At 37.6% G+C, this 288,358-nt stretch overlaps 11 protein-coding genes across 21 annotated transcripts in view; 6 read left to right on the forward strand and 5 right to left on the reverse strand.

Annotated features, from left to right (window-relative positions):
• Positions 1-77,393: 77,393 nt before the first annotated feature.
• LOC128866957 (guanine nucleotide-binding protein subunit gamma-1) lies at positions 77,394-83,301 on the reverse strand. Of its 2 annotated transcripts, none has more exons than XM_054108029.1 (2): positions 83,219-83,301; positions 77,394-78,419 (listed from the first exon to the last, which is right to left on the reverse strand). In XM_054108029.1, the coding sequence occupies exon 2, from the start codon at positions 78,097-78,099 to the stop codon at positions 77,896-77,898; it is 204 nt and encodes a 67-aa protein (XP_053964004.1). In that variant the 5' UTR covers positions 78,100-78,419; positions 83,219-83,301; the 3' UTR covers positions 77,394-77,895. The 2 variants fall into 2 exon arrangements, with proteins under 2 accessions (XP_053964004.1, XP_053964003.1); XM_054108028.1 differs by lacking the exon at positions 83,219-83,301 and adding an exon at positions 78,483-78,585.
• LOC128866956 (T-complex protein 1 subunit theta) lies at positions 80,564-82,877 on the forward strand. Its single transcript, XM_054108027.1, has 3 exons — positions 80,564-80,730; positions 80,939-81,969; positions 82,036-82,877. Exons 1-3 carry the CDS (start codon positions 80,671-80,673, stop codon positions 82,583-82,585), a joined length of 1,641 nt encoding a protein of 546 aa, XP_053964002.1. The 5' UTR covers positions 80,564-80,670; the 3' UTR covers positions 82,586-82,877.
• A 5,899-nt stretch (positions 83,302-89,200) lies between the features above and the next one.
• Positions 89,201-92,309, reverse strand: LOC128866200 (guanine nucleotide-binding protein subunit gamma-1). Of its 3 annotated transcripts, none has more exons than XM_054106741.1 (2): positions 92,233-92,309; positions 89,201-90,328 (listed from the first exon to the last, which is right to left on the reverse strand). In XM_054106741.1, the coding sequence occupies exon 2, from the start codon at positions 90,306-90,308 to the stop codon at positions 90,096-90,098; it is 213 nt and encodes a 70-aa protein (XP_053962716.1). In that variant the 5' UTR covers positions 90,309-90,328; positions 92,233-92,309; the 3' UTR covers positions 89,201-90,095. The 3 variants fall into 3 exon arrangements, with proteins under 3 accessions (XP_053962716.1, XP_053962715.1, XP_053962714.1); XM_054106740.1 differs by having other exon boundaries at positions 92,151-92,274; XM_054106739.1 differs by having other exon boundaries at positions 89,201-90,606; positions 92,151-92,274.
• Positions 92,310-94,550: 2,241 nt separating this feature from the next.
• Positions 94,551-96,976, forward strand: LOC128867426 (GPI mannosyltransferase 4). The gene is made up of 2 exons (XM_054108620.1): positions 94,551-94,845; positions 94,900-96,976. Exons 1-2 carry the CDS (start codon positions 94,677-94,679, stop codon positions 96,777-96,779), a joined length of 2,049 nt encoding a protein of 682 aa, XP_053964595.1. The 5' UTR covers positions 94,551-94,676; the 3' UTR covers positions 96,780-96,976.
• Positions 96,977-110,324: 13,348 nt separating this feature from the next.
• LOC128866036 (serendipity locus protein alpha) lies at positions 110,325-113,010 on the reverse strand. Its single transcript, XM_054106501.1, has 8 exons — positions 112,785-113,010; positions 112,549-112,734; positions 112,266-112,490; positions 112,060-112,179; positions 111,675-112,005; positions 110,801-111,607; positions 110,622-110,723; positions 110,325-110,562 (listed from the first exon to the last, which is right to left on the reverse strand). The coding sequence occupies exons 1-8, from the start codon at positions 112,887-112,889 to the stop codon at positions 110,498-110,500; spliced, it is 1,941 nt and encodes a 646-aa protein (XP_053962476.1). The 5' UTR covers positions 112,890-113,010; the 3' UTR covers positions 110,325-110,497.
• Positions 113,011-116,124: 3,114 nt separating this feature from the next.
• LOC128866647 (stromal membrane-associated protein 1) lies at positions 116,125-120,332 on the forward strand. The gene is made up of 2 exons (XM_054107542.1): positions 116,125-116,531; positions 117,735-120,332. Exons 1-2 carry the CDS (start codon positions 116,405-116,407, stop codon positions 119,210-119,212), a joined length of 1,605 nt encoding a protein of 534 aa, XP_053963517.1. The 5' UTR covers positions 116,125-116,404; the 3' UTR covers positions 119,213-120,332.
• Positions 120,333-121,466: 1,134 nt separating this feature from the next.
• Positions 121,467-123,040, forward strand: LOC128868583 (protein FAM8A1). Its single transcript, XM_054110850.1, has 2 exons — positions 121,467-121,869; positions 121,956-123,040. Exons 1-2 carry the CDS (start codon positions 121,669-121,671, stop codon positions 122,883-122,885), a joined length of 1,131 nt encoding a protein of 376 aa, XP_053966825.1. The 5' UTR covers positions 121,467-121,668; the 3' UTR covers positions 122,886-123,040.
• On the reverse strand, positions 123,038-124,345 carry LOC128868584 (aminoacyl tRNA synthase complex-interacting multifunctional protein 1). Its single transcript, XM_054110851.1, has 2 exons — positions 123,988-124,345; positions 123,038-123,924 (listed from the first exon to the last, which is right to left on the reverse strand). The coding sequence occupies exons 1-2, from the start codon at positions 124,138-124,140 to the stop codon at positions 123,106-123,108; spliced, it is 972 nt and encodes a 323-aa protein (XP_053966826.1). The 5' UTR covers positions 124,141-124,345; the 3' UTR covers positions 123,038-123,105.
• Positions 124,346-125,154: 809 nt separating this feature from the next.
• LOC128868581 (uncharacterized) lies at positions 125,155-147,815 on the forward strand. Of its 5 annotated transcripts, none has more exons than XM_054110844.1 (15): positions 125,155-125,452; positions 126,489-126,687; positions 126,961-127,121; positions 127,181-127,453; positions 127,517-128,196; positions 131,622-131,745; positions 131,825-132,027; positions 132,103-132,323; positions 132,414-132,600; positions 132,683-132,986; positions 136,857-137,786; positions 137,846-138,199; positions 138,260-138,379; positions 144,572-144,748; positions 144,813-147,815. In XM_054110844.1, exons 2-15 carry the CDS (start codon positions 126,501-126,503, stop codon positions 145,509-145,511), a joined length of 4,620 nt encoding a protein of 1,539 aa, XP_053966819.1. In that variant the 5' UTR covers positions 125,155-125,452; positions 126,489-126,500; the 3' UTR covers positions 145,512-147,815. The 5 variants fall into 5 exon arrangements, with proteins under 5 accessions (XP_053966819.1, XP_053966820.1, XP_053966821.1 ...); XM_054110845.1 differs by having other exon boundaries at positions 125,155-125,423; XM_054110846.1 differs by lacking the exon at positions 126,489-126,687.
• A 4,346-nt stretch (positions 147,816-152,161) lies between these two features.
• LOC128866279 (prominin-2) lies at positions 152,162-221,436 on the reverse strand. 4 transcript variants are annotated; one of them, XM_054106875.1, is made up of 19 exons: positions 220,846-221,436; positions 198,355-198,933; positions 185,976-186,031; positions 185,400-185,632; positions 185,110-185,297; positions 184,694-184,789; positions 180,673-180,884; positions 180,093-180,249; positions 173,234-173,837; positions 167,431-167,722; positions 159,296-159,549; positions 158,877-159,233; positions 158,647-158,805; positions 157,832-157,996; positions 156,315-156,485; positions 155,887-156,078; positions 155,235-155,318; positions 153,358-153,420; positions 152,162-153,113 (listed from the first exon to the last, which is right to left on the reverse strand). In XM_054106875.1, exons 2-19 carry the CDS (start codon positions 198,542-198,544, stop codon positions 153,008-153,010), a joined length of 3,579 nt encoding a protein of 1,192 aa, XP_053962850.1. In that variant the 5' UTR covers positions 198,545-198,933; positions 220,846-221,436; the 3' UTR covers positions 152,162-153,007. The 4 variants fall into 4 exon arrangements, with proteins under 4 accessions (XP_053962850.1, XP_053962849.1, XP_053962851.1 ...); XM_054106874.1 differs by having other exon boundaries at positions 220,730-221,436; XM_054106876.1 differs by lacking the exon at positions 155,887-156,078 and having other exon boundaries at positions 220,730-221,436.
• Positions 221,437-286,930: 65,494 nt separating this feature from the next.
• LOC128867897 (GATA zinc finger domain-containing protein 14-like) overlaps positions 286,931-288,358 on the forward strand; it is a 2,910-nt gene continuing 1,482 nt past the window's right edge. Inside the window, exon 1 of the mRNA XM_054109489.1 lies at positions 286,931-288,358. This exon is cut by the window's right edge and continues 1,482 nt beyond it. Coding sequence (XP_053965464.1) covers positions 287,295-288,358 — 1,064 coding nt within the window. The 5' untranslated portion in view covers positions 286,931-287,294.

The following is a 288,358-nucleotide window of genomic DNA, read 5'->3' on the forward strand; positions in this document are numbered from 1 at the left end:
AGCATCGCCAAGCTTTATTTTGCTATGGAGGTTTCTGGGAACATCCGCGTAGCTGTGTCCCTCTGCAAGCCTAATTATAAGTGCTTTCAATTGAGTCTTGCCTTTAACGGTTTTTTCTCTTTTCCAGTATTTGCTGCTTTAGGGCCAGTCTTCGGACTCGCTTCAGCAGCACTTCTAATTCGCCTTCTTTTTTCGCCAACAATTTGCCATTGACCATCTTCGCCATTTATGTTTAGGTGTTGTGGGTGAGTATTGGGAGCTGGCGGACTTGTGGTCACACGTTTCGCCTGGTATGTGCTAAGTGTGGCCGCAATGGTAGCTCGTATAACTTCGATTACACTTTTTGCGGCACTATTTTTTGTTTCTTTCTCTGCCGTCATCCAATTCCGACGGTAGCTGTCAATTACGTCGAGCATTTCTTCCAATTCCGATACACCATCTATTATGCCCATGCTGATGTCTGCTTTAGTAGTAACACATTTCGTAAGTGATTTTTCTTCGTTTTGGGGAACTGTCATAGTACGACAGTAGTCCGGTTTGTGTAGGCGTGGCGCACTGTGTTGACTGCTTCCGTTTTTCAATTTGGGTTTCTACTACCGTTTTTCTAAGCCCTACTTCGGAAGCTTAATTGGCCTCTTTTGATGGTTAAGACGTGCTCAGTACCGGAGATCGCAGTACTCTGCTGCTCCTTTTAGACATGCTTCTGTTATCGGCGTTTTCTGTATCCGTTTTTTGTTGCTGTTGATGTTGTTTTTATTGTTGTTTATTTTCCATTTTTGTATTTTTGGATCTTCGCTTCGAGCTACTATCGCCGCACGATGCACAGTTATCTTAAAAGTAATTCCCATGATTATCTATGCAAGTGCAGGGAGGCCACGCGGGAGTTGACACGAGTCCTTATGGGAACTTGTGTTCAGAGATAGAATCAGGCAATAGTCAGGAGTTGTCTCAACTGCACATGTAGCTCCAACTTAATGGTGACGTAGCACCGAACGTACTTGAAGGTCTGCCAGGGTTTAAACGAGACGGAGGCGATTGTAGCATTAACCTATCAGCCATTTCGGTGAGGTGTCACCCTCCTGTACTAAGGTGATAGAATACTACTTTCACCAGCCCTGACCCAGACTGTTTAATCCGAATAATTCCAGTATATCATAATCAGGATCGAGACCAGCAAATCCGGCAGGAGAGGAAGGGGCTTCGCTGATCTTACTGGTCTCGAGCCTGATGAGCTTTACATCCCTACCGCTGAAGGTACCAAGCATATAAGATGCCATTTCAGCAAAGCCCCTTCCTCTTCTGCCGGATTTAAGTCGCCTCTTACGACAGGCATGCCTTACCGCGGGTATATTCTTTTTTCCCTACCCGTTGGGGGAAAATATACTAATTATAAATATAATATATAAATAAACTTATGCTCAATGTATTAAACTTAGCCGTCGAAGCGATTTTTTTCGATTATAAATTTTTACAAATTTTTGTTATCGATAAAAAAATAATCGATAGTAATATTAATCGATAATAGAAATATAATAAAAAAATCGATATTTCGATAAAAACATTTCGTATCGATAATAAAAATAGTCGATAGCAAAAGTAATCGATAATAAAAGTATTATCAAAAAAATCGACAGTAAATAATATTTCGATAAAAATATTACATGTCGATAAAAAAAGTAATCGATAGCAAAATAAATCGATAATAAAAGCATTACAAAAAATCGATAGTAAATAATATTTCTATAAAAACATTATATATCGATAAGAAAAATAATCGATAGCATAAGTAATCGATAATAAAAGTGTTCGGTAAAAAAATTAAATCCTATAATCGAATAAAATATCGATTTTTGGACACGATATACGATTTACTAAAACAAGTATTTGGTACAGAGCTCAGTGTAAATTCACGATTCCATAAATGCACTCACACATTTACTCACAGCATTCAAATGTGCATACTTCAAATGGAAATGAAATCATTTATACATTTATTTAAGCTGAATTGATGTACTCAAATGGCAAGGACAAAAGCAAATAAATTACGCCCTACTGCTAATTAAACAAATAAATGTTCTCTCATAGCAGAGAAACTAAATAGCATCCATTGTACCAAGGAATAAGCATTGCGTAAATTTTATGGTAATTTCCATTTTTTTTTTTTTTTTCAGGGCAAATTCAATGTATTTCATATGCGAATTTCATACACAAATTTATAATATATGTATATGTAATGTATATGTATGGGTAAATATTAACTAAGCACGAATTTCACGCTTGTCTGCCAACATTTCACAGACTACAAATTTGGGTATTGGTACAGCGTGTAATAATACACACACATACATACATTTAATTGCATTTACCAGTAGAAGGATATCTCATGAATGGTAAATTAGTATAGTGAAACCTCATTTCTGTCTTATTATGCAAATACTATACTCGTATATTGGTAAATATAAAGTAACTAAGTAAATACTGGCGGCCGCCGTAGCCGAATGGGTTGGTGCGTGACTACCATTCGGAATTCACAGAGAGAACGTCGGTTCGAATCTCGGTGAAACACCAAAATTAAGAAAAACATTTCTCTAATAGCAGTCGCCCCCCGGCAGGCAATGGCAAACCTCCGAGTGTATTTCTGCCATGAAAAAGCGCCTCATCAAAATATTGCCGTGAGGAGTCGGCTTGAAACTGTAGGTCCCTCCATTTGTGGAACAACATCAAGACGCATACCACAAATAGGAAGAGGAGCTCGGCCAAACACCCAAAAAGGGTGTACGCGCCAATTAATATATATAAATATATAAATTGAAAAAACTGTAAAAAAATACTAATTTTGAGACTTATTTTTCCTTAATTTTTATAAATATAATTTGTACATTTTATTTGTTTAAAATTTTTATGCATACTTTTTTTTATATTTTTATAAATATACTATGAAATTTTTGTTTTTTTAATTTTTTAAAAATCTTTTAAAATATTTTTTTTTAATTTTTAGGTATATATATGTATTTTTTTAACTTTATTAAATGTACTTTGTAAACCTTTTTTTGACGTGATAACGTCTTATAATTCGATGTAGCCGGCTGCACGCGCGAAAAAATTCGTCGTTAGCTCATGCGGCGTTACCTTGCTTGAACTGAATGTTATGTTATGTTATGTTATGTTATGTTATGTTGTGTTTTGTTATACATATTCATTTATGAGATATATTCAAGGCATAAGGTATGAGTATAAGCAGTGAATTGAAAAAAAATATTGTAAAAAATGGTAATAATTTTGAGATTTATTTTTTTTTTTAATTTTTAAACATATATACTTTGAAAGATTTGTTCTTTTATTTTGTTTGTTAAAAATGTTTAGGAACGATTTTTTTTCTTTCTAAAATTTTTATGTATGTTTTAAACAAACTTTGGAAATTTTTTTTTAATTTTGTTTGTTAAAAATTTTTAGAATAATTTTTTTTTTCCAATTTTTGGACAAAGTTATGAGTTATATGGATATATTCAATGCTGAAAATGTTTATGTGTACTTATGTGTTTTTAAGTTAAATTTTTTGTCCTAGTTTTTGTTTTTTGTTTGATAAAGTATACTTAAAAAATATTTAAAAAAAGTATATTTTTTATTGAAAACTTTGGGAACAAATTTTTGGTATTGCTTGAAAAACCCCCACCAATCCATCAGACCTTTTCCTTATTTTTTTTTTTTGTTAATAGCTGTGGCTATGCTAAATATCATAGTATGCTTCCCATAACTTTTCCAGTTATATTCAAATAGGTACAGCAAACCAGAAAAATGTACACTTACGTGAAACCGCTCGTTAGATGGATAGCAGGTTTGGATGCCATTTCAGCAGATGCAGCGAATCAGTGAGAGCCACAAAGCCTAAACTTTAATCTCGAGAAAGCAGATCAACTGCAAAGTAGGTACTGAGAAGATTCCATTTCATCCTCCAAGCAGCTGCAACAAACGAAACTCGTAGTAAGGTCATTTCCCGCCGCATGAATGTCTAAAGGGCAACGCGTAATTAGAATACAAAATAATAATCGAAGCCGGCACCTTTACTATGCTTCGGAGTTGTTGTTGTAGCAGCATAAATAATTACCATACTTGTCGCGCCAGTCCTTATAAGTCCAGCGCCTCTGATCCATGCGTGGTCAGACAAATTTCGCGACTCTACAAGAATGCGAGTGATTATCCAGCGCTCGCTGAGTTGAAGCGAAGCCTGCCTTGCAAAAGTAGGAGCAGCAGGTAGTCAAGGGGCACCAATCATTTCTTTGCATGGGCAAATCACCTCTTATTTAGCAAGTTCATCAGCTAGCTAATTAGTCAGATAGTTTCCTCAAATATTCCCCTGACTTGATAGTCATAGTCAATCCACCTCAAATGTAAACAAAACCTCTTTGAGTTAACTCAACTTTCTCAAAGTTAAAAGAGTTTAAACTAAAGTTGAGCGTTCCGTAGAAATAAACTGTTATATGTGATATGACCTTCAGCACTAAACAAATAAACACCGCGAGTGTTTTTAAATTCCAAGATTGGGAATTTTAATGAGACACCCTATATTATGAAAGCTAATTAATGAAGGTCCTCTTCACTACAAACTAGAACATCTTTCATATAAATTTTCGATATTATCGCACAGATTTTCTATACAACTTTTGCCAGCGGCTGTCACGTGGCTCTGCAAAGTTCTTAACAATAAACTGGGAAAATGTGTTGTATTGCATATTCGAATGGCATAAATATTCATAAATATTTTAGTACAGTTTTCCATATATGAACTAAAAACAATTTGCAAATCTACTCCAAAACTTTTTGCAAATAAGCTGTAAATATTTTTTGCCATTGCTTGTGAAACTTCTTCCTCTGATTGGAGTAGTAGTAGTGGTCGTGGTTAGTAGTAGTAGTACGAGTAGTGGTAGAATTGTTTTGTCTCTGCAGCAATGGCACTTGTGTTCGGAAACAAGTGCTTTTCAACAAACTGCTCTATGCATACAACTTATTACCACTCAGACAGTAAATTATTTATTCCATTTACAAATGCAAAGTCTGAAATATTTTACAATGCATCACTTTGCCCCATCACCCAGTCGCACCTTTGCATTCAGACCAGCGATTGCCACAAATCCGCACAGATACAACTGTGCAATGCAATTCAAGAAACTTTTCGTAGTTATAAAATTTCAAATAACCACTACGGGCATAAAAACTGCTGCGTAATGAATATTACTCTGATTGAAATTTTGTAAATGACGTTGCAGTATGCAAAGCGATGGAGTAATGAAATACTGGAACAATCAACAAATTGCAATGTTATGCACTTGAATAACTCACATCGCGTAATTTTTTGTAAATTATTTTTTGGGTTTGTAGAAACAAACATTCCGACATTTAGACACAGCTTGTCCTTTTTTGCATACGAGCAGAACTAAGCATTGATTTATTGAAGTCACTCACACATCTTGTCGAACTGAAGAACCAAAAACTAGAGTCGTGCAACTTCTATTTTGAGAGCGCAACCATTCTGACTCTGGACGAAAATATTAAGAGCATACAGTGAAATCCTCAAAGCTCTTTGCAATCTTTACTAACCACTTTTAAATTATGTGCATTCGGAGAAAGTGGAAAAAAACGATTAAATTTCTCATCTGCGTGAAAGTTCTGGTTTGAACCAATGTTGTAGATTCTCACGAGGAATATTTGTGTAGAATATTGTAACCCATTAGCTCTTTCAAAATAGAGTCGATTTGCCCATTGTTTAGAGAAGTTTGAAAAGAAGACATTTATAAGATTGCTAGCGGATTAAAATATGCCACAAAATTGTTTCTTGGAAAATTTCACTAAGGGTCTTCTCAGACGAAATCTGCATAAACAGAACATAAAAGTCTGCAGAAACTAAAATAACAAATGAGGTCTCTTCTATTCGCGAAGCGTTAGCAAGTAGCGAATAGATAAAGCAACTGGTATAACATATCTTGGAAGCGCTCGAATAGAGCTGCCTAAAATTACATTAGTTTGCAAAATAGTGAATTATACCAGTTTTATGAGCTGTAATCCTAGTCGCTAGCGGTGAAGTTTACTCGACAACTTTGTTGCTACTTTCACATGCAAATTTCATTCGTCAAGTGAACTGAGCAGAGAAGTGGTGAATAGAAGAGGCGTAGAGGCCGTACCAGTAGCGTTCAAGATATGCAGCACTTTCTTTTGTTTTTTTTTTTTCATAGGCATTTACACTATGAATGCCCAAAGTTGCTACCTGTGTCGGTAATCGCATTTGTCAGGGTGCCTTTGAAAAGGATTTGCTCGTTCTTAACTACTGATTTTTGAGACAAGCCAAGAGATCGTACCCGTACGACACTCGGTTCTACGTTACCGGAACGATCCGCATTTATATCCGGCCAAGCACCGTCACTCCAGCAGCATTCCCCGTGCGCGTATGGGAAATGTTTATGCTGCTTGAAACAACAACAAGCTAAGAGACTATTCGGACTCTACTTATATAAATCGCTATCCAGAACTTTGCCTGAACAATTTTTCAGGTAACTCATTCCGTGACACGCCCTTGCGTCCAGATACCTAAGTAAAGATAACTTTTTTGTTGACAAGCTATGAAGACAATGGCAATGCCAAATTATAAAATATGATTTGGAACATCATCAGAACAGTTTAACAATCACTAGACAGTGAACAATTTCGCTTAGCCATCTATTCTCTTTAATATAACTCATAACCTTAACACAAGTGTTACCAATACTTATGCTTGGAAAGTAGTAAAGTACCTCCCTAGAGAATCGAAAAAATATTTGACGATATGCTGACGAGCGATACTCCCCAACAACTGCTTAATTAACATAAAACATTTTTAGTCAAATATTTTCAGTGCCTTCTGAGCGCATTATTCAGTCTGTTACTTAGCTGACATTTAATTTTAGCCGATAATAGATTTATTGTAGTTACTATAGCAGTTTATTTTGCCTTGTGTGCCAATAAATTTTGCACTGCAGTAACTAAAGTCTTACCTACTTTTTTGCATCTCTTTCGTGGCACCTCTTAAGGGGGCAATAGTTAGTTAGTAAGGAATAATTCGCGCGTGAATAATAAATCAAATTAAGCGGATGGATAAGACATTGTTGTGGAAGAGAAAGTAATAAAAGGCGAGTGTGACCCCGTCGGTATTGAGAGTCCAAAAAGATTTGAATTTTAGAGTTTGTATACTCTGTATTTAAGTGGAATCCCTGCCTCCCTAACAATGTTTTTTTTTAATTAATCCTATTACAGTTAATTAGTAGCTTACTTAAATTCTCTAATAAGAAAATATACATTTCTTAAACTCTCTATACAAACACTTGGCATCAATAAGGATCAATTTCAGTCAAGTCTAAATGAGAGTGAGCGGATACGGCTGGCCGGATTTATATAAAATTTACAAAATAAATAGTTTATTATCTAGATTACGTATAGGGTATTTCTTACAGCGAGATGCCATCTATTTGAAAAGTTAAATTCACGTAAATTAATAAGTTAAGACAAATAAATTACAATATAGGTATAACACAAAATAAGAAAAAAAGATAAATTAGGAAAAGAAATTTCCAAAAATATTTTGGAAAGAGTTGCCAACTGTTTGAAAACAAAGAAAATACAAATTAATAAAATAGAAAAATACAAAAACAAAAGAAAATACAAATTTGAAAATAGTTAATAAAGGAGTTGCCACCTACTTAAAAAGCTAAATTTATAAGTTAAATCAAATAAATTACAGTAAAGGTATCAAATAAAATAGGAAAGAAAAGCAAAATTAGGAAAAATTATTTCCAAAAATATTTTGGAGGGAGTTGCCACCTGTTTGAAGAATGAAATACAAATTAATTATCAAATTAAGCGAAATCGGAGTACCTTGCGTGTTTACAAAAAAATGTTCTGAAAATAGTTAATAAAGGTGTTGCTACCTATTTAAAAAGTTAAATTCGCGTAAACTAATAAGTTAAAACAAATAAATTACAATAAAGGTATCAAACAAAATACAAAATAAAAGAAAAATTAGGAAAAATTTTATCCCAAAATATGTTGGAGGGAGTTGCCACCTGTTTGGAAGGTGAAATACAAATTAATTATCAAATTAAGTGAAATCGGAGTATCTTAGGAATTTACTAAAAATTATTTGGAAGATAAAAGTGTTGCCACCTATTTAAAATTTAAGCACATCCTGTGGAAATATAACAGGAAAATGGTCAGAAAAAGGTGGTATTTCATAGTAAATACGCAACGTACAGAACCACAGACACCCACTTAGCGTGTGGCGCCTGAAAACTGAAAAAGCCTAATCAAACCAGTAGTTAAATTTTAATCAGTAAAGGATAACTGAATTAAATTAAAATTAAATTAAAATCAGTAAAGGATAACTGAAAAATTTTGGTAATAGAAAATTATCCATTACAAGTCCCCAACACATAGGTCCATTTCGTCCATAAGTCGTACTGTAAAGTAGAAACATTTATTTTAACCAGCAGTTAACTCGACATCTGACATAAATTTAAATCAGCAAAGACAAGCCCCCAACAGGCACACTCACTTAACTAAAAACCCTACATTGCGCTATAAAGTAGAAAAATAGATCCTAACCCGCTGTTAGCTCGGCAGCTGACATGAATTTAAATCAATATGGACAACTAGAAGATTTTCCAAACAGGAGGTACTTCATTATAAGACCCCAACAGAGATACTTACTTAGCTAAACACAGTGACTGCTGCCGTAAAGTAGAAATATAGATGCTAACCAAAAGTTAACTTTAATTTGAATCAGTAAAGGGCAGCTGAAGGATTAAAAAAAAAGAATATTGTCATCATAAGCGCCCAGCAGACAGCCTCTTATACCTGCGTACGCTAAATGATGCTGAAAGCTATAAAAAGACATCTTAATTTAAACTTAACCAGCGGTTAACTCATGGCTCATGACAACATCTAATTTCAAATAAGTAAATGACAACTTAAAGATTATCAGAAAAGAATGTAGTTCATAATAATTGAGATAGTATCAATCCCGAACATACACAAACGTTAAAGCTAGAACCACATACCAAGCTAAATAAACTGACAAATCTTATAGCTGAAGAAAGCGCTGAAAGCCACAGCATCTGGAACACATGGTATGAAGATGTAGCGTAAGTCCTCTCACCAACAATCGAGGCTTCTAACTAGCAGTTAACTCACCCAATAGCAACGCTTAAATTTAAATCAATAAATGACAACCGCAACTCCATAAAAACCCTCCAATACACTAACTCACACATATAAAGAGAGAAAAGGAGACGGAAGTTTTGGAACTAAGAAAAGAAGAAAATATTTTCATGTGCAGAAGTGCGGTAAGAAATGAAATGAAATCTTTGAACAGAGGAAATGAGAAAGCTGCCCACAAAACATTGCTTGCCGCAGGCAGCCAGGCATACAAAAACTTATAAGTGTATGCGGGAAAGAAAGGACGCATAAAACGAAGGGAGTCGCGCTTTAGAGAGTTGATTGCGTCAAACTGGGAGCTCAGAAATGTGGCATGAGATCGAACAAGGGTGGCTTCCAGCAAAGTTTATAAAACTACATTTTGAAAATGTGAAAAGGGCTAAATAAACAAACTGAGAAAACTTTGATAGCCTTTGGCATTCAATTAAGGAACAACAATAACAATAATATGGCTGATACTGGCTGATGACGACAATGATGACAAATTACGACGGTATGAGCAACAATGCTTTATCGCAATGAAGCCAATATGAAAAAATATACACAATTACAACAACAAAACTACAATAACAACTCAATTCAAAACAGAAACAAACTAATCTCAGCGGCGAGTGACGCAAATGCCAAGGCGTGCGGTCTAATAAACTTTGCTTGAATAAGCCAAGCCAAGTCAACGGAAGAAACGAGTTTCGCACATAATGACAAAAGTGCAAAATTTGTTGTTGTTTATGTCTGCAATGCAACAAAATCAGCTTAATTTTAATTAGTTTTCTATTAGTAGCAGGGGTGATAAAAACCAAAATTCCGTTGCGGATAGATTTTTCCACTTTTTTTGCTGTTTTTTTTTCTGTATTGTTTTTTGTTTGGGCGTTTGTTATTCTACCGATACGGCTTATGGGAGACATTATTAGTGTAAGTATGTGTGTGTGTGTAGATATGTGTGCACCTGTTGACATCTAAAGCAAATTGACAATAACAACAGGGAATTCCATTAAATTGCATTTTATAGACCAGTTTATAGGAGCAGTTGGTTGAGGGAGAAGGTAAAATTGTAAGCGAAAAACGGAGCGGAAGCAACGCTAAGTGCTGTTGAAAGCAATTCAATTATAACGTGCATACACACAACAACAATAGCAATGGGACGGAAAACAGCTGGCAGCAGCAGGCAATAAACAGAGCATCAACAAGAAATATAAATTAAAGCAAAACAACTGATATGGGTATTGTTGTTCTTATTGTTGGGATAATGCAGGCACACACTAAGCGGGTGTGCGCATTTGCAGTAGGAAATGCGACTTGAATGGCAGTTGAAGTACAAGAGGCAAAAGAAGAAAAAGAAAAAAGGGCACACACAAAAAACAAACACCAGGACAATGAAAGCAAAACCTTGTTTCGCTAATATTATCTTTTTTGTTTTTGTTTTTTGCTTTTACTATTCACGTAGGTAGCTAACGAACAAGTCAATCAGCGGCAAGTCGTAGGTGGAACAAAATTTACGCGAAAAAGTAAATTTGATAGCATTGCGCGCACAAAGTGATTTCGAAACTGCCTGATTGGCGCAACTGTGTATGTAGGAGGCAATAAAAGAGCAATTTCTTTCTGAAATAAAGACATTGTTTCAACGCTACGCGTGCACGAAGCGGGGGGATAATTGCTATACTACGAATGTACCGTTCCACAGCCATTACACATGCGCACTTAATCCGTCTGAACGTGTTGACAGTTACTCATACGCCCCGCACAGACTTCTAACACAGACAAAGTTGTAGTAGGAAAGGAGTTTTATATGTTCGTTAATCCAATGGAAAGAGAAAAAGGCAATTTACTAACAAGATAGTGAGCTAATTCGCAGTTTAAAGACAGCTTCAAAGCGTCATCCAAAGGTCAGAATGTTCTCAGTGATCAGAGTGGTGGAGTGATTACTTGAAAGGAAGCTCAATTGATGCTGTTTTCGTTCCCTTAGTTGGACGCGGAAAATATATTTAAGAGTTAATTTCGTTTTTGTGTATAAAAAATTGTTTTAGTAAAATATCGCTTTATGTAAATATGGAAGTTCACATTTCTGGCGTTTAAGTGGATTTTTGGGCCTTAGTTTATTAAGAGACCTATAGTAGAATTTCATGACAAATATTTTTGTGGTATATTTTCAGCCATTTTAACCCTCTAAAGTAGTTTTTGCTCTCTCCCAAAATAAAGACAAAAATTACCAACTATTAAGGAGTTCAAGTGTTAGAATTTTCCACAAAGCTGTTTCGCGTTATTTATTACATATAATATAACCGCTAAACACGTCATTTTTTATCTAAAATGCAATACAAGTTTTCAATTGCGATTTACTATAAAATTTCACCTCCCCTCTAGAACAAATTCATTCGTAAACCTTCAAATCGCCGAGAGCTGTATATTTTTCCTAAATTTCCAGAAGCCTAGTATTTTGAAAAAAATGATTTTTTTGTTGTTGTTTTTTATCAGCATAAACATTCTTCATGCATAAATTCGGAATGCTGCTGGTGTGGCAGTCCTTGGCCGGTTATAAGTCCGGGTCATTCCGGTAACGTAGAACCAACTACCGTAGGAACAAATTAACTTCATCGTTTTACGAAGCTTTGGCATAGCGAGCAGGCTACATTATTAACGAGAAACTCGGGAAAAGGCTAAGAGCATCCTCAACCTTTTTTTATAAAAGCCCCGTACATTGGAAGAAGCGATGAAAATTCATGGGTCCAGACTTGTTTGACGATCTGAGTGATACAACTAAGTTGAGTATGCAGCAAATACTAATGCAACAACCTCAACTTATTGTTTCGAACAGGAGATTAGCATATGACCCATAAAGTAAAAGTATCTTTTGGCCTTAAAGAATTGCCTTACCACTTATAGAACAGCTATTTTCATTAATACAAAACTAAAATCTTTAAAATCAATCTCTTGCTTCAGCTCATATAAGTCATTTGGCAAACAAATTTCAAAAAATTTAGTTCTATTGTCCCCTAGAATACCCCTCAACACGCAGTTTCCAAAATTTCGGAAAATATCAGTTCGGAAAAAGATGAAACTTGTTTCACTTTTAAAAAAAAAAAATAATTTTATAAGTCAAAAGAAAGTGAGGCATTTTCTTAGATCCCAGAAAAACGCTAGCCATTCGTTCCATGGTTTTATGAGTTATCGCATCAACTAATTGCATAAAATACCGCTTTTGGAGAATCACATTGAAAAATATTCGTGATTTCGTTCGGAATCGGGACCCTCGAATACTCAAATTGATGCTTTTTCTGGGACACCCTTTCCAAGGTATACTAAAATGCTTTACATTCGGAAAAAGCAAAAAAATATTTGTTTCTTCAAACATTCTAGGTTGAAGTCCTTCGTAAAGTATGAAACCTATTATTTAACTTGTTTTTTGAGTAAAATGGTTTGACTGCCGGTCTGGTACTCCTCAAGTAGCACTAAAGCGCCGCGTTGATACTATTATGAGACCTCCAACAGGCAGATATCTACAGCCATCCAGAATTGTTGATATAATGGAGGAGATTTATTGGGTGTAGGTTGACGCACTGCCATAGGCTTTCGAAGAAAGGTGCGCAAAGTGACCTTAGTCGTCTAGATGTCAAACCCGGACATTTACAGAGAAAATGCTCTACAGTCTCTTTCTCTGAAAAGTCCCCACAGCTTCTGCAATGGGGGTTAAATGGTAACCCTAGCTTTTCTGCGTGTGTGCCGATCGTCCAGTGACCGGTAAACACAGCTACGAGTTTGGAAATTGAATGGTGAGGAGTAGAAAGGAAGGGTTTTTGAAATAGCACATGAAGAAATGTAGCTCCATCTTTTCTGCGCTTTCCTGAGAAATAATTTGTGTTCCCCTTTAACAACTGTCAGGGGGATACCGATGACCGTGTAGGAGGTTTCTGAGGCCAATTCAGTCCCCTTCCTGGCAAGCTCATCAACAATTCATTTTCCTCTATGTTCCTATGTCCTTTGTTGAGTACACTGAAACCATTTTTATTAAGAAGGATTTCATCTTTCACCCAAACATTATTATTTCATAAAATACCTTAATTTTTAAATTATTTTTGATAGGTAGCAACCCTACTCTAAATATTTACATTTAAGCGTTTTTGGACAGCATCAGTTTGCCAGCAATACATATTACTAGACAATTTAAATTTTCAAAATAAGTGGCAACCCTGTTAAAACTATATATATGTTACTTGAGCAAACAGCGTTCGTTTGGCATAAATAATGCCTTCTTTAAAACATTTACATTTTCTAGATAGGCGGTAACTCTGCTTAAGCTTAATACTAGAATAGTGTGTTTTTAAATACTTCTCTTTGAATATTCGTTTTGATATACTGCAATGAACTGATTTTATATTTTTAAAGCCGGCAACTCTACTCAAAAGTATCTTTATATTAAGGTTTTCTCAAACGATTTTAATATATATTAATTTGTAGCCTTATCCAATTATTTAAAACTTTTATTTTTGTAGGTGGCAACTTTAGTTATTAAGTATAATTTTAGAATTGGGTGTTCTTAAATGCTTTTTTCTGATAAACGTATTATAACATTTCAGGCAATTTATTTTAATTTATTCGATATATGGCAACCCTATTCAGAAACATATCTAAAATAAATCATTCTCAAATAGCTTTCATTTCACATGAGTAATGTAATCCATTCATACCACTTAACTATCTTCTTTAATGAATATAAATTTTTTTAGATAGATGGCAACCCTATTTAAACTTAGATTGTACTTAAGTGGCTTACTTTTGAAATCCGAGTAGTAAAATTGTATTTCATTTATAATTTTAATTTATTTTACTTTTTAAATAGGTGGCAACTCTACTCAAAAATATCTTTAATTTTTTTCGAACGACCCTAGTTTCAAATCAATATTTTAAAACATTTTTATTTTATAACCTTGTTCAACTAATTAATATTTGTGCATAGCTGGCAACCCTTTTAACTTTATTTTTATTAGTTTAAATACAGTATTAGATTTGGGTGTTATTAAATGCCTGTCGTTTGATACACGTATATTTTATAACAGTTCTACTAAATGTGCGTAAATGGCTTACTTTTGAAATCCGAGTTGTAAAATTTTATTTAATTTATACATTTAATTTATTTTTTTAGATAGGTGGCAACCATACTCAAAAATATCTCCATTAAAGCTTTTTCAAACTCGTTTCAATTTATACAATTATTGTAATGAGTGTTAACCCAATCGGACTGTAAATACCATTTTTCAAAATATCTCAATTCCAGCGAATCGAACGTAAATTTTGAGCTCAATATTATTTTGCCCTCTACGAGGACGCACTAACGGGCATAAATGATTTTTAGACATAAGTATGATGTCATATATAAGTATATTATATATCATTTACTTCATATATGGTGATACAATACATCCCTCGAATTAATTCGAAGCTAATTTAGAGGAGATCGAGTGAAGAGGCCATAGTTTGAAATCTTTTAAAGGTAAACGTTGGTTACAATATATTTTACAAATCGAGACCGAGGCAAGAGCACATCGTTTCAAATTAATTCGAAGTGAGTTCGCTTGCATGATATGCATTAACTAACTGCTGCCAGTCTTTTCGAGCACCCACAGGATCTCACTCCCTTTTTAATGGTGGTCTCGTTTTCATGATCTTTTTTATTTCGCCATTAATTAATTACTAAGTAATAGGAGTGAAGCTGCTACTTCTGTTTAAAAACAAAAACAAGCAGAACTGGCTAACAAACTATGTTGCTATAAATTATAAACTATATCAAATTCGAGTGAAGGATGAAATTTGATTTCAAATGAAGTATCAAAACTTTCCCATGAACTTTTATACTGCAACAAATATTTTCACAGACCAACATTTTCAATTAAATAAATCACTTACACAGGCAAACACGCAGATTTTACTTTTAAAACTATTTAATAGGCTGCAGCATTCAAATTAAATAAAAACCTTTGAGTGAAATGTGCAACTTTAACGTCGAGAGCTAAAATAAAAATTACAAAAAATCACTCCCGTAAAAATGGATTTAATTACTTGTACGCCACGGCAAATGAAGCTGTCAATACGCTTATGAACAGGATTACACCACGTCATGCAATAAAATTCATTGATTTTTATCAGGCATAAATACCATAGCAATTAAAAGAAATAAACAAAGTTTCAGCGCTGATATCAATTCAATTATAGTTAACGCTTTTAAAGTCTACACACAAACATGCACACATAGAGAAAATTTGCGATTGAATTGCTACGGATATATTTGAGAAAAAAATTTTAATTATATGCCAATAAAGTTTAAAAAACACATTTTTGCTGACGCTTTCACTGCATTAAATGAACTTGTGGCGATTACCATTACCGCTGCTGTTGGACTACATCACCCGCAAATAAAAGCTGGCATTCTCTTTAGCAAAAAAAAGCTTAATTAATTTGATTAACTCTAACATCAAACGTGCCACGCTACACTTTTACTTTGATTGGTGGAGGGTAAAATATTTTCTGGATAGTTGAGTGCAGCCTCGAGTTGCAGCACAAAATGTTGAAGGTGAAAATTTAATTGAAAGAAAATATTTATTTTTACTCTTTCATAAAGGATAAAAGTACTTAAAAGAGAAGCGTTAGGAGGGAGGGTACGAAGGAGAATATTTTCGGCAAGCTAGCAGAAGAGATGTTGGGTTAGTTGTGTACTAAAGCAAAGAGAATCTCATTTATAAATTTACAGTTAATTGCTTTTCAAAAGGAATAAATCGTTGGATATTTTCGGAGATTGTAAAATGCGAAGAGGAAAGCAATTTAACGACAGAAAGGTCAGTTGATAAGCAAGAAATACGGTTGCATTTTAAAGCCCCTAATGCCTTCAAATTCCGACTAAATAAAAAGTATTCGTTCTTTCAAATTTCAAATGAGTAAAATAGAGAGCTAACTTTAATTATTTTTACACTCATTAGAAATATGTCAAGCAAACCAATGTCTGCAATTCTAACTTGAATCGACAATTCCATATGATTTTTCCTAACACAGATTTTTATTTTTGTTTTGATTTTCTATTCAAAAGTTATTAGGTTACTAATCTTTAAATTATGGTATGAAATTTTAAAATTCAGAAAGAAACAAAAATTTAGGTAGACGCCTCTTTTCACATCCATAATAACCAACAAGTGTGGAAAGTTATACTAAAATTGGAATAAACAGTTACTCTGACGTCGGTAAATCTATAATGGAGAGCACTTTCCCTTTGCTTAGTGTTTTTTCTAACGAGACGCATTTGTTGTTATTCTTGTAGTTGTAGCAGCATAAACATGCATGTACAGGGAAAGCTGCTGGCGTAAACGATAACGTAGAACCGGCTGTCGTGGGAACGTCTAAAGACAAACAGCACGCGGTGCTCCCAAGTGGTCCCCCATCCAAGTACTACCCTAGCCCAACGCTGCTTAATTTCGGTTATCGGGCGAGAGCCGATGTTTTACAGCGAAGAGTAATCGTTGGAGAAACGGTTAAACACACAGCGTCGCGAGGAATATTTTTTCGTCTTATCATGTCTTGTCTCATGAAACAACCCACAAGACAATATTTGGTATTTATGCGGAGTTCTATATTTATATCATACATATAAGTATGTGCTACATATCGTTTTTATAGATCATTAAATGGCTGATAAAGTATAATTTTACCATATTTAAATCCTTTTACAAAAATCGTAATAAAAAATGATGCGCATTAAATAAATGGAGCAAACCACCACACCTTCAAGGAAAAAATTATAAAAAATCAGCTGAATTTTTTTAGCAACTTTAGACTTGCACTTTATTATACTAAAATTTAATAAGCTACAAAACTGCATATAAAAAGTCTACTACTAAAAAATCTTGGAATCGAAGCTCTTCTTCTTAGATGGGTAGTGATTGGACTCCGATATCAGCATTCTGGGATTGGGAGTTAGTTGGTGGTAGTTGCGTTCGATTCTGAATCTCGTCATTATTGTTGTTGTTGTACCAGTATAAAAAAAAATGAGATACATGTACGGGGAGTGCAGCTGGAATAACAGTCCTTGACCGGATATAAATCCGGATCGTTCCGGTAACGTAAAACAGTATGTCCTGGAAACGCCAGAATCGCAGACATTGGCTTGTTTGAGATATTTCTAATGATTGTAAAATTAATTTAAATTTGCTAACTATTTTGCTCAGGTGAATATCGAACGAACGAATCCTTTTTATTCATTTGAAGGTATCAAAAACCGTAAGAACGAGTTGAAGAGCTGTCTCTTGACTCGTCTGGGAGGTGGCTTAACCTCCAGCAAATGCCTGCAAGTGTGGTTCCTGCAAAAGCAGCCTAGCAGAAATTGTTGCCGACAGTCGTACTATGCTACTTAAGAGGAAACTTAATAGCCTCGTTTGTAGAGATGTTGTAGGGGAGATATCAGAAGGCATCCCGTTGCTATCCTGATGGCAGTATTCTCACAAGTCTGAAGCTTAGTCCCCAGCAAATTACTAGTACTATATAAAGAGAAAACAGATTTGATTTTGATTTGAATTTTTGCTTCGCCTATTTCAATATTTTAAATGAAAATATTTTCTTTTCCTGCCCTATTTTTCGCAGTTTCCACATTTATTTTAATTTTTCAAATTTTTCGATCCAGTCTTTGCAATCCTTTATTTATAAACATACTTTCATGACTGCAAATTTAATTTTTCACACAATTTGTGCCAGCAAAAGCAATATCAATATCCTCAAGAAATTCCGCTTTGTCATTTAGCGTCCTAACACTACATTAACAATACTATCTTTTGAATGTTTTTTTTGTCTCTTTTTTTTTGCTTCCTTGGCACATTTCAAGTAACCTTTTGGCACTTGTCTGGCATTTTGCGAAACGAAATTGCGAATATTTCCTTTTCTACTGGCATTTTTTGTTTAGTATTTGCCAATTTTCAGCATACACCTACTCTTTAGACGCATATCAATACGTTTACGCCTCCAGGCCAACTGTTTCAAATCTATCCGCATACACCTATACCAGTAAACGATACATAAATAGGGTTGGGAGTAGAAGAATTTGTGCACAATGATGATAAGACAAAATCAACTGATGCATAATGATTTGAAAGTAGACAGTGGAGGTAACGTAAATCAATAGCGCACTCAATGGGTAGACTATTATTTTAAGTACCAAAAATGTGAGCATTTCTACGAAGAAATGAAGCTTTAAGAGGTAGTGTCAAGCACTTGTGACGAGGACAGGGCTGAGTATGAAGTGTAGGTAGAAAATGTAATAAATTTGATTTGTATTTTTAGGCGTAAAGTGACTAGATTTTAGTTGAACATAGGTTAGGTTAGGTTAGGTTACCCAGGGTGCTTGTAGACACTTGGTTACGCATGCATTTGTTTTCCAACCCTTAACAAAGTTGCTTAAGCCACTTAGATCTTTTTAGAAAGGTAACTGGTCCCTCCGGTGAGACATTCTACAAACTTCCCAGGTCTTCGAAGAAATAATCGCCATGATATATGGCATGGATTCTTTAAAGTGCAAGACATTCACATAGGAGCTGTTGTACAGACTGAATTTCTTCTTCATCTCCAAAACTTCTGCAAAAGTCATTATGAGGTACACCCATTCTACTGGCTAGAATGCTAATAGTGCAGTGATCCGTTATAACACCTGTGAGGACGCTGGTAGTTGATCTATTGAATCCAAGCAGACATTTTGTCCTTTTCAGATTTCATTTTGTCCAGAGCGCTTTGGGGACACTACAGTTGGTAGTCAGAGATCATCTTCTATTGGTTCCCACGATAACGCTAAAGTGAATCGTAGTTAATTTAGAGGAACGCTTATATCCTCTACAACTCGCTGAAGGTCAGGCTCAGAGCCTTTCCTTGCACACTCATCCGCTCTTTGATGTTGATGCGCTCTAACGCCAGTGCCTTAATCGCTGTTTGACTATCAGCAATAATGGTAAAGTTTGCCGAAGGTAAGTCCATTAGTCTTATCCTTTCTGCCGCTCTGCCTATAGCGTAGGTCTGAGCTTGGAAAACGCTAAACTTTGGAAGTCTAAAGAATGAATTTAAGGCACTCCCGATCTAGTGCCATTGTCCATCTTTGAGCCGTCCGTACAAATATGCTAGTCACTATCGTTTAATTTCACGCTGGTCTGCCAATCCTTTCTGTGGGGTATTTGTACATGATTCCCGTACTTTTGCAACCACTAATAGGTAGAAGAACATCAACTGGAGGATTATTGGCTCGCCTCAGTCGCCTGATTTGGAAGCGCCAAACTTTCCCTACTAAAGACGCTTAAACGGAAAGTTACGCATTAAAACTAGGGAAAATCGAAATTGGTAAATTTTTCACTAAATTATTGATAGAACACCCTGTATATAAATTTTTTCTCGATTTATCTCACGTCGAGATGGATAGGCATGACTAAACCAGATTCTCTCAACATTATGAGCCTTTTACTACACATATACGGGGTGCGTGCGGTATTTGAGAGTAAAACTAACCTGAGAGTAAAACTAACTAGCTTTTATTTCGAATAAAATTTAAAATGAATTTATTTTCCTTTTGCTAAGCAACCAGAAGCATTAGAAAGCTTTTTGTATGTTGGGTTTCAGACTTTTCAGATTCCCTGATTCCTTGCGAAAAAAAATTAATTTTGAGGACATAATTTTGGTGGTGAAATAGTAAAAAATTCAAATCAGAAAAAAATGTTTACTTCCGAAAAATGTTTTATTGTTTTATAAAACCTAAAGTGCTGATAAAATTTTTTTAAAAATTACTTAATCACATAAACTTTTTGCAATAGTAAAAAATCAAAATAAAAAAAAATAATGTTTTATTACAATATTTTAAGAAAAAAATTTTGAAAAATTAAATAATTAAATTAAATGAAAAAAAAACTTCTCCCGAGAATGTTTTATTGTGTTAATAAAGCTAAATGTTAATATTTAATGAAAAGGCTGAAAAAAAAAATTTTGATAAACTCTAGGAAATATTAAAAAATGAAAACTATAAAAAAATTGTTTACTACCGAAAAATGTTTTATTGTTTTAATAAAGCTAAATGTTAATATTCAATAAAAAGGATCAGAGAAAAAGTTTTTGGAAAAGTAAATAAAGTTGAAAAATTAAAATTAAATAATATTTTTTTTATTCTCGAAAAATATTTTATTGTTTAAATAAAGCTAAATGTTGAAATTTAATAAAAACCTGTGAAAGCAATATTGAGAAATTCAATAAAATTGAAAAATTAAATAATAAAATAAAAATGTTTACTCCCGAAAATATTTTTTTTAATAAAGCTAATTGTTAATAAATAAATAATAAAAACAGAAGATAAAAAATTTTGAAAAATTACCTTTTTGAACAAGCTATGAAGAAATAAAAAATAAAAATAAAAATAAAACAAAATAAAATAATTTACTTCCGAAAAATATTTTATTAAAACAGTAAAACTAAATGTTAATATTTAATAAAACAACTGAGAAAAAAATTTTGTAAAATTCAATAAAATTGAAAAATTAAATAATAAAATAAAATAAAAATATTTATTTTTTAATAAAGCTAAAGGTCAATATTTAAGGGGGTATTCTAGTCTAGAAATTTGAAAAAATCGAAAATTTTTTTTTTTCAAAATTTGATAGTTTAACTATTCAAAAATATCTCCCTAAAAGGATTTTTCAAAATTCGAATTATTTTCGAAGCCACAACTATTTTATTGACGCGACAGCTTGACTGGTTTGAGCGGACGCCGAACTTCAAAAGTGTTTTTCTCGAAACTACTTCGTTCGATACGGTCGGCACGATATCTCAAGTTCTAATCAACCGATTTGCTTGTAATTTGTCATGAATATTCCTTAAATATATCTCTATCGTATGAAGCTCGAAAAACTGGAAATTTCAATTTTTAATATGTGTAAACAATTCGAGAAAGCTTAAAAATAAGAGAAAAATCGACCTCAATTTTTTGAGTAGCCGCCATTTTATGGGAAAAATTTTTTTTCCCGTTTTTTCTGGTTCATACGATAATGGCATTCATATTAATTAAGAATTTGTATTTTTTTTTTTTCAGATGACCACAAGGGTAGAAATCGTGACGACGGGGACACTGCCTTTTTCCCCCCCCTTCCACTTCAAGGACGCATAACCCCATGAAAATTCATTTTTTTTTTTTTCAAATTTATTTTGTGTGCTCCTAATATATGAATAAATAAATGATAAAAAAATGTATCGTAAAAATATCAATAGCTTTTTTTTTATTCATCGTCAAAAAATGCTCGAAATTCGGGCCTCTAGACTAGAATACCCCCTTAATAAAAAGAGCTGATAAAAAAAGTTTAAAAATTGTGTTTTTAAACAAACTATGAAATAATAAAAAATAAAAAAAAAACAAATTACTTCCGAAAAATATTTTATTAAAACAATAAAGCTAAATGTTCATTTTGAAAACTTAAATTAAAAAAAAAAATGACTCCCGAAAAGTAGGGCATTATTTTTTTTAAGCTATGATATGTAGTAAAAAATCAGTTTCAGAATAAATCTATATTTCTTCTCCCGAAGAATGTAATATTGTTTCAATAAAGCTAAAACTTAAAGGGCTGAGAATCTTTGTTTTAATTACTTATTTACTTCCCTAAGCGCGAGTACTATTGTACATTCGCTCCAAATTGGCCACAAAATTATAAAATTCAATTACTAAAACGCACCAGCTCACAGAACACTGAACGCAAACTTTTTATACATAAAAATCAAATGAAAAATTTAAATAAATTAATACCGATTCATCACTCAACATTAAAAATGCAATATTATTAATTTTCCACCATAAAAACAAATTCTATTCCATACATTTCAGTTTAAAAATTTCAACTCCGAAACACTCGCATCATTCAATTACGCGAACACAAGTGAAAAAATAATAAAAATTGTTGCTGATGTTCAATAATTTAGCAGCCATCAATCATTGATGCTGATGTCAATTTCATGTTGTTAAAGTCGAAAACAAACAAAAACGACGCCTTACTGTAACACGTTTACAAGCTAACTTTCAACTTATGATTGTGTGCTTACACGCCCATTACCGGCACACACGAACTGCCAGACACGCACTCATGCAACACTTCAGCACTCTCGCACGCACACACAGACACAAGCGGTCGTATTTTAGAAAGTAATAAACAAGCATTTTGCGAACGCTTTCAATTTGATTGCCTGCCAAGCCTCGATTATTGCAGTCATTTTGGGTAGTGGCATGCCGTGACAAGCAAGAGCGAAAGCACTAACACACAGATACAAATGTACATACACATGCACGTGGTGAAACGATCTTACGGGATGGATTAATTTCTAATAAAGTGTTTTCGAGATGGTGCAAAATGTATGTATTAGTGAGTGTGTGTGTGTGTGTAGTTGCGGTAGTGTCGGAAAGTAGGCGTGAATAACTTTGGAGGTGCAGCAGTCAGCTCAAGTAGCTATAAATTACAATATTTTTCCTGGCAGACGTTTTTATTTTTTATTTTATTTTTTCAATATAATATTCTTCATTCATTTGAGTATTTTTTTATTATGCGCAGCAGTCGCTATTTATTTTGGCTCACCATTTTCAGTCTCATAGTTCCTTTATTGGCTTATTTGCTTGCCGCTTTTTGTGATGCTCTTTCTTTTTCTGACTTCTCTGCCTTTATTTTTTTTAATAAAGAATGTTTTATTAATTAATTATTAGTTATGAGTAAGTCGCATTTTAGTTATTTTATAAGTCCCTAGAATATTAGTATGTCGAATATTAAAAAAAAATGCCCGAGCGTATGAGTGACTTATATAGAAACTGCTTCTTTACATGTCATCTTCAGGCCTGCACGCATTCCACCACCATTTCATACACTTTATGAGAACCAAATAAATTTGGCATTTAAATTTCATAAAAAAAGTACCAATTCAAAAGCGCCATTAGTGAGTAGGTAGTAATTCTTTTATTTTATTTTTTTCTAATTAAGAGTCGCGCGGCGCAATCATCTCCTTGCCTGGCTATTGACCTTCTCATTTTAGCAGCCGATTGCACAGTGAGTCAAATGGTATTGAAAACCTAATAATTGAGTTTTCGCTCACATATGAAACTTTCCCTGTTAAGCTAAGGCTCAGAGAACACGAAGACAAGTTTGGAGTGCTGATTTTACGCAAAGAGGGGACGGTGTTTCCTTTAGCGAATTGCAGTCTGCAGTTTTTCGGTCTCAAGTCAGAAGCTTCAAAGTACTTCTGGCCATAATTGAATTAGAGGCGGTCGAGGATGCTTCTGAAGCAAACAAAATCGCTACAGTCAATAGTGAATGGTGTCTCAACCAGAATTGGGCATAATACACTAAATAATTCTTGCAATAAGCGGAAAGTTAAACACAGATAAACTGAAGACTTGATGATAATTAAAGCTTTGAAAAATTAGTGATAATGCAATTTAGTAGTAGTGCAAAAGGCCTAAGCTCATGGGAATTCATACGATATAACTCATCCAGTGCTGATTTGGTGGTACTTGAGGCATTCAAGTGGTGTCATCTCAACATTTACCATCGAGTATCCTGTGGTATAGCATGAAGAAATCTACAACAAAAACTGACTTGATATTTTGTTTACTAGCAGATTTAGATTTAGAAATTTTTTTAAGTTGTGTAACTTATGACGAATTTCTGCGATTTGAGCTCAAGTCGCTCATAATATCCAAAGTGTGCTTGCTTATTTCAAAGGCAGAGCAGACAAAGAAGAGGCAAGAGGAAGAAACTTAGGTTCTACAGTTCGTTAATTTAGCTTCCTCAAAGAAGTGGATTGATTGCCAGCCTAAAAGTGGCAATCGACTGAATGAAAACGAAAAGCCATATTGGTCATGGTGTTCATGTAACAGAAAGTATATTTTCAGTGATTCCCTCATGAATAACATTAGCAAACCCAACATAAAATCTGATCGTTGCTTTCTAGTCTAAGTGAGGCAGGCGCAAGATGCGTAGAACGCCTGTCAGGGCAATTAAAATTTGGATATCGAGAATTTATAATTGAAGCTCACTCCCTCTCCTGCTGTCGAAAAACACTTAAAAAAATGAATCACGTGCGCAAAGTAGCTCACATTTAAGACACTCTACATTCCACCGTTTCAAGAAATATTTAAAAAAAATTACGACGCAGCAGCGGAAAGAAATTAATCACTGCAGAGTTACTCTACGGCAGTGTTGGAGGAGTTGAAGGAGTTGAAAAAATAGAAAAAAAAGAAGTTAGCCGAAGAAGGTTAAGTAAGGCTACATTAGGATGGATACTCTTCCGTCCGATGTGTGTAAAAGCACACCTAAGCCAGCTGCCTCATTGCAATACTCGTACCACTTTAGATGGAGCTCCAACTCAACGCTTCCTTTACCTGGCTTAGATTTGCTAATCATTCAAAGAGGTAATTATTTCTAAAAGAGTTGTTGCAGAAAAATGTAATAACAGGAGTTGCTGTTGTTGTCGTAACAGCATAAACATTTCTTCTAAATATTAGATGAATGTTGCTGGAGTAACAGAGCTTAGCCGAATATACTTAAATCCGAGTCTTTCCAGTAACGCGGAACCGAATGTCGTGGGAACCTAGCAGAAGTTCTTCTCGCCTCTGCAGGCGCAATAAGAGGTAGTGTCCATTAGCTTTTGAAAAGTTTCATTAATACAAGGTGAAGTCCAAAATAAACAAGACTGAGTTAAAATAGAAACGACTGCAGTTTATTTATTCAAAATAGTCCTCTCTGGTCTCGATACACAGCCTTGCGCGATCTAAAAGCTTTTCGAAGGAGTCTTTCAGGTCATTGATCCGAATGTCCTTCAGGATATCGGTACAAGCCTTTTGGATGGCCTCTACGGACGCAAAACGTTTTCCTTTCTAAATGGCCAAATGCAATTTTCCGCATAGATAGAGGTCACAGGGAGCCATATCAGGCGAATACGGTGAGTGATTGATGGTTAAAATGTGATTTCTAGTCAAAAAACCAGACACAAGAGTGGGTCGATGAGATGTTGCATTATCATGAAATAAGCGCCAGCTTCCTCCTTCGCGGTATTCACGCGGCGAATTCGACGAATGCATTGCGCTTCAAAACGCCTAGATAGAAAATTGCATTGACGGTTTGGCCCATTGGCGCGAACTGCTTGTGGACGATTCTCTTGGAATCGTAAAAACAAATGAGCCTCGATTTGATTTTTTACTTCTCCAAATGCGGGTTTTTGGGTGGTGGCTCGTCTGGGGTCTTCCATTCGGCACTTTGACGTTTAGTGCTTAGTTTCAGATTCATATTGGAAGCACCACGTTTCATCACCAGTTACAATATTGTATAGGAAGTTCTCGTGTTCTCTCCCTCTTTCATGAGTTCTTTCGAATATTGAACTCTGAGCAATTTTTGGTCCTCAGTTAACTTGTGCGGAATGAAGCGTGCACAGACCTTTCTCGTAAGCCCAAATAATCAGTTCAAATGCGATAAATCGATGTTTTGAAAATATTCAACTCCGATTCCATGAATTTCAACGCTGATTTCGGTTCATTTTCGATAAATTTACGAACAATTTCGATGGAGTTTTCGGTGATTACTGATTTTGGGCGGCCCGCATGTTCATTGTCATTTATGTCCTCATAACCATCTCTGAAATGTGTAAGCCACTCATGAACTCTGGCACGAGATAGACAATCATCGCCATAAACTTTTTTCATCAATTCAAATGTTTCGGTAAACGTCTACCGATTTTAAAACAAAATTTGGTATTTGCTCATTTTTGTACACTTTAGACGCAATAACTTCGCTTCCACTGAACTGAATGTCACCAAGCTTTCACTGGAAGTCAGCTAGGGATCTAACTTCCAACGCGCTAACTCATTAAAAAGATGGCGCCATCAAAAACACTTTTATGATGCCAGTCTTTTTTATTTTGGACTTCACCTTGTATGTCAAATTCTACTTAGCAGCTGGAGGATGGTTCCATGTGTAGAAGTCCACGCAAGTGGGGAAAGTTACTGATCGCCATTCACTTGGGAGTGGCCAGGACGATTCTTCTACATATGGTTCAAGCAGCTCACAACGGCCGTGATTAGCCCACGTATCCTCTGGTTAGCTTCCGAACACCCGTTCGGGAATCCGCTAACGTGAGAAGGCGAAGCATCCCAGCATAGCTGGTTGTGCGCTGGGTTTGGGACCCGCCACTTAAAAAGCCCCCCCAATGAAAACAGCAACAAAGCCTCGGATGAGAACTTCCAACACTGATGACGACCCCTGCAAACGAAATAAGGAATACGATTTGAGGACATGCACCTGGAATGTCCGGTGCCTTAATGGGGAAGGTGCCTCTGCCCGGCTGGTTGATGTCCTCGTGAGAGTAAAGGCTGACATCACTGCCATCCAAGAGATGCGATGGACGGGGCAAGGTAAGAAAAACCTAGGACCTTGCGACGTCTACTACAGCTGTCATGTAAAGGAGCGCAAATTCGGTGTCGGATTTGTTGTGGGAGAGAGACTTCGTCGCCAAGTACTGTCGTTCACTCCGGTGGACGAGCGTCTCGCAATAATCCGCATCAAAGCGCGATTTTTTAACATCTCGCTAATTTGAGACCACGCCCCGACGGAAGAGAAGGACGATGCGACCAAGGATTCTTTCTATGAGCGCTTGGAACGTTCCTATGAGCGCTGCCCCCGCCACGACATAAAAATCGTGCTTGGCGACTTCAACGCCAGAGTGGGCAAGGAGGGAATTTTCGGTCCCACAGTCGGAAAATTCAGCCTGCACAACGAAACATCCGGCAACGGACAGAGGCTGATCGACTTCGCCGGGGCCCGAAACATGGTAGTCTGCAGCACCAGATTCCAGTATAAAAAGATACACCAAGCTACCTGGCTGTCCCCTGATCGAAAAGCGCGAAACCAGATTGATCATGTTGTGATAGATGGAAGACACGCTTCTAGTGTATTAGATGTACGTAAGATCCGAGGAGCCAACATCGACTCGGATCATTACCTTGTTGCAGCCAAATTGCGCACACGCCTCTGTGCAGCAAAAAACGTCCATCTACCTACGCAAAGAATGTTCGACATCGAAAAGCTGCAATCACAACAGACAGCCAGAAGATTCGCCACTCGACTCTCACTCCTGCTCTCGGAGAGCACTGCCCAACACACCGGCATGCGCGAGCAATGGAGCAACATTTCTCGTTCCCTACGTACCGCCGCCGAAGAAGAAATCGGATTCCGGCGAGCCCGAAAAAACAATTGGTACGACGAGGAATGTCATGCTGCCGCCGAAAGAAAAGATGCCGCCTATAGAGCCACGCTGCGATCGGGCGCAACGCGAGCCATGTGGGATCGCTACAGAGAGCTGAAAAAGGAAGAGAGACGTATTATCCGACAGAAGAAACGAGAGGCCGAAAGGCTGGCCAATAGGAACAACGCCCGAAAATTCTACCAGAAAGTTCGGCGGCTTACAGAAGGTTTTAAGACCGGGGCGTTTTCCTGTAAGAACAAAGACGGTGATCTGGTGACTGACGTACAGAGCAATCTTAAACTATGGAGGGAACACTTCTCGAACCTGTTACACAGTGACAGCTGCGCATGTCATAGAGAAAGTGAAGATCCCGATACCCCAATCGTTGACGACGGAATTATCGTTCCGTTACCCGACCATGACGAGGTGAGAATAGCAATATCACGGCTAAAGAACAACAAAGCCGCGGGCGCCGACGGACTGCCGGCTGAGCTATTCAAACATGGCGGCGAGGAGCTGGTAAGGTGCATGCATCAGCTCCTTTGCAAAATATGGTCGGATGAAAGCATGCCTGCCGATTGGAATTTAAGTGTGATCTGCCCAATCCATAAGAAGGGCGATCCTGCAATTTGTGCCAACTACCGCGGGATTAGTCTTCTAAATATCGCCTATAAGGTTCTAGTGAGCGTATTGTGTGAAAGGCTGAAGCCCACCGTCAACCAACTGATTGGACCTTATCAGTGTGGCTTCAGACCTGGAAAGTCTACCATCGACCAAATATTCACAATACGCCAAATCTTGGAAAAGACCCATGAAAGGAGAATCGACACACACCATCTTTTTGTCGACTTCAAAGCTGCATTCGACAGTACGGAAAGGAGTTACCTGTATGCCGCTACGTCTGAATTTGGTATCCCCGCAAAACTAATACGGCTATGTAAGATGACGTTGCTCAACACCAGCAGCGCCGTCAGAATTGGGAAGGACCTCTCCGAGCCGTTTGATACCAAACGAGGTTTCAGACAGGGTGACTCGCTGTCGTGTGACTTCTTTAACCTGATGTTGGAGAGCATCGCACGAGCCGCAGAACTTAATCGCTCAGGCACAATATTTTATAAGAGCGTACAATTGTTGGCGTATGCCGATGATATTGATATCATCGGCCTTAACAACCGCGCTGTTAGTTCTGCCTTCTCCAAACGGTGAACGAGGACAAAACGAAGTACCTCCTGTCTTCAAACAAACAGTCGGCGTACTCGCGTATCGGCACTCACGTCACTGTAGACAGTTATAATTTCGAGGTTGTAAAAGATTTCGTTTATTTAGGAACCAGCATTAACACCGATAACAATGTCAGCCTTGAAATCCAACCTAGAATCTCTGTTGCCAACAAATGCTACTTTGGACTAAGTAGGCAACTGAGCAGTAAAGTCCTCTCTCGACGAACAAAACTAACACTCTACAAGACTCTCATTATGCCCGTCCTAACCTATGGCGCAGAAGCGTGGACGATGACAACATCCGATGAAGCGACGCTTGGAGTGTTCGAGAGAAAGATTCTGCGTAAGATTTTTGGACCTTTACAAACGCTCCGGCTTTGAAAGTATTCGATGCGGTACCAGCTGGTGGTAGCAGAGGAAGAGGAAGGCCTCCTCTGCGTTGGAAAGATCAGGTGGAGAAGGACTTGGCTTCACTTGGTGTGTCCAACTGGCGCCGGTTAGCACGAGAAAGAAACGACTGGCGCGCTTTGTTAAGCTCGGCCAAAATCGCGTAACCCCTTATGCGCCAATTAAGAAGAAGAAGCTGAAAGATGAAATGCTATAGGTCTATTACAGTTTTTACAGACGAAGCGTTACTGCAAAAGAAACCACAAATTTGAAAGACCCTGTTAAGGAGGATTAGATAAGTATAAAACGTTCCATGTTTTAAAAAAAAATCGGGGTAGCACTTTCAGCTTTCCAGCCACTGAAGTTGCACCAACCATTACTAAGAAAGAAAATAAATTTCGGTTATTGAGTTCTAATAAAACTCTAAGTAATATATTTTCCCGGTTAGTGGGTAGAAGTGCGTAGGCTCGAATCTACGTACATGAAACACCAAACTGGTAGAAAAAGTTTTTCTAATAGCGATCGCTCCTCGGCAGGCCATAAAAAACATTTGCCATTCGCCGTCGGCTTAGAACTGTAGGTCCTCCATTTGCGGAACAACAACAAGAAGGAGGAGCTCGGCCAAACACCAAAAAAGAATGTAAGCGCCAATTATAAAGGGTGGTTAAATTTCAAGGGCCGGTGTTGACTTTGAATAAAATACAATTTTTTTAGGAAATTATTGTCATTTCTCTTTATTATGATAATATTGGTATGGCTCAATTATTTATGAAACAAAATATCGGCCAAATGGTCACCGCGGCCTCGGCGGCACACCTCCATCCAATGGTCCAAATTTTCGATGACGCTGAGGCATAATTGAGGTTCTATGCCGTTAATGTGCCGAGTTATCTCATCCTTTAGCTCTTGAATTGTTGCTGGCTTATCGACGTACACCTTTCAAATAACCTTAAAGAAAGAAGTCCAACGGTGTCGTTGACGTTTAGGTGTGGCTCACATTCAACATCGGCCCTTTAAATTTAACCACCTTTTATATAAGAATAATATTTTTTCTAGAAAGATTTTCACAACAAAATCTATGCTTTACAACAACCATATAGAGATTGGAGATTAAAAGTAAATCCCAGGGTATAATTTCGTGATATTTTACTTTTATCTCCAGAGAGCAAAAAATTTTAAAATTGCAAAAATTACTGCCCGATGTGAATTAATTAAATATTTTTTTACAGCATTGGAGAGCCTGTGGGATCGTAGATGACTTGCGTGTACCACTCAATTTAGCAGGGTGTTGCCACTTGTTTGTATTATATTAATATAAAAGAAATTCATTTAAAAATACACATAAATTCACAGCGTGGATACCAAAGCAATATTTTTAAGAAAATTAAATTGAAAAGAAAAAAACTTGTTTAGCGTTGCCACCAAAATTTTATTGTAATAATGGCATGATAAACAAATTTCATTTGAATACTACAATACAATATACGTTTTATAAGAAATTTGTTTAAATAAGCTTGAATAAATAATTATTTTCACGTGGTGTTGCCACATGATTTTTTTTTTGCTTAAATAACGACTTATGACACATTTCTTTTGAAGACTAAAATATGCTTAGATATCAGACGAAAGATATTCAAATGAGCTTTAATAAAAAAATATTTTTGTTGTTGTTGCCACCTAATTTGAAATTTTTCAAAAATCACATTATATGAAAACCCCATTAGCTCCCTAAAAATACGGTTGCTTTAACACTTTTTTCTAAAAGTTTGTTAAATAATGCATTTACAAGAACGCTAGAGGGTTAAAATGTTCGAAAAAAAATTATTCCCCGTAAAATTTCACTCGCGATCTACTCAGCCAAAACCTGCATTTTGTCTATGCGTTTCCACTTTAATTTTCATTTGCGTAATTATATTTTTTTTGTTCTACTGTTTTTCACTTACTCGCTTTATTTATTTCTTTTTTTCTCCTAAAACTGTCTGCACCACCCCACTGTAACAGTTGCGCTCCTAAAGCTACACCACCTAGTTCCTCACTTAGCATTGCGCTGCGCCGCGTATTTGAAGTGCCACATTTGCAATTCACGAACCAACCGCTCCACCGCGGCAGTTATTCAATTCTCATTCGAGCATAAAATTTTAATCATCAACAAAAACGAAAAAACAACAAAACACTTAACAAGCAGCTAAAACAAAAAGCAGCTGGACCAAGGTTGGCCTACCCTCCCATAAGCAATGCCCTACAGCTTTCAGCATGCGCGTTTTTTATATTCAATAAACATAATTTGTATTCCATTTCAATTAAACTTTATTTCGAATTCTTCGAAGAGCAAAAAATAAAAATATAAAATTATAATAAAGCAAAATTGTATGAAAACAGGCATGACTAAGTGGCTCAGCCAGCATAGATTGTGGTTATGATTTATTTATACCCATGTATGTGTAGGTATGTATCACAGTATAGGTATATTATGGTATATGACGGAGCGCATAAAAGTATGCTTCAATAGGGGGGAAAATCGCCAACACAGCAGCAATTACAGCTTTACTTCCACTTAACTGTTTTATTATGCGCATTTCATTTTTCTTTTTCTTTAACATTTTTTGTTTCTTTACCATTTTTTGTTTCTTTTATTTTTTGGTTTTTTATCTTTTGTCAGGCGTTTCCCTTTGTGCGCTTGCAGTTCAAATTTCATGAGCACTCTAAAAATAATTGTATGCTTCAGATAAATAAGGATCAATAAAACGAATAACGTGAAATGAAATTTCTTGAACAAGAATTATGGATATTTGATAGCTGCTGCAGAGCAGTGAAGAAGAAGACTCGTATTGACTATAAACATGATTATTCTTATTTGTGGACTTACAGGACTTATTTGGCTTACGGAATGCATTCCCTTTTTATGTGATTTATTCCAATAACTGTTTTCATAATAAGATAAGCACATTGCGGTTTGAGTACACAACCACAACCCGAGAAACCAAGCCAAGAGACCTGCTGTCCGTCTCTTATTTAAAGAATGAAAATAGACGCTTGCAAAAAGCGCCAACGATTAGACGGAATCAGTAGCAAAAGAAAAGCCCCAGTATCGCAATGAAATGGAGCTCATTCAGGGCGATTGATTACACTGTGTGACAACTTGCGAGGAAAAAAATGGACAGTAATGCGGAAAAGTAATTATGAAAGAGGAAAAGCTGTAGAATAGTGAACCACTTGCCGTTTTGTTCCGCAACTTAGCAATTTATTTTTCTTTACAGTGTATTGAAGTTTCCCTAATTAGATCACAAGATAATCCAAATTATTTGAAAAAAATCAGATAAAACCAAATTAACTCTAAATATTGCCTTTAAGAGTTTATAATAAAAATTAATGCTGCATATGGCACTCGCCTAGGTCTTTTGACACTTATTCTTTTAAATCTGAAAAATATTAAGTTTTTTGGATCAATGGATCAATGGTTAAAATGTTCTCCGGAAAATTTCATCAGTAGCCTACTCGATGTGAGATAAGCAACGAAAGTAGCGCCTGTTTTTATAGCTGCAAGAGAACTATCAATATCGATAACTATGGATTGACAGCTGAGAATGGCAAACTGCGTTCACATTTCTATTCACTGAGGTTTAACAAGTCATGATGAATCGTTTAAAGCCAAAAAAATGCTTTCAAATTGTGGAGATTTGCTTTGAAAAAAAAATGTATCTGCTCGCGAAGTGCATGGAGTACTGGCGGCTTCATCTGTCCTTATTTCTCTCGAATTATGAAGGAGTTGCCGGTGAATGGCGAGCGCTATCGAAATGTTAATGCCGTTAATTTAATTTCTTCTTTCACTTGACTTAGGCTTCTCTTTCATATGTATGGGTTGATATAGATATACGAGGGTTTTTGTTGTTGTTGTTGTTGCTGAAGGGGTTCAGTATTTCTATTGAAGTAATCCTAATTAGCTTCAAATTTAGATCCATTTTGTGAGATCCAAGACTACGTTCCCACGACAGTCGATTTCACGTAACCGGAACGACCCGGATTTATATCCGGCCAAAGACTATCACTTCAGCATCATTCCTCGTATATGCTGCTCTTGCTCTTTGATTTGCTTACCGAAAGAGCGAAGTCGTGCCCTAGCTAGCCCTGGACATTCACATAAGCGCTTAACAGCTGCAGTAGATCGGATTGAAGGGGAGGTTGACTCAATGACCTGTAAGGGTTCCAGTGTGTGCAGAAATGTGTAGTGTTTGGTCGAGAGCATCCTAACAGGTGATTCGTGCTTTGGACTTTGTACGATGGCCATGTGTTTTTTGTTGTAATATCATACATGTAGTTAATTGCTTCCACCTTTTTTCGGCTAAAGTATGATAGTGAGAAGCAATGGATGCTTTTATTGTGTTGAGTGGGGTGGAGACTGCCACCGCCCACCGCCTCTGCTATGTCTAGTGTCGAACCTTTTCTTGCTAGCTTATCCGTTATCTCATTACCCCGAATGTTCCTATGGCCGGGAACACATATCAGAGTAATATCAAGCAAATGCCTAAGCAATTCTAGTTCCTCTCTACACTGTAAGACTAGTTTGGATGAAATGGAGTTAGAGTCTAAGGCCTTGATAGCTGCTTGACTGTATGAAAAGATAGCTATTCTTGCACCAACTTCCTTGTAGAGTTTTAATGATTTGCATGCTTCTCTGATCGCTAATAGTTCTGCCTTGAACATGGTGGCATAGTCAGGAAGTCGAATTGACTGAGATAAGTTGAGCGGCTCCGAATGGAAGCCAGCTCCCATACCACAATTCATCTTAGAACTAGCAGTGTAGATTTCAATATCATATCTTTCAATCACCTTCCCTTTACCCCGTTCGGCTCTCGGTGGAAGACGTAGACTTTAGTCTTTCTTGAAGTTAAGGTCGAGGACTGTGTAGTCTGATCTGTTTTTGAGCAGCGAGAGTCCCTGTAGGAGGATCTTGCTGTGACTGCACGACCTTGTTGTCCAGCTTCCTATGTCTCTGAGTCTCACCGCGTTGCAAGTAGCGAGGGTGGTTTGAAGGCCGCGCAAAAATAAAAACTACTTAGTTATTTGGGATAAACCTTTTTTTATTTTTCGACAAACTCTCCTTTTGGGCCATAAAAGGACAAAATGTGGTTTCTGGGTAGTTAGTCGCTTAACACGAAAATGATGCAATTTTATTTTTAACTTTTTCCAAATTTTTTCAACAAAAAAATTAATGAAAAGCAGCTGCATAAAAGTGCATTCTGGTTACACTTTTTATGCGTTTTTTTTTCTCAGAAAGCGTTTTCAAAATTTATTCGGCAAAAAAAAAATTGTTGTTTTGGTTTTTTTACACAATAAGTGTAATTATATTTTTGCAAGATCATGCTTCTAGGTTACATTTTTTTTATTTTTTTTTATTTTTTCAAAAAAAAATTTTGTTTTCCTTTTTGTACACTTTGTATATATACAATTATTGTGAAAAAATTATCAAAACATTTTATTTTTAGAAAATCATATTTCTAAGTTACATTTTTTTTTTTGTTTTTCCTAAAGCGTTTTCAAAATTGTTTCGAAAATAACATTTTGATTTTGCTTGTTTTACATTTAATTTAATAATAATAATCGTGAAAAAATCATAGAAAAATTATATTTTTGGAAAATCATATTTATAGGTTACATTTTTTTTGTTTGGTTTTTTTGCTTTTGGAAAGTTTTTTTTAAATTTTTTCCAATAAAAACATATGTATCTCGTTTTTTTTTAATTTAATAGTATATACGCGTGAAAAACTCATCAGAAAATCATATTTTTCAAAAGTATGTCCATGCGTTTTTCAATGTTTTATGCGGTGTAGCAGTTAATAGAAATTTAGTTGGTTTAAAAACAACTATAAAACTTGAAAAAAGAGAAATTTCCTACCAGCTTGAATAATTGTATATTTTTCCACGACATACAAATCTATCATTAAGTGGAAAATATTTCAAAACCCACTTTTGAAAACGCCGCTTTAAAAACAATTCACACAGTTTTCTGTTTAGCCAACCAAAATCACCCCAGAAATCACCTTTTCCTCTATCTTATCTCTTCATGTAAACTGATGGTATCACAAATCTTGTATGATAATGGTAAAATTGGGTGCTAAAGGATAATTCTATATCAACAAGAAAATACACGTTTCATGGAACTATACATCATTCCGCATTTTTTCCTATTTTTCCATTTTTCGGCTCTAAAAAAATGTTTTTCGCTGGCGCTTTCAAGTTTTAAAGCAGTTCAGGGATTTACAAATCATTAAATTGTGTAAGCTTTTAATAAATTCAATGTTTTGGGTATCAAAGATAATTTTTGTCAGCTAAAAATTATAAAAAAATTACGAGAAATCACCAAAGATATATACTTTTATAAAAAAACTAATGAACATTAAAAAAAAAACAAGAATTAGACCAAATGTTGCTGTGCTATCATTTTGTGGCGTGCGTAGACTCTCATTTGCCAGTATTTTTCCTTCAGGAGCCGAGCGACGAGTGGCACTACTACAACCCAGTAACATCAGTAATGCTTGAAAAGTCTTTGAAATATTCTAATTTCACTGCTTTAAATTCCATTGAGTTATGTGCATTTTAAATGTCCATAGTTTCCACAAAGAAGCTCATTAAATTTTCCACTTAAATCTACCCTCAACTGTACAGCAGCTTCGCCTTTTTTATCTACACATGGAAGGTGTCGCAACTACCTTTATTCTTTGTATAAATTAAACTGCAGTAGACATATTTTTGTACACATAACAACTAGCAAAATAAATTAGGCCAACACGTGCCAATCTCTCAAACAGCCTACTCTTCTTATCGCCCCCACCCATTGTACGTGAGAATATTAAGGCTATTGAAAAATACTTGGAAATTGAAATTGAATAAAAAATTACAAACATCACAAAGGCACAGCACAAGTAACAACAAAAACAGCACGCAAATAATAGGTAATGAACTTCTGCTTTGAGTTTCGGAAATAATTATCCGTATTTTGTTTAAAGGCGTGCACACACATTTTTGCAGGAAAATATAAGCTAAGGAAAGAAATTTCTCGTGCACACCAAAGGTCGAAATTCAAAGTAAGGATTAGAAATAAATTAAAATGGAAAATGTGTACGGTAACTCAAGTATATTGAAATTTCATCAAACCAATTTCCTCAATGCACACAACGAAATTAACCTTTACACATTTTGCACTCAGCCTAATTTATTAATGTTTAAGTTGGATTCTGTGCTTTTTTGTATGAAAAGTTTATAGTAGAAAAACTGATGTATGAAAAATATTTTTGTGGTACATTTTAATCCGTTATATCCTTCCTTAAAGAGTATATTTTGCGCTTTCCCAAAAAAGAAAGAAATGGTTCAGAAAGTCAAGAAGCGGCTTGAACGAAATCCCCGACATCCGACGAAGTGCCAATCAAATGGCGAAAGAACTGAAAATATCTGACCATAGCATTCGTCGCATACTGCAAAATGATCTCTAAGTCAAGCCTTACAAGATCCAAAAGGCGCATGATCTCACACTAAAGTAGCAACAAGTCAGACTTGATAGTGCGAAGGAGTTGATTCGCTTGGACGAAAGCGGTCAATTTCCGAACATTGTGACGAGAAAAATATTCAAGTTCGTAAACTCCCAAAACGATGGTTTATTTGACCGACCGTTCATACGAGAATTTGAGTTATCGATAGGCCACCAGGACTCGGCAACCGCCACAGGTAATGACTTGGGCCGCTGTAACCGCAGATGGATGCCCTCCAATCGTTTTCATCGAACCTGGCGTCAAGGTAAATGCGAAATATTATCGGCAAAGTATTCTGGAGGTTACTTTGAAGTCGTCGACAGACAAACATTTCGGTGGTAGAGCATGGATGTTTCAACAAGACGCGACACCGTCTCACAAAGCTCGAGTGAACCAAGAATGGATAGAAAAAGACGTTCCGAACTTTATAACGTTCACACAATTGCTCTCAAATTCACCAGACGCGAATCCGATGGATTATTCTCTTTGGGCCATTTTGGAGGGCAAAGTTCGTACTAAAAGATTCACAAGTCTCAAGGCGCTGAAAAAAGCCTCTGTCTGCAAGTGAGCCAAAATACCTGCGAGTCACATTCGGGCAACTTGCGATTCGTTTCTGGGCCGTTTCAAGGCCATAGTCAAGGCAAAAGGTGGTCATATTGAGCAAAAGTAAATTGATTCTTAATTTTGAATTATTTTCACACATTTTTTACTTTGAATTGAACGAAAGTAATTTTCCAAACTGAATTGATGGCCTTTTTATTGGTTACACTTCGAGTGCCGGACCCCGTATACATTTAAAAAGTAAGTATCACATCATTTAGCCATTTAGGAACTTATTCATTTTTTTTTTTTTTGTTGTTTTGTATTGTGCGGCGTAATTAATACATAAATTATTGAAGACAATATTGGAAAACATACATATATAATAAAACCAAAACCAAAAAAAGTTGTAAACCTTCCCAAGAATCGAGCCTGTGATATAAGTACAACAACACCAGAAATCGTAGGAAAAATACTGCAAGGCGTATTTGAAAATCGTCAAGTGACTGAAAGAGGTTTAGTAGAAGCCCTAAGCATCTGCAGTGTATTCCTTGAATAAAGTATTGAGTTTCAGAAAGCTGTGTGCATTCCCTCTCAATGGCACAAAAACACATTCGAATGCGACTTTCTCAACAACATTTAGAGCGTTTTCGAAAAGATAAAATGGATTTTATGCATCGACTAATCACTATGGATGAGACTTGGGCCCATCACCATGATCCTAAATCAAAACAAAAGGCTAAAGAGTGGTGTGAAACTGGTCCTTCGGCCAAGAAGGTTTTAGCATCAGTTTTTTGGGTTACGAAAGGAGTTTTGCTTGCAAACTTGTAAAACTATAAGTTCTGAATATTATTGCAACCTTTTAGACCAACTGAAGGAAAAATTCCGTGAAAAAGATAATTTTTCGTCAGGTCAATGCACCTTGTCACAATAGCATTTTCATAATGACTAAAATCCATGAATTAAAGATCGAATTGCTGGAAAACCCACCGTATTCACCAGATTTGGGCCTTAGGGACTTCTATCTGCTCATAGCCTTTGTTTTGGCGATATTGACCTCCAGTCCGACAGTGCGCGTCAGCGGGTCTAGTCTGTCCGCCTTCGCTTGCATGCCAGTAAATTTGTGAAAGAGGGGTCAGATGTCATCGGCGAAGTCCAGGTCGTCATGATGTCTGGTGAAACTCCATACGATGCCTTTTTCGTGCAGGGTCAGTGATGGTGATGAATGGGTCGCTGAAGTTGCCGTTGTGGAGCACTACCAGTTCGGAGTTCTCGTAAAAAGCTCTGTCATTTATTTTCGGAGCAGCTGTACGTTGTGTACATACAAAATACAATTAAAAAAGGTATTTTGCATTCAAATGCACTTTTTTCACTAACTTCGCCTTATTATCATAATTTGTATTTTTTAACCCTCCAGCTTTATCAGATTGTATTTTTAAGCAAATTATGTGTTTGAAATTATGATTCAATCTCAAAAAAAATCCTCTATTTTTTTTCTGCCACTTCCAACCGGCCATCAAGAGTTACATACATACATACATATCAGATTTTTTAGGACCACCAAAGGTCAACGATATCTTCAGAAATCACCGCCAGCAGAGTCCTTGGTATTTTTAAAATTGCACTACCTACTCTCAAATATTTGCGCACATTGTTCCATTTCATAGCCACGTTTCGACATAAAATGTACGTAAGTTAAAATAATTAGTGACCTGAACGCCTGCGGCTAAGTGTCATGTAAACATGCATAGCTTGTCCACATACTTCTCCATTTCACAAATTCACACTCCCGCTACTCTCCCGTTACCAGCTGGTTCTTCACTTACGTTTACTCTTTCATACCCACTCTCTTCCTTCCGCTGTCTTTTATTTCACACACAACTTTTGTTTTTCCTCACGTACTTACACTCTTCCCTTTGCTCTTCCAATGAGCTCTCATAGCAAAAAAAAACAGCTCATACATTGTCCCAGGCAGTACTCGTACTAACGACCACTGTCATTTCCGTTATTTCCTTCCCTTGCTAAAGCTTCCTTTGGAGAGTAAATAAAACCGCACACACACACACGCTTACACATATAGTCGTACATACAGATAAAAGTAACGCAAAAGAATTGAAATAAAGTATACTTAAAAGGGGCGCAAACAAAGCGAACCAAACTAAAAAGTAAACAAACCATTAAAATATTGTATGAAAACGATTCGTTCGTAGAAGGGGCAGATAGTGTACTTGTAGTTGAAGTAGCGGCCCACTCACAGTGGCAGACAAACTGGCAGGCAATAAAGTGCAATTCTAGTTGACAGCGACAGTTGGTCAACGTCAGCCAGCAGCAACGTCAGGCCGATTGCGTCTTTGTTAGTGTCGTTTTCGTTGGGCGTCGACTTTCTTATCAGCTGTGCAACAACAAAGCGATAGACAATCATGAGAGACTTGAATGAATAACAGCAGCAATTATGGCAATAACAGTGAATAAAGCTAGAACAAAGCCGACGCTCTTGAGTCGTTATGATTATTGTGTTGAAGAGTTGCCAGTTGGTTTGAGACTTAATGGCGGCATTTCGAAACGAAATTTAGGAGTGTAAATGTTGTTATGACGAATTTCGAAGGTGGCCAGAAATAACTTAAAGATTTTGGAAAACCAAAGTAATGGATAGTCATAGATAAATTTAAAATTGCAAGTTTATTTTTATTTATACCATATTTCTTGAAATGAATGTGTCAGGAAATCTACAATTATAAATTCATTTTCATTATTTAGATAATTTATTAACATAATGAATTATATTATTTCAAAAGCAAATTTAAATTCAAATGCATGAAAAATGATTAAATTACTAAAGAGAAAAGAAAAATTACTTTTAATACAGAAGATAGTATAAGTTGATATTAAAAATATTTCCATTAAATACAGGGTGGGCCATATAGCGTTTACTTTTTGAACCACCTATTTTTTTGAGAATGGTAACACAAATGGCATGTCAAATGTGTTCATAATTTACTTAAAGGTTTGACATTTACGAAATGGGACGCTATACACTTGAACAAAATTGGGAAATATTGAAAACCTATTTCCAAAGTGGTGAGTCTTCTTCTTCTTTTCTGATTTTCATATCGGTGGCTAAGAAAATCCACACGTTACTGTAGAGAAGCAAATGCATCCACAACGAGTCACTGTTTGGTGCGATTTTTGGTCTGGCGGCATCATCGGGTCATTTTTTCCCCGAAAATGAGCGAGGAGCCGCGGTTACAGTAAATGGCGAGCGTTACCGTGACATGATCCACAAGTTGTTTCCAAAAATTGAAGAGGATGACATGGACGACATTTGGTTTCAACAGGACGATGCAACTTGTCACACTGCCAAAGTTACACTCGCACTTTTGGCTACCGTTTTTGAAAACCGAATAATCAGCCGAAATTCCAATATCAATTGGCTGCCTCGGAGCTGTGATTTAAGCCCGTTGGACTATTTTTTGTGGGGAGCTGTTAAGGACAAATGCTATGCGAACCATCCAGAGACGATTGATGCTTTAAAACATGAAATCGAAGTTGCCATTCATGAAATTGGAGCCCAAACAATCGAAAATGTGCTTAAAAATTGGGTTGATCGAATGGCCTACTGTAAAGCCAGTCGTGGCAGTCATTTGAACTATGTTAATTTTCATTCATAAATGACAATGTTGAATCTTTAAAATAAAAAAACAAGTTTGAAAAAATATTGATTATTTTTTTTTTTTTTAGCCAATTCAAAAAGCAAATTTGACATGGTCCACCGTATATTTCAGATAAATTATTATCATATTAAATTGTATTATTTAAAAAACATATTTAAATACAAATGCATGAAAAATTATTAAATTATTAAAGAGAAAAGTAGAATTACTTTTTATAGAGGCGAAATTATAACTTCATATTAAACATATAATAATTCAGAATTAAAAGATTTCTAAAAGATGAAGAAAGTAGAACCAAAGCTGGGATAAATTAATATACTTTCATAATTAATTTCAATTCATATTATTCGTAAATATTTACCAAATTTTCTAAATTTTATAATTGTAAAAATTAAGGTATACACATGACCCGACTTTTAGTATTAAATTATAAACAATAGTTTATAAATTTGGTTTAGTGTTTAGTTATAAACATTAATATTTATCACAGTTATTTAAACACATTTTTTTCTCACACAGTTTTATACTTAACGCAAAAAAAACGGCAGTGAAGCGAACCCAACGCACAAAAGACGCATGCTATACTTTACTACTGAACACAAACTTTAATAAAGATATGTCAAAAAAAAGGTCATTTAGACATCTAAAGTGTTTCTCTCTGTTTCATGCTCTTATTTTAATATTGCCGATCACTTAGTTGTTGGAAAATATATTTAATTAGCAAATTTGAAATGCATTAAAAATTACCTTTCTAATACTTGTAGTTTAATAAACAAATTATACGCCCTTTTTTCGAATTAAAATTTTGATCAAAAGCAAGGCAACTAAAAAATTTGTTGCACCATTTCATTTTCTCTCATCATTTTCTCTACTCGGGAGCAAAGGTTCTCGACAATACTCAGTCTTACGCTGGTTTCGTGGCAAGTAATGCGGGAGTAAGGATTGAAAGGATAAGGTTTTTGGGGTTGACCAATGTTTTTTTTGTTTTTTTTTAGAAACTAGAAACTAGGAAAGTAGGTAAGTTTGGAAAAGTGCGAGAGACCGTGCTTGACGTGGAATTCAAACCCACAACCTCTGGAACGGCAGGCTAGTGCACTTACGCTAGACTACCCAGGCCTACAGAAAAACTATCATATTTTTCGAAAATTTTATGCTTCTATAATTTTTGTGTGGTGGCCGCCGTAGCCATTAGCGGTCTCTCCTCGCCAGGCAATGGCAAACCTTCAAATGTATTTCTGCCATGAAAAAGCTCCTCACAAATAATATTTATCTGCCGCCCGAAGTCGGCTTTAAACTGTAGAACAATATCAAAACGCACACCAAGAATTCTTCCTCCCTGGCCAAATACGAAAAAGTGGTGTGCGCGCGAATTATATATAAATTGTGTATTAATTTATTGTAAATTCAAAATATTTATGGAAAAATTGTATGGGAAATAACTGACTTTGTTGCAAAATTAAATCCACAAATTTATTTTATTATTCCTTTTCATAAGAAAAGCGCAAGAAGATCTTCTGCAATCATTTGATTTTTCAATTTTCTGCAGAAAAACAATTTTTCAAAAAATTTCCACCTTTCAAGTTTTCATAAATTAAACAAATTTGATATTTTATAAACGACTTTGTTGAAAACCGCTAATTTTCTTTGCAAAAAGCAGACAAAAATAATTTTTTACAAATCAATTAAAATCATAATTTTTTAAGTATAATTTTTACACAAATATATAAATTTTGGCACAAATCATAAATAAATTTTTTTCGGACTTTAGTTCAAATTTTTTTTAATTTCTTTATCATTTACTTTTTACCATCAAATGCATCATAAGCAAGAATTTAACTAAAAAAAAGAAAATTTCTACCGAGTTTGATTTAGAAAATGCCTTTAATCACAAAATTCAATCATATGGCAGCACCACCAGCAACAACTCTCACTCTGTTTGACCACTGTAAGTAACAGATTTTCTTATAACAATTTTACTCTTTACTTAAAATTTTGCTTCTCTTAAATTAGATACTTAAGAGCAGTGCAGGACCATTGGAAAAACAAAAAAACTGGTTGCGCCAAAAAAGAAGCTTCACCCAGTTTTCAGTTGGCCAAAAGCAAAAAGTATGTGCAACAAAAAATAGAACAAAAACAACAGAGGCGACTGAGGATAACATCTAGTGAACACATCAAAAATTGGTGAGACGCCCAAAAATAGACACGAAGTCATGTATATACATACATACATACATATTGGTGTTGAAATATTTGAATTTAATTTTTTTTATTTACTAAAATCTTCAGCGAAGATTACATTTGCATACGTATAATATTTATATTTATTATCTAGATATTAGCATGGAGAAAAATATTTTGATTGAATCCATTTTTCGGCAGTTCTTATTTTGAACAACTTCTGGCTTGTTTTTTAATTTTTTTATTTATTTATAAATTAAATATTTTATTTTATATGCTTTGGAAACAATAGCGAATATACTTTTTTTTTAACTTTTTTAAATTTTTTTATTCTCTTCTCAAAAAGTTATTTCTTATACCGGTTGTCCACCGGCTAGGATTGGCAAACCTCCGATTGTATTTCAGCTATCAAAAATAAATTCTCATAAAAACACCGGAGTCATACAATTGTAGGATGCTCTATTTTTAAGAGAATGTCAAGGTGCACGCCACAAATTGAAAAAGTTTGGCCAAACCCCTAACAAGGCAAAATTACGAAAATTCTAAGAATTCTAAATTTAAAATTTTTGATTGTGAATAGATTTTTTTGCAAAAAATATTTATAATTAATTTTTTTGTTACATTTAGAAATCATTGTTACATCGTTTAAAAAAAGTTAAATAATTTTAAGTTATATCTTTTTCAACATAAAATAAAAATATTTTTTAAAGCAAAAAAAAGTATTTTTTTATTTTTTTATATATATATTTTTAAAGGAAAAAAACTATTTTATAAAGCAAAAAAAATATTTTTAAAGCTAAAGCTTATTTTTTTAATTATTTATATAAAGATGCTTAAAATTATATACATATGTATGTGCATACATACTGAAAATGTGCTGAGGTAATATTAGCTATAAAATAAAACAAACTATGCTTCGAAAATTGTGTTGTGAAACCTTTTAGTGCGGAAGAAAAAAAATTTTAAACCGGAAAATGTTTATTTATTTAGTTTTATTGATTTTTATTAAATTTTATCATATATCGCACCCTAAATACAAAAGGGGCACAACTCAAAATTTTCCACACTCGAGCTTGACTTGTTTACAGTAGCACAGAAAACAAACTATGTGACATATCACGCTGAAATTTGCCTTGTAAGCTTATAACAGTCCTACCAAAAAACAAAAAATTTATTTTTGCCATATGTCATCCGCGGACCGTTTTATTGATAACGTCTCGTTCATATTTGAGCAGAAGTACATTTTGAGTTGTGACCCTTTTGTATTTAGGGTGCGATATATTATCTTATTATTTGTTTAATAGTATTAAAGCAAAAAAAATTTTAAATGACTTTATACATAAATATATTTGGGAATAGAGCTTTAATTTTCAGATTTATTATTGTTTTTTGTTTTTTTTTCTTTGTTTCTAAAAAAAGCTATTGGCTGTAGGCTTTGTAGCCTTTGTTATAGCAAAATTTGGAAATATTTGGCTTCTGATATTTTTAAATTTTGTTTTTGTCTAATTTAAATAACAGCAAACACTGCACATATTTTTAGAAGTACAATTATCTATAACAAATACCTATTCAGCTATATTAAAACTCTAAATCTTTATATAGCATCAATGAAATAAAGTATAAAAATTTTAAATTTCAAATATTTCAGTAAATTTGTAGTTTCGAGTCATATTTTTATATTATTCCTTCTGTTAGATTTTTAATACCCAATGAAAACCTCTTCGCAGCATTTCAGTTTATATGACTTGATTTATCTAACGCACCAAACAAAATCCAAGCTGATTTGGTCCTATTACTTCCCAATAAAATCAACTCCGACTTAATTTCGAATTTGGCATAACTTACCTTAAATGGTTTTTTGTTGTCTGCATCCATTTTCGCTGTTTTGCTATTTATTGTTTGTGTTGTTATTTTGTATATCTTTTCTGCTGACGCTTACTAAGCGCACTAGTTGCAATTTCACACTTGTTGTAATTTTTTTTCGTACACCTTTTTATTGCGTTGTTATGATTGCTTCTCTTTATTTTTTATTATTCTTATTGTTCTATTGTGTTTTTTCATTCAATCCTCATTGTTTATTATGTGCAATACAATCACAGTTTTGTTTTAGTTATGCATTCACTCACTATACTGCTATATTGCTTTTATTCTACTTTATTCTACTACTACTGCATCTTCTTCTTCTTCGAGAAACTGGAGCGCACGTTGTTCGCACGCAAATGCACTCGACGCGTCTCGACTGCGCCCCAAAAGTACCAGTGAGTGAAAACAAAGTAAAAAAAAACGCAAACAACAACACAGCACGCCAGTCAGTTGTTTGTATTGTATATGAAATATAAACTATAATCAGAATATCGCTGTCAACGACTTCTGCGACCTGCACTAAATACCCGCACACGTTGGCTACACCAGTGCCTATCAAACTGCGCGCATTTGTAAGAGATAAAGAAAATCGCTACAGTCAGTTATTTTGTTGTATTTATTTATTTGTTTAGTTTAGCTAAAATATTTATTTTCTAACTTTTTCACTCCACTACTTAATTCGCCAAAGTTGGTATTTTGGCAGTCAATTCACTGCATCCAGCAGCCAGTTACGTTGCTAGCGCCTTTTGTGTATCTTTTCTATTTGACGTTTTCGTTTTATTCCACTGTTGATGTTTCTCACGCATCAACTCAAAAACATACAGTTGTAAGCACCGCCGGCGAATGACAGCGCTGCTACTGCTGATATGCCGTTTTATACACTCTGTTCGCCTCGTGTACTGGTCTGGCTCAATCGCGAAACTACACAAAAGCACCAGTTCTTTACTGTTGCGTTATATTGGCTAGCAGACAGCACAACGCCAACGAGATGGCATTTATAAGTATAAAAAAACTTGTTTAGCGTTGTATGGTTTGCATGGATGGAGTAGCAAATACCAGAGTGAGCAGCAAAAGAGCGCTACGGCTCTCAACATAATTATTTGGCTGCAACTCATGCTCTCAACACTACGCTCTTAACATGCACGTGCTCATGCGCTAATGTATCCTACTCGCTGCAAATGCATGCGCTCACGTCCTCCCCATACTCATTTGTCTTGGCCGCTTTTACAATTACGCTGCTCAACGTCATCGCCGTCTTAATTGGTGCTCCTTGATGCTGACATAGTATAGCTCGTTGGTTGCACCGTTCTTTTGTCTTTACGTTTGTTTGTCAGGTTTTTCTGTCTTTTGCTCGTCTTTTCACCAGCCCATCCACTCCATCATTCATCCGTTCAACGTGTGTCCTTTGTCGTTGCTGTTCGTCTGTTAAAGTTCTTAATACGCTTACACCACAACTATTGTTGTATTCTAATTCTTCTTCTGCTTCTTTTGTATAAATGCTTTTGTTGTGCATAGGATTTAGATTTTAATGCAAGCGTAGAGATACCATGTATGTATGTTTGTATAAATGGATGGAAGTAATGTGGGTGTGGTCGGTGGTTTTGCTGGGTTTTACCGGTTGGGATGGTAGGGGAAGAGAATTGGTTAGAATTAAAATTATGCTAGTTGCAAGAGTGACCAGATTTACTGAAAACTATTCACTGGTGAACTAAACAAAAATAGCTATGTATGTAAACTGAAACTTTTTTATTGAAATTTGGTGAAAATCTATCGAACATTTTAAATTTTGTGCAGAGCTTGGGTTTTGTTTTAGAATGAACTGAATTAGTATTAAAAGTTAAAGAGAATTACAAAAAACAAAAGAAAAGTAAAACTGGTCCAAAAAGCCCGCATCAATTATATTGTTCATGGGTGTATGTTCACATATATTGGTAGACAATTATGTGCGTATGTGTTTACAATTTTGTTTTTGCCATTTGCAAAAACTTAATTTTGCGTCACCTTATACAATACATAGAGTAGAATGATTCAAAGGAACTCAATTTTATTTAAGAGTGAAACCCGGAATTATATATTATAAAAAAGTTAACTTTCTCATAGTTTTTGCAGACAAAGTCCTTCACTGCTGCCCTATTTTGAGTTTGATCTCGAAATTCGGAAAGTAATTCACTTAATGGCACCTCGAATTGTGGTGGGCAGGCAATTGCGGATATCGCAGTAGGTGAAACTCTTTCTTATCCAGAATAGACCCCGACATACTCAATATATAATATGTCCAGAATGTGAAGGCACACCGCACGATACACACCGCCTTTTCACACGACCTCTCAAACCCACTCACCTAACAATCCCCGCCATCTGGATCCAACACGTCGAAAAAGCACGCTTGCTGGGCCTATCACTAAATGCGTTAGACGACGACGATCGGTGTAGTCGCCACCGCACTGGCAGAGCTAAATAAACTGCTACAGCAAAAAATATGGCTGAGCGACTTCATCGATTCTGGTAACAGTTTTCTTATACAGTTCCACTGTAAACGCATGTTGTAAACCTTCACAGAGCAAGAGCTTGACGCCCCACCTGTTCCCCTAGATCACCGCTTTTCGACGAGCGTGAGCCATATGCTGTTTTCCACTCTGCGACAACGATTTTCTTCTTACCTGCCTGACTCATCTTCAGCATTCTTTGGCGTACTTTTTCTGTCTATCTCTGCCTGTTTAGAAGTGGTTATTTTTCCAGTAGCATGCGGGTTTATAAGATCGGTAGAATATATTTCCTAATTTAACTCCTTAGTTATTTCTTAAGGTTTCTTTTCGGAACTTCTTAGTCGACACTACATTCAGTATCCCTCAACTAGCTTTTACTTTTATTTGATAGTTAGACCTTAGGACTTTTTCCATTTCTGTTCTACTTATAGAACCGCGCATGACTGAGTTTGACACTATCAGCTATCAATTTTTTTTATAACCCTTGATTAAAAAATTGTGTTAAGTTTGTGTTTTATACTCACCCATATTTCCTCTTGACCAAGAACGGAAAAGGGGTAGGTTCAACCGAGCAGAGATTCACGTTACTCAGGTAAGTTCATCTCGGATTTCTCGTGTGCGTCTTGATGGGGTTCCACAAATTGGGGGACCTTCAATTTGATGCCGCCTTATACCGGAAACTGATATTTTTTTAGATGCTCTTTCATGGCATAAAGGATTACATGGCCTGCTGAAAGGTAGCCGCTACTGGAAAGTAACCTTTTCTGTCATTTGGTATACAAATATTATGCACACAGTGGATTTCGAGCCCAGGCTATGGATATTGGGCCCACGAATATAAAGAAAACTTAAAAGCTTGAATTTAGCTTTCCATCATTTATTGAATTTTCTACTTCATTACAAAATCTTTTACGCTTTTCCGCAGTTGTTTACCCCAAGACTATTAGCAGAAATTGCTCCACAGAGACTTGCTTTATTCGTATACCCTAGCCTTAAAGTATTCATAGGAGCGATGAAAGAAGATTTTTTTAAAGAATATCCCGTTCTTTCTGCGAGCGAAAATACTTACCGGAGAAGTCTCTCTCCCACCAACAATCCAACATTTAAATTGGCGCAATGTTGTCCCATATCGTAAGGTACAATTATTTTAAAGGGTTCAGGTTAGTCAGAATTTTTTTTTGCATTTTCTTAACAATATAATATCTTAATTTTGAGTGAAAATTTGAAGTAAATCCGTCAAATACTTTTCGAGTTGTTCAACAATTAACAAAGGGCAGTCGGGCGCTCCGGAGCGTTCGAGAGCAAGCAACAAAACTTTAAATGCGTTTTTCTCAAAACTATGTTTTTTGAACTGGTGATCACTCTAACTTAAAAACCGCTTCAGTAGATTTCAATAAAATGTATTGTATAACGTATGTATTGAAAAACATAAAAAACTCGTGCCTGATCAAAGGATTTTTTTTTCAAAAATTTCGATTTTTTTTAAACAATTAATTGTCCGTTTTTCTCTCAAAAATCCGAAAAATATTTCCTTAGGTCGCCATTTTGTTAGTTTTGAAAGAAAAAAAACTTTGATCAGGCACAAGGTTATATATTAATAAAACTAATTTCTCTTGTCCGATTGATTTTAGATGCATCTCCAAGGACTTGGACAGCGCAAGGGACTTCTGGAGAAATGGACTCCTCACAAACAGTGATAACTTTTACAATAAATTTCTTTTTTCTTTTGAAATTTTGCTAAAGACAAGTCGAAACATGATGCTATGAATGCTATTTTTTTATTTTTGTAATAGGGATATGAATAAGTTCGTGCGGTTTTTTTTCGAAATTTGAAACTTTATTGACGTAAAATGGTTACAAATTTAATATTCAAAATATTGTCCATCGCTTACTACTACTTTTTCCCATCTTTCTGGCAATTCACGGATTCCCTTTGTGAAAAGTTCGGTCGGTTTTGCCGCAATCCACGAATCGATCCATTTTTTGACTTCATCGTAATTACGGAAGTGCTGGTCAGCCAGGCCATGTTGCATCGATCGGAAGAGATAGTAATCGGATGGCGCAAGGTCTGGACTATACAGCGGGTGGGGTAGGACATCCCATTTGAGCGTTTCTAAGTATGTTTTGACCACTTGTGCAACATGTGGCCGAGCATTGTCATGTTGCAAAATAACTTTGTCGTGTCTATCGGCGTATTGCGGCCGTTTTTCTCGCAGTGCTCGGCTCAAACGCATCAATTGTCGTCGGTAGACATCCCCCGTAATCGTTTCATTCGGTTTCAGTAGCTCATAATACACAACACCCAGCTGGTCCCACCAGCTACACAGCATAACCTTCAGGCCATGAATATTCTGCGCCGACGTCGATGTTGAAGCATGGCCAGGGTATCCATACGTTGCCCGACGTTTTGGATTGTCGTAATGGACCCACTTTTCATCGCCAGTCACAATTCGATGCAAAAAACCCTTTCTTTTGTGCCGTTGAAGCAGTTGTTCGCATGCCATAAAACGGCGTTCAACGTCTCTTGGCTTCAATTCATACGGCACCCAATGGCCTACCTTTCGGATCATTCCCATGGCTTTTAAACGTTTGGAAATGGTTGATTGATCAACTCCCAAAGTTTTTGCAACCTCTTCTTGCGTTTGAGCCGGATCTTGATCGAGCAATTCCTCCAATTCGGTATCCATGAACTTTGGCGGCGCACCCTCGCGTTCTTCGTCTTCCAAGCCAAAATCACCACTTTTAAAGCGTGCAAACCACTTCTGGCACGTTCGCTCAGATAGAGCATGCTCACCATAAACTTCCACCAAGATACGATGACTTTCGGCTGCTTTTTTCTTCATATTAAAATAATGAAGAAGAATTCCCCGCAAAAACACATTATTTGGCACGAAATTCGACATTTTCAAGTGTGGTAAAAATATTGTTGTTTACGCTTCAAATAAAAAACTTATACTGACGTTTGTGCCTTACGACAGTAGCTCTCCAATGAATGTTTGGAAATGTGGATCGATGGAATAATAATCAAGTTACGCCATCTGTTGTAAAACCGAAACGAACTTATTCATAGTCCTATTAAAATAAAGCAATTGGCTAGCACAAAAAATGATTGAAAATCATCATTTTATGCGCCTCTGACTACACCTAACCCCTTAAGCCAGAACTACGTATCAAGCGTTTCAGCCGCTATGATTCTCAGTGCTTTATTCAGCTGGCAAATCGTATAGCCGAAGACATGACGAAAAATGTATTATAAAAAGGCGATCACTACGTTCGGCCAGAAAAATGTCTCTCGAAATTGTCGTGAAAACATACTTTAGGCTCAGGGGTATAGGGCGTACTTTTTTTCTTTTATGATGGTACGGTCTAACGCGCATCTATGTGAGTGATATCAAAAATTATTTATTAAAAATTCTGGCAACCTTCTCACAAACCCAAACCTGTAGTAATCAGTTAACCATGTTTATGAAAAAGCACGCTCACGCCTGCCTCGAATGGCATTTATGTTTGCAAGTATTTATATATACACACACAAATATATGTATTTGTTTGTGTAAGAGATGCTGTAAGTATGTAGTTGTAGTTGTAGTTGTGTGCTGGAATGTTAACTTCATTGAACCCAATGTCTATCTGACTGTCTGCCAGCAATGAAAATAGCTACACGAGCTATAAAAAGCAGCAGCTACCAGAAGCGCGACCGCAAAACATGGCGGCGTCGGTAAAAGCAACAATGTTGATTGCAACACCAACAACAATAGAATCGAAAATAACAATAACAAAATATACATTTAGTAGGCGCTCTGTCAGCCAGCAAAGGCTCATTGAAAGTACATAATATAGTATACTTATGGGCGCATGCAGCTGCACCATAGCAAAAATGCAAGCAAAATATCAACGAGTTTGCAGCCAAAGCAATTACGTGGGCAATAATAGCAATAACAACAACGACAACAACAACAACAAAAGGCAAGACACAACAGTTAGCTAGAACAATAATGGCAATAAAAACAACAAAAATAAAAACGTGGCACGTAACAATAGCACAGAGCTTAAGGGCCAGACACAAAAATAAATAAAAAACCGCTAGCGCCATGAAAAAATGTGTGCATGTAAATACGCCTAAAAGTATGTGTAAGTTATGTATTTGGAGGCATTTTCACGACGTTGGCAATAAAAATCAATGCGCCAAGCCGCAGAAAGAGAGTGAGCGATCTGGGTGCCGGCAGCAGCGGAGGAGCTACAAACAGCACGCATATATTAATGGTCACCGAGTGTTGGCAGAGAGAGAGAGAGAGATAGAGAAGGAGAGTGACAGGGAGAGGGTGTGGAAAATGGGTAGAAGTCAGCCACAGACATAGCTGCTGCTGCTGCTGAAGGCAATGTATAGGTGCAAGCGTAGGTCACAATGAACCCGCAAGCACTCACCCACTCACTCACACGCCACTTAAGCTCTACGGCCGAGACAAAATACTGAAATGGTTCGGAGAAGAAAAAATTCTTTTTTTGGAACTCATTATTTGGAATGTGCATGGAAAGTTAATGCTCATTAAATTGCTTAAATTTTAATGCATTATAAAGTTTGAAAAAAAGAAGTGGAGCAACGGCGCAAAGAGAGAGGCCATGGGTGTGGTCAGGATGTTGATTAGCACATTTCCCACCAAACTCTTTTGGGATTTGGGATTTACATATGCATATACAAACATTCATTAGTTGCTTTGCTCTACACACTTTCTATGCTTTTCTATGCATTTTTATGCTATTGTCTGCTACGCGCCGTAAACTAGGTTGCATATTCTGCCGTATACACTCCACACTATTACACTGCGCGCATGCTATGACAACTGCTTTCACACAATCACACAATCGCACAGTCAAAACTGCTGTTTAGTATAATTTTTTTCCGCATCTCTTTCTTCACTTTCAATTTCTCGCCTTTCGTCTTCGCTCCCTTCTCGAAATCAGCATGCATGAATGGATGAATGAACGGCGGCAGCTGCCCGTTACCTCGACCCGAACTCGAACGCACGGATACACTGGCGCTCCGCAAGGTGGATAGAGAGCACTTCAGTTGAATGGCAGCATCCGGCTAGTAAATATCGTTGTGGTTATGTGGTAGTTTTATACGAGTATGTATGTATGTATGTGCTCGTATTGGGAACATTGCTTACTTGCTGTTCTATGCCTGAATGGGTTCGAGCTCATTGACTTGGTGGTTAGGTTGATGAGTGTGCTGATGAGCTGGTTGCAATGAGCACCTACAGCGGATAAGAAGAAGAAAATGCAAAGGGCGAAGAAATCGTGTCACGCTCGCAGCGCATATTGGACAGTGATGAGACGGAATGCGAGATGAGCACATCAAATGAATGTCAGCACAGTTTTTTAACCTGCTTTTACACGTTTGTCGCTCCCTTTATGGGGCAGCACAAATAGTTAGGCGAATAAGAATTGCCAAAGGGGGGTGAAGCAACTGTGCAATTTAATGAGCTTTGGGAAAATGACACTGATAATTCGCGTTCCATTTTCTTAATTAATGTATTAAATGAGAATATTTTTATACGATAATAAAATTTATTTGTGTCATAGCAATTTCTAGCTTCAGCAATTTCGTTCATAAAACTCTTCATCCCTGTCATAATTGGTGCGATTAAGAAGAAGAAGTCACACTTTATAAGTCTCTTATCCCGCCTGTCGTATTACATGGCACAGAAGCTTAGACGGTGACAGTGCCCGATGAGGTAACCCTTGAAGTATTCGATAGAAGAATTCTGTGGAAGATTTTTGCACGCTGGCGAGGCCAGACGATGAAGCTTTACGGCGATAAAGTTATAGCACTTCGAATAAAGATCAAGAAGTTCCACTGGCCAGCTCTGAAAGTATGCGATGAGGTACTTGCTACTGGTAGCAAAGGAAGAGAAAAGGCTACTTTGGGTGGTAAAGGCCAAATGAAGAGGATCTTGGATTCACTTGGGGCGGCCAACTGACAACGGTCGGCACGAAGAAGAAACGACCAGAACAGAGTGCAGAGGGCAGAGAGCAGAGAGCAGAGGGCAGAGAGCAGAGAGCAGAGAGCAGAGATAGAGATAAAAATAGAGATAGAGATGGAGATAGAGATAGAGATAGAGATAGAGATAGAGATAGAGATAGAGATAGAGATAGAGATAGAGATAGAGATAGAGGTACAGATAGATATAGAGATAGAGATAGAGATAGAGATAGAGGTACAGATAGATATAGAGATAGAGATAGAGGTAGAGGTAGAAGTAACGCCCTTTGCCACGTCTGATCACACCGAAATTCCCGACTCAGGTGTACCGACGACAATTACAGACGCTTGAGTTAACGACTCAAGACCATATCATACGCAGACAAAATGGAATGCACACGACATTACCGCACATTTTCGAAGTTCCATCTGCTTCATAACAAAAGTAATGAGGAGTATCAGCGACGTATAACGTCCATACGTCATAGGTAGAGAACCTGGACGCTGAGGTGGAAATCAGCCGAAGAGGGGAGGTCTGTTTTAGTAGGAGCATGCCCAACATATCAATCGCGCGACGGCATCAATTGAATATTTCTGACTTTTTTATCCTCCCCTCCTAAAAAAACAATAAAAAAAAAGAAATAGAGATAGAGATGCGCTTAAAAAAGCTATACAGGCTAGCAGATTGTTATGAGGACCCTTAAGAATCTAAGAGCACCACAGCCAACGCGCCCAGCACTTTTGCGAGTAGTGGTTTCCACATTATTCCCATATCAAATGGCGTCAACCCCACGGCTGATGCAATGACTAATTGCGATTGGCATCGCAGAAGTCACCACACAAGAAGTGCTTTCCAAGGTACAGCACATTGCTGATCACAAAGCTCCGGGCTTCCCAAATGTAGCTGTGAAAGCAGCAATTAAATCAATATCATTGGAGTTTGCTAAATTGTACAACACATGTTTCAACAAAGTCATTTTTCCAAAAGTGTGGAAGAAGCAGAGGTTGGTACTGAAGTTGGTACTGATTAGTACTCGAACCGCGAAACCACCGGACCATCCATCATCTTACCGTCCACTGTGTATGCTAGATACACTCGACAAAGTACTAGAATGCGACAGATGTAACAGAATGCAAGAGTTTCTAGAGAAACCAACAGGGATTTCCCCAAACCAGTACGGCTTTAGAAAAGGCCGTTCAACCTTGGACGCAATTCAAGCTGTAATGAGTATTGCTCGTCAAGCGGCAGGCAATGGAAAGGTGACACGAAGAAATACTGTGCTGTTGTTACCTTAGACATAAAAATGCGTTCAACTCCGCAAGCTGGCCCCAGATTATGAGTGCACTGAGAGGATTCGCGGAGCCGATATACCTACAAAAAATCATATCAAGCGACTTTGAAAAGAGGCTCCTGCTTTATAATACTGATAACGAAATAGGCACATATAAAGTAACTGGCGGTGTTCCACAAGGCTCGACACTTTGGAATGCTATGTATGACGGTGTCCCTAAGCTTGAGCTTCCTGAAAATGCTACCCTCTTTGGATATTATCTGGACCTGCTGCTTACTGATTGTAAGAATCAGAAAATGGCTTGGAAATGTGAAGTTAGAGCTTGCAGCACAAAAATTCAAAATCGTATTACTGATAACACGACGGGTACATGAAGAGTTGGTACGTTACGGTAGCTGACCTTGACATAGAGTCGCAGCCATATATCAATTATGTATCAGTACTCCCAGGTACTCATTGTCTCAAAAATGACTTTTAATCATCATTTACAGTCAGTCGGTGTAAAAACCCGTAAGAATAAATAATGCCTAGTATTAGCAACCCTCGCGCAAGTATGCGGAAACTCCTATTAACAGTGACGAGCTCAGTGATTCTGTACGCAGCACCAATCTGGGCAAACACGAAGCCATCGCACCTCCAACACATACGAGCCACCTACAGACCTTTGGTGCCTTGAGAGTAGCCAGTGCCTATCGCACTTCTCAGACGACGCAATCCATTTAATAACGGCAGTGGTGCCTATCGACCTTTTCGCAATTGAGATGGATAGGTTACACAACACCATTGGACAGAGCGTGGCTGAGAAAGAAGAAAGACCGCGAACATTTGAAGCATGGCTGATACGATGAGAGCAATCCAAGCAAGGTAGGTGGACCTTTGAACTGATTCCAAACATTGCAAAATGGATTGAGCAAAAACACGGAGAAATCGAGTTTTGTATCAGGCAGTTGCTTACTGGACTCGCTTGCTTCAAAGCATCCCCACACAGGTTCTATCTTGAGAACGACCCATACTGCCCCTCGACAATGATGCGATGGTGTTTTTTTTATTTTTTTGCGATAAAACAACTTCTAATAGAAACCAATCCCAATTCGGAAGCTCCCTGAAACTAGAGAGTCCCACATTTGTTGGAAAACATCAAGATACCTACCATAAATTAGACGAGCAACTAATTTCAAGAATCTATGCGTAAGTATGCCATCTTTTTTTCAAACAAAGCTACGAGCTTTGAAAGAAATAGCGAAAATATTTGAATTTTGATCCACTTTACAGCCCCATAAATATTGAAATTTTTTTCTTGGATGAAACAAACAAATTTCAGACTGGTTGATAGATTAGTTTGGATTTGGCAGCTATTCGAGGGAGACGTGTTTCGTGATTTTCGCTAATCTATGGGGACGCTTCGCAATCTATGACCACAATTAGATATTGGTTCAACGAATGCAAACGTGGGGGAACATCCGTTTTTGATGAGGAGCGACCAGGACGTCACTACAAAAAGTCCACGAAATGATCGACGAACGAAAGTGCGCGAAATAACAGAAGCCATAGGAGTGTCGGCCGTAACGGCAATGATAAGTTGGCGATGAAAACATTCTCGGCCCGATGGGTGCCTCGATTACTCACGTGGACAATAAGCGGATGCGGCGGTTAATTTCAAAGCAGTGTTTGGGGCAATTTAAGCGAGATCCGAAGCAATTTTTTCAAGGAATTGTCAGCGTTGCTGAAACCTGGATTCATCATTGCACACCAGAAACTAAGCAGTAATCAAAACAATGGATTTCTCCCGGTGAGTCTGCTCCAAAGAAGGCGGAGACAGTTCCATCAGCCGGAAAGGTCATGGCGACGATTTTTTGGGATGCCAACGGAGTCACCCTCATTGATCTCTTTTGCAAAAAATTTAAGGAAACGCAGCCGCATTTGGCGAAAAAGAAGATGCTATTTCACCCCGATAACGCACCAGCACTTTCATCCGGAGTTGTCGCCGTCAAACTATATGAACTGCGTTATGAATCGCTGCCCAGTATTTGACCGAGCTCACTCCCTACGATTTTTTCTTGTTCCCTAACATGGAAAATGGCTCGCGAGAAAAAAATTAGTTCAAACGAGGAAGTCATTGCCGAGACAGAGACGTATTTTGAAGAGTTCGACAAATCCTAGTTTTTGAAGGGGTTAAAAAAATGGCCGGAGCGTTGGGAAAAGTGTATCTTTCTAAATTTTTTTGAAAAAATGGGGTCTTCATTTCTAACACAGGTACTCATTAAACCCCCATCGTATTACAAGGGCGAGGTTACTATACCACATATATGACGATTGGACGGCTCGAAGTCGCATAAATCAAGTGTACGATCGACAGGTGTTGACAACTCGATTTGGAAGAAGGGAACAAAATATTAGGTATGTGAAACAGTTTCCGCCCTCGTAAAAGAGGTCTCGCTGCTGATACTATTTTTGTGTTCGCTCTAGTAATATACTGGTGATTTAAAGGTGTATATGTGAGGTCTTGATGGCAGTAGTTGAAATTCGTTTGAAGCGTAAAGGTCTTTTTTTAATCTGACGTCAAAAATGTCTACGTTTGTCTCGAAAAAATAGCATTTAAGGGAAGTCCTGCTTCTTTATTATCTTTTAATGAAAAGCGCAGCTGAAACGTGTTGTATATTGATCAATATTTACGGCAACCATGCTCCATCAAATACAACTTGTAAATAGTGGTTTCGGCGCTTCCAAAATGACAAGTTCGTTGTGAGTGATAAAGATCACGAAGGAGCACCGATTCGAACAAACTGAACTACAACAATTATTGGATGAAGACGCATGTCAAACCCTTCATGATATGTCTAAAGAGTTGGATGTTGACAGATCAAGCATCGGTAAACGTTTGCACGCAATGGGAATGGTACAGAAAGCAGGTAACTTGGTGCCAGATCAATTGAAGAAGAGAGATATCGAGTGACATTTGGTTACGTGTGAGATGCTTCTTGAACGGAAGAAAAAAGGCGATTAAAAATAGTTGTATTATGATAACCCTAAGCGTCGAAAATATTCGAGCCTGCAAGGTACACCAGATCCATCGACAGCGAAAACAAATCTTCATGCTTCGAAGGTTATGTTGTGCATCTGGTGGGATCAGAAGTGTGTCATCTCATATGAACTCCTTAAACCATCTCAAAACGTTCATTACCGACTGCAGCTAATGCGTTTGAAACGAGCTCTCAAAGAAAAGCGGCCGGAATGGGACAATGACAATCTGATTTTGCTGCATGACAACGCCAGGTCACACGTTGCTTAATCGGTCCAGAAATATTTATAGTGACTAAATTGGAAAATCTTGGATCAGATACGACGGAGTAGGTCAGTGTCCTTAAGAAATGTGTTAATATTTTTATGTTATCTTCAGTGGCATATTTTAAAAGTTGAAGAGGATATATGTTGCTGAAGTGGTGTTGCCTTTGAGAAACAAGTTCTGGGCAGGATACCAGTAGGTGATGCACTCTGACTGTAGTTTGGCAGAAGGGGCAGATGTAGGATATACTACCCTGCAATAGGTGCTGTATGTATGTGGTAATGTGATTGGTGGGTACCGATGATGGATAGGCATGTTTTGTACGTTTGGAGTTCCTGTTCGAATAATGGTGTTTATAATACGACCATTCAGGAAGTAACTTAGCTTGCCCCTGTTCATGAATAAGTCGATATATGTCACTGGGTAGGATGACTTCGGATGTGACTGTTGGTGTAACGGAAATGTCCTTGGCAATTGTATCTGTCAGTGTGTTACCCTGGATGCCGGAGTGCCCAGGTATCCACATAAATTTGATGCGAAATGCGTATGTTTTTATACAGTCGATGATTTTGTTTCACTTGTTGTGGTTTTGGATGCCTTGGAAACAGGAAAAACTGTCGGAGTAAATTATGTGTTTATCCTTGCTTTTGGCGCAGTATTGAACGGCTTGTATCATAATATAGCGTTTGCTTCAGCGGTAAAAATCGAGCGGAATAAAAATAGAAGGTCGTACAGGATAACTGCCTGCTTTTCCTTTACCACTGCTTAAGAAGTGTGGAATCCTTTTGACCCGTCAGTAAAAACCGATTGCCACCCGTTAAATATATAGTCTGCGATTGATTCGGAGAATTTCGCCCTAAAAACGGGGTTTGGTGTATTATCTTTCCTTAGAGAAGCTCGGTCGTTGTTAAAGGATTTTTTGCTAATCGCCCACGGTGGGGATTAGTGTACCGCAGAGTGTGTGGTTTAGAGGGCAGTTGATGAGGGTATTTTAGGTGTAGATACGCGTGAGGTTGCAGATTGAAAGTCTTTGCCAATAAGAAGGTTGAGGCTTAGAGTAAACTTTGGATAGAGCCTGAATATTTTGTCCTCCATGTTGTCGTATAGAGACAGAAGGCCCGATTCGGCAAGAATAGCCTTTATGGGCGATGTCGGAAATGCGCGTATGGATCTGCGCACTGCGGCATGGTAGGGGGCAGCAAACATTTTTAGATTTTGTTTGGCATGTAATCCATAAACTGCTAGACCGTAATTGATGGTTGATAGGATGAGGGCTTACATCACGTTAATTAGTAGAGCTAAGCTAATTATTACTAACCGGGACGTAAAAAAATTTTTGTGTGATTAAAATCAACCATTATTTTCTTAAATCACAGTAAATTTATTTAAATTCGCTTAAAACATTCTTTTGTTTGTTTTTGTATCACCCCATAAATTCTCTGCATATTTACAAAATGCAGCCACTATATTTTTACAAAGAATGCAAAAAAACCACGTAAACCACATTTAATGAGTATTACAACGTATGACATTAAATGGCGCAATTAATTTTTTTTCTTTTGTGTGAATACAATTCTGCAGTTCCTCTCATTTCATTCACCGCAAGCATAAGTCAATTGCGTACAGCTCATAAACGTTGAACTCGACAAACGAATTACACAAAGAGCTGTGTATGTATTTGTGAATTTGTATGCATTGAGACAAAGCAAATAGAGAGTAACTAAAGCGATGAAGAATATCGAAATATACGAAAAACACCTTAATTAAAATGAAATGTTTGGAAACAAAGAGAGAATTAAAAGAAAACAAAAATGTAATAGCTAACAGCGGATGACAGAAAGTAAATGCAAACGAAACTCTGGCACATATTCGCTTAAGCGCATATCTGTTTTTAAGCATTTTGATATGGAGAAACGAAAAAACATGCCTAAAAATGCATTTAAGTTAAATAAGAGCCCGCCAATACCAGCCGAATCATCAACCACTTGGTGAGCAACCAGTAGTACCAGCCCAATTTACCGCAATGCTTTTGATAGAGGTATTTCACATTTGCTTGTCCGAGGCAATAGGCCACTGCCTTCGCGGCATTATAATGAGAATTGCAAAATACATTCGTATACGGCGGCAATCGCCACATCTGCATAACATTTTGACCGTCTTCCACCAGTGCCTTCAGAAACAGCTAAATGCATGGTAGGTAGGTGGGGTGGTTGTCATAAAGACACACTTAGACCTTTCGCAGGTCCATTGTGATACCACTGGAGCTTATCCTCACTCTACGTGTTCCTTTTCAAACCATCCGGTAGCCTTAATAAACGAGCAGAGCTTCGTTAGTTTTAGATGCGCTATATCCGCTACATCGGTTAGAAATGCTGTATCGAGGGTGCGCAGCCTTCTCATAGCTAGGCTTTCACACTCACATAAAATGTGTCTGACTGTTTCCTCTTCTTCTGTATTAAGACAGCTTCTACGGAAATCGAAGTACGGGAGTCCTAACCTTCTAGCGTAGCTGCCTATTAAACAATGACCAGTTAATACCCCTATCATTTTTCTTATAGATTCTCTGTTGAATCTTAGCAAGATCTTCGATCGACCGCTGTTCCAGTTCGGCCATGTCTGTCTGCTTAGTTCGCATATTGTGAGGTTTTGCCAGATTGTATTTACCTTTTTGATGGTTTCCCTGTCTATAAGTAATTTACAAGTGGCTATGGGCATGGGTATCAGCGCCTTATCCGGTTCGAGATCGAGCTTTGTACCGGTTCGTGCAAGTTCATCCGCCTTACAGTTTTCTGCAATATTCCTGTGGCCTGGCACCCAGATAAGGTGCACCTTGTAGCACTTAGATACGTCATTTAGTAGTTTAAAACATTCTAGAACTGTTTTTGACGAGTGCGTTTTTGATTCAAGTGCTTTTATTGCCGCTTGACTGTCCGAGTAAATGAAGATTTCATTTGTGGATAATACTCTCGTTTTTATTTCTGTAAGTCCCCCTTTTACGGCAGTGACTTCCGCCTGAAATACACTGCAATGGTCAGGTAAGCGAAATGATTGGCATACTCCGAGTTTATCGGGGTAGACCCCTCCACCTACTTTGTTGTCCAGTTTTGAGCCATCTGTGTAGATGTTTAAGTCATTTATCTTAACAATGAGCCCGTTATCCCATTCCTCTTTGGGAGGAAATACTGTGACAAAGGATTTATTAAAATTGATGTCCTTGGTCTTACAGAAATCCGTTGTGCTGGGAATGCAGGGGAATTGTTCTAAAATTGAAGAGTATCCTCTTTGGTTCGTTCTGAGTAGGCCGATTTCTCTTAGTCTGGGAGTTGCTTTGGCAGCTGTTTGCTTACCGAATTGCTCTATTGGTAAAATATTAAGCATAATATTTAGTGCATCTGTGGGTGTGGTTCTAAGGGCCCCGCAGATGCAAAGACTGACCATTCATTGTTAATACTCACAGCTTATTTGATGCAGGTAATACTTTTTTAGAAAAAAGAAACTGGCTAAATGTTTATTAAATTTAATAAAAAAAAGTATACGACTTGTAATGCGATATGTATGCAATGCAAAAAGAATAATAACAAAAACAAAACTGGTTGAGAAAATATAGAAACAAATAGTTTTCTCATCAATAGTTTTCTCATCACAGCTTAAATGATGCAGTGTATTTTATATTTTCTCTGAGAATGCAATAACAGTGAAATGTATAATTTCTGTTTATCTTAGCATCTTAAGTCATTCGCAAAAGATTTGTATAAAGAAAAGTTTAAATGAGAAAAATTTAAATTTGTTAAAATGGGAAAACGGCCCTCACTTGAAAAAAGGGAAGACGTTATTCGTCATTATGAATAGGGTAAAAGCCAACGAAAAACTGCAGAAATTGTTGCTATTAGTTCCTCAACTGTCCAGCACATTATAGAAAGGTTTCGCCACGAAAATAATATAGAAGATAAGGGCAGATTTGCGCCAAATAAAATATTTAATGATGCAGATAAGTGGTGATTTGCTCGCAAAGTTAAAGAAAAACCCGATTTAAGCGCTCCAAAATTAACGAACAAAGTCGAAAAACACTTAGGCAAGATCTGTAACCCTGAAACTGTTCGTAGAGTTCTGCGCGAAGAGAATTTTCATGGAAGGACTGCCCGAAATAAGCCGTTGATTAATGCTCGTAATAGAAAACAAAGAATAGAGTTTCGCAGACAGCATTTGAACAAAGACATTTCGTTCTGGAAGTCCGTTGTTTTTGCAGATGAAAGCAAATTTAACCTTTTCAGGTCTGATGGGAAGTCCTGCGTTTGGAGAAAACCAACCATGTAATTTGCGCTCTACAGTTAAACACGGCGGGGGCAGTGTGATGGTATGGGGTTGCATGTCCTATTCAGGTGTCGGATAATTTAGTATAAAGTGTGGATGAAATGGGCATTAGGGGCTCATTAGACAACGATCCCAAGTATACGTCTGGTATTGTAAAAACTTGGCTTACCTGGAACTGCCCCCACGTAGTACAGACACCTGCATAAAGTCCGGATCTCAAAATTATTGAGAATTTGTGCTGAGTGCTGGAAAATAAAATAAGAAAATATATGCTTCTGATCTGAAACGGGCACTACAGGAAGAATGGGATAAAATTAGTTCCGATTATACAGCAAAACTTGTAGAATCTCTGAAATCCCTATTCTGAATCAAAAGGAATACCCCACTAAGTATTGGCCGTAATCATGAAATCGAAATATTAATTTGTTTATGTTTTTTGAATACTTTTAATTTACTTCTGCTCAAATATGAACGAGACGTTATCAATAAAACGGTCCGCGGATGACATATGGCAAAAATAAATTTTTTGTTTTTTGGGAGGACACTCGAGCTTGACTTTTTTACAGTAGCACAGAAAAGAAACTATGTGACATATCACGCTGAAATTTGCCATGTAAGCTTATAATAGTCCTACCATATGTCATCCGTGGACCGTTTTATTGATAACGTCTCGTTCATATTTGAGCAGAAGGTAGTGCATCATTTAAGCTGTGACCTCAAAACTGTAACTGAATTATTTTAATTTGCCATATCTTTCTTATGAAGAAACATTTTTTGTTATTAAATAAAGCATGTTATTTAAAAATAAAAAAATATAAGAGTTTTTCTGTAATGGAAATACCATACAATATATTTGATATTTTAATAATTTTTTTGACTGCATCAAATAAGCTGTGAGTCACTGTACATATACATCTAGGTGTAAAAGCAATCGAAAGCCTTAGTCAAGGTGGGGCTTTAACGCCACTAAAATCGCCTCAAGTTCGACTGTTTATCCCACAGGAATACCGTTTTGGTAATTACGTCTAGAAGCCGTCATGAGTAATAAATTCAATCATCAGTCATATTCGTCTGCTGTTCGTCTTGCTGTATTTTATCAATATGGCAGTTGTTCTTGCTGATGCGTTCGTCTAGCATCTCTCCTTCGCCAATGTTGCCAAGACCCACGATAGTTCGTGTTGCGAAAGCATTTACCGCCCTCCACTTTTCAGCCGATTCAAGTTTTTGTGGGACCAGATTATTGGGACAGTTTGCAGCTTGCTAGGTCATCGCGTTCTTTAGCGAACCTGATGCAATAACAGGCCACATGTTCGACCGTGTACTCTTCGTCCAAACATTCTGGACAATAATGACTATCAGTCAAATCTAGGCGATGCAGCTATTGTGGGGGGCATCCGTGTTCGCTTAATAGCTGCGTCAGGAAGAAATCAACGTCTCCGTGCTTTCGACAGATCCACTTGTTAATCCGAGGGATCAACCTATGCATCCACCGGCCTTTTGATTACTGGTCCCATTTTGATTGCCATTCAGCTATCGACGTAGAGCGTTCTGCTTGTTTGAGTTCCTCTGTCGGTTTCATACCTTGCGAGCAATACAACCTCTTCTGTACATTTGCGCGGATGTTTGAAACCATTTTTCTAGCTATGACGCAGACTGCATCGTCCGACACCGTTCTATAGGCACATGCGGTCCTCAACGCACTTGTTCTACTGACCTGCAGTACTTCTTTAAAATGGCACTTTTTTGCCCAGCCCAGATTGGAAAGGCATGTAGCACTATAGAGCCATGATGCCCCATAGATTTCCGATAGAACTCAAATCGAGACTACAAGCTGGCCATTGCAAAAGAGAGATGTAGTATTCTCTAAACCAATCCAATGATTTGTCCTGCTGGAAAACGCTATCATCGCCCTTTTTTCCGTTAAAGTATTTAATAATACATTTCTTTGTTGTTGTTGTAACAGTTCATTATACCCTGCCAGTGTGGTGTAGTCACCGATTGTCATCGTCTAACCCATCTAACGTTAGTCCCATGAAACGAGCTGTTTCGACGGGTTGGATGCAGAGGGAGAGTGATGTCATATGAGTGGGTTCGAAAAGGTTTGGGGAGGCATGTGCATAGGGGGTTGGTATCGTGCGGGGTACCTTCACATGATGGCTGTGTATTCAATATGTCGGGGTCCAGTTTAGATAAGTAGGAGGAACGTGCTGTAAGGAACGTGCCGTGTTTGAGCTAAGATTTTCCGGGCACACGAAGCAGTTGAAACTCTTCGTGAATGTTGGACCCCGATAACGACATTTGAGGGTCAGGAGCTTAAAAAGGTGGTGAGAGACTCCCGATGAATATAATTTTGGAAAATGGGCGGGGTCACACCCCTTTTGGAGTAAATGCATGCATTCCGATAACTAAAATATGCGCGGGTACATGAAGTTCGATCTAGAAAGAATTCGGCACTTCCTTACTTCTTTCACTACAGATCAGATTTTAATTGTCTTTGAATTTTTTCCTGTTTCGAAAACATTTACTTCTTCTTCTTGATTGGTGCGATAGCGCTTACGCGATTTTGGCCGAGCCTTACAAAGCGCGCCAGTCGTTTCTTTCTCGTGCTAACTCTCTGTTAATACGTCTCTCTTACTTTTTTAGCTCCCGGTCACGATCCCACATGCTAGCGTTGCGTCCGATCGCAGTGTAGCTCTATAGGCAACATCCCTTTTTGGTTTTTTCGGACTCGCGAAATCCAATTTCTTCTTCTACGGCGGTACGTTAAGAACGACAAATGTTGCTCCCTTGCTATTGCATTCCGGCTTCTTGTCAATACTCTCTGAGAGCAGGAGTGAGAGTCAATAGTGAATCTTCTGGCTGTCGATTGCGATTGCAGCTTTTCGATGTTGAACATTCTTTGCGTTTTTTACTGCACAGAGGCGTATTCGTAATTTGGCTACAAGAAGGTAATGATCCGAGTCGGTGCTGGGACTTCGGATCGTACGTACATCGAAAACACTAGAAGCGTGTCTTCCATCTATCACAACATGATGGATCTGGCTTCGCGTTTTCGTTCAATAGACAGCCAGGTAGCTTGGTGTATGTTCTTATGCTGAAATCTGGTGCTGGAGACTGCCACGTTTTGAGCCCAGCGAATTCAGGATACTTGGATAAGTCCGGAAGTTATGAGCTGCTTGAACAATATGCAGAATAATCGTCCTGACTACTCCCAATATCAGGGACTTTCCCCGCTTGTGTGGACTTCTACATATGGAACCATCCTCCTCAAAACAATTACTTGCCGATAGGAGAAAATCCATCTGCAGCTTTTATATTGATCTCTTTGGAACGCACCTTTTATAAAGCCGAAATCCGCGCGGATATGCAACCAGGTGGAATGCAAACGCACACAAAGCCAAAAGCAAGTCGAAAGGGTTGCTACAACACTAAGCCCTCAGACGAGCCATCACAAAGGAATCGTCGCTAAAAATAGAAAGCGTGTAAAAAATCGCTGAAAAAGTAGCGGAACCGCAAACAACTTAATCACGCTTGAATTAAAAATGATTTGGGAGGAAAAAGTTAACGAAATGCAACAATGCGGTTTGCATGGCACAGAGAATGAGTTCAAGTCTGTTTGAGCCTACCAGCTTGCCAACCGCAACACCTTGGCCGCCTTTTTTAGCCCAACGCCACGAAAATAGATGAAAAGCGTGAAAAGCGTAAAAAGAATTAACAAAACATTCCTCAAAGCAGTGCAAAGTCACCACACCGTGAAGTTGGCATTGCAGCACTGTTGCATGCTGTTGCACAAACTGGCATAAATTGTGCGGCAACGCTATGTTGTATGTGCGTTTGTGAGGCAGGTGCGTAGAATACCAATGAAAGGTTAAATAATTGAAACATGGCTCACTCGCATGTACACACGCACGAGTATGCCAAATGTGCCTGTAAAGAAACGTTCGAGGCAGCATGCATAAATCTAGGTCAAATTATGCTGGGCCATAGCCTCATAGAAGGGCACAGCTGTATGCAGAGAGTAAGGCAAGCGCTGTGCAAACGAGCATTGACATGATGCGTTGCATATTTTCAGGCTATTTGCATGACAGGCAGACGAGTTGGTTGTGCGTAAGCAACGCGTGTGACTTGCATGCTTGTATACCTCGCCATACACAAATACGATATTGTAATGAATAATAAAGTTATGCGAGGAATTACAAAAACATTTGTATGTATGTATGTAGCTATATGTGCTATGTATTACATGACTGCATATTTGTTTCATCTGCATTCTCGTGTAACTAGGACATGTGCCAATAATGCAATTTTCATCAAGATGCTGATACAAAACAAAATCATATGCGGCAGCAACAACATTTTTTTAAACAAAAATAACTACAAAAACGTGCATATATGCGTTTGTCCTGCCTAGCCTTAATTGTACGCCCGCCTGATGACGTCACAACGTGTCGACAATTGCTGCAATTGACGTTTCAAAAGCAGCAAAAACATAAACGGAAAATAGTTCACTCACTTCTGCACTACCTCCAGGTACGTGCCTACTCTTTACCGCTTTCTGCATGTGGACTCATACTCTTTAACGATAATTTTCTGGTATTTTGCCCAACCTACTCTAACTCTCTTTGCCATAAAAATTCTGTTCAACATTAAAAAAAACAGTGTATTTTTACTCTTTACTGCATTCTCAAAGTGCCACTCTCTTTGTCTGTTGTTATTGCATATTTAAAGTAGTGTTGCCACATTCAAGATTCATTTCCTTATTTCGAAATTTGCACAACAAATGAAACACATATAACTTCACTGAAATACTTCGGACAAAAGATTTATTCAGAAGGTAAAACATCATATTGGCATTCTGCTCGAAGTCACTGTCAATCCTGGTGAAATAAATTCAGAAGGTGTGGCCAGCATCAAGCCCTTAACTGGCACATTTGTGTTCCGCATATTCTGAACAAACCTTTTCAATGACTTGAGCATTGGCTGTGTTAATTTTTTTCGTACATCACCAACGCAAGCTACATTTTTTCGTAAACAAACCGCGTCATGGCCCCAGTTGCAGAAGAAGAAAATAAGCCGTTTATTTCTTGGAACTTCAAGATAATTCTGTTCTGTTTTTTGCTGCATAGTAATCCTACTCAAGGGCCTACGACGCCAGTGCTAACTCAAGCTAGTGTCGTTCAAAACTTTCCCGTAAACGCAAACAAAAATTAGTGAGAAATACGCGAAGCGTTTTGAGGCGGTATTTTTATGCACGCATTCGAAAGGGCCGAAATTATCGTACACCGCGGCTGAAAAAGTATTTTAAAAATCACAAAAATGTTGATGACCTTTCCGAGCGCGGCTTGAAGCGAGTGACGACAAAAAAGCAGGATAAAGTGATCGTCCAACTTTTTAAGCGGGACCCTTCTTTGTGACGACGCCCGGCACGATCAGTTCTTGCTAAAAAGGGAATAGATGTGAGTATCAACACCATCGAACGTCGACTAAAGGAGGCGAACATATCTTATCGTCCCACATTATCAAAACCACTGCTCTCAGAAAAACACATTGAGAAACAACAAAACAGGAAAATGGAGTCATGGTATTGGACTGGCCTTTCCAGTCTCCAGTCTCCAGACGCCAACCCCATTGAAAATGTGTGAGGAATTATGAAAAAGCTTCTTGCCGGAAGGCCAGTCCGTGGTATAAAGCAACTCGTGCGTTAATTTCGCAAAATCTAGTCCTGTATGTTGACGAGCTACGCAGAAAATTTGGTTCAAAGCATGAAGAAGATGCCAGGCTACCATATACTCAAAAAGGATGGAGACTACACGGCTTATTGAGTAATTGCGACTCGTAGTTTTGCAAAAAAAATTTTAAATATATATCTTTTATGCTTCATGAATAATCGCGGTTCCTTTGTTATTACACAGACTGTACGTTAATCCATGAACTGATTCTGTCGAATTCGCTGTGACCCGGTTAACGGCCTGTAGCGCAATTCACGAACTTTTAATGATTCGACAATTATTATTTTTGTTTACAGTATTTGTCGATTGCACTAACGATTGTGCTATTCAAAAAATTATGTTAACTAACCTACGCAACAGTCTTCTTCTTTTCACTCAAACTGATAGAGAGTGGCATCTTCAATTTTTGCTGCTTGCCGCGCTTCTTGGATTATAGGAAACCTCACGGTTAATTGCATCTGTTACGCGATGTATGCTAGGGCTAACGGACGACTGGCTCATGGATATTCCCCATTACTCAACTACGGGCAGTGCAGCTAGAACCTAGTAATATTGAGGCAGAATTTGACAGAATTTAGAATTAGCTTGAAAGTTACAAGATTTACCTATTTTTCCATCGAAATCGCTGTTATTCTGGAACCTCGAAGTTGACTGTCAAGCTGAGAAATTAGGACCTCAGGCAAGTCTTGAGTTAACAGGAATAGTTTTTGGAACTCTCCTGCAGTCAAATGGTAAGCATTACACACATCTCGGAGCAAACGTTGATCCACTGTTTGAGGGGTCACTATCTCCTCTCCACGCGATAAGTCATAAGCCAAATACTCAATTAGGAATGCGTTTTTAATAAGTTTTTATTAATGTAAATGCAAATTTTTTTAACTACTTAGTTAGTAATTAACACCAAAATGTTTGTCGTTTAGTTTGCGATAATCGACATGTTAACTAAACAGTTAATTTTGTCTTATCGATTTTCGTTATGAAATGGGTTACCGAAAAACAAAATCTTTCAAATTGTGGTCAAGGAAAGCTAACAATGCAAATGTCGTTAAAATGTGTTAGTAAATCGCACTACTGATCTTGGCCACACCTGTTAAAATCTTTTCACCACAGGTGCTACGTTTTAGGGGACTTGACAGCAGGTTTCTTTACGCTGTTCCAATGAAATGGCAACGAAGTAACATAGGAAATGATTGCGTTGATTTTTTTCTTATATGACCAACAAAATCTCAGTTTTTGTCAACCTGCTGTAAAGGTTCCTCTGGAGAGGTTCTGGAAAGGTTCAAAAAACACAAAAGCATTAGCTTCCCTACAGTTTCTGCAGAAGTGTAAAGCAAGTTGATGCCAAAAGTTTTATCGAAAAAGTACCAAATTCGATTCAAGGATATGATTCGCGAAGCATTTATAATCGCCTAGGCGTCCGCTTAAGGGTGATGAAATTTAAGAAATTTTCGGTGATAAATTTAGAGGTATCGGATTTTAAATTGAAATAAAAAAATTCAAATTGATTGGGATATCTTTATTATTTTTGTGTGGAACCTTTTAACCCTTTTAAATGTTGGCCACAACTGCGCCGTAATTCGACCATCCGTAAACACCAATTTCAAAATAACTCGCTTGAGAACTTCGGTCGATATCTCGTGAATAACTTTAGTAGTGTTGGCTTCCAATGCCTCAATCGAAGCGGATTTATCCACAAACCATTTAAATGCTACATACCCACACAAATAAAAGTCCAAAGATGTAACATCACACGATCTTGGTGGCCAATCCACTGGTCCGAGGCGAGAGATAAATTGCTCATCGAAACGACTGCGCAGTAAATCCATTGTTTCACGGGTTGTATTGCAAGTAGCGCCGTCTTGTAGGAACCTTGGAACCAAATATTGTGGAGATAACGGATCTCAATTTCCGGCATCAAAAAGTTGTTTATCATGGCACGATAGCGTTCGCCATTCACTGTTACATTGGCGCCAACCCCGTCTTTGAAGAAATATAGGCCGATGATTCCTCCGCCCATAAGCCACACAAAACGGATATTTTCAATGGATGTAATGGCTATTCTCGAATGGATTCGGGTTGCTCTTCAGACTAAATACGGCAATTTTGTTTATTGACGTAGCCATTAAGCCAAAAATGGGCCTCATCGCTTAACACCCATAAGTTGACCTGAGCGCGTGATAAACACATTTCACAGAGCCTCGATACTACAATTGTACGATTTGTAAACGTTGTTGAGGCGTAATTCTTTCCACGATGAAATGTCAATGAATACTTAAAAAAATATGTACTATATTTAGTTTGACAATAGTCACACATGATCTGCAAAACGAGCATTGATTGCAAAACTAACGTAAAAACATGTGACACGAAATATTGACAATACTAAGATATCCTTCTCTGCTTTTATTTAACTTTTTCAAGCTTTTCCAGCGCACTAGGATCGCTCATTACTTTTCTCATACTTGAATATTTATTCATAAATATTTATTATCCCATTCAAAGGTAATTAAAAACGTCATGTAAATCTCGAAACTAATTAAATACTTATGCCAACAGCAGATCTCACTCTCGCCCAGGTTACTCATGTAAACTTTATGGCTAATATCTGCTGTTAGCGAACTGCAAAGGGAACTGCACTTTCAAAATGCACCTCCATCTTTCTGCGTCTCTCTGTGCACTCTTCCTCTCATACACTTGCACTTATTTTCTTTCTAGCAACTCTTTACTCTTTAGACCAGTGCATGATGCTGCATACTCGTAATAACTGTGCCAATAACATACCTGTAGTCTGTTAATTTACAGTCGCCCGACAGCAACTTGAAATTTGGCTCATCGTGAGGCCAGTGGTCCCTAACATGATTCTGCCCGCATCGTAACCCTCGCATTCGTCGCGTTGCCATTCACTTTCTAACACCCTAACACGCTCATTTCGGATTTTCGTATTTACACAGTGGTAAGCGCCCGCTGATAGAAATCAAACACCCTACGACAGCTCGTAAGTTGGGTCATTGAACCGAGTAGCTGCCAATGCACTGCATGGATGTTTGCACTTCTCGAATGCAGGCATTGCCGTATGCTATGCACACACTGTTGTTGCTTTTTATATAGTTTGTTTTGATTTTTTTATTTTTATTTTATTCTTATAAATGCCACTACAACAGCTTTTAATGCCGCTTTCCTTTTTTTTATTGCTGGTATTTTCAATGCTTTTCATACTTTTATTTACACAAAGCCCTCAGTACGCTCAATAGCAAGGAAACAAATGTAAATATGTGCTAGTAAGTATGTGTGTGTGTGTGCGTGTTTGTGTGAAATGGTGTCACACTGACATTTTGTTGTCACCTCTGGCAGTGTCACGTTTTTGTACTTATATTTTGGGGAGATGGCGAGCGGGTGGGGTGGGCTGGGCTACGAGTATGCATTCGATTACAGACGGGTTAAAAGGTTCATTGGTTCATGGTGCTTTTGTGTTTTGTAGATATGTAGAGATTTTGAAATTAATTTCGTTTTGATACACAATCGAATTATTGCACAATACGGACTTGAAATTATTTACAAACATATACAGTGTTATATATTGGGGCGATCCGATTTGTTTGATGGTTTTAAAGACTTCAACAAATCGAGTTTAACGAGGCTATCAGAGAAACCATGCATCAGAAATAAATGCCCATATCCATATCTTCTGCGTAGTACCATCTTTGAAACAACTATAAATACAGGGTGGCTGATGAATTTTGCTACATTAAGAAACTCAAATAACTTTTTTTTTAGTGTATGGAATTCATTTATTTTTTTTCAAGTTGAAGGTCATTAAATTTTATTAACTAGTTTTAAAAATAATTGAATTTAAATGCCCCCCATGCTCGTTGACACAAGTGCGGCATCTTAGTAAAAAGTTGTTCATTTCTGCTTTGAGAGTTGCGACAGGAATAGCCGCAATTGTTGCCCGAATGAATTGTTTTAGTTCATCCAAATTTGTTGGCTTTGTTTTATAAACTTCTTGTTTACATAACCCCCACAAGAAAAAGTCAGGTGCAGTAAGGTCAGGCGACCTGGGGGGCCAACGAAATTCGGAGTTTCTTGAAATCAGTTTATTGGGAAATTTTCGTCGCAACTCTGTCATAACAGTCTGGGCTATGTGAGACGTTCCCCCATCTTGTTGTTGTTGAAAGGAATTCTCTTTCGGCGTAGTTCTGGATAGAAAAATTCTTTCAGCATTTTCAAATAACGGTCTCCAGTAACCGTAACGGTGTGACCATTTTCTTCAAAAAAATAAGGCCCAACAATACAGCGTGAAGAAACCGCACACCACACTGTCACGCGAAGAGGATGCAATTCCGTCTCGTGGAGTATCTGTGGGTTAGAAGTACTCCATATTCGACAATTTTGTTTGTTCACATTGCCGTTTAAATCGAAATGGGCCTCATCAAACATGAAAAGGCAGTTTAACATGTTTTGGTCTTCTTCCACCATTTGCAGGATCTTCTGGCAAAATTCCAAGCGAATCGGCAAGTCTGCTGCATTCAGTTTGTTAACCATTTGAATTTTGTAGGGAAATAAGTCTCAATCTTTGTGCATTATTGTTTGCAAAGACTGTCGGCTGACACCAAGTTGAGCAGATAAGCTTCTTGTTGAAACCCTTGGATTGCTTTGTATAGCTGCAGCTACAGCAGCGATCGTTTCCTCCGTCCGAACTGCCGAACTGGTGGGTTTCGATGATAAGGCCTTCTTGCGACTGTTCCTTGCTCAGCAAAATTATTCACCAGTCTCATTATGGTCCATCTGCTCGGGGGATCGCCGCCAAACATCCGCCTGTACTCTCTCTGTACCAAAACTACGGACTCCAGTGCGTGATAGCGGCGGACCATCCAAATTCTTGTTTGCGGGTCCCAGTTATCCATTTTAATAAATTTTAAAGATCAATCTGCAAATTAAAACAAAAATGGAACAGATAACTTAAAAAGAAAAAAAGGTATTCAATTTTTTTTTGGTAGCGGCTTTCATCAGCCACCCTGTACCTAATATCACTGCATTGGACAATAGATCACTTTGGTCGCAGTGCACAACAGTCTAAAAATAATAATATCACTGCAAAAACAGTGGCAGTCATTTGGCTGATCATATATGGGTCACTGTTGATGAAAATATCCGGCAATGCTCATAGCAAAGTGCCTAACACATTCTTAATGCCAATCTGAAAAAGTTGAAGGAGACGTTTGCATACGTGTGACGTTGCCTCTTCTTCTGACTCATAGTCTTTATCGGCAATGTCAAAACGAAAGTATAGCTTACCGCTCACTCTAATGCTTCCTTGTAGTCAACGATAAAGTGAATATTCAATACTTATAACAAATCATATTTTTTGTAATTTTTAGTCACAATTTCCTGATCAAACTTGATGTAAATAGTCACACCAAAGAAATGAAAACTGAACAGTTATATTTTTTCGCTTTTTTTCGTAATGTTTCTTGAATAATCTGAATGGTCTGAAAATTTTAATTTTTCATGGCACTGAAGAGTCATAAAGAGGTCAAATAATTATATCAATTTTCAATGCTGATATAATCACTCTTCCATATTAAATTTTTTTGAATGTAAAAAAAAGAGTCGTATGGTCTGTTGTTGTTATAGCAGTTCACCATGCCCTTCCAGTGCGATGTAGTCACCGATCGTCATCCTCTAACCCATCTAACTTTAGGCCCATGAAACGAGCTGTTTTGACAGGTTGTATCCAGAGGGTGAGTGGTGTTAGGTGAGTGGTGTTAGGTGAGTGGATTTAAGAGGGCAGGTGAGTAAGTGGTTAGTTTCGGGAAGTGTACCTTCATATGCCGGACATATATTGAGTTTGTCGGTATAGCAAATTAACGCGGGTGTCCCGAGACAGCTCAAGCTCTTCGTCTACAATGGCTGGTGGTTGGAGACCGATAATTGCCCGCGAGTGTTGGGAGTTTGGGTAAGATGGTAAGATGTTTGGTTCTGGATTTCGTCGGTGTAATTGAAGAAATGCCTCCTGACTTTCCCGGAGTGGGGGTCTCAAGCTCTAGCAGACGTCTGCAGATGAGATCCCTGCAGTAAAACCCTAACAGGGGTTGCGTGCTGAAAATTTTGTTGTGCTGTTTGACCGGGAGCAGGGAAGCCTCTTTGTGAAGGTGTTGCGGGGGAAAAATCAGGAGGCATCCCGTATTTGGCAATTGTCCTGAAAGCAGTCTGAAACTTTGTCCACTTCGAGTCTCTAGTACCAGGCGACCTGACAGGTGCAGCGTAATTTAGAACCGGCCGGCCAATTGCTTTAAATGTCCCCAACAACATGTCTTTGTCTTTGTCCCAAGTACTGCCGGCTAGCAATTTGAGGCGCTTGTTGCTGTTTAGGACTTTAGTAGCAATTGCGGCTTTGTGCACAGAGAAGGAGAGCAAACTATCAAAGGTAACTCCCAAAATTGTGGGGTTGTTTACAATCGGAATTGGTGTTTCGTTGACTTTAACCTTGAGCTGTAGTTCGACCATAGCAACCGGTTTTACGTAACCGGAATGCCTTGGAGGTGTTTCCGACCAAGGGCTACCGCTCTTTTTTCTACCATGTGGACCGCTCCCTATGTGTCTTAAGGCCTGAGCAGGTCTTAAGAAGGCAACACCCGTTGCAATTGTTGCACCTAACCAAGGTGGAGTTCAGGTGGAGCCGTTTGTGACAGATGTAACAGTAGAATACTTCTGGTCCAGGATTGGGCTCGATACCAGCCCTGAAGAAAATTATATTTTCAGCAGACTTGCTGCGTAGAATTGCTCCTGTAACGATAGATTAGGGATGAGGTACGATACACTAAACTGGGACGGCAGCCCTTGGTCGGAAAAAGTCCGATTCATCCGGCAACTCCTCTCTTCTCCTTGGAATACGAGGGCGGGTCAATAAGTCCGTGACTTTTTGTATTTATTTTGCATCAGTTAGTTTGTGTTCTACAGCTACCTTTATCAGACTACCCAGTAATTTGAGGAGAAAATGGAAAAAACTGAATTTCGTGTGCTTATTAAGCCGATTCACCCTTAGAAACCCACTGTTTCGATGTTTCCATGTTTCGTCCACGGTTACAAAACGGCGCAAAAACTCCTCCATATTGCGATTAAACAACGCCAAACCTTCCTGTGAAGTTGTTACACGATTGCGTTTGTGGTCTCCTCAAATTACTGGGTAGTCTGATAAAGGTAGCTGTAAAACACAAACAAACTGACGCAGCACGTTCAAATTTTGACAGGAGTCAACTGCCAGATGCCTGTTGACAGGAGCAGTATTTCTTTTTCAGTAAAGAGGTCAGAAATACAAAAAGTCACGGACTTATTGACCGCCCTCGTATATGTATACTCCGAAAGCAGTACTTCATTCGATTTTGCTTCAAGTCCTTCCTCCATTAGTGCGATTTACTGAACACTCGTCTCATGGCACGGCTCGATGAGCTCTATCAATGGCAGCATTCATTGAGCGATATTAATTGGAGCAATTGGGGATCAATTGTCTGTCAGATGCAAAAGTTGTTTGGCATTAACATGCTCGTTCCGATGACTGTTGGTCACCTTAGATTTATAGCACAATATACGCCTCTTCTATTCGCCACTTCCTGCTCGACTAACTTAACTAAAAATTTGCTTGTGAAAGCATGATGGAAAGAATAATGGGATGGCGCCTATTGTGGCATGGTTACTTTGCTCTCAGCAAATTTGACAATGAGTGAAGTCGTATTAGCACCAGTATGGCCAGACTACCATTTTCGTAGCTTGATTTGGCATTTTTTGACGTGATAATGTCTTATAATTCGATTTAGCCGGCTGCACGCACGAAAAAATGTGTCGTTATCTTGCTCATTCGTCGTTACCTTGCTTGAAGTGCAAGTGAAAGCGCGGAACGAACGACAAAGAGCACAATCGGCCCCCGCATTCGGCAACGTTCGACATCTGGCTCTGTCCTACTTGAGTGAGCATATATATGTATGTATATGTATTAATTGAACATATCTTTCATGAATTTGATAAATGTTTCGTCATTTTTCACGTTTGTGTAAATGTAACTTGATCAATTCCATTGCGATTCCATTTACCTCCTTCTCTATATCCATAAAAAATATTTATCAAACAAATAAAATTAAAATTTTGTTTCGAAAATTGCAACCATTACATTAGTATTTTCTTATGACGTTGTCACGTTAAACTATCGTCAGTAAACCGACTTTACAGACACCCTTTTTTTGGTTATTTAGTCTCGGAGTTTTAGTTCTTTCTTCATGACATCTTTCTAGCCTGTTCTAGTTAAAATTTAATGTTTATAATTTTGTGAAATATAAATTTTTTAAAAATTAGTTCAATAATTCACTCAGTTTTATTTAGCTTTACTTTTCTTTCTACCAGATGGCATTGCCCGCGATTGCAGTTGTTGTTGGTGTTCTTCTCCTTTCAGTAGTCAAATCTCTCAGTAGTCAAATCTCTCTCTCGCTACTGCAGTGTTTCTTAGCTTTGGGTATAAAAACGCACTAAAATGCCCATTTAAAGAAAATAAAATACCAAATTTTTATTGAATTACTTAAAGAACTTTGTATGCGTGACAAAGTGTCTTTAAAATGTGTCTGTTTTAAATAAATGTGTTATATATTAGTTATGTAAAATGTTATTTATGAGTTTTTTGTTAAAAGAACTAATATACTTTTATGCTATATTTCAGGTTATATAACAAGATCAGGTACTCTTTTTGTAAAAATTTCGTTATTATTTCTTTCTATTTTCTGGTATTTTGTTGCTTATTTTTACTATGAATTCACCTCATAATGTCCTATGTCCCACTAAGGATTGAGGACCGGAAGACACGATTACACCACTATGGTTTTAATTCGCATGCAGTAAATTCAAACGCTTTTTAAAATGCGTAAAAAGGGTTTCAATGTTAAGAAGCGTTGGGAGAAGAAGATTTAATATTCTTGTGAAAAAAAAATAAATTCGCACTGTCAAAATATCAAATTTTATATGAATGAAGAAATTTTCTTTAGCAGTACAATCTTCTCAGAGTGTCCGTTGTTAAACTTCTTTTGTTTAATAATAGAGTTTTTCTTTTTAACTTACAGTTTCAGTAGCTTAAAATTAAAAAAAAGAAACAAACACCAACTTAAAAATGTTCGCATTTTAGGTATAAAACAGCACTAAATTTATTGCGAAGAGCAAATGCTTGGCAACACTGCACAACCCAGCTAATGCGACGTCACGCACTCTCTGATGAGCGCAATCTTGTTTCTATCGTTCTTGGTAACGTGGTTTCAACTGCTGCTCGCTCCGATTACTGTTGGTCACCTTAGATTTACCTGTATGGCACCATATGCACGAGTACATATCACTTGAAGGTTAAAACTTGTTGTTGAATTCTTGTCATAATGCCTTAAATAATAATAATTTTTATTTTTATTCTTTTTTTATTTTATGTAAACATTTTTATACAATCATATGTATATTACATTTTTCAGTTTCCTTACATTTTTTTCGTATTTTTTCATATCAAGCATTTTGAACCCATTTAATTTCTTCAGAAGCCTTGGCCAATTTTTTCTGAATTCTACTATAAAGTTTGTATTCAATAGTACTCTTATTTTAAAAATTTAAAGTATCGCTTTTATACATTTTGGACAGTTCCAAGTTAATTGAGATTTATTTCGTATACATTTTTTAGGACTGCAGCTCATTTTTAAAATACAAAATAGATATTTTGATTAATATACATATAATTCAGTGTGAGAGGCTAAATATCTTCTATCCCAGCTAAATACTGAATACTACTTCAGGAACAATGCACGTATATATGTATATAGTTTTATTTTTTTTTTTTTTTTTTCTTTAAGATTCTGCCTTCTAAAATATATGCGCAGAAATATTCCAAATTTTGGCTTGCATTCAAAAGTTGCTGCACTTACAAAATACTGCACGAGTTCTTCTCTCGAAATGGATTCACCTTTTGGCTAACAAACCCATTCAGCAGACAATCATCGCTCCCGTGCTCCAGCACATACTTAATCATCAACTGACAGGCCTGTGACACCTGTATACGCGGTACATCCGCTTCGCGTCGCAGCTGTTCGTTAATGCTGCGCTGCTGTTGTAGATTAGCAGCCATAATATCCAGTACGGCAGTCTCTGCGAGCCCTATGTTGCTGATGCTAAGGGGAAAGTGAGTTGAAGCGCTTGAAAATGTGTGTGCGCGTGTGTATACGTTCGAAAATCACTTGTAGAGCGGTGAGCGTGTGTAAGGCAAGGGATATGTAGGCTATGTGCTATGTGTACGTGCACGTTGGCTTGACTATTTGTCACCTATGGAAAGCAACAACTGCTCTTGGCTTGGGAGTTGGGGTGGCAGGTTAATGGGTTTTACAGCCGTAGAGTATGCTACACTTTTCGGCACTGATATGTAGATTTGGCACTAATTTGACATTTTATCTGAAAATGAAGTTTGTACAGTTTATTAATAAACACTCTGTGAATTTTTTACAGTTAACTCACGAGCACAATATTACACTGAAATTTGAAACTCTTGACTGCTGGTTTAGTTATGCTCGCATATAAGAAATTCGTAATAGAAAAATCGATATAACGTAATACTATTCGAAGGTAGATGGTGCTGCAATAATGTTCAATTTTCTATAACGTAGCTAAGTTTCTTTTCATTTACGCTTTTCATTTTATTTTATCTCTTTTGTTTCTGTTTTAATACATATTTGTTTATTTTATTTTTTATAACATTCTAATTTAATTTATTTTATTTTTCAATCTATTTTTTATTTAGCAAAATATTAGTAGAGTAATATCATGAACTGAACTTTAGTAGTACAACAAAGTTTATATTTAGCATATAAATAGTAATATATACATGAATATCAATAAAACAAGGGGAAAGAATAACAAGAAAATACGATTTGATTTATGGTTAGGTTAGACTATTATTTAATATGATTTAATTCTATTATTCTATTTTGGGAAAAAAGAAGTTCATTATTTTCTCTGTAAGTGGCTGTAGTGATCAATATCTCTTAAAATATCAATCAAGCAATTTAAAGTGTATGTTCGTTGTCAAGGTAACATTTCACACTAAAACAATTATTTTACTGTTTTTTGTTTGTTCCATTCAGTTGTGTGTAACAGGGAATTAACGATGGAAGTCAACAAAGAGAAATTCGGTACATTTTACAGTTCTTCTTTGAAAAAGGCGTAAATGCAAGCCCGGCCCAAGATGAATTGAGTTCCCACGACAGTCGGTTCTCTGTTACCAGAACGACCCGGATTTATATCCGACCAAGGACTGTCACTTCAGCAGCATTTCCCATATATGAATGTATGGGAAGTGTTTATGCAGCTATAACAACAACAACAACGAATTGAGTACCCTTCTCTCTATCATTCTTGAGCCCGGCCGCTGAAATTGAGAATGGTGCCGAGACTGTAAAAGCCCAAGAATGTTACAGAAAGTACTCAATTCACCTTGGTAACAGCCAGTTGCGTGCATTTTTGGTTTCATTCATTTCCGTTCAGGCATTTTTGATGTTAAGGTGTTAGGGGTAGTCAGAGGCCCGAAAAAATTATTATTTTCAATATTTTTTTTTTTTTGCTAGTCAGTTGCTTTATTTTACGAAAATAAAAACGTAGCATTAACACATCATGTTTCGACTTGACTTTAGCAAAATTTCACCAAAAAAAATTTATAAATGTAAAAGTTATCGCTGTTTGTGAGGATCCGTTTCTCCAGAAGTCCCTTGCGCTGATCATCACAAGTCCTTGGAGACTCAGCTAAAATCAATCGGACAAAAGTTAGTTATTAATAGTTTTATTAATACATAATCTTGTGCCTGATCGAAGCTTTTTTCAAAATTAACAAGATGGCGGTCTCAGGAAATATTTTTCAGATTTTCGAGTAAAAAACCGACAATTGATTGTTAAAAAAAATTGGATTTTTTGAAAAAACAAATCGGAGTTTTAAAAAAAAAATCGAAATTTTTCAAAAAAATATCCTTCGATCAGGCACCAGTTATATGTTTTTCAAAAGCAGTATAAATTTTATTGAAATTTACCAAGCGGTTTTTAAGTTACAGTGATCACCAGTTCAAAAAACATCGTTTTGAGAAAAACGCATTTAAAGTTTTACTACTTGCTCTCGAGCGCCCGAGCGCCCTTGTTAATTATTGAATAATTCGAAAAGTGTTTCTCGAATTCACTTCAAATTTTCACACACTATTTTTAAGATATTATACTTTAAGAAAATGCAAAAAAATCCAATTTTGGACTACCCCTAGCCCCTTAAAGAAAATGTTGATATTGTCACAGAAATACATGAAGTGGACCGGCATCTTAGTAGTTGTAGCATCGCTCAAGCGCAAAGATCGATTATAAAACAGTTTTAAATCATTCGCGCAAATATTTTTAACTATTTCTACGCAAAAATAACGGATTTGTTTTTCTTCAAGATAATATTACATTTAGTTTTATTTTAATTTGTATTATTTCCTCTGAATGATCTGGCATTCTTATTACCATCGAGAATTTTCTGTCATTCTATTCACAATAGTATATTTACCTATTGAGAATGAACGTTTTGTAGTCATCCGTCATTTGCAGGCGTGTGTGAGGTTAAAATCGGCAAGTTCTTTCATTTGGTTTATTTCTCAGCGTTGTGATTCCGAAAAATCTGTGAACAAAAATGGCTTTATCCGTACCAAAAGCTCCAGGAGTTGCGCAAATGATGAAGGAGGGCGCCCGGGTAATAAAAAATTCCACATAAATATACAATTTCATTCAATTCAATAGCTTTAAAACGGATTGCTTGAAAAAGCAGCGTGCGGCTTCTTAACACAGCTGCGCCTAATTATTAGTCACCATAGCGTGTGATCAATTTGCCCATATTATTGAATGAATCGCAATATTTTATAGCACAACAATTTGCTAACGTATTTTTATAATTTAAATAGATGTACAGTGGTCTGGAGGAAGCTGTCTACCGAAACATCACTGCCTGTAAAGAATTTGCGCAGACAATGCGTTCCGCTTACGGCCCTAATGGCATGAATAAGATGGTCATTAATCACATTGACAAACAATTTGTAACAAGTGATGCTGGAACTATCATGCAGGAATTGGATGTGGAGCATCCTGCTGCTAAACTTATGGTTATGGGCAGCCAAATGCAGGACGCCGAGGTGGGTGACGGTACCAATTTCGTAGTTATCTTTGCGGGCGCACTACTCGAAGCTGCCGAGGAGTTGCTACGCCTAGGCATCACAACATCTGAAATTGCCGATGGTTATGAGAAAGCTTTGGAAAAAGCCTTAGAAATTCTTCCCAAACTGGTTTGTCATGAAATTAAAGACTATCGCGATGTGAGCAAAGTCTCAGAATGCCTTAAAGCAACAATTATGTCAAAACAATATGGACAGGAAGAATTTCTAACCGAATTAGTAGCGCGCGCCTGTGTAGCTATACTTCCCGACCAAGGTACCTTTAATGTGGATAACATTCGTGTTTGCAAAATTCTGGGCAGTGGTCTAAACAAATCGGAAGTCGTGCATGGCATGGTGTTCAAACGATTTGTTGAAGGTGATGTCACATTTGCAGAGAACGCCAAGGTAGCTGTGTTCTCATGCCCTATTGATATCATACAGACAGAAACCAAAGGCACAGTATTGATCAAGTCTGCTGATGAGTTAATGAACTTTTCTGCTGGCGAAGAGAATTTACTTGAGTCTCAAATTAAAGCCCTTGCCGATGCTGGTATTAAGGTAGTCGTATGTGGAGGTAAAGTAGGTGACATGGCCTTGCATTTTCTCAATAAATACAATTTGATGGCTGTGCGTTTGAACTCCAAATTCGAAATCCGTCGTCTGAGTCGCACAGTCAACGCCACTGTGTTACCTCGCATCACAACACCTACCAACGAAGAGTTGGGCTACTGCGATAAGGTGTGTGTTGAAGAGTTAGGTGGCACAACTGTTGTCGTTTTTAGGTAAGCAAATATTAAATAGAAAATTTTTAAAAACTTGCAACAATATAGGTTTTATGCATTTTTTAGGAACGAGAGCAAGGACGCGCGTATTTCTACCATTGTCATACGTGGTGCCACGGACAACTTCATGGATGACATTGAGCGTGCTGTAGATGATGGTGTGAATAACTTCAAATGCTTGACACGTGACGGTCGTTATGTGCCAGGTGCTGGTGCCACCGAAATCGAGTTGGCTTCCGAACTTGCTGTCTACGCCGATACCTTACCCGGTTTGGAACAGTATGCTGTACGTAAATTCGCCACTGCTTTGGAAGTATTCCCTAAGGCTTTAGCAGAAAACTCTGGCGTTAATGGTACTGATGTTGTGAATGCCCTGTATCTAGCACACAAAAAATCGAGTGGAAAAAATATTGGTTTCAACATTGAGACTGAGAAAGCTGATACCATCGATGTAGCAAAATCGCAAATCTACGATCTATTCCAAGCAAAATATTGGGGATTGAAATACGCTGTAGGTGCAGCCACAACAATTCTGAAAGTCGATCAAATTATTATGGCAAAGCGTGCTGGTGGACCAAAGCCAAGGCAAAATGCAGGCAGCGATGACGAAAGTTAGATTGTAAGCGAAGGCAGCGATGCTGGAGTATATTGGCATTAATTTCTTATGTATTACCATTTCTCACATTAAAAAGTAATTTACTAAGTTATCTGCTACTTACTCACATTGGAAATTACGTTTACAACTTTCTGAGCAAAACAAAAACGGAGTTTCGCATTCTAATTAAAATTTTTAACTGTACTTTCTTAAACACTATAAATCAACGTTGTGAAACGTTGTAGAAACGAACGAAAATTAGTTTCAAAGTTTGCAACAACTTGAGACTACATAATAAACTAATACAAAAAAAATTAAATAATTTAGTTTTAACAATAAAAAAAGCCAAGTATTAAGTTGAAACAATATTTGAAAGGCAGTGTAATCCACTTCAAAAATATTCGGGTGATATGTTCCAGACACATATCCTCGTGGTACCTAAAGATATTTATCTACAAACTGCCATGCTCGGTTTCATGTGACAGTGAAAAAAAGTGTAGTGGATCGTTCCTGAACTAATTTTTTGACGTAAAGCAGCTTTGCAAAGTGTTGCATTAACGTGCGCTATAATGAACCTTGCAATGCCTCAAGGATATTAAATAGCTTTATTAGCGCATATATTTTTTGAAAATGTTGGGTTTCCCTTATACTTACCAGGTAGTTTTACTTTACAATAATTACCGGTTTCCTTAATATTATAGCAGTTTAATTTTCAAAGCGAGTTCCGCTATTGAAAGTGATAGCATAATTAATAATCGATAGTCGTCTGAATCGATTTATGCATTTATTTTCGTTTCGAAGTTCACTCAAACAGTTAATGTGGAATAATTTGCAATATTTGCTCAATACAAACCATTGCGATATATAGTATGATGCCTGCTAAACATTCAATATTTATTGGGATCACGGCTCCTATGAATTTCAAAATATTTAGGTATGAATACCGATCAATCAATATTTCACCCAGCATAGACGAGGTAAATTCGCCTTCGGGAGCATAGATAACTTCGGGAGCGCTCAAACATATATGGCAACGTACGATAATAGTTGGCACTTCGAGTGATTCAAGAGAGACCGACGATAAATTCTGCAGTGTGCGAGGGCTCTGTGAGGGGCTCTTTTTTAATGTAGAGTTGTATTTGATTTCACAACACAGTATCGCATTTTGATCAAACAGGTTGTCTATAGGCCTCTTCTGTTCGCAAAGCGAACAGGCGAAGCAACTGGTAAAGGGGTTTTTTAATATTATATGTTATTTTGATAAATGATCGGATGTTGATTTCATTATAAAGAGAAAGGTATGCTGTTAATAGTGGAAAATAACATCAGGTAAATAACCACCACGACCACGCTTACAGGACAATATCCTTTTCATGAAATTTTCCGTAACCGAATTGTAAAATGGCTGCCTTATGTCCTCGATAGCCTCACGAATTCCATCTTTGAAGTCTTGAATCGACCCTGGGCTGTTGGCGTAGACCTTCTCTTTCACGTGGCCTCAAAGAAAAAAGTCACAAGGTATTAAATGACAAGATCTCGGTGGCCAATTGTGATCACTTCTTCGAGAGATAACACAGTCCGGAAACTCTTCCCGTAAAAGATCAATGGTTTCGTTGCTTGTGTGGCACGTAACACCGTCTTGTTGAAAATAAACTTTGTCCAGATCAATACCATCCAATGCCGGCCATAAAAAATCGTTAATCAGCTCTCTATAGCGCAATCCATTCCAAAATAACACCTGTTATTGGAAAACCCTTTATAAATAAACATATCTTGGCAGCGCTACCTAAAAGTAGATTTGTTTGTAAAATAGTGAGTTATACCAGTTTTATGAGGTATAACCATACTCGCTGTCCGCGAATCTTCCTTGATAACTTTGTTGTTGCTTTCACATGCCAATTTCAAGTGAGCCGAGAAAAAGTTGTTTCTAATAGCAGTCGCCCCTCGGCAGGAGGCAATAGCAAATCTCTGAGTGTATTTCGGTCATGAAAGAGCTCCTCATAAAAAATATCTGCCGTCCGGAGTCAGCTTGAAACTGTAGGTCCCTCCATTTGTGGAACAACATCAAGACGCACATCACAAATAGAAGGAGTAGCTCGGTCAAACACCCAAAAAGGGTGTACGCGACAATTATATATATATATATATATATATTGTAGGGATGATAGAGTACAAGGTTGCACCTTCCGAATTCACTGTGTCCTCAGGCTCCAGGAATAAACAAACAAAAGGAAGAGGAAATACTTGTTTGTGAAGAGGAAGAGTAGGCGAAAGCAATTGTTGCTGTCGACTTTTAAAGCAATAGGCCGACCGGCTCTAAACTATGCTGCGCCTGTCTGGTCGCCTGGAACCAGTGATTCGCAGTGGACGAAGCTTCAGACCTGCCAAAACACTGCTTTAAGGACCGTGTTGTCCTTGTCTACATATTGAGGCCTTTATGCTGCCTGTTAAGGAGCATAACAAATTGCTCAGTAAGCAGTTTCTGCTAGGGTGTTACCGCAAGCCTCACTCATGCAGACACCTGTTCGAGCCTGAGCCACCTCCCAGGCACATCAGGAGGCATTTCCTCAACTACGCGGACGAGAACTCAGACAAAACAAACACACAGCTACTGGATCGGACAGTGCACAGACAGGCCATAAACGACATTCATCGAGAGACTCTCACCACCTTCTTAAGCTCCCGACACCCGAATGCCGTTAGGAGTCCAACCATCTCCAATCGCAGACGAAGAGCTCCAACTTCCCTCAGAGTCCCGCGCAACCTTGGCACAATTACTTTCTGGATATTGTAGCAGGTCGAACTCCTACTTATCCAGAATCGACCCCGACATACTAAACGTATGTCCAGCATGTAAAGGTACCCTGCACGACACTAACCACTTTTTCACATGCCCCATTAAGCCCACTCATCTAACACCCCTCTCTCTCTGGACCCAACCCCTCGAAACAGCTAGTTTCCTGGGCCTACCGTTAGATGAGCTAGACGAAGACGACCGGTGATTACGCTACACTGACAGGGCAAAGGTACTGCTAAAACAACAATCACAACCACATATAAGAAATTATACACACACACATATACACATACATTCGCGCCACGGCCAAGCCAAGCCATTCACTGATTTTTTTACAAACATGTAATTTCTCCTCCTTTTGTTTGTTTTGGAAAGGGGGACTGACGTCAGACTTGTCAAAATCGCGAAAAATAAAGTAACTGTTTGTGAAAGACCCCACCTTCAGTATTCAATCCACCATGAATACTAAGAATTATGCAATTTGCCTTTAATTGGGCATTAATTACAATTATTTTTCTCTCTTTATCGAGAACTTAACTAATAAATTATTTAAATTTTTTCAGAGCGACAAAGAAAAACAAATATGTCGAAATTAACTAACTTTTATACTTATTACCTTAAAGGCCTCTCTGCCTTTTATTTAACACTTCTTTATAGTTTTTCCCCATAAAAAACTCTTCGCCCTACCACAAAAAATAAGAAATTCCTTTTTTATGGGTTCCTCTATGTAACACATCTAAATTTTATTTGAATCCAAGCAAACGATTATTCATTGTTGTTTGTAGTGAATGTGGTGTTGTTCTTGTTGCTATTGGAAATTCATTTAGTTATGTTACGAATTCCATCATTTTCAACGGTTCAATATTAAGCAATTACAAGAAAGTGTCTGTTTTTGGTTTAATTTGTTGTTCGAATAAATATTGCGTTAATAATTTTTATATATTTGATTTTGCTTTTCCGGGAAAAAACAATTCGAAGAAAAAATTTAATTGTACTCTTTTTAAGAAGAAGCTGAAATTTAAATTATTTAAACATACATTCAATTGTATGTATACATGCATAAGTTTCATATATATGTGTAGAATTATGTCGCATATTATTTATATTATTTTTTTTGTTTGTGTAGTGCGAAAGAATGTGCTCTACATTTAATTTAATTTTAAATAAATTTGTTAGTAGTAGTTATATTTTTGGTGGTATTTTTATCTTTTAAAGTATTTAATTTTTTATATGCCATTTTTCAGCTATTACAAATTGTTTGTTTTCATTTTTGTTTCGTTCATTCATTTTAAGTTTTCAAACAAGTGATACTAGAAAGAATTATCACTTTTGTATTTTATGTAACGCATAAATGGGCTTTTCACCCCATACTATATTTTTATATATCCTTTGGTCATCTTATAAATATTTGTAAGTTAAAATAAAATATTTTTTTAATATTTATAGTTTTATACGCATCAATTCATATTGTAAGTATTTTGATAAAGTTTTAACTCTAAGATATATAATATAGGTATATTTTAAATTTCCTTTTAAAACGAACGACATTAATGACGTTTAAAGGGATTTCCTTGTATTGTTCTGATCCATGGCAACAAATGTCACTGCAGTTTGACAGATGCCACCAAAACCGATACTTTCGATTATACGATTACGCTTGCCTCCTTTCACAATAACTTTACTATTTTCTGAGTACGAGCTAGAACTTTGGTACTTGCCTTTTCATTCATTTTGTATGATTTAAAAAACTCACCATACCAGTTTTTACCGTTCAATTAAAACAAATAGTCCCAAGCGAATAACCAAAGACACACGTTATTTTTGTAGGTTTATAACTATAGAATTTAAAATAAAAATATATACCTATAATAGTAATTTTTGTCACATTTTGCATGACTTCATGTAAAAAAAAATTTTGACACTTTTTCCACAACTTTTTTGTTAGGTAGAAGACTTTTCCAGTATAATTCGCAAAAAAAAATATGTGTATTAATTTTAGTCATTTCGTTGCTTTCGAAAAATTGTTCATCTAATCTTATACAAACTGCACTCCATTGTTATCGATTGACAAATATCGATCGTGTCATTAATTTCACAAGGGACATATCTAAGTAATGGAAATTGTTGAAGATAGTTTGGCTGAAATTAAGCGCCAATTTGGGGTTACGTATCGGCAGAGTTTCCAGCTGCGCGGCAAATTTTTATCTTTTGATTATAAGCATTTTATGTGGAAGAAATATTTGCATGATTGGCAACAAAATAAGGGAGTCACTAAACACATACACAAACGATTATATTTACAACACATAATGTTATAAAAATATATATATATCAATTTTTTGTTTTCTTTTTGTTAACTTAATGTTTCATTGCCTAAAAAATATCACAATTGCGCGTATGCTCCTCCTAGTTAACTATGCGATGACATGAAAATAAAAAGTCTAAGGATGGTACTCTTCGAGGGATACGATTTTCGCAACACCAGTTAACCGTTACATATATGTTGAAGCACTATACGTGTTTAAATGGAAGAAGTATAATTCAGAAACAAAGCCTTACCGGAAATCCTTACAAATCTAAGACAATAAAGGGCAAGGAAATTTATTTATGCGAATTTTAGCTTAAATGTTTTACCCACATTATCAATTATACAGTTATGGAATTTGGTGTTGAATATCTTTAAGCGCATCTTTATTATTAATATATTCTATATAAAGCCTCAACTAAAAACTGTATCTTCAACAGGTCTATAACAGACACATCAATTCTCGCATGACAAACTGATAAAAAAAAGTCGATTACTGCAAAAGACTACCCCTGCTGTTTAATATATTTATTTCCACTTGTTATATTTCACCTTGCGCGAAGTAGGCACAGCACTGTCAATTCTGCAATTTACTCGCCATCCCACTATACACTGCCATCAATTCTAAAACGGTTTCAGCTCATACTACTTCCTACCGCCATAAGTATACATCGGAAATCCGCTTCAAAAGCGCCCTAACTACGTTTTGTCGTTCGCATTATGCACTTGTATTCGTTTTTCGTGTAATATTTATTATTGTATATAATGTTTAATTAATTTGTTTAATAAAATGCTTTAATATTTGTTTTTATAATATACTTAACAATAGATAAGTTTGAATAAAGCATCCGCTAACGGTTAAGCTTGTTAAACATTTTGCTAATAATGCAATAATATGTACGCTGGAATACTATTTATTTGTTGTTTAAATATCATAACTGTATTTATTATTGCAATGCTTTTCCGATTATTTTCTTCATTTAGTTTGCGTGCATAATACGGATTTATATGTAGCTACGTAGGTGTGCTAATATTCTGTTTAGCTCGCCTTTTGTCGTAAATTATTTATTTGCTTGGATATTCGCTTTTTGGTTGAGTTGTTTTTTAATCGATAACTAATCGCTATATATCGATAATAAATTGCTTTAATTTATAGTACGCAACTACAAAGAGCGCTTTTAACTTGAACTAAAAAAATTTGTTCATATTTGTATTTCCCACTTTGTCTAACTTTCGTATATTTATATACTATTTGTTGCTAAGTGCCTCCGTGATTTTAAGTTTTGCTTATCTTCTTTTAGTTAAAGTTGTAATAAAATATTTCTTTTGTTCACCCAACTTCTTCGTTTTGAGTATCGGTCATCTCACTCATCGTAATCCTCACGCGCTTAAACTACCCTTCACACTGTATGTGCGTGTATGTGAGCCCACCCTGACTAACCGTCTTTTAATTCCTTTTGGAGGGTTTACTAAAGTATTTTCTTGATCGTCAATTACAAAAATTACGTTTTGGAGTTGAAATAAATATTTTAAATTTGTTTTGTTGGTAGTTGTTTTGCCAATAAGGAGGTTTTCTTTATTTGGAATAATTTCGTTCAAAAAAGTATAAGTATTATTTATGCAGTATTTTATAAATTATGTGATTTACATAGCTATGTAGTATATATGTATATAAAGTGTAATTGTGTTTTTGTTTTTAGTTTTTGTAAATATGCACGAATGGCATTTTTTCGCCTACAAGTCTGTCTTCCTGTGTAGCTGTGTTTAATACAGGAAAGTAGTGAGTCACTTTGGCGTAATACGGTTTTTGGAAATGTATGAGTTCGTTACATGGTTTTATTATAACTTATTATGGTGGTTTTGTTAAGTGGTGGTCTTTAATTCGCTAGTCTATAGGTTTTTTTTACTGCCACACTTGCTTCGAACGCATCATCATATTCAGTTTTTGTTTACAAATAGTAGGTAAATATATATGTCTGTATATAATATGTACGGATGTGTTGTATATAATTCATCATCAAATGCTAACGTGCATATCATATCTGAGAGTGTATAAGTAGATATATATGTATGTTTTTATTTGCTTTAACTATTTCGTTTGCATTTTAATATGTGCACTTAATTGTCCCACAGTACTTGAGATATTGTTCAAATTCAAATCGTACGCGTTCGTTACCCCATCGTTCACCATTTCGCAAAATCCCTGCTCACAATCGCAGTTAGTTTGGTATCTTTGTTGTCTGCTAGCCGGCTTTGCATCTCCACTGCATACACATCCATACACACTTACGAAACTGTAACCATTAAACTGCCAAAAGAAAACTCCAAACTCGCCAAATTTCCTCTGCTTTTGCACACTACTCACACCTCAATATTGGCAACGACGACTGGCTTTTTAGGTGTGAATGTTAGTTGTTGTTGTAAACAGTTTAAAGTACGGTGCAGGAGGACTTCTCACGGAAAGGATTAACCTTTTGGCTGGAGAAACCAGTCAATAGGTAATCCTCCTGCTCGTGCTCTGTGATGTATTTGATCATCTGAGCACAGGACTCGGAGATGGGTTGACGAACGATGGCCGCCTCGCGGCGCAACTGATCGACGACAATACGTTGTTGTTGCAGTGAGGATGACATTACGTCCATAACGGCTGTCTCGGATAGGCCTATGGTTGAAAATTTGCACAATAGATGCCGTTGGTAAAGAAATAGCAATTTTTTCTAGGTTGCTAGGTGGGTATACGAGTAAGTGTTGCAAATTTTAAACGTTAACGTTTTGCAAGTGCATAAAGGGCTTGTTGAATGTGTGAAGGTGTTGTTGAATGGTGATATAGATGGTAATGGTTGTGTTGGTGGCAATATGGAGGACTAACTAAAATTTTATTTTATTATTTTAAGTTTTAGATTTGGATGTGGAGAGTTGTTAATTTTTCTTGAAAAGCTGCTGCAAATATGTTCAAAAGAAAGAAAAAATGCAAAATACATTTGTAGATACGCATTGACGAAATATTTTTTTTTTTTTTTTTTTAATTTTTTAGAGTTTTTTAGTAGTAACATTTAATGCACAATTCAGACAGCTTTACATAGAAAGAGGCGGGAATATTACGAGAAGCAAATTGTTTTTAGACAGAAGGTACAGACACACTTGCAAAACAGTTGTCAGTATACACAGATGAAAACATTTTTAAGTACATATGAAGGAATCATATTAATTCAAAGAAGTATACGAGAGAAATAGTTGTCTATGTATGTATGTCACTGTTAGTAAGTAAAACATTTTTAAATTACATTCGCACTAATAGTGATTTGCTGGAATTTTAACAGATTTTTTTGTATGCATGCGTACATACACATGTGTGTATGTTTTAGGTAATCGTGTTGGAGGGACAGCCGTGGTACGATATATCTGTATGATCTTACTCTCACTGCGGTGGCATTTCGTATTTTTTATTTACTTTTGTGTGAACTCTGAATAACCAAATGTGCAAAAAAAATCTATTAAAAATCCAGCTTTATCACTCTTAATCATGCAATTTTAAACCAAAAATTAATGTGTTCGTGTGTATGTTGGCAGGTTTAAGGTTGTACATAAGTTAGAGTTTTGCTCAGCCTAAGTTTTATTTACAATGAATGCAATATGAATCATTTTTTTTCGTACAAATTCAGTCGTTCAACTGTAGATAGTACATAAGATAGTGTTCATACTTTTAAGTTCTAGACAATCAGTACTTTAAAATGAGCGCATAACCTTTTTAAACAAAGAAATTGTTTGAACGAAATTTTAATTTCGTTTCTTCAAGCATGTTATGGTAACCACAGCGAGAACTTATTTCCATACATGGTGCACTGTTTGAAATTTGCATTTCCCTTTTAGTTATGCGCGCAACTATCACTAGCATGCGGCATCAGGATTCACTGCACCCGGTACAAGAAATTAAATATAATGTACAAATATACAACTCATGCATACAAAATATGCAAATACATAAAACGTTTAAGAAAGAGCACTTAATTAATATATAAAATTAATTAGTTATATTATTATGTTTTTTTAACATCTTTGAAAATTATGAACTTAGTAATATTGCAATCATAGACCATTGCCACCAGTAAAAAAAACATGCTGTTTACTCTCCTTTGATTAAATCGATTAATCATTAATTTTTAAGCAATGTTGCCCTTAGAAAGGGGGCGTAGCATCCATGACGGTAGAGGTCAATAGCAAGGATAATAAAATCACCAATTCCATAATGAATACCAAGTTAGCGTGCCTATTTATTGCAAAAAAAGGCGTTTATTACAATTTTCAATACAAATGGACATCTAATAATTTTTTCTTGTGCTACCATTGCCGAACTACATATGTATTCCAAAATTTTCGCTGTTCGCAAATACAAAAATCATGCGCTCATTTTTTTATACACTATTTCACAACACGGTAAATGCTAGAAGCTATACAGAAATAGTTAAAATAGGTTAGTAGTTTACCAGCGCCTTTGTGGGAAATAATATGACTTCCTTCTTTTTAATGAATGAATTCAACGTGAATAAAAATTGAGACGATACACACCCTAGAAACTTTTGCCTTTGACAGCAATTTTCATTAATTTCAGCCTTTTTATGTATTTGGCATTTTGTTTTGCTCGCAGAAAAGGAAAACAGCTAAGCAATTTAATAGAATGCCCATTGTAGTCTGAAATATGAATGTTAGAAAGAAATAGCTAATACATACGTTTGCAATGTCAATTTTGAGCCAGAATAGCCAACTGTTTTAAAATGTTTCCAATTTGATGTTTCGAGACAAATTTTAGTCAAAATTAATTTATTGATGTCCATGCAAAGTAGATTTATTTCAATATTATATAAATATGATGGAGCCCGAATTAAAGTTATGAAAGCTTTAAAGCTCAGTTGGCCTTGACTTAGCATAACTTATCATAATTTGATATAAATTTAGACATTGGTAAAAATTATTCATTTCATCAATATTTTGTTTTTATATCTTCTACGGCATTTGTTTGACGGCTCGTTATGTTATTATCGTTTGTACATTCTGTCAAAAAAGTACCGCGAATTATTCAATAAAACGCAAAATAATTGTTTAATCATTGAAATTTATTCTGTCACCTTCAAAATAGGCTCCATTCGAAGCAATACACACTTGCCCACGATTAGTCCAGTCATCAAAGCATCTTTTAAACGCGTTTGAAAAATCTTCTTCAGTTTCTTCAGCGAATTCTCCTTAATGGCTTCTATCGACTCAAAGCGGCGTCCGCGAAGTAACAATTTAAGTTTTGAGAAAAGGAAAAAGTCCCAGGGGGCCAAATCTGGTGAATACGGTAGTTGTTCGATGATATTTGTCGAGTTTTTGGTAAAAAAAGTGTTCACAATATGAGCCTTGTGAAACGGAGCGTTATCATGGTGCAAAGTGCATTAGTTTTCCTTCCACAAATTGGGCCGCTTCCGACGCACATTCTCTCTCAAACGTTGCATAACTTGCTAATACTATTCTTTATTTACCGTAGAACCATTTGGAACGAATTCCGAGTGTACAACACCATGATAATCAAAGAAAACGAGTAGCATGACTTTCATCACATGGATAGCCCCGTTCAGCCGCCTGTTGACTGGTTTGCATGTCAAACTCATATACCCACGACTCATCACCTGTTATGATGCGCTGGCTAAACGGTGGGTCCGAATTCACTTGCTCAAGCATGTCTTCAGCCACCTTCTTCCGATGAATTTTTTTAAAGAAATGCAACTCTCTTGGAACGAGTCGAGCAGCCACGCGTCTCATGCCCAATTGAAGGTGTAAAATGTTGCGAATTGATTCGTGAGATACGCTAAGGTCACGAGCTACCTCCCTCAAACTGAAACGATGATTTTCCAACACCATTTCGTTGACTTTGTCGATGGTTGATTGTGTATCACCTATATTTTTTGCAATATACATACTCCGGTCCCTGCATTCGTGGCTACACCATCTCTTGATGGCGAATTTATTTATTTTTCTCTAATTGTACTTCTTTGTAGCTAATTACCAGCTTGTAAATAAAAAGAATTTAAGTTGCCGATGCTCACGACTTTAATAGAAGTTATAATTCTGGGCCTAAGTCCCTTAAATTGGGTTATTAAGTTTTAACTAACCCTTAGCACAGCTCGATAAAACAGGTTTTCCAAAAATACTAAGTTACGTTAAGTTACGCAAATTAAGTCTAGACTCACTTTTCTGAACTTTTGCGTGCATTCTACAAATTACACGTTTCACTTAAATTACACTTATAATACGTTCACATATAAGTAGATGATCTACTTTTTCGCGCTTAACTCAAAATCCGTAATTAATCCGAGATAATAACGATACTTTTGACATACAACCCTGTGTTTTTTGAGCTATCGATTATATTATTACGAATGTAAGGAGAAACATCAAAATAAAAACTAAATGAAATGTATGCCGGCAAAGAAAACAGGGCTGTAAACATAATTCTAATAAAATTGTTGTTAAATATTATTAATTATGGATTCATTTTACAGAAAAAGCGTGTGTCGATAAACGTTTTGTCGTCTTATTACTTATTATAAAATGTAATATAGAATACCCCATGCGAATGAAGCTATAATTTTTTGCAACCTCAGTAAACGTCGCATACGGATTTCCTCTAACTGTTTATTATAAATAATTTCTATGAATAAAAACTTCTCAAAGCAGTTTTGACAGCTGATTGTCAATTTTGCAGGTAATCTGCCATATGCGAACGGGCAGATTAATTTCCTAGATTTATAGATGATTAATGCATATGTGAACGTGTTATAATAATGTAATAATATAAACCATCAAAAACCTTTTTGTCTTTTAAAATTGTGAATGGTTCATAAACATTAAATTTTAGAGGGTGGTTTGCTCAGCTGTTTTAACACCCTCTTGTTACTATCGTATTCCAAAACAAATGGCACCAGCTTTCATGAGCATATTCATGCAAATAGCAAAATCTATTATAATTAAAGGGAATGAAATTGACACGTTATATTAATCAATTGTGGCAGCGCCACCGAGATACCGATGAAAATTGGTATATGTACTTGTTTTTTGTGGTACTTCGCGTTGTGCTTGTCGTCATTCCGCAGCAGGGCTATATACATCCCGATGAGTTTTTTCAATCAGTGGAAGTGATGACTGGTGAGTTATAAAACATTTCACCCACTTTTTGGCTAATATCTACATATTTATAAGGCGATCATTTTCGGCTGGAGCATGTACGCACCTGGGAGTTCAACAACACAATGCCGGTGCGCAGCATAGCACTGCAATTTTTTCTACTACGTGTTCCATGGAGTTTCTTAGAATTTGTTGCTATGTACATCCGCCACTATTTGGGCATAGAACTATTGCAAAGCTATACTTATTTGGTATTTCCGCGCCTCATAATGTGTGGATTGTCCTTTATCAACGATTGGGGCATGTATCGTATATGTCGTTTGTACAGCCTTCACTATGAAATTCGACTTTTAGCCCTCAGCAGCTCTTGGGTAATGTTAGTTTTTGGTACACGCACATTTTCCAATACGATTGAATTGGCTTTATGTTCCTTGCTGCTCACACTTGTCGCCGAATGTATGATCAAAACGAATACTATTGTCTATAAAAAAGAAATACTGGAAGACCGTTATGATAAGGCGAAATCTATAAGCGAACGCGTCAAGATGTGGCGCTTATGCAAAGCTTTGCCAGCACATAACTACACTCATACTCTGCTTGTGGCCAGCATTTGCGTAGCAGGTGTTTTTAACAGACCAACATTTCTGTTCTATGGTGCGCCAGCGGTATTCTATTGGATGTTGCGCGGTATGGGCACGAAAACCATTACGTTCCGGGACTTCAATCTACGTATGTTACTGTTCTGTATGAGCGCCTTACCAGCGTTCATCCTTTTCATAGTTTGCGATTCTTTTTATTACAAATACCTAACTGTTGGGGAGCTACAAATGTTGCAGTTGAGCATTAATAACTTTGTCAGCACACCTTGGAATTTCATTAAGTATAATTTGGATTCGAAAAATACTGCCCAGCATGGATTACATCCGAAATACATACACGTTTTGGTCAACATACCGATGCTTTACAATGTGCTTGGTGTAGTGGCGCTTATATCTTTCGCGCATCTATTAATTCGTTTCTTTCGCGCCGAATATCAAGGTTTACCGCGCGCGCAAAGTATTATCAGCTTAATGTCCAGCGCTATATTTGTGCCACTCTTCTTTTTATCGCTTATCAATCACCAGGAGGCACGCTTTCTTCTACCGCTGCTTTTTCCAATCGTTCTACTGCATGCACCTAAACTGTATCATGGGCTTTGCCCAACCTACCCTTTCAAAAACGAACATCCTTTGCTACGAAAAATCTATCATACAGTGCTATCTACACAAGCGTCGACCAAACCGTTGATGAAAACCTGGTACATGTGCAACATTGGACTAGCCATCTTCTTTGGATTCATCCACCAAGCAGGCGTATTTCCACTAACGCAACATTTCGAGGGCGTAATGCAAACGAAGTCGCCCGCTCAGCATATACATCTCATTACCTCGCACGTTTACAGCGTGCCGCTGACTTTTGTAAATGTGCCCAGCTCACAAGTGTTGCATATGATGCGCGAAACTGGACAACGCTATCGGCGTCACAAAGATTTCTACATATACGAATATGGAGGCCTCAATATGCCACAGCTTCTGGACAAAGTCAAGCTCATATTTACCCAATGCGAAATGAAGTATACCACAATGCAGCAGAAATATCGTTTATATTTGGCATTGCCCACCGCTCTGAGTGATCATATGGCTGCGGAATTGAAACTGGTTGGCGCAAATACGTATATGCGTCCGCAATTAGTGCGCGTTTTCTACCCGCATTTGTCGACAGAAGCGCTGCCACGTTCGAGCGCGTGGCATAGTCCTTCGGCGTCTTTACATTCCAAATTTAGCTATGACTATGTCAGTGACCTGCTTCTATCCTTTGTGCGCGAGTTCGGCTTGGCGCTCTACGAGATACAACCGCAACACAAAATTCAGACAGAGAAGTTGCATACTCGAAAGGTGTCGATGCGGAGTGCATAGGTGCCCCGGGTACTACACTAACATTAGAATACATAATTTTTAACTACGCTTTTTATTTATGAACACAATGCTTCTCATTCTAGTCATAGGATACCTTCGTATGTAAATATGAATGTAGTGCGTTTTGGACTTGGCATTCCACTTTTGATAAGTGTTTCTAAAGTATTTTTTCTTAAGCAATAAAATACACCTTAAGCTAAAACTATTTGTGATTAAAAGGGTTAATTTTGCCTCCGACGTAGCCGAATAGATTGGTGCGTGACTACTGTTTAGGAGTGCGTAGGCTCGAATCTACGTGCATGAACATCAAATAAGAGGTTTTTTCATGTAAAAATTTTCCAATTTTGCAGACGAGATGTTAACAAAGCAATTAGATTGTGTAAACTAAAATACTATGAGCAGCAGTTTAGTACTGCAGTGGGTTCGAAGCAGACGTGGAACAAAATACGTGCGATCGGGATTGGGAACAAAAATCAACCTATGCTAGATCTAGGTGATGTTAATGTAAATGTACTAAATGAGAATTTTGTGTGCTTGCCCGGCTCTGTTAATAATATATGTTACGACAATTACAATTCTAATCTTAAAGTTGTGATGTCCAGTTTTTGTTTTGAATGTGTCGATGATTGTGAGGTAGTACAGTCCATACTTAGTGTCAAGTCGAATGCGGCCGGTCTGGATGGAATTCATCCAAAATTTATAAAATGCCTGTTACCAAAGATCTTAAAATATCTTACCTATGCTCTGAATACCGTCTTAACCACGTCAATCTTCCCCAACTCTTGGAAGAAAGCCAAAATCATACCTATTAAGAAAGCGAATGGAGACTACCGCCCGATTGCAATACTGCCGTTCTTATCCAAAGTTCTTGAGCGTATTATGCATCGCCAAATAAACACGTTTTTGAATAGCAACGCCTTGGTGAACACATTGCAGTCGGGGTTTAGATGTAGTAGGAGCTGCACCACAGCACTCCTAAAAGTGTCTGATGATATAAGGCTCAACATTGACAAAAAGCATGTGACCTTTCTAACTCTACTTGACCATTCAAAGGCATTTGACTCCGTAGACCATAAGCTCTTAATTCTGAAGCTTAAAAACTTATTTAGCTTTTCAACGTCGGCCTTGACTCTTATAGAAACGTATCTTAGTGACCGATTACAAGCCGTATGTAGTGATAATACCATGTCAAACTTTCTCCCTGTAACCAGAGGTGTACCTCAAGGCTCTATCCTTGGCCCTCTTTTATTTGTCTTGTACATTAACGATTTGTTCGGTGTGATTAAATATAGTGATGTCCATGTATATGCTGATGACGTTCAATTATATGTTAGTTGTCCCATTAGCTGCATTGATATTTGCATAAGCAATATGAATTCTGACACAAGCAAGTGGGCTTCTGAAAATGGGTTAATTCTTAATCCTGATAAGTCCCAATGCATCGTTATTTACAAAAATCAAGCTCGATGGCTATACACAAGTCAAACTAAATGGCGCTGAGATTAAATATGTGGACAATGTTAAAAATCTAGGGGTTACATTTAATAGAACTTTGACATGGAGCAACCACATTTTTACTGTCATAGGCAAAGTTTATGGTATGCTCCGAAATTTATGGACAACTCAATATTTTACACCAGTAAACACTCGACTGCTACTAGCTAAAACGTATTTGTTACCAACGTTACTGTATGGTTGCGAGTTATATACTCCTTGTGATAGTGTGTGTTGTAGTAAGCTTAATGTTTTGTATAACAACATTGCTAGGTACGTGTACTGTAAAAAACGTTATGACCATATTTCAGTATTTGCGAAAAAAATTGCTTCCGTATCCTTTAACGACTTGCTTAGGTTTAAATGTTTAGTTTTACTCCACAAGATCATAAACACTCAAAAACCCAGATACCTCAAAGATCGACTTATGCCTTCAAAGTCCTGCCGCTCGTTAAACATAGTCCCGATGAAATACAGTTGTTTGGTGACTGAACGTCAATACTTTGTGTTCTCTGTCCGTCTTTGGAATACCTTACCTTACAAAATTAAACGTATAAAAGAAAGCTCGTGTTTCAAAAATAAATTGCTTCGCTATCTTGCCGAAAATTGCTGAATGTACTTTAAATCTCTTCCCATTAATCCCTACTCCTGCTACCACTATTTTTTACCTTACTTTCCTTTTAATACTTTCTCCAACTTATACTTCTTTACTACTATCTGTAATTTTAATTTTAATTTTGATTTTACTGTTAATCCTTTTATGTCAACTATTCTTAAGGTCAATCATTGTAAAAATAACCTATGGTTGTATGTTTTGACTTTAATAATAAATAAATAAATAAATAAATAACTTAATTCCCAAGAATTCGCTCTCAAAGAGAAAAATATTAAGGGGTAATATACAGTTAAAATGTTCAAAAAATCGATTAAATTTTTTTTTTTTGCTTAATGTACGTACATATGTATTTTTAAGAATACACAGAGAAAATTTAATATCGTTAAGGTGAATATCCGGTGAAAATTTGAAGTTACACGCAAATTTAAAAAGGCGTTTCAGAGTGCTTGAATGTAAATACAAGGCCGGAGCGGAAGCGCGTTTTTCTCAAAATGATGTTTTAAAAGTCGGTGACCAACATTAATCGAAAACGGCTGAACCGATTAGTCTCAAATTTTAACACGAGCTTCTTAAATATATTTTTTGGTAATTAATCGAAGATTTTTTCTCACCGATATATATATTTTTTATAAACAATTTAAGGCCGAAATTTTGGACAAAAATCGCTTTTTTTGAGAAACCGCCATTTTGTCAAAAAAATTATTTTGCTTATTCCTTCGATTAATTACTAGATTTAACATTACTTTAACGGAATCTGTTTGGTTTTTTAAATTCAGAGGATTCAGTTCAGGTCACCGCCAAACGTCTTTTTGAGAGGAGCTCCCGGACATCAGCTGTAGCTCCTTTCCAAATAAATATTTTTACTAATACTAAGTCTTAAAATACAGTTAAAAGATAACGTAATATGTATACAAATTTTTAGGTCAATAAATTTAACAGTTTTCTCAGATTAAAAACTGGAAACTTCGCTTTTTTCGGCCTTCTAACTGTGTATAACCCCTTAAAAAAAGTACATGAACGCAAAACAAGTAACAAACAGCTGATAAAATTGTTGGCAGGACAAATCGCAAAAATTAAAAAAAAATTTCAGTTGAGCTACTTCGTATTAAAATGAAAAATTAAGCAAATAAAATGCAAAATAACGAGCTTTGGCATAACATGAATTTGTTTTGTCGACAATAATTCGATCCATTTCATCATCGCTGTCAGATGAAGAACATTCCATTAGCAATTGCAATTAGAAAGTTTTACCCCTTAACGGCCGAGAGCTTTTTTTTGTAATACTCGCCCATAAGACGACGGAAAATTAGGTAAAACGTTTTTGAGGATGAAAACTTGAAACTAAACATTTAAACTGATTTATTTAGATATGAACTCAATATATTTACTTGATTTATAATTTTATATGATCAACGAACCAGGGATGTACAATACAAAGTTGCAATATTTCTTAAAGAAAACTACAGCGATGGTAAATAAATTAAATGAAAACTGAATTCTTTTTATGCCCCCATATTGGGGCCTTTCGTTTTCTATGGCATAAGTACTATGTTACCGTAGCGCGGGACCTTTTGGCCGTTAAGGGTGCTTATTTTTCCTATGCAATCAGCTGTTTTTCTCGCTTGCGAATTCTTACAATTAAAAATGTTTCCAGTCAAAACTTGCAACTTCCCCTCAAAATTAAATGTCATTTTGCTCTCTCACTTTCCCCTACTTTGCAAGTTTTTTTGGTACATGAACACCAAATCGTGATAATTTGTAACAATAGTTACAAACTACATATTTGCTTCATGAACAGATCTAATAGAAATATTTTTTTCTAAGAGCGGCCGCCCCTCGGCAGACAACGAAAAAGCTGCGAGTGTATTTTGCCGTGAAAAAGCTACTCATGAAACCATTTGCCGTTCGGAGTCGGCCTAAAACTGTAGGCCCCCTATTTGTGGAACAACATCAAGACGCACACCACAAATACGAGTAAGAGTTCGGCCATATTAGTGTACGCGTCAATTAATTATTTATTTAATTTTTTTTTTGCTGATTAGTGTAAGAAACTTTTTGAAGTAAAACTTCGTAGGCGTCGATGGACGAGCGAGAATGGAGAGTAAAATTTCAAGGTCATGCACCGTTTTGGCCATTTTCGTTGCGCGAGAGAGAAAAAAGATGTAACGTAGAGGAAAAGGAGAGAGAGAGATCTATACCTTATGTACGAGTATATCTTAGATACACTTTAGGCTATTTTTCCTGTTAGTTATTAAGTATAATAATTGTATTATTGTACCTAATCATAATAAATAAAATAAATAAATATTTTTCCTGATTTTTTCATTGTGGTTGCTAATTTCTGGTGAGGAATAACACTGCCTACATTTTGGCGCTTATTTGTTGGTGCAAACTTGTAGGAAATATATTTTTGGTGCCTACTTTTTGGCGTTATATTTCCTTGGTGCCTCCTGTTTGTGGCTTTTTTTGGTGCTTATTTCCATTTCCTGGCTAGTGCTTGTGCATACTATAAAGTACTATCCATTCCGGCGTCGGATTTATTGGTATTGCCTTGCGGTAATTTGTGCCCTTGCTGCGGTCCTGGAATCTCTGCGTTTGTGCGGGTGATAAACGCTCGGAGTTGAGCGCGTTGTTGCCTACGGTTTGTGTCTGGCGCTTACCTACACCGGTCGACCCTTCTCCGTTTTTTGTAAATTTTGTCTATTTGTATTCTCTGCAAACGTTGTGAATTTATTTATATAAGTTAACACAAAATATGTTGAAAACTCGATATATCTTGGCACATATGAATTCAAGTCATTTTCATATTTGTTTCCCAATATTTAGTTTACACGCGCGGTCATAAAAACTATGTTGTCAGCGAATATCGTTGACAAGTGTGTCGACGACATCCGCTGCCCATATTCCCAGACAAAAGTAAAACGAAATTGAAAACGCATTTCCGTTCATAAAACTGCAGCGTCTGACTTACAATGCGAAAGCATTAACTGCAATGCTTTCGCAAAATTCCATGGAAATCCAAATAGCCAGCTTATGGCTCAGGTAGTTGATAAGTTTAACTTATTGTCAAAAATTAATTCACTCTGTATTTGAACTTTCAAGAATAAACTTCGTTTTGATAACGAAAGGCATTTTTTATTTTCAAACATTGTCCGCGATCTTTCTCGAGGAAAGTTCGCGTTAGTTATTTTTTTTAAGATCTTAGTTTAAAAAGATCTAACTGGCGCCCGAGCAAATTATTTTGCCAACTCGAAGTTTGCAAAACCGCGAAAACGAGCAAAGTATTTTGCTAACTCGAAGTTAGCAAAACCGCGAAACCGAGCAGCCTGGTATAAAAAATATACCACGGAATCTAAGCCTGTACGTGTCCGTCCGCAGGCACCCGTTCGTTTAGTGTACTGTAAGTGAATCCTTAGTAGTGACAAACAAAACGGAAAAAATTCACGCAGTCGGAACGGTTTTAAAACTAAGTGAATTTAATGATAATAAAAAATAAAAAAATAAAATCATCATAAACTTTTAAATAAAACGCGTTATTTGGTGTGAAGAACTATTCAATATAAATGCAGTGCGTTCTAATCTAAATAAATAATTGAAAAATCAACTTTAAGAAAAAAACAACAATAGCGTCACCACAACCACCGAGCCATAGTAATCTCCTGACACATATACAACAACAGCAACAAGTGTATCACCATCAACAACGTGCCCTAGCTTTTCAAGGACATCAACAACAACAACCAGCAGCAGCACAAATGTCATCGGCAGCTTTAATTATTGTGTAAGTTAAAATATATTAATTTTTTGTTTTAAAGAAATATTGTGAAAAAATTTTTTGCATTGTAAAAGAAAAATTTTATAAATCCTGAAACGAAAGAAAGGATAAAATTAAGAGATAAGACATATTGATATTGTTTAGAAATTTTTTTTTTTAAATAATTGAAATAGAAACAAAAAGCCGAAACAAAGCTTGAAAGAAATTTATTATACAATAAATACAGAAATTTAATCGAAAAATAAATTAGCGAATATTGAAAAGCAAATTTTGTAAATTTTAAAACGAAGAAAGGGCGAAAGTAATAATCGCAGACTTTAATTTATTGCTAAAAAGGAAAAAAAAACATTCACTGTCAAAACTAAAGCTGAAGTAAAGCTTCACGGGAAATTATTATTCGAAAAATGTCAAACCCAAGCAATCTGGTACGACCAGCTAGGCTAAGCACAAACAACGCAGCCAACCCAAATCCTCAAGACCCATCCGACTCCAACAATCCTCCAACCCAAAGGCAAATAAATTTTCCAGACCTAAGAGAACTAGTTTCACAGATAACCTTAGAAGTCCTTAGCAGTCAAGCACCAGCAATTGTGCAGGCCGCACTCAATCCCAACGCGAATTTTGTTAACATGGTAGACCAAACAATAGAAACACAACATCTAGATAGTTTAGGCGACCTCGACAGAATTCCCGACGTTGTTAAATGCTTAAGGGATTTTTCAGGCAGACCAGGGGAGTTTAACTCTTGGAGGAAGAGCGTGGAAAGAATACTCAGAATTTATGAGCCCTTACGCGGAACAGCAAAGTACTATGGAATCCTAAACATAATTAGGAACAAAATCGTAGGAAACGCTGATATCGCGTTAGAGTCCTACAACACGCCGTTGGACTGGACAGCCATCGCCAAATGCCTTACACTGCATTACGCAGATAAGAGAGATGTGTCAACACTGGAATATCAGATGACAGGACTCGTTCAAGGCAACTCTACAGTACAACAATTCTATCAGGCAGTGTACTCTCATTTATCCCTTATCCTCAACAAATTAGGTAGTCTGGACACAGGAAAAGAAGCTTTAAGCTTACTTACCGAGACTTATCGAGGAAAGGCCCTTGATACGTTTATCAGAGGTCTCAACGGAGATTTACCGAGACTGCTAGGTATGAGAGAGCCTGCGGACCTTCCGCAAGCTCTACATTTGTGTCTCAAACTAGAGAATCAGAAATTTCGAACTCATTATGCTCAAAATCAAAACGACTTACCACTAAGGAAGCAGTCTTACTATTCACCACCACCTTTGCCACAGAGAGGCCCCAATAATCAAAGACAAAGACAGACTTTCTACCCCCAATTAGCTCACATACCTGGATTCCAAAATAACCCAAGACTTTTTAATTACGAGCAAGTACCAACAAATAGCAACCAGCCAAGACAACCCCCACCTAGACCCTTAGCACCCAAACCACTACCACCGCCAGAGCCGATGGATATCGACCGAAGCATTCGCTCCCGACAAATAAATTACGCGAACAGACCTCAGGCAAATCAATTCCTGGGAAAAAGACCACCCCAACCATCCTCTCAAAGGAATATCCAGCCTAACAAAACCAGACGCGTATTTCACATTGACGCAGGCAGCGAAGACACTTACGAAGGAAATGACGATTACGACCAGACATTGACAGAATACGTCGATTCCATAGAATCAGAAAACAGGGACGAAGAATTGGTATTAAGCGACGTACATTTTTTAGGATAACCAGCTCTTCGCTACCATACTTCGAATGTAAAACGAAGAGCGGAGAAGTGTTAAAATTTTTGGTGGACACAGGCTCCAGTAAAAACTATGTCCAACCGAGGTTAGTAAAAAAAGAAATACCTAACGACACCCCATTCCTCGCAAAATCAGTTGCAGGAGACATAAAAATTCAATCGCATACTTATGTTAACTTATTCAATTTAGACGATAAGCTCAAATTTTACGTCATGCCTACCTTAAAATCTTTCCATGCAATACTGGGAAACGACAGCTTGAGAGACCTGAATGCAGTCATTTTTACTGACAAAAACCTCATGGTTATCCGCGACAGAATCAAAATTCAACTTAAGCAACTTAGTAGCCAAAGTATAAACTCTATCGGACTACAAGACGAGCACTTGGCCGATTACCAAATGGAAACTGTAGACACTTTAGTAAAGAAATTTCCGAATCTCTTTTCGGAGCCCGACGAAAAACTAACTTACACGACAAAAGTCACTGGAGAAATACGAACTACTACGGACACTCCTGTTTATAGTAAATTTTACCCATATCCAGCTTCGCTTAAAAATGAGGTAGAAAAACAAATCAGTAAACTTCTAAGTGATGGAATAATACGACCATCACGATCGCCGTATAATTCCCCAATTTGGATTGTGAATAAGAAACCAGATTCACAGGGGAATAAGCAGTATAGAATGGTGATCGACTATAGAAAGCTAAACTCACTGACAATACCAGACAGATATCCTATCCCAGAGATAGCAGACGTCCTGTCTCAGCTAGGCAATAGCAAGGTATTCTCAGTGCTCGATCTCAAAAGTGGATTCCATCAAATTCCACTTAGAGCCTCGGACGTAGAGAAAACCGCATTTTCCATAAACAATGGAAAATACGAGTTTACCCGTCTGCCATTTGGCTTAAAGAACGCACCCGCGGTATTCCAGCGTGCGTTAGACGACATCCTTCATGATTTTATCGGAAAGATATGTTACGTCTATATAGACGACATCATCATTTACAGTAAGTCAGAAGAAGAGCATGTACGTCACATCGAAAGTATTTTCAAAACATTGGAAAACGCCAATATGAAGGTACAACTCGACAAGTGCCATTTCTTCAAACAGGAAGTGGAATTTTTGGGGTTTGTAATATCACAAACCGGCATAAAAACTAATCCAAAGAAAGTCGAGGCGATAGTTAATTTTCCTGTACCAAAAACTTTGAAAAACTTAAGATCGTTCCTTGGCCTCTCCGGCTACTATCGTCGGTTTATAAGAGACTACGCTAAATTGGCCAAACCTTTAACAACAATGCTAAGAGGCGAAGAAGGTCATGTGTCAAAACGTCAATCTTCTAAAATTGCGATAAACCTCGATAGCGCAGCAAACGAGGCTTTTAACAAAATAAAAAACTCCCTAGTCTCAAAAGACATTTTATTATCATACCCTGACTACGACAAAGAATTCGAACTCACGACAGACGCATCGGACTTCGCGCTTGGAGCTGTCCTTTCCCAAAAGGATAAGCCCATAACTTTTATTTCTCGGACATTGAGTAAAGCGGAAGAGCATTACGCGGCAAATGAGAAGGAGATGCTCGCCATCATCTGGGCCCTAAACTCTCTTCGAAATTACTTGTATGGTTCCGCCAAAGTAAAGATTTATACAGACCATCAACCGCTTACTTATGCGCTCAGCCATAAGAACAATAACAGCAAAATGAAGCGCTGGAAGGCTATACTCGAGGAGTATAACTATGAGCTTCACTACAAGCCAGGAAAAAGTAATGTTGTAGCCGACGCCCTGTCAAGAATTCCATTAGAATCGGGAGTCCATACCATGTCAGAAATGACTAAAAGTGACAGCAGTTCAGGACAAAACCTTATCTGCAGCGTCGAAACACCTGTAAATGCATTCAAGAATCAAATTATTTTTGATCCGGATTTAACCACTGCGTATAAATTTGAAATAGTTTTCCCTACTATTCACAGACATACAATAATTTTGACAGATTATACTCCCGAACAGCTAATTTCCATTCTGAAAAAATACCTCAATCCATCTGTTATAAATGCTATTAAAGCTCCAGAATCGTTAATGGGAAAAATTCAAGAAATTTACCCTCTCCATTTTGCTAAAATTCGAATAAGATTCACAAGCCTTCAAGTGGAGGATGTGAAGGATGAACGCCAACAGGATGAGATGATTATAAGTACACATAAAAGAGCACATAGAAATGCCAAAGAAAATAAAATACAAATTCTCGAAAAATTTTACTTCCCTAGTATGAATAACAAGATTAATAGAATTGTCAAACAATGTGTAGTATGTAAGGAGAATAAGTATGATAGGCATCCATCGAAACCTGTTCTCAAAGAAACACCGATACCGACGTACTCTGGGGAAATTCTTCATGTGGACGTTTACACAACCGATAACCAACTCGTTCTTACAGCCTTAGACAAATTTTCAAAATATACGCAGGTCAAGGTCATTAAGTCAAGAGCCGTCGAGGACGTGAAAGAACCCCTTCGAGAACTTATTTTCCTATTCGGCGTTCCGAAATGTATCGTTTTCGATAACGAAAAATCATTTAACTCAGCTTCAATAACCTTTATGTTACAGGACCAACTAGGAATACAAATCTACAAAGCTCCTCCTTATACGAGCACGGTCAATGGACAAGTTGAACGCTTTCACTCCACCTTAACGGAGATTATGCGTTGTCTTAAAACCGAACGCACTTACACTACTTTTATAGAATTGTTAGATAGAGCAGTTTATGAATACAACTATTCAATACACAGCACAACGGGCCAAAGACCACTTGAAGTCTTTTTCGGACGGAGAATAAGTACTGACCCTGAAACGTACGAAAAAGCAAGGCAGGACAACATTCAAAGACTAAAAGATAAACAAGCAACTGATCTAAGTATTCATAACAAAAACCGAGAGCCCATCAAACAGTTTGATCCGGGAGAAATCGTTTATGTAAGAATTAATAAACGCATAGGGACCAAACTATCACCTAAATTTAGAAAAGAAATAGTCAAAGAAAATAGATCTACCACAATAACTACAGAGTCTGGAAAAGTAGTCCACAAAAGTAACATAAAAAATTGAAACAATATTTTATCTTATTACAGCACCTTTTTGACAATTTGCTTCTCTGCTGCAACCGAGATGCAAATTTTGAACTATACGATGTCACACCTTGTGACTATTTTTAATGGACCAGCGAGAATACAGGACGGTACATTTAAACTAATCCACATCATAGAAATAGACAAGTACAAATCCATTGTTGACGATGCACAGGACCAAATCAGACAAATCATCCCAAAATCCAATCCCTTTTTCCCACTCCTAATGCATGAAATATCCCAAATTCACAATATCCTAGAAACCATCGAACCTGTGGAATCATCCAGAAAAAAAAGAGCCATTAATATAATAGGTACTGCCTGGAAATATATCGCCGGATCTCCGGATCACGACGACTTTGAAATGGTGAAATGCGCATTAGATCAAACTATCCAAAACAATAACCAACAAGTCATTATAAACGACATTTTTACAGAAAGGCTAGAAAACCTTACTCAAATAACAAATCAAATATCCAAGGTTATGAAGAACAATAGTGATTACGTAAACGAGGCTGCACTCACTATGCAAATCAAGCTCAGGTTTACAAAAGAAGAAATAACTAACATTAAATATGCTATACAATGGGCAAAACAAAATATTATAAATTCATTTTTGTTAGATAAAAAAGAAATAAAAGTGGCATTAGAAAAAATTACAAATGACAATAATGTATTTACATCAATAGAAGAAGCTCTTGAATTTGTAAGCATTAAGGTTCTGTACAATCAGAAAAAACTTTTATATGTTATTATCATCCCGCTCACTAGTAGAGAAGAATTTGATGATATTATAATTAAGCCTATAAAGAAAAATAATAGAATCATAAGTACTAAGTTTAATGAAATATTAAAGAAAAATAATAAAATATTTGGCATAAAAAATGAGTGTACTACAACGAAAAATTTTAAGATTTGTAAGAATGACGAATTGGTAAACATATCCAACGATACTTGCATTCCACCGCTATTAAACGGAATGAATTAATCTTGTCCAATTTCTTACGGTTACCATATACCTAAAATAGAAAATATTTCTCCAGGTGTAATCCTCCTCAATGATTTTATCGGGACAATAAATAATAAAACAGTAAATGGGACATTTTTAATCAAATTCCACAATGTTACGTTGCAAATAAATGACAAATTTTATAGAAACTGGGAAGCTCCACTTTTGGAAGCTTCACCACCCACAATTCAGCAAACGCCGGTTGAAGATGAATTCATAAACCTATTATCCTTGGAAATGTTAAACCACTTGCATATTAATAATACCAAGCGTATCCATGAGCTTAGGTCAGACTCTGCAATCACCAAATATACAACTTACGCATTATTCATCCTTTTAACTATATGTCTTATCCTGATAAAGCTTTTTACAAGAAATAAAGAAAAGGCAATTCTCCATACCATAGATCCTAACATGAAATTTATACAATCTTCGGTTGCTAGAACGAAATCATATGAGCCAAAGCCGCACAAAATTGATGACCTACCCTACTTCTAACGATTGGGGACAATCGTTTTTAAAGGGGGAAGAGTTAACACAAAATATGTTGAAAACTCGATATATCTTGGCACATATGAATTCAAGTCATTTTCATATTTGTTTCCCAATATTTAGTTTACACGCGCGGTCATAAAAACTATGTTGTCAGCGAATATCGTTGACAAGTGTGTCGACGACATCCGCTGCCCATATTCCCAGACAAAAGTAAAACGAAATTGAAAACGCATTTCCGTTCATAAAACTGCAGCGTCTGACTTACAATGCGAAAGCATTAACTGCAATGCTTTCGCAAAATTCCATGGAAATCCAAATAGCCAGCTTATGGCTCAGGTAGTTGATAAGTTTAACTTATTGTCAAAAATTAATTCACTCTGTATTTGAACTTTCAAGAATAAACTTCGTTTTGATAACGAAAGGCATTTTTTATTTTCAAACATTGTCCGCGATCTTTCTCGAGGAAAGTTCGCGTTAGTTATTTTTTTTAAGATCTTAGTTTAAAAAGATCTAACTTATATATTTTTTTTCTCTCTCTCTCTCCCATTCTCTCTCGGGTCTCTCCCTCGTTTTTTGTCTGCCTTGAAAGTTTCAATTCTGTTACACGCACTTTTTTTTTAACTGTAAAAACTTCAGATAAAGAGTGTAATAAGGCGATTTACGCTTTTCGTCTTCAATTGGGTTCTATAAATGATGTTGATTGCATCTCGCTCAATAAATTTCATATTTAGAAATAATGCCCGATTAATTGAAGGCTGTCCGTATTGGGTTTCTATTTTCTAACAGTGTGAGTGCATATTTTTCCTAACAACACTGTGTTCTGGTGAGTTGACTGTGCGCTGCTGAGTTCTGTTCGCTACAAGCGTGGGTATACAAAACTGGAACAGCGAAATTATATTTTATCAAGCACTCACAGCATAGCTGTATTCCACGTACTACTACAATAACAACAAAAACACTTTCACAAACAATTCATATTTAATTTCTTTAAGTGCATTTTTTTAATTATGTGAATATCGGATAAGAAATACAATAAATCAAATTTTATGAAACGATGCATACGAATATACAATATTTGAACTTATTACTAATGCAAGTCTTTTCACTTTCGTACAAATCAATGATTGTTAAAAAAATAGTAAATGGTAAAGAAAATAGATCACAATACAAGAGATATTGCTGTTTAAAGTATTTACGAAAAAAAGAAATACTTTTCAATAATAGTTTAAAAATAATACTTTTAAAAAATAGTTTAAATCATTTAAACGACAAGCAGAAAAAATCGTGTAAAAAATTACTGAATAATGAAAATTTCCCACTATTTGTATAAATTAGAGTTAGATAGTCGTAAAGTAAATTGCATGCTTGCTAATAATCAGAATGTTATACATCAACAATCTCGAATTAATTAATCCCAATTGCGTTTAGCAATTATTCCCTGCTGAACCTGAGTCATTCGCAGATACTTGCTTCAACTGGTCAATAATTTCTGTGGTGACAAAAAATGCTAATTTAATAAACATCGCATGAAATTTCTTCATTACTTACCAGAGATTTGTAAACTAGCCGAATTATGCAAATAGAAATCGCACGCTTTCTGTGTTTCCGCAGATTTTTGACGCTTAAACATCACTGTGCGCAAACTCTCATCTGCAAGCAAATTCATAAATAAATATTTATTTAAACAAATTTTTTTGTAAGAAAGACTTTAGTAAACTTTTACTCACTTCGACGCACACTACTGCGTCTGTGTCTCTGTTTCAGCGCCTGTTGCCAATCAGTGCCAGACACTGTATTCAACCTTCGATTTCCCTCACCTTCATTTAGTAGTGTTGAGTACTTTGAGTAATTGCCACGCATTGAGTCGCTTACAGCACGTCTACGCGGGGTGTACATTTCGGATTCATTGCGATACAATATGCTACAAACACTTGGCTCTATGGTCTCGAGTATAAGCTGCGGCTCATTTAAATCGATTGCTTGCGTTTCGGTCACAGTCAGTTTATTAAGGTTTTCCTCCGATTTCTTTCTTGCTTGATTTGATGTCTTCTCGAACGCATCTACGAACTTGCGCATGATAGCGCGCAAAATCTTGAAACGTTTCAATATGCGTCTACTGTCCACTTGATCGGCGCATACCAAAATTGCGCGGCATTCACGTAACATCATAGTGAATTTTTGAAAGTATTCCAGCCGTTTACAATTTGTTTGTTGAAGTTCTTTTTTGTTTGTGGGATACTGAAAATATTGCAATAGAAATTCACCCATTTGCACCATATCTTCTAGTTTAGATTTGCTGAATTGTTTCTCTGTTTGAGCAATGCAAGCGTTAAGCATTTCGTAAAAGCTTCTGGTGATTGGCTGTGCATCTATAATTTCATAAATAACAGATTTCAATTTGGTCATTTCTTCGTAGAAGTGCTGCTCTAAGATTTCAGAATGCATATCGGCACCATTGCTAGCTTGCAATGATGGTATAATGCATGCGTCGAGTGCCTCTAAGGAGGCCATACAACTGCGCACCAATGTCTTTACTAAAATGTGAAGATGATAAAATTACATATTGAAATATTAAATGTTGATATAACAAAAGTACTTTACATTTGGGTGTAGGCGATTCATTGGCAGCAAAGAGACCTATTTGCGCCAATCGATCCAAGTTTACATCAAAGTCCGCTATAAACTCATCTAGCTCAACATCATCACTACCACATTGTCGCATCTTCGCGCGTAGTTTATCTAACGAAAACTTTTCTAAATCCGCGAAGCAAATAAAAATTAAACGCAAAATAGTTTCATCGACATACTGGTGCAATTGGTTCAACGAATCTCCCAGTGCGATAGCCTTCAGCCTACGATTACATTGGTTGGATCGTGTTTGTTGTAAATTTACACAACATTCCTGCTGAAATGCAGTACTGTCACGTAGTGCCTGAAAAAGTATCGTAAATGTATTAAAAGTTGCAAAAAGAATGGAAAACTTTACCTTTTGGCACAACGCACTCAGCGCTGTTTTATCCTCGAAAAACGCCACGTTAGCCAAAGCAAGTGTATGAGCGACCATCGAGCGTACCACACGATGTATTTCATTGCTGGAATCAAGTGCCTAAAAAATACACATACACAATAGTAATGCATTATTTTGCAGATTTAGTTTGCTTTTTATGTATTTTAATTTAGTCTTTCACTTACATATTTAAGTTCGTCCAGTGAGTGCGGATCGAAATCAGGATCATCTTGGTAAGTACTGAACGAACTCACTTGATCCATTGCCGTTTCTAATAAGGCTATAAAACCATAGCCCGACAACGCTTGTTCGGATGTTTTATACATGGCAGCTTCTCTCAAATTACTTACGGCGATTTCCAATCTATCCAGGCACCACATAATCCGATCTATAAAGTGCTTACGGGAAGACTGTGTGGCATGAAGATGTCATTAATGTACAACAAAATTTTGATGATTTCATACGTACCGGAATTGGTTTGCAAGCTGTTTCTTCTGCACGTATAACGCGTTCCAAATATTTTGTGCACAAGCAGACTTGTGTCAGGCACAGAAAAGTAGTGTCAACATTTTCATTTCCTTCCAGTTCTTCAACTTCGTCCGTGATATACTTGTGCAGACGGTTGGCGAATTCGTAAAAATCACCACAAAAATTCTAAAAACCACTATAACTGTATTAAATAAACCAATTTGAGTTTTTCTTACATTTAACCAATCAGTGCGGCAATTCGTGTCCCTACATCCTAGAGCTATTGCTTGACGACATCTTGATAGTTGGGATTTAAGCACCTGCACTCCACTCGTTGCCATTTTGCTTGTTTCACAGATGAGATGTAAAAAGCTAAATTGTTTTTCCGAACCTAAATTTTTGCACAACGTTCTGTTTAAATTTTTAAACTGAGATTATTCTTCTTCTTCTTTAAAACGAAGTCTCACAAACCAACAGTGGTTGTAAAGGACTGTTCACATAGGCGATATATTGATGACAAGTTGGATGCGAAAAAACTGCTTTTTCTGTTTACAAAATGCGAATTTTAGTTTAACAGGAAGTTGGTAACATTCGAATGCTCGTAGCATTCAAAAAGCTTTATAATATTAATTCAATTACGTATTATATTAATACAAATCGTAAACAACTACAGTTTCACATTCATACTTTAGCATGTAAACATATTGTACTTTAGTTTGTACGAAAAAAAAAATCAACCAAACACAATAAATTATACTTTCCTGCTACGGCATCTTCCGCATAAAAACTCAAACAAACTGCATTTTGAGTCTTTATATTAATTTGAGATTTCACAATTTAAGGAGTCCCGGTGATCTTTTCAAAAAAAATATTCCCAGTATTTTCGATTCTACAGCCGTTTTAACAGGTAGAGTGAGATTCGTCACGGGGCCACTCTCAAAAATATAAACTCATTTATCTCAAAACTACTTTTTTTCGGCCTGGTGTTAAAAAAAAACTATTCAACCGAATCCTCTGAAATGTGAATATGTTGTTCACAACAGCAATGGCTATCGCCCGTACTAGGATCATATTATTAATTCAATTATTTCGTATTTTTGTGATTAAAAAGACAAAAAATCCGACTTTTAGGGTGTCAAATTAAAAACTGCTCCATTTTGTCATTTTTTTTTATATTTTAGTACGGGATATAGCTACAATCATACTGATTAATATTTTTTTTTGGGTTTTGTGTGTCACATAAATAGGGGAGCTAAAATGGACAACATAAGTTCAATTTTTCGGATGGGCCAACTTCAGCGCCAGTTTTAAAATTATTCAAATATGAAAAAAAAATTATTTGTATGTAAAATAAATTAAACAAAAAACCTAAAAAGTTTACATATCGTTTTTTTATTTTTATTGTAAAAAGATTCCTGAAAATACCCTACATTTTCGAGCTCTAGACCAATGGGACCCCTCAACACACGGCACTTCGTTCTCATTTGTTTGATTAGTTTAAATCTCACAAATCACAAAACTACCAAGCTATTCACTGAATTTTCACAAACACGTTATTTTTGCTACTTTTGTTTGTTCTGTTCGTTTATTTTTGTTTCGCGAAAAATAAAGCTACTGTGTTTTAATGGCGCCACCATAGTACTCAATTCGCCTCGAATCAATAGTTAACCAGACGAATTGTGTTGTTTATTTCCATCAATTTCCTCCTTAGAACTTTTTAAGTAAAATAATAGCTCGGCATCAATCATTTATGGAAAGTTTCTATGTAATAAATGTCGCTACATCGGTAAGTGTATGTCCTAACTCGAATATTATGCATTAATAGTCGATTCAAAATGCACTCCCCAAAGGGCAACTATTCAATAAATGCAACTCCTTCGTAGAAATATTGTATTACTCTAAAAAAAACGTTTTATATCCTTTTTCAGAGCGACTAAAATATCTACTTTTCACTTTCAAATATCACTATTTTGTTTAATGCACTATGTGTAATATGTTTGCGTGACTTCACGGTGTTTTGTCGTTGGTTCCAGGTAATTTTTTTTATTTCGTGACAAAATGTGGGTTCCATTTCCTATACCAATAATATTTTTTTAATGAAATATTTTTTTGTACTGATTTTGTTTTAAATGAAATATGTATATTTTTGTTAATTATCCTATTTTGTATATAAAATAAATTTCTTTATCAGCAAAGATGTGATTGAAGTAAATAATTGATGTTTTTTAAATCCGACCGATATTTGCAAGCACTCCTGCGATAGTTTGCCTTCTGTTTGAAAGATTCAGCTGTTTTACCTCCATCGCAACAGTGGGGCATGCGTGCATTGCCTGCATCAATATAGTTTTGATAGAAGCTAGGCATCTTGTATGATATATATACACTTTATTCCATTTGCTTGTTGCGGATATCTCCATATCTTACAATATTTTGAATTGTATGTAGCGAATCGGCTACATTGATGGCAGAATGCCTACATAATATGTAATTGAATATTCCGTTTTGGCTTTACTACCAATACTATATTGACAGAATTGAACAAGTGCAAAGTGTATTCCTTAAGGCTATTCTATCCTTCCAGAGTTTCCATTCACCACATATGAATCCCACTTGCTTCTCATTTTGATTAAGCAATTAGAAAGTCGGCCGCCGTATCCGAAAGGATTGGTGCGTGATTACCATTCGGAATTCAGAGAGAACGTAGGTTCGAATCTCGGTGAAACACCAAAATTAAGAAAAACATTTTCCTAATAGCGATTGCCCCTCGGCAGGCAATGGCATGCCTCCGAGTGTATTTCTGCCATGAAAAGGCTCCTCATAAAAATATCTGCCGTTCGGAGTCGGCTTGAAACTGTAGGTCCCTCCATTTGTGGAACAACATCAAGACGCACACCACAAATAGGAGGAGGAGCTCGGCCAAACACCCAAAACGGGTGTACGCGCCAATTATATATATACATATATATATATATAATTAGAAAGTCGAAGATTGGAATTGTCGCTGTCATTTTTATTTAATATTATGAAGAATGAAATGGATAGGTCGTCTATTTTAGAAATAATTAATTCTCCGGTCTCTATGGTCTTTACGTATTAAATATCCGTTTCATATGAAAATATTCCGAACAAACTACGCATACGATGCCTCTATTGCTCGTTCTCTTCATAAATTCAATGAGATCTCGAATTCTATTGAATTTGATATCCCATTATCTAAACTATGTTTTTCTGCTCAACTTAACTGTATATTGTAATTTTACCAAACTTTTTGTTAGTGATGTTTTTATTGTGATGTTTTGTTAGTGATGTTTTCCGCCTTCGGTTAAATTTAATTATTTAAATCGTCGCTTAAACATACCCAATTTGTGTAAACTACAACCCATATAAATTTTAATATGTTGACAAGCGAGCAAGTTTACGAGGCATTTAAGTGTTTAGATGAATACCCATATATTTTTTTTTGCTTAAAATTTAATAATTAATCAATTGTGAATACACAGCCTTGCATTAATGTGAAAGTTAAGTGTTTTGACAGTTTTAAATTTGCCGTAACATTTTGACAAACAATTTATCGCTTATTTTCGCCGACATTCGACGTTTTTCGTTCGGCCATGTCAGTTGTGAAGCTTTTTAATTTTTTGGTTGATACAATAGTGATTTCTGCAGCAGCTTTTTCGAAACCTACTCAAAATTACTATTTTGTTGAATATTTTACAATTGCTTTACAAATGCAAAAAGCCTAGTAGTGCAAATTAAAGTGTAAAGTGTAGTAAAAGTCAAAATATAGAAAAATTTTGCCAACCATATACAAGCAGTAAAGTCTTTCCAAGTGTGCGTACAGTAGAGAAGAGGAAAAATGAGTTCAACTGCTAGCCGCAAAGAAACGGAAAGGACCAAATTGATACAGGAAAAATGCCAAACTCTGCTGACTCAGATGCTTCGCGATGAGGACAACAAATATTGCGTTGATTGCGATGCAAAAGGTAAAAAAGAAAATGTAAAAATCTTAAAATGGGCTGAGGCAAAAACAAAAAAATGAAAATGTAACGAGTAATAAACACGCAAAACCACCAAGCCCCCAGATTCGCAAATCAGTGCTTGCTCCTTGGGCGTATTTGAAAGAATAAAAGGGGTAACGGATTATATTCAACTGGAAACATCAGCACCGAGAATGGGGACTTGATGGTAGTTCTAAAATATGCATTTGTAAAATTCTTGATGTGTGGTGTTTCCTCCACCGAAAGCTGATCGTCGAACAGTTGAAGCAATAATATTTTATCGTCAAAGGTCGCTACCGCAGTAAATAGTTGTCTAATAAAAACAAAAATTATCTTAAAATGATATACGTGATCGTCAAACTCTGGGCGGAATTTGCATTGTGATTGAATAATCCATCGCTGCATGTACATACGCGTATCAAATAGTTGCAATATTTAACTTCTCACACCGTCTAACACACATCTTTAGGCAACTGTCACTGATATTCATTGCGTTGCTGGATCAACACTTTCAAGATACGTGTCTATGGAATCCCCTCATACATATTTGATTTATTTATTTTTGTCTGTCATTAATTTATTATCACAGTTTTCTTTGATTTGATGTTGCCTGTTGCTTGTGGATAGTAATTTCGGTGTTTTTGAGCAATGTTTCTGTGCGGCTTCACAACTTTTACTTCTCTATAACTTACTATGTTTAACTTAGATAATTGATTAATTAATAAAAATCAATAGACACACAAAAGCTGGCACCATGATAACCCATAGATTTGAGAGCTAAAGGCAAACACATGCTTGAATGTGATGTTTATATGTATTACGAACAAAGGACTTTTAAAATTTACATCTTTGGGGAAATTTCTACCATTATTCCTTCCCTTTTTCGCAAATCGTACGGAAACAATTTTTAAAAATATTGTTGAGTCACTAGTTAAATTGCGGTTTTACAAAGTGAAGATCACAAGTTAGCGAGAGCGAGAGAATATCATAACTCTGATAAAACAAAAAAAAAAAAAAAAAAAAAAAAAAAAAAATGCTGCTCTAACCACGCAAGCAATTTGTTGTTGCCAAGCAGTGTCACATTGATAAATGATAAGCAACATGTGTTTACAAACAAGACTGTTATATTCAATATATATGTATATGAATGTATGTACATATTTTTTAAATTAATTCCTTGTTCTGCAGGACCACGCTGGGCGTCTTGGAATCTTGGAGTGTTCTTGTGTATACGATGTGCAGGCATTCATCGTAATCTTGGCGTACACATATCACGCGTCAAATCGGTCAATTTAGACACCTGGACGCCAGAGCAGGTAATTTCATTGCAACAGATGGGAAATTCACGTGCGCGTGCCGTTTACGAAGCACAATTGCCAGATGGTTTCCGCCGACCGCAGACCGATACTGCATTAGAGTCGTTTATTCGAGCTAAATATGAGCATAAAAAGTATTTGGCACGAGAATGGGTACCACCATCACCGCCAAAGGTAGACTGGGCAAAGGAAATTGATGAAGAGTTAGAACGGCAGAAACGCAAGAAAAAAGCAGCACAGGCTTGTACTTCAATGGGGCTAAGTGTGATGAGCGCTGTTGGTGCGGGGGGTGACAAAAAGAGCATTACATCATCTACTTCTGTCTCGAAATCTACGCCACTGCCCGCGCCGTTGCCGAAACCGAAGGCTGGACAAGCTGGCAGTTGCAGTCCGAAAACTCAACGCATTTCGACGAATTCCACGAGTGGCGAATGCAATCAGAGCAGTGATTTGCTCGGCCTTTCTTCGCCGACTAAGCCAGTGCAGAATAGTGTGGGTAATAGCGCAGCACAAGATTTGCAAAATGATAGCTTCACTAGTTTTCTTAGTGCAACTCCAACTACTGCAACGCAAACTAGTGAATACAGTAGATCCGCGGAATCGAATGGGCAAAGTTCTACCCAAAACTCGCTTGCTAAGGACGAAGAGGATTTCTTTAATCAGGGATCGCTTACTGGTGGTGACAAAGACAAGTCAGGGAAGCTAACTAAGGATAGCATATTAGCATTGTACGGCACTGCTCCAACCAGTACTGTTGCCTCACACAATCCGCATGGCGCCCAAATGCCTTTTGGTCAACCTCAACCGATGTTTGCTGCTACTGGCGCTTACTCGGGCGGCATGGCTCCCGGCTACATGGGCGCAGGAGGGGTGCCACATCCACAGCAGCCCCAGTTCATGACGCCGCCAAATTCCACGAGTATGTATAATGCGCCCGTCATGACTGCGCCCACTGCGTTTAGCACACCAGGTATGCATATGGGTGTTGCGGGTGCTACCGGTGGCTTCGGTGCACAGTTTCCGGGCACGACCAGTACCGGCATCTATACACAACAACATATGGCCGGTCTGGGCAATATGCTTGCTAATAGTGGACACCCAACGGGTAATTTAAATCTTATGCAAACAAACCAGAGTCTGTTAAGTGGATTGCCAATGATGGGAGTAGGTGCAACGTCAACAACCATGGTGCAGCAGCCACCAATGGGCATGAGTATACCAATGGGTAGTATGCCCATGTCAGCCGCGTTTCAAGCGGTACCCACAGCCGCGGCCGGTGCTGCATCCAGTAATACACATGGCCTAAACCAGCAATTCAGCAACTTAAATATCGGTAATGTGTGGCAGTGAGCAGATGACGAACTGCGGGTTAGTGAAGAGTAGCGCCTGCATCAGATGCCGTCAGAACTCAACTTGCCTTGTTCAATGCGTCGTCGACGTAAGCGACGTCAACGCTGCGTTTTCGTTTTACGTGAATATTCAAATAAAAAAGAAGCTTAATATTTTCAAATGATAAAAGTATATTTATTGTTCCTTTATGCTTCTTTAAAAAATAATCAATATAAGTATTTAGAAAAGAATATTTGAAATTTCACCACTAGATCGGGTGCTTAATTTCCTTTTAATTCTAAAAGCACAGCATTTTGTTTTCCTTACTGACGCAAAATCATATCACGAACGAAACGAAAACGCCGCCAATTTGGGTTACGTTGGAAGAATGCAACGCGTCATTTACATATATATGTTGGCTGGAATCAGTAGCGATAAATAATATATGCATTCATTACTATTATTTGTACTTTAGCGACGTTTATATTTTTTCTTGGTTAATAATATAATAGAAAAACATATATGTATGTATATGTATAGATTCATCCAAAGCAGGGATGAATCCTCTTAATAGACATAAGATTTTGGCCGGTTTACTTTGTTGAAGAATCTACTGTGAGCGAATGAGGTGAAATAGGCAAGTTTTGCGGTTAGATAAGATCTCGTTTGTTAGATATTTCGAAAACTGCGGCTTGTCGCGGTTAGCGATTCTTAGTTTATTTGTAAACATATTCACATGATTTAATGTATGTGTTTTTGTTTTTCATCAACATGTAAAAATTTCAGAGTATAATAATGTTATACTAAACATACCAAAAGTATTTGTCTATATAACATAAAGTCCCATGTCTGGCGGTCGAAATTCATGTTAAAATTAACAAGTTGATAAATCAATGAGTGGGGACAATTCATTTAGCACTAAAGAAAAAATTACAATGCAATATACAGTTATCATATTTTTACGCACCGAAATGGTCAATACATAAAAGAAAAGGGGAGTTTTTGAACACAGATTCATACGGCTGGCAAATGTGTTACTGTTTACAATCCACAATAAGCTGTATTATTTATGTAAATCGTAATAAAAATAAAATAAAATCAGACAACATAAATAAATATTAATATAAATATGTCGATTAAAGCTGAGAATCAATGTGAATGGAGTAGGAAATAATTCCTTCCAAAGTAAAATTTAAATTTGAACACATGAGCATCAAATGTTAAAGGACACTAATTATTAAAATTTAATTTTTCATATTTCTTTAAATACACAACCATAATTGTAGTTTTATTACGAAGTTTAATTGAACCTATGGATATCAATAAATAAAACTTAAAAAAAATTGTAAATGGTTTTCTTATTATTATTTATAGTATACTGAGGCGTTGCAATATTTTATGTAGAGTTGTTAAAATAAACAAAAACAATTTTCTCGATTAATTTACAGATTACAATTGGCTGTAAGTCGTGCATTGTATGAGCAATGGCTATAGTTTCGAAGAAGATTTGTAGCTTTTCTAGCCGCAAAATATTTACCCACATAACATTGTAAACCATATCAATTATGATAACCTTTCTATTTTTAATGGTGCCAGCACTCACCGACGTAAACTCAGGCCCCTGTCAGCTGTTACGATCAAACCAATGAGAGCCCCATGTCGATAAAAAATTACCACAATTCCATTCCGTAGTATCAAAGATTTTATTCTAGTATTTTGGAAATTTCCGTATAATCGTGTCAGCTGATTGCTCTCTCACCACAAAGTGTTGCCAAACAGTACATTTCGAAATTATTTACAAAATAAACTTAGAAAAGTTTAAATTTTTATTAAAATAACTGAATAATGTTCATTGGAAATAAATGAACTATTTGCATTTGTTGGTTTTTGGCTTTGGTTTATTATACAATTAAAAATTGTAACTGATAACGCGGATGTATGAAAAAGTGTGTATGCAAAAATATCAATGGCCACATAAATAAATTTTGCATATTTTATGGGCTACGGTAAGGCATTTACAGAATACAATTGGCTATCCATCGTATATTGTACGAGCAATGGCTGTAGCTTCGAAGAAGATTTGTAGCTTTTCTAGCCGCAAAATATTTACCCACATAAAGTCTTAAACCATAATTTCTCTAAAGCATATCAATTTTGATAACTCTCATATTTTTAATTCGCAAGTGACAATTTATGCGCTCAGCTCTATTTATTTTCCTCCATACACAAATGGAATTAGATACCATTGTGAACTGGTCAATATAGACAGCTGATGCGAATACACAAATAACAGCACTGCGCAATATTTGTCAAGTAATTGAAAGTAATGTCGTGTCCATATTTAAGGTGCAAATGCAAAGCAAAACAAAAATATATATCGCAAAAATAAAAAGTCTTAAAAGCATTATTTTGCGTTAATGCCGAATTTAGTGCACGACAAAGAACAGATAACAATTTATTAAAAATTATTTAACACAATGTCCGCAGTAAACAAGTTAAAGGACGGGAAAGATGTAAAGTCCGAACCGAAGGATGCGGCCTCAAAGCCCTTACTGGGTGCAACTCAGCAGCTGGATGCTGAGAAAGAGAAACCTTTGTCTACAGAATCAGCAACAGAAAAGGGCAATGAGCGGGAACTAACTACCAAGGAAGCATATTTTGCCAGTCTCAACGAATGGGTTAGTTATTCTGCCTGTTGCTATCACCTATTGATTTATCGTTGAATGCTGTTGATGTACCATATTTCTTATCATTTTCTTTTCAGGTGAAACATGCTAATATCTCACAGAATGCAATGGCGCTTTTCCCTTGGTATTTAATTAATAGCTATCCGCAAATATTCCAAAATCAACAAGGTATACCATACGGCGGTCTTGGTAGCGCCATACCACCTGTAAATGCGCAAATGCCCGGTAGTGGTGTAGGCAATTTGAACGCAGCCGACGCCAATGGACTTGGAGGACGTGGAAGAGTTATATTTCAGTATCGTATAATGAGCGATCAAATGCAAGCTGAGCTCATTCAACGCACAGGTGGTTATGAGTATGTTATTGCACCCTTCTGGAAGCGTGTAGTTGCAGAGATAATCGATATGTTGATATTGCTGGTGCTGAAAATCGTGATCACATTTACTATAATGAATTTATTTGATTTGGACTTGGGTTTCGATATTGATAAGGAGGTACTGCGAAAAGCCCTTGAAGATGATGATTACGCCAGCTTTCTGGGGGTATCTATGGATTTTCTAGCATTTTCTTCAGACCTTCTAATGCTTGAACTGTTAACGAAAATAATAGTTTGTTTCTATGAGGCCATATGGACAGCGGCTTATAATGGCGCTACACCAGGAAAAGCGGCAATGAATTTACGCATACAGTACGTAGAAGCAGTTTATCCCTTGCAACCACCAGTGGATGTACAACCACAGCTACCGCCATTAGCACGCCGATTTCAAGGTTTCCAAGCTCAACGTGTGCCAGTTACTGCACTGCTTTTCCCAGCTGAAGTGCCAACATTCCAACGCGCTTTCTTGCGTGCCGTATCGAAGAACTTGATAATGACCCTATTTTTCCCAATGTGCTTTATTATTATTTTCTTCAAAAATAATCGTACGGCCTATGATATAGTCACCAAGACGATAGTAGTGGAGGCAAATCCAAATCCTGTACTACGACGCCCACCTCCGCAACAATGAACAACATCCTCAATCTAGTTAATTCCATAGGGTTTGGTTTTTTTTGTTTGAGGTGTTATCGATGTTTTTATTGATTGTTCTTTACATCTATTTATTTCCATATCCTTTCAAATGTAAAAACAGAGTTTGAGTAAATAAAATTTTCATATATGTAACTTGTATTATGTTAACAAATGCCGTTTTTATTAATTATTAAAAGAATAGTTCTAGTGATGCGCATTTATTTCACATTTACATTTTTCAGAGTTTGTGCGACAATATTTCCTTTGCCAGGCACGTGAAGTGCAGCGCCTTTATAACAAGCTACCAGCTGATCATTGGTTCTCAAATCTGGCGCACATGTTTCGAATATTTTCTTTTTTGGATTAAGTTGTGCGTCTGGTTGGCGCGGGTAGCCTTCGCAATGTACAAGGTCACCAGGCACTGCCCCTGCGGGTGGGCTAAGTACTTCAACTTTATCCGCTGTTGAAGCACACATAACCATGGCTTCAGAAGTTACCCCACGCATTTTTGCCGGTTTAAGATTGCATAGTACAATTACTAAACGGTTCTGCATTTCTTCTAAAGGCACAAACTTAACCAAACCAGAGACAACTGTACGTGGCTGCGCTTCTCCACAGTCAATTTTCTCCAAATATAAACTGTCTGCATCCGGATGACGACCTATTTCAATAATTCTGCCAACCCTCATATCAAGCCTACCAGCATCTACCGGAAGTTCGGTGGCGACATTTGCACTGGCAACGGGCTTTTCTTTTTTCGGTTTTTTCTCCTTTGCCGCTGTTTGCTTTTGGTCTACGGGGCTAGTTTCCGGACATTTATCCTTAGGGCTTTTGACTTTCGGCTCAGCGTTTAGATTGGCACCGACCTCCGTGCAAAGCCCGCGTGAATTGGGCAATGGGATTTGCTTTTTACTATGACTTAGCTCCAGCGCTATGAGCTGCTGCTTGGCCGTTTCAACTTGTTGCTTTAACACAACGTTTTCTTCACGTAATTGTTGTTTTTTTTGTGCAAGTAATTCTCTGCGCATCACCGCCAACTGTAAGTTTGTATAAATATTATTTGACGATATAAATATTTCCCATTACAGTGAAATGCTTACCTCAGAAGCAATGGAAGAAATGATCTCCCCATTACGTTTGTTGTTTGCTATAATTTCCTCAAGTGAAGACATCCTCAAATGCTGGGCTGGACGGTGAAGTGAAAACACCAAATTTTTAGCTGCTCCAAAAGCGAAAATGCGGTTTAATGACATTATTAAACTATTGTGAATTAAAGCTACTGCCGTATGATCGTACTGGGGAAGATTATTTTTCTAATAAACATACTTGTACGAATGTATTGTGCAATAATTTGGGAATAAATTAATTTGAAATACGTTTCTTATGTAATATAAACTACTTTCGAGATTTCATAAGCAGTTTTACGGAGACTAAAATGTGTATAGAATTTTTAATTAGATTTTGGCACCCCAATTTCTAAAAGGTTGTATGGTGTTTACGTGAGGCGATTTTACGGTGAATAATTAGTTGAAAACATTAATCGCCAGCAAGAATGATAGAGTGAGAGATGGCACCTTCCGAAACCGCTGTGTCAATAAGTTCATGAATAAATAAACAAAATGAAAGGGGAATTACCTATTTGTGATGAGGAAGATTAAGCGGTAGCAAAAGATGATTTAAAAGTACTAAAGTCGTTTTCATTAGTTTGCTTACTTTAAAAGTCACAAATCTTCAAATTGCAATATTAACTAACCATTCATGGAATTTTTAAAACCTTGGACAAACATAATTTCTCCTGCTTTTGTTTGTTTTGTATTTTTATAACTCAGCCGACGTCAGCAGGCTATCAAAATCGCGAAAAATATAGTACCGGTTTTCAGAAGACGCCATCTTTAGTATCTTGTATAAGGTGTGTAAAATCCAAGGCGAATCTATTAAAGGTGGTGTTGGTAAATCAGCTCATTTGTTTTTTTTTCTTTCGCCTTTTAATGAATGCGCCTTGGTAAAATCACTTCATGTTAACACCTTATTGTTAGTAAGGCGAATCAATAGACGGTGAACAAATTATAGGATCATTGTTTTTTTTTGGAGATTTGTTGATTAGAATTTCAAATTGTCTTGCTCTTTGTTAGTGTATAGTATTTGTTTATATTCTCAATGAAATTATGATACTCAAATTGTAAAACCAATACACATGTAAATGTTTGTTGTTGCTCAACCGAAAGCACCTTGTTTGAGTTCGCCTTGATTCATAGATTCGCCTTACTTATAACAATCAAAATTAGTTAAGGCTCGCATTGATTCGCTTGTATTTTTCAATTATTTCCTGCAGAAACTCTGATTAAATAAATAAATACCTAGTATCGAATGGTAGAAATTATTATTCACGTATTTTTATATTCAGTATATATATTATATTCAGTGCAATAAAGGTGCAATGTAAAGTAATTGCAAGTGCTGTGGACAAAAATTGTGCTGTGAATTCAAGTCTGAGCCTTGACGGTGCCTCCGATCATTGGAACAAAGGAAATATTTAGTGCGTTCGAAAGATAAAGAAACATAAAAGTTCGTTTCGAGTTTGATGATTAATTGTCTATTATTAAGTAGTTAATTGTGATTGTAGTAAAAACTGTGCGCCAAACGAGCTGAAAGCTCCTTGGAAAAAGTGGGGAAAATGCGTAAGCACACTAGCACCTGTTGTTTTTATTTGATTTTTAATTATTTTCTGTTATTGTTTTGTGCGCCTGCTGTGTTTGCATTAGCACAATTTAATTTTGTCTCATTTATTCACTTACATTTTGCATGCCTAGTATATTGCCAAAGTGGAGGGAAACCACCTCTTTGTTAACACTGCAAATAGACTAACAAAATAGAAAATTCATAGCGAATGCTGATATGCACCCACACAAATATAGGATTGTTCATTTATCACTGTCACTTGCTATTTCGTCATCTGGTCAACCTGTCGAAGGTCATTCAACCTAATAATTTCACGTGTATTACATATTCCATTTGACAACCACTACCCGGCAAAAAAGCGGTTTTGTCGTGTTTTCTTAATTAATTTGCATGCGTCATTTACTATGAGCATGATGCCTCACCACTTCATGCGTCTTGCCAATGCACCATTAACGTTTATTTAGTTATTTATTAGCAAAAGCTTAAATTACTTGTTTTGCATTCTTTACCAAATTCGAAGTGCCTACAGAATACAAACAACAAAGTATCTGCGTAGAAAAGTAAATATTTCGAATACGTGTTGAGAAAAGAAACACTAGTAGAGTTCACGAATCATAAAAGCTGATAATAACGAAATACATTCCCAAGGCGGACGGTTATATGAATTGGAGTGTGTCTGGGGTATTTTGTTGTTACTAACAGTTAGTAACATTTGTTGTTATAATTATTGTCATGTCTATGTCACTAAACGCATACACTCTTACACTTATACGCTTTTATAAAACAAATCCTCAAATGGACACCTCTAACACCTCATACATTCATTTACGGTCATTCACACTCTACACACTTAAACATACATATGTATGTACACAAATTCTTATAAACAAATCACTAATTCACATAGCACTAATTTGTATAGAATTATTTGAAAATGTGGCCGTGTATGAGACACTTTTTTGAGATGATACCAAATATATTTCAACCAACGGACGAGCCAAATGAATCACAATCCAATAATTCAAGGATGGCGGATGGTGTGCCGTTGCTGCGTTCGAATTCATTGTCATTGGAAAACAACAGCAACAACACCTCAACACGAAGAGTGGACAGACAAACTTGTAGGCACTATTTTTTAGTTTTGTATTTAGTAGTTAACTTAAATTTACTGTATGTTACAATCCACTTTAAGCTAAATAATTTAAATTTGGAAACAAATACGAGTATACTTATTAACTTTTTTATTGCAACTTTTTACACTTATTTATTTTATATTTGCATATTAAATAATCGAATTTGGTGGAATATAATTTCTTTGAAAAAAAAAAAATAATAATATTAAAAAGTAGAACTATTTACAATATTCTATTTCAAATACAATTTAATAATTTCAGCCACTATGAACTCGCCAACCAGCGACTCGACCGAAGTGGAAGAACTTAGCAGCCATCATGCCTTAGATATTGTCAAGGGACATTTCATAAGAGATTTCGATTTGAGGGATGTACACATTCATGACATATTCAACAAATATGAGCAAAAATATATAAACGCTGTGAGTAACCAAAAAACACATATTTTGCACAATTCTTTAATATGCACCCTTTACTGTAGGGTATTTATCGCGATGAACAGATTTCGCAAAATGAGATCCTGGCGATTTATCGGGAGGAACAGGTTTCCCGCCTATTTGCCGTGCTACGACACAAAGAACCCTCAAAAATATGCAAATTTATGGAAGCTTTGCTCATTGACTATGATTGGCTGGTGAATAATTTCGGCAATGTGAACAAAGTCGGCTATAGCCGTTATGTCGATTTAGTACACTCTCTGCACTCTAAAGTTCACCTTAAATATGATGACTACAATGTACATCGCTCAATGCCGGTAAGAATATTTTGTGTGATTAAAAAAAGTAAATATTTCCACTAATTAATATTCGTTCTTTAGTTTAGAAAATTACGCAATGCCCTACTAACTATGCCGCCTGTCGGTCGTGTAGTATTAGCTAGTGATTTTGGTTGTGGCAAAAAGTGGTTGGCAATTGATGCCTGCACCGATTATGATGTTGCAAAAGCTATGAATTTCCAAATTCATTGGGTCGATATGAGTCAATGTACGAGTTCACTAGAAGATTTACGCATGCTACGTTATTTGAAATTATTGCTAACTGAATCGGTGCGTTCTCCGTCACCAGCTAGTTATGGTTCATTGGATCGCGCTGAAAATACGCACGTATACAAAAATTCTATAGCTGAAGTGAGCGTGGAATTGAAAAAGCAATTGGATAAGAAGTGTCTTGTCGTCTTGGTAAATGTACAGAATACGCATGCGTTGAAGGCGTTTGATTTGCCATGTAAATTACTGGTTATTACGCGTAGTAAAAAGGTTAGCGACTCATTTGCAAGGAAACGTAGCATAACGGTGCGTTTAAATAGTGGTCTTACGCGTGAGGAACTCTACATACTCTTCGAAAAGTATTTGAAGGACCATGATTTTAAAGAAAAAGATGTAGAATTAATATTTGCTCACAGCAATGGACATCCATATCTATTAAGTTTAATTGCGCAGAGCTTGAGTCAAAACGTGAATAATTGGCAGAGTTGGATCGATAAGTTGCGCGAATCGGAGTGAGTAGAAAAAGGGGATATTTTAACAAACAAATTTCTTAGTTCAATAATTCTATGACTGGTACTGACGGTAAATAAGAATTCGGCTGTTGTCGTATCGAAATTTGCTTGCGCGTGGCATATGGATTCCCACTGTGGACATTAAATAGTTTTTTTTTTCTAAAGAGATGTAACGCTTCTACTGGATAAGCAATGACAAACCTCTGACTACAAAAAGTTTGTTATAAAAGAGTACAGTCCGATGTCCGGAACGAATCGATGCCCGGTAGCTGGTATGATGGGCCAAATACTTTAATCACTTTAAGAAGTTTTTACCAAACATTTTAAAGATTGCTGTATGCCGTTACAATAACAAAAACAACAACAACACCATGCACATCAGATTCAATAATAAACACAAGACTCTGAATTGATTTGAATAAAAAAGAGGTTTGCACTTCGACCTTCGGATCTTAGGTGCCCTTTATTTTTCCCAATAACTCATCAAGAACCAGTTCCTTCAATGAACCTAGAATGGCGCTGGGTTGGGTTGAGCAAATTTGCCTCAAGGCCGCGATGTTTACTTCTTCTTACGATGGTATCGTATTAGAAAAGCCGGTGTAGTGATTCTGGACATAAGTGGCAGAATTGACACGAGTCATTGGACTATAACCCGAGCCTGTGCAGATGTCTGCCATGACCAGTGAAAATGCCAGTAAGCATTCTTAGTTTGTGCTTCGGGGGTTTTATGGGATGTTTAAATCACTTTTTATTATAGCCTCCCCTCGCCACTTAGTTCGGCGACAGCTTAAGTCTCAAGGACCAGTGAAGACTTAACCTCAAAGGATGGTAATCATGATATCACTTTTCATTTGCCAAAGCCGTCAGTAGCTATGCTTAATACGGTACGCCTTGACTGACTGCTGAATAATTATATGCATCGGTATCAGCTCGAGCAGCACCTCCATCCTAGCTGTGGTATATTGTGCTAAAGCCTAACTAAGTGCCTAAACCTAACCATACTGTCGCTAGGACTGTTCTCGAGTCTCATTCAACCACTTTCGTAAGTTATTACTGATTGTCAAGGTGTACATCCACCTCAAGATTATTGGGCTACATCCCCAGTATTTTCCTGCTAGACGTTTGCACATCATCAGCGTCTTTACTGCTTTGGACAAGGCTGTCTCAGCGTGCCGTTTCCAGTTTTGCTTCGCTGTTGATTTCGATTGAAGATGATGATCGCCGTATTTGAGAGATTTATTTTAACACCCACCCCAGCACATCTTCCCTTCGTCATGTTCATCTCTTCGGTTGGGACGAAATCTTTTATCGAACAATGGGTTGCGTTATAGGAAGTGATGGTTGCCGGCGGTGTAATCTGCCCGCTTCTCCGCACTTTGGTGATGATTTGCTGGAGAATATTTCCCGGTTTTTCGCTTAGATGCGGTCGCAAGCTCTGTCCTGTATGTTTGTATTCCTGCTCGGCTACAGATGCGGTTACAGGCTGACTGTGTCTTTGCTTTCGTTCTGGGTACTTCAGAGCCATTGTCCTGTCAGTGAGCGAGCTATTTCAGGAGTTGCGCCCTCGTGTATGTAGCGCAGGTACCATTTTATTCACGCATCGCTCAGCCCAGCCTCAGAATAAACGAAGCCGTTGGGATGTTTAGGTAGTGGCAAAGTTGGGGGCTTGCCCCTCCTCCGTCTACTCTTCCCTTTGTTGGAGTAGGAAGATTCCTCACTCTATGAGCGGTAGACACCGTGCTCGCTACCAGGAAAGGAATTTTGTCTGATTAGTGACTATTCCGACGAGTATCAGATGCATTGTTTCTCGACGATTTACGGTACCTAGCAGGTTACGACGGCGATCTGGAGGTACGTCATGAGTTCGAATTGATCGATCAGTGGCTTGCTCGATCGCTGATGGCAGTTGTGCCAATTTCTTTTCTTTAAGGCCGGCGGGCCAATTAGATGTCCTAAATTCAGTAGTTTTCGCGAAGCGTTGTAGGATGAGAAAAAAAAACAATTAGCCAAATGAAGTTTTGGGGATAGTTTAATATATATTTGAACTAAAAAAAAAAATTTTTACAATCTCCAACAATATATTGTAAGCCGAGTTATCAATAGATTCCCAGAGCGCCTTGCCACTGAAGTATCCAACTTCTGTACAAGATACAACTTGCAATTTTCATCTGAAAACAAAAAAAAAAGATTATTAATTTTGATGTAATTATCTTCGATGTGAACTAAGAAAATTGGGAGAAACACGTAAAATTCGAATTTTTGGGGAAGGTAGAAAAAAAAAGTGGTTTTTCAAGGAAAAAAAAACTCTTCAACTGGGTAAAAAAGTCGCTTAAAAAAAGTTTTTGGATGTTTTTTTTAGTTCACATATAAGAGAAAACAATACTGAAGATAACGCATTTTGAATGAAATGGATAGCTCGTTTAGTTTTTTTGCAATCGTGTACATAAATTAGGTAAAATCGTGAAAATGAAAAGCCGAGAAAACGCGCTTCAAAGTTACAACAATAAGCTCACGGTTGCTCGACGCCGCACTACGCTCGGCTTTGTAGCTCTGCAAATACTTGGAATTTAACTCTGAAAATTAGTGTCTCATATTCTTGAATATCTAAGCTATTGATTTCAGGAAAAAAAAAATCGATTTTTTTGACCTTTTAATTGGCCCGCCGGCCTTAAGTGATGAACCAGTAGAGGCTCGAGTTCGACATACTCAATATATGTCCGAGATGTGAAGGTACTCTGAACGACACTAATTACCTAACCGCCGTGTCGCCTTAATACCACTCACCTAACCCCAACCCTTTTTGACCTACCCCATCGAAACAGCATGAGTTTTGGGCCTATCGTTAGATGAGATAGACGATGGACTGACGACTACACCGTACCGGCAGGGCTTGACAAGGGCTGTCACAACAACAACAACAAGCTCACTGGATCATCATTCTCGAAGCAGGGAGGGATTGTCATCCTCAGAGCATGTCGAATAAACAGGGACACATACTCTTCGTGGAGGTCAGCGATGTGGTATTTTCCGAATCTACTATCGGACCCCTTCGCCTTGTTGTTGTTTTCTTTTTGTTGTGGTTGTTTTTGCTGATTCTATTGAGCGATAGTTCCATTCAGCGCTTGGATCTGTTTTGAATTTCCACTAACTTTCTGCAACACGTCAAGGTGCTTGCCCCAACAGTGGAACAAAAAAACAAATATGTTCGCTCCCCGAATATTCGGTTGTACTTTTCCGTTACGTCCCGGATGTATATCCGGCTAAGGACTGTCACACCAGTAGCATCCCTCACACAAGTATGGGGAAAGTTTATGCTGCTACACCAACAACAATATCTCAATTGTATCTGTTTTTCTACACTTCGCTCCACTTACACATTGAATTTTCATCTACTTAATCTTGATTGATTTGATTTTCCTTTGCAGTCTTGTTGACGAGAAATTCAGTGCAGCCATTGAAAAAAGTCTTGACAGCTTAGAACCGGAATTAAGAAGAGCATTCTTGAAGATATTCAAGTGTTTTCCGCACGCAATTTTTGTGCCAAAAAGGGTAAGAAATATTTCCTATTACAGTACAATTTTTTTAAAAACATAATTTTTAATATTGTACTGTTTTCGCCCCGCTTTAGGTGATCGCCGCGCTTTGGCCTGGTCGTAAGTGTGAAAAAGATTTGGAAAAGTTACATCGCCACGGTTTTTTGGAAAAGTCCACCTCAGAAGTTGGTGATATCGTCTATAAGCTACCCTTTATATATGGCAAAATTAAAGAAAGAGATGAAGTGGCCGACGAAGATATGGCGCATATGCACAAAAAGCTGCTTGCATATTATCAGTGAGTTGAATAGCCAAATGTAATCTCATCCATTTATTTTATAAATCAATATCTTTTATTTTTTTGTAACTGTAGCTTTGTCGAGGATTTGGAGGCGCGCAAAGAAGTGTTGCCCTTCCAACGTGACATACATGATTTCTATTTTTTCCTTTGCATCGGTTATCATCTTAAAAAATCTGGACTGACGCACTACTTCAAGCAAATCTATTTGGATTATGGTTTCCTAGAGCAAAAAATGCGCACCGTCGACCTGCTCAACACAATTGTCGACTTGGAAACTTTTCGACATTATATTGGTAAATAGTTAATTTGTGTTGTCTTTCTAGTTTATATAAAAAACTAAATTTTTTAACAACTCTAAACCATCTGCATTAATTAATTCACAGCCCCTGATTCGGAGCGGCGAAAAGTGTTTCGTGCCATACGTGAATTTTTACCAAACATCGAAAAGACAATGCAAGAATCGAATGATGCTACACTCTTGCAATGCGCGCTCATGGAGGGTGGCTTGGTGGGCTATGAAGCGCGCATACAGGCGGCTGCATTTCCAGATTACACGTGGTTTGAACAGTAGTAAGTAGCTTTTGTCCATAAGAACTATTTTGAAATTACCACTGAAAATTTAAACCATTTTAATTTTACTCTCCCTGCATAGTGGCTGCTTCCATGAACGTCATAATATTATTTCGCTACCAAGTACTCCCAAAAAAATTATATTGCTTGATCATGAACGCTCTACGATTGTATTGGAAGAAAGCAAAAATATTTTATTGGTCAACACTTCATTGAAATGGAATACTTATTCCGTCAAATTAAAGGATCCGGTACTAGTTAAAACGACTGTTGTTGATGCTCGTTTCTTTAGGGAGAACAACTACGACATTTTACTGGCCTTGTGTAGTAATGGCGATATGAAATTTTGGTGTATACCGGGTGACTGCAGTACGGATCGGCGAAGGGTGAGTGTATAAAGTATTCTTATACGAGTAGCTACGATAAGACTTTCAGGTTAGGTTATATGGTTGTCCGTAACAAAGTCGCTTGTGAAACTATAACAAGGGGAAATGTGGGGAAAAATAGGAAAGACACACATGCTCCCTAGGGGTGTTTGAAAAAAAACCAAACGATGATTCCTGTCGTCGTGTAAATCCAGGTTCTTGTTGTTGTTGTTGTTGTAGTATCATACTACACCCTGTCAGTGCGATGTAGTTACCGGTCGTCCTCGTCTAGCTCATTTAAGGGTAGACACAGGAAGCTTGCTGGTTGGTTCCAGAAGGAGAGGGGCGTTGGGTGAGTAGATTTGATGGGGCATGTTAAAAGGTGGTTAGTATCGTGCGGTGTGCCTTCACATGATGGACATACATATATTGGATGTAAACTAGCCCTGTCTAGTGCATCGTACATGCAAATCCAAGTTGTTGTTGTTGTTGTTGTTGTAGCAGCATTAACATTCCCCATGCATATACGAGGAATACTGCTGAAGTGACAGTCCTTGGCTGTATATAAAACTGAGTCGTTCCGGTTACGTTGAACCGACTGTCGTGGAAACGTGTAAATCCAGGTCGTTTCGGTAGCTTAGAACTGCCTGTCATTTACACCAACTGGAACGGTACTGACAGTTGTGTTATCCGCTTCATATTTGTGAAATTCTTCAGGTGTGCAGTATCTAAATCTGCTATATCCACAGGCGTATTAAAAAAATTAGAGCTAAGATGTCTAAATATTAGCCCCTCTGGAGGAGGACAGCTGAGGAAAAGGTGCTGAAATGATGCCACTTCATCTTCCAGACAGCTGTTGCAAAAAAGGCTCGAAGTAATACCAAGTCGCATCTCTTCCCTTCGACTCAACCCGTCGAAACAGCATGATTATGGGGCTTACTGTTAGATGAGATAGAAGATGTTACAACAACAACATCTGACCAACGATAATAGATTACGTGAGATATTTAAGGGGAGAGGGGGTCGAGTCAAATCTCATCTAATCTTACGTTGGAGAGAGGGGGCGGTCTCGGCAAATATCACGCAATTTTTTTTTCTGATTGAAACAAAAAAAAATTATACTATTTTGGTCCATTATCCAGATTGTACATGCTTAAGATTTAATCTTAAGCGTAATCGTAGTATGATTAAGATCATTCACTAATTCGTTCGAAAGAAAATAATTTCATTCATACTTCCACGTTATACATTACTGCTGTCAAACCACCATATTTGTTTTATACCAAATAGCTCAATTTAATCTGAATTTACGGTACAGTGTAGCCCGTCGTTTGTTTTCCCGCCACTATCAGCCGAACGCGCGACTCGATGAACAAGAGCGCAGCGACACACGGACAGGTTCCAACCTTCTTTGTTTAGAGAGAGCCAATATTTACTCCAGGTACATTGCAGTTGATTCATATCAAATTTTTATGCGTGTCTATTTTTTTTTTTTTTAGTTTTTTAACGAGCGCGAATGTCAACGAATTTTTATTAAGAGTTACAAAGGGAAATTGTTTTTAGTTTTTTTTTTGGTTGTGAAATGCGATGATCAGAACTGCTGCAGCCCACGCCGGAGTGATCTGCATATGATTCTTCACGACCGGTTTCTGCCACCTCCATACCCCATCACTTAGGTTGATTGACGTTTGATAATTCCGGACTTTAAAGAACATGACGGAAAGTCATTTGCTCCATTTCTAATACGCCTACCGATTCAACCGCTGAATGCCTTTATCAGCACGCCTTATGATCCCTATTGCCCAAGTATACGTGATGATTTAGAGAAAATATGCTGCAGTACATGCGGTATTTACTTCGCATCTATCACAAGAGCTGCAGAGCACAGGCGAGCAGCTCACATTGCACCAGCTAAGCAATCGCGTATGTACCGCAAAGGGCGTCCCTCACGGATTGTCGAAAGACGAGCTAATGAGTTACTGTGCGCAAGCGTCAACGGCTTAGAGTGGATAGATCAGAACGAAGTTGAAGAAGCAGATGATTTTACTGAAAATCATATGGACATGTTGGTCCCAATAGTCTCTCTTGAAACCGCGCATGATTCTCCATGGACTGAATTAGAGTAGATATTCTTTTTTTAATCGCAGTAGTTACGATTTAAGTCTTCTATTGTTAAATTTTTATTACACTACTACTTACTAGTCTTAACTAGTCGTAAATAAGAGCACGAAGCAATTTTTTTTTTCTTTTTACAATAACAATCTAACGCGTTTACATAAGAAACCCACATTTTGAAAAATCTCACGTGAGATTGGGGGTGGGGAGGGGGTTGAATAAAATCTCACGACATCTCATCAGGGGGGGAGGGAGGTACAGAAAATTGAAAAAAAAACACCTCACGTAATTTATGGACGCCCCCTTACTATAGCAAAAAAACGAATTGTGAGGGGAATTTCAGCTGCCACGTAACGGGGTTGATTCGCCAACCGAATTTGACTCGATCATTTCACATGTATTCGCGCACTCGTCCATTCTGCCGTTGTTCAGACGACAACGAAGTGATATTGTGTAAATTATTTTTGTGTATCACTAACGCATTCTTCGTTTTTTCGTAAACCTACCGATTCATAACTTCTACGCCAGCCCATCCGCTGATTCTGTCAAATCAGCTGAGAGCCGGCTAAAGGTCTGATATTGGCCACACCAATAAAAATCTTTTCGCCATAACATCTGGTGACTTTGCAAGTTGGGATACTTACCCAGAGCTCGCTGAGTTGACAAGAATTCCACCCTGATCACTGGTAGTCAAGTGAACCCCAATACTCTCATTTCGCGAGGAAAATGCTATAAGCTTTTACTTACGGTAGAGTAGAATGGGGTAAGATAGGTATGGGGGCACAATAGGTAGGTGGGGTTTTCGTCGCACTGTTTTTGCAGAGATCACTCGTCTTATGTGAATTGAATACGTGGTGGGGAACAACGTTCGCGACTGTCATTTCGGCCGTCACCATTGATTAGTTATCCTAGTTCTGGCGTCGTTTAGTTTTTTGTGAGCTTTTCTCCGACATAGCATTTTTTTTATTCTACGGTGCAGTGCATTTAATGTAAGTAAATATTTGTCAGGTGAGTTTTATTTTACGTAGAAAATAATGCTGAACACGAATAATGTGTCAGTTTTTTGATATTTTTGTTTTTTAAAAAAATATCGACACTAACATAAAACATGTGCTTGGGGGCACTATAGGTCAGCCGTCTGGGGGCATTATAGGTCACTACTTTTAAAGGAATAAAATAAATTTTAATTATTTTTGCAGCAAAATGGTGCGTAATTATGTGCGAAAAACGCCGAAACGAAGTGAAGAGGACGTAAAAAACGCAATCGCGGCAGTCCGAGATCGCGCTAGTGTTCGATCAGCCTCTAAACAATTTAAAATTCCGTTCGAAACATTACGTGCTCGCGTGATGAATTAAAGAAAAATTCCTAACTTTTATAGCATGTGCAGTGTTCATACTCTATAAATAAAGGTTAAAACGTTAATTTCCAAGCCATGTATATTACATTGTTCTTTTCCCCTCACATATAGTGACCTATCGTGCCCCCCGATTTTGAAAATATCGAAAAAAAGTACCTTTGTCTTATTGAATGCAGATTCCAAAATATTTAACCAAACATAAGCCAGTATAACCAAAATGTTAGCAGATAAATAACCTTTCAAAAGCTTGCTTATTTTTCAAAATCAATGCAAAAACACCGTAGCAAGAGCTCTCCAAAAAAAAAATGACCTATCTTACCCCATTCTACTCTATTATTAAATTTATCCTATCTAAAACATATTTCGCTCTGTACTCATATTGATATTTACCTTATTCTTTTCTTATTTCTTCCGACAGTCTGATTCATTTTCGCGTCCACAGGAAAAAATAATCGAGTGCAGTAACATCACTGCGCGTGCCTACCTCTTCAAACCTATTACTGCCTTCGAGCTGTCTTGTGGTGAGAAGGGCAAAGAACCCAATTTGTATTTGGCACATAAGAATGGTGAAATCAGTCATATCCAATGGAACAGCGATAGTAAAACATTCTATTCCGCATCATTTCCATCTTTGAAGACTGAAATGCAAACCATTTCAATTGTACGCCTCGTCTTTGGCCGATACTACGTAGTTGGCAACACAAAGGGCGAAGTACGCATTTTCGACGGCAGAGACTATTCGCAACAACGCGGTCTTGAACCATTCACCCATTTCATCGAATCTATCCAACTATCGCGCAACGAACAACTATTAGTTTGTCGCAGTTGCATTGTACGTTTCACCAGCAGTTCTATAAACCAAGTTGGTCATGTGGAGTATCTGCTGCAAGAAACCGAATTTATTGCTGACGGTCAGTGTAAGGTAATCAATTGTGCTAAGTTGTTGCACATCAAAGGGCGTAAACAACTCGTTTTGGGCACAAACAGTGGTCTGATTATCTTTGATATTGAAATGGGCAAGAAAGTGCTAACAACAAATGTCAACGAAGATATCATTTGCGTTGATGTACATCCGCTGGATAATGCCAAGTACAAATATATGGTGGCTTGCGGTTCGCGTAAGCGCAAGCTCTTGAATTTATTTGCATTAAGCGTCAGTGATGGCACTGGCACGTTGCTCGGCTGGTCACATCGTGCAACACCAACACAATTGAGGGGATATGATGCATATCGCGATATGATAGACTTTCAGATGGCGCCAGATGTTTGGTTGAAGGGTGGCAAATTGTTTGCAGTGCAATACGAGCATGAAGAGACGACTTTATTGGCAGTGGACTCGCAGAATAAGGTGTGTGCTGCGCATAGCTTAAGATATACAATCCAATTTTAATTTCTATCAATTTACAGTTACATAAAATCGATACCGACGGTCATAAAGTATTAAAGCAGTGGCCCTACACCATCACCGCCATTACTTTGTGCGGTAAGAAAGCAATCGCGGGCTTAGCGAATGGCGATTTATTTGATTTGAGTACACGTGAACAGCTTCACACTTCGGCCTTTAAGAATCAATCGATTGAGTTCTTACAGCTGCTCGATGAGGACACGCTGATTGCGGCAAGTGAGTTTGAGTTAGTGATTTACACAAATCTTGGTTGTGGTCAATATAGCCCATTTGTATTGACATATGGTAAAATTAAGCGGTGCTTTCGCCTAGCGGCTGGGCGAATGCTAATTGTTTTTGAAAGCTGTGTATTTTGGGTATGCGGAGTGTGCATTTAGAAGTGGAAAATTGGATTTTTGTAAAATTTGTATTTACAGATTTTAGACGAGTCCGCCCATTTAATACACAAATATGAGCCGATAACCAAGACTACGATTGGTGGCTGTGATTTACAAAATAAGCAACTATTTGTTGTCACGGAAAACTATAGAATCGAGGTGAGTGAAAACTGGGACATATGAACAAACAAAATTCTACTATAAATGCATAAAGGAGAACGAAGTTAAAGGAAAAATATGGAATACTTGCTAAAGAGAAGTTTAAAAGGACGCCACACAAAAAATTCGACGCATATTTGCGTTATCTCAGAATAAAGCTGGGGGATAAGAATTATTTGTGCAATTGATTGCGTCTAGGATTACATTTTTTAAACGTCAATTGAACTAATCTTGAATTGCAATTACAGAATTTCGGAAAAATTGAAATTTGAATTACATCGGGTGTTCTTTTAAGAGCTTGTGAACTTAAAATGATAATACAAAACCGAAATTTTTTAGTCTTGCCATAAATTCTGTGACAACTTATATAATGCCTATGGCGAGAACAAATTCGAAGAAAAAAGTTCCGTTATTTTTGCTTTTGTTCGCATGCATTGTCTATTTATAAATTATACTCTGTTTCGTGGCAAACCTCGCTTGTTAACAATGGAGTGGGGAGCTAAGGAAATTTGCATTGCGGTGATTGCCTTACAAAAAATTGGTTAAAGTGCAAGTCAGATTTACGAATTGCTGAAAACACTAAATATTTGGAGAATGGTGGTTTCCCGCACGATCAATCGTTTTTCCCAAACGTCTGAAGTGACAGACAGAAAACGAAGTGATCATCCTCGCGTGCTTCAAACCAGTGTAGCCATAAAAGCCGTTCGAAGAGAATTCGCAGAAATCCCCTTAGAGAGCAAAAAATCCTGTCCAGGGATATGAATGTATCGACCGGAGCCATGTCAAGACTAATTAGAGATGATCTCCACATGAAAGCCTTCTGTCGCTCAACTGGCCATCTTTTGACAACGCGCTTGAAGAAGATTAGACTTGACAGATGCAAGCAGCTTCTTCGGTGGTTCAGCCATTAAAATATTCTTTGCACAGATGAGAAAATTTTCACTGTTGAAGAAGTTTTTAATTAGCAAAGCGACAAAATCTATGCTAAAACTTCTAAAGACGCAAAAAATGTTGTTCCAAGGGTTCAGCGTGGCCACCATCCAGCCTCCGTAAGGTTTGGTGGGGAGTGTCTTGTAAAGGCGTCACATCTCTTCATTTCTGCAAGGAGAATGTTTTAGAAGGCGTGGTGAAGCAGTTGAGCAGTACTCTCTTCAATGGAGAGCATTGCATTTTTTAGCAAGATTCTGCTCCAGCCCATAAGGCAAAAACCCACTAGCAGTGACTAAAAACAATATTCCTGGCTTCATAGCTGCAGAAGCTTGAGCGTCTGGAAGTTCAGATCTGAATGCATTGGACTACAGTTTGTGGTCAGAATTGGAGAACATGACATGTCGAAGACCTCACAGAAATTTGGAGAGTCTCAAACAATCAGCGACGTCAATATCCATGAAAACCGTGCGTGCCGCAATAGCTGAGCGGCCTAATCGTTTGAAGGTGTAAACGGAAATGGTGACAATTTCGAAATTTGTATTTTTTTTTAATATTTACATGATTAAATAAAACTAGCTTCATTAAAAAAGTATTATACATAATTTCATATCTATAACGGACTTAACTTGTAACAGAAATTATGGCAGGTATGTAATTCTTATCGCCGAGCTCTGCCTCAAAAACGGCAGGAGCACACTTAAGTTATCTACAATGGAATAAACGACTTTGTGGAAATAATAATAGGCATAAAGTTTTTTTTTTTTAACTAACCGTAATGGTACATCCACTTTTTACTGCCATATCATTTGAAATAATTCTTTACGCTCTTGATTAATATTTAAAAAAATGTACACAATATTTTCTTTCATAAATTTTTAGGGCGCTAGGTAAAGTTCATTACTTTAAAAATTTTTTTAGAGCAGCTGGTTCCACCTACTTATTTTGTACATATTTAAAAAAAAAATTCTAATTTTCTGTCTATTTTCCAGAATTTTTTTTATGTTTCGTTGCATGACTGGTGAAAATTGTGGTTGTAAAATTCTTGGGCGCAGTATTCAGCGGTTGGATTCTTTGGCGAAGTCTTAAGCTTTGTGCGTTTATCTTCTTTAACCTTCTCTAAAGCCGTTGGCATGCGCAGCTTTAGATGATCAGTATGATTTTTAAATCTATTTTTATCAAAATATAATCAATGCGCTCGTATATACAGACTTAAGTTAAATGTGCACCTGTTTTGTCTGCCTTGCTAACTTTGATATTAAACGTGAAACTTACAAGGACTGCGCAAAACTATACTAATACTAACTGGCTACTAATCAAATGGCGCTGCGTTAAGGGCTTTCACAAATACAGTGTACTTTCCTTTAAGCGGATTCCTAAGAACTGAAAAATTTGTCTCTTTGGGAGGCGTCCGCTTATGAGAAAAGTCTAAAACAAGTTAAAATAATTTGTGAGTGATCTTTAATATTTAATCAGTTTTATTTCCAAAATATTTGTCAAAATAAACAGAATTTGTAAACAATCGACAAATGTAAAACAAATTTTGTTATGCAGGTATTCAAATTCATTTAAAAAAGTCAGAAATTGTAGTTTCGCGAGTTTTTCCTTTAATTTCAATACCCTGGTTATATATATGAAGATCATTAAGCAATTCAACGCCTTTGCGGTCGCTGTGATATAAAGAAAGTGTATTTTGTCTTCTCGTTGCTAAATAAGCCTTTTTATAAGCAGTGAATTAGTTGTCAATCTCATTTTCTAGTTAATCTTCAAAAGAGTTGACCAGCGAGTGTTGTCACTTCAGTATTGATATTTTTTGTTTCTTCATCATTTATGAAGACTTGATTACCTAAATTAATATAGTTTCGACGTCAATTTGAATTGGTTTCTGAACTAGATTAATAATTTTGGTGAACTGAGCAACTGCCGATAGTGGAAGCTCATCCTCTGCGGTATAACAGTCCACGCTTTTTGAATGAAATAAACAACACATAACAAATTTATTGATTTTAATAACTCCAAGGCAGAGTTTTTAAGCTGTCCGCTTATGATAGAACTGAAATATCTTTGGTGAGAGGAAAAAGTGTTCGCGTCCTGTTATGGGGGGGTTGTCCGCTCGAAAGAGAAAACTTTAAAAAATCCCTAAGGATGTCCCTGAAAAAAATGTCGGCTTATGGGAGGAGTCCGTTTAAGAGAGGTGTCCGTTAGGAGTGAGTACCCTGTATAACACATTATACCAAGGAGAGAGAGAGAGAGAGAGAGAGAGAAAGTGAGCTTTCTGGAGTCCCCAGCCTCAGCAAATTTGAAGTAAGAGGCGTTACGGAGTGGCGGATAGATAAAGCAACTGATATAAATAAAAATATCTGGGCAGAGCTGTAATAGAGCTGCCTAAAATTACATTTGTTTGTAAAACAGTGAGTTTTACCAGTTTTATGAGGTATAACCATATTCGTTTTGCTTTCACATGGAAATTTTTCGTCAAATTAATCAAGCAGAGAAGTGGCGAATAGATGGTGTCAAAAATTATACTGACACACAAACCAATGTAATAGTTACTTAACTATCTATACTCCCATTAAACGAATAACAACTGTCACATTGACACAGCCAATAGCGATTATAGCATTTAAAGCTACCAACTTTTTCCTCAAACAAGTTACAAAGAAGAGAATATTTCATAACGTCATACTAAATAGATAGGTTGCATACAGTTCTGTCTGGTCAAATCACTAATAATTTTTTTTTTAATTATTATTTTTTTTAATAATTTTTTTACTCATAATTTTTTTACTAATAATTTTTGTTTTTAATAATTTTTTTACTAATAATTTTTTTTTTATAATTTTATTTTTAATAATTTTTTTTAATAATTGTTTTTTAATAATTAGTTTTTAATCATTTTTTTTTTTACTAAATGAAAAAACTGATTTTTTTTTAACTTTTATTACCTGTTATTTTGTGTACTACAGCTGTCTAATTCACAAGTGCCAAATATGATTTGCGAAAATTGTAAATCTTCCTATAGTGTGATTAATTTAGCGCCACCCTATATATACACATGACAGCTCGTCATTCATCACGTTTTTACTTGATACATTACAAATGGATAACATTAAATGAAAACTTAAAGCTATTAGAATTGCGATAAGAAGATTTCCGCAACTTCAAATTACTCTGAAAAATGCAAGGTTGACTTTGTCCGTTTGTTCATAACTTAATAATGTCGGGAGACTTCTTTATATATGTACGATGAGGCAAATATTTTTCTTAGCTTAAAAGACAACTTTCTGTAGGCCTGCCAACGGCCAAAGCCAAAAAAACAACATCTTCACCCTACCCTCATGCACACCTGTGTTCAAAATAACAGCAGTCCGACGAACTACTAAGTTTTACCTATTTTAAAAGACAACTTTCTGTAGGTCTGCCAAAGGCGATTAAAAAGAAAAACATTTTCACTCTACCCTAATGCACACCTGTGCTCAAAATAATAGCAGCCCGACGAACTACCAAGTTTTACCCATTTTTTTTTTACTTTTTTATAAAAGTATAGTGCATTCTAAAATAAAATCCACTCACAGCTCTAAACTTTTAACAAAATTTACAAAGTTTTACAAATTAAAAAAAATGCCAACAATATTTTCAAATTTTTGATTAGATTTTTAAAAAATAATTTTCTTCCATATAAAGAACATGTTCGTTAGTTTTTTACATAGAAGAAAATGCTCAACATTCCAGCGAAAAAAAAAATTCAAAACATAAAATAAATTCAACAGAAAGTTTAAAATTTTGATAACTATATTTTTTGAATTTGTTAAATTTTTGTGAATTTTGTAAAAAAGTTTGCGTCTTTGGTTTTTGTTATAAAATGCACTTTATTTTTATAAAAAAAAAAAAATTATACATACAAAATTAAAATGTGGTAAAGGGTTTTTCAATAAGGGCGGGTATGCATGCAGAATGTCAATCGTGACGTTTGCTGTGTGGCACGTGGCGCCGTCCTGCTGGCCGTCCACATGTCGTCTAGGTCCATATGGTTCAATATGGGCCATAAGAAATTGGAAGGGTCACCACGTCTACCGAAAAATGGGCGCAATGCGCACAACGTTTGCGTTAATGAACACTCATTTTGATAATAAAGTTTTATCATTTGAACGTGCTGTTCAATCGTGTAACTTGCCATGATGATTAGGCATAAACAACTGAATAATAAACAAAAGATTTGACAGATGTCACCAAAACGAAATGGCTGCCACAGGGTGCCAAAATCGACCCGCGCCAATTGAAAAACCCTTTAGTTCATCGCGCTCCTATTATGTTGAACGCAGGTGTATGTATATACTACGTTATGTACTTACAGACTTAAGACTACAAAACTTTAAGTAACATCTTCGCTGTGGTATCTAAATTCTGCTAACTTCAACCATCTGCAAAATGCGGCAGCCTTTGAGTCAGTGTTCCGTTAAGCGTTGTCATGGCACTCCATTTTAATGGTAGGTTCAAGAAATTCATGGGAACGGAAAGGTTATCAACGGAAAGGTTATAACGGAAGAAGTTATTAAATTATTTGTTCGCTGGTGATTTTGGCACATTTTGTTTTTTAGTCAGAAGTGACTTTTGGGCCAGACGTCGAGCGTTCAAACCGGCATCGTGAAGTCTTTGACTTATGGCGTCAATTTAAATGCCAAGTTTTTCAATGAATTTCCACACAATGCCATCAGCTGTTTTGCAAAAATCTTGTAAGCAAATGCGTTTTATTTTTAGATTGTTGTTTTCTTAAGAGACTCGATTATTTCATGATTTTCAAAAAATCTCTGAGGTCAGTCTTATTCTGAACCTCACTTTTCCACCCGAATAATAAATATTTTGCGCAATAAATTAAATTTTAATAAATTTCGTTACACTAATTGCCAAGAAAATGAAATTAACAACAATAACAAATTGCACATATCCGCACGTATGTATGTATGTACAGTGTACACGTATTAACATATGCAAAAAAAGTGGATGTCATACTGAATCCCACACCTGTCGGACTTTCAATGCGCCCAACTTTATATAAATGAAGCACGCACACTGTCTACGATTTGTTTTTGTTGTTCAAATGTTATGCACACTAATTTTTTAAATTCTTAAATGTACTCATTACTTATTTGGAATCAAATTTACACATTCCTTCTACATACATATCTTATATACATTTTTTACAGTCTTAAAATTTTAATAAGTTATATTCTTCACTTTTATTTTGTTTTATTTTATTTTTTCCAGGTTTTTGATCTTGCCGAGTCGCTGGGACCAAAGGAGCCGAAGATAAGAAGATTCGGCAGAACCAGTGTCTCTTCCAAGGTAAAAGTCAGCTGCATAGCTGTGTCGCGCGATGCCAGCCTAGTTGCTGTTGCTTGCTATGAAGGCGACGAAAATGACGAAAATGATGTACGAATTGAGGTAAATTGAAATCCATAAAAGTTGTTTATTTATAAAGCGCCATATATTTTAATATTTTGCGTAGGTTTTCGAATGTCAGCTGGCCGCGAATTGCATTGAGTCACTCTACGATCTGCGAGGTCATCGCCGTCGCATCAAAGATATGCGTTTTTCACCCAACGCTCATGTGCTGGTCAGCTGTGCCGAGCAAATGTGCTGGTGGAGCATGCAAATGGCAGCATGCAAGCTAAATAATACGCTGAAAGAGCGAGAAATCTCACGTCGGAAGAAGAATAATCTACGCTTCTTCTCAGCGGACAGCGACTCAACAGACAGCGAAGAAGATGAAACGGTAGATGCGAGTCATATTCGTGCACCCAAATGTATTTTCGAAGAAGTTTCAATGCTGCCACGTAAAGATACACGTCCGGCAGCAGATGTCACACCAGTTGGTGGTATTTCTAATATAGCCATTAGCAATGCAGACGATGCGGTTTGGAAGACGAAATGTGGGCCCGTAACACATCGCGAATTGCTATCGTGTATCAAATTCAATGGCAGTGAAGCGCAACAGTTCTTTTCCAATGAATCGTTTACTCAATTTCAAACCATTGACAATGGTGGCGGTTACTATGTATTGACGTTGCGCGATTTTAATATCCCACAAGAAATACCTCTGCCATCGCCACTCGCTAAAAACTTTCCTGTGACTGTAGCGTACAAGACAGAGTTGAGTATAGATGAAACAGAATATGGTGAGGGTGGTGTAGATGTTGTTGCCTGACCGGGCGAAAGGAGAATGCGTATGCGAAAGGGACGTACGAAAAAAGGCTCTGGCAGAAAAAGAACGCTAGAGTATGAGCCTGCAGTGATTCGCTACCGACTTGTATACTTTTTAATCTATTTTTGTATATTTCACTTTGATCTCTTTGGATGCGATTGTTGAGAGAGGAGAGCATTTCATTTGGAGAGAGGTAGGGGGGGAGAGAGAGAAGAGAGCAGAAAGAGAGGGGTAAAGAGAGATAGATAGAGAAGAAAGCGAGAGAGCAACAAAGAAAGAAAGTGTTGATCAGAATATAAAGTAGTGAAGTAGAATTGGGCGAAAATAGACAAAGGGAAGCTATTTAGGGAAATATAATGAATTCTGAATAAACTAGGAAAAAAAATATTATTATATCAAAATTGTTAAGCTAAATACCATCGAAGGAATTTTCAGTATGGAGAGAGAGCGAAAAAAGATAATCTAGAACAAATGAAAAAATTATGTCAAAACTAACAACTATGTATTTTTACATAAACTAAGTTAGAAAAAAAAAAATTTTGCTAATAAGTGCTAAAGTATTACAAACAATTATTTAAACATTTAATTACCAACTTTATATTATAGGTAAAGTTAAAAGACAACGATTTGGTGCCAAATAGAAAATTACTTAGCTCTCTATTTGTGTGATTCTCTATAAAAAAAGGTGCTATTTTTTGACAAGAGATAGCCGAAACTTGAAAAAAAATTATGAGATTAAATTATTTCTGATTAATACTTAAAAGCAATAATTTATATCTATTTGTAAATGGTGTGCTTGTTTTTCTAACATATTTAAATCCCGCATTTGTTGTGAGAAACATAAAACTGCCACAACGCAGCATTTAATTTTAACTCTCCAGTACTGTGGTCAGTGTGAAATTTTTAATTGTTTCTGATAAAACAAATTTTTTTGCTGTAAAATGTTTACTTTATTTTACACATGATATCAAATAACTTGGAAAGTTTTTAATATGTTGTTAGAACAATAGTAAGAAATTTCTAAAAAAAAATCATAATTAATTCGCAAATTATTATGAAAAAAATTAGTTTGTGTGTCTCACAGATTGGGCCACAGTGCTTAAAGTTAAAACAACAAAATAAAATGTTAACTGTAGTTTATGAGTGATATTTATATACGTACAGAACCTTGAATTTTTCGAGGCTTTAGACTTTTTATACATATTTGTTTTTTGTATGACAATTTCGTATATAAAATCGTTTGTATTAAGTTAAACGTGCAAAATTGTAAAATGAGGTATATATATACATATACAGTAATGGACAGAAAAGCGGCATTAAAAAAAAAATAAAAAAAAAAAAAAAAATCTATTAAAATAATAATAGAACTTATCTATTTATATGTAAAAAGTTAGATGCGACGTTATGTCAGGTGAAAAATAAAATCACACACACACATGTACATTAGCCAATAGCCGATTATAGAATTTTTCCCATTTGTAAGCGCGTCACTTGATTATCCTCACCTCTCACCCAAGTTAAATTAAAGACCAAACCAGAGCTTGTTCGAGCTTCAATCACAACCGCAGTGTTGCATGATTTGTGAAAGTATCACGTTCGATGTAAAATTCTGGCAACATTATCAAAAGCATCACGTTCGAAGTGTCAAAAATTTGGCAAACGTCACGCGCGAATACAAATAAATCGGCATCAAAAATTTTTTGTTTGCCGAACATCAGAAAAGTATCAGTTGAGCAAATTGCAATAGAGTTGCAAATTGTCATCAGTGCAGCAGTATTGCCGCTTTTATTACGTGCCTCGAACAAGCACCCACTTTCATACTCAATACAGTCGGTTCTACGTACCGGAATGGCTCGGGGGTTTCCCCTACGAAGAGCTGCCGTCGCAATAAATAAGCACTGTCTAGTGCGGTGAACCTCATTCCTCGTCTATCGTCACAGGAGCAGCTCTATGCAACAAGGTTGCTCCCAACACGTCTTTTCAGGGCTGACAATGAGCTTAATCCTGGAGCCGAAGTTTATATCTGTTTATCAACTTCTATTTGATGTAATTAATGCAACGAATGGTGACATTCTAAGATTTGCTCAGACTTTAAGATCCAAAAGGAATGGGTCCCCCAGTTTATACCATAGTTATATGCTGCTCTCGCCGTCAGGTGCCTTCTGCCGCTATGGCCTTTACTTCGCACAATGCGTCGGAGCTTCTGTAACACACCTCAAGCGAAACCCTCACGGCTCCTCAGAGCTCACCAAAACACCATCACTTTATCTATGTTTCAAAGTGTAAGTCTGTCCGGTCAGATAATGTCGAGCTCGAAATATTAATGTCTATATACCGCTTGTTACTTGCTGCCCGGCGGGATATCAATCTGAGATTGGTGCGCCTATCAGAGCTGAAAACCAAGTGGTAGTTTGTGATCTGTGCCAAACTTGCCAAACGTTCATAGGGGGCAAGTTTTGGCAGACCAGTTAGACGATGACGTCTCCACCAGGATAGTGGGTAACTGCAGTGGCTTACGTAAACGCTTTTAATGACATGTGTGAATTGCAAATAATCGGCCCTACATATTCGGAAAATGCCTCTACTAACACAAATTGAAATTTTGAAATTTTTTCAACCGACTATGCTATTTTTCTGTCCATAGCTGTATATTTGTTGTACTGGAATGTCAAAAGAAAAAATTATCTTATTTCAAATTACTAACTTTTTTATTTTGAAAATTTTGTTAAATATTTTTTAAAGACCAACAACTATTGTATTGTCAAATTATAAAAATAGTTCGTGCAAACTCTTTAAATACTCACTGTATAAAGTGTTTGTATTGTATTTCTAATTGGACACATAACTAAAGCAATTCTATTAGAGATATGTGTATTTGTATAATTAGTTACAATATTTTTATAAGTTTATATATGTGTATAGCTTGTTTAAAAGAAAAAAATAAAATACAACAAAATAAAAAAAAAAGAAAATACGAACGACTCTTGAGTCGAATTTAAAAAGAGAACAGCTGCTGAACGCAAAACAGTACAATAACTCCCCAAAAATAAATTTTAGCAGATGAAGATTGGGTAGTCTAAACGGCAACCATCTTTGTTAAACGAAGCTATATGTAGTAACGCTTGATCAGCCAAAAACTTTTCTCATGGTCGGTCACCTAGTGTACTAGAAGGTTTTGAGATTTTTTCCCATGCACCAAGACTGAAGCGGTGATATACGAATTACTTAAGTGGCACTTGGAAAAAATATAAAAGATGGAGTTAACTCGTGAAAATTTTTGTGCGATGATTTATTACGATATTTGGCGTGGATTATCGAGACATGAGGGCATTGGTCAACTTACTTCCGCTTTTGACGTTGAATCACAACACTTAGCTAACGTGAAGCGCTGCTACTGCGAGTTCCAACGTAGCCGTCGATTTTTGCGTAATGAATTTTATGAAGGGCGTTTAAAAATGCCTGTTGTGCCAGAATCAAATGATGCTGTGCGTCAATTGATAACGCAAGCTCATCATGTGGCATATTGCAAGAAAGAGGGTTTCTTGGGCATTAGTGGAATAGCCATTCATTGAATATTGCATGAATATTTGGTCGGCAAGAATAGCTGTTCTCGTTGGATGCAGCATAATTTGGCAATTTCCCAAAACGGCACTCATGTTGATTGGTGTAAAGAAATTTTGAAGAAATTCAGTCGCAGTGCGTCCATGACCTCTTAACAGAGGACGAATCTTGGATCTATGCATACGAGTCGGAAGCAAAACTCCAAGTTTTTAAGTTTAATCCAAAAAAAGTCGTTTGCAGAAGAAGCATCTCAGAAGAAATGTTCGCCTGTTTTTCGGAACATTTGCCATCTTGCAACTGCACCACTTGGGGAAATATAAAATAGTCAATTCCGAGTGGTACCCAACCATTTGCTTGCAAGCTTTCGGAGAATTAAGGGAAACCAACCGCCGAAGATGAATCATCCTTCACCAAGGCAATGCGAACTCTTACGTATCGGCTCATACAAGAGAGCTTTTGAGCGCTCGAAAGATCGAATTAAGCGGTCATCCGCTTTACAGCCCTGATTTCGCATCTATTTTTATTCCCGAACAGCAAAAATAAAATGCGAGGACAACGTTTTTTAACGTCTGAAGAAGCAGTAGAACCATTTAAATTGCTCGTTAGGGAGGTATCCATTTTTGTGTGGCAAAAGTACTTTAAAAATTGGTTCATGGGAAAACACAAGTGTATTGACTTCCAAGGAGAATATTTTGAAAAACAACAAAACCATTTTCATTATTACTTTACTGTGTTTCATTATTGGGCGTAAAATGTAAAAGGTAGCCCTCATACCTAAGAAACACAAAAATGCAAATTGACAAAGCGATTAGTATTGCTATTCCTAAAGTTTTAATATCAAAACAGAATTCAATATTTTTAAGGACTCGAATAACTTTGAAGATGTTTTTCCCAACATCAATCTAGCCAAGATTACTTAATTCGGAAAATTTTTCCAGAAAGACTAAATTAAATTTTACTATCCTATACTAAACTTTAATCCCAATCTGTAAAGAAATAAAGAAAAAATAGAAATGTATTGTATTTTCGAAAGTTAATATTTCCATTCAATCTCAGTTTTTGTCGACCTCTGTCGTAAACAAACCGTTATCACATCCCTTGTTGCATCAGCAAATCAGCTGATTCCTTCAAACTCGCTGAGAGCCAGTTAAGGATCTCATGTTGACCACACCTCTGCGTTCTGTTCATCGTGTTTTGAGTGAGAGATAAAAGAGCAAGGTTTTGAGTTTAATGTACACAATAAAAACTGAAGATTGAAAATATAATACAAAGAAAACTGTTGTTTGTAAATAAAAATATGTAAATATGTACCAGAGAACTGCACCGGCTCAGTGTAAAACATTCATACGCTTCGCTTGAACAAAAAAACAGGCCTTTGCGTTCAAACGATCGAACTTGTTCAAATAAGTTATTGTCATTGTTTATTTCAGCTCAATCAAATCATGTGCTGCGTTTTAGCTCTCCGATGTTATCACCAATCGTCTTCATAGCAGCCGTTTCGGGTATTTGCTCGTTCGGCTATACATTCATTTTTTTGAGCAAGAATAAAAGGGCTATAGAGCCAAATGAGCCGGTTTGAACACGTATGATCCCGCATGAGTTGTTGCTTGTAACTAACGATAGCAAAGTAAAAGCAAAATTTTAAAGCAAAAACACCATATTTTCATTTTTTTTTTCTTAAAACTTATAATAAAACACGAAAGAAAATAATGTAAATAAGGAAACATTGCTGAAACCAACTAATCCTTTCAAATACGAAACGCAATTTACAGCGCACATTGTACGACAACGCTCGAGTGCTCGAACATGTGCTATTTACAATAATGACAATTACTTCTTTGAACAAGTTTGATCGTTTGAACGCAAAGGCCGATGCTAATTTCATTCAATGCTGCTTTTTGTTCAATGATTAGATTTGAGCCGAAGACATTAGATCATACGTGTTGACTGAGCTGAACTACGCGTTCGCCTGCATGAACTGACTGCACTTGACCAAATATTTTGGTTCAATTGACTGAATGTGAGCAAGAAATTTAGCGTATGAATAACTCAAGAAAACAGTGAGCCATGCAGGTCTCTGATATGTACATACATAAATCTCTAAAATTACGTAATTTCAATAACAGATTCTGCCAAATTTATCGAGAATCGAGTAGCGGGTATCGTTATATGCGCAAACTGGACGATGGTATTGAATATAAATATAGTTATTCTTCTTCTTAATTGGCAGGATAACCGCTTACGCGACTTTGCCCGAGTTTAACAAAGCGCGCCAGTCGTTTCTTTCTCGTGCTAACCGGCGCCAATTGGACACACCAAGTGAAGCCAAGTCCTTCTCCACCTGGTCTTTCCAACGCAGAGGAGGCCTTCCTCTTCCTCTGCTACCACCAGCTGGTACCGCAACGAATACTTTCAAAGCCGGAGCGTTTGTATCCATTCGGACGACATGACCTAGCCAACGTAGCCGCTGGATTATAGCGCAGCGAATATGTTTATGCCGTCGTAAAGCTCATACAGCTCATTGTTCCATCGCCTGCGATATTCGCCGTTGTTAACGTGCAAAGGTCCAAAAATCTTACGCAGAATCTTTCTCTCAAACACTCCTAGCGTCGCTTCATCAGATGTAGTCATCGTCCAAGCTTCTGCGCCATACGTTAAGACGGGCATGATGAGAGCCTTGTGAGAGTGTTAGTTTTGTTCGTCGAGAGAGAACTTTACTTCTCAGTTGCCTACTTAGTCCAAAGTAGCATTTGTTGGCAACAGAGATTCTACGTTGGATTTCAAGGCTGACATTGTTATCGATGTTAATGCTGGTTCCTAAATATACGAAGTCTTCTAGTCCCTAAATATAGTTGGTGATGAATATTTTGATAGTTTCGAAATATGCAAAACAAGGAAATAAAAATGTTCTCGTAACACCTTCAACTAAAAATTTCCAATTTTTTGAAAGTCCAAATTTCGAAAAAATGGATCTTTTAAAAGTATTTCCGAAAACTGCTTAATTGCTTTATTTTTTACAAAGTTTACCCTTTCTCATTATTACCCAAATAAAACTTGTAGGTCGTTATTTTGTAATATTTTATTATTCCTTAATCAATTATAATTTTTCCGGTACATGTCTAAATGCATAATATTTATTTAAACTAAAAACGCAAGCTAATATTAAAGCCTTCAGTAAAATTGTTAAAGTCTCAGCGTGCCCACAAAAAATAGGTATTAGCTTAATAAGCAATTCATTCAAACTTGTGTTTAAAAACGCAAGAGGCACTGTCAAAAGAACAAAGAATACTTCAAACTTAAAAAAAATTGGAAAAATGCAAGGCGAAAGGGTTTGTTGGGTAGGTAAAAATAAGCATCAGAAATGAGTTCCTCGGCCCCAAGAAGAGTATGTTACCATAAAAAGAAATATTTCAACGAATTTTATAAAATTTTTCCTGTATACAGTTCTTTTGGGTTTCGTTATGGGTGGTATAAATTTTCACTAACTTTCAGCTTCATTGAATACGTCATATCCTATATAAAAATGTGAACTTCAAATAATTTAAGTAAAAACTTTTGCTACTTGTCCGTACTTATCCCGACACTGTGAACCATTCAAAAAAATATTTATAACAATTGGAAAAACATTTCATCTGGAATTTAAAAGCCTAGTTGTTTAGTAGAATCAATTTATTGCATATCTGTACTTCGACTTGCTCTAAAAGTTTTACGAATTTACTTAATCCATTTTTTCCTATTACTAAATATTTAATATTTCTTTCTTATGACTATAAAATTGAATCGAAAAACTCGTTTACGAAATGTATTCATGTTTGTATAGAAAAAAATCGTCGATTAAACGCGCGAACGAAAAATGAACGCATTATCGTGCATACAGTGACGGCAAATAAATTGTAACCAAGTAATGGGGAGCAGATCGGAAATCCGTGCCGCCAACTTTAACGCAAATGCTGATGATTCATATAGATTGGATTTGGTGAATCAACATCCTCGAATACCATATCTTCTTCGGCAGTCCAGCGAACACTGCGCACGCTGCCATACCTGAAGGAGACGAGCGAAAGATTATTAGAAGAGGAGATGTTAGAAGGGGAAAAATTCAAAGTTCATTGAGAATGTTTTTTGTTTTTGTTTTCGTTTTAGTTATTGTTGGCGCGAGAACGGCATTTTGGCGGCGTGCGGCAATGTATGTAATATAGAATGTGGTAAAGAGATGAGTGTGTAAATATTTAGAAAAGTTTAATTTAGTTTCAGTTTATTTTATTTGCTTTAATAACGTGGCCTGAACCTGTTCATCATGCCGGGTGGTGGTGGTGGTGGCGGAGCGGTGCGTGGCGGTGTACGACGCGCGCTGAAAGAGTCATGAGAAGAAGGCGAATTAAAATTTTCACATTTAAAGTATGCTAAATATGAATAACACATAAAAATATGTAGTAAATTAGGGAGTTTTTAGAAAACAGTTGTGTATATCCTATCGAAATATTATGACGCGGTGGCAAGGATTATAGATTATCAGGTTTAGCCATTCGCTAGGGTGAAAAACAAAAATGTGAGAGCAACTTCGGCTGCCACATCATCGGCAGCTGTCATGCCACTCGTGAAGTCAGCCAATCAGCTGATTCTTTCAAATTCGCTGATAGCCGGTTAACGCTCTGACATTGGCCACACCGGTCGGCAGCTGTCATCTCACTCGTGACGTCAGCCAATCAGCTGATTCTTTCAAATTCGCTGATAACCGGTTAACGCTCTGACATTGGCCACACCGGCCGGCAGCTGTCATGTCCCTCGTAGCGTCAGCCAATCAGCTGATTCTTTCAAATTCGGTGATAGCCGGTTAACGCTTTGATATTGGCCACACCTCTGAAATCTTTTCATCATGAAGTAGTGTGAGAGCCCAAGATGCAGTCGATAGCGAACCGTCATGATTCGTGAGAGATATTACTTTGTTAATGCTCGCTTAGTTTCTTCTTTATCCCGCAAGCTCGAATTTCTGATTTCGAGTTTAACTGCCAACTGAACTCCTTCGTTAGGTAAAGTGTGAAAAACAGAACAGAGGGATTCCACGTCGAGTGATCCAAGTATTTTGGATAATTTCTAAGCGTCTATCACAACCCTGTGCTCACTAACGTTTGTGCGCACATAACAAAATCCAGACATATTTTAACTACGCTATAAAAGCTGTAAGACTAGAATATTAGTCGCTTGAGGAATTGTGAGAGCAATGTTGGAATCAATGTTGAATGAGTTAGCAAGAAACTCCGGGAAGAGCGAAATGCTATAATGAGCGGCAGTCAGGCTATACTCAAAGACTTGTCATCCCCTTAGGTGGAGTCCTTACTGGTTCTTGAATGAAATATGATACATAGAGAAAGTCTTTTAGGAGCGCATAATCCGTATCCGTCTGACATAGGTTCCAGGTCCCTGGCGACGAAGCAGTGGATGCATTGGCTAGTGAGGTTGCAGTCTCGACATGAGCCCTTCTTTGCCATGAAACAACATACCATCAAGGAAGTGTTTAGAAGCGAAGATCTAAGGCTACGAAATGCAAGCTGGTACCAAACTGATGGGCTATGCCAGTCTAAGTCTTTATTGGAAGGGAATGGGCAAAAGAGATTAAAGCATTTTAAAAGCCTCCTTAAGAACAAACTTAGAATTAATGCATTCACATTCTTATAGGTCGGTGACCAATTTCTATCAATTCCAATACGCGTGCTTCTTGAACGCGGTGCCACAACGAGGAGAAGCAGTAGATTTCTTAGCCTGATACGGCTAGAAAAAAGGCACTTACGCTCAACCCAGCTGGACTCCTTCCTAGGTTTATTGAGGGATTGAGTTTGGATGAGGTATCGTGCTAAGTAGAGTACTTAAGGTCGAAGTGCAAGCCTCCGCTTTGATTCGTTCAGTCATTCTTTACTATTACCGTAAGACGAGAGAGTTCACTTCGTGCTCTACTGCTTTAAAGCTCCGAAATATTCGTAATTCGCTTTTACCGCAAACTTGACCCTAAAACTCACCTCCGGAACTTTCAACAAAGTACATTTGAAGTAAAGAGGATGTTTCAACTGAAGGTCAAACTCTTAAATTTTATCTCTAGTAAATGTTGGAAATTAACTAAAATTTGACAGTGTAAAGCGGACTCCACTCATTAAAATGTTTCATACTTACGCAGCCACAGCGGCAGAGTCTTGCGCCGGCGCACCATAAGTCTCGCTCTCTTCGATCTCAAAATCTTCGGTACCGCTGCGTTGGCTATAAAGAAACGTTGAGAAAAAGAATTATTAACAAAATTCATAGCAACCCACTAATTGTTTAGCGATCAAGGGAGTCAACAGCGGGCAGGTAGAAAAAGAGAAAGAGAGCGAGAGAGAGAGATGTGTTGTCGGTGCTGTGTGTATGTAAAAAATTGCATTGACAAAGGTGGGCAGGTTCACAAGTGAAGACCACGGGAGAAGAATGGCACAAGTTAATTTGAAATAATTTTGAGAAAACTGAATGGAAAGTTGTATGGCTTATTTTTTCTAGTGAATATTAACATCAACACTCATTTTTTCGCCATAATCACTAGAATGAATGCATGTATATATACTCGTAAATAATAATATTCTTCTACCGACAAGGTTAAGAATGTAATTTCGACGAGCTTGTGGCTTCTACCATTCTTTCCATGTAGTCCTCCAATTGTTTTTACTAAATAAGAAATACGATTATATACTTGGAATTGAAATATTTGGACATTTTTAGGCTGACAGGTTTGTTTCTGGCTTAACATGTTTGCTTGTTTCGTGCAGTTTTAAAATTACCAACAACAGCTACTCACAGCCTCTTATGGCGCGAATTACCGGCACGCATTAAATTGGCGACGGCGCGAGTTGTCAATGTCACGCGATGGCGCAGACGCGTCGGTGTACGTGGCATTGGTCTGGCTTGCTGTGCATCGGGATGGGCCTGCAAGACGGGCGTCATGGAGCGACGAGAGGGGCGTTCATATTTCTCACGGTCGGAGCGACGTCTTACACGTTCGGAGAGCGAGAGAGGTTGTAAGTAGTTAGTGGTTGGTAATTAATAAAATAAATTGGCTTATAATCATAGAGAAAATAAAGTCGACTTTCGTTATCTCTTAACTATAAAGTGTCCTTTATTTCTATTATGTTTATGTGCCGTTATTTTTATTATTTTTAAGTAGTCCAATTTTCTTTTCTGATACATATTGTGCCAATTTATGTTCAACTTAGCTCACCGACTTACAATTTCGGTTTATTGCGTCCGGTACTGTGTGTGTACGCCGGTTGCTCTCGCTGCTCGCGTCGTACGCCAGCGCGTGACTCGGAACGTGTAGCGACACTACTGCTGGCTGTCGGCGCTGGTTGCCAATTGTCCTCTGCTTCCAAATCAAATTCTTCTGTGCCTTGTTTGCGACTGTGCATGAGGAGGTAAAATGTATCGATAGAGAGGGAGGGAGAAAGAAAGAGACAATTAGATTGTACTAGAAGGATTCGAGAATGATAAATTACAAATCACGACATCTGTGAGAGTATTCCTGGCTGTGAAGTAGTTAGATTATACTAGAAGGACCTCGAGAATGATAAATTATAAGATCTCGACATCCGTGAGAGAGTAGAGAGAGCTGTGACATAACAATTTAATAGACAAGAAGGAGAATGGCATTGCGAAAATTCGCTCATGAATAACAATTAAAATGAAAAATAATACAACAATAAAACGAATACAAATATTCAATTAATATACCCTATGATCGGAAAGTACCGAGACTGTTTAAATAAAACAAAACAGAGTTAAATTTCAGGCAAATTTATTTTATCTCCTTCAAAATATGACCCGTCTGAAGCAACACGAATGTGCCAACGTTTAACCCAGTCCTCCATGCATCCCTGGTAGGCCGACGAAGGGATGGCCTCCAGCTCATTCGTCGTATTACCTTTGATCTCCTCTATCGACTGAAGTCTCCTTTCACAAAGTGGTAACTTCAATTTGAGAAACAAAAAGAAGTCGCACGGAGCCATATCATGTGAATACGATGCTTGCACGATGGTATTTACTTGGTGTTTGGTCACAGCACAATTTGGGCTCGGTGCAATGGCGCGTTATCATCATGCAAAATCCAAGAATTGTTTGCCCACATTTCCGGTAATTTGCAACGTACAACATCTATCAAACGCTTCAAAACGGACAAATAAAATTCTTTATTGACTGTCTGAGACGAAGGACGGTACTCATGGTGCACTACGTCTTGAAAATCAAAGAAACAGTCTTCCCGGTCAGCCCGGTACTTTTTGATCACAGGGTATCAGCAAAATAATGTCGAATTTACTGAGAGTAGGATAGCGGATACCGCCATCTTTCGTATTCTATACTATCTATCCTAGAGTAATAAAAAAAAACAGGATATAGTGGAAGATCTAATTATCACACTTATGACTGTCTTGGCATACAGTGTCTTGTTTGTTGGTGGTAAAAGACATTACTTTCCAGAATTCTTCCATAAAGTGTTTGACTGGGGAATCAAGTGCTGGTAAATAATACCCGTTAGGCTTCCTGTTTTCGCAAGTTGGACACCTACATATTTTTGGGTTTGCTTTGGGCAGCACTTGATGAACGGAGAAATGAGAACTCACTGATAGACTCTCACTGGATATGGTGCTTTTTAGGCGAATACTAATGAACCACTGGACTACGGGCCAATAAGGCTATCGGTATTCCCATTTTAAGGCTATTCCCCCTTACATTTCTAAATTCATACTCACAGTTGCGGCCTCGTCTTAGCTCCTCGCTGTTGTTGTTGTTGTTGCTGCTGTGCACTACTGCTCCCCGTGTACATTCTAGGCTGACTGGCTTCACGCTCCATGGAAGTGGCTCGACTTGCGCTAGACGAACCCCAGTTATCTTCAGCATCTGTGCCTGTGCGGCGTCTACAATGAAATTCAAAGAAATTATTTTATTATTTATTAAAATTTATTTATACAATAAATGAAATATTCTACAAATACAATACAACTCGCAGCGCTGGCGGTGTAGGCCTTCGGCAGTCCTTTGCAACTTATGCGAGGATATTTATGAATTGCTTTAAGCGATTGTGTCGAATTCGTCTCAGCAGATCAATCTCTTACAGAAACGGTGGGATTTTTTAGCTACTCATTGGGATTGGCGTATTCCTAAATCTCTTGTCGACGTGTCCCTATTGTTGGGCAGATAGGATGTGTCTAGGCGTTGCGGTTTCCGCCCAGAACGGACAAGGGTTGCTAAAGGATTGTTTTAATAGATGGGCGGGCATGGGTTATAATTGTATGGCCAAGCCGCAGACGAGTAAAGGGTCTTAGCGCACGGAGCGGTATGTTTGGGTGGTAGATTGACCTCATGATAATTGGATGGCCAAGCCGCAGACGAGTAAAGGGTCTTAGCGCACGGATCGGTTAAATTGTAGACTGGCCTCTTTCTTTTCTTTAAATGTAATAAAAACTCTAAGAATATGGGAGGTTCCAGCCATTGACTCAATTTCATTAACGGATAATTGATCAATAGAGGTTCTTATTCAATTCAAATGCTTAAGATCATTGCTCACAATTGCCGACTACGGGCAGGTGTGCTAGTCGCTGCGCTATCACGTGGTCTGCTTATCTCGCGCTCACGATCGCGGCTGCGCATATCACGTTGCTCTCGTCTCGGTGGCGGTGACTCTTCAGTGGCTATGTCCAACGTCTCCTCAGTGGCTGTGCGACGGCTGTAAGAAGATATGCACAAAAGATTTACAGTATTCCTTTTACTAAACTCTTTTTTTTCAAGAAAACTCACAGTGGCGGTCGACTAGCGCCACTTGTGCCACGCTGCTCACGTGCAGCCGAACTGGTGGCACGTTCTCTGCGCCGACTGCGGCTGTCCGAGCGCTCCGCAGCGCGTACTTGCGCACGACGCAAACGATTCAAGCGACGCTGTATGGTGATGAGATTAAGTCCAATGGGTGTACCAATCGACCAGAGCAATAGCGTAATGAAGATGAAGAACCATAGCGCGTTTATGTAGTCCACAATGTTTCGACAGAGGAAAATACGATTCGCGTCGAAGATGTCGAAGAATGGACGGCATTTGGCAGTGGTGTCGCCTAGTTGCGAGGACATTGTGGCTTTGCTGTTTGTCAGGTAGGCTTTCAATCTGCAATTGAGTTCATGTTTCGATTAAAAATTATTATACACGGGCTACAATGTTGCACAGACCTTTCCGTATAGACGCGTGTTTGATTGCTACAAATTTCGCCCGCTGTCTTCTCGAGATAACCCTGCACGTTGCGTAAGTGATTGAGTGTTTGATTTACCTGCTTGGCCCAGGGATCTCGTTGCAATTCTAAAGCGGTTAGATGGTAGAGTATTTCATTTTGTAACTGTTCGAGTGGCTGTAGAATGGATGCCTGTAAACGTTTCGAACGACTGCCGAGCGTGGTCATGCGCGACGAAGTGGCTACATCTTGAATCTGGGAGAATAGTAAAATGAGTGTACGACGGATGCAGTAGTATATAAATTGGTGACCTACGGACTCTGCATAAAGTTAGTTCAAGACTTTTGCCAAAGAAATTTGTACATATTTTTGATAGAGACAGTACCAATGACAACTTGATATTATTAAATGTTTTAGTCTAAAAGACGACGAGTGAACTTAGAAAAACTTAATTTAAGCTTTTTAAAACTCACGAGCTCGTGGGGTTAATGCTGAGGCTTTTAGTAATATTTATTTCAGCGCTCTTCGTTTCAAAGGCTCACTCAAGTTTGCAGTCTTCCTTTTACTAATTGAGGCTGTAGTAGGTGTTTGCTTTGGGACGAGCTGCTCGCTATGTAATGTGCGATTCTATAGAGATGAACCTTGAGATGGGTCACTTAGAATACCTTAAAAAAGTATTAAATAATTTTGATTTGAGGACCGTCCTTCTTTAAGACAGACATCACCTCCTCAAGAGTGACGAGATTTATAAGAAGGAATAACCCATTGGAACTCTCATTTTATGCTCCAAAGAAAACGCGTTTTCAATTTATTATTTGTGGTGATAGAAAGGCTTCATCGCCAAGTACTGTCATTCAGTTCAGTGGACGAGCGGCTTAGGTAATCGGTATCAAACTTCAACTTAGATGATCAAACTGGAGGTACTTTTTTAATAGGGGTTTTTTGACAGATCACGCGTGACTACTGTCAAATCAAATACATAACTTTTTTCAGTATTCATTGACATTTCATCAAGGAAAGACTTGCGCCTCCAAAACGTTTACAAATCTTACAGTTGTATTACGAAAATCGACGCTCTGTGAAAAGTGTTCACCGCACGTACACTGCCTATGGGCTGGAGGAATCATCGGTCCATATTTCTTCAAAGACGAGGCTGGCGCCAATGTAACAGTGAATGGCGAACCCTATCGCGCCATGATAAACAACTTTTTGATGCCGGAAATTTAGATCCGTTATCTCCACAATATTTGGTTCCAAAGGTTCCAACAAGACGGCGCTATTTGCAATACAGCCCGTAAACAATGGATTTACTGCCTCGTCGTTTCAGTGAGCTTTTTATCTCTCTTCCCGTACCAGTGGATTGGCCAACAAGATCGTGTGATATCACACCTTTGGACTTTTATTTGTAGTGGTATGTATAGTCTAAATGCTTTGTGCATAAGCCAGCTTCGATTGAGGCATTGGAAACCAACATTACTAAAGTTATTCACGAGATACCGACCGAATCCCTCCAGCGAGTCATTCAAAACTAGTGTTTACGGATGGCCGAGTTACGGCCAACATTTGAAAGGGATTATTTTTAAAATTAAGTGTTATGAATGGTCCTGCACAAAAATAATAAATACTGACCAATCAATTTGAATTTTCGTTGTTTTATTTCAATTTAAAATCTGATACTTCTAAATTGATCACCCTTTATATAGCTGGTTTACTTGCTTGAACGCCACAATAAAGAGTAAGATCGAAGCGACTTCAAAAGTATAGATTCTATATATGAAGAAGGGACCATTGGATAAAGTCGCGGAAAAATAAGTTCCGCTAATGGATCCCGAATCAGTTTGGAAGCTGATTCACATCACGGCTATTCGAATTACTCACTACTACATATATAAGTACATTGTATCATATGGCAGTACCAGATTTCAGCATTAGAGAAATTTTTTGAGGTAAGTTGAAGAATTTCTGATGAAGCTCATGATGCTGGTGTTATTTACATGAGTTAGAGAATACCTCAGCGCGAAATTCATAGTTAGGACTTTAATTCCCCTCGAAGTTTACTGAATGCCGCCAATCGTGTAGGATTTCGGTTCCATATTTTTACATGCCGCAAGCGATGAAGTAAAATGGCAGTAGTGCTGCTAAATTTTTGTAGCCTCGCAGCCGCAAGTGTTTCACTGAGTCAATAAGCCAGTTTCGGGCCATTGACAGGAATTTAACGTTTCTCAGTCCGTTTTGTGGCGAATTTTGCGAATTAATTTGGTTTATACCTTTACGAAATCAAAGTAACTCAAGAAGTAAAGGACATTTTGATTATTTGCAGCGCCGAAACATATGTGAATGGGTTCTGCGAAAGTTCCAAGAAAACACTGAAGTCAACTAAATTTAATCTTCAGCTATGTGGCTCATTTTTGGCGGAATCGCTTAGTCAATGAGCAGATAACACAGCGCCCACATTTGCTCTAAAATACTCTATCGCATCCATGAAACGTTACCGTGTTGAGTTGATTTGATGCTGAATGTGTAATTGTTCTGTATTTCCATTGTGATGAAAAGATTGTCGTGTTATGGTCAACGGAATGCGCTAATGGACCTTATTGGAGTACTCTTTTTTGTACGGTGAAATCTGTGATATGTGGTTCTACGAAGAAGGAGCCACATGCCAGACAGGTAGTCAAACAACGGATATATTGAGGGGGAATCATGTAATCTCGAGAAACAGTCCACTTGAACGGTCGCTGGCGGGTGACGTTAAAACAACTCGACATGCACCACCTCTTCGTTGATTTCAAAGCCGCCTTTGATAGCACGGATAGAAATCACCTCTATGCCGCTATGTCTGAGTTTGGTATCCCCATAAAACTAATATGGCTGTGCAAGATGACGTTGCGCGCTACCACAAGCGTCGTCAGAGTTGGAAGTAACCTCTCCCAGCTGTCCGATGCCAGCGAGGTTTCAGACAAGGTGATTCTCTATCTTGTGACTTTTTCAACCTCTTGCTGGAAAAAATCTTTCGCGCTGGCGGGCTGAACCGCACTGGTACTATCTTTCATAAGAGTACCATGCCACTAGCATATGCCGACGACATCGACATTATCGGCGAAACCAAGCGCGCTGTATGCTCGGCATACTCCAGTTTAAAGAGAGAGAGGCGAGCAATGTGGGTCCTACGGTGAATGAGGGCAAAACATAGTACCTGCTGTTAACACTTACAAGGATTCTTCTCGCCTTGGACAATATGCCAGTGATGACAAGCAACAATTCGAAGATGTGATGGACTTTGTCTACTTTGGGATTAACAACAGAAATGATGTCAGCCTAGAGTTGAAACGGAGAATAACTCTTGCCGACAGATGTTACTTTGGGCTCAGTAGGCAACTGACAAGTAGAGCTCTCTCTCGAAAGACTACACTGGTACTCTACAAAACGCTCATCAACGCTGTATGATGCAGAAGTATCGACGATGTCAACAGCGGATGAAAAATTCTACGTAAGATCTTTGTCCCCCTCCGGCTATGAGCTATATAGGGACATGGGCATAGTTAAGCGTGTAAAAATACGGCGGCTACTCTGGCTTCGCCATGACACGGATATGAAAGAAGACACTCCGGCAAGGCGAATTTACCACACGGTACCCCATAAAGGAAGGCGTGGAAGAGGAAGACCACATATCCGTTGTAAAGATCAAGTGCTGCAGGACCTGTCTTCACTCGAGATTTCCAACTGGCACCAACGAGCGCAGGACAAAAACAGCTGTAGCGCCATTTTGGATTCGGCCAAGCCGACACGCGGTTGTAGCGCCACATGAGTAAGTAAGTAAGTTTTTTGTGGAGGTATATTTAATCATTGATTTACCATAGACAGCCAACAGCGCGAGAAGCACTCAACAATAATATCGAACAAGAAATTGCCATCATTTGGGCCGGTATGTGTGGAAATGTGATAAGAATTTGGTTCCAAATAAGCCATTGTTAACCGCGTGCTCGTGACGGCCGTTTGAGCGGTACGAACTCTGTAGGTATAGTATATATGGGTACTACGCTGACGACCGCCGAATGCGAAAGGATTTAAGAGTGGCTACTATTCGATAGGGCCCGGGTTCGAAACACACTGTGTGCTTGAAACACAAAAAGATTTATTCTAATGGTGGTTGCCTAACGGCTGGTAATGGCAGACGGCCGAGTGTATTTTTGCCAAATCTCCTCATAAAAAACCATCCGCTGTTCAGAGGCGGTGTAAAACTGTAAGCCCCTCCATTTGTGGAACAACATAAAGACACACATTATTTTTTATTCTATGGTAACGTTTTTGAGATATTTACGAATTACCGTTATTTCAAAAAAAAAAAAAAATGGGCCCACTTAATCATATATATCTCGAAAACGAATTGATCGAATCCGAAACCGTTTAAAGCTTTTAAAAGGTAATAAAATTTGCTATAAACTGTGGGTAAAACACTTTTTGCTAGGCCCTGCAGATTCAAAGATAACGAACTATCATAACGGATTTTTTAAATTTTTTTTGTAAAATATAAAAAAATTTGTACTTTGAGAGAAAGGATCTCGAAAACTTTTTACTTTTTCGTGTATTTTTTTGTTTTCACTCAAGCTCTGTTTTATTACAAAAAAAAACTTTGATTCAACAAAATCGATGAACTAATACAAAAGTTACAAACATTCAAGCAAATATATCCATTTAATACTTAAGTACCCTACTGGTAACATGTGTTAGTATTCGCATATCAGTTAGTTACAGGTAGATTTTGGAAGGGTTATTAGATACAAAAAATTGTTAGTGTCGTTATCTCAAACACAGATACAGTTCAAGCAAGATCATATGTTTAAGGCAGGTAGTGTTTTCTATGTATAACTAGGGAACCTTTTTGTATAGGTAGGCTTGCATTTTTAGTTGATCTATGTAAGTATAAATAATAGTACATGTGCCTCGTTCCTTCATAATTTCTGCAAGGATCGTCGGATACTGTTATAATTGCAGTTTATAATCCCTCATTACTTAAAAATATCATATGAATAAAAGGGCGCGAGAGTTTGAGTGTAAAAATGATCCAGATATGTTCTGTTTCATCTACGGGGAATTTATCGTTAAAAGGATGCGACGTGTGTTTTCAAATCCTTTGAAATTTGCATACCATAAGTGTTATGGTATTGAGCCTAGAAACAATGAAAAACCATGGACACCGAATACTGTGTGCATCACATGTCGAGTCGAATAGATATTTTCGGAAACCGGAACCAAAAGGTACATCGTAAAAATTAGGAGTTTGCTCTCTTTTAATGCATATCTGACTAATTTCTTAAACTATCTATTTAGGCGACATATGCAATTTATTACACCAATGAAGTGGAGGGAACCAACTTGCCATTCAACGGGCTGCTATATTTGTACTACAAAAGTGTTTGGGGTTGGAAAGTCAAGAAAAGTAACCTATGCGAGCGTATCTACAGTGTCATTACCAGAACTAAATTCAACGGAAGCTACATTGCCAGAATCAAATTTAACTTTAGTTCCGGCTCCAGTTTCATTGTCAACAGCAGTATCTGATTACGCGGCATCATGTTGTACTGAATTGCAAACGGAAAACGAAAGAAACCCTTTTTTACAAGCACAACTCAATGATTGAATAAGGGATTTGGAATTGTCAAAAGAAAAGGCCGAACTACACGCCTCTCGTATGCAACAATTTAAATTTGTTTCATCCGATGTTAAGGTAACATATTATAGGACTCGTCACGAACAATTCTCCCAGTACTATACGAAGAAGGACAGTGTTTGTTATTGCAAAAACATTGCTAGTCTATTTAAACAGTTTGGTGAACAATATGATTCAAAAGAGTGGCGATTGTTCATAGACGGCAATAAATTAAGTTTAAAGGCCGTATTATTGCATATTGGCAACCAAAGGCCATCTATCCCGATCGCGCATGCAGTAAATACGAAGGAAACATATGAGACAATGCAAAAATTGCTTAAATTAATTAAATACGAAGAACATGATTGGAAAATATAATATGTGCCGATCTAAAAGTCGTTGGAATGCTATGTGGTCTACAATCTGGATACACAAAATACTGTTGCTTTCCATGCAAATGGGATAGCCGAGCACGTCAAGACCACTACATCATAAAGGATTGGCCAGAACGAATCGAGTTTCAAGTTGGGGTCTATAACATAAAATACTCACCACTTATAAAGAAGGAAAAAATAATTCTACCTCCGCTCCACATCAAGCTCGGCCTTATCAAAAACTTTGCCAAGGCTTTGGACAAAGAAGGCGAAGCTTTTCATTATTTGAAAACAATCTTTCCACAGATTTCAGAAGCAAAAATAAAGGAAGGGATTTTTGTGGGGCCGCAAATAAGCAAAATAATGGCCAATACCCATTTCAAAGAACTATTGTCACCAGTAGAGGCAGCGGCGTGGGACTCTTTTGAAAAGGTCGTTACTTCTTTTTTAGGCAAACACAAAAGTCCTAACTTCGAGCTGATAGTGAACGATTTAATCAAAAACTATGCGGAAATGGGTAAATAAAAAACACATATAAGACCGTTTTCTCAGTTAACTTTAAAACTAAACAAAAAATTTGAAAGCAAATTTTTAAATTAATCTGAATTTATTGCCCTGCTTCGAAAAAACAAGAACGACCAAAATTTGTTCTGAATTGGAAGATTATCCAGCCTAAGAAAATTATATGGTAATGTGTCACTTATGTATTTATCTAATTCCCTTTTTAATTTTCTTTCAGGAGTAAATATGTCTTTAAAAATTCATTTTCTGCACTCCCATTTAAATTTTTTCCCGCAAAATCTTGGCGACGAAAGTGACGAGCATGGCGAAAGGTTTCACCAGCAAATGAAAATGATTGAAAGTCGGTATCAAGGATTCTGGGATGTCGCTATGATGGGTGACTACTGTTGGTTTCTCATAAGAGAAACCGATCCTTATATAAATAAGCGTCAAAACAAGACACATAACTTTTTCAATTATAAAATAAGATCATAGAGTTAAGACAGAACCATATGTACATATGCTATTATTTGTAGGGTACTTAAGTTTTACTATATGGATATATTTACTTGAATGTTTGTAACTTTTGTATTAGTTCATCGATTTTGTTGAATCAAAGTTTTTTTTTTGTAATAAAACAGAGCTTGAGTGAAAACAAAAAAATACACGAAAAAGTAAAAAGTTTTCGAGATCCTTTCTCTCAAAGTACAAATTTTTTTATATTTTACAAAAAAAATTTAAAAAATCCGTTATGATAGTTCGTTATCTTTGAATCTGCAGGGCCTAGCAAAAAGTGTTTTACCCACAGTTTATAGCAAATTTGATTACCTTTTAAAAGCTTTAAACGGTTTTGAAATCGCTCAATTCGTTTTCGAGATATATATGATTAAGTGGGCGCAATTTTTTTTTTTTTAAATAACGGTAATTCGTAAATATCTCAAAAACGTTACCATAGAATAAAAACTAACCTTGATTTTCGGAATCAGACGGTGATTTTACATAGGAATTTTATAACGGCGTCTCTGGTGCATTTTGGCTGTAAACCAGTGTTATGGGTGCGCAGGGAATTTAGCTCGATATCTCATTTATTCTCGCTTTCATATAGATTAAAAATTGTTATGCCCCAATTGAATCCCCTTTTATGTGCTGCAATGTCTACATTTCGTATTCCTGCATTACATAATTCTTACATTAGCTGATTGCGAAAAAGTATATAGCGTATAAGTTCTATAAGTATGCATTTATGTGTGTAAAACTTTTATTATGTTGTGGGACCGAGTTGAAAAAAGAGTAAACACCACAACCGCCATATTATGTATTCCAATTTTTTTCCCTTTAACTCCTACGTCATCAAATTTATCGAGTACAAGAAATTGGGTTAAGGCGAATTTGATCACTTTTTCATCTCCCTCTCACTTAAGAGCCAAACTCAATTATTCGTTAGCCTAATTAACTACATACAACAACTAACTACTTTTATTGCTTGAACTTTTCGGTAAATACGTTTATCTACTCCCTAAATTTTTGCGAATTTCATTAAAAAATCTATGCAGTACAAACATGCACTCGGAATACTCGGAATTGCCCGGAGTTCCAACCGCCCACTTTGCTTACCTGCAGTGCCACCCTTTGCATTTGATCGATGAACGTAGCCAAATCCTTCTCGGGCGTCGGTGCACCAATGCTCACCCGGTATGTGGTCAGATTGAAGGATGAAGTGTGTAGCATATTCTCCAGTATATTCTGTATGGTCTGCGTCAGCGAGAGCATAGTACGTTCGGATACGGTGATTGCATCAATAGCTGTGGTCACTTTTGGGAATTGCTTTAAATCGGCAATTTGTGTGGTATTAACGAATGCATCCAGTTGGAAGACATTGTACGATGCTTGGTTTTGTTCACAACCTCTGCTCCCGAGTGTTGGTTTTGTGCGCGTGTGTGTGGGTGTGGGTGTATATATTGTAGCCACACATATAAATTAACAACTCACACACATCCACAATGCCGAAGGCCGAACAGACATTACACAAAAAGAATGCGTTGCCATGAAGAACGTGATTTGAGGTTAAACAGCCAATGAATGGTGTTAGGCTCAGCATTGAAAGGCCAAGATGAGTTTGTGTGAGTGCGTGTGTTATGGAGGCGTGTTGATTTAAAGATTATTTCGAGTATTGCCGTCGTAAAGTGAGGCGTAAGGAGGTGATTGGAGGGTCGTAGATAGACAATAAGTGGTAAAGAAATTTGATAGAATAACGTTTTGTTGCTCTTACATGATCGAGTACATAGTTTTTCAATTCAGAGGATGGGGTGTTGAGCAAGGGGTGGGTTACACTAGTTTGGTTTGAGTGTTGTGCGGCTGGTTAAACAGCGGTTATGCGGTGGAGGAGGGTAAAAAAGAATATTTATTGACGAAAAACGTGCAGAGGGGACAATTGAGCTTCGCATAAGCCCAGAAGTAGCCGGACACTTCAATTGAAGCTCTTAAAGTTATTAAGGGGCTACGTGGAATGTTTTGTTTATGCGTGTTCACATACTACTTACTACACTGTGCTCGGATTTTCAACTATGTTTTTCTTGGGCTCAGGTGCTAATAGTTGATCCGACTTAATTCGGGGCTTCCAAATTCAACGGCGTCATCCGTTTTATCAGCTTTGCTCCAGTTTTGCTACTTGAAAATTTGCTGCAATTTTAACTTTTTTGTAAATAACTCCCTTCATTCTAGTGTTATTTTACAAAAACTTTGTTCGTGACAGTTTTTTTACTTTAATTATTTCTGATTATTTCAGATCTGAAGTTTACGCCTGGTAATATTTATTTAATTTCTGAAATTAGACGAAAACAAAAAATAACCGGGTTTTTTTTTAGTTGCTTTAGAGAACTGTCGATGCCCATGACAATGGCCTAAAAGCTGAGAATGGCAGGTTGGTTGGTTGGTTGGTTAAAGTGGGGACTCATCCAGAATCCAACAAGCGCTTCCGCATCATTTTGTTGCCACATCCTTGTTACCAACTTGTTTAACGGTTATTTACAGCGTGCCTATATCTAGTCTGTGCGGTTCAGGAACCTTATTAGGTTGTTGACATCTAAGCCAGACAGTTGTTCGAGACTCTCGAACCGCAGTTTGCCCAGGGTTGACATTCTATCTTTTCATAGGGCAGGACATTCACAGAGAAAATGGAAGATTGCTTTCTTTTTCTGCGGTTGTTTGCAACTGAGACAGTATGTGTTGTGAGGGATGCCCAGTTTGGCTGCTTGTTCCCCGACCTGGCCAAAACCCTGTTATGACTGCCGTGAGTCTCCAGGCGTCCCATCGTTTCATCTTTGTCAATGTTGACGACTGTTTTGTGCTGTAGATGGGCCAAAATTTCTTGCTAATTTTGCATTTAGTCTGGCTTCCGCATCTAAAATCCGCGATTCAGAGGTATTTTAAGGAAATTATATTCTTGACTGCACCTAGGGGTGTGAATACCGATTCTGCAAAAGCGTGGCAAAAGATTGGCAGACGTGCGGTTTACACGCAAGCGGCATCATCGGTCCTTATCGGTCTTTCGAAATGAGGGAGGAGGTTCCAACAAGATGGCGCAATTTGCCATATAGCGCGCTTAAAAACCGATTTATTGCAATATTCAAGACACCATTGATGCCATACCACCAGATTTTTTGGAAAAATAGTCAAAAATTTGATTGATCGAATGGACAATGTAACCCCTAGCTACGGCGGATATATGCCGGATATCATATTCAAAAAATAAATGCCATGCAATTATCGTCTTCTTCTTCTTAATTGGCGCAATAACCGCTTACGTGATTTTGGCCGAGTTTAAATTAAGAGAGACTTGGGGCGTATTGTGAATATCTAATCGATTGTAGATTTTCCACTTTGATAACGTCCAATCAGTTGGTTGATGATGGGCTTCGACCTTTCACACACTACGCTCGCTAAAACCTTATAGGCGATATTTAGAAGGCGAATCCTGCGTTAATTGGCACAGATTGCAGGATCACCTTTTCTATGGAGTGGGCAGAGCGCATCTAAATTCCAATCGGCAGGCATGCTTTCATCCGACCGCATTTTGCATAGAAGCTGATACTCGCACCTTACCAGCTCCTCGCCGCGCTGTTTGAATAATTCAGGCGGCAGTCCGTTGCCTCCGGCGGTTTTCTCACCTCGTCGTGGTCGGATAGCGGAACGTTAGTTCCGTCGTCAACGATTGGGGTATCGGGATCTTCACATTCTCTGTGACATGCGCAGCTGTCATTATTTAACAGGTTCGAAAGGTATTCCCTCCCATAATTTAAGTACGCTCTGAATGTCAGTCACCAGATCGCCGAAATTGCCATGAACTTACCTACCACATTATAATAAAAAAAAAAAATATTCCAACAATATTTTTGTTTTGTATTATCAGATCGCACCATTTAATTTTCATATTCGGCCATTCTCTTAGGCAAATTTGAGCAATTTATCAAGTACCATTAGTTCGAAAATTGGAGCCGATCTGGCAAAACGGGGGACGTCATTGAATTTAGAAGGTCCGAATTAAGTCAGATCAACTATTAGAACAGTTTTCGAAATTTTGAGCATGTACAGTTTCATTGGATGAGGGGCGTACTGAGGGCTTAAATGATATTAAAAAAGAAAGGGCCAGTATAATTCATGAACAAGTTTTGGTTTTAACATATTAAGGTTACGGTTTTGTAACTCCAAATTAATGGTTGGTACAGACCAACTTACTCTCCTGACAGTTCCATACGATTGCTAGGGTTCCAGATTGGGGTTTAGCAGATAATGGAAATATATTAACTTAGCAATTGGTTTAAAGGTCTAAAGATATAAATTGTATTTGTGCATGTGGGTAGGGAAAGTCTTCCTGTTATTTCTTGTACTGAGTCCATTCTATTTTCAGTGCTGGGTTCTACAACATTATGCAGTAGTTTCTGGCGAGTTTAAGTCTTTTTATTTTAAAGGCCTCCAAGAATTTATTTACAGAAAATAAGTGCAAATTTTTTTGCAACCAAAACAATTTTTATTGGGAAGTTGAAGTTCGTTATGAGCCACGTCACAGTATTACAGATTTATTTTCGAAATCTCTCAGTTTGCTACTTGAAATCATTCAAAATGTTCTAAAGATTTCAGTACATAACAGATATGTGACGATTTTGTTACTGTCCTAGGTCGTTACATTTTCGAAATACTCCAGTGACTTATTTTTCTTCGAAGCACTCATGAGCATTTCGCTGTACTCCATATTAAAATCTGTCCATATAAACGGGTCGCATATCCCCGCGAATTGGAAAACAAGATGCTGATTTTTTTGTTTTTTGCTAAAATCGAGAAGAATAAAAACGAGAAGCTGTGGGCAATTGGGAGATGTTCGAGATCTACTCGAAGTCCTTCGTTATGCACGAAAGGATGGAGAGCACCGTAGAAAATATTTACAATCATGCACTCATTGACGCACAAAATTACAACAACTGAGATGCTTGGCCAATTTTGGCACGAATGGACAAGGAAAGCGAAGGCGCATGGGAAAACAATAGAATGACGAAGTACAAAGGAACTTACGGTATTTGCAGGTTCAGGTGCAAAGTCGTCATTTGATATGCAAAAGAGATACAACTTTTCCAAAATGGTAATCTATTAAAGACATTTTAAAACTCCGACATGACTTGCGATAAATTGAGGGCAGTCTGTTGCAGAAGTCATTGCATCAGCTATATATCAGCCAAAGTAGCCATCTTAGCCTTGAGGTGGTTTGACGGATATTTTCTTTACCGATGGGTCCAAGAATGAAATAGGGTCTGGCAGCTAAGCTGCACTGAAGGCCCTGGAGAACGCGAAGCAAACCTCAAAGATTGATCAAGAATGATTAATTATATGGCAAGACAGAACAGGCTTGTACTTATATGGATTCCAGGACACTCCAGTGTTTAAGGAAACGAAATTGCCGATGAAGTGGCCAACCGTGGATCAGCGGTTCCCCCACAAGGGCCAGATCCAATAATCGGAATCAGTTCCGCACGAATCATGAATTGGATCAGCGATTATGCAGTCAATCTACATAAAGAACGATGGCCGGTCTCGTACCCTGCAAAACTGCAAAGTGTTTTGTGACAAGTTCGAACAGAAAACTGACAAACTTTTTACTAAAACGTAGAAGGAAAGACATTCGGTTGATGGTCGGTATTATTACAGGGCACAACCCATGAGGTCACCATATGACTACCATAGGAATCATTGAGGACCCAATGTGCCTGTCTTGCTTTTAGGATGCGGATAGCACTGAGCACTTGCTTTGTGAGTGTCCTGTCTTTGCTAGAGCAAGACTGCAAGTTTTGGGTTACGATGTCGTGAGAATGAGTAATATTCGTTCTCAAAAACTGGAGGGTATTTATAGATTTACCAAAGAATCTGGAAAATTCTCACAGGACTAACTACCTCTGTCTCTATCTTTATTCTTTCCTGTCTCTTTCTCTGATACTTTTCTTCTTTCCTCCTTGTCTATCTACCCCCTTTCCAGAGCTCTTAAGACAATGGAAGAAGCACTTCTCTGGGATGTGAAGGGTCTCATCATCTGCATAATGTTCTTAAACGGGGACAGCTCATAGAAAGAGTTATTTCTTATGTGTAGCTTACGTTCTCTGCTTAAACCATTGCCTACTCAATTCTCGTGAAGGAGCACTAAAAGCTTCCTGTGTGTAGTGATGTTGAGGTGTGTATTGCATTTACTTAGGAGCTGTTCTGTAACACCTTAAAGAGGTCTTATCAAATTTGCTTCTGGGCAGCGCTATAGGTGTGCACAGGGAATAACATAATTCTCTAACTTAGTTTACGAGTAGTTCATTTTGCCTAATCAGGCATTAACATAACGCTTACACAAGCCGCTACAGCGTTATACGGAGCCTCATAGTGGAGAAGGAGTAGACTACGTTCATCAATAAATAAGTATACCTTCACAGGTTCTTATAGCAATATTAAAAAATAGCCTCCATACGAAGGAGCTGAAATTTACGTCGTTTTACTGTGCGAAGTGGAACGCTGGCATCGAATAGGCACACATTTACATACATATAAACGAGTGAGGCCAGCAGATCGGTGAATAAAAAAGAAGCACGTACAGTATCAAGCTAATTGGATTTATGGCATTGCTGCGTAACAGTATTTTCCCAGCTTTACCAATACGAATGGCGAGTTAGAGCCATTTTTGGGCGAGCTGCGATAAGTGTACGTTGTATGCATAACAACTAATATAAGGGAAGGAATGGAATAAGGTGGGTAGGAGGTTAAGAAGTAACTAGGCAATATTGTTCACTGGCGCTACAAAACTACTTATATAAGTAAGCGGGCTTCATTAGAGTACGGAAAAAAGTAGCACCAAATTTTTCAATATTCAGTAGTGTCTGTCGCTTATTCATACCTGAGCGCCGTTGCGAGGCTAACGTTTACAATGGAACGATTCACACCCTCTGGACGTAGCAGTTCACCGATGATGCCCGTCTGCGGTTCATGTGCGTACACATAACCAGGTTTATCGAATAACTTACCCAGCAAATGATAGGTGGCTGTATCTGTCACATCCGTTGCGATGTTACCCCAATTACCAGCAGTACCAATAGTGCCGCCATTTCCAGCAGCCACCTCATCAAATAGCGAACGACAAAGAAAAACTTCCGTATTCCCGCCTATGGCCAGTGTTAGGACACCATAGAAGGTAATACCAATACTGCCCAAACAGATAATCAGTACGGACATTAGCAGCACAACACCAGCCTTGACGTTCGACTCGCAGAGGAAGCAACAGTAGGACATGAGACCGAAAAGCAGCACCCAAACGATGACTAGAGCAGCCACCCAACCTGCTGTCCAGTAGGAGTTCGACCAACTCTGCAATTCGGCATAGCTGGGTTCGAGTGCAGGCCAAACGCCTTGTAGGCGTTCGAGCAGCGCATTTATAGTTGAGGTGAGCATTTGCGCGTTGGCTTTGGTTCGATGACGTATGCTTTCTAGCTGTTCGAGGGTATCTGTGGAGGTAAAAAAAGTGAAAATGGTTGTTAGTATGCGTGTAGTAGTGTATGTGTGTTTGTAGATTGCATAAGTCGCTGGAGAATGTATATCTGGGAATAGTAAATTATTGGATAACGTAAATTGCTTACAAACATGCGAAGTACCTAATCAGCCATTTCGGCAGCTGTTTACTGCTTGGTCAGCGTAAATTAAGCATAAAATTCGCTTGCAGCTGTCAATTAAGTGAGGTTAAATTGTATGTATGCTCTGCCATGAGAAGTGGAGAGTTCATGGAATGTGGAATTTTCGTAATATCAGTAAATATTGAATTATTGCGATTTTTTTTATTTCTTGAAATCAAATATATCTAAAGTTCACTATGCTCCAGGCCAACCCGCATTCATTAAAAGTGATGGCACTGAACCAACAACAACGTTTTGTACATTAGAAATGACATGATAAAAGAAAGTAGAAAAGGAAAAGACGAACTAAGTAACCGACATAAAGTTGGAGCTAGAAGCATACGACGATGGTGCGAGTGCAAGCCGAGGGCTTTTCGGTATTCCATTTTATGCTGATATCCGGATGTACACGGCGGTAAGAAAAAAAAGCAAAAAAAGCTTCAGACCGAATGTGAACTCAATTAGAAAATATAAGCAACTTTAGGGCTGATGCTTTTTCTTTCCTTGTTCACTCCTCTCGGGAGCATAGGGCCTCGACAAGACTCTTCCATCGAACACTGTTCTGTGCTGTTGTTTTTGCATCGTCTCACGAGATGTCGGCATCTGCTAGTTCGCGCAGCATCGACCGTCTCCAAGTGTTTTTTGGTCGACCGCGACCTCTGCTCCCTTGCGGGTTCCAGTCCAGTGCCATTCTCGTGATGCTATCTGGTGGTTTTCTCAATGTGTGACCTATCGCCACTTTCTTCGTTTCACTTGCCTAAGGATGTGTTCCTCGTTAATCTACACACGTCGTTCCAGATGCTGTTTGGCCAGAATATTCTGCAGTTGATGCGGATGCATTTGTTGATGAAGGATTATAGCCTCTGTGTGATGGTGTTAGAGACCAGCCATATTTCACTTCCGTACAATAATACCGACTTCACGCATGAGCCGAATATTCGTAGCTTAGTGCGCCTGGAGATTTGCGAGCTCGCCCATACTGTATGCATTAGCCCCAACGCCGCCCTTGCTTTGTTTACCCTGCAGTTGACATCTTCATCTGCTCCACCAACCGTTGTGATAGTGCAGCCGAGGTAGCAGAAGCTTTCGATGAGTTCCACCGGGGATCCGTCAATCAATATCTGCCTTGCGTTATTGTGGTTAACTCTCATAGTCTTGGTCTTGGCGATGTTGACCTGCAGTCCGACAGGGCGTGCCTGAGCGACTAGTTTGTCTGCCTTCGTTTGCATGTGAGAGAGTTTGTGAGAGAGGAGGCAGATGTCATCGGCGAAGTCCAGGTCCTCAAGATGTCTGGTGAAACTCCATAGGGTGCCTTTTTTGTGCAGGCGAAGAGAAGAGGCGACAGGAGACAACCTTGCCTTACGCCTGCGCTAGCTGCTGTGTAACTTCGATTAAATTGTGAAATTCTCAATGGCCTTATGGGGTAAACTCCGAATATTGAATTTAAGAATACAATTAATATATTTTTTCACACGCTTCTTGGTAAATATAATGGACATTCACAAGAAAATTGTTTAATAAAACCGCCGTCAGCTGTAATCACTTGTTTTAGCTGGGATCTGTGGCGCTTCTTTGTCCATTATAGTCACCACTTTTGGGGTGATGCCGTCTAGAACCGTTTGCGCTAATCTTTGCTTCAATTATGCGCCACAGGTAATAATCAAGTGTACTGTTGTGTGGACTTGAAGGTGACTAGTGGTATGTAAGTTTGCTTTGAAGACAAGTCTTCCTTGTTTTCGGAGCAGATGAGATGCCCGTCTGAAATACATATTCGATTACACATATTCTTTTTTTGTAGCCAAGCCACTCTGTTATCTTTTTCGCGTTATGTCGCCGCGAGCCTATCTCAGCATCACAGCTCTGTTGTTACGCTCTCCACTCATCGTTGCACTAGCGCCTATTAGCGCACTCTACCCTCAATCAGAACATAGTAAATTTAAATATATTTCCCTCTAGTTTCCCTTAGTTTGAGCCTAACTCCACTGCGGAAGGTATCTTAAATGCTTTCCGTAATCACCTCGACGGCCCTGCCTAGACAAAGTGCGCTTATAAGCTTTAAATTGGCTCTTAACATCTGCCAACAACTTCTCGGCAGGCTCATCAGCTGAAAGATCTCTAGACCCCTATTAAATGTTAGGTAATATAGTTGCTTGGGGTTCATGCGCTTACTTCTAAAATTCTCAACAGGCTCATGAATTATATTAAATGACAGACCTGTTGGGCAGTGACGCTGTGTACACTGCCTGGTAATTTGTAAAATTGTTTGTAGAACTTTATTGAGTTCATAAAAAATATTGCTATTGGAAGTTCAAAGGCCATTAGTCTAGTCTCTGAGCCAGCCTCGCGAAAACCGCTCAAAAAGTGGATGGCCTCTGGCCCGAAATGATCTGAATGGCATTTAGTTCATCTTGGAAAAAATGTGTCAGTACAATATAAAGAATACCCACTGAAACACCTACCGCCACAGCAGAAAGACTAAAATCTGATGGAGGAAGCGGAAGAAAAAAGTCTACAGGTGGCAATCTCCGTTTGTAGTAAATCACTCACGTTTGCGTTAAGAAGAAGCAGGGAAGAACTTATCAGTCAAAGGGCTTCCAGCGACGGTAAGGCTTTTATGGTTCCAGAAGATGCGATAATAAAGCTGGATGTACAATAAATGGAAAATCGCAGAAAGGGAAGTACGCCTGTGTTATCGCGAATTTCCGGATTATTTGAACCCCATCGCTATAAAGCAGGTCCAAAACATTTTCTTTTAAGTAGTTAGGATATGCTCCGAATATGAATCTAATCGCACTATAAATACGATTGTTCAAAATATTTTCACCACAGGGACATTTAGTAGAATTAAGCAAACTTCCAAATTTGCAAACCTTCCCAAGTTATAATACCTCTCTGAACTAGTGCACTCGGGTATACAAATCTCCTAGACCATAACCCATCAATTATGCCGAACTTGAAAAACTCATATACATATCTCTATATCTTTTAAAATAAAGTCACAAGCCTTACTGACAGACTCCATCCTCTTATATATGCCGCTTCCATTTGGTCCTAAGTGTGGTCCTAGAGTGAGTGCTTTGCGAATAGACGGTGCTAAGCGGACAGTTTCGGAGGATGCAATTTGCGTGATTGCGGGAAAAATCCCACTGGATATCCGAGCACGTGAACTAAACCGTCTCTATCGTAGGCAGGGTGCAAAACCAACAAGGGACCAAAAGTTTGAAAAGCGAATTGCGTCACTTAACGAATGGCAGCGAAGGTGGGATCTTTCTTCTAAAGGCCGTTGAACATACGAACTCATCCCTAGCTTTGCTACGTGGTTACGACGAAGACACGGAGAAGTGGATTACTTCCTCTCTCCCATGCTGAGCGGACACTGCTGCATCTTGGATTATCTGCATAGGTTTGGTCGGCTTCACTACTGTCCAACCAGCACAGAGAAGTTTGATGACGCGCGACACGTACTCTTCTACTGTCCAGGATTCGAAAAAGAACGTGGGGTTTTAGCTACGATCCTTGGAAGACAGCCAAGTGAGACATATTTAACTGGCACCATTGCTGGGATGCTACATGCAAGTTTGCCAAGCAAGTATTGCGTACGCTACGCAAGCAGGGCGAAGAAAGGCGAACAATAGAGCTGTTTCAGTAGCGGCAGGCAGACCAAAATTATATCAATGCCCAGGGCCGCATCTGATCACACCGAACTACCCGAACATGAAACACAGTGTTCCAGAGGAGGTCGACTCAGGCGTACGCAGATAACACGGAATGCACACTTTCGAAGTTCCATCTGCTCCATAACGAAAGTAATCAAGACTATCAGCGACGTATAACCTCCACACGTCACAGGTAGAGAGCTTGGACGCAGATTTCTTTTGTGGTTGATAACCACAATCGCGGCTCCACCCTAGATGAAGTGCAAATCGGGAGGAAGTAAGCCGAAGAGGGGAGGCCTATTTTAGTGGGAGCATACCCATAATATCATTGGCGCGACGGCATTAGTCGATATGTTTCTGATAATAATAATAATAACTTTGCGCAGAATGCTTCGATTTGTAAAGATCTTTTTATATCGAAACTAGCTGGTCGTGGAATGTTTTTCTTGACATAAATTGCATAAGTTTACAAAAAGGGCATCTTTATGGGGGTAAAAGGGATAAAAGATCATAAAAATAATTTTCAAACTCCAATAAATCAAAAATTACTCAAGAATTTGAGTATTATTTTCTTCCTTTACGATTTTGAAGTTTTCACTATTACTCTGCATTACGGGGGAACGCCACTGTGAAAATTCGAAAAAATCGATGTTTTTTTTGCATAAATTGTTAGTATAACTAAGGGGTGATTTTTTAGCTATTATCTTTTTAAACAATTAGTTTAAACAGCTGACGCACGTTTCGTTGTTTTGTTTCATTGTCAAACATCTTCAGTTTGGTTTATAATTTAACCATGAATCGTCTTACAAACGAACAACGCTTGCAAATCATTGAATTTTATTATAAAAATGCATGTTCTGTTAAGAAAGTTTATCGCGCGCTTTTTTATCGAAAAATTGTGTTCAGCGACGAAGCTCATTTTTGGATCAATGATTACATAAATAAACAGAATTGTCGATTTTGGAGTGAAGATCAGCCAGAAGAATTGCAAGAGCTACCAGAAAAGGTGACAGTTGGGGCTGGAGGTATCATTGGAGCGTACTTCTTCAAAGATGGTCCGAATTGTAACGTAACTGTGAATGGTGAGCGCTACTACCGTAAAATGATATCCAACTTTTTTTTGCCCAAAATGCAAGAGCTTGACTTGAATGACATGTGGTTTCAGCAAGACGGTGCCAGATGCCACACAGCATGCGTAACAATGGACTTGATGAGAGGCGAGTTCGGTGAACATTTTATTTTACGTTCGGGACCTGTCAATTGGCCACCCAGATCGTGCGATATAACGCCTTTAGATTATTTTTTTGGGGGCTATGTTAAAGCTCATGTCTATTCAGACAAGCCTGCTTCAATTAACGCATTGGAAGACAACATTAAAGCATTTATATGTGAGAAACCGGCCGAAAGATTGGAAAGAGTATGCCAAAATTGGACTAAGCGGATGGACCATTTGAAGCGCAGTCGCGGTCAACATTTGCTTGAAATAATCTTCAAACATTAAATTATATGGATACTATCGATTTAAATAAAAATTTCATGCATTTTCTGAATTTTACGTGTGTTTTTTTTAAAACTTTCCTATAGCTCTTAAAAATCACCCTTTACTTAAGAAAATGTGGTAAACATTTTTTTTGGCTTGGCTATCGTGGTACGTAGCCGACTTTCAAAATTTTGAAAATAACTATTTTTTTTGTCTGTTGAAAATCAAAAAAATGGTGAAAAACAGGCATCGAAATTCAAATCACCACCATTTGAAAAAAAAAAATGGATACGTACAACGATAGCCACTATTGTGTAGATTAATACAATTTTTGAATTTTTGATTCCAGATGATTATTCATTGCAGTATCGCTGCCACCAGATTACGTCATTTTTTTTTTAACTCGTTACGTTTATTTACATAAATTTGTTAATTTTCAATATTTTTTAATAAAAATTTACATCAACACAGTTTAATACATATATAATAAATTGCCTTCTGTCCGATTCTCGAATAATCATTCCTACTTACAAAAAAAAAAAATCCCAAAAATCGACTATTTTTTGACCCCCCACACTGGGGGACCCCCTTAATAAAACCTATCAATTCAATTTTTCTACTATAAAATAAAATAAATATTTTTTCGAAAAATTGCTATTTCCATGCATGCTTCACGTGTGCTCTCTGTTTTCTAAATTTGCTTATCTGTTATTTTGCTGCTCACTTCGCAAGCGAGCTTTGAGCGGAAGGCAAAAGGATTGAATACGCATAGGTACGGCTTTCTTATTCAGACTTCCTGATGTACTTACATACATATGTACATACATATATATATAAATATATCCTTGTATTTACGACTAATGTTTACCCTCACGCGTATCGGTGTAACCGTTTCTTAAGCCTACAGCTGCACTTAGCAATCAAATCGAGCAAAAAAAATGATTCACTACTCACAATTCCGTTCATAAGCTGTGTCGTGCTTAACTTGTTGCGGGAAATTACTGAAAATTGAACGTGACACACCAACTTCAGATGTCAAATTCTTGACAGTCGCACCAAATTCAATTTCGCCCAAGTAGCGCATACGAAAGATTGTCTGGTCCTCTTGCAGCTGACATATTACCGGGGAATAAAGCAAAGGAGTTATCAGGAAAATACATACACAAGTAAAGAAAGTGAAATACAAGAGCATAGCTCAAAATAGCAGTCATAACTTTACAAAATAAAGTGAAATAAAAAGAAAAAAAAAAATACAAAAGTGTGAAGCGCAAACGTGAAATGAAAATTTCATTTGTCAAATGCCAAATGCCAGCGGAGCAACTACTCAAAGCATTGCACAGCTGCGCGGCAGACTAAACCAGGCAGCAAAAGAAAAAAATATATGTATGTACATATGTATATTAAAGTAAAAAAAAAAAACGCACAAATAAACGTCAAACGTCGCTGCTGCTTGTAATGCTACAAAAATAAAAATAAAAATTCAACAAAAGCAACAACATATCTAACTACAATCAAAAACATTCGGCTAACCAACCGTCTTGAGTGCATCAATAATGCCATTCTCTTCAAAACTTCGTATCCGCAACGTGTCGCAGAGCGGCCGGTCGCGGTAAGTACACTGGCGCTGCAACACGGACAATTGTATTTGTAGTTCCTCCATGCGTGCGGCGGCTTCTTGTGAGATTTTCAACGCACGTCCCACTGTCTCCTGCAGCATGAGTACACGGTATATCAATTCGGCGTTGGCTGGATAGAAAAGTAGAAAGAAAAAGTATGAATAAAAGTAGAAAGAAACAGGAAGAAGCAATGAACAATTTTCGCTGTGAACGAAGAAAAGAAAAAAGTTAGTCTCTGAAAACTTCTGAGAGTCACAATAAAAGTTAAAATAAGCCCCATATATATGTAAGTATTTATACTGCACATATACAAGTGCACCCTGGTAATGCTAGTTTGAAAAAATGTATTCCAACAAGTCATAACTTGTCCGAGCTTATAATGCGCGCAATATAATGCCACAAAAAATACAGATAAGATTTTAAAATAAATATTTTCCTAGTTTATGCTACTTGTAGTACACACATTATTGTACTGGGAGTATCCCTTTTATTATGACAAATCATGCCCAGTTTAGAATTTAATACATAATAGGAATGTGTTCTCGAGTGCTTGTAAATTTATAATAGTACAAGTAGCACAGATTTACGTAGCTGGCAGAGATGTGTAGTTGATGTCACTGATGTGGTGCTGTGTGGTGTAAAAACCGAATACTCGTACACAGAAAGAAAACTTTTGTACAGTAGATTCTGTTTTTATGCGGTATATACGTTCCGCAAGAAACAGCATAAAAAAAAACACCATAAAAAAAGCTACTATAGTAAAATTATAGATACGTTTCAAAAGTGCTAAGAAGCATACATCTGAAATAATGTAATAAAATCGCATAAAAAAAGGGTACTAGTCCCATATTATAACTATAGATACGTTCCATAGACCGCATGAATCTGAAATAATTAAATAAAATCGCATAAACAAAACATTGTATTTTTGAAAATTATATCTTTATTTAAGAAACGTAAGAATCGAAAAGTAAATTTACATCGTCAGAAATAGAATCAGACAATACCCGCATGTTGCGCATTCGTTTAGGATTTGGCGTAAAATCACTTCCGTCACTTGAGGAAATGTACACGTCTGATCTGGATGGTGATGCAGGCGGTGTAGGGTACTTGTAGGGTTAGCATTTCTGATGTAATCTGTGATGAGTTTTTGCTTAGCTGGTTTAGAATCTTGTTTATATTGTACATATATACCGATAGGTCGACATGCATTATTTAATTAAAAAAAAAAACCGCAAGACGCATAAAAAACCCGCATAAAAACAAAATATACTGCATATAAAATTAACATTTCTGCATTATCTATTTTACATTTCGCCAAAAATGTGGTATTAACATTGAAAATATTAATATTTAAAACAAGAGATTTCACTGTTATGTTAACATTGCCATGTTCTTTAACATTCCCATGTTCCTTAACACAGTTAACATTTCTCGTGCTCAAATTACATGCAGCTTAACAGCAGTTAGCAATCATGTTCGTGCGTGCAAAGAATTTTAGAAATTGCGTAAAAATTGTTTTATAGACGTTTTAAAGTGGGAATAGTGAAAGTTTTTGATATAAACAATTCAAGCAGTTAAGTTTATATCGAAATTAAAGCGAAATGAGTGACAACTGCTTATTAATTGGCGAAAATGTGTCAGTGGTTGTGGATGACGTTAGGCAGCTTATCATTATAATTTCAGTGGCTAAGTGTGTAAATTAAGAGCAGGTATGAAACGATTTCGAAACGAATAAATGCATGTCTGTAATATTTTTAAAGCTATTCGGTTGGGGAATAAGTTCGTAGCGTTTTTACCAAAAACTTTAATTTAAACAAAAAAAAAAAAAAATAATTAATGCAATAAGTTAATCAATGTTGCTGCTGGTTTTTGTTTACAACCTCTTCCCACCTCTCGACCAATTTGTTGAAGCCGCTCCGTCAAAAAGCGCCTGGTCTGGTGGCAAAGAAGTTGTTGAGCCAGTTTTTAAAGGACCTCTATGCTATCGAAAGTAACGCCCATCATATGGTTTGACAGGGCGCAGAAAAGATAATAAATGGTCTGTGCAAGGTCCGCAGAATGCGGCGGATGCTGAAGGACCTTCCATTCGAACTCTTGGAGTGCGGCTTTGACGATTTGTGTAACATTGGGCCTGGCGTTGTCGTGAAGGAGTATGGGTTGACCATTTCATTTTATTCACGATCATTCACGCGGTATAGCTGGGCAATGTAGAGCTCCTTGTTGACTGTGGCATTTTTTTCGAGCATTTCCCAGTGCACCATGCTCTCCCAGTCCCACAAAACACAAATCATGATCTTCTTTGGATGAAGATCCGATTTGACTCTCGGCTTTGGCGTATCTCCTGGATCCATCCACTCCTTTCTTTGCTACATATAGATGTATAGGCACCATTTCTCATCTCGCGTGACAATTCGGTACAAAAAACACTGTTTATGATCGCGTGTTGCTCAATGATTTTTGTTTTTTCGTTGAGCTCGGGAGCCACCCAGGCTCACCTTTATACAGGGTGGACCATATAGCGTTTGCTTTTTGAACCACCTATTTTTTACTTAAAGGTTTAACATTTACGAAATGGGACACTATACGCTTGAACAAAATTGGGAAATATTGAAAACCTATTTCCAAAGTGGTGAGTCTTCTTCTTCTTCCGCGGTTACAGTAAATGGCGAGCATTACCGTGATATGCTCAACGAGTTTTTGTTTCCAAAAATTGAAGAGAATGACATGGACGACATTTGGTTTCAACAGGACGGTGCAACTTGTCACACTGCTAAAGTTACACTCGAACTTTTGGCTACCGTTTTTGAAAACCGAATAATCAGCCGAAATTCCGATATCAATGGGCCGCCTCGGAGCTGTGATTTAAGCCCGTTGGACTATTTTTTGTGGGGGACCGTTAAGGTCAAATGCTATGCGAACCATCCAGAGACGATTGATGCTTTAAAACACGAAATCGAAGTTGCCATTAATGAAATTGGAGCCCAAACAATCGAAAATTTACTTAAAAATTGGGTTGATCGAATGGCCTACTGTAAAGCTGGTCGTGGCAGTTATTTGAACGATGTTATTTTTCATTCAAAAATGACAATGTTCAATCTTCAAAATAAAAAAAAGTTTGAAAAAATATTGATTATAGCCGATTCGAAAAGCAAATTTTACATGACCCACCCTATATCTCTTTTTAATCCATCCCATTGATAGCGTATCTTCAACTATTCCTCACTGCTAAGTTCATTAAAAAACCTCACAGCTTGGACTTCACACCTAGTGAACGGCAATCACACTTACTAGATGCATGACAGTTTTTGGCTCTTATTCGTCGGAACAGTTTCTACACAAGTCATTGTGCGGAGTTCCTCGTTATTCTATAGAGTCGAGTAGGATGCAGAATCCTTTCAACTCTCTCTGTGGCAAGAATTTGTACTCCATAAAATGTAGACAATGAAGGTATAAGCTCGGTGGCAGGGCCCATTTGATTCACCAAAACCCAAAAGAGGTTTAATTTGGGAAACTTTCTTGGGCATCAAAATATCACTCTGTGACAGCCAAGTTAACTCTTTAAGTGTAGCTCCTCTAATCTTAAAGTAAATTAATCCCAATAAGAGTTTAGAAGCCGCATTTAAACAAAAAAATTTGTGTGCCAGGGACTTGATAAACATCACATGAGCTTCTGAGGTTTCTGATGATTGATGACCTTGGGAGGTTCTTCGTAAAAAATTGGTATACAAATATATATAGCGAGCCGTGTTAATGTGTTTCGGTTACTTTTCCTTCACTTCACTACAGGACTATTTTTGTAAATCTATGAACCGCCTACTCCCTATCCGAGCATCTACTATATGCCACACTAACTGCTTGTGTGTTGTGCTTTACCATCCCCACTGTACATATACAAATTATTCTTTCCAACATGATTTTCCAACAATTTCACCTTACCCAGGCTGATGGTCGCCAATGAATCATATGCCAGCTCAATGCCAGTGTGTGCTGAAATTTCCGCTTGGATTGGCTCCCCAAGGAGAACATCGACGTCTGAACAGTAGAAAACATGCAAGCCAGCAATGCAGGATTGTCCAAGTACAATCAAGTCCAATGGGCCAGACAGTTAGTGGGTTTGGTCGGACGAATGGCCGCCAGCAGCATAATGGACAAAAATCAAATAAATTATATGAGTGAACAGTGAGGCAGTGGAAAAAGCGTAGCGGGATGGGAAAAATATGAATTATAACTTTGACTGTAAAGTTAGAAAAAAAATTGCATGTAATACACGTGTGTACATCATGCATACATACGCACATTTGTAGGCAAATGAAATCACAGACTCACTTACGCGAGTACGCATACATACTGACCTTCCAAATCTTTGACAACTTTTTCAACAGCTACATGAAAGCCATTATCCAACTTATGTTTGATTTGTAGGTGTGTGTCTTTGAGAAATACTTCCATGTCGTGCACAGTCGACTTGACCATTTCGGGTGTCATTTCAACGTTGGTGGCTAGACGGCTGTTCGCATAAAATATGCAAAAATCACTCAACCTGAACAATGAGAACGAGAAGGAAAAGAAATGTGAGTAGAAAATTGGAATATGTTTCAAAATGTCAAAACAATTTGACAGTCCATAACCGCTGCATACTCACGCCAAGAGAATAAATGTTATCCAGAGTGACACTACAGACGCACTCTTTCGACAATTCAACGCCTGTTGCAGCGATTCGTCGTGTATGTTGACAGGTGCATTACGTATGAATTCGGCCTCATCCTGGTCGGCGCGTCGTCCGCAACACCAAGCGCAGGTAGAGATGAGCGGCACAAGCGCCAGTATGGCAAAGATGCTCATGATGACTATGAAACCGGACTCGATTTTGATCGCCTGCAAGAGGAGAGGGTAGATAGAGTAGTAGGCAGAAGTTGAGAAGGGACAAACGAACACAAGGAGTGGAGCAATGAAAAGTGTTGTGTGCGAAAAAAAGGTTGATTTATTGGAAACTACTGAGATGTATGTGACGCAATGAAAAATGTTTTGGGAAAGGTTTTCAATAAGAGAGGCAAGCATTCTTTTTCAAATGGGGATACTATTTTTTGCGATAAATTTACTTACTATGGAGTGTAGGGATAACTTTTTTACACTTAAAATATTTTTCAACTTAAATTTTCTTTGATGCAGTGCTCACTTATTTACATGGATTTAATATTTTGTGATTTTTAGTACTTACATCCTTTGTAAAATCGACAAGCGTAAGGTTCGAATGCAAAAACTGACGCACCAAATCTGAGAACAGATATAAAGATAAATGCTAATCAGCAGCGAAAAAGTGCAAAGTACTTTAAATAGTCTAATCAATAAAACATATATAAATATATATGCAAACTAGGCTCATCACACGTAATAAACATCACCAAAATAATTAGTGTCTCATACAGTGCAAGTTCGAGAAAATCATATCATACAACATCTTCGATAATGTTTTTCAAACTCTTATGTCTAGCTACGTCTTCATTGAAAATTTTAAATTTTCAACATTTGTGCACATACTCGTATACTTATAATATACATATTAATGTTCTATATATATATATGAAACATTTTATCATATTACTTTTCATTACTCATTGCAGTCTCTTTATTTACCGATACGATATTCAAGCATCAGCTCACTCATCATCACATCACACAAATTTTGTGGTAGGAGTGACTAAATTAACTTATTTTTATAATACACCACATTAAACCACTTCACACCACACTCATAAAACCAAACGATCATCATATAACATCCTCTCAGAGAATATCTATCACATCTAATATTACCTTTTAATGTGACATCATATCACATGACATGTTATCACGTGATATCATATCACATCGCATCATATAATAATATCAAATTGTGTTACATCGAAAAACATCAATCCTCTATTTTCATGGCAGGAATCAAACCGCAACAAATCGGGTCTTACTAATACATTTAACTACATTACTTACATAACAAATCAATCATAAAAGTGTAGACATTACACATCTTCTGACTACATTTAATTAAATTACTCAAATCACATCGCAACATAAGACGCTTCATCATCATATAGTCATCTCTCCTTTTAATATGATATCATATGGTATGAGAAGTTATCACGTGATATCATATCACATCACATGATATAACGCATTATCAAATCGTGTTACATAGCATATCATCAATCCTATACTTTCGTGATAGGTATCAAATCGCAACTAGTCATGTCTTACAACTGCCTTAAAATTACATGAACATCACATAATTTCGTATCAAGTGATATTTAATACATCTTATTACATTAATATTATCATATTATATTGCATCTCGGAACACAACATAATTTACAACATCAGCATCACGTTTCTTCATATGGCAATATATCACAAGATCATGTCATGTGATCATATCATGCCAGCGAAACACTAAATCTTTATATAAAGATTGTATGTTTTATTGCAACGTAATTGCCAACAGTAAGCCCGCTAAATGACTATAGCATGGCAAGGTAAAACCTATATAAGTGGTATCATACATCCCATAAACTCATCACTTTATTGCTTTACTGGGGAAAACTTTTGGTGTCCGAATAATCTCATGGAACTGGTGATGCCATGTAATTTGCCATGTGATTTTATTCCTTTTGATCATTTATTATTATTTATGACAAGTCTTGGAAAAAGATTCTATATCTCTATAGTAGATGCATAAATTCTTTATCTTCTTGGGAATCTTGAGCGTTCTTCTCATACTTTATTTAAGTCTCAAATTGGTCCATAACTTGTGAACCTGCAACAAGCAAGCGGCGCAACCAAGCATAGCGAAAAAGGAGAGGATGTGACGCAGAGGTGGTCTTTCCTGCAACCTGCACTCGGAGACAAGACAAGAGCGCGATATTTTCAGTACAACTAAGTTTACTGCGCTTTAGGTAGTTTGGAACTGAACATTTTGGTAAGAAATATTTTTTGCTTGCCGAAAGGAAGGTGTGCACATACTTTTTGTATAAATAGCTTAAAGTTGGTTTGCATATTTTCACTATCAAATTGCAAGCTTAAATATTAAGTTCTTAAATTATAAAATGTCAAGGATTGATCGATGACTTATTCCAGCGAAAATAAAGGATACAAAAAAGTTGCTTGTCGCTTAAGAGCCAACGAGTCATATCGACGTTTCTTAACCACTTATTCAGAAAGTCGGACAAAAGAAGGATGGACATACCTAATCAGATAACGCTGAATAGATGAACTGAGGCGCATCTGAAGCGTTTATGCCTTCCTCTCTTCTTAATTGGCGCGATAACCGTTAGCGCGATTTGGGCCGAGCTTAACAAAGCGCGCCAGTCGTTTCTTTCTCGTGCTAACCAGTTGTGCACACCAAGTGAAGTCAAGTCCTTCTCCACCTGATCTTTCCAACGCAGAGGAGGCCTTCCTCTCCCTCTGCTATCACCGGATTGTACCGCATCGAATACTTTCAGAAACGGGGCGTTTGTATTCATTCAGACGACATGACCCAACCAACGTAACCGCTGGATCATTATTCGCTGCGCCATGTCTATGTCGTCGCTACGTCTACTTGTATATCCATCGCCTGCAATATTCGCCGTCGTCAACGTGCAAACGTACAAAAATCTTCCGCAGAATCTTCCTCTCAAACATTGCGAGCCACGTTTCATCGGATATCATCCACGCTTCTGCGCCATACGTTAGGACGGGCATGATGAGAGCCTTATAGAGTGTTAGTTTTGTTCGTCGAGAGTGGACTTTACTACTCAGTTGCATACTTAGTCCAAAGTAGCACTTGTTGGCAAGAAAGATTCTTCATTGGATTTCCAGGCTGACATTAATATCGGTGTTAATGCTGGTTCCTAAATAAACGAAGTCTTTTACAACCTTGAAATCATAACTGTCAACAGTGACGGTGGTGCCGATACGCGAGTGCGCCGACTGTTTGTTTGATCACAGGAGGTATGATACTTCGTTTTGTCTTCGTTCACCACCAGACCCATTTGCTTTCTTTCTTTATTCAGTTTGGAAAAGGCAGAAAGTGTGGCTGTTAAGGCCGATGTCGCGTTTATGCCTTAGCGAAAGATTTACGTTGACTTCGAAATTGAAAGAGAAGCTCAGCCCATTAATTAAAAAGCTTTGCAGTACCCAATTCGATTCGATGGCGACTTTAGGACTAACCCCATGCCATATCGGTCGGCAAGAAAAAGGCTTGTTCACATCGAGAATGTGCTTTGAAAGATTAGATGGTGCGAAAATGGATCAAGTTAGACACCATTCGATTCTGCTTTTAAAGGAAGCCAAGGCCAACCTAATGGGAGTGGATGATAGTGAAAGAATTCAGTTTAGAAAATGTGAACGTGTCATTCCTGCAGTGCGGTCTTTTCCATACCTATGCTATGTTGGGTATACAATAAATTTGGAATGTAAGCTTCTCTTGACAAAAAATATTTATGATTGCTTAACGACAAAAAAACAGGTGATATGCACTACTAATGACGCCGAGTTATGGGTAGCAATTTAATAAAATTTCATGTTTCTATCAGTGCTTTAGGGCTTACATATATATAAGTATTTATACGCGATAATTACACGCATAAAATCGAAAACTATCATTAAAATCCAAAATATCTTTCTGGGAATAGGAAAACTGACAAACAAATCGAAAATGTTGCCACATTGAAATCGAATGAGTCGATAAAATCGGATTCTATAAGAAATTCCCATCAAATGATAGCGATCAAAAACGATATCGGGGTAGGTTCGGAATTGATAAAAAATTAAAAATTAACATAGGAAATTTCTGTAAACCGAGCCCAGCAAGTGTGTATCAACAAACCAAAATTGTTGCCATATTGAAATCGAGAAAATCGAAAAGATCGGATTTTATGAAAGAGCTGTTGGTTTGACTTTTACGGAAGATATGTACCATATACGAGATCAAAGAAATTCACATCTGAAAATGTACCCGGCAAATATTGTTTTCACATTTTCACGGATGGTTCTAGGACCGAGCACGGCTTCAGCTCTGGTGTCTACTTGGAATCCAGCGGAACAAAACTACACTTCGCTCTTGGAATGCACGCATCTGTGTTTCAAGCAGAGGTGTAAGCTATTCAAGAAGCAATGAACTTTGTTGTGGAAAAGAAAGTGGAGAGGCAGACCTGTATTTGCCTGCAGCGACAGCAAAGCTGCCGTCATGCCCTTAGACAGCATTTCAACCACTTCAAGGCTAGTTGAGTTCTCTAAATCCAGGCTGAACTATGACGGTAGACATAATATCTTGATGCTAATATGGGTCTCGGGACACGTGGGTATCGCTGGTAACGACACCTCTTCCACTTTAGCTAGATTGGGATCTGACGCCAACTTCTTTGGTCCGAAGCCAGTTCTGCCACTCCTTTCTGCAGCCATTAAAGCGGTTAGCAAACGCATTACTGCATCCCACAGGTTAGCTTGGCAGGCTGAGAGAGGCTGCAGATGGTAAAACTGATGTTACCTGTCATGTCCAACCGACTGTCGCAGGTCCTCTTGTCATTAAGTAGAGAGGACTACAGGCAGCTGGTTGGACTTATGACGGGCCACTTTCTGTAGGCACCTCAGACAGTGTCCTTGACCCTGATTTGTTAAGAAGCGACCACCTTGGCTCCTTGGCACCACAAGATCTAATCAGGGAACTCAAGTGCTGTACACTGGACTTAATGTTGTCTGAGTGCTGTACTTGCTAGTTGTCCTGCCAAAAAAAAAAAAATCATATCGGAATAATCGGGATCGGTTGCGGGATTGATGAAAAATGAACACAGGAAATTCCCTAAAGTGCACTAAATTCTACTTCAAGGGTGCAATGACCAATAAGTTTCAGTTACACTTTGATATCAGCCTGTATGTAATATTCCTCGTACATAGCCACAACCACATGCGCCAGAAACAATAAATGGTCTTCCCCACAGTCCATAATTTGGTAATAAAATGCCGTAACCGTACATCGAAAATTTATTGACTAGCACAAATGGGTGAGCAAATGGATATAAGTGGACATGGAAATCGAAAATATAAATACGTAAATAAATAAACAAATTGACGTACACACGTGAGAGTTAGCCGCTTAACTACCGCAAATATTTTACTATCACCTATTCACCACTGCACACCATTTGGGCTTGCGTGTCGAAAATTCAACAGCTCGTTTTCGCTCTATCTGCTGCCTCACCTCCTTTCCATTGAATCATTGATAGCCAGCGTATGTATGTATAGGTGCGCATGTATGTACATACGAGTATGTTTCAGCACCTAACACATGGCAGTCGCGTATGAGTGCACTTAACTGGCGTCACTAAATTCTGAAATTAGACACGACTGTGCCGTTAAAATGTCCAATTGACTGTCTTGGATAATATATTTTAGACGCGGCTTAATTCACTTTGTATGCACTTATATGTGTATGTATGTGGACTAGGTATGCGCCTAGTGTGTGCGAGTGTTTGCAATATTGTCTGTTGGCCAGTGATCTCGTTAGCGGGTGGCCATTGTTGGTTGGTGCTGAACATGAAACATGAATACGAGTATGAGTACTATGCATGTCTATTTATATGTCAGTATGTGTATTTATGTTTTTGATGGCCTGATGGGTGATTTACAGGCATCTGACTGACCGGTTTTGTGTGTTTTGTGCAACGTGTATACATTTCATGATTCGCTTTTCGTGTCAAATAGTTTTTTGTTTGTGTTAGTTTATAGGTAGTTTTGGAAAATATTTGATGTTGAAAATACTGGACTTTCAGTTTGCACAAGGAAATTGAAATGAAAATATGCTTCCAAGGCTGGATTATTATTTTAACTACTTAGATTTCGTTTATTTAATGGCGAACGATTCCACTAGGATGAGAAGAAATTCATATACTTCGCCGAAGTGTGAAGCGGTTAAGCTACAGAAAAAATTCAGTAGCTGAATAAAATGTTAGAGACATGCATACGATAGTCAATCATTTATTGGGAGAAGATAGTCTAGTTTTCTTAATAGTAGAAAAGCAAGTCCCATACATCAAAAGTAGTGGAGTGAAGGTTAAATAAAACCTTGGTATAAGAATCGAAATGCACCGTTTTTGTTTTACAAAAGGTCATATTTTGGCGGCCGCCGTAGCCGAATGGGTTAGTGCGTGACTACCATTCGCAGTCAAGAGAAAAAATTGGTTCGAATCTCGAATTTGGTGAAACATCAAAATGAAGAAAAAGTTTTTGAAGTGAAACTTCTTTAGCGGCTGTCTGATATTTGAGCAAGAATGGAGAGTGAATTGGAAAAAATGTAACGTTTAGAGATTTCGTTACGCGAGAGAGAAAAAAAGATACAACTTAGAGAGAAGGAGAAAGAGAGCTATACATTTTCTATACTTAAGACATAGACTTCGTTGTAAGACAGAGTATACAGATATATAACATAGAGAGAAAGAGAAGGAGAGCTATACATCATAATGTTACGCGACAGAGAAAAAAGGTTGCTGGTCATGTTGCAGCGCATAATATCAGTAAAACAGCGGTACCAATCGGACGACGCACATCAACAATCCCGCTTAACAACAACAAACGATTAACGCTAAACGATCACATTTACCATTAGTTTGTGCTTGAGCGACGACCATTCACAAGTCTCAGGGAAGCACGTATTCTGAAGTTGTTTACGAATATGATAAAAAAACTTTCGCAATCATTAGTTTACGTTGCTTTATCACGAGTCACTTGTATTGAAGGCTTGTGGATTATAACGAACGGAAATGATTTTAGATTCTACCATGGTCGACGAGCATCAGTCAGTATGTCTCATTTACAAGATGAATTCCGGAGACTATCGTTAAATAGACTGGAAACTGTGGATAAATAAATAATCGATTTCATGACTCAGAGAAGAGGGCTATCTGTATATACTCTTAATTGTCAGAGCCTACGAGCACATTCCACAGATTTAACAGACTCTGTCATCCGCAAATCGAGTATAGTGCTTTTGCCCGAAACTTGGGTAAACGATAACGAGGATATTAGTATACCAAATTTCAATTGCGTCATCAAATATAAGCGACTAAATGATAACGTAAATATCGTCACACCAAACATGGAAATGACTGCAAGGTAGTCTCAGTCATATTCATCAATAGTCACACCAGTTTGCAATGTTTGCATTGCAGAATGTCAAACGCTGAATGGAAAAACTATTGTCATAGCCGCCATCTATATCTCACCGAACCAAAATCTTGATGACATAATATATTTCATTCACCGCTCACTACTGGTTTACAGCCACGCAGGTGCAAATGCACTTGGAAGAGGCGAAGACAAAATTCCATTGATTCTCGGGGGAGATTTCAACGTAAATTTCGGATCCAATGATTCTCTGCCGTTGATTCAATTTCTTCGAGAAACATTCGGTTTGCAGATAAACAATAACCCTAAAAAATCAACAACAAAATTCGGAACTACACTAGATGCAATTTTCACACGTTATCTAGAAAATATTGAATCACGTACATATATTTCATATTTCAGCTATAACAAACCAATTATATCAGTATTACCAATTGAACCATCAACAGATGATAGCTTAATGTATTTATAGTTAATAAAATCGAGTTTTGGTTACACAAATTTTATACTGTTGTATTTCTTTTGAAATTATCCCTGTCTCTCTCTCTCTTATTCACACTCATTCGCACACAGAAGTTTCACTTCTACCACGTGTACGATGCTGCACATGATTTTTTTTCTATTAGTGGTCACCCGGCAGGCAAAGACAAACCTTCGAGTGCATTTCTACCATGAAAAACCTCATCATAAAAACTATTTGCCATTCGGAGTGGGCTTGAAACTGTAGGCCCCTCCATTTGTGGAACAACATCAAGACGCGCACGCCACAAATAGGAGGAGGGGCTCGGCCAAACACCCAAAAAGGGTGTACGCGCTAAATCAATTTTCTTCTAAGGAAAGCAAAAACACAACTCGAAAAACAGGTCGGGAAAAAAGTAACTAAGCTTGGAGGTTTTTCAAATAAAATTCAGTAAATTTTTGAGGGGGAACTAAAATTTTAACAAATGTGAGTTCAAAAAAGTGGTTTCATTAAATAACTTGAAAATCAAGAGATCAAAGGTTTGACTTCATATTGACTTATATTTTTTATTTCAAATGTCTAAAGTGTCGCAAAATTCGGGAGAGTACATTAACTTCCGCCAGAAGAAATGGGCCAGAAATTGGCGATGTGAGGAGGTTTATAATAATTTTCAATATTTTCCGAAGATTAGCAAGAGAGGGAAAACTTAAAGGATTATTGCATGGCAGGTGACGATAAACGAGGTCCCATAGAGGCGAATAGTGAAAACTGCATTTTCTGAAATCGAATTCAGTTCTTGCCACCAATTCGTTTTTATGTTTTGTATTGACTTAAAATAGGCAACTCACAGTTATAACACTGCTTGATAAAATACAATATATATATATATATATATATACATATATAAAGAAAGAAAGAAAAAATTGAAATAATTTTTTTATAAAGTTTAAGTACTAATAAACAATGTATAATTTTTTTTTATATTTATTTTTATATATAAATGCGATATAACATCTATGAATGTGGTAAAACTGCAGAATATTAGAGTACCTGCAGTTTTGCTTCTAACGGACATAATTTTGTTTTTAAGGTAGATTGAAGCTTTGCCAATTTGGTCTCCAGTTTTATTGTGACATTTATGACGTAAAACGCATCCTTTTTTTAAATGCCGTCAATTGCAAATTTTTCGAAGTTCAAAAATCCGGTTCGACAGAGTATAACTACAACTTTATTTTACAAGAACTTTTTTACTTTTTACAGATCAAGCAGAAACGATGCAGACCGTGGACTACCTTTTTTCATTATACTTTGGGTCACGTGATTTTTTATATACTAACTAGCATTCCCCAGTGGGCTTCGCACCACCATACATAAAATGTTTTTTTATATTGAATCGTCTGGCGTACTCCCCAATTGGTGTTTTATTGGCTTTTATTATTATTTTGTGGTCATCGGTGGGCATCAGATCGAGTGCCCCTTTGAACAATTTCACCAATTCATTGTGTTGATGGAACATTGTTTGCAATTCATTCACGATTGATCTTCTCGTATTCGTCGAAATTGCACAGCGCTGATCTAATTCACGATTCTCATCACCAATAAAATATATTTGCAATTGATGGTCACCATCTGGGAATAGTAGCAAAGACCCAGCTCTATGGTATATTTGACCTTGAATCTGTAAAGTTCGAGAAATATATGTAGATAACGGATCTGAATTTTTAAAAACATCCAACACAGGGACGGCACATAAATTAAATACGATATTGTTTATTCCAAACGAAGTAATAACCTTAAACGTCGGCAAAAATCCATCTCTTATAATATTTGTAGCTCCAAAAGATGTGATTTGAAAGCATGAATTGTATTTTTTAATGTTTAAGAGGAAATGCTTCGACGTTGGTGAATTGCCAAAAACCAATGAATGCAAAGGTTCTGGCGGAAGTTCTAGCACCGGCAATTTGACTTTCCCACCAGCACAGCACATACCAGGCGATTCGTTTCTGAATTTAATTGCTTTGCAATGTATACATTCTATATTCATTTGGCCAATGTAGGCATGCATGCTGTAATCAATGGTGGCATCGTAATTGAAATACGCGCGGTCCATTTGACGTATATCATAAACGGACGTACGCCCACGACGGTTTCTTGGTGCTTCACTATTAACCGACTGATTTCTCCGTCTGTGTCGTTGTCTTTCCACTTAATTTCGTCGAACACGATTTTCTTCACTTTGTAATCACATAAAGTGTCATAACTCAGGAACGGCTGCACCGATTTCAATCAAACTTCACACAAACCACCTCCTCAGAGATAGAAAAGAACTCTAAAATTTTCGTGTCAATCGGTTTGGCGGTTCTTGAGTTATAAGATTACCAAGGAAATGTAACTTCTTTTTATATATATAGATTTTTGTAAAGAAAAAATTCAAATAATTTTTTAATAAAGTTTAAGTACTAATAAACAATGTACAATATATTTTTTTATATTTATTTCTATTGTTATCCCTTCTTTAGCGCATTTTTGGCGTTGCTGGACGTATGTAACCCCAAATTAGGACGAAATTAGAAAACTTCAATAGACTATAAAAAAATTAAGACGTTTAGGGACAAAACTGCAGGTGCTCTAAGGTGGTGAAAAGTTGAGATCCATTGTGTCACCATAAGCTTCTTCTTCGAAACATCCAGTATTTCTGTTCCTGACTTCATCACGCGCTTTTCATCTGCCTTTGTTTCTTAATTTTGATTGGTTTGCCTACATATACTGAAACCTGCTTTTACTCAAAGCGGGATATTTTTAGAGGATCTGAGAAATCGCACCTTTCAATCTCTATTGTTCTTGCAAATTCTGTTTATTCTGATAATCCTGTGGAAAAAATTCCATTCTGGTAATGTTGGTATCGACGATGCTCCTCGATCACTGAGATAGATATCGCAAAATAAAGGAACTGATCAAGTCATATTCACAGTAGAGGACAACAGATGTAGTAGAAACATGAAAGATTTGCTTAAAATATCTACTTTTACCTAAAAAAACTTGAATATATATAAAAAAAATTGGATTTTGGGATTACTCATAAGCTCATGGAATTTTATTCAAAATCAGTAATCATCGAAAACATAGTTGAAATTCACGGAATCGGAGTTGAATATCTCGGACTTTGACTAAGCGTCAAAGTCCAGAATGGAAGGCCCCAGACGAGCTTTCCAAATCCAAAAATTAGGTCGGTGCTCATTTGTTTTTACGATTCCAAGGGGATTGTCCACAAGGAGTTCGTGCGGATGTACCGAACGGTCAATGCAATTTTCTCTCTTGTCGGTGCCGGTAGAGGCCAACCAAAAGACTTGTGCCGACATCCTGAAGGATGATCTGAAACACTCTTTCGAAAAGCTTTTAGATCACGCAAAACAATGTATTGAGGCCAGAGGGGAGTCATTTGAATAAATAAACTTGAAGGTAAAACAACAAAGCTCCTGTCGTTTCTATTTTAGCTCTCTCTTCTTCTTAATTGGTGCGATAACCGCTTACGGGTTATTTTGGCCGAGTTTAACAAAGCGCGCCAGTCGTTTCTTTCTCGTGCTAACCGGCGCCAATTGGACACACTAAGTGAAATCAAGTCCATCTGATCTTTCCAATGCAGAGGAGGCCTTTCTCTTCCTCCGCTACCACCAGATGGTACCGAATCGAATACTTTCAGAGCCGGAGCGTTTGTATTCATTCGGACGACATGACTCAACCAACGTAGCCGCTGGATCTTTATTCGCTGCACTATGTCGCCGGAAAGCTCATACAGCTCATCGTTCCATCGCCTGCGATATTCGCCGTTGTCAACGTGCAAAGGCCCAAAAATCTTGCGCAGAATCTTTCTCTCAAACACTCCAAGCGTCGCTCCAACAGATGTTGTCATCGTCCACGCTTCTGCGTGATACGTTAGGACGGTTACGATGAGAGCCTTGTAGAGTGTTAGGAGGATGGTTCCATATGTAGAAGTCCACGCAAGAGGGGAAAGTTACTGATCGCCGGGAGTGACCATGACGATTCTTCTATATATGGTTCAAACAGCTCACAACTTCCGGGATTAGCCGAAGTATCCTCTGGGTAGCTTCCGAACACTCGTTCGAGAGTGAGCAAACGTGAGAAGGGGAAGCATCTCAGGATAGCTGGTTGTGCGCTGGGTTTGGGACTTGTTACTTAATAAATTTTGAATTATTTTATGTAGAGTTTTTTTTTTTTGAACACGGTCTTACTACTTCTATTTCTTAGATATTCGACTTTAACTCTGGTAAGAATTATGTAAGAATTATGGTGGGCGAACGTTGGATGACGGTCTAATCTCTTATGGGGCCTTGGAAGCGAATAACTCTAAGCTTTTGCGCAAAGTTCTCAGCACGTTAGGATCGATTTTGAGTTATTGAAGACAAAGATTGACTTCATGTACATCCTCGCCGATATACAGCACACAAAAACGGGGCCGCGAACAATACTCGTAAGCAAGCCAGTCTCTTGAGATTTTCGAAGAAATTTGCTTACAGCGAAATCAGTGGTTACTTCATTTTTTCATTCAAAACTCCTATCACTCCACTGAAGTGTAATATTGAATAACAGTCAAGTTTTCCAGCAAGAGCAAAATTCCAGGATTAAAACGATCCATGATTAAGAAATAAGCTTGTATTAGACAACGCTATACAAATTCTTAACGTTCACAAAGAATTTGTATAAATATTATCCATCACTAATGGATTGTTCGTGCCATAAAATACATATTTCACTGATATTTTTAATATTTTTGCAGATGTATTTACATTCACCTAAAAACTGATGCACATACATATTTACACGCACATTAAATCCAACATAATAGTGCTTATTCACTTCCCATCCCACACCTTTACACGCATTTTCTCACCATCAATATACTCGTATCTCTGTTATTTCTCTCTCACACACACACATGCGTATACACACGCGCCCACACACTTACCTAGTGGCAGTTCCGCTGGTGTGATAAGCGATAAAAATTCACTGACATAGGTGAAGGCGACCGGACCCGGCGTTATATCCATGCCCGGTATGCTATATGTAAAATATGTAGATGTTGCTCGTGTTGTTGTTGTTGCAGATGGCAGTGTTAAGTTGCTGTGTATGTTATTGTTAAAGTTATGAAGGTCCATGTTGGCTGGCAAGCTGCGATGGCAGCAATGCGGCAGGAGAGTGTGGTGGGTAGTGAAATTTTGTTGGAGCACACTTTGAGTTCTTGTGCTCCACTCGATACCGTTGGAATTATTCAAGTGAGCAAGTTGTTAAAATTGTATGTTTTTATTTTTGGCAATTGTTGTATTTGTAGCATGAATTGTTATTTTGTCCGACAATGCATAGGCATACATACGTACATATGTATGTATTTTTAACTGTTATTAATATATGCTTACGAGTTTATTTTCCACTGCTTCATTCATGCCGTCTCATGCTGTACTATCTTCTCTACCGATGGCTGCTTCTCACCACGTCTTTATGAATTTATTTGTATGCGTCAATGTCGCTTAAGTGCTCGTATGACGATCTGTATGGACGAAAGGATAAAGTAAATTGAATTTGACTGGACACGTTGTGAATAAAATAAACGTTAAGTGAAGCTCGTATGAAGAATTATGCATGAGGAGGAGAGTGAGCGCATGAGTGTGTGTGTGTATGAGTGTGTACAGTCAGGTCTCGTGAGTCAGGTTAGGATGGCTGCTGTCGTGCTGGGTGGATGATTGAGTAAGCAAGAAAAAAGCGGAAATTTTATTGGATATGATTATGAGAGGTGCGATTTTGTACAGTAATGCTTCAATGTTCATGAATGTTTGGATGATTGAGTGACTTAGGAAGTGTTGCTAGTAAGCTGAGTATTTTCGGTGAATAACTGGAGACATAAGTACTTAAGATGACTCGTTCCATTATACACTCGCACCCACATAATTATAGTCGCTTTATATTTTCGCAATATTTTTCACACTAAAGTTTCTTCATTAATTTTTTATAAAAATATAGTTAAAAATGTAGCTTATTATATACAGCGCCCTATACAGTGTTCCTATATCTTTCTTTGATACTTTTCTCCTTCCCTCCTTGACTATTTGCTGACTATTTAAAGCTCTGGAAAGGGAGTAGAGCTTTAAATACAATGGGCTTTTTAGTCTAAGTGTTTTAGGAGGCACCAAATCTGCTGATGCTCCTTGTCTCGACCTTTTCAAATTTCAATTTCATATACAGCGCCCGGCACTCGAAGCGTAATCAATTAAAAAGACCATATATTTAGTTTGGAGTATTACTTTTATTCAATCCAAGGTAAAAAATGTGTGAAGATAATACAAAATTAAGAATACATTTCTTTGTGCACGATATGCCCCCTTTCTGCCTTGACTATGGCCTTGAAATGGCCCAGAAACGAATCGCAAGCTGCCCGAATGTGTCTTGCAGGTATTTTGGCCCACTCGCGAACAATGGCTATTTTCAGCGCCTCAAGACTGGTGAATCTTTTAGTTCGGACTTTGCTCTCCAAAATGGCCTAAAGAGAATGATCCATCGAATTCGCGTCTGGTGAATTGGAGAGCCCTTGTGTGGACGTTATGAAGTTCGGAACGTTGTTTTTTAGCCATTCTTGGTTCACTCGGGCTTTGTGAGACAGTGCCGAGTCCTGCTCAAAACGTCCATGGTCTGCCACCGAAATGTTTGTCGGCCCACGGTTTCAAAGCAAACTCCAAAATACTTTGCCGATAATATTTCGCATTTACCTTGACGCCAGGCTCGATGAAAACGATTGGAGATTACAGCGGCCCAAGCCATTACCTGTGGCGGTTGCACCTTCTGGTGGCCTATCGATGACTCAAATTCTCGTATGAACGATCAGTCAAATAAACCTTATCGTTTTGGGAATTTACGAATAGCTCAGTTTGAAAAATTGTCTCGTCAGACTCAACTCCTTCGCTCTCTCAAGTCTGACTTGTTGCTGCTTTTGCTGCTTTGGTGTGAGATCATACGCGTTTCGGATCTTGTAAGGCTTGACTTGGAGATCATTTTTCATTATGCGGCGGATGCTACGGTTACATATTTTCAGTTCTTTCGCCATTTGATTGGCACTTCGTCGGGAGTCAGGGATTTCGCTCAAGTCGTTTCTTTACTTTTGAACCATTTCATGTGACGTTGCAGTCTTTTGATGACCAGCTCCATGATGTTTGGCGATGCTACCAGTATCATTGTAACGAGTAATGGCGCGATAAACAAAAATTTTTTTTACTTTAAAATGCTCGAGCTTACGAGCAATCGCTGGTGGTGATTCTCCAGCCAAATATAATGCAATCCATTACTGATTTTCTTTTATCACATCTGGACTGTCATTTAGCCAACTAACAGACAGCTGATGCCCGATGCAACTTCTAAGGCTAACAAAGCCGCAGCTCTCGAATTTGGTAGGTATCCTTACTGGACATTGTCCGTTAGGTGTCCATGCGGTGAGACTTGGGACTGCCTCAAGTGTTCTCTGAGAAAGCTATTTGAAGGACGTGGTGGAATCAACAATACCTTCTTCTCAGCTGCTTTGCTCTCGTCGGGCAAAGTTTAGGCAACCGGGCTTTAGAGCTTTAAGTAATATAGAATAAATCGATTACATCGGAGTGTACCCACTCGGGTGCGTTTGGTTGCTATCTTCCAGAGAATTGTAGTTCCAGGTTGGGAGTTGTGAGCTGCAAAATAATCGACTTTCCTTACTCCCTTCTGAATGAGGGTTGAAAAAGAAAGTGAGTGAGTATCTACTCGCAAAATTATTATTCGAAGGGCGTCTGTTTTTGAATGAAGGGAAACACTTTCTTTAGAATCGAATTTTCAGGTCAAGAGATAATACGCTATGCACCGTTAAACCCAGTTGTGTTGGCCACGCACAAAGCACCTAAAAATATGCAACATCTGCAGTAAGGGAGTTGCATACTTTCAGCTGATAGAAAATTGCCAAACTCATATTGCATATTTTAGGCGTTTTTTGGCACAATTTTTGAGGTGAAAATTTTGTGAATTTCTGCATTGCGTTTAATACACAACTTAATTAACATATTAGCATATGACATATTTCTGAATACACGTATTCCTGATAATTTTGTTCGCCCAAAAAATGGCTCTATACTATCAAATTGATGCACATTTCAAAAAGTATTTTTTCAGCAAAACAATAGAAATATATTCGATGATAAAAATGCATAATTTAGTTATATGTCAATTTATTCCCTTTTTTGTTGTATGGATTTTGTCAAATTTGCAACAAATTCATACAATTCTCGGATTTACTGTGCTGCCATAAATTAGCGACAGCCGGCAAATTTATGAAATTTATGCTATTTTATATTATTTTTTTATAAAAATGCATATGAATGCTCACATTTCAAATGACCCGGAAAATGATTGAACGAATGTGTGGAAGCCTTGAAATGTGATACCAAGTGAGCTATTATGTAGCCAGCGTTTATGACTGTTTATGGGGCCAGTTCATTGAGCAGCTCATACATTCATGTTAAAAACATTTGTTTGTATGCACGTAGGCTTGCTGATTAGCTTTTTTTTTATTTATTGTTGTTGTGCATATTTATGGCAGACGTTTATTTGTAAATATTTCACAAATGTTTTGTGTGCAAATGCAATCACACGTAAAATTGATTTCCATATAATGATAGTCGGGGGGACTTGCAAATTCACTACTCTTTATTCGATACAGGCAAAAATATTCAAATGAATTAGGGGCGCACCCAAACATGTACACATACATACATATATACTTATACAGTATACATCAACTATTAAAACTGAATATTCATTCAGTTGTTTAGTAAATACAAGCGAGAAAATGTGAGCAATCATTTACAGGCTCCGGCACTCGAAGTGTTACAAACTTCAGACCGCTCGCGTAGCTGATGTACGGGCTGATGTACGAGAATTTGAGTCATTGAGTGGCCACCAGGAGGCGACAACCGCTACAGGTAATGGTTTGGACCACTATAATCGCCGATGGGCGCTCTCCAATCGTTTTCATCGAGCCTGGCGTCAAGGTAAATGCGAAATATTATCAGGAAAGTATTTTGGAGGTTGCTTTGAAGTCGTGGGCAGGCAAACATATCGTTGGCAGACCATGGACGTTTCAACAGGTCTTGGCACTGTATCACAAAGCTCGTGTGAACTCGGGAATGGCTAAATAAACAACAACGTTCCAAACTTAATAACGTCCACACAATGAATTATTTCCCTTGAGGAGCCATTTTGGAGAGCAAAGTCCGAACTAAAAGATTCACCAATCTCGAGGCGCTGAAATAAGCCGCGAGTGGGCCAAACTACCTGAAAGTCACATTCGGGCAGCTTACGATTAATTTCTAGACCGTCTCAAGGGCATAGTCAAGGCAAAAGGTGGCCATATAGAGCAAAAGTAAATGGATTCTTAATTTTGTATTATTTTCACACATTTTTTACTTTGAATTGAATAAAAATAATTTTCCAAACTAAAGTAATGGCCTTTTTAATTGATTACACTTTGAGTGACGGACCCTGTAGTAAAAAAAAAATTGTATAGTGGCAGCGTGGAAATCAATAACATTACAAATGTGACTTAAAAAAATTATAATTATTGGCTGAGCGCTTAAAGCTGTGCATTAATTAAAAAAAAAGATGATATTTATATGACTAGAACAAAATTTTATATGCCACCTTAAGCAAAAAGCTTCCGGAACAACCGCCAGGTGGCGCTATAAGTCCACTGATTTGAGTGCTGTTTTTTTTCGATAGGTTGCCACATCTGTGATTCACATTCCTTCGAAAAATTTAACGCGATTGCTTGACATTTGTAACAGTTACGCTATCTTGAAGATTTACTCACTGCACGTGCTTTCGATTTTTTAGAGTTTTAAAAATGAATTTCATTTCCTTTTCAGTCAAAAAAGAAAGCGATGCTCATGGTTTATATGGCCAACAACGGTGTTGCATACCACAAGTTTTTTCCAGAAGGTCAGTCAGTTAATAAGACTAGTGTATGGGTGAAGCCATTCGCCAAAAAAAGAAGGATTTGTGGGAAAACCACTCGTGGATTTTGCACCACGATAACGAACCGTCGTACCGGACCATCATTATTCGGTCATTTTTGACCAAGAATGGAACGAAAGCCATCCTACAGCGAACGAATTCGTCTGATATGGGTTCCTGAGATTTTTTCTCGATAAAGTCAAAACACCACTACGGGGAATGCGTTTTAAAAGCCGAGCGGAAGTAATGGAAAAATCGAAGACGGCTCTGATGGCTATACCGCAAATAGAGTAGACATTTTTCGAGAGCTGCATCAACACGATGGTACGTTGCAGTTGATGGGGAGTACTTTTATGCAGATAATATCACTTTTGAGGATTAAACTTGCATTTTGAATTTTCTGAATATATTCCGGGAGCTTTTTGATCAAGTACCACATGTACCACACATGTAAAATATTTCACGGTGATCTCAGCTCGCAAATTTTGGGTATTTTCAGGACTTTTTTTACAATAAAAAAATATAAAAAACGATATTTAAATTTTTTAGACCTTTTATTTAACTGCTTTTACATACAAAAATTAAAAAAAAAATTGGGAAATGTTTTTTTAATTTTAATAATTTTAAAAATGACGCTGAAGTTGACTCTCTCGAAACATTGGACCTGGACGGTGTTGTCCATTTTGCCTCTACTATTTATCTGAAACACAAACACCAAAAAAAAAAAAACCTTCGGGGGTTTCTTCCCAATTTTTTAATAAAAAAAAACGAAATAATTGAAATAATAATATGATTTTAGTACGGGCGATAGCCATGGATGTTGTGAAAAACATATTAAAATTTCAGACGATTCGGTTGAATAGTTTTTATCGTTTTAACAACATTAGTTAAAAGTTTGAGGTACAGGAGCGCGCGGACCGCTCTCTACCTAGTTTAATGGCTGAAGAAGGAATTTTTGCATGAAAATTTCACAGTATATTCTTTAGATACTATGTTTTCGAAATATTGAAAAATCAAAAAAAAATTATTTTCTCAAATTTCTAGACCACCGGGTGCCCTTAATGTTTTCCATGTTTAAGGAATTTTTCCGTTGTCTATTCTTCTGTATCGCACAATCTGCAACACGCCTTCCATACCAACTTTTTGGAATTTTCATAACCAAAACTATAAGTTATTGTTGTAGCAACTTTAAAATTTCCTTATAAATTTTTGGTGAGCGCTACTGAAATCACAGTCTTTAACCGGATATAAATCTGGAAACCTCTGCCGAGGGAGCGTTTCAAAAACTATGTCGCTACATCTTGTAAAAATTGTAAATATGTAACACATGGGTTTGAAAGCTCCCAGGTCTAACACATAGATGCCACTAGTTTTATTGCTAACCTCAAAAGCTGTTGAAACTTCATTATATTCTGTTCATTAGTTCGTAAGTTATTGTGCTAAGATTGACGCTACTTTTGTTATTTTCAAAATTATTTTAATTTTACGCTGCTTCTTGATGGGGAGAAATACCATTCAGGTGGTGCAATGGCCTGAAAAGTATTATGGGGACTCCACTCCATCAGAAGCAACAATAAATCGATGGTTTGCTGACTTCAGACGTAGTCGTAGAGACACCCATGATGTACAACGCAGTTGGCGTCCAAATGCGGTGGTAACACCAGAAAACATAAAAAAAAATCTGCAAAACCGATTTCAATGATCGAAAAGTGAAGTTGCGTGACATCGTAAAGATATCAAAAGAACTCTTGGGCTTTAAATTGCATGAGCATTTGACTATGAGAAAGCTCTGGCGTTTGCGCACTGTTTCACAAGTCAATCAAAACAATGGCAAAACAATCTAAATTGAACTTCAAATTGCTCCCACATCGCCCCTATTCACCAGATTTGGCTCCCAGCGACTACTACTGGCTGTTCGTAGAGCTAAAAAAAATGCTCGTCGGTAAGAAATTGTGCTCGAATAAAGAAGTCATCGCTGAAACTGAAGCCTATTTTGAGGCAAAATATAAATCATTCTACAAAAGTGGTATTGAAATGTTAGAGCGGTGCTGGAATGATTGCGGTGTTTTTGATGGGAGTTACGTTGATGAATAAAGTTAATTTTGAACAAAAAAAAAATCGTCTTTTCTTTGTTAGGCCCGGGACTTTTCAGTCCATGTGTTATACACGCTAATAACTACGCACAGATTGCTTGGCTCTTTGTATTTTGAAGCTAATCTCTCCAGCAAGGTTCTTCTGAAGATAAATTCCATGAATTTATATGAGAGGCGGGAGAGTAGGGTTGTTAACGAATGCTACCAAACTAGAAACTTTGAAAATTACCGTGTAATTTTGAATGAATACAAAAACAAAAAAACCATTAAATATGCGAAACGCAACTCCTGGAAGGAATATTGCGTATCCATTGAATCCGTGAAGGAGTCTGCCAGGCTAAGCAAGATCCTTTCTAAAGACCACTCTTGCAGAACTCTTGTAAAAGGGAGGATGGGGAGTGGGCTGAATCTGCAGAATAATCTTTGAATATCCTGGTAAATAATCACTTTCCGGAAAATTCTATTATCCCACGTGACATTGTCGACACGAGTCGACAAGTAGGGCTACTCGATGTTTCGCTGGAATCTATCCTGTCAGTTGACGGAATCACGTGGCTAATAAATAGTTTTTACTCCTTTAAACCTCGTGGTTCTGATGATACGAGTATCTTGTCTGTGATACTTCAGAAAACAAGTACCTTGGTGGTTCCTGTCCTGTAAGAAATCAACCTGGCGTGTGTCGTCCCCCTGAAATGGAAGAAAACGAAAGTTGTTTTTGTTGTTGCGGTCTCCGAGTCAACTCTGAAAAAACGGAGCAGGTGCTATACACCAGAAAATATAAACCTCCGCCCTTTCGACTTCCCAAATTAAACAACCATGTTCTCCCGCTTTCATCGGGTATCTTAGAGTGATACTTGACTCCAAACTCCATTGGAAGCTACACATTGACAATCGGGTAAAGAAGGCCAGTATAGCCTTCTACTCCTGCAAATTTATGTTCGGTAAAAATGGGGACTCAAACCCCAGGTCGTACTGTGGATGTACAACGCAGTGGTTTTGCCAATTTTAACGTATGGATGCCTGGATCGCCCTGGAAGCTCTTCGGAAGGTCTTTAATATCACTAAACTGGGGAGGGTGCTAAGGACTGCATGCATTGGCACCACCGGAGCATGTAAAACTTGCCCAGGTCACTGGGCGACTAGGGCTACCATTTAAACCCCATTGCAGAAGATGTGGAGACCTTACAAAGAAGGAGACTGCAGAACACTTTCTCTGTAAATGTCCGGATTTGGCAGCTAGACGACTAAGGTCACTGGGTGCTCCTTTCTTCGACAGCCTGGGGCAGTGCGCCAACCTAAATCCCATCAATTTTCTCCATTATATCAACGGCTCTGGCTGGCAAGAAAGGCGTATCGAAAAGCCAAAATGTGTTAAAAAAAACCATACAATTTACTTTCAAACAGCAACAAATCAAAAATAACTCAACCGAATGGAATACAAGTTTTTGGTATAAACTTTTGTGCTTCATTTTACCGTCACTACAGCAGTTTAACACCTTAACTGTTTTTATATGATATAACTGATGCTGTTGTTTTATCAGCGTAAAATATGCTGCAATGAGTTTTAGAGACTAATTCTAAAGACATTATAAAGCCGGATATAAATCCGGGTCGTTCTGGTAGCGTAGACTTTGAATAGATTTTTTTTATTTTGCTCTCTTTTTATTCAATTTTTGATTTTTATTTTACTCTCTTATTTTTTAAATCTACATATAAAGTGGCACAAAATTAATCATCCAAGTTAGATTTCCTTGTTTACTAAATAAAAAAATTAATGATCCTGAGTAATGCAAACTTTCATTTGCTCATTACGCCCTGCATTGTTTGTCTGTTTGTATGCTGCAGCTGCTTATTTATTTTATACTATTTATTTATTTATTTATTCATCAATTAAAGCACAACTCAAATAGATTACAAGTACTGAACGCACAACGCCATATGCAAAAAAATTATAAATCTTTTGATAGGATGTTGTTAAAGATGCACCTCGTCCAAGTAGGACCACGGTCAAAAATGTCGATAAAATCACAGAAATAATCGATGCTGACCAGCATTTTAGTAGTCGTAGCATCACCCAGGAGCTAAAGATCGACCATAAAAGAGTTTTAAGCTATTTGCGCAAAAATTTTACGCAAAAATATTGGATTTTTTTTTCCCCAAACAAATATTTTAAAGTTTTTCTTAGCTTACCGTTTCATTTGAAAACATTTTCCTCAAATTACACGGTGCTACAAAATAAAAAAATCGAAAGAACTCTTCAAGTGATATAGTGCGCGTTTTAGGTCAAGACCAGTACAACACAAAACTATGTTTAGAAAATTCAAAACACCCTAAAATTTTTTATTTATTGTTAAAAAACCGATTTATGGTGTTTTTGATGATGTAAAAATACAAAACTAACCCAATTTTCAACCGATTTTTTATTTTAATATGGACCTGGGAAGGGGAGTGTATGCGCCTTATGAATGTATATACGAGGGGTGCCTTTTATATGTCGGGATTAGAGAACAAAAACAAATTTTAATCATCGAAAACCACTTTATTGTTTTTCAAAATATTCTCCATGAAGATCTATACACTTTTGCATGCGTTTGAACCAATTGTCGAATCACTTTTGCCACTCTGAATGAGGTACCTCCAAAACATGCATTCTGAATGCCGCAACCGCTTCTTCAGGCGTCGAAAAACGTTGACCTCTCAGTTTGTTTTTTACGTACGGGAATAAAAAGAAGTTATTCGGTTCGGTGCCAAGTCAGGACTATACGGCGGATGACCCATTAATTCGATGTTTTGGGTGCTCAAAAATGCAGTTGTTTGAGCCGATGTGTGAGAGCTCGCATTGTCCTGGTGAAGAGTGATCCGTCTTTGGGGATTGGTTTTCCTAATTTCTTGGAAGACAGCTGGCAAACAAATGGTTGTGTACCACTCAGAATTTACTGTTCTGCGTTGTTCTAGTGGTACGGTTGCGACATGTACAGTTTTTCCGAAAAAACAGGCGGCCATTTGCTTGGAAGTGCTTCTTGCGCGAACAACTTTTGTTGGATTTGGCTCATCTTGAAACACCCATACAGTCGTCTGCTGTTTACTTTCGGGCTCATACGCGTAAATCCATGATTCATCACCTGTCACGATGTCATAGACGTGTTTCGAAGCCCCGCGATCGTATTTTTTGAGCATTTCCTTCGACCAATCGACACGAGCCTTTTTTTGAGCGATTGACAAATTGTGTGGGATCCAACGCGAACAAATTTTTTTAACAGTCAAATGTTGAATGTATGCTGCTCCCACTAATGCCTAAGATTGTCTCAATCTCACGATAGGTCACATGGCGATCTTGCAATATCAGTTCGCGCACAGCATCAATGGTTTTCGGAACAACAACAGATTTTGGACGACCTTCACGAAATTCGTCTTGGAGTGAACTACGACCAAGATTGAATTCACCATACCATCGATAAACACTGGTCCTTGATGGAGCTTCATCGCCAAAAAATGAATTAAGTTCATCCATGCAATGTTGCTGAGCTAATCCACGTCGAAAGTTGTAAAAAATAATCGTATGAAAATGTTCACGATTTAATTCCATTTTTGGACCGAGATGAATCTTTTAAGTTACTGTAAACATTCTGAGTACGTAAAAGCCAAAAAATGTCAAACTTTGCGACACAGCTGTCAGTTGCCAGATTGCAACACCAGGGTTGCCAAATCCCGAAATATAAAAGACACCCCTCGTGTCGATTGGTCGAAGGAAATGCTCAAAAAATACGATATCGCGGTCTTCGAATGAATGATCTCATACTACGTTCGGGTAAGTCAGAAAATTGCCGAAGTAATTTAGCAAATTGCGTTACTTTTTGCATTATTTTTTTTTTGACGTTATAATATTCTTTTACGCTCTCTATTCAACTCGAGAATGTTCTGTTTTTATTTTATTTCTACAAAAACGTTCTTCACCACGAAAAAGTTCTTATCAATTTTGATGAAATAATGCTTGCCAGATTCGGAATGGACACAAGTATGAGTAAATATACTTAATTCTACACGTACAGGTATTTCGCGAATAATAACTGAGAACCGCATTAAATTTGCAAATATGAAAGTAGTGAAACAAACTTTCAGTTTACTAATTTTTGTATTATACAAAAAAATCCGTTACTTCGACACATTTTGATCGATTTTTGAAATTAAATGCTTTTTACATTCGGAATAGACAGCTATAAGACTTTCTACTAATATATAAACCTTTCATTTCAATATTATCGACAACATCTCGTAAAACTCGCAAAAATTGAAAAAAAAATGACTACAATTTAAGCTTTGTGTGGAAAAATCAGTGTTTATTTTTGGTTAGCGTGAAAAATAGCAGACATACGTTAGAAGGACTAACATTTACCTCAACAAAACTGTTTCAAGATTGGAAATCGGATAAAATGCAGAGGAGCTACGAATTTTTAAGTGTCGCAAAACACCCAAAATCGGGGTTTTAATGATAAATAAAAAATTTGAGGGTGTTAAAATTTTTTTTAACACGGTTCCCACGTCGTTCTCGGCTAGATCTGCAGTGCTCATCATGCCACTTCAAAAGTTCTGATTCCCTGTAGCACCGTGTTATTACTGAAATATTTATTATTATTTTTTTTTTGTTTTCTAATTGTGTACATTTTATCAATATTTTGTTCAAACAAAGTTTTATATTTCATCTACTGCACTAATTGTAGCATTTGATGTGCGTCGCCTATTCTTCGTTTTGGCGCACACTGCTGTTGCTGCCATCATCCTTGAAATTCGCCTTGAATTAGTTTCTGCTCATTTCTTCTACTAATTTCATTACTCGTACTCGTACATTGTTTTTGGCGTCTTTAGCTACCACTTTTACTTTCAAGTTTGGTGCTTTGGCTTGCTTGTCTTGCAATGCAATTTTTTCGGCTACTGAAGTGGAAATCGTAATTTTACACACATTGCCCTCCTATCAAATTTACCCGCTGCTTTCTCTTGCACTAAGATTTCGTTTGCTTTTGCCTTGCAGAAGGTAACGACTTTCACTTTCGCCTGCATACAAACTTGAATGTTGGCTCTTATATGCAAATATTTGCATGCTTATGTATGTGGATGTGCATACATAGCTGCACACTTATATATGCGTGCAAGTGTAAAGGCAAATGTGCGTTTGTTTGTGGCACAGCCACTTTTTCCTTGTCTTATTTTTCTAGCTAATTTCCAGCGCCGCCGCTGGGAAGCCATATGAGCGTCGAATGTAGTGCGCCAAGCCAGCCACGCTGTTTGCAGTCTTAAGCACACACTAAGCATTTACATACACACAAACACTACTCAAGTTTACACAAATGTATACATTTACGTACTTTAGTTTGCTTACTTTTTCGCTCGAGTTTTTCACTCTTTCCTTTACGTTCTGGTGTCTGTGTCTTTGGGCAACAAAGGCTAAAAAACAAAAAAAAAAAAAAGTAAAAAATAAAATAAAAAATAGCACAAACCAATAAATAGTATTTTTACGCTCGTAAGTGGGTCATTAAAATTTCATTGAAATGGTGCGCGCACACAATCCCACACACTTACTGGTTTAGCCATATTCGTGCGCATGTGTGTGCATTTTCGCCTGACTGTGTGCTCAGTGCGCCTAACGAAATCGCAATGCACGAGTGCATATTTCAAGGCGCTGAAGACTGCTGTGTATGCTCAGTGGTTAAATTTTTGATTTTAGTTTTTTGTTGTAGCTGCTCTGTTTTTTTTTGTTTTGTTCAAGGAGATTCTCGTACGTACCAAATGGAGCCATTAAAGAAGTCTAAGTGCCTTGGAAGGATGCAATTTGTAGGCTAAGTGCAGTCATTTAGATTTTCCTTCGGAAACCAAAAGAATAAGGAATTAAGTAAAATAAATGGGTAATGTGATGTGAGTGATTCAGATTCTCGTTGATTTTTTTGTTTAAAGAAAATATGCCTTGTTCTTATCTGCACAATAAACTTAGGTTTAGTGACAGTTTGGGAGTTTTGAATAAATTTAATATTTTGTGTAATCTTTGCCTGTTCTTAAATTGAAAAAAAAAAAAAAAAAAAAAATGGGTGGTGTGACCACTGTAGTATTCAGCCATTAAATAATTGATAGATTTTTTATTTCCTAAAAATGTGCTTAGCTTGAAGAAACAGGTTATAAAAGAAAAATGTTGCAGGAAAAGCTTTAGAACTGAGACTTATTTTTCCATTTATTTATTTAAGAAATGAGGCTGCATCTGTTAGACTTGAAAGTCTCTATTTATATATAAAAAAGTTCAAAGTTAATCAAATCTGTTAAAAAAATAAAAAAAAAATTATATTCTCCAAAACTATTGCAAATTCCGGCTTTGAAATGCACTTTGCATATAAATACAGATTTAAATGGTTTTCGACTTTAAAGTTTCAGATGTAAGATTGTTTCTAAAGGAGCTCTAAGCGGTCTCAATCGACATTTTCATATACCGTTATGACAAAAACCGCAGCAGATTTGACGAAACAGAGGATGGCATAAAATTTAGAAGGCCTCAATTAAGTCAAAATAAGGCCCTCGATACATTTGTTATGATGTTACTTGGGTGTTTCTTTAAAAGCATGTAAAACGGAAAAATAGATTTTTAATTTTTGTTTTCAGTATTTTCTTTTTTGATCCATTGTTAAAAAATAAAAATTTTTTTTTGACCATACGAGGGTCGCTCAAAAAGTTGACAGCCTTCAAAAAATGGTCTTGCAAAAAACAGGAATGTGGCTGGCAATACGGATTCCGGGAAATCAAAAGGGCAAAAAGGTTCTTGTTCAGTATGCATGTCGTTAACGTGTGAACTATTATATGATCTTAAATAAAATAATATTTGACAAAATGACGGAGGTACAAACATGAAAAACTGTTTTTGAGCCCTTTTTTCGACTTTAAAGAACCGAAAAAAATACTGAAAAATTCTTTTTCCGAATCATCTTAGTTCACACGATAACGGCATCAATTCTACGTCATTTAAATTTTATTTCATCAAAATCGGTTTAGTAGAACCGGCTATATTTGTGCCTATTGCCTACATGATGACCATTTCTTCAAGGCTGACAATTTTTTGAACGAACCTCAAATGGTCAAAAAAAAAAAAATTCATTTCTTAACAATGAATCAAAAAATAAAATACTCAAATCAAAAATAAGAAAATCTGTTTTCGTTTTTGTTTTACACGCTTTGAGAAAACACCCGAAAAACATCATTTCAAATGAGGCCAGGGCCTTAAATATTAAAACTTTTACGCAAACTTTGAACTAGTATAGAGTAATTATTTAACAGGAGAAATAGAAGCAAGATAACAATAAAAGTAGAATAATTGAAATTTTATTATAGTTGCAAGCAATAGTGCTATCAATCTAATACTTTTTCAGCCCTAAAATTTTCCGAAAGACGATGTCCCAAGCAAGAATTGCTAATAAGAAGGCAAAATGTGAGGAACTTCTGGGTGATCTAAACAGGAAGTTGAAACACGTCATGTTAAGGACCCAATTTTGGCTTGAAACCATGGCCTGGAATTCGTCAAACATAAGACCGAAGTCATCCGGATGATACGAGGTCACATGCCACTCGAGATTAGCATGCAACTAGGCGACACGTCCGTAGTGGCTCACAAAGCGGTGAGATATTTTGAACCCAGGCAAAGCACCCGTCTACTAAAGCAGCGAAGTTCACGGGAATGCTGGGTTGATTAATGGTGAACATGGGTGGATCAATACAGGGAAAAAGAAGGCTGATTAGGGCGGCCATAAACGCAATACTCCTGTTTGGCATAGAAATATGGGGAGTTGCGCAAAACTACAAGCTAAGCGCAAAGCATTAGAGGCTGTGCAACGAACAGTGGCACTCAGAGTTGTTTCAGCTTACCGCACTGTCTCAGGCACAGCAGTTTTTGTGATCAGCGGGTAGATACCTATCGACCTCAAGGCCCGGGTACGAATGAATACGAGGGACTCCGAGAAGAAACACGTAATCATTAGTGTAGCGGAATAGAGATGCCAAACCATGCAGTGGTGGCAAAGCCGGTGGGACACTAAAACGAGTGGCAGATGGACGACGAAGCTGTTTCCTACAATAAGCAAATGGACTGAAAGGAACTTCGGGGAAGGGGGCTCAGTTCCTGATTCAGTTTCTTTTCAGCCACGCATACCTTCGGAAATATCTAGACCGCATAGGTAAGGTAAACGACGTGCATATACACCAAGCGATGACGCCGAAAACACTTGATTTAGTTGCGACAGATGGCTCGTGGAAAGAGATGGTCTGAGGCAGCAGATTGGCGACAACGCACCGACCAATGTGCTCGCCAAGATCGGCTTGAACGCGGGAGTATCTGGCGGTTACAAGATACGTGGAAGGCCTATAACGCAGAAAAAAGATGGACCTCGGCGTAGTACAATAAACCGAAGCTTTACAGACCGAGCCATAAGAAGATGACCCTAAAGCATGGAGACGGCTACGGGCATGGTGAACCCAGGCGTGAGCGGCTAGAACTGGTCCATTTCATGGACGCCGTTCTTGGCCCTCTTAAAGTTATGCAGAAAGTAGCCCCTTGAAGGGAGTCTCCACAGAAGAGGTGGAACAATTGTTTTAGTGGCTACACCATTCAATACAGTAGACGATTGTCGCTGTAAGTGCGAAGGCACCCTATCGCGCCCACAAAAAAAGCCTCAAAAATTCAGGAATTATTTACCAACAGTCCCGGAATTTTCGCGATTCCTCGGTTTATTCGAGGTTTGTAATATTTTACGAAAAATATGAAATACACGCAGAAAAACCCCTTTTTATAGCAAAAAAAGCAACATGAGCTTAAAGTTCTTAGCAAATATGGATATGTTTCCAAGTTTTTGCTTTATTTTTAATACAAAAAAATACTTTTTACCAACCGACCAGCCACTGTTGTAAAAAGTTGCCTGACTTGACTTTGTATTTCCGTTTAAATTGTTCGGGATTGAAAAATATATCAGCTTCTTTCAACCCCAAAAATAAGGTGGCGCAAAACTAATCATCCAATTTAGTTTTTGAACAACTTTTTTTGATTGGTCGGTTAAAGTGGTGATTCTTCCACAATCCAACTAACGCTTCTGCACCATTTTGTTCCCACATCCTCGTTACCAACTTCTTTACGGCATGACAAAAACCAGTCTGTGCGGTTCAGGAACCTTATTAGGTTTTTGACGTCTAAGCCAGACAGTTGTTCGAGATTCTCGAACAGCAGTTGGCCCAGGGTTAACATTCTGTCCTTCCATAGGGCAGGGCATTCACAGAGGAAATGGAAGATTGTTTCCTTTTTCTCCGGTTGTTTGCAACTGTGACAGTATTTATTATGAGGGATACCCATTTTGGGTGCTTGTTCTCCGATAGACCAAAAGCCGGTTATGACTGCCGTTAGTCTCCAGGCGTCCAGTCATTTCATGCTTATTAATGTCGACGATTTCTTGAGGTTGTAGGTAGGCTATAACGTTTTAATAATTTTACATTTCGTCTGGTTTTTCCATCTACAATCCGCGATTCGGAGGTATTTTTGGGGAAATTATATTCTTGACTTCACCTAATGGTGTGAATATCGATTCTGCAAGAGCGTTATTCATGGCAGATTCCTCTCTTACCAGTAAGATAACTTTATGGTTTTCACTCAAGGTGGTGAAGCTATTCCTACTTTGTTCCACCACTTTAGAGATTGTTGTAGCCAAACCCAGTGCCTAGTTTGCAGCTGGCTATCCAAAAGAATAGCGATATTGCCCTTAAAAGAGAAATCTGTGATTAGTAGAGTACAGGCTTCTCCAATTGCAAGTACTTGCGCCAGAAGACACTGCAGGCATTAGGGAGCCGCACAGCTTTTTAAATTTTAAGTCTTGAAAATATATACCAGCTCCAACACCACAGCCCATTTTACTGCCATCTATATAGGCTGTAGTGTCGAAGTTGTTTAGAGAGAATCTCTTATTCCATTCTTTCCGAGATGGAAAGAGATTGGCAAAACTATTGTTTGTTACTTGTATGCTGCTTAAGAGTCAAATATGATTAGCATACAATGCCATTTGCACAGATTATGAATCTCCTTTTACTTTTCCTTATATTTTAAGTTTTCTTGCATCGATCTTTTTCGACATACCGTACGTTTATTTATCCAATATGTACACGATAAAGTGTTCTTCAGTGCGTGTAAATTTAGCTGCTGTCTTATTTTGTTACTAATGACATAATTAGCCCTTTAAATAAAAAAGTGTATTTAACATCTATTTACTCTATATCAACGCTGCTAATGCCCGTTGGAGCAATCACCTTTTTGCCAAATAAGCAGGTAAACTTGGCCAGAATACAACCACGGCCGCACAATTCCGCTACTGAGCCTTAGGAGACAGGATATGAGAAGTACAATGGGGGACTAACAGGGTATTGTCTAAGTGTATAGCATGCAAATAGACTGGGGATATCACATAATGACTAAACCGTGAAACCCACGAGAGTACATGCATTGCTCTATACAGAAAAAGACTTTTCACGCTCGGATTCCCCTTTCTTGACAGCATTGAAGAGGTCTCTCAAATAGAGTTGCCGAAATTAACGAAATTCATTAAATCCACAAGTTGGTTCAAAGAAGACCCAGGAGGGTAAAAAACGAGTTTCAGTGGTATGACTATTCAAGCCTAAGTGTGTCGGATGATAGCCACTCAACCTAACCTAGCACCCATTTATTTATTATTCATTATATGGCAGAAGAGCTTCTTGATCAATATTTATGCTATTTTTTTCGAGTTAAGTTGTTGCTATACCCTCACACCAGTTCGGTTTCCGAAAACAATATTCAACCGTGCAACAGATTCATAGAGTAGTAAACAAAATTACAGAGGACTTCGATAAGAAGAAATATTGCATTGCCGTGCACTTGGACATCGCGAAAGCTTTTGACAGAGTATGGCACAAAGGACTTCTATATAAGCTAAAAAACATTATACCACTTAACATATTTAATATTCTTAAAAGCTACATGACTGATAGACACTTCATACAATACGGCGATGAGTGCTCTGAATTCTCGACGGTGACAGCTGGAGTACCTCAAGGAAGCGTACTGGGCTCCATACTATACTTAGTATACACATCAGATATACCAACGCCAACTACTCGAGGATCAATGATAGCTACATTTGCAGACGACACAGTTTTAATGACAGCTGATAACAATGAAGAAGCAGGAACAAAAACACTGCAAGATACGCTATCAGCTACAACACAATGGTTTGAAAAATTGGGCGTAGAGAAAATCTGCATAACATCCAATCCAAATTACTGGAGAAGTCATAAAAATACACTCAAGTCAAAACTCACATGGAAAAAAACACATACTGAACAGAGAAACGAGATGAAAAACAAACTCCGACAACTCTACTGACTACTAGGAAAACAATCAACTCTAAGCTTTTTTAATAAATAAATGATATAAAAATCAATAATTAGAACGACATGGACCTACGGGCTAGAAACTTGGCGGACTCCAGTAAATCATACCTACAAATCATACAAAGAAGTCAATCTAAGATGCTAACGACAATCACAAACGCAAATTGGTAATAAGAAATAATGATATTTACCGCGACATCGGCATAGACACTGTCACGGAAACAGTAAAAAGAAGCAGCAGTAGGCATATCTTGCGACTATTAGAGCACAAAAACTATGAAATGACTCTGATACCGGAAATGGAACTTCAACCAGAAGGCTAGAGCGCAAAACACCCACAGATTTTGCTCGTACTGTAATATAAAAGGGAAGGGACATTTTAATTCCAAACCCTAACACCAGTTACTTATTGTTAATATTAATAGATTGTAATTTATACTGGGGAAAAAAATTGTTGCAAAATAGCAAATATCTCAATCGCAGATTGTAATAGCAAGATCCCGAAAATTCCGGAATCGTAAAAATCAAAAAAAAAAAAAATGTGCATCTCTGGCAGACTCATGTCTCATAAATGACTCATTTGTCTAGCTCCCCACTGCGTATGAGTAACATTTGTTTTAACACTTCTAGGCAAATGATTTGAAATGTACAGAAATTCGGACCTAAATCATGAATTTTTATGTGCAATTTTTCTTACAAATGCGCAGGTAGTCGAGCATATCTTACTCAGAAAACACTGTAATAATTTTGAACGTTCCAAGGCAACTGAGACAATTAAATTACTAACTATTGGCACTTGAAGGTGAGGAATAATTTATCGGTTCTCTTAGTTAAACTCACTTTATTAGTTAGTAGATAATGAGTAGGACGTTAATATTATTAACTATTAAAGGAAATACGAAAAGTAATGTTTTAAAAAGAAAATTTGTATATTTAGTAATTTTTATCAATTAATTTTTGTTTAATTAAATAAACCACTCTTTGGAAGACGTATAACATTTCTAATTTTTTGGACAAATACTATTTTCGACTTCCATTAGTACGAAAAAATAATTGCTAGAAACATTTTTTTTCCCAAGCAGACGTTTTGTCCTTTTTAGATTCAGTTTTGGTCAGAACGTTTCGAAGACCAACTGCAGGGTAGTAGTCAGAGATCATTTTCCATTGGTTTCCGCGATTATGCTCAGTTCAATCGCATTGTGGCCTCGGCAAACTTCTTAGTGTATTTCTGATTTTTTTTTTTTAATTTTCTCATAAAAACTATCTGCCGATCAGAACTAGGATAAAACTGCAAGTGCCTCGACGTGAAAAACAACAAAATTTTGTTTCTTAAGCGGCCGACCTTATGCAGGCCCTGGCAAACTTCTGAGTGAATTTCCGATATGAAAATTTTCTCGCAAAAATTATCTGCCTATCAGAACTAGGATAAAACTACCTCTATGTGAAAGACAACATCAAGAGACAACTAGAAATTCGAAGATGAATTCGGCCAGACATCCTATAAAGTGTGTGCAGTTTTTCCTATATCACCTGGTGCACCTACGAACAGGATTCCGATATTATCAAAATTGCCCATATTATTGTAGATACTCTGGCAAAGGCATTCACACTGACTAGGCACGCTTTTTCTTTCTTCGATAAGATTTTGTATTCAATTTTCTAAGGTTTGCGCAAGTTCTGCTGGATTGGAACTTCTTTGAACTACTAAGTTTCTATGAATATTTTGTCCATACATATTAGTTACGATGCTGGAAAGCCATTTTGAGGGATTGTTTGTATGGTAATCGTATTTTGGAAGCTAGTTTGCGACGTGGATATCCAATAACGTGAGAGCGTCGCGCGAATGCATGTCGTGATCAAATCTCGATGTGTAATAAACAAGGAAATGCCGAATTTGAGCCAAAATCAATTCATTAATACAATAATTTTTACTCAGCCACACTATAAATAAGATATTTTAGAATATCATAAAACAAGAGCCACCAAGAGGACCAATTGTTTCTTAAAAACGTACTTGTTTTCAACTGGTTCGAATCCGCCACTTCTCTTGCTTCGCATATGAACCGAATTGGAGTGAGATGAGATTTCTGGAAATCAATTAACACCAGCGTCACTTGGAGAGTATTTGTAGGACAATAAGTAGCCTATAACCTGCTGAGAAAATATCTCTACTTATGGGTGAAAGTTTTGTCAAAGTACGTTCCACCTTTACGGAGGTTAACGTTTACAAAGGGACAGATAATTTTTTTTAGAAATGGTTTCATCTTATGCCATGCCCTATATATCATTCACTAGCATTTTTTGATCATATTTTCTATGTAAATACCCGACGACCCTTTAATTTTATTATAAATAGTTTAATAACGTAAAAAAAAGAACTGAATTTTAACCAATTCAAATAGGATTTCTGAAATTTCTTTCTTATATGTAAATGGACTTTACATTTGTTTCTTTCTTGCCAATTATTATTTTTGAATATGAACTTAAGTGGACTATATATAGGAGTTTTAGTAATATGTAGAAGACAGTGACATCTAGCGGGTAATATTTTTAGAACGAAAAGTAGTCTATAACCTGCAGAGAAAATATCTTTATCTGTGGGGCAAAGTATCGTCGAAGTTGGTTCCACCGTTCCGGAGGTTAACGTTTACAAAGCGACATAACTTTTTTAGCAATGGTTTCAAGTTACGTTGCACTCTATATATCATCCTGAATTTGAACCAAAACACATAATGCATTTTTCAAAATATTTCGAAACGGGCGCTACAAAGTAGGCCAATTTTTTCTATGTAAGTAAAGTATTTTTTTCACTAAACTATATTTCTTTTGAATATGAGCCGAATGAGAACATAAAGATGATTTTTAGAAATATGCAGAGGCCAGCGACATCTAGAGAAATCCATTATTTTCTCGGCAGACTGCTGTAGTGATCAATATCTCGTAAAGTATCGATCTAAATATGTATACTCGTTGCCAAGGTGACATTTCACACTAAAAAAAATCTTTTATTGTTTTTTTGTTTGTTCCACTCAGTTATGAGTTACAGCAGTTACAGTACAATTGAAGTCAACTAAGAGCGAATTCGGTGCAATTCACAATTTTTTTTTGATGAAGGCGAAAATGCAAGCCAGGCCGCTGAAATTGTGAATGGTGTTTATGGTGCCGATACTGTAATAATTTTAGTTTCTTCGATTCCGGTTGGGCATTTTTGATGTTAAAGATGCCGAGGTGCACAGACAGGCCCGTCGTCGAAAATGCCGATAAAAGCACAGAAATAATTGAAGTTGATCGGCATTTTAATAGTCGTAGCATCGCCCGGGAGCTAAGGATCGACCATAAAGTAGCCTTAAATCACTTGCGTAAAAATTTGACGCAAAAATAATGGAATTATTTTTCCCCAAATTAATATTTTGAGAACAAGGGTTAGCCTATAACCGGCTCAATAAGTATCACCTCTTATAAGGCAACGTTTTTTCAAAGTCGGTTCAACCATTTCTGTGATTAGCGCTTACAAGTAGACAAACAAACAACTTATTACATTCTCTTTGCTCCCTACATCATCATCAATATTTTTTTTTTTATAAAACTTTTCCGTGTCCAGACACGTCGATTCCACATTAGATTGGTGAAACATCATTTTGAACTAAGTTCCTCGCATGTAAAATACTTCTTTTCGCTGTCTGCTTAAATATTTTTTTATTTATATTTTTGACACTTTTTGTTTACTTTTTTTCAATAAAGTGTCATTATAATTTTTTTATAAAAACATATTTTTATTTTTTTTTAAAATTATTTTTGCACCTTTGCGAGTTTACTCAGCTTCATGCGCAGTTTTCTGCTCGTTAATTTTCCAGCTCTATAATTTGCTTTTGCTATTTGAAATATTTATAAGTACAGCCTTCAATGAATTCACTCACTGTTGAGATTTATTTTTAGGTTTCTCTACACATTCACTAGCTATCTCACTTTATGGCAGTTGTCACGATAGCAGTACGTGTTGCTCAATATATTGACGTATCGGCCAGGTAATTTTCACAGATTTTCAGCGGCTTATGTAACGCAAGCGTCAGCAAAGAAATAAAATCGATTTGGCAAATGTAGAAATATTTCTATGAATTATTTGCTATTTTCAACGAATTATTTTTTTTTTTTAAATAAGTATTTTGTTTTTCTATTTCTTGAATTTTTTTGTAAATTTTTGTATTTTTACTTGAGAAAGCTAAAAATAGTTTTTAAACATATTTCGTAAAAGCGGTCGTAGTCTTCATTATTGATTGTTATTTTAGTACGTCGCTTAAATAGTTTTCACTCAAAAACTTCAAAGTTTCTTTAACGTTCAGGCACTTTTGTGATTTTCTTAAACTCCCTTTATTCTCCGTCACTTCTCGTTTTAGTGCCTTACAATTTCAATTTTCAATTCTAAACTGTTTTCCTCTTTTTTTTTTTGTATTTTCCACACATACAGTTTTCCGCGCTTTGACCAGCCATACGTTCTAAGCCATCAGAAGACACACCGCAACTGAAAGAGAATCTAATTTTTGCAACAAAAAATCACTAGTGAAAACATAGAAATTCTTTTCTTTCTTTGGAATTGAAAAATAATCGCTACTGCTGGAAGCCAGAAAGCGTGGAATAGTGAATTTTGAAAAAGTGTGTTGAGTCGATGTAAAATAATTCCATTGAAGCCGGCAAATTCCAAGCGCGAAACGTGGCGTGTTTATTTATTTACCTTTACCCTTCCATTGAAGCGTGGAGCCAAAAGAAATTTGATAAAACACCGGCTGGCAAATATAAACAAATCTGGGGAATTGAAAAAGAGGCATTCGAAAGTTGATCATGCACAAAATTGTATGCTGTATAGAAAGTAAGCGCCTAAAAGATGCAATAGACGTCGGCAGGTTATTTATGCCTGAGTGGCGTGTTGACAGCGAGCAGCAGTTGCTACAAGCATTTTGGCGCACATGTTTTAGTGATGCAACTTTTGAGTTTATTGCTTTATACGCAATTTTTGCAGACTTCCATTCGTGAATTAAAGTATTCTGTGCATTATTCGAACTAAAAAAAAAGTAAAAAATACGATTTAATACTTTTTAGTTAGTTTTTTAGGATGTGGCGGCCAGACTTATGCTCAGCTGCGGCGTAGCGTGGTGCTGGTTCATCATAAATAAGAAACTAAGAATGGTTCATTGCTATTATCATACAAAACTACAGTGTCTTCTGCAGTTGTGCGCCCAACACTTATTCAGGTTTTGAACATTTTTCTGAACATCTGAGCCATAGACAATGAAGCACGGAGGACGCCTCGAACGTGCAGGAAACATTTCCCTTATCTGGGTGCCTGGCCATACGTGTAAAGAGGGAAATGAAATTGAAATGATGAGCTTGCCAGGAAGGGGTCGACAGAACCGGTTTCAACTGTCCCCTTCTCAGACATCGGTGTCCCCTTGGCCGTCGTTAAAGGAAAACTACACAATTTCTTTCTAGAAAAAGCGCAAGACAGATGGAGGTCTGTCTCATCGTGTGCTATTTCGAAAACACTATGGCGTCAATACGATAGAAACAGAACGCTTAAGGTGATGGGAATCCCCCGCCATTCAGTTTCCAAACTCATTGCGGTGATCACTGGTCATTGGGTGATCGGCACTCATGCGGAGAAGCTTGGAATTCCGTACAACCCGTATTGCAGAAGCTGTGGGGATCCTGCAGAGAAAGAGACTGTGTAGCACTTTCTGAAATAGACTTTCTCTGCCAATGTTCGGCTCTAGCCGCTAGGCGCTTGAGATTTCTTTGGAGATGACTTGAAGAAATTCTCCAGCCTGGATCCCTTTTCTCTCCTCCACTACATCAACAGCAGTGGATGGCTGTAGACGGTTTTTCTCTTCCTAGGTAGTGGTCCACATAATGGTATCAAAACGGCACGTAAGTACTACTTGAAGTGTATCTGGGGTACTCCTGCCATCTTAGCTACCTACCTTTTGGCTCCTAAAGAGATTAAAAAATCAAAAGAGTTTATTGTGGTGTGGAATCAGCGGTATAAAGTGTAAAAAAATGTTGATGACTTTTAGAGCGCGAAGCGAGTGGCGGCAAAAAAGCAGAATTAAGTGATCGTCCAACTTTTTAAGCGGGTCCCTTCTTTCCGAATACGCTAAGCTCGCACAGTTCTTGCTAAAAAGAGAAAAGATGTGAGTATCATCACCATCCCATATCATCAAAACCACTGCTCCCAGGAAACACACACACAAACGCAAGGCTTGGTCTACCAAAAACATGGAACGCGATTGGAGTAAGGATGTTTTCTCGTATGAAGCAACTTTCTGGGCTTGGGTTCCACTAAAGCGAGCGGGCCCACGAGCCACACTAAAACCATTCAGCGCACTTTTCAACACCCGGTGAATGTGAATGTTTCGGTTTGCTTCTCCAAGCGCGGTTTCGGATGTTTGGAACTATTCACCCAAAATTCGAACTCCGAAAAAATTATCGAAATTTACAATCGAGGACTTTTGAAGCCGGTGAAAAAGATGTATCCAGGAAGAAACCGTGATTGGGGCTTGCAAGAGGATAATTACCCAAAGCACCAAAGTCGACTCTGTAAGGCGTCTTGGAAACAAGAAAATGGCGTCACAGTAATGGATTGGCCTTTCCAGTTCCCAGTCCACGATTTAAAGCAACTTGTACGTCAAGTTGGCAAAATCTGGTCCTCTTTGTCGACGAGCTATGCAGAAAGGCTGGTTCCAAGCGTGCCGAGAAGATGCAGGCTACACTCGACAACGATAGAGACTACACGGCTTATTGAGTAATTACGACTCATAGTTTTGCAAAAAAAAAAATTTAAATACTTCATGAATAATCGCGGTTCCGTTTTTCTGACGCAGACTGTAAATAACCAAATAACTGCTTCTTGAATTGTGGCTATTTCCGCTTGGAAAACAGCACAGTGATTCGTTAGCTTGATGGCGAGCTCCCCGCAAAATACTTCGCCACCAAAATTTCCCTCTAACTACGAGAACACCGTGAACTACGAGCAATCCGTTGACTTGTCTTCAAATGCTGCACGCCTTCCTCATTTCGCTTGTGGGAATATAGATGGAAAATGAACCCATCGAGGATGTGCGCTGATTATCCAGTATATGATGGGGGTGCTGAAATTGCCTTCATGTTCTTCCTTCATTTAATATCAATATTTCGAAATCGGCTGGATCTGAGTCAAGATATGAGCATGCGAACAGATTAAGAGATGTTATCGCCGCCTAGGGATAGGACACACACAAGCAAACTGCATTGGCACTGATAGAAGGGGTACGCGCATCGGGTGCGGGAAACCAATTGCAACCAATTGCATTCACTGCGTAGACGCGAAACGAGACCGCAATGATCACCTGCCAGAGATGCCCTCTAGCTAAGAAGTCGTGAAGCACTCCAGGCAAATATTCATAGAAGTATAACAAACGATCTACTCGAACAAATAGCTGACGAGAAACCTAGATGCGGTCATCATCAGCGAGCAATATGGACGTATCGCCAAGGGAACCGGGTTCGAGGATGAAACAGGAATAGCCCCACACTGGTTATCAAGTTAAAATGCGGTCGCCGTCACACAGCATTCACAACACTTTACAGCTTCACTTTAACAGCTTATGACGGATGGACATTGTAAAGGCACTACCAGATAGGCTTCGAATACCTCCTAAGGATTCTCCAGAACTACCTGAGTGAGCCTGAACTGATGTACGATACACCAGATGGTCAGGAAATAAAAGCGGTAACGTCTGGCGCAACCCAAGGATCTTCTCTCGGCCTCGATCTCAGGAACCTGATCTGTGACGAGATCTTGAGCATAAATAAAGAAACGCAGAAAGTCTAGATTTACATTTTAATTCCCATTGAAGAAGTCCCTACACTTTCAGAACAGGAGACTGTAGAGCACTGTTCCTCTAAATGTCCGGGCTTGGCAGCTGGATGACTAAGGTCGCTGGGTGTTAAGTCACAGTGCGCCAACCTAAATTCTATCAACTTTCTTCATTACATCAACAGCTCTGGTCGGCTGTAGATATCTGCCTGTTGGAGGTCTCGTAATAGTATCAAAACGGCGCTTTAGTGCTACTTGGGGAGTGCCAGACTGACACTTCTACCATTTCACCTACTTTCCTACCCTGCTGAGTGAAAGTAGCTTATCAGAAGTTCTTCGGTAAGGCGTTTGGAATTGTTTCGCTTGTCGCTGACCAATAGAATTTCGCTAGAGTTCATCGAATTTATTATTCTTCTACTTTCTGAGAAAAAAGTATGAATGATAATGTTTCTTTGTCCTTAGCTTGTTTTCGCTTATTCCTCATCTTCCGCTCCGAGCACCATCTAGCGGTTCATTTTTTGTTTTATGGAAAAGTTTTTGTTTTAACTTGTCCCATAAATGCTTTGAATATTAATTGAAACGGACCATTAAGAGGAGTTTTAAAAATATGTTGATGTCAGCGACACCTGTAGGGTAATACATTTTAGAAGGAGAGTAGCCTCTAACTTGTTGCTTCTTTGCTTCAATAGTAGTTAAGGCCTTCGCCTCATTTGAAATGGTGTTTTTTTGGGGTATTTCTTTAAAAGCGTGCAAAACGGAAACGAAAAAAGATTTTTTTTATTTTTATTTTTGTTTTCAGTATTTTATTTTTTGATCCATTGTTAAAAAATATTTTTTTTTTGCCATACGAGATTCGTTCAAAGAGTTATCAGCCTTCAAAAAATGGTCATTCAAAAATGGTATGATGCTGGAGACACGGATTCCGGGAGTGACAGGTATCTGAAGTCAAAGTTAAAAATCGTGTGAGCTACGATCTTAAAAAAAAAGAAAAATTGACAAAATGGCAGACGTTCACAGATGAAAAACCGTCTTTAGACCCTTTCTGTTGACTTTAAGGGCCTGAAAAGAATATCATACTTAAAAACTTTTTTCCCGAATTATCGTAGCTTACACGATCACCACATCAATTCTACGAGTACGTCATTTAAATTTTATTTCATCAAATACGGTTCAGTAAAATCGGCAATATCTGTGTCCATTGTCCATATAAATACCACGTTTTGAAGGCTGACAACTTTTTGAACGAACCTCGTATGACCAAACAAAAGTTTTTATTTTTTAACAATGGATCAAAAAATAAAATACTGGAAACAAAAAAAATGGCTCCGTTTTACACGCTTTTATATCTTGTTAGATATACTACGTGCTGATATTTTTCAACGCATCTTATTTTCAATATTCGTTATTATATTTTCTTCGCACATTTTTCACCTTTTAACTCTTGTCTCTTATTTTTATTTTCTGACTTATTTAGTTATTACTAGTCTGACTTGAGTTCAGCTGCTTTCAACGCAATGTAATCGAGAACTTATATCCCTGCTATGCACCTGCCAAAGTCTCGTCTAGGTTAATGGACCAATGCGCTGGAATTTGTAAGTTTGTGATTCACTTGTGTATTGTTGTTGCGGCAAAGCGGCTTATTTACGTTTCACTAAATCCAACATTAAACGGTATTTACTTTACAATAGCTGCGAGCTTTGACAATGGACTAACTGTCACTGCGTGCAAAAGCAGAATTGAGGAGACTCTTGAGAAATTATTTCTTCTTTCTGTTGAAGTTTGAAGTTTGACTCCCTGCAGAGTTGAACTGGTCATAAGTAATAACTGAAACTGTTGACCAGAATTAAGCGCATTGACATCGGGTGCACTCTAACTCGACTTGTGAACACAGGCGTGGGAGTATATTTTACAAAATACTTGCAATATATTGTTTTATTCCATTTGTGGAACAACATCAAGACGCACACCACAAATAGGAGGAGGAGCTCGGCCAAACACCCAAAAAGGGTGTACGCGCCAATTATATATATATATATATATATATATATATTCAACAAAAGAGTCTCATTAATTTCAAGCGAAAGTTTTTGTTGTTCTAATTTTTTACATTTTTATTTAGCTTTATCTTACTGCTTAAAAAGTACCAGACCTGGGTATATTGTCTTGGATAAAAGGAAAGAAGCTGAAGGTTTGAGGTATCGTATGCCCAAATTTAACTTTCCTTTATTTATCTCGTTATATTTTTAACGTAATTTTAATTAATTAAAAATATAGTTCATCCTGTAACAAGAGCCATGTAAGACAAAGTTTCATAGTTAGAAAAGAAAAAAAGAAAAATTCATAAAATGCTCATCAACATTTTCAACTTTTTATCACAATTTTTGTAAATCTCTATGGTTTTGAAATAGTGAACGAATTTAAGTAATTTGGAGTAAAATTTAATCAAGACAACAAAATTTTTGCAGATATTGCTCTCGATGAAGATTGGAAAGGCTATAAAGATGCTCTGAGAATCTACAAGAAGGAAATCAGAAATGCCCAAAGGCAATCTTGGAAATCCTTTTGTGAAGAGGTTGAGGGGCAACTGAGGCCTCCAGACTTCGTAAGATTTTAGCGGGAAGCCCTCAAAATTGGGAGCTGCTACAGAAAAGTGATGGTACTTTCACTAGAACCAGTAAAGAGTCACTCACACTCATTTTCCAGGCTGCTCAGACATTACTGGGCATGACATGGAAAATACAGTACACTGTCGTGAAGTCAAAATAGATGCTATATCTGAGGATCGGCTCTTATGGGCGATTGAAAGTTTCAAACCTTTTAAATCACCGGGCCCAGATGGTATTTACCCGGTGGAACTGCAAAAGGCCGCCGGATATCTAGCACACGGGCTACTAGCAATCTTCAAAGGTTGCTTTCTCTACGGTCATATACCTCAGTTATTAATCCCACCTTGCCATACTCACTCAGAAATGCGGATAAATAGGGAGATCTCCTGATATGTGATGCTGACATGAGTCTCGGGGCACGTGGGTATCGCGGGCAATGAGACCTCCGATTCTTTATCTAGGATGGGCTCTGAAGCTCTGTGCTCTTCTTTGGCCCGGAGCCCGTTCTGCCACTCTCTTCTGCAGCCATCAAAGTCACGGTTAGTAAACAGGTTACTTCAACTCACAAGCGAGCTTTGCAGGCTGATAGCGGCTGCAGATGTACAAAACTGATGTTACCTGTCATGTCCAACCGACTGACGCAGATCCTCCTGCCATTAAGCAGAAGGGACTGATGACGGGCCACTTTCTATTGGCAAAGCACGTGCGAAAGGTAGGCATCTCAGAGAGTGCACTCTGTCCAGTATATGGAGAGGAGTATGAGATGACGAACCACTTTCTGTGCATCTGCCCCGCCTTCGCTCGAATCAGGCCTGAAGTTTTTGGTACTGATGGGCTAAGAAACGACCACCTTGGCTCCTTGGCATTACAAGATCTACTCAGATTTCTTCGGAGAACGGGTAGATTTAAAGACAATTAAAAAGGGAACCCAAGTGCTGTACAATGGACTTAATGTTGTCTGCTTGCTGTAATTGCTAGTTTGCCCCGACAAAAAAAAAAGAGGAACAAGAAAAAGAAGCAGCTGCCATATTTTCAACTCTACCATTGCATTAAGCTCATTTTGAAGCTTTGTATCTAAAAATACTCCGAATACATTATTCGAAGGAGCCGAAACAGAAAAAAATGCTTAAAAAATTTGTCACTAGTGATCAAATTTACTGTTTTTAATGAGATGCAGAAACCATGCGCTAAACTGCCAAAAACGCTAAACGTGTAGGAAACATGTGACTTGCCGCGCTACCAAACCTTTAAAGCACGATTATGACCTGCCTTGGCATCAGAATCGAGTTTCACATACAAATGTCGATCACTCTCCGTGTCTGCTGATGTGGCACCGTGCGTCTTTCACCTTTTGTGAAAAATGCGTTTATTGCAAAATGGAAGCGCAATTAATGGCCTTTAAATTTATGAATTGATTCATTGCAATTTAGGAAATTTAAACTTTCAGCACTATTTCACTCACATTAGGGAATCCCATCCTCCATCAGCTAGAATGCAGCAAACTAAATATTTTCCATCAATAATTAAAACCATTTTATATGCTAATCGAACTAATTGCAACCATCTGTGGCATTGTTCGTATTCACCACTGATTTATTTGTGATTAATTACTCACTTTTCATATGCAAATAATTTAATTAAGCGTAAAAATGCACGATTATCAAATGCAAAGGCCAGCATAACTAGAAAACAACCAAAAGTTGTGGCATTTGGCGGATCTAATTAGGATGTGTTGTTGTAACGCAAAGCGTAAGTTACCAGTTATATAATCGAATTTGATTTAAAATGCTGATAGGGCGAAATGAGACTCAAAATCAAAGGCAAAAATTGAAAATATTTCAAATGCGAATTGGCATTTATTTAAATTCATCTGCCTTAAAATTAGTAATTACAGGAATTATAAAATGCCGCATTTGAAGTAAATTGTGGTGGATATGGAAATAATTTTAGATTAAATGATTTTCATTTTGCTGTCTTTTGTAGTGAATTCTATTGATTGCTGCCACTTAATGAAGTTTTTCTTGCCTTCAACTCTAAATCAAAGCCATGTTTTTCAGCTGGGTTGAATGAAACCTTTTTTGAAGCTTTTTGCTTTTTGAGTAGTCGAATGTGGCCATTATAAAATGAGTAATCTAACTACTTCAGTGAAGTCCATAGCTGTCTCGCAACTCTATCGCATTTGAAGTTTTTATCGGCAGATTCTACTTCTTACAAAAGAGTTCTAGGTTACCAAACCAAATAAATACTGTGTTTAGACTAAGGCATTAAATCCTTAAGAATTTTGAAGATTAATAAATTTGGGGACTCAAAAAATGACAGTCCCGAAGTACCGAAAAATTTCGGGATTTGCAGTTTACTTCGTCTTACCTGAAAATTTGGATTCGTTTGGATGCTTATTGTACATAACTGTAATAAAGCAAAATATCGTATCCAAAATTTTTCGGGATTTATTCTATTTTCTAAAAATTTTCAGGTTAACAAACCCGATATATATGTACTACGTTTAGACTAAAACATTAAATCCTAAATATTTTTTCCCGAAACATAAATTTCGGGCCTCAAAAATGACAATCCCGAAGTATAAACAATTTTCGGAATTTGTAATTCACTTCGTCCTCGTGAAAATTTCGGTTGTCGTAGATGCTTAATGCGCAAAAGTGTTTAAATATCATATTCGAAATTTTTCGGAATTTATTCTATTTTTAAGGAATTTCTAGGTTATTAAATATCTTTTCCTTAAGCACAAATTTCGGGACACTTCGTGCTACTTGAAAATTTGGATTGCCTTGGTTAATTGGATTGGATTGCATTGTCTGGATGGAAACCTAGATTTTTCGGGGTCTCAAATGTTCCTTTACCAACCACAAAATTCGAACTTTCGTGGATGATCACTGCGTACGAGTGGTGCCTTTTATATGTCGGGATAAGAGAACAAAAACAAATTTTAATCATCGAAAATCACTTAATTGTTTTTCAAAACATTCTCCATGAATATCTGTACACTTTTGCATGCGTTTGAACCAATTGTCGAAGCACTTTTGCCACTCTGAATGAGGTACCTCCAAAACATGCATTCTAAATGCCGCAACCGCTTCTTCAGGTGTCGAAAAAAGTTGACCTCTCAGTGTTTTTTTTTTTTTATTTTAATAAAAAGAAGTCATTCGGTGCCAAGTCAGGACTATACGGCGGATGACCCATTAATTCGATGTTTTGGGTGCTCAAAAATGCAGTTGTTTGAGCCGATGTGTGAGAGCTCGCATTGTCCTGGTGAAGAGTGATCCGTCTTTAGCGATTGGTTTTCCTATTTTCTTGGAAGACAACTGGCAAACAAATGGTTGTGTAGCACTCAGAATTTACTGTTCTGCGTTGTTCTAGTGGTACGGTTGCGACATGTCCAGTTTTTCCGAAAAAACAGGCGACCATTTGCTTGGAAGTGCTTCGTGCGCGAACAACTTTTGTTGGATTTGGCTCATCTTGAAACACCCATACAGTCGACTGCTGTTTACTTTCGGGCTCATACGCGTAAATCCATGATTCATCACCTGCCACGATGTCATAGACGTGTTTCGAAGTCCCGCGATCGTATTTTTTGAGCATTTCCTTCGACCAATCGACACGAGCCTGTTTTTGAGCGATTGACAAATTGTGTGGGATCCAACGCGAACAAATTTTTTTGACAGTCAAATGTTTATGCAATATTGAATGTAGGTATGCTGGTCCCACTAATGCCTAAGATTGTCTTAATCTCACGATAGGTCACATGGCGATCTTGCAATATCAGTTCGCGCACAGCATCAATGGTTTTCGGAACAACAACTGATTTTGGACGACCTTCACGAAATTCGTCTTGGAGTGAACTACGACCACGATTGAGTTCACCATACCATCGATAAACACTGGTCCTTGATGGAGCTTCATCGTCAAAAAATGAATTAAGTTCATCCATGCAATGTTGCTTAGTTAATTCATGTCGAAAGTTGTAAAAAATAATCGCACGAAAATGTTCACGATTTAACTCCATTTTTGGACCGAGATGAATCTTTTAAGTTAGGGACGGGCAGCAGCGTGGCACGCTCGCAGCAGAGCGTGCTAGCAAAGTGCTAGATGGGGGGGCGACAAACTTACATCAGAAGGGTAAGCAATAGGCGTGTACGTATATTAATCACTTCTGAGTAACGCATATGTGTTTGTAAAAAAGAGAGTGAAGCTTTGCCAATAGCAAAGTTACCAGATAAGGGGACTTCATTCCATGTTAAGGGATTTCGAAGTGTTGATCGTTCATATTAAATAATAAAATGCTTTTGGTTTTTTTTATTGGAAACGCTTTATTGAATATTAACATCATCTTTGCAAATTTCTATTTTATTTACTTTTATAATTTTTGTAATCAAGAAGCATTGGCGATTTTATAATCAAGAAGTTTGAACATTCGCATGTCAAAGTTTCATAGTTGCTAAACTATGTTGAGAAAAATGTGTACTGACAAATCGGTGTATATTTTTCTGAATGAAAAAATTGTCTTCGTTTACATATAGGTGTATATGTATATCGTATGTTTTTATGTTAGTGCATTTTTTTAAAGAATGCTGGTCACAACAGCGAACAGTAATCTCAACCAGCCATGTTTTATTTAAACAATGCATGTTATAAATTTTAAGTTGTTAAAAAGGACAATTTATACATGTTTCCATTAAAAAAATAGAGGATACACCCATACGTTCAGTACACTCATTAACACATTGAAATAAATCTTCACCTTTAGTCGTCCCTGTCACTGGAATAATGTCCAAAAGTTCTTCACATATATTATATTTAGGTGGGCATCAACTCCTCGGATAAAAATCGCTAATTGGGATATGTCGGATATATCTGTACTTTTGTCAATTGCCAATGAAATCGCTGTGAATGATTTTATACGCTCTTTTAACTGCGATTCTGTAATTTCCGTCATTTCATCTACTCGTCTGCTTATAGTTCTACTAGATAAGGGGACAAAATTCTTACTGCTTTTAATATACAAAACTTCACCAATTCGCCATCCGAAAATGCACGATTCTCACGAACAAGGTTTAACGCGATTTCATAAGTTGCACGCTTTGCATCTACAACGTAATCTTCGCTTTCCTAAGAAATTACAATAAAAAAAATTTTAATAATTTGAATTTTTCCGACCTTCTGTAATTTGGCACATCGAATCGGGCTCTTCGTTTAGACTTAAGGATTTGTATATACTTTTCCTTTCTTTTTCTACATATTCATCATAATCACTCCTGTGCAGCTCATAATGTCTCTTTATGTTAAAAACCTTACACACCAAACGTTTTTCACATACAAGGCATTGTGATTCTCCGTCTACATATTTGCATAAAAAGTTACACTCCACTTCGGATTCAAATTTAACAATGTTCTTTTATTTGAGGTCACGGTTATTTAACTTTGTTTATATAAATTAAAAGTTAAAACAGACTAATATATTACACATTAGAAATAAATTTATGTTTTTGTCGGCAGTTGATCACTGTGCACTTTGTTTTGACGTTCGCCGTTTCAAATTTTCAAATAGAATTTTCAGCACTTTCTCTGCATACACACCATACAAATACACTTAATATTAATGGTTTTTTATGCGACAATAATATGTAACTTACGGTCTCCGAAAATATCGTCGAAAAATGAAGAAATCACGAAAAAACTGATTTTATTTATGAAATGTCAAAACTTATGAGAAAGAGTTGCCGCAGTTGTTAAATGTGGGAATCCATTTTGAAAATTGTTGATTTTATTATTCATGATTTATATATATAAGTATATACTATTGGTTGTTTATTTTTATTTGCAGTTGTGCATATCAGAGTGTATTGGATTTAGATGGGCGAAATTAGTTGTCAATCACGTCCACTTTTTATGAAAAATAAAAGAAAAAGTGGTATCATATAGTAGCTAAAAATTCTGAATCATTTGACAAACTTCGGTAGCTGAAGAGAGTTTGCAGTTTTATAAAGTAGTTTGCTTACAAATTTGATTTTCTGGATTTCTTAGCTCAATTCAAAAAACAACAATTTAAAAAAATATACCCGATTTCAAAAACCATTTAAGTAATCATAAGATAAGTGTGAATAATTTACAGATTCGTCAGTATAAGCAGTGATCAATATTATTGAAGATTTAACTGTCATTGCTTTCCAATATGTAAGATTTTAATTTAATCTCAAATTAAATATTTTCAGAGGTCTTAATTTTCTTTACATCTAGCAATTAAAAAACAGTATTACGCGAACTTTTGAAATGTTTAATTGCTTGTTTATTGTTGTTCATTATCTTAATTCATTATTATAATTGAAAGAGTAATATGTATATTATTAAATTTAGTTATTGAAGAAAAATGTACCAAAAAACATATTTTTTTAGAGATTTGTTGATACGAAGTTAAAAGTTGGCATCCCTGGTAAGAATTCATGAATAATTGCTCTCTCATTCAGGGTACAAACACAGACACAACTCGCTCAATTTTTCTGTTTCTTCCCTGTGCTTTGTTATCCCCCTTCACCTAGCACTTTTACGCACGCAGAAGCACACGCTGCTGCACAGTGCAAATGTGCTGAGTTTGCCCATCACTATTTTAAGTTACTGGAAACAACACAAATAGCGCTGGTAATTCAAAACGTTCGGAGTACGTAAAAGCCAAAAAATGTCAAACTTTGCGATACAGCTGTCAGTTGCCAGATTGCAACACTAAGGTTGCCAAATCCCGACACATAAAAGGCACCCCTCGTATGCTTGTTGAGGTACTGCATTCGAAATAGAAAGTTTAACGTTAAGCAGCTGGCGTTTGATGCTTGCATGCTTCCTCGGGTTAAATTATTAGTGATTTTTGTCCAGTGAACTTGCGAAAAAGTTTCAAAATTTGTAGGTAAATGTTTTTGTATTTCGTTCGGAATCCAATTTATGCCACTCATTCAACGCGTTGTTTTATCGCGTAGAATTCTACATCTGCCTACTTTATAAATGTCAAAGATGGCATACAAAAAAGTATTGTCCACGAAATATTTACTACGGACATCTCTGCGCCACTTTTGAAATACCCTTTACAAAGTTATCGGACGCGGTCTGCATACATACACAAAAACTAATATATAACTGCCGTGAGTGCAAGATTTCATTTTTGGGTCATATCCTAACATTGTTTGCTCCAGCCCTTTCACATTTTCTATACTCTGCGTGTAATTGGCACACGTTTTCGCTTGATTGCAGGTGCGATTAAGATTTACTTATTTTGCCAAATCGTTTTTTATTTTTATGCTTGTTTTTAATCTTTTCTTATTTATTTTTTATAATTTTTTCTTTTTTCTGGTGTTTAATTTTATTTTATGATTACTTTTATTGCCTTTTATTGAGTTGCTAAATAACAAAGCCACTCTGTTAATATCCATTCACCGTCTACTGCCTGCGCTCAAAGTTCCTCATACGCACTGGTGGTTTCTGCATTCAATAGTTAAGTCAGTGCAAAAAGCTTTTGAAACTACAACTGCAGTTAGCGAGCAAGCACGGAACGCACCACAACAAGTAAAAACTCAAAAACCCACAAAAGCAACAAATAGTCAACGAAAAAAAAACAACAACAAAATTTGCAAATGAAATGCACCACGCTGTGCAATGCGCGAACGCGATACATAAAATAAAAAAACGTGACGATGGGGCCCTTTTGTACATATTAATCCTTTCTTCTGCCTCTGCCCACATCTTCGCTCATTCTATATTATTTACCTTGCTCGCTTTTAATGCATCCACTTTTATGTGGTTAACTGGTAAACGCATTTCTTCTTATAGAATTTCAATATATCCATAAAGATAGGCGACAATGGATTATTATCGTAAAAGCGCATACACACCACTCCCAAGCTCTCTTCCGTTGGTACTCCAGTATAATTGTGCAATTTTCTGGCTTGCTGCACTGATTCCCCATTGATGTACTATGGCAGCCACTCGTTCGCATTCAATTTCACTTGGCTTAGTTGTGCATCTGGTGAGCAGCGCTCACTATATTTTCTGCAAGGTGGCAACATCATCTTGCCACGCTGTTTATTAAGCCATTCAGCAGGTATTAAGTACATTCATGATACGTGTAAAAATACAAATATGGCAAATAAAGCTGACATGCAGCATACAAAATGATGCGAATGGAATTGTAAAAGTGAATAGGTGCGCTGATAGGACATAGAATTGAGAGCATATTAAAATTTAAGGAGCATTGAAAGAGTACTAAAGAATGCAAAGTGAACAAAAAAATGGCAAACGAGCAATATTGACTTGATATTGAATAACAAAAATCGTAGTACGACAGCAGTGCTCATTTTCCGATTTATTTGTACAATCGCAGGCTATTATTTGTATTAACATCGGGGTTTTTTTCCTCACCAATGCATCATTTCTGGCAATTCTTCTTCCTAAAAGCCATAAAACTAATGACATTTGCGCTTAGTTGTTTTCGTCAGCAATTTCGCTTAGTCTTTATCAATTAAATTTTTCCAAAAGCAAAAAAAAAACATAAAATCCATGTAAAATTTAAACTTTCTGCTTTTGTTGCTAAATTAGTTTTCTAGTTAGCAACACTTTGTTGTCGTCCATAAATCCTGTAGAGCAATTAAACGCGCTACGTGATAAAGTTGACCAAATCCGAAATGCAGGCAAACTAAGGCAAATAAAAGCACATCTAAGCCATTATAGCCTAACAAGCTGGCTACAGTGTTCTATTTCGTTCTTTGAATGGGTACTGCGGAAAAAGTTTTTTATATAAAATAATGTGACATACCTTTACAGGTCACTGGACGTTAGGGGATCAGACAGCCAGACGTAACCTTCCTTCCAATCCCAGCTGCAGAAGCTGTCAGGTTTAGCCAGAACAGGACTTCGCTCTTTCGGTAGGCCTTTTCTACAGCAAAGTAATGAAATGTTAGACATAGAGATAAAAAATTTACTGTTATACTTGGATCTCACGAAATGGAGATCTGAAAAAAGAGACATCACACGATAACAGTTGTTGTAAAACAGCGTTAGTCACTAATTACGATTATTTCAGTAGAAAGACTCAACCACTTTAACAACAACAAAGTGACATCACTGCAGTGGTATTATTCGATTTTCTTTTGGTAAACACCAGCTGATGTGAATTTTCGATTCGGCTTCTGAGTATAAAATTTTGGTTTCTTTTGCGTTAGTAAAAAAGAGAAAAATAATTCTTTTCAACAAAGTGATTAATGTGTTTTTATAAATTTCAATTAGAAAAATTTCCTCTGAATATCGATGACTTTTTCATACTACACTAATGACTCATAAAAACATGTAATATAAAATAATAAAAAATCAAATCGAAAAGTAGTTATTCTCAAGGATTTTGTTATCTACGAGTGGACTTTCTTGCACTATATAAATTCCTTCATAAAAAAATCAGCAGCTCGTGCTAATAAGCAAGGCGCAATGCAACTCGAATCTTGCATCAGCATGTCGAACATTATGTATGCTCGACACAGCAGGAAAGCTCCTAGATAGACTGTTGAAGCCTCGACTGGTCGCAGCCATAGATAACGCAAAGGACTACCCACAAAGCAGCACGACTTTAGACGCGGAAATTCCACAATATGTGTAATTGAAACTGTCATAAACAGCGTAGAAGCAACACAATAGGGCAGTATTCAATCCAGAAGTGTGGTCCTCCTTGTTACTTTACATGCAAGGAACACTTTCAATAGCGTAAGATGCGCAGAAATATGATATTTGCCACCTTAGAGCTAAGATCTGCTAAAAGTTCCTGCATACCTACAGCACATAATGAGGAATTACAATACTTGCGAGACCGCAAACTCGTCTATCAAACCCCAGAGGGTTCTCAATGTATAGACGTCACATCCAGAGCGGCACAAGGATTATTTCTCGAACGCGTCTTACGAAACATTAATTATGACGAGATATAGAATATAGAAATAGAAATGCCCGATAGTATCTTTCTAATAGCATACACAGACGATATCGCCACAGTCATCACAACTCGAAGCCTCGAAGAAGCTCGTAGAAAACTTAACCAAGTCTTAATATGAACTCAAATGTCGCTAGATTCACATGTAATGAAGAAGCAAATCCCACTAGAAGTTAGAATACTAACCACGTAAAAGGTCCTAAAGTACCTAGGCATAAAACTGGACTACACAATACTACCTTTCTGGGTCCAAATGAAGTACGCAGCAGAGAAAACCGCTAAGATAACATCCCTACTCCCTAGACTAATGGCAATTACTTGCCCCCCCTCCCCAAAGGAAACGGAAAATAGTGTTGGCTAGCATGCTCTCCGTTCTTTTATATGTGTGGGTAAATGCATCAAAGACAGATCACCGGTATAAGCTTCCAGTATCTGTACAACGAATGACAGCTCTAAGAGTTATGTCTGCCTAATGCCATATTTAAGGCCTAGCTGTTCAACTACCAAGCGGTTCAAAACCGGTTGACTTACTAGGCTTCGAAAAGAAAAAGTTTGGGTATTAAAGAACGAGGGGATGGAAGAAAGAATAGCAAACCTGCAGAGCGCGAAATAAAAGACGAAACGCTAAGACTACGGCAAGACCGTTGAAGAAACGAAAGACGTCGCAGATGGATGGCTAGGCTAATAAAAGATGTCGCTACATGGTACATTAAGAAATTCGGTGAAGTAAACTTGTATACAACCCAAATGCTTTTGGGGTACGAGTATTTCCAGAAATAACTGTAAACAATAGGTATAAGCGAACTTCCTATATGCGTATACGGTAAAGCAGCGGACGACCACGCTGAACACATCTTTTTCCAATGTACGAGTTGGGAATAAGAACATCGAACGTAGGACAATGCTGTTGGTCCCATAACCCCTGAAAATGTATTCGACAAAATGCTAAGTAGCGAGAAAACGTGGGAAATCATTAGTGATCTCGCAGAAAAAAAAATATAATTATATATTATATATTTGGCGCGTACACCCTTTTTGGGAGTTCGGCCGAGCTGCTCCTCCTATTTGTGGCGCGCGTCTCGATGTTGTTCCACAAATGGAGGGACCTACAGTTTCAAGCCGACTCCGAACGGCAGATATTTTTTATGAGGAGAAATACACTCGGAGGTGTGTCATTGCCTGCCAAGGGGCGACCGCTATTAGAAAAAACGTTTTCTTCCTTTTGGTGTTTTCACCGAGATTCGAACCCACGTGCTCTCTAAATTCCGAATGGTAGTCACGCACCAACCCATTCGGCTATTGCGGCCGCAGGAAATATACTCCGTACGAAAAAGCGAGACCTGGAAGCAGGCACATAAGCGTAGATATTGTAATGAGAAAGATGGACCAGAAGCGAAAGCGGTTTCAGGGTGGAGGACGGTTCCCAACGAGGGAGAGTTTTTTAGTCACATGACATACCCCTGGCTGCATTGATGATGCCCTAGGCATTTCAAGTCCGCTGGAGGCTACTTTTCTCACATCGGACGCGTCTCCTGGTAGCGGATAGGGCAAAGCTCGGTAGATATGCAGGGTAGGTGGGAAATAAAATACCACCCGCGGACCAAAAACAAGCAAACACCTGCTTAGAGGTGTAGGTACTATTTCTATCACTAAGCTAGGGCAGGTGGGCTAGCAACCTGCTTCTCTGCTAACGAATCGTCAATTTAACTGCCTCGGATAACAAAATTAAACACACCGTTGACGACCTTCGGCTATCGTATTTAGAATAAGATAGGATGCTGGAATATTAAGACCTTAAAAGATGCTGACACAGCTACTAACATGAACTCTAGATTTCAACAGGTTGAACGCTAAATGTTACGATATGGTATCACCATTTTCTATCTAAGCGAATTATGGTGGATTAGATCAGGTGAATTCCCCACCGCAAATGAAGAGGTAAACCTGCAGGCAGTAAGCATGAGTCGGGAGACGGACTGGTTAATGTGGATGCGTTGTAAATACAATGTGAGGAACATCTCCATTATTCAGTTCTATGCTCCAGTGGGCTGTTCGAGTGATGAACAAAAATACGACTTCTCCAGCCAGTTGAATTCGGCTTACAACACTCTTCCTCGAGCCGATATCATCTGGAGCACGCAAAATTCGGCACTGATAATATCTCATTGGAGCACATTATGGTTAAGCAGGGATTAGGCACTTGCACTTTGTTGCTCTGGTTGGTGCGTGATCATCACCGCGTCACCGCAAAAATACGACTTCGACAGCTTGACCCTTGAAACACAATATTGGGCGCCTGAAGGATCCTGCTGTGAAGACACAATACCGCGACGCGCTATATAGACACCACTAAATTGCTACATGCGATGAGAGCAAAGCGACAGAGGTGAAATGGAATGCAACCAAATCCATTATGAAAAACTGAGCTATCCTGGGTTCTATACTCAGATAAAAACAAAGCATGGATTAGTGACGAAACGTGGAACAAAATAAGCGAACGCAAGTCGATTAAAGAACAAATCTCGAGTAAAGCAAATCGTAATGTTCCACAAGTCAGACCGCCGGCAGAGCAGTATGGCAATATACAGAAGACTGCCCAAGGAGCCGTTTGCAACAACAACGCCTGCGATGACGAACGCGCAACCAGTGCGGGTGGCTTCCGGTCGCTATATAATATTTCCAAAAAGTTAGTTGACCTCACTGTTGAGCAGCCTATAAAAGATCTGAAGGGTGACATCCTCATTACTGAGGAAGAACAACTTTTTCGGTGGAAAGAGCATTTCTGGGCAGTACTCAAAAACGTATTTCATCCCTCTACTGACCAGTCCGCAGTTTTGACAGCAAATAGGAGTTAAAGGCTCGCATATATACGAGTATTTATGTATGTAAAACAAAATTGTTATTTTTTCTTTGCAGCACTAAATCTTGAATGTACTCTTCGCAATATGGCAATATTTGGCCACATACAACTTAGAGCGTGAAGTCTTGCTATGATATTTATTGCATTAAAGCTTAGCATATCACAGCTCTGAATGTGCAGTGACAGATCGCACATGCATTAAAAATACTCGTACTTTCCCCAAGTGCTCTCAAGGAGATAAGTGGAAATTAGTAGCAGAAGACGAATCATGGAAGTGAATCATCAATACGAAACACATCATTACAAACAAGGGAATTTTTGAGCATTCAATTCACAGAATCGAAGAGCTATTCGTCGATCACCCCTTTTGTTACTGGCATCCAATCACTTGTTTTACTGTAGTCAATAGTAAATTGCGAAGTCAACGTTTTTCGACGCCTGATGAAGCGGTTGAAGCGCTCAAATGCCGTGTTATGGAGCTCTCTTAAAAAATGATGAAGGAAAGACTGCTGGGAAAATTTACTCAGGCCCACATATATATTGATCATCTCGGACCACAAATATACTAATATTATTTTCAGATATATATTTTTTTCTTTTCTATCTCAAATTTTAAGTAGAAATCCTTGTATACTACAATGCGACAGTAAAAGTTGTCCAGAAAAAATTAAAAAAAAAAAATATAAATCTTATATTGGGTAGTCGAAAAAGTCATTTCGTATTCACAATCACATTGTGTCATATCCTATGGTGTTAGAAAGGTAACATTTTAAGCTTCATTTAACCAAAAAAAAAAATTAAATTCGGAGAAGTTGAAAAAAAGTTATAGCTGTTCAAAAATGAGGGAAAATAATGAAGAAATTCGATATATTTTGAAATTTTTTTATAAAAAAGGGAAGAATGCCACGCAAGCCACCAATGAAATTTAGGAAGGTTACGGAGACGATGCTGTATCAGTTCGTGTAGCTCAACAATGGTTCGCTCGCTTCCGTTCTGGAAATTTCGATGTGAAAGATGCACCTCGCTCCGGTCGACCTATCGTTGAAAACGTCGATGAAATTATGGAAAAGATTGACCAGGAGCGTCACATAAGCTGCCATGACATCGCCAAGGCACAAAACATTCATCATCAAACGGGTTTGAACCATTTAAAAAAGGCTGGCTACAAAGAGAAGCTAGATGTTTGGGTACCACATGAATTATCTGTGAAAAATTTAATGGACCGAATTAACATCTTCGATTCTTTGCTGAAACGAAATGAAAACGAACCATTTCTGAAGCGAATGGTAACAGGAGACGAAAAGTGGATCAAATACGATAATAATGTGCGAAAAAGATCATGGTGCAAGGGTAGTGAAGCTCAACAAATGGTCGCAAAGCCAGGATTGACGCCTCGAAAGGTTATACTGTGTGTTTGGAGGGATTGGAAAGGAATCATCCACTATGAGCTGCTCCAGCCTGTTCGAACGATTGATTCTACACTTTACTGTCAACAACTGATGGCATTGAAGCAAGCAATCGAAAAAAAAACAGCCAGAACTGATCAGCAGAAAAGGCGTTGTCTTCCATCAGGACAACGCTAGGACACACACATCTTTGATGACTCGGCAAAAACTGGGAGAGCTTGGCTGGGAAGTTTTGATGCATCCACCTAATAGCCCTGACCTTGCACCATCGGACTACCATTTGTTTCGGTCAATGCAGAACTCCCTTAATGGAGTAAAGTTCGCTTCAAGAGAAGCCTGTGAAAATTACTTGTCGCAGTTTTTCGCCGAGAAACCACAACAGTTTTACACTGATGGAATAATGTCTCTAGAAGAAAAATGGCAAAAGGTGGTCGACCAAAATGGTACATATTTGGTTTAATAAAGTTCATTATAAATATAAAAAAATGAGCTGAAGTTTGATTAGAAATCTCGGTGAAACTCCAAAATTAAAGAAAAAACATTTCTCTAATAGCGGTCGCCCCTCGGCAGGCAATGGGAAGCCTCCGAGTGTATTTTTGCCATGAAAAAGCTTCTCATAAAAATATCTGCCGTTCGGAGTAGGCTTAAAACTGTAGGTGCCTCCATTTGTGGAGCAACATCATGACGCACACCACAAATAGGAGGAGGAGCTCGGTCAAACACCCAAAAAGGGTGTAGAACCAATATATATATAGTTCTGCATTTTCTCATGAATTTAATTTTCGAAAGGAATTCAAAACATGTTTTTAAGTACTTTTAATCACCCCATGATATTTAATATGGATATTAAACGTAAGATAATACAATCAGCTATTAATAAAAATTACTGCTTACTTTTCGTCAAGACAAAAATATAACACAATAATGTGCTTTGAAAGACTTATCCTAAAATATCCTTGAAATTTCCTAATAAACTATTATGGAAAAAAGTATTAGCGCTATTTATTTGTAGTAATGCAAACCTTAACTTCGTGCTTTTTGTTGATTTATAAAAACTTATTGTAAGAAAAAAAAAAATTGAACTTTCCTATGAAGTAAAGTGTACGCACCGGATACCTCTACTAATATTTTCCCATGTGAAACTTTAAAACCCCTTAACAAATAAAACTTATTATTAAATGACAAACTGAGTATGCAGTATTACTAAATTAAATCCATAGTTTCACGAGCATATACAAATTTTCTTGGTTAACAAAAAAATTAGATATTTGTCGCACGCTGTAAACAGCCTTAGCCCAAAGCTTAGTACACTCTCAAGAAATCTCAACAAGTGAACTCTCCGTAGGACCTTCATTTCTAAATATATTTTTAAGTCCCAATAACATCCAGTTTGATGCACAGTGCTTCGTTTTATTAATTTTCTTCGCTTTCATCACAAATTTTGATATGCCAACATGCATCCCTGCATTCTACTTGTACAAGCTTGCAGCTGCTTTTGATGGGAAGCTAGGCAAGCAAGTTGGCTTATCAGCTCGCTTTACCATTTCACTCACTTAGTTGACCATTCACACTTTGTGCGATGGTGAGAAGATTCTAGCAGCTGCACCGCAAAACTTAGCACGCTTGGTGTCATCCATAGGGGCCCAGTTTGCTTCATTGTTATTCATAAATTTAATTAGTGCAAAATCTTACCAGTTTTACTCGATTGCTCAAACATTCCCAATAGCAACACCTTTTCAGAAGCCTACTTATGCGTTAGAGGAGCTGAAGTTGCTCTTGTCCTTCCCCTTTCTCTCGTTTTAGCGGTTGATTTCTTCCTCTGCCGCTACCCGTCAATGTTAGCGCTCACTTTTACTTTTTAAAAAGCCTTGTAAGAGGAGAAGACTCAAATGTGGGTCTATTTTGTCCATCCATCTCGTTTCCCCGTTGAGTAGTTGGTGCACTGCATTCTCTTTGCTCAACTTAAGCCATAAATTACGAAAATTTCCTACCGAACAAACAAAAGTTTTTGAAGGGCTCTTTTTAGTTAGTTTATCTCCATACCAACTCGCAGATGCTTGTACTTCGACTACTTACTGCAGTTGCATTCGGTTGATGTTGTTGTTATTGTAAGTTTTTTTTTGGCTGTTAGCCCAATTCATCAATTTTTGTTGTTTGTGTTGTTTGACATGTTCTTGTTCCGCCTTGTTTTCGCATCTTGCTTGGTTCGCTTTTTCTTTTCTTCTTCTGCTTTTTAGTTTTTAGTGCAGTTGTGGTCTTGCCTTCTTCATTTCGATTCCATAAGACACGGTTTGTTGATGTTGTAAGCAGCCGCTGGCCAACCAAAATACTAACCAAAGTTGCCAGACTTTGTCATAACGGAACGTGACTGTTAGCGACTTGGGGCATAGATGGATGGCCGTACAGAAGACGCGCTGACTCGAAATGATGTACGTTGCAATTACTGGCTGGTAGTGATGCCGTGCGCTGAAGTGGTGGCGAAAGATGGAGTGCGGTTTAAAATTTTATCCGTAAAATGCTGTTTACGTTTAGTTTAATTGCATGTCTGCGGGATAGTTCGCTTAAACAGCTACATGGCTTGCTTTGTGGAATTTAGTAATTATGATTTAGGTGTAGATTGCAACTAAAAGTTTGTCTGACGAGAAAATATGGCTTTGGGTGGAATAGCAAAAAAGATAGACTAAGTTATAGCGGTACGATTCATTTCTTGTCAGGGCTGACTGAAAGAACAAATTGATTATTTTGCATTAAACCATTTATTTCAGTGAGAAAAATATTGTGCAGATGTTATCCCAGATGATAAACACAATCTGAAGAGCTTGTTGATTGAATTTCGCAACTAAGATCTTTATAGACAAGGACTCGGAATGAACTCAAAGTTGGATCTAAGTATCTACTTGACATATTTTGTACCGTAACTCATTCTGCTACCCGTTTGGTGGGCAAAGTGAAATAAAAGGTTAGAGCTTATAAGATTTATGTTGTAAGCTAATTTTATTTAAATAAAAATATTTTTTTTTTTAAGAAAAGGTTCAATAAGCTGAGTGAGATCAAATAGGGATGCGCATTCAACCGCTCCTGACATTCCCTCTCACTTGATTATATACAGCCATGGTCATATAAATAGCACATTTAGACTTTAAAAGCAAAGAGTTGAATCTATATAATAGGACTATGAATAAGTTCGTGCGGTTTTTTTTCGAAATTTGAAACTTTATTGACGTAAAATGGTTACAAGTTTAATATTCAAAATATTGTCCATCGCTTACTACTACTTTTTCCCATCTTTCTGGCAATTCACGGATTCCCTTTGTGAAAAATTCGGTCGGTTTTGCCGCAATCCACGAATCGATCCATTTTTTGACTTCATCGTAATTACGGAAGTGCTGGTCAGCCAGGCCATGTTGCATCGATCGGAAGAGATAGTAATCGGATGGCGCAAGGTCTGGACTATACGGCGGGTGGGGTAGGACATCCCATTTGAGCGTTTCTAAGTATGTTTTGACCACTTGTGCAACATGTGGCCGAGCATTGTCATGTTGCAAAATAACTTTGTCGTGTCTATCGGCGTATTGCGGCCGTTTTTCTCGCAGTGCTCGGCTCAAACGCATCAATTGTCGTCGGTAGACATCCCCCGTAATCGTTTCATTCGGTTTCAGTAGCTCATAATACACAACACCCAGCTGGTCCCACCAGATACACAGCATAACCTTCAGGCCATGAATATTCTGCGCCGACGTGGATGTTGAAGCATGGCCAGGGTATCCATACGTTGCCCGACGTTTTGGATTGTCGTAATGGACCCACTTTTCATCGCCAGTCACAATTCGATGCAAAAAACCCTTTCTTTTGTGCCGTTGAAGCAGTTGTTCGCATGCCATAAAACGGCGTTCAACGTCTCTTGGCTTCAATTCATACGGCACCCAATGGCCTACCTTTCGGATCATTCCCATGGCTTTTAAACGTTTGGAAATGGTTGATTGATCAACTCCCAAAGTTTTTGCAACCTCTTCTTGCGTTTGAGCCGGATCTTGATCGAGCAATTCCTCCAATTCGGTATCCATGAACTTTGGCGGCGCACCCTCGCGTTCTTCGTCTTCCAAGCCAAAATCACCACTTTTAAAGCGTGCAAACCACTTCTGGCACGTTCGCTCAGATAGAGCATGCTCACCATAAACTTCCACCAAGATACGATGACTTTCGGCTGCTTTTTTCTTCATATTAAAATAATGAAGAAGAATTCCCCGCAAAAACACATTATTTGGCACGAAATTCGACATTTTCAAGTGTGGTAAAAATATTGTTGTTTACGCTTCAAATAAAAAACTTATACTGACGTTTGTGCCTTACGACAGTAGCTCTCCAATGAATGTTTGGAAATGTGGATCGATGGAATAATAATCAAGTTACGCCATCTGTTGTAAAACCGCACGAACTTATTCATAGTCCTATTATATAAAAATTCAGCCGTTTTTCGCGTTGTGATGAACTTTACGGAGAATGGCTCAACCGATTTTAACCAAACTTTGCCACATTGAAGAAACACATGTGGAGAAGGTTTGTGTTTTAAAATTTTAAGAATCGGATACCAGGGTCTCGAGAAATAGGCCAAAACGTGGACCCGGTTAACCCTAGGATGTGTTTGTTCAATATGGGTAGCAAATGGGAGCTGTTGATGATTGCTATAGTATAGAGTATTTTCAATGCCCCTCCGTAAATAATATTTTCAGTGTGTTGACATTTCATCATTTGTAGAAATTTCTTAAGTCACATTTTCCACTTATTTTCAGGTCTACATGTACAGAAAAAAGTTAGTGCCATGAATTTTTATTCTTATCGATTGATGGTTCGTCCACAAGAACAAAATTATATCTTGAGATGTCGTAAACTATATCATCAGTACATCGTTGATATGTATGCCAAAATAGAAACAGAACGTCTTAATTTTATTCGTTTCAACCAAGCAAAATTAAGATCTGAACAATATATGCCAGTATTTTGACTCAAATTCAAGGTGAAGTTGTTACCTATAAATCAATTGATTCAATCACTAATCCCGACGATGTAGTGAATTATCCAATTGAATTTTTGAATCCACGTATTGGAGGTTGAATTAGTTTTAAGGTTTTTTTCGAAGATTTGGGGCTTTATTGTGAAAAAAACGGTACAAAATATTTTATTTGAAGTATTGGCCATCGCTAGCTACAACTTTCGCCTATCTTTCGGGCAATTTCCGGATGCCGTTTCTCCAAAATTCTGGCCGCTGCTTGGCTATCCATGACTCAACCCATATTTTGGTAGCCTCGTACGAGGAGAACCGCTGGTCCGCCAAATCGAGACTCATATGCCGGAACAAATGATAATCGGAGGGAGCTATGTCTGGACTATACGGCGGGTGGGGTAACACTTCCCAGCCAAGCGTTCTAAGGTATTTTTTGACAGGTTGAGCAACATGCGGCCGAGCGTTGTCATGTTGCAAAATAACCTTGTCGTGCCTTTTTACCGTTTCCGGCCGTTTTTCTTTCAATGCCCGGCTTAAACGCATCAATTGCAGTCGGTAACGATCCCCCGTGATTGTTTCGCCCGGTTGGAGCAGCTCAAAATATACGACGCCGACGTGATCCCACCAAATGCAGAGCATGATTTTCTTGCCGTGAATATTCTGCTTGGCCGTCGACGTTGATGCGTGGCCGGGCAAACCCCATGATTTTTTGCGTTTTGGGTTATCGTAGTGGATCCATTTTTCGTCGCCAGTCACCACCCGATGCAAAAAACCCTTCCGATTTTGTCGCTCGATCAGCAATTCGCACGTAAAAAGTCGCCGTTCGACGTCGCGCAGCTTCAACTCGTACGGGACCCAATGTCCTTGCTTTTGGATCATTCCCATCGCTTTTAGACGCTTGCAAACGGTTGATTTATCAACGCCCAATGATTCAGCAAGCTCTTCTTGGGTTTGGCACGAGTCCTCGTTTACCAATTCCCCCAATTCCGCGTCCTCGAACTTTTTGGGCTGGCCAAGACGCTCCTTGTCTTCGGTGTGAAAATCACCACTTTTGAATCGTCGAAACCAGTACTCACATGTTGAAATCGACGGAGTATGGTCTGGGTAGGCCTCCTGCAGCAATTCACGGGCTTGGGCTGTATTTTTTTTCAAATTGAAGCAGAAAAGTAAAGCTTCCCGCAAATTGCGTTTCGACGGCACGAAAGTTGACATACTCGGAGCACGAAAACACTGCGTTGTTTATACTTCAGCGAAATGACAGATACTGATAAACAAAGCCTAGGGATGAGGCTTTGTCATGAATAAATATTCAGTATTGTCAACGCGATAAAGTGATAAATAGCGCCATCTGTGTGTCACCTTTAAAACTAATTCAACCTCCCAATAATTTGCCTGGCTTGCCACCACATCGTTTGCAATTGAAAGTAGGCGCAGTGATCATTATGTTACGAAATAGGTATCAATCAGCCGAAACTATGCCATGGGACAAGATTAGCAGTGAAACGGACAATGAACAATGTAATTGAAGCAACAAGTTTAAAAGGCAAATTTAAAGATGAAGATGTTTTGATTCCGCGCATTCCAATGATTTCAACAGATTTGCCTTTTGATTTTAAGCGACTTCAATTTCCCATTCGCTTTGCTCTTGCTATTACAATCAATAAGTCTCAAGGTCAAACACTTCAATTATGTGGAATTGACCTAACTTATCCATGCTTTGGACATGGGCAACTGTATGTAGGATGTTCTCGAGTAGGGAAACCATCGTTACTTTATATTTATACACCGCATGAAAATAAAACCAAAAATTTTGTGTATGAGAAGGCTTTAGAATAAGTTGTTAGTTTACAATCATTAGAGTAAGTCACTAAAATAAATAAAACATTGTTATTAGAATAAGTCACAAAATAATGGCCGAGCATTAATTAAATGATGAAACAAGAAAAAAACAAAGAACACTTTTCATTTATATCTTTCTTTCACCCAGCGAAGCGGGTGAGGGTCCGCTAGTATGTTTATAAATAATTATTTTTTATTCGGAAAAGCCACATAAAAAATAAAAAACCTATTTACTTCCACATTAAAATAAAAAATGGTCAAAGAGAATTTCAGTTCTGATTTAATTTACGAGAACGTTGGTAACTCATGAAACCTCCTGGACACATAAATAGCACATCCTAAAAAATTCCAAATAAAAGCAAAACTAGTAAACAAATTATTGTATGTCCACCGTTTTTGATTACTTCTTCAAGCCGTCGCTCCATGCTTTCTACAAGCGTGTGGCATCTTTCCTTTGGAATCGAATACCAAGCCTCCTCAACTGCGGCCCACAAATCATCAACATTTTAAAAATTTTTGTTAGCGAATTTGACCTTAACGTCATTCCACAAATTTTCTATTGGATTGAGATCAAGGCTCTGCGCTGGCCAGGCCAATCCAGTACATTAATTTTTTCTCTTCTAAGCTACTGCTTCACTGTCTTTGCAGCATGCTTTGGATCATTGTGCTGCAAAAATGTCCAATTTAATGGCATAAACTCAAATACAAATGGCTCCATTTTATGCTGGAGTATATCCAGATACTGAAATCTATCCATTTTACCAACCACGCGAACAATCGGCCCAACACCAAGCTCCTCAAACCATGATGCTTCCACCGCCGTGTTTAATCGTCTTTTTTGGAACCTAGGATTGAGCGCTTGATTTCTTGGACGACGTACAGTAGTTTTCCCATCTGGTCCCATCCTATTTATTTTGGTTTCGTCAGTCCAAAGTATGTTTTTCCAAAACTGAATAGATTTGTCTTTGTGGGCAAGTCGGTGTTTGATATGTCTTTTTGAGAGGAGTGGTTTTTTTCTGCTTATGCGGCCAAAGAGTTGGGCTGCGTTAAGTCGCCTTCCTACAAGCTTTCTGGACACCTGCAGACCAGATTCTTGGTTTATTTCAAGCATTATTTGCCATGCCGACTTAAAAGGATCTGCTTTGCTCTAGCGTATTATGACTCCATCCATATTAACATCAGTTTTTCGCGGCTTTGGTTTTCTTTCCGCCTTTTTGCTTAGATAGGATGAATCTTTCTTGACTAAATTAAGAGCATTATAAACCATTTTCCGAGAGCACATCATCATTTCAGCTATTTCTGCATAGCTTTTTCCGTTTTGACTCATACGGTGTATATGTGCGAGCTCTTTTCTCCGGCGTGCAATGTTTTCCACGTTCCATTTTTAGTATTGTAATTACTTTAAAATTTTATTTAAGAATCAAAAAATTGTACTAAAAATCGCCGAAACAATATTAAAGTTTTACTCTCCATTGCATAGGCTAAAATGTGCTATTTTTGTGTCCACTTCAAAATAGCAATAAGCATAAATAAAATAGAGCGCAAAAAATTCCTTCGATAAAAACGGTATATTCCTCGCATAAATGTAAGCTTAATAACGGTAATAAATGTAAACAAACAAATTTATTTGATCAAAGCAGAGTTCGTACTAAAAACTTAACTTAACATATAAGGTTCACATTTGTGCTATTTATCTGTCCATGGCTGTATAATTCGCGCTTACACCCTTTTTGGGTGTTTCGTCGAGCTCCTCCTCCTATTTGAGGCATGCGTCTTGATGCTGTTCTACAAATCGAGGGACCTACAATTTTAAGCCCACTTCGAACGGCAGATATTTTTTATAAGGCACTTTTTCTTGTCAGAAATAAACTCGGAGGTTTACCATTGCCTACCGACTGCTATAAAAACAAAACTTTTTCTTCAGTTTGGTCTTTCGCGGAGATTCGATCCTACGTAATCCGAATGGTAGTCTCGCACCAACCCATTTGGTTACGGTGGCCGCCAAGGCCACAAATAAAGGGTGTTTTTTTTAGAGGTTAGGTTTTCAAGATGAAATAAAACGTATATAATTTAATGTTATGGCCAAGAATTTAGCTTTATTATAAAGATAAGGGTTTGCCATTATGTTTTAAAAATGATTTCGGGCAAGTGGCCGCCGCGGCTGGCTCGAATAAATTCCAGCCGAGAGGCCCAATTTTCGACCACTTTTTGCAGCAATTGGGGCCGTATGTCAGCAATAACGCGCCGAATATTCTCTTCCAAGACGTCAATCGTCTCGGGCTTATCTGCGTAGACAAGCGACTTCACATAGCCCCACAAGAAATAGTCCAGCGGTGTTATATCGCACGATCTTGGAGGCCACGCCACAGATCCACGGCGCAAACTAATGCGCTCACCAAAAGTTTCCTTCAATAAATCGATTGTTGCGTTGGCTGTATGGCATGTAGCGCCGTCTTGTTGGAACCAAAGGTCGTCCACATCAACATCGTCCAATTCAGGCACGAAAAAGTCATTAATCATGGCTCTATAGCGCTCTCCATTGACTGTAACATTATGGCCGGCTTCATTTTTAAAGAAATATGGACCAATGATTCCCTCTGCCCATAGAGCACACCAAACAGTGACTTTTTGAGGATGTAACGGCGTCTCAGCAATGGCTTGCGGATTATGTTCACTTCAAATGCGACAATTTTGCTTATTGACATACCCATTCAACCAAAAGTGAGCTTCATCGCTGAACAAAATTTTCTTGTGAAAATCGGGATCGGGGGCCATCTTCGTTTTGGGCCCATTCACCGAACGTGCGACGCGCTTGATGGTCGTTCGGCTTCAATTCTTGCACGAGTTGGATTTTGTAAGCCCGCAAACCAAGATCCTTCCGCAAAATCTTCCATAAAGTGGATGGGCACATCTCCAATTGCTGCGCGCGATGGCGGATGGACTTATTCGGGTCTTCTTCGATACTCTGCTCCACAGCAGCAATAGCGTCTTCAGTGCGCACTGTACGACGTCTCTGAGGATGCGTATTATCCACTAGAGCAAACGTGGTGCGAAACCGATCCATGGTTAATCGAATTAGTGACTCTGATGGACGATTATGTCGACCGAATATTGGACGCAGCGCCCGATGCGTCGCGCGAACCGAACCATTATTTTCGTAATAAATTTGCACGATTTGCAAACGTTGTTCAGGTGTAAGTCTATTCATTATGAAATGGCAAACCAAACTGAGCATAAATCAAGTGACAGCTGTCAAAAAGACCATCTACGAAAAAAGTAGTGCCAACTTAAAAACCTAACCTCTAAAAAAAAACACACTTTATTTGCCATTAGTCTCTTGTAAAATTTCTTTTCAGAGTCATTGAAAAAATTACTTTAAATTTATGTGATTAAGGTCGCAAAGAAATATTGAACCCTACAGTCCTCCTTGGTTGCGCGCATGCACTGTGTTATTATGCTGCTGCACTCAATTGCAGTTCAATTCAGTTCAATTTCTATTATGGTTTCATATTTCTACTGCAAATTCACAGCATAAAAGTAGCAACATTTTACACAAGCAGCACCCTTTATGTATGTAGTGAAATGTATTTACCACAACCAAATTATTTGTTTCTGATTAATGACCTATAAAAGCTCAATAAAAGTAGCTTCTGCGACTTGCGGCAAGAAGCATCAGAAATTGCAATTTTAGCATGAAAGTAAATCAATGTAATAGCACATAAGTGCATAAGTATATATGCGCACTCGTGTATGTATGTGTGCGTGCTTATGCGAGAAAATGCACCTGCGGCTGTAAGTTTACAAAGTCACTACGACATGAGTTCTCGTCACACTGCTGGAGTACTAAACGTCAGTAAAACGTGTTTTACTGCACTGTAAAAAAAAATACGCATAATTAAATAGTGCATGAAAAGGAGAGTAAAAAGAGGGGCGAAAGAAGGAGAGAAGTGGGTGGAAGTTGAAGCGAGGACTTAGGGCTTTAAAATACAAGTAACTGGTGGTAGAACTTACAAAAAAAAAAAAGAACCATCGCAGTGGGATATGGTGCGCGACGTAGCTGTAATGTTGATGAATATAATTTACCACAAATGACAGTAAATAATTTTGCAGTAGTAAATGTCAAGCGTAAGTGGAATTAAGACTACAAAAGTAAGCAGAGTAAGAAAAGGAAGCAGCAGTTTAGCTCCTGCGTTGGCAGTTTTCCGAACTTTTTATTGTACAAATGGCTTTGATGTGCGCAAAAATTTAAAGGAAAAACTATGTGGGTGCAAATTGCGGCAAAGGAAAGAAAACTAATGGGATAGGACAGAAGTTCTAAAAGGAACTCATGAGGTTTCGAAATTCACATGTAAATTCGTAAATTAACAATTGAGCTGGAGAAAAACGAAAGCAGTACAACTTTTTACATATGGAGAAGCACAATTTCCTATTAAATGGCGAGTTAAAATGTAAAGAGTTTTAAATGATGGTGAAAATAAAGTTTCAAAGCATTTGAGAAAGTTAAACTTAATGTAAGGGAGGAAGGCGAAAATTGTTTTTTCAATGAACGTCATAATAATAGTGAAAAAGTGTGAAGTGGCTTAAGGTGTATTTTTGGAAGCAAGTATTTTGAGAGAAAGTATGCATTCACTGCCAATTTGAGGTAGAAAAATGCAAAATAAGGTCTACATTTAGCAGGAGTTTGAGAAATACTTTTGTATTTGTTGTCCAATTTTCATCCATCTAGAAGAAGCTCTTCACTGTGTGCCAGGCACTGGCCTATATACCACGCTTTTGGAGGATGGTGAGGGTCGCCTTCATCCCTAAGGTTGGAAGAAATGACTACACCAGCCCCAAAAGCTTTGGACCCATCAGCATGACTTCTTTCATGCGGAAAACTTTCGAACGCCTGGTGGAATTGCGCATGCGGCAGAAGTCGCTGAGGGCTCACCCCCTGTCTCTATTTTAACATGCCTATCAAAGTGGGAAATTCTGCGAGTCGGCATTGCAAAACCTTGTTGCTAGGGTCGAATTGGTCATCGATAGGAGAGATTACGCTGTGGGTATCTTTTTAGACATAGAGGGGGCATTTGATAATGCCACTTTCGATAGTATGTGCAGCTCTGCTAGTAGGCACGGCGTAGAACGGGTGCTAGTGAATTGAATCCATTCGATGTTGACCCAAAGAATCGTCTCGGTGTGGGCAGAAGAAGATCTGCTGGTGTCATCCGGGGCTAATAGAGGCTGCCCCCAAGGCGGTGTGCTGTCTCCATTGCTCTGGTGCACGGTGATCGATCCTCTACTCACCACCTTAAATGATACTGGAATCCGCATGTGCGGACGATGTTTCCTGTTTGTTAACAGGCTCTTCGCTTATGAACATCTGTAGGAAAGTGCAGTAAGCTCTGGATATGATTGGCACTTGGTGCTGTGCGAATGGGCTATCGGCAAATCTCATCAAGGCGGGTATTGTCCTCTTCAGCAGAAGGAGGAAGTTTGATGGACTCGTTCTGTCTAAGCTAAAAGGAGTCACAATCCAGCTATCCAAAGAAAGCGAATATCTTGGAGTAATCCTCGATAGGCAACTTCTTTGGAACTCACACGTTGAAACAGCTTTTTGGCGGTGCAGGAGTGTCCTTGGGAAAACCGAAGGTCTTTCTCCTAGTCAGATCTTATGGATCTAGATGGCTATGTTAAGACCTATTATCACCAATGCATTAGTAGTCTGGATGAGTAGACTCTCTCTCGTAGAAGCCAGGAGCATCTTATTGAGACTACAACGTATTGTGGCCATCTGTTGGACTGGAGCCCGGCATTAGATGCTCTGGTTAGTCTACCACCACTTGATGCTTTCATCCAAGGAGAGGCGTTGAAGGCCATCTGCAGGCTGAAACACATTGGGAAATGGTACGGTTCTTTTCCGGGATTGGAAAACAGAGTAGGCATGGACCTCGATCTAAGGATGTAATTAGATTTCTTCGGAGGTCGAGTAGATTTAAAGAAAATTAAAAAGGGAACTCGAGTGCGGTGCAATAGACTTCATTGTGCCAATTTGAAGTAGGAAAACGCAGGAGTATGATATGGAGCAAAGTTTAAGGAGAGTCAATAGTCTTAGCATTGTTTTCTTGAACCCATTGGTAGAACAAAAGTAATATCTTTCACGGGCAATACATTTTTCTTAACCTCTTCTATACACCTATGTTCACAACCACTAAGCTTTAATTGAGAGTGCACAGAGTTCACGAGACATGGCCTTCCCGTCAATCCGTAAAAAACTACCTTAGTCCTATTCACGAGAAAACGGAAATTGGATGGACTTAGTTTTCGAGCACGGAAACGTGTGACTCTCAGTTTCTCTGTGAAAGTTAAATATCTGGGAGTAATCTTGGATAAGAAACTGACTTGGGAAACACATGTTTCGCAGAAGTTCGATCAGGATTTTTCAGCAATGCCGTACAGCCTTTGGTAGAACCTGGGGTCTGAAACCTGCTGTGGTCTGTTGAATATACACAGCACTTATCAGACCAATCATCACTTACGCTTCTGTGGTCTGGTGGCGTCGGAGCATGGTTAAGTCCACACTTCGGAACTATACAGGCTGCAAAGAAGTGTTTGTTTATGCATTACGGGTGCAATGAATACAACCTTTAGTGTTGCCCTAAATGCTATGCTTGATTTGCTCCTTTTGGATCTTAAGATACCACAGGAAGCAATAATAGCCATGTATAGGCTCCATAAATATGGTTTCTGGCACGAAGACGGAACTTTGGGACACAAAGAAATCTTTAAGCTGTTATCTGGGCAGTGCTCATTGTTTTAGCACCTAAGGACGACCTTGGTTTCATTTGGAAGGAAATTTTGTGTCAAATGTATACAAAAATCCGCCCTTTAAGATCATCATTGGAAATTGGAAACTCCATGCAAAGTGAGGGCAAAAAAAGGGTTTGAGAACACGCCGATCTATAGAAGGTCTTATCTCTGCGAATAAACGTAAAGGATCTGTTAAAAATGTATGACCGCAAGTCATCCGCCAAGATTAGATTGGCCTCAGTGGAAAAATTCGCAAGTCAGTTTCTAAAGTTGCTGGATTCACTCACACGGTAAGTGAGAAATATGACGTACTTTTGTGCTATACAAAAAACAAAAATAGTTTCAAGAACTTCCACCAGTTGTAAACTAAAGGGGTTTCCAATAACAGGTGCTATTTAAATTTATAAAAGGCTATCGAGAGATGATTAACGATTTTTTATGGCCGGAATTGGATTGTATTGATCTAAAGAACGTTTATTTTCAACAAGACGGCGCTACGTGCCACACAAGCAACGAAACCATTAATCTTTTACGGGAAAAGCTTCCGCACCGTGTTATCTCTCGAAGAGGTGATCACAATTGGCCACCGAGATCTTGTGATTTAACACCTTGTGACTTTTTTCTTTGGGGCCACGAGAAAGAGAAGGTATACGGCTGTTGGCGTCCAGGGTCGATTCAATACCTCAAAGATGGAATTCGTGAGGCTACTGAGGACATAGGGCAGCCACTTTGCAATTCGGTTATGGAAAATTTCATGAAAAGGATATTGTCCTGTAAGCGTGGTCGTGGTGGCATAACGGCATACCGTCCTCTTTATAATGAAATAAACATCCGATCATTCACAGGGTGACGAAAAATAAGTGTATACAACATTTTTTAATAAAAAAAATTTATTATTGATAGTAGCTCAAAACAAATTGTGAAGTTTTAATAGACAATGTGTGAGTAACATTATATTCAGCCAGTTCCGAAGTGGCCACCTTTACCACGAATACACAAGCTCAAATGTTTCAAAAAATGTTGGGCTATATGCCGTAGTTCGTCTACCGTTATGCGATCTCACTCTCGACGCAACGCTTGTTTCAGGGACTTCAAAGTTTTGTGGCGTTTTGCACAGGCCCTTGCTCCCAAAATCGACCCTACGCGGTAATCTAGCGGATTCAGATCCGGTGAGTAGGGTAGCCATTCTTGGGAAAGTAATGAAAAAGGGAAAATTGGCTTTAAACCACTACTCTTCGGTTGTTTTCGCTCTGTGGGCGGGTGTCGAGTCCTGTTGAAACGTCCACTCATCGTCACCAAAGCGCTGATGGGACCAGGGAAGAACAACTGCTTCTAACATGTCTTGACAGTAAACTTCTTTATTGATTTTGACTCCTTGGTCTAAGAAAATCAGAGGAGTCTTGCCACTGGCGCAAATTCCACCCCATACCATGACAGATCGCGGATTTTGACGATGTTCAAGAATAGACGAAGGTTAAGGGGCTTCTGTAGACCAATTTCTGTCGTTTTGATGATTGTCAGCTTGTTCAACGGTCAACAGCTTTTCATCCATAAATACGATTTTTCCCAGCCCGTACCTGCGGCCCGACGTTGGAGCGAGCGACATCTTTCCAGTCTTACTTTCTTGTTTTCATCCGTGAGCAGCTGGCATTTTTTTTTTGTTTATAAGGTTTAAGTCCAAGTTCTTTTTTTGCTATAAGGGGAACTGATTCACGATTGATGCCTGTCTCACGAGCAATTTTCTTCATCGAGACCATTGAACTCGTTTTTTGATGATTTTTCGGTTGTTAACAGCTCGTTTTCTTCCTCTTCCAGGACGGTTACCTTCATTACCAAGCTCCTTAAATCGTTTGATCCCACGAGAAACCAATGAACGTGCAATTCCAAGCTTCCCTGCTATCTCGCAGTTGCATGCTCCTAGCTGATGCAGGGCTATATTAGCTGAGCGACTACTTAATATCGTTAGACAAAGTATTTAAAAAAAACTGGAAAAGAAACGAATACATTTTTTGTACTTCAGAACACACACAACAATCACAAAATTAGAGCATTCGCTAAAAAAATTTTACATTCATCTAATTGCACAGAAAAGTTTGTATACAGTTATTTTTTGTCACCCTGTATGTTAAAAAATAGCATTTTTCTTTGAATATCAAAATAACACCTCTTATTAAAAAGCCCTATATATGTCGCTAACTTGCAATTCGAAAAAAAAACAAAAAAAAAGAGATATTTTACAAAATGTTCTCCCATTTCAGCTGAAAGCGTCTGCGGCTAATGTTTTTAAGTAAAATAATAATTAGTTTTTAAAATTAATAAAATAATATATCATTAATTAATTATTCACGTTCTTGAAATAATAAATTTCCATTATTCCTATTAGTTTTGTATCATCAAGAAAGCAGTAAAAAAGTATTCGAGAGCTGATATTAAAACACCTACACTATTTCTGAATTGGGTTGCATTAGTACGAAATTTCCCCGTAAGGAGAGTTCTTATGCCACTCACGTACTCTCCTTAAAGTTTTATCACAATTGCCTTGAAAGCAGTGCAGCACAAGTCACACAAAAATATGCACTATGTGCTTGAATTTTAAGTGCATGAGCACATAAAAATGTACAAAATATGATACACATAAGCAAATATACATATAAAGAAATTAGAAATTGGTTTTAACTATATGGAAATCTTTACGCTTCGAAACTAACAAGAGAACGTGGAGGCTTTAGAGAGCATATTTCAACAAAAACGGCAGTTAGAATTACAAATATTATCACAATAACAAATGTGTTGTCAAAGCAGGGCGAGCAATACGTTTAGGAGAAGAAGTGAGAAGATGCAATTGTTTGAAAGAGCTTATCGAGAGTAAAGACTGACATAGCTGTAAATGAACACTGCTTACCAACAAAAGAGGCTGCATATACAAATGGGCATATGTAGTGCATACAAAGAGCGTATATATATTTGAATTTAAATGTGCAAATGTGTAAATCTGTGCACAACTATTGAAAACCTAAATGCAGAAATGCCAAAACGTGCTGAATGAATTTGGTTTTTGTTTTTGATTTTTGTTTTTGATTTTTATTTTGTACTGTAGGCAGTGTTCCTGCCGTTGCTCTAGTAAGTAGTTTTAGTATTTTTATGTGTCTCAGTACAATTAGTTTTCAGAAGAGCCGCACATTTTTGTTTTGTAAAAATGGGATTAGATGTTTAAAAGAATATTTGATTTTTATTTATTTATTCATTTGCATATTTAGTCTATGAAACAATATTTTCTTACAGACTGATTAACAATTATACTCAAATTAAGGCCTTGTATGCAGAATATCAGTAAAAATTGTTTTAGGCAAAGCCGCAAATAGCCCTTTGATTTTGACGATTTCTCAGTTTTAAATGGGAGATTTAGCAATTAATTTATATAATTTTTGTAAATATTTTTAGCTCGGATCTGCTATGAGAGCGACGATTTCAATCGTCACCATTCGAGCACGATTGACGACAACATCGCAAAACACAGGCGCTGCAGTGGGACCCCTGCCAATAGATAGGACCTAATGTAAGCAGACCGCGAAGTGCCTGGCGCCTTTCAATGTTGTCTGAATACGACCTAGAATAAATTAAGAGCCCTTGCACAAAACCGTAGTCAATAATGAAGACCCCCTACGCCGCAACTTGGTGCTAGAGGTAGAGAGATGTATATATACATACCTTATATATTTACTCCTTTTCGTTTTTAATTGCTTTTTACTCCTTTTTTTGCTTAATGTAGCGCTTACATCTTTTGTTCGGCGGAGCTTCTCCTGCTATTTGTAGTGAGCGTCTTGATATTTTTCTATAAAGTGGAGGAAGCTTCATTCATATGCCGCCTTCGAACGTTCGATCGCCTTTATGAGGAGCTTTTTCATGGTACCTCAAAACAAAAAAAAAAAAATTTTATTTAAATTAAATTTTTAATTTTAAAAATTAAAAAAAAGAAAATTTAAATGAGACAAAAAAATTAAAAAGTCTAAGGTTTAAGTGTACATGATTTTTTGCCCGGCGCTGTAAGTATTAAAAAGTTTTAGTATCCGAATAACGAAGCTTAACTTGATTACAAAAACTAGGTAAAAATTGCAAAACAGTTTGCATCAGCTTATCACTTTTACGTGTGCAAACCAAATTGCTGTAAGCAAGCGTGTGTGAGTGTTTCTGTTTGTGTTTGTGTGTGTTTGTTTGGAAACCAAATAAAGGCACGTAAGATATGGCACAGTGCACACTCCTATTTTACATTTGAAAAAGCACAAAAAAAATTGAATGCTACTGATTTCTATGTCTTTCATTTGGAGTGTATCGAAACAATGACGCTGGTGAAGCGCAAAATTGACGAAAATTCACGAATGAAACAGAAAATGATGTGTAGTGAATTAGGTTCGACTATTGGAAATTCGTGAATAAAAAGATTTGTAATACACAAAAATATTAGCTCGATAGGTGTCAGGTTAGATGAAATTTTGAATGAGAGTCAAAAAATCTGCTGCTCTGGCGCCATGTGATTTCTGATTATTTTCAAAAATTAAAAAAAAAAACAAAAAAAGAGGTTGCCTGTAAAGTCGGTTTACTGACGATAGTTTAACGTTACAACGTCATAAGAAAATATTGATGGAATGGTTGCAATTTCCAAAACAAAATTTTAATTTTATTTGTTTGATAGATATTTTGTATGGATATAGAGGAGGAGGTAAATGGAATTGCAATGGAATAGGTCAAGTTACATTTACACAAACGTGAAAAATGACGAAACATTTATCAAATTCATGAAAGATACGTTCAATTTCGATTGTGCATCAAACGTTAATAAGTCAACAACACTAAGAGGCAACATCATCGATATGCCTTTTTCAAGACACTTCACACTCGAAACACTCCCTTTCATTTCCTATTTTTCCTATCATTGACCTATTCTCAACAGAGAAATGGTTCATTACCATGCACACAGAAAGAAGGCATATGCAAATACAAGTATGTGAATTTATATACAAATGCGCATATACATACATATACATACATATATATGCTCACTCAAGTAGGACAGAGCCAGATGTCGAACGTTGCCGAACGCGGGGGCCGATTGTGCTCTTTGTCGTTCGTTCCGCGCTCTCGCTTGCAGTTCATTCAAGGTAACGACAATAAGCAAGGCAACGACAAATGAGCAAGGTAACGGCAATGAGCAAGGTAACGACAAATGAGCAAGGTAACGACAAATGAGCAAGGTAACACTAATGAGCAAGGTAACGACACATTTTTTCGTGCGTGCAGCCGGCTAAATCGAATTATAAGACGTTATCACGTCAATATGTATTGAAATTGATGGTAATTATGTGGGGCAGATAAAAAATAATAAAGATTAAAATTCAAAAATTAAATAAAAAAAAAAACAAAAAAAAAACAAAAAAAAATTAAATAAAATAAAATAAAATAAAATAAAATAAAATAAAATAAAATAAAATAAAATAAAATAAGTGCAAAATAATACATCTAATTAGAGGTCAGCTTGATGAAACCGAAGAAAACTACGCAGTAGATCAAAATATTATTATAGACAACTTGCATAGCAGCGAATCTTATAAATATTTAGGATTTCTGCAACTTAAAGGAATCAACCACACACTAGTAAAGCAAAGCCTCATTAACAAATTTGAGGCATGAAAGCTTTATTAAAAACTAGTCTGAACAGTGCAAATAAATGCAAGGCAGTCAATACCTTGGTCATACCCCGTTTAACATACTCGTTTGGAGTAATAAAATGGTCTCAGACAGACATCTTTCGGATTGAAACGCTGATACGCACCACTTTTACAAAGTTCCAAAGCCATTACCCTCAAAGCGCTGTGGAAAGAATATCCCTTCCTCGAACCGTTGGTGGGAGAGGAATCATTAATATAGCGCGTCTACACTTCTCGCAAACTTTAAAGCTACGTACATATTTTCTAAGCAGCGAGTCCCATCTATTTAAGGCTATCGCTATGGCAGATAATGGTCTGATGGAGCAGAATATCCCAGTACCTGAGGGGGTTAAATCCCCAGCAGAAATGATCGCAGCATGGAAGGCAAAAACAATACACGGTGCCCATCCGCATGATCTCGAAATGGAATGGATAGACGCACAGTCATCCAATTTATGGTTGAAAAGAGGAAAACTATTTTCTGAAACAGAAGGTTTCGCAATCGCTATCCAAGACCGAGTTATTCCAACAAGGAATTTCCGAAGGTCGATACATGGCGAGGCAATAGAAGATAGATGCCGAAGGTGCGGCATTTACGGTGAAACAATCGACCATGCAATTGCTGGATGTAGCGTACTTGCCCCCCGTGAATATGTCATGAGACATAATAATATAGCAAAGATCCTCCACCAACAACTTGCGATAAAACACGGTCTCTTACAAGCAGAAGTCTTGTATTTTAAATATGAACCAAAGGCAATATTGGACAATGCAAATTTTAAGCTGTACTGGGACAGATTTATTTCCACAGATCAAACCGCAGCCGCCAACAAACCTGACATCATCTTGTTCGACAAGATAAATAAAACAATCGAAGTAATCGATATAGCGGTGCCCCTTAATCGCAACATCCAAAGCACATACTCCACCAAAGTATCGAAGTATGCAGCTCTGGCCATAGAACTTAAACGGATGTACAAAGCGAGGGAAGTTAATATAGTACCAATAATTATATCGTCCACTGGATTAGTGCCTAAGCATTTAATAAAAAACTTGAAGAAGTATGACTGCCAACACCTCTTAGAAGACATGCAGAAGTCGACCATACTGGACACATGTGCAATAGTTCGTAGATTTTTAAATATTTAAGCAATAGCAATCGCATGGGCGTAGAACTTGGACTACGCTCCACCAGAGCACAATCCCTTGAAAATTTTATCCGGGATGTGTAATCTCCGGCAATAGCCGAGATGGATTAAGCTCAAAAATAAAATAAAATAAAATAAATAACATAAAATAAAATTAAAATTAAATAAAATAAAAATAAAATAAAATAAAATAAAATAAAATAAAATAAAATAAAATAAAAATAAAATAAAATAAAATAAAATAAAATAAAATAAAATAAAATAAAATTAAATAAAATAAAAATAAAATAAAATGAAATAAAATAAAAATAAAATAAAGATAAAATAAATAAAACTGTATTCGGTTTTCAATTAAATTTACTGCATTTTTTTGTAGTCGCCCCGTATATAACGAGTGCACTTTAATATTATTTTTATTTTTTTTATAAGGCGGAAAATGCACAACACCACAAAATTGGCAAAAAGCAACGTAAATGTTGAGCTGCTGGGAGCTTATATTCTGTTGTAATAAAATGTATTGAGCTAGAAAACTGCATACCATGAATCTTTGTTTTTAAAATTCGGTATAAAAAGTTTGAAATTTTTATGGAAATTTGGCGAACATTTTTTTCATAAATTTTGTGTAAAGTTTGAAGCGTTGCGTAATATAGTTTTTATAATAGCTTGACCTATATTTTTATAAAAAAAGGAAAATTAAAACAAAAATGTAAATAAATAGTCAAAACGTGCCACTATATGGCGTATACTAACTTTCTGCGTTGACTGTACTTATACAAGGTGGCGCAAAAGTAACCTTGCGATATTTTTTGGCTGTAATTAAAAAAAAAATTAAAAACTTTGATCCTTCATGTGGATTATTTTTATTTGGTCTTTTTTTTTACATCAATTCGAGAATATGATGTTATGTAAATGGCCGCCGCCACAGTTGATTTGAGCCCTTTTTATGTCATTTTCCATCACTTTGGCCAAAACTTCCGGCGATAGGTCCTCACATTCTTGACGGATATTGTCTTTAAGAGCTGTAAGAGTCTGAGGCTTGTTGACATAAACCCGCGACTTCAAAAAGCCCCACAAAAAGAAGTCTGGAGCGGTCAAATCAGGCGATCTTGCTGGCCAGTGCAAATCGTCAAAACGGGAGATTAGGCACCCGGGAAATACATCCTTCAGAATATCGGTTGTGGCACGTGCAACCGTCCTGCTGGAGCCACATGTTTTCCAATCCCAATCCATCAAGTTGCGGCAAAAAGAACTCGTTGATCATTGCTCTGTAGCGCTCACCATTCACAGTAACCGGTTGGCCCGCGACGTCTTCGAAAAAAAGGTCCGATGACTCCTCCAGCGAAAACAGCACACCATACAGTGACTTTGAGTGGGTGTAATGGCTCTTCGTGAGTTACACGCGTATTTTCAGTGCCCCAGAAGCGTACATTTTGCTTATTTACGTACCCGCTAAGATGGAAATGGGCCTCATCACTCATGATTATTTTTGATGAAAAATCATCTTCCTCTTGGTGGTGATTAAGGATGGCTTGAGCGTATGATAGACGCGATTGGCGGTCAGCAGCTAACAGCTGATGCACCGTCTGGACTTTGTACGGAAACATCTTCAAATCTTCTCCAAAATTCGCTGTAAACACCGTCGACTGATACCCATTTGCGTGGCACGTCGTCTGGTCGATGTCGACGGCGCTTCCATGACATCCTCGGCTACAGCAGCAATATTCTCTGCAGAACGGCTACTCTGGGGTCTGCCACGCCTGGCAGCATCTCGTGTTGTGCCAGTCTCTTCGAGGCGAGCGGCTAAACGTCGCAGTGTTTCACCAGTAGACGTTGGACGGCGAGGAAATCTGCGACGAAATTCATGTTGTGCCAAAGTCACCGACCGATTATTGGTCAAATAAATAGTCAGCAATATTCCGCGCTCTGGAGCAGTGTAGCGTAACATTGTTTATTAACGTGTATTTCGCATGTATTTACTACACAAATGTCAAAACAGAACCGACATTAGGGGCCAATCGCAAAATTTATAGCATTTTCTGATAGGAGGATTACTTTAGCGCCACCTGTTAGGTTTACAGGCCCAAGTGTAGTAATGTTTTGAGAAAGTTTGTTAAAAAAAATGTATGCGTCAAACTTAGTGTCGCCACAGATGAGCTCTATTAAAAAGTTCTGGCAATGTACTTAGAAAATTCTAAATAAAATAAATGATAAAAAAGTTTATTCCTCAAACGTGATTTTATCGCTTCAAAGTACGCCACATCAACGGCAACGTACTAGCGCAACTGCATGCCAGCGTTTGATGCAGCTCTCGAAGCATTTCTGGAGCTCTCTTTTCGGTATAGCCATCAGTGCTGCCTTCGATTTTTCCAGTTATGTCTCCAGGAATAATGCATTTGATGAATGTTGGGTCGTATGCGGAAATAATGTCATTGGCGATATTCCTTTTTTTGCATGAAATTCAGATTTTTTGGGAGCAACTTTGCAGCAACCCGGTGCAAAACCAAATCGATCACTGCAATGCGCTGAGCGGATCCATAAGCAATGCTTTAGATCTCTGCCAGCTCTCTGATGGTTAAGCCCGGCGGGCCAATTAGATGTCCTAAATTCAGTAGTTTTCGCGAAGCGTTGTAGGATGAGAAAAAAAACAATTAGCTAAATGCAGTTTTGGCGATAGTTTAATATATATTTGAACTAAAAAAAAAAAATTTGTACAATCTCCAACAATATATTGTAAGCCGAGTTATCAATAGATTCCCAGAGCGCCTTGCCACTGAAGTATCCAACTTCTATACAAGATAAAACTTGCAATTTTCATCTGAAAACAAAAAAAAAAAAGATTATTAATTTTGATGTAATTATCTTCGATGTGAACTAAGAAAATTGGGAGGAACACGTAAAATTCGAATTTTTGGGGAAGGTAGAAAAAAAAGTGGTTTTTCAAGGAAAAAAAACTCTTCAACTGGGTAAAAAAGTCGCTTAAAAAAAGTTTTTGGATGTTTTTCTTAGTTCACATAGAAGAGAAAACAATACTGAAGATAACGCATTTTGAATGAAATGGATAGCTCGTTTAGTTTTTTTGCAATCGTGTACATAAATTAGGTAACATCGTGAAAATGAAAAGCCGAGAAAACGCGTTTCAAAGTACAACAATAAGCGCACGGTTGCCCGACGCCGCACTACGCTCGGCTCTGTAGCTCTGCAAATACTTGGAATTTAACTCTGAAAATTTGTGTCTCATGTTCTTGAATATCTAAGCTATTAATTTCAGGAAAAAAAAAAATCGATTTTTTTGACCTTTTAATTGGCCCGCCGGCCTTAACTTGAGCTTCTTGATCAACTTTTCTTTAATTTTACTGATGTTTTAATCAGTTTTCGATGTCGACGGCCTGCCACTACGTTCATCATCTCACGATGAACTCACGATCTTTTTTGAAGCGTCCATGTCCTTCGTTTGTTTTCTTTAGAGAATCATTACTGAAACAGGTTCCCAACATTTTTAAGGTTTTCGCGCCATTCAGTCCATTTTGAACGTAAAATTTAATACAACTTGGTTGTTGCAATTTCTAATTCATTTTTGAAACTATAAAAAATCAAAGCACGTGCATAGGTAGATTTACTCAAGAGGGCGTAACTTGTACAAATGTCCAGCAATGGCGATTAAATTTTGGTTGGAATGTTAAATACTTAGGAGTAATCTTAGATAGTAAGCTTTTCTGGAAAAAGCACGTCGAGCAGAAGGCCTCTTGAACACTAAAAGTCTTCTGGCAGTGTAAGAGAATCTTTGGCAAAGACATGGGGTAAAGACCGGCGATAGTACACTGGCTGTACATCACCCTGATTAGATCCATTATTATGATACATACGCCTCTGTGGTATGAAGGAAGGCTACAATGGTTAATTCCAGAGTAGAACCCCTAAAGAGGCTACAGAGAAGTGTGTGCTTGGGTATCACAGGAGCCATGAGTACGACTTCTGCTGATGTCCTGAATGTCATTCTGAACTTGCAACCTCTAGATCTTCTAATTCGAAAGGAAGCGAAGAGCTCAAGTTAAACGGAGTCTGGGAAATGAAGAAAGCACTGGCCACTGTCACATATACCATCAGTTGTCGGAGTGGTGCACACTGCTCTCGATGCCAGTGGACAATCAGGTGCCTGTCGTTAGCTTCGGTCTTGATCCCACATAGAGATCAATGGTTAAGTTCAGAGAATTTATTAACGGGATATCAGCATACTTTCTACACCGACGGATCCAAAACCAGTGATGGTAGCGGATCTGGAAGGTACTTAGACGAAGACACTAAGTGCTGCTATGTCACAGGACAAATAACCACGGTATTCCTTACGGAAGTCTATGTGGCATTCTGGCTAATTGAGAAAAAGTGGCGGGGCAACAGTATTGGAATTTGTAGTGACAGTCAAGCTGCACTGAAAGCACTTGCTAATCCACGCTACTCTTCGAAGTTAGGCGGTGAATGTAAGACAAAATTGAACAGTGTTGCAAAATACAACAAAGTTCGCCTTTTTTGGGTGCCTGGACATTGTGGTATTGCAGGGAACGAGTTAGCTGATAAATTGGCTAATAAAGGCTCTGCAAGTATGCCACTAGGCCTTGAATCCTTTCTAGGTGTCAATTCCGCATCGGTTCAACTATAAACTTACGACTTCATGAGGTCTGCCCATAGTGGACGTTGGGTTAAACTCGGGCAGAGTCGCCAAGTGCTTTGTGAGAGAACCAAACAGGAAAATAGCGACCTAAAACTCAGCAGAAAGAACCTGAGAGCCCTGGTGGATGTAATCGCAGGGTACAACGCCTGTGGTCAGCATATGACTGCCATGGGGGTCGTCGACAGCCCGATATGCCTATCCTGTTTTGAGGATGACGACACTGCAGAGCAATTTCTCTGTAGCTGTTCGGTGTTTTCCAGAATCAGACTTACAATATTGGGTTGCGATATACTGAGTATGGATAAAGTTCATACTCTTCCTCTTTCGGATCTCTTAAGATTTATCAAATGAATCCAAGAGATTTGTGGAAGCGTGATCTCAAACTAATTTTTCCGTCTAATGACCTACATTTTATCTTTCCTATCTCTCTATCCTTTCTACTGAAATCTAACCAGGTGTAGTACAATGGTCTCCTAACTGAGTGCTTGGACTTGTCGAACTCCCAACAAATCTTATCTAATCTAATCACAGATGAGGCAATCTAGCAAAAAAGGACTAAAATCAGTTGAATTATGGCGCCATCTGACGGCTGTTTTTCATAACTTTTTGGTCAAGGTGGTATAGTTCATAAGCTATCCTTTGACGTCGATAAGTTTGGACCAGATTTTTCCAGAAAGGTTCAACAAAGTGGACGCCAGGGACGAGGATAGGATGTCTTACTGCAGTGAACTAACCAAGTGAAGTTTGGCACTTGATTTTTCTGCTGTTTTCTGTTTTTGGTGGTGGCATTTCTGGATCGCTATTCAATGCTCTCCAAAGCCTAACATTCAAGTATGTAAATGCAATAAGAGAATCTCTGTGCTATGAATAATATTTTTAGGTTTTACTCTGTCAGCCGACACACTTTTTAGGTTGTGATAGATAGCAAACACTTGCAAACTACCAGTTTTGCCCGCCTTGTTTTCTTGTTTACCACTGTACTTACAGTAACAAAGTATTTATTAAAACTAAAAATCAGCATGAATACCAAAAAAATTAACACTCTGCAACTGGCAAGTTAAATGCCAACACGAAGCACAGTGTTGCCATTGTTGTTTGTAGTTGTAATATTTGCAAATGTTATTACAAAGTATTTGGCTTGTTTCTATGTTCTTATGCTACTGACAGTGCTTTTGTTCTGAGCTGTATATTGGCAAACAGCTTACCTAGCTAGTCACTAGCTTGGGGCATTAACAGCACACATACACACATACATATGTATGTATGTAGCAGGAGCACGAGCCACACTGAAGGATTTATAGTGCTAGTAAAGTGACAAAAACATAAGCGCTTGCAAAAACTTTGCATGCCACAAAAGAGGAAACTGTGAAGAGCTGAAAGAAAGGAGCGCATGAAAGTGCAAACACTTGCATAATCCCACAACGCACGCACCCATATACACATTTGCACTTCATGGATGTATGTTTGTATGCGTGTGTGTGCATGTGCACATATATTTATGTATTTTACTCCTCTAAATCACAAGACTGTTCGGTGTGCTGAGCACGAGCTCCCACAGGTTTTCACAGCTTCTTGCCACTATCCAACTGCTGCTGTTAACTATTGTTATAAGCGCTGGGCTTGTTGCTGTCTTGGCACGCATATTCCATATGTATGTATAGAAACCTGTGCATGCGTGTAATTTCTCAAATATCAAATAGTACCTTGTAGTAGTTGAAGCAGATAATTTGCACAGCACGTATACGCCCTGTAGTACACAAAACCAAAGAATCTTTTGGTTGACTACAGATATGCGAAGACTTAAATTTATGAGCATAAATAAACTACTATGTACAACAAGAAAAAAATAACAATAACAATCAAGGCTAAATGGCAAAAATGCATGTGCGCAATCAGAACAGCACAATTTTAAATAAAAACAGTCATCAAGCAGCTGTTTGCCAGCAACAAATTCTTCGGTACTGCATATCTATGAACATATTTACAATGTTATTATATAAATTAGGTTGGCTCAACAAAAATTTGTTTTTACTTGCTACTGCACCTTAACTTTATGCTATACCAAAAAAATTAATTATGTGCATTTTAAATTTCTTTGTTTTTTTAATTTAGACTTTCAGAGATTTTCTGCTATTAGTCCATAGATGTCGCTAGGAGTATTTTTAAACCTTCCCAAATGTGTTGGTTTTTTTGTCTGTCATCTGTGAAAAATATTCAGTCGCTCTTAAAAATGTCGAATTTCGTGCCTTCAAACTACGATTTCCGGACATCGTTAAGAACCGAAAAACCATTTGTGAAATGCTGCTCTCCCGGTTCAAAAGGAAGTCTTTCATCGAATTGTTACGCGTGACAAAAATAGATGTAAAGCGTTTTTCAGTAAGAGCGCTTCAACCTTTTTTTTTGAATAAAACACAAACGGTTTGACTTTTTTAACTAATATTTTCTTTTATTATCGAGTTTGAACATATACATTTAAGTATAAAATTCGATTTCTTTTACATGACCACCGCGTGCACGTTTTACGAAGTCCAATCGTTGAACCCAATTTTCGACCACTCTTTTGCATAAATCGGCCGAAATTCCAGCAATTTCGCGTTCAATATTGGCTCTGAGCTCACAAATCGTCGCCGGCTTGTTACTGTAGACCAATGACTTCACATAACCCCAAAGAAAATAGTCTAGAGGCGTCAAATCACACGAGCGCGGCGGCCATTCGACCGGTCCATTTCTGGAAATAATGCGCTCATCGAACTTACTCTTCAACAAATCAATTGTAGCGTGTGCTGTGTGGCTTGTGGCCCCGTCCTGTTGAAACCACATGTCGTCTAAGTCCATACCATTCAATTGCGGCCAAAAATAATCGTTTATCATGTCGCAGTATCGATTTTCATTCACAGTAACGTGGCGATCGTTCTCGTCAACGAAAAAATATGGGCCAATTACGCCGCCGGCATGTAAACCGCACCAAACAGTGATTTTTTTGGGATGCAACGGTGCCTCATGAATCACGTGTGGATTGCTTTCTGCCCAGTAACGCATATTTTGCTTGTTGACAAAGCCATTGAGCCAAAAGTGAGCTTCATCACTGAAGATGATTTTTTGGAATTATTTGGATTTAAAGTAGCAGCAACAGAACGATTATTTTCATAAAAACTTTGCACGATTTGCAATCGTTGCTCAAGTGTGTAGCGTTCCATGATGAAATGTATACTAATGAAGTTTACAAATGACAAGCGAAAAATAAAAAAATATTGCGTCGTTCGCCCTACCTATCGGAAAAAAGTTGAAGCGCACCTATTGAAAAACGCTGTATTTCTCCAATTCCAAGCGTAAACGAGCGTATGGTCCGCCCGGCCACAAGCCAAAAACAACGGCCAAACGAAATCGCTTCGGTCTCAAGCCAATGCTGTGTGTTTTCTGGGATCAGCGTGGCATGATTTGGTACGAGCTATTAAAACCAGGTGAAGCAGTTGATGGTGCACGACAATTGGTCGATTTGAACAGCTCTATACACTGAAAACGCCCAGAATATGACGATTGGTGTCACAAAGTAATCTTTCTTGATGACAATGCACCGCCACATCGAACAAGAGCGACCCAGGAATTTATGGAGACGTACGATTGGGAACCGCTGGTGCATGCGGCTTACTCACCAGACTTGCTCATTTGTTTGCATAGATGGGCCACGCACTTTCCGAGCAGCGCTTGAATTCTCACGAAGAAGCCAACAAATGGCTCGATGATTGGTTTGCGGCCAAAGACGGCCAATTTTTTTGGCGCGGCATCCACAAATTGCCTGAGAGATGGGAAAAATGTGTCGCTTGCGATGGCTATTATTTTGAAGATTAAATTTGTAACCATTTTTTGTTAATAAACGTTTGAAATTTCATAGGTATATATGTAATAATGTTTCCTTGTGCCGCTAACGCTTTGCAAATTTGCGCGGAATTCACTTGGGAAAAAATGCCCTTTTCATTAAATCGGGTATAAAATGCTTACAGATCGATATTAGTTATAAGCTAAGTTAGTTTTCCCTCACAAGGTCCAAAATTTATTTCTTTTGTTTGATTTAAAGAAAACATTTAACGATTTTTAGTTAGATAGTCTGAAACCCCCAAAATTGGCAACATTTTTTAAATAGCGCATATACGCTTTTGGTCGAGCTCCTCCTCCTATTTGTGGCGAGCGTCTTGATATTGTTTCACAAATGGAGGGACCTACAGTTTTAAGCCGACTCCAAACGGCAAATATTTTTTATGAGGAGCTTTTTCTTGGCAGAAATACTTTCGGAGGTTTGCCATTGCTCGCCGAAGGGCGACCGCTATTAGAAAAATTGTTTTCTTTTTTTTGGTCTTTTACCGAGATTCGAACCTACTTTCTCTCTATGAATTCCGAATGGTAGTCACGCACCAACCCATTCGGCTACGTCGGCCGCCGATAATTACTAAATAAAGAGTGGTTAAATTTTTAGGGCCAATGTTGAATGTGAACCACACCTAAACGTCAAGTTTTTTTCTGCATTTCATTCGACATTTTTGAATTTCAGACTAATTCAATTTGAATTATGGAAAGATACAGTTATTCAGGCTTATTATGAAAACGGGCATTCAAATCAAAATTCATATCACGCACTTCACCTTCAGTGATGAGGCACATTTTCACCTCAGTGGATTCGTCAATAAGCAGAATTGCCGCATTTGGGCGAATGATAATCCAAGAGTGATTGCTGAAAAACCAATGCACCCACAAGGAGTGACTGTTTGGTGCGATTTATGGGCCGGCGGCATCATTGGGCTGTATTTTTTCCAAAATGAGGCCGGTCAGGCAGTTACTGTGAATAGTGTTCGTTATCGTGAGACGATAACGAACCTTTTATGGCCCGAATTAGAAGATATGGATGTGGACGATATGTGATTTCAACAGGACGGTGTATTTTATTCAAAATCAACACCGGCCTTTAAAACTTAACCACCCTTTAGAAAAATAAAAGCGTAGGTGACTTATTGTTTTCGTCAGAAAACAGAAAGTTTGTATGAATTAGTTAAAATTTTCAAAAAATCGATTTGTCTCTTAAATATATTTAAGAATACACACAGAAAATTTAATATCGTTTCGGTGAATATTTTCGAAGTTACACGCAAATTTGAAAAGGCGTTTCAGAGTACTTGAAAATGCTTTTCAAACTTTAAGATCCAATGAATCCGCCGGACCATAAACCGCACCAAACAGTCACACGTTGAGGATAGAGAGGCTTTTCACCAATAACTCTTGGATTTTCTGAGCCCCAGATCCAACAATTTTGCTTGTTGACGAAGCCACCGAGGTGGAAATGGGCCTCATCACTCAAGATGATTTTTCGATGGAGTTTCGGATCATTTTCATCCATTTGAACGACCCAATTAGCAAAGACACGACGGTGTTGATGATTGCCCGGTTTGAGGTGTTAACTGGACTTTATAAGCCTTAAGACCCAAATCTTTATGCAAAATACGGTGTAATGACGTTTGTGGAATGTCTAATTCCAAAGAACGACGAGGAATGGAAGAAATTGAAGAAATTCAACACTTTCGGCTACAGAAAAAATGTTTTCGGCTATTCTTGAGCGACGTGCACGGGTTTTATTCTTCACATCACTAACTTGTTCCAAGAGCTCGAATTTTTTCACCAATTTCTGTATTGCTGTCCGACAAGGTGATTCACGATGACCCAAAAGAGTTTTACGAACCGTCTTTGCCAAATTTTCACCATTTTTATAGTGAATTTTAATAATTTAAACGCGTTGTTTAATCGTGTATCGTTCCATTTTTATTAATGGCGTAGTTTCTACTTGTCGAATATCAAGAAATGTCAGCTTCAAAAGTGACATCGACCGAAATAGCGGGCTATTCAAAATAACATCTTTTATTGGAAAACACTTTATTTTTTCGTAATTAATCCAACATTTTTATACACAATTTAAGGCCGAAATTTTGGTCAAAAATCGATTTTTGTTTTGAAAAACCGTCATTTTGTCAAAATAATTTATTTTGTTTATTCCTTCGATGAATTACTAGAGTTAAAATTATTTTAACGAGATTTGTTTGGTTTTTTAATTTCAGAGGATCCGGTTCAGAGATATAGTGGTCACCGCAAAACGTTTTTTTTGAGAGGAGCTCCCGGAGATCAGCTGTAGTTCCTTTCCAAATAAATCGCTTTTTTTCGGCCTTCTAACTGTACAGGCAATGGCAAACCTTCGAGTGTATTTCTGCCATGCAAAAGCTCCTCATAAAAATATCTGCCGTTCGGAGTCGGCTTGAAACTGTAGGTCCCTCCATTTTGCGGAACAACATCAAGACTCACACCACAAATAGGAGGAGGAGCTCTGCCAAACACCCAAAAAGAGTGTACGTGCCAATTCTATATATTGAGTAGTCGAAAAAGTCTTTTCGTATTTCTAATCAAACTTCAACTCATTTTTTTTTATATTTATAATGAACTTTATTAAACCAAATATGTACCATTTTGGTCGACCACCTTTTGCCATTTTTCTTCTAGAGACATTATTCCATCAGTGTAAAACTGTTGTGGTTTCTCGGCGAAAAACTGCGACAAGTAATTTTCACAGGCTTCTCTTGAAGCCAACTTTACCCCATTAAGGGAGTTCTGCAGTGACCGAAACAAACGGTAGTTCGATGGAGGAAGATCAGGGCTATATGATGGATGCATCAAAACTTCGCAGCCAAGCTCTCCCAGTTTTTGCCGAGTCATCAAAGATGTGTGTGTTGCCTAGCGTTGTCCTGATGGAAGACAACGCCTTTTCTGCTGATCAGTTCTGGCTGTTTTTTTTTCGATTGCTTGCTTCAATCTCATCAGTTGTTGACAGTAAAGTGTAGAATCAATCGTTCGAGCAGGCTGGATCAGCTCATAGTGGATGATTCGTTTCCAATCCCACCAAACACACAGCATAACCTTTCAAGGCGTCAATCCTGGCTTTGCGACCATTTATTCAGCTTCACCACCCTTGCACCATGAGCTTTTTCGCACATTATTGTCGTATACTATTTGATCCACTTTTCGTCTCCTCTTACTATTCGCTTCAGAAATGGTTCGATTTCATTTCGTTTCAGCAAAGAATCGCAGACGTTAATTCGGTCCATTAAATTTTTCACAGATAATTCATGTGGTACCCAAACATCTAGCTTCCCTTTGTAACCAGCCATTTTTAAATGGTTCAAACCCGTTTGATGATGAAAGTTTAGTGCCTTGGCGATGTCATGGCAGCTTATGTGACGGTCCTGGTCAATCTTTTCCATAATTTCATCGACTTTTTCAACTATAGGTCGACCGGGGCGACGTGCATCTTTCACATCGAAATTTCCAGAACGGAAGCGAGCGAACCATTGTTGTGCTACACGAACTGATACAGCATCGTCTCCGTAAACTTCACAAATTTCATTGGTGGCATTCTTCCGTTTTTTATACAAAAATTTCAAAATATAGCGAATTTCTTCATTATTTTCATTCATTTTGAACAGCTATAACTTTTTTTCAACTTCTCCGAATTTAATTATTTTTTGGTTAAATAAACCTTAAAATGTCACCTTTCTAACACCATATGATATGACACAATGTGATTGGTAGCTCTGGAGATGGATGACTCCAACGACATCTATTGACAAAATACGAAAAGACTTTTTCGACTACCCAATATATAATATATAACTGTACATAACCCCTTAACGAATGCAAGGAGAGACCAAAATAGGCCAGACATATTTTTGATTGTTAAATCTAATAAAATTGTTTATATAATTCCCCTTAACAAGAATATGCAAAAAACATATGCAGAAAAGGTATGCGAATATTTTGATCTAAGCACCGATGTCAAATGCTAGTGGAAGCTAAGAAAGGTCTACATATTACCAATTATCATATCAGCGCATGGAATCTTGCACTGTAACGTTCTTGCCGTCCCCAAATAGGTGAACTACTTTTCTTTTTCTTCTTGATTGCCACAATAACTTAAACCATTTTGACCGAGTTTAACAAAGCGCAGTCGTTTCTTTCTCATGCTAACGGGCGCCAGTTGGACACACAAGTGAAGCCAAGTTCTTCTCCGCCTATTCTTTCCAACGCAGAGGAGGCCTAGGAGGCCAAGGAAGCGAATCCTTTATTGCATCGAATAAATAACTCTAAAGAAGGTTATAAGTTTTCTCAGAAGGCCGTGAAAACGCTTTGTAATCTGTCTATAAATCAACAACAACTAAAAGTTAATGCAAGTGAATATATTTTTTAAATATATGCAGACATGCCATTTAGGGAAGTGAAAATTAAAGGATTGAATTTAAGGTTTTTCAAAAATTAGCGGTGTAGGTGGCGCGTCTTAATATACGATGAGGTAAAAAATATGTTGCACTATAGAAAGGCAACTTTCTGCCGGTGTGCCAACAGCGTTTAAAAAAATAAAAAAAAATAAAAAATAAAATAAAATTTGTTCACTCCACCTTAATATATACCTAAATTCATATGAGAGGTAGTAGCTAAACGTTTCCGAATAGCAAGCACCTTAGGGATTTGCAATTCGCATGACTTAACCCTTTATTTATTCTCTTTTTTTTTTTCTGGTTATTTGTTTTTTATTTGAACAAAGTAAAGATATTTGCAGAATGTGAGCATTACGTGCAATATCTGTGCTTTGATTGGGGGAGGAGGGAGAAGCAAGTGAAGCAAGAAGAGTAGTGAAGTGATGCGAAATTTTAAATAAATATTCATATAAGTGTTGCAAATTAACATATATAGAGTATAAATAAATAAATAAATAAATAAATAAAATAAATAAATTTATAAATTCGATGCATCACTCTTCAAAAAAGAAAAAAATTAGTAATATTTTTTATCCAAATTTTAAAATTTATTGTATTTTAAAAATGAAAATCTAAAAAATATATCGGAAAATTATTTAGATTACGTGAGCTGAAACGATTTCGAGTTTTTCGTAAAAAATGTAGTCGAAAAATATTTTTTTTCGAACCATCTCAAAAAATCGAAGAGTTTGAGTTTAATGGGTCCGCTTAAACAGATTTGAAAACTTTATTAACAGATTCAAAATAAACAGATTTTCGGATAATTTGTTTTTTTTTTTTAATACAAACATAGTTACAATATAAAATCTATATACAATATATAAAAATGAAATGATGTTCGTTTGTACGCATTTTTTTGGGCCGATACGAGGCCAATTTTTTTTAAATATTTTCTTCATATAAAAAAAAGAAAAAATCAAAATATTGTATAAATTGTGTTTTTAGTGAAATTTTATGTGTACAACTTTTTTTGAATAAATATACGAATTTTTCGTTATTGTGAAACGATTTGTGTCGTGTTGCTAAGTTGCAAATTTTTTTCGACGGAGAGTAAACATAAACACAGAGGTTTGTATGCTCTTTATGAAGAGAAATGCTTCAGTACACATACACGAACGCCGACCTACTGATTTGTGTTTTGTGTGCAGTTCGTTTGTAAGAGCAACAAGTGTGTTGACCAAGGATAATAGATTTACCAAGGTTTGCCAGACAAGAAAACAGTTATTCGCCTCTCAGAGAATTTGACAGAAGTTGTTTTTGGGTTTACGTCAAACGAGGTAAGGATGAAAGATTTAACAAGGTTTGCCAGACAAGAAAACAGTTATTCGCCTCTCAGAGATTTGACAAAAGTTGTTTTTGGGTTTACGTTAAACGAGATATACATTTTGTAAGAACAAAGGAAATGTTCAAACGGTTTGTTTACGAATACCGCACACCAGAGCATACCACTTTATACCTTTCCCCATGTGATGTGGCAGAAAAAATTTGTTTTTTCAGTTTTCTTTGGGTATTCACATCGATAAGATTACAATAGAATACATTGTTCCCGGATTGATACGAATTGAAAAAAATAACATTACATTTTCGGAATGGCAGATTTAAATAAAGTTGTGGATTTATTTACCGAAGAGGATGAACACATGAATACACAAAATTCAGATAACTCCAACGATATGAGCGTGTTTGAAGACATGGGAATTCAGATCGATGAGGACAATGTGATTGTTGTTTCAGACGAAAATTCAACGAACAACGAGTCAAAGACGGAAATTGTTCATCACGAAACGAAAACACAATCCGAAGTTCTCAATCGAGAACTGGAGCGTGAATACCATTATGATTGTAATGAACTAAACACATGAACTAAACAAATTTAACGAAATTGAATGACCAACAGCAACATGTTTATAATACAATCATGAATAATGTTAGCCATGGAACTAGTGGATTGTTTTTCTTGGATGCTCCTGGGGGAACAGGAAAGACCTTTTTAATTTCATTGATATTAGCAACAATTCGATCAGATAATGACGTTGCATTGGCACTCGCTTCTTCTCTACAGAACGATCCGTCAGCAGCTTAATTTCCACACCAATTACTGAAAATCGGAAATGGCCAAATGTCTGTCGATCAAACAGGAATGATTACATTGCCTAACAATTTCTGCACTTTTGCACAGTCTAAAGAGGCATTGATACAGAGTGTATTCCCAAACATAGTTCAACATTACAAAAACCATGATTGGCTCAGCGAAAGAGCAATTTTAGCTGGGAAAAATAAGGGCAGCTATTTTGGATCAAATACCTGGTAACATAGTTGCATATAAGTAAGTCAATGGACACTATTACTGATCAAGATAATGTCGTAAATTATCCAACTGAGTTCTTAAACTCACTCGATTTGCCAGGCCTACCACCGCATAATTTACGATTAAAAATTGGAGAACTGATTATTATGCTGCGCAACATTAATGTGCCACGACTTTGCAACGGTACCAGACTCGCTGTGAAGAAGCTAATGGGTAACGTTATCGAAGCAACAATTTTGAAAGGGAAGTACAAAGGAGAAGACGTTTTGATACCCTGAATTCCACTGATTCCGACGGATTTACCATTCGATTTCAAACGTTTGCAGTTCCCTATTCGCCTTGCCTTCGCTATGAGAATTAATAAGGCGCAAGGACAGTCTTTACAAATGTGCGGTATTAATTTAGAATACCCCATTTTTTCTCATGGACAATTGTATGTAGCTTGCTCACGAGTAGACAAACCATCGACATTATTCACGCGAAAGATGAAAAAACCAAAAACGTTGTCTACCAAAAAGTGTTACAATAAAGTTCGAATGAAATTGTATCAAAGAATTTGCTTTGTTTCGTATTAATTTTATTCTCTTTCAGCAAATCATTGAATTTATCGTTTAGCGAAGCGGGCGAGGGTATGCTAGTATAATATAAATATAAACTGCAACTAGTTAGACATAAACTAGCGAGCAGTACAACTTTAGTAACATAAAGAGAATTTCGTGAAGAGATTTTTATAGTCCATTCCTTAAGTTAACAGCCATCATGGCAGCTCATGTGGTTAGATTCGATGGAGTCGTTGGGTTAGGCCTGAAGTGTTGAGGAGTTTGTTAGCTTCCTCATTCATGTGCCTTTGAAGCCTGAGGGGGTGGGCTTCTGCTTGTTTTTTAACTACTCCAGCGACTGTAGGGTTCTTGAGGTCACGATAAATATCTTTATTGCGAACGAACTAAGGTGAGTTGAGAATAGCTCCAAGGTTTATTTTGGAGTCGTTGAAGTATATTTATACAGGGTGGGCCAAATAAGACCTACTACTACTACGGAGCAGGTCCATAGTTTGTCTAGCAGTATGCGCAGTTGCTCCATCTTGTTGAAACCACAAATTATCATACTGCTCCGCCATTGCGGTCAATCAATGTTCTGTAAGCAGCTCCTGAAATCGATTCCGGCATTTCATCCTCATTTTCGAACAAATATGGACCGATAACTCTAGTGGCCATTTTTTTTTTTTTTGGTTTTGTTTTTTGTCGGGACAACTAGCAAGTGCAGCACTCAGACATTAATTGAGTCCATTGTACTACACTTGGATTCCCTTTTAATTTTCTTTAAATCTACCCGATCTCCGAAGAAATCTGAGTAGATCTTGTGGTGCCAAGGAGCCAAGATGGTCGCTTCTTAACACATCAGTGCCAAATACCTCAAACTTGATTCGAGCGAAGGCGGGGCAGACACAGGAAGTGGTCCGCCGCCTCATCCTCCTCTTCACAAGCTGGGCAGAGTACACTGTCTGAGATGCCCAACCTTTCCATGTGCTTTGCCCACAGAAAATGGCCCGTCATCAGTCCAACCAGCCGTCTACACTCCCCTCTGCCTAATGACAGAAGGGTTTGCGACAGTCGATCGGACATGACAGGTAACATCAGTTTTGTCCATCTGCAGCCTCTCTCAGCCTGCCAAGCTCGCTTGTGGGTGGTAGCTACCCATTTGCTAACTGTGGCCGTGATAGCTGCAGAGGGGAGTGGCAAAGCGGGCTCTGGGCCAAAGAAGTTGGCCTCAGAGCCCATCTTAGCTAAGGAGTCACAGGTCTCGTTACCCGCGATACCCACGTGTCCCAGGACCCATGTTAGCATCAGGCTATTATGTCTACCGACATAGTTTAGCCTGGATTTACAGGACTTCACTACGCCTGATGTGGTTGGAGGGCTGTCTAAGGCCATAAGCGCAGCTTGGCTGTCGCTGCAGACACATATAGATCTGCCTCTCCATCGTTTTTCCACAACAAAGTTCATCGCTTCTTGAACTGCATACACCTCCGTTTGAAACGTGTTTGCCGGGCTCATTTTCTGAGTCTCCCCACAACTGAGCCTCTGGTAAGACTACACTGTATCTCTTTTCAAGTACGACTCTTGATGGCATGGAGTCAAGAGGCATGGAGAGAATCGTTGGATCGATGTCCATGCCTTCTCTGTGTTCCAATGCCGGACAAGGCCCGTATCAGTTCCCACTGTATTTCAGACTGCAGATGACCTTCAAGGCCTCTCCTTGGATGAAAGCATCAAGTGGTGGTAAACCAATCAGAGCATCTAATGCCGGGCCTGAAGTAGTCGGAAAAGCTCCGGTACAACAGATGGCCACAGTGCGTTGTAGTCTGGATAAGGTCCTCCTGACTCCCACTACAGAGAGTCTACTCATCCAGACCACTGATGCAATGGTGACAATAGGTCTTATCATAGCCGTGTAGATCCATAGGACCTTGCTAGGAGCGAGACCCCACATTTTCTCAAAGACACCTTTGCACTGCCAGAAAGCTGTCAGTGCTTTGGATGCCTTTGTTCCAACGTGTGATTTCCATAGGAGCTTACTATCGAGGATTACTCCAAGATATTTAATTTCCTTGGATAGCTGGATTGTGACTCCTTTTAGCTTTGGCAGAAATGGTAAAGAGGACAATACCAGTCTTGGCGGGATTTGCCGATAGCCCATTCGCACAGCACCAAGCGTCAATCCGATCCAGAGTTTTCTGCACTTTCCTGAAGATGTTATAAGCGAAGGGCCTGTTACCATACAAGTAACATCGTCCGCATATGCTTGTGCGTAGACTCCCGAATCGTTTAAGGTGGAGTGTCTCGATTACCATGCACCAGAGCAATGGAGACAGCACACCGCCTTGGGGGCAGCCTCTATTAACCCCAGATGACACCAGCAGATCTTCCTCTGCTCGCACCGAAGCGATTCTTTGGGCCAGCATCGAAAATTATTCTAATGACAGTTCAATATATTGTTTATAAGCCATCAAAAGCATTTGCGTCTCGGTTTTGTTGAATTTTTTTCTGTGATGGAATTCAAACGTAATAGTGTGATTGCGTTATAATTGGCGGGAAAATCACAACCAGCCATTGTTCGTGAGCTCACCTCAAAGTTAATAAAATGTTTGTGTATTGCACTATAAAACGTTACAATGATACTGGTAGCATTGCAAAACGCTAAGGAGGTGGGCCAAAAAAACGCAACAACGCCAGAAATGGTTCTGAAAGTGAAGGCTCGACTTAAACGAAATCCACGTCGAAGTGGAAGAAAAATTACCAATGAACTGAAAATATCGCAAGACAGCATTCAACGCATATTGAAAACTGAACTCAAGGTCAAGGCTTAAAAGTTCCAAAAAGCACACGATTTTTCACCCCAGCAAAAAAAAGTTCGGTGCGAAAGAGCAAAGGAGTTGTTGCGCTTGCACGAACGTGGCGAATTTCTTAACATTGTGTTTTCTGATGGAAAAAATTTCCCAATTGAGCAGTTTATACACACTCAAAACGATCGTGTGTACTTGACCGAACGCTCATACGAGAATTTCAGCCTACGTATGGCCACTCGAAGAAATTTCCCATCGCAAGTAATGATTTGGGCCGCAGTGACCGCTAATGGATGCTCTCCAGCCGTTTTTATCGAGCCTGGTGTCAAAGTGAATGCGACTTATTATCGGGAAAATGTTTTAGCAGCTGCTTTAGAGTAGTGAACACGCAAACATTTCGGTCGTAGATCCTGGACGTTCCAACAGGACTCGGCACCGTCTCATAAAGCTCGTGTGAACCAAGAATGGTTAAAAAATCATGTTCCACACTTCATTTCGTCCACACAATGGCTTTCGAATTCGCCAGACGCAAATCCGATAGACTATTCCATCTGGTCCATTTTGGAGAGCAAGGGGCAAGAGGACTAAAAAATATGCCAGTAGGGATGCGTTGAAAAAAGCCATTATACCGGAATGGACCAAAATGCCTCAAGATCACATTCGTGCAGCATGCAACCCATTTTTTGACCGTTTGAAGGCTATAGTCAAGGCAAAAGGTGGTCATATCGAGCTAAAGTGAATATATGTTAAAATTGTAACAATCACCGGATCACAGAATAAGACTTTTCTAGTGCCCATTCCTCCATGGAAATCAAATTGCGTTTGTCTCATTGCTTCGCATTTGTCATAAATTCTATTGTGTAGAACTTTAAGAAATATTTTTAGGGCGTAACCCGTTAAACTCACCAGTCTAAATTCACTGCAGCGCTTAGCATTGAATTTTTTGGAAAGGCTGATGATGAGCGTGGACTTCAGGCAGTCCAGAGGATATTGACCTTTATTATATACATGAATGAAAAGTTTTACTAGGAGTTCTAAATTTTCGTCATCTAAAAGTTTTAGCGTTTCAGATAGAATTTGATCAGGAGCTTTGGTTTTATTTGATTTTATATTTTTCATAGCATTTCTATGTCATTTTACAGCTGTTTAGTTCACAAGTGTCAAATATGATCGACGTACGACGCCACTTACAAGCATAATAAATCTTCCGTTAGGGTGATTAATTTTGCGCCCCCTTGAATATACCACTGTCCGCATCAAGAAACTGCTTCTAATAGAAGTGATTATTTCCATGAGCCTTCATTATTTCCAGCCTTGATTATTTCCATGAGCCTTATTTCAAACAAGCCTTCGACAGTGTTAAAAGAGATAGGATCCAGCACATATTGCTTATTCTTGGAATACCTGCCAAACTAATAAGGCTCGTTAGCGCAACGCTTAAAATACACAAGCAAAAGCGATCATTCAGGGGAAGTTGACAGAGTCGTTCCCTATTGAAACAGGTGTAAAACAGGTGATGCCTTATCAACAGTCATATTCAATTTAATGCTGCACTTTGTCGTAAGGGAAGTCAACAAAGGTGATACCTTGATAACTAAAACAACCCAAATATGTGCTTATGCAGATGACATCGCTATTCTCTCAAGAAGTAGGGATGACTTAAAAGAAATTTTCTTAAAAATTAAAAAAAATTGCGAACGATATTGGCCTTTTTATAAACGAGGGCAAAACCAAATATCTATTAAAATCCAGGCGGCCTGCACAGATCCCAAATTTCCATGTGGGAGTCTATACTTTTGAAGCAGTGCAGCATTTTAAGTACCTAGGAGTTATGTTCGCATGTAGCGGTGATTCAACTTCCGCCGTCAGGGATCGCATCAACGCCGCCATCAAAGCGTATTACGCCCACCTTAACTTGTTCAAGTCCCGACTTTTGTCTAAAGCTACAAAGTTCACTATGTACAAGACTCTTATTCGACCAATCCTAATATATGGTTGTGAGGTATGGACTCTTAAGGTTGATGATTGTGCTCAGATTGCTCACATGGAAAGAAACATTTTAAGAAAGATCTTTGGCTCAATAAGAATGGATGATGGTACCTATAGAATCCGATTGAACTCGGAACTGAATGATCTAACTCAGAGCGAGACAGCCGTGCGTTTTGTTAAAGCGCAGCGCATAAGATGGCTAGGTCATGTGATCCGTATGCCTGTTGACTGTACCGTGAAGAAAGCCTTGACAGGAAAGCTAATGGGCGTGAAGGCTAACGGCAGACCGAGGAAACGTTGGATTGACGCAGTGGAACACGTTCTTAAGAAGCTGGGAATATGTAACTACGAAGCAACAGCTCAAGATAGCCCATTTTGGAAGAGCATTTTGAAGGAAGCTTTGACGCACGATAGATTTCCATGAGTGCCAAGAGCCACGTCTCTCAATAAATTTATCAAAAGGTACTTGGCCGTCCACCATTCGTTTTATTAGAAAGTCGCAAATCCGCTTGCCCAAATGCTCACATATACTCCGTAAGCTATCCAATAAATTCATACATAAATAATAAATTCATACATAAATAAATTAGGTCTAAAATAACTTTTTTAGTGAATTTTTAAAAATATTTTTACATTTTTTTCATCACAAAATTCTCAATTAATGCTTTATTACAATTAATATTTGATTCGCCAACGAATTACTTATGGCGAAAGTAAAATTGAATTTTATAGCATCTAATTTGTATTTGTTAATTTTTTTTAAATCAGATTATAAAAGTACGATTATGCTAATTAAACTTGTTTTGAATTTTAAATGCAGATAAAAACTTCAAGTGTTTTTATGGGCTTTTATTTCGCTATATTTGCATAATTGCCTATTATGTATGTATGTATGTGTACGTGAGTGTTGATATAAATGCACATGAATTATATTTTTTTGCAGTGCAGGTAACGATTAGAAAAAGTAAAAAAAAACGGTTGTTGATTTTGATTTTTTTTTTGGATTATTGGATTATTACCTACACAAATTTAAATTAATTGTCGGCGGAAGGCCTTCACGTTGCGTTTGCTGTTTCGTTGTCATATAATTTTAGTCAAAAGTTAATGAATGAAATAAATAAATAAAAATATAAAATAAGCAAAATTATAGCAACGCAATAAATTCCAGAAAGTTTGAAATATTTTTTTCTGTATTCTTTCTATGTTATCATTAAAGCTAAGCGCATATATGTAGCAAAAACCGTGTAATTTAAAGCTACAAACTTTATACAAAATTCACATAAATTTAACAAACTCAAAAACTAAATAAAAAAACTTATAATATAAAATTGTCACCATATGTCAGCTAACTTCGCATGACTTCTTCTCGTAGACGACTAAGCGCACAATGCTAGCAGACCTTATGGATTCACGTTTCCCAACTAACCCACTTTGCTCAAAGTCAAGTATCTCCGTAAGTGTTTCTCCGATTTCGTCGAAATTTTGGCACAGTATTCAGGAAGTATTTTGCTTTAGAAGAGAGTAAAAAACCAAAAATCGATGCTTTGAAAATAAATCCAAAAAACTTGTTTAACGTCTTCTATGGCCCAATTTTCCCCAACTAGTCTACTTCGGATGAAGTCAAGAATCTCCGTAAGTATTTCTCCGATGTACTTGAAATTTTGGCACAGTATTCAGGAAGTATTTTGCTTTAGAAGAGAGTAAAAAACCAAAAATCGATGCTTTGAAAATAAATCCAAAAAACTTGTTTAACGTCTTCTATGGCCCAATTTTCCCCAACTAGTCTACTTCGGATGAAGTCAAGAATCTCCGTAAGTATTTCTCCGATGTACTTGAAATTTTGGCAGAGTATTTAGGAAGTATTTTGCGTCGGAAGAACGTAAAAAACCAGAATTTGATGTTACAAAAATAAGTCCACAGAATACGTTTAATGAATTTGAGTTTCGTATTATTCCATATAAGGCTATTATTTCCAAAAGTTTGCGTACTGTCTATGTGAAGTTCGTTCACGGAACTTGTTGATGCTTTATGCCACTAAAGCCATCCAGTGGATAACATTTATAGAATTTTTTCACTTTGTTTCATTTAAATAGTGTTGAGTTTGGGCCTTGTTTTGCTATAATATATTCAAATTCCTTATGCCCGTAGATGCTCTTATGGCATGTATGTATGTACTGCATAAAAATGAATATAGCACAGAGACTTGCTGACAAGTTTCGACAATGAATTTGTTACTCATTTAATTTTTCATATTTTTTTAATGAAAATGTGTTTCTTTCTACTGTAGAAACCATATTAAGGGGGTAGTATGGTATTTTATTTTTTTTTTCATTTTTTTTTTTTTTTTTTTTAAATTATTCTATAACATCTTAAGATTATTGTGTGAAAGTTTGAAGTGCATTAGAGTAAAATTGACAAAGACACAAAGGATTAAGTATCTACCTCTCCAACCGGATTTCACGCTGCCGAAAATAGCTACCTAATCTTTAAACGCGTTTTTCTCACACTTGCCTTTTTTACGGTCGGTGTCCACTGTAGATTCATATCTACTGCACCGATTCTTTTCAAGTTTAGTTTTTTTGTTTCTTTACTTTATTCACGAGGTAATGACGTCGAGTTTTTTTTTTTTTTAAATTTTGTCATATTTTAAAACAACAAAGTTTTCAAGTTTTTTTTATGAAAAATCGGTGTTTTGACTTCAAAGCGCTTTAAAAAATTAAAAAAAAAAAAAAAAAAAATTCGACGTTGTTACCTGCGAAACTTTATTAGCTGATGAAATCAATTTGGTTTTTTGATTTTAGTTGATCCAGTAATGAGTTCTGAGGGACACGGCAATAAAACTTTTTTATGAGACGTCCGCGAAGACTCGCTGCCACCAACTCATTTCTTCATAAAAATCAATGAAAATTTCACACAATATTCTTTAAATATGACTTTATAATGAAGTAATTTTAAAATTTTGAATAAATCAACTGTGTCGACAAAAAAAATTTCGAAAAATATGCTTGTTTTACACCGAATTAACCATACTACCCCCTTAATTCAAGTTTGCACAAATGCAAAAAAAAACATTATCCGAAATAAAAAAAATTTGAGCCGTCATGGCACACCTGGCAGATGTGAAACATCGTGTGTGTACAAGTAATATGCATACAAGATAATATTATTACAGGAATCAAATATAGCCTAATGAAAAAATGAAGTATTACGAATTTCTTACAGAAAATGGTAACTTTATTTAATAAACATTTATTTACATATGATATCAAAATTCGATATTAATATCAAGCCACAATTTAAATATTTTCATCTGTGACTTCAGTAAAAGTTAACTTCGATGTTTCCTCTGCCGGTATTACTGTGACGATTGGTCGATGATAACTAAAGTACGTTACAAAAGTATTGGATGAAATATTATGAAGATATCTCACAAATACAGCATCTATTGTTGTTCCATATTTGCTAGTAGATTCTCTTGGATTGTTGTTGATTTGCAATTGAAATTCTTTTTGAAGTGTGCTTTGAGTGATGAAATTTTTTGAATTTTCAGGTGGCGCAAAATTCATCATCCAGTTTTGTATTTGAAAATGATTAAATAAAATTAAAAAAAAATTAAATAAAAAAATGACTTTCAGTGATGAAATTTTTTGAATTTTCAGGTGGCGCAAAATTCATCATTCAGTTTTGTATTTGAAAATGATTAAATAAAATTAAAAAAAAAATTAAATAAAAAAATGTCTTTGAGTGATGGAATTTTTGAATTTTCAGGTGGCGCAAAATTAATCATCCAGATTTGTATTTGAAAATTATTAAATAAAATTAAAAAAATAATAAATAAAAAAATGACTTTGAGTGATGAAATTTTTTGAATTTTCAGGTGGCGCAAAATTCATCATCCAGTTTTGTATTTGAAAATGAAAAAAAAATTAAATAAAAAAATTACTTTGAGTGATGAAATTTTTTTAATTTTCAGGTGGCGCAAAATTAATTATCCAGTTTTGTATTTGAAAATTATTAAATAAAATTTAAAAATAAAATTTCTTCAAAAAGCGCGAGCGAAAAACGCATTTCCACGAGACGCAGTGCTAATTAGATATTTTTATTTTTCAAGAAATTGTGTATATAAACATATTTAGTAATTGAATAATTTGTGGTTAAGTTGAGAACGGAGGGTTTGAAGATTGGTTTGAATAGCGCCATTTCGGCCATATATTTGTATTGCCTGCTTGCTTGATATCTTCGCTGCGGCCTAGCTGCTTGCCCGTGTTCCCGTATTCCCGTATCGGTGCTTTGTTCGTCGCTTCAATTCGCATTATTTCGCTTTCGGCCATTTATATTAGAGTTGACCGCTTTACTTGCACACAAGCTAAAATAATAAGAAATTGTGTAAATTTGTAGACTAGAGCAATTGAAGGAAGTGGGCACGCAGTAATTACTGGACAACGCGTCTCATTACAATACTCAATATTACAGCGGTAAGAAAATAGATAGACCAACATTTACGAAAGCATTGTGCTGTTGAGGCAATAGAGGAAATATTGCTAGCAACAATGGCCAATAACAATGCGCCGGGCCATTTTAGCAGAAATGGCGTCAGTAGCAACATAAATGCGGTTGGAATTGATGGTGCTACCATCGGTGGGGCCAGTGCTGGAGTTGCGGTGAGCAACCTGAGCGATGTTTGCAATTTCCTCCAGACACCTAACATAAATACAGCGCTTAATTTGCCAGCAGGCGCTTGCTCATATGATCATCTTATCGAAATGATACGAGGTCTCGATCTGCAGGACGACGGAATTAGAATGAATCATAAGATGAAGGCGATCCGTTCCGATTTTTGCGCGCTAGTGCACGATGAAAACATGTTATGTGAATGCATGGACTATATTAATGGCAAAGCTCTCGGCGATGGCGAAATGGCATTGAAATTTGCTATGCTCTTCTCGTCGCATAACTTTGACCAATTGGCAATGAAAGACATCAAAATACGTAGTGCGATGCTAAAGGTGCTCGAGACGAATTACCTGAATGCCGATACATACCGCGTCCACGATAAAGAACGGCTGTACAATTCCATCACATTATTGGGTGAATATTACAACCGTGTACGCCTGGCCGATCAATCGCCTATAACTATCTTAGGCGAATCTTTGCTATCCCTACTCATACGCGAAGTTAGCGCATTGGAACCCATCGATGTGAGATTGGCCAAATTGATACTATCACAAATCACCCTAAACGGTGATATAATTCGGGTTAAACATAAAAACGAATTGACACAACTTCTCTACCACATAAGGCGTAATTTAATTGAGCAACCCACGCTTAGTGCGACCGTTAAGGCGTTACTCCTGATGACGCTCGATCTATACTATAGTAATTTTACTAATTTGGGGGCACAGTTAGAACAGATGTACACGAAATATTTGGTTCAAGATGTTGAAGACGACGGCAATAACAATATCAATGCTGGTGCGTCACCGCAAGCCGCCCTACCAGTGTATATGCCAGTGATGGCACAACAATCACCGCAGCAGTTGCAGTTGTTGCAGCAGCAGCAGCATCAACCCATAACACCATTGCAACTACAGACACAACAATCGTTGACTACCTT

Source organism: Anastrepha ludens, chromosome 6 (assembly GCF_028408465.1).
Source record: "Anastrepha ludens isolate Willacy chromosome 6, idAnaLude1.1, whole genome shotgun sequence".
Lineage (NCBI taxonomy): Eukaryota > Metazoa > Arthropoda > Insecta > Diptera > Tephritidae > Anastrepha > Anastrepha ludens.

What these genes read in the sequence shown, in the direction of transcription:
- LOC128866036 (XM_054106501.1), bottom strand. Translation starts at nt 112,889, where the DNA reads ATGGCAACGAGTGGAGTGCAGGTGCTTAAATCCCAACTATCAAGATGT. An exon ending in TGAGTGCGTTGTGCCAAAAG is followed by an intron (nt 112,006 to 112,059) that starts GTAAAGTTTTCC and finishes ATACTTTTTCAG; the next exon opens with GCACTACGTGACAGTACTGC. An exon ending in TGAATCGCCTACACCCAAAT is followed by an intron (nt 111,608 to 111,674) that starts GTAAAGTACTTT and finishes TTCACATTTTAG; the next exon opens with TAAAGACATTGGTGCGCAGT.
- LOC128866647 (XM_054107542.1), top strand. Translation starts at nt 116,405, where the DNA reads ATGAGTTCAACTGCTAGCCGCAAAGAAACGGAAAGGACCAAATTGATA. An exon ending in CGTTGATTGCGATGCAAAAG is followed by an intron (nt 116,532 to 117,734) that starts GTAAAAAAGAAA and finishes CTTGTTCTGCAG; the next exon opens with GACCACGCTGGGCGTCTTGG.
- LOC128866279 (XM_054106875.1), bottom strand. Translation starts at nt 198,544, where the DNA reads ATGGACCTTCATAACTTTAACAATAACATACACAGCAACTTAACACTG. An exon ending in TTATTGATGCACTCAAGACG is followed by an intron (nt 180,250 to 180,672) that starts GTTGGTTAGCCG and finishes GTAATATGTCAG; the next exon opens with CTGCAAGAGGACCAGACAAT. An exon ending in AATTCGCGCCATAAGAGGCT is followed by an intron (nt 155,319 to 155,886) that starts GTGAGTAGCTGT and finishes GTTTCTTTATAG; the next exon opens with CCAACGCAGCGGTACCGAAG.
- LOC128866957 (XM_054108029.1), bottom strand. Translation starts at nt 78,099, where the DNA reads ATGGCTGCTAATCTACAACAGCAGCGCAGCATTAACGAACAGCTGCGA.
- LOC128868584 (XM_054110851.1), bottom strand. Translation starts at nt 124,140, where the DNA reads ATGTCATTAAACCGCATTTTCGCTTTTGGAGCAGCTAAAAATTTGGTG. An exon ending in TTTCTTCCATTGCTTCTGAG is followed by an intron (nt 123,925 to 123,987) that starts GTAAGCATTTCA and finishes ACAAACTTACAG; the next exon opens with TTGGCGGTGATGCGCAGAGA.
- LOC128868581 (XM_054110844.1), top strand. Translation starts at nt 126,501, where the DNA reads ATGTGGCCGTGTATGAGACACTTTTTTGAGATGATACCAAATATATTT. An exon ending in ATGTACATCGCTCAATGCCG is followed by an intron (nt 127,454 to 127,516) that starts GTAAGAATATTT and finishes TTCGTTCTTTAG; the next exon opens with TTTAGAAAATTACGCAATGC. An exon ending in CGGAAAACTATAGAATCGAG is followed by an intron (nt 138,380 to 144,571) that starts GTGAGTGAAAAC and finishes TATTTTTTCCAG; the next exon opens with GTTTTTGATCTTGCCGAGTC.
- LOC128866956 (XM_054108027.1), top strand. Translation starts at nt 80,671, where the DNA reads ATGGCTTTATCCGTACCAAAAGCTCCAGGAGTTGCGCAAATGATGAAG. An exon ending in TGATGAAGGAGGGCGCCCGG is followed by an intron (nt 80,731 to 80,938) that starts GTAATAAAAAAT and finishes TAATTTAAATAG; the next exon opens with ATGTACAGTGGTCTGGAGGA. An exon ending in ACAACTGTTGTCGTTTTTAG is followed by an intron (nt 81,970 to 82,035) that starts GTAAGCAAATAT and finishes TGCATTTTTTAG; the next exon opens with GAACGAGAGCAAGGACGCGC.
- LOC128868583 (XM_054110850.1), top strand. Translation starts at nt 121,669, where the DNA reads ATGTCCGCAGTAAACAAGTTAAAGGACGGGAAAGATGTAAAGTCCGAA. An exon ending in TTGCCAGTCTCAACGAATGG is followed by an intron (nt 121,870 to 121,955) that starts GTTAGTTATTCT and finishes TTTTCTTTTCAG; the next exon opens with GTGAAACATGCTAATATCTC.
- LOC128867426 (XM_054108620.1), top strand. Translation starts at nt 94,677, where the DNA reads ATGAAATTGACACGTTATATTAATCAATTGTGGCAGCGCCACCGAGAT. An exon ending in ATCAGTGGAAGTGATGACTG is followed by an intron (nt 94,846 to 94,899) that starts GTGAGTTATAAA and finishes CATATTTATAAG; the next exon opens with GCGATCATTTTCGGCTGGAG.
- LOC128866200 (XM_054106741.1), bottom strand. Translation starts at nt 90,308, where the DNA reads ATGGACGTAATGTCATCCTCACTGCAACAACAACGTATTGTCGTCGAT.